Below are 213,978 nucleotides of genomic sequence, written 5' to 3'. Positions count from 1 at the left end.
AGGGGTTAAGACTCCCTGGTTCCACTGCAGGGGGCATGGGTTCAATCCCCGGCCAGGGAACTGAGATCCTGCATGGCACATGTCGCAGCCAAAAAAAAAAGATACAAATGAACTTATCTACGAAACAGAAACAGACTCACAGACCACAGATGTAGAGAACAGACTTGTGGTGGCCACAGGGCAGGAGGGGTAGGGATGGACTGAGTTCGGGGTTAGCAGACGCAAACCAGTATATACAGGATGGATGAACAACAAGGTCCTACTGTGCAGCACAGGGACGACATTCAATGTCCGTGAATAAAGCATAATGGAAAAGAATATTAAAAAGGATGTACATGTGTGTATAACTGAGTCATCTTGCTAAACAGCAGAAATTAACACAGCATTGTAAACCAACATATTAAAACCCTGTGTTATAGGTTTCTAGTCACCCCTCACTCACTACCTCCTTCTCAAACCCTCCATTCTTTAAGGCTCCTGATTTTGTCTCAAATATCAGAAGGAAATCCCCGGGGTTGAACTGATCTGACAGAGCCAGGTGCCTGAGGACATGCTTCCGGGACCGGCTCAAGCTCCATCCCACCCCCTTATTCCCTGCTGCTTGGACCTGGACGAGTCTGCAGAGGCTCAGTAGAGATGGTTGGATGAGGGAATCGATCCAAGCTGCAGGAGACTTGCCCTTGAAGCCCAGGCAGACACCTGGGGCTGTGGGTGGTGGGTGATGCCCACCTGGCCTCCCTGAGCCACCTGGGAACCCAAGGCCCACTCTTCATCATCTGCTGGGAAGGCAGCGCACACCTAAGGGGCAGCTGCAAGCTGGCCTGTGAACAGGGCAGGAGCGTGCCTGAACTGACCTGCTCTTGACAGGTACATACGGCACCCAAGGATGCTTGACTGGGCATTGTTTGTTGGACATATTACAGGGAGGGCGTGGCTGGAATAACTGTCGGTTAGGTCCACAGTAGTGCTCTAGCTCTGCCGCTGGCCAGCTCCAAGGGTTGGGCAGTCTCGCCCTCACTTGGGCCTCAGTTTCCTCATCTGGAAGATGGGATACTATACTGCTTGCCTCTCAGGGCTGCTGGCCATCATCAGGCTCTTGTTCTACGCTAGGCTCCAACAACGGTGGGTAACTTCCATCGCCTCCTGTAAGCTTCATTCTGCTCTCAGAAAGAGGCAAGGTGACCACTGTGTTCCAGGCAAGGAAATGCACACCCAGCTGAGGGGAGGTCTTGAGTAACTGCTACAAGACCACATGATTAGCTCCGAGAGGTTGAGTAACTTACACGAGATCACACAGCCAGCTAGTGGCCAAGTTGGGATTTCAGCTCTAGAATCTTCTCCTCCTCTAAGCCCACTGTGCGTGCGTGCTAAGTTGCTTCAGCCCTGTACAACTTTTTTGCAACCCTATGGACTGTAGCCCACCAGGCTCCTCCATCCATGGGATTATTCCAGGCAAGAACACTGGAGTGGCTAGCCACGCTGTCCTCCAGGGCATCTTCCCAACCCAGGGATAGAACCCTGCCTCTCACTTTTCCTGCTTTGACAGGTGAGTTCTTTACCACTAGCGCCACCTGGGAAATCCCTAAGCCCACTGGTGTTCCACTAATTCCCCCAATCCCTCCAGCCTTACCCTTTTTCCCTCTATTCCAGAAACACTGCACCACCTGCTCTTCCTAGAATGCAATAGTTCATGTCGTACCACAGGGTCTCTGCGTCCCACCACCCCTCTGCCTGGACTATGTTCTTTTCTGCTGTTTCAGAGCCATTTTGCAGTTTCTCTGAAGACTCTCCTGACCCTACAGGAGGACGTGGCCTCACACAGCCAGGAGGTGGCAGAGCAGGGGTTGGATGCACCAAGCCTCGAGGATTCTCTGAGCTCAAATCCCATGCTCTCCCTGTCCACGGCCCCCGCCCTGGTTCCTGGCATGCCCACCCCACCAAGTGCTACCACCAAGAGGGGCCAGCCCCTTCCGGGACAGAGCCTTCCCTCCCTGCCCTGGACTGTCTCAGGACTGGGTCTTCCCGGCGTCCCATGACACCTCCGTGGGCCGCAACATCTGAGTGGGTCCCTGAGCGACGGGACCCCTCCTCTGACCTGGGGCAGGTCTGTCTCGACCCTGGAGGTCAGCACGGAGCGCGCCAAGCCAGAGCATCTGGACACACGGCATTTCTGCCCCCTCATCTGGCAGCAGCCTCCTGGTCCTTCTCTGGGGAACTCCCTTGCTTACATCAGTCTGGGGCTTTGGTCAGCCAAACACAAGCACGAGACCCCAGCCAGTTCAGTGAGGCTCACCTTGGGGATGGTTCACTGTTGAACCTATGAGGTTTCCACATGGATAAGATACAAGCATGAGACTGCTGGACCAACTATGTCTTAGGTAGCTTAAGAAGCTACTTGGTCACTGGCAACCAAAACAGAACTGCTTACCGAAACGTCCAAATCTGCACCCTTACATTCCAGCGCAGGCTTCGTCCCCAGTGCCCTGCGAGCCAGTCGCCCCCTCCCCCCCTTACCTCTCTTGTCCAGTGCCCGAGTCAGATCCTCCACCAGCACAGCAGCCCCCTCGCCACTCTTGGGGCACTGCGCGCCCACCCAAGACTGGATCTCGGGGGGCCGCGTGCCCAGGAACTGCTCCAGCACCAGCAGCTCCAGCATCTGCTCCTTGGAGTGTGTCTCGGGCTGCAGCCACTGGCGGCAGAGCTCCCGGAGCCCAGCCAGTGGCTCTCGAGGGCTGGACGCCTCCTCAAAGCAGAAGTGCTGGAAGCGCAGGCGTGCAGCCTCAGGGTGGACGGTGTGGCCAAAGCTAGATTCCTGGACCTGGGAGAGACTGGCCTACTCCTCCTCCTCCATCTTCACCAGGAGAAAGCCATCCTGTTCCCAGGGCACTGGGCTCAGGCAGCTCTTGGGCATGGCCATCGGGCAGCAGACCTTCAGTGAGACACAGGATGGCTAGAGCCTTGGAACTGGGTCTGCAGGAAGATCAAAACTTGGTCATCCCATGACCTTGGGTCCTGCTGCAACACAGATGATCAAAATACTCAGGACAATGCCCACTGGGTGCTAAGAACTTTTCTAAATGCTTGCAGAGAGTAATATGTTCAAAACTCACAACAAACTCAGGAGGTGGAAGCTTTCTTTCCATATTATAGGTATGAAAACAGACAGAAGAGAAAAGATTTACCGTTTCCCAGACAGTGAAAGGGAAGGCAGTTGCTGAGCTGCAGACTCCTGCAGCCTGACCCCTCAGACCGTCTGCTTAAGGCATACGCTCCTTTCACATGTGGAGGGTCTGTCTCCTACCTCACACACACTCCAGTCCCCAGGGAGCCACCGGAGCATTCCTTTGCTTTATTTGCTAATTATTTTGTAGCTTCTGAGATTAATACTTAGGTAACTAACATTCAGCCTTTCTTTGCTAATATATGTATTTCAGGCTATAAATTTCCCTATAAGCATAGCTTTAGCTGTTTACCCATAAGTTTGGTTTTGCATCTTCATTATCATTTAGTTAAAAATACTTTCAATTTTTTCTTCTGGTTTCTTCCTGAACTGTGGGCTGCTTAGAACTCTGCTGCTTCATTTCCAAACAATCCAGAGTTTTCTTTTTTTATTTCTTTAATTTTTATTTTTACTTTATTTTGGTTTACAATACTGTATTGGTTTTGCCACACATTGACATGAATCAGCCACGGGTGTACATGCGTTCCCAATCCTGAACCCCCTCCCACCTCCCACTCCATATCAGAGTTTTCTAATTGTCTTTTTATTACCGATTTCCAGATTAACTCTAGTGTGCTCAGAAAATGTGTTTTGGTCAATTTTAATCCTTTGATATGTGCTGAGACTTGGTTTGTGATCTGGTGCATGGTTAATTGTGGTCAATGCTCCACATACACTTAAAAATAATGAAAAGCCATGTTAGGTAAGTGACAACAGAGAAAACTGGACTTCATCAAAATTAAAAACCTTTGTTATTTGAAGCACATCAAGAAGGTGGAAAGGGGAATTCCCTGGCAGTCCAGGACTCAGTGCCTTCACTGCCCAGGCAGGGGTTCAATCTCTGGTCGGGGAACTAAGATCCTACAAGCCATGCAGCAAGGCAAAAAAGAGTAAGAAAAGGCAACCCCAGAACGGGAGAAAATACCTGCACATCATATGTCTGATTAGGGACCTGTACCTAGAACAACTCCACAATAAAAAGACAAATGGTCCAAACTTAAAGAATGAGCAAGCGATTTGACCAGACATTTCTCCAAAGACATGCAAGTGGCTAAAAAGCACATGCTGCTGCTGCTGCTGCGTCGCTTCAGTCGTGTCTGACTCTGTGCGACCCCACAGACGGCAGCCCACCAGGCTGCCCCGTCCCTGGGATTCTCCAGGCAAGAACACTGGAGTGGGGTGCCATTTCCTTCTCCAATGGATGAAAGTGAAAAGTGAAAGTGAAGTTGCCAGTCATGTCTGCCTCTTAGCAAACCCCATGGACTGCAGCCTACCAGGCTCCTCCATCCATGGGAGTTTCCAGGCAAGAGTACTGGAGTGGGGTGCCAGTTCCTTCTCCAAAACAGGACATGAAAAGAAGCTCAAGATTATCAGCTACCAGAAAAGTACAAATCAACACCAAAATGAGATACCATTTTATACCTGCTAGGATGTAATACTCAAAATGACAGATAAAAACTGCTGACACTTAAGATATGACCTTGGGCACAAGGAGAATTGGACATTAATAAAACAAGACTTCAATCCTGACACTTTTCAGTGGCAGCTGGTGATTTCTGGCAAAGCTATGCTTAGCCCCTAACTCCACTGGAAAGCTCACCTGGTTCTCTTGTAACCTTGGCCTTGCCGTTATCCCAATTTCTCAATTCCTCTGTCCCTGTTAATCTCTTGTTCTAAAGGCCCCCTTAGTCCTGCAGGACCCACTTTAGCTGTCGTCTTCTCCAAGAGCCGGCCCAGCACCTGGGAGCAGGCTAAGTAGTCCCGTGTGTGCCCCGGCGCTCTGTGCTCTAACCATGTTTCCCCAGAGAGTTTGGGCTGGAGACAGTGCCCACAGCAAGTGCACAGGTAACAGGCGCTGAGCAAACGGAGGGAACAGGGAAGGTGGGATCTGATACAGGGAGTCATTGCTGGGGTCGGGGGTTGGTGCGCAGAGTGGGCAGGATTAACAATAAATGCAGTGACAATTTCCAACCTCCCTTTTGTATCCCTGGAACCACTTTAGGAAAATCCCTGATGACGGTATGAGATACACGGACACAGATTGTGCTCACTCCACCTCCAACTTTCTGACCTCACATACAGTTGAGAGCCTCTGTCCACAACTGCTTGACCAACTCAGGGGAGCAGCTCTTTCACTTCTTGTAATTACGTTATCAGTACTTCTTAGTACCTGGCCTGACAACAGGCCTGGCACGCGGCAGACACGCAGCAGATGCACAATCTCATGACTCCATAGCCATCTGCTGTACTTAAACCCACAGAAGGTGCTAGGACAGCATCCCAGCTGGGTGACTGCAGGTCGCAGAATTCCAGCTGCAGACAAGGCCAAGTGCAAAGCCTGTCACACGCTTGGTGAACTCCCAAGCAAATCATCCAGGCGTAGTCCCCCTGACAAAATCCCAGTCAAGCCCATAGTTATACCCATACGCCCTACCTCCGGCAGAGTCCCTCAGTCATACCCCAAAATACGCCCGGGGACCCAAGGGCTCCTAGTCACCCACTCAGTCAAACACACGCCTTCGCACCGTCATTCCCACAGTTACTCATCATCAACCTGCTTCAGGCAGTCAGATACACACTCTCAGTCACGCCTAAACTTATACAGTCATAGACACACCCTCTTACTCACAGCAGCACACAACCCAACGACAAAATCTCAAACAACTTCTTGGTCAGTTGCAAACTTGATCGGGTCAGTCAGACATCCCATCAGCTGACCAAATGCTCCTAGTCTGTCAGTCAGAAACACGAGTCAAGACGAGTCAGACACAAACTGGCCAGTCAGCCTTCGTCGCAAGCAGCTGGCCCCGCACCGGACCAGTGAGTTCCACACTGCGTCTTTCCGTCCGTCGGTTCACGCGCGGCTCGGGGTCGGCCCCTCGCTCCCCCCTCGCGCGTGCCGGTCCCCTGCATCTCGTTCAGGCCACCTCGGGCGTTCGCGACTCCAGGGCCTCCAGTAGTTCCCCTCCAGCAACCAGGTCGGGACCCCAACCCGACCCACCACACCCGCAGGCGGGCGCACGCTGCCGGGAGGCGACGGGCAGGCGCGGCCGTGAGGAGCTCGCGCGCTCCAGCCGGGACCACCGCTCCTGGACTACAATTCCCAGAAGGCGCTACGTCGCCCGCCCCAGCAGCCCGAGTCACGTCGGGAGTTGTAGTCCAACTGGGTTCGTGAAGCGAGGGAACAGCGGCCGTGACTTTGTGGGGCAGTGGCGGCGGTGTGTGTATGGTCCGGCCCGAGGGTGTACGGAAGGCGGCAGCGTGCATGGTATGAGAGGTGTGTGTGAGGCGGTGAGGGGCGGGGGAGGAGATGACCGGTGTGAGGGCCGGGGTGTGGATAGAGGGCGGAGGATATGTATCATGTAAGTAGTGCCTGTGGTCCTCGTGACCGTGTGGTCACAGACTCTATGCTTGCTTCGCTTTCCGTTTTCTTTCCCCTTTGAAATGTTTTAACGTTCTTTGGAGCTATAATTCACCTCCCTTCGGTTCACCATGCTGCTGCTGCTGCTGCTGCTGCTGCTGCTGCTGCTGCTGCTGCTGCTGCTGCCGCTGCTGCCGCTGCCGCTGCTGCCAAGTCACTTCAGTCGTGTCCGACCCTGTGCGACCCCATAGACAGCAGCCCACAGGGCTCCGCGGTCCCTGGGATTCTCCAGGCAAGCACACTGGAGTGGGTTGCCATTGCCTTCTACATGGGTACAATTAAATGGTTTTTAGTTGACTTACAAGCCTGTGGAACGATCACCACATTGATCGCCCCCAAAAAATGTGAAAAGAAGAGAAGTGAAAAGCAAAGGAGAAAAGGAAAGATATAAGCATCTGAATGCAGAGTTCTAAAGAATATCAAGGAGAGACAAGAAAGGCTTCTTCAGCGATCAATGCAAAGAAATAGAGGAAAACAACAGAATGGGAAAGACTAGAGATCTCTTCAAGAAAATTAGAGATATCAAGGGAACATTTCATGCAAAGATGGGATTGATAAAGGATGGAAATGGTCTGGACCTAACAGAAGCAGAAGATATTAAGAACAGGTGGCAAGAATACACAGAAGAACTGTACAAAAAAGATCTTCACGACCCAGATAATCACGATGGTGTGATCACTCAGCTAGAGCCAGACATCCTGGAATGTGAAGTCAAGTGGGCCTTAAAAAGCATCACTAAGAACAAAGCTAGTGGAGGTGATGGAATTCCAGTAGAGCTATTTCAAATCCTGGAAGATGATGCTGTGAAAGTGCTTCACTCAATATGCCAGCACATTTGGAAAACTCAGCAGTGGCCACAGGACTGGAAAAGGTCAGTTTTCATCCCAATCCCGAAGAAAGGTAATGCCAAAGAATGCTCAAACTACCGCACAATTGCACTCATCTCACATGCTAGTAAAGTAATGCTCAAAATTCTCCAAGCCAGGCTTCAGCAATGCGTGAACCGTGAAACTCCAGTTGTTCAAGCTGGTTTTCGAAAAGGCAGAGGAATCAGAGATCAAATTGCCAACATCCGCTGGATCTGGAAAAAGGAAGAGAGTTCCAGAAAACATCTATTTCTTCTTTATTGACTATGCCAAAGCCTTTGACTGTGTGGATCACCAGAAACCGTGGAAAATTCTGAAAGAGATGGGAACACCATCATGTATTCCAGAGTCATGTCCGACTCTGTGACCCCATGAATCACAGCACGCCAGGCCTCCTTGTCCATCACCAACTCCCAGAGTTCACTCAAACTCATGTCCGTTGAGTCGGTGATGCCATCCAACCATCTCATCCTCTGTCGTCCCCTTCTCCTAACCCTCCTGCCCCAATCCCTCCCAGCATCAGAGTCTTTTCCAATTAGTCAACTCTTCACATGAGGTGGCCAAAGTACTGGAGTTTCAGCTTTATCATCAGTCCTTCCAATGAACACCCAGGACTGATCTCCTTTATGATGGACTGTTTGGATCTCTTCCCAGTCCAAGGGACTTTCAAGAGTCTTCTCCAACATCACAGTTCAAAAGCATCAATTCTTTGGCGCTCAGCTTTCTTCACAGTCCAACTCTCACATCCATACATGACCACTGGAAAAACCATAGCCTTGACTAGACGGACCTTTGTTGGCAAAGTAATGTCTCTTTGAATATGCTCTCTAGGTTGGTCATAACTTTCCTTCCCAGGAGTAAGCGTCTTTTAATTTCATGGCTGCAATCACTATCTGCAGTGATTTTGGAGCCCCCCAAAATAAAGTCTGACACTGTTTCCAGTTTCCCATCTATTTCCCATGAACTGATGGGACCAGATGCCATGATCTTCGTTTTCTGAACGTTGAGCTTTAAGCCAACTTTTTCACTCTCCTCTTTCACTTTCATCAAGAGGCTTTTTAGCTCCTCTTCACTTTCTGCCATAAGGGTGGTGTCATCTGCATATCTGAGGTTATTGATATTTTCCCGGCCGTCTTGATTCCAGCTTGTGTTTCTCCAGCCCAGCGTTTCTCATGATGTACTCTGCATAGAAGTGAAATAAGCAGGGTGACAATATACAGCCTAAACATACTCCTTTTCCTATTTGGAACCAGTCTGTTGTCCCATGTTCAGTTCTAACTATTGCTTTCTGACCTGCATATAGGTTTCCCAAGAGGCAGGTCAGGTGGTCTGGTATTCCCATCTCTTTCAGAATTTTCCACGGTTTCTGGTGATCCACACAGTCAAAGGCTTTGGCATAGTCAATAAAGAAGAAATAGATGTTTTCTGGAACTCTCTTCCTTTTTCCAGATCCAGCGGATGTTGGCAATTTGATCTCTGATTCCTCTGCCTTTTCGAAAACCAGCTTGAACAACTGGAGTTTCACGGTTCACGTATTGCTGAAGCCTGGCTTGGAGAATTTTGAGCATTACTTTACTAGCATGTGAGATGAGTGCAATTGTGCGGTAGTTTGAGCATTCTTTGGCATTACCTTTCTTCGGGATTGGGATGAAAACTGACCTTTTCCAGTCCTGTGGCCACTGCTGAGTTTTCCAAATGTGCTGGCATATTGAGTGAAGCACTTTCACAGCATCATCTTCCAGGATTTGAAATAGCTCTACTGGAATTCCATCACCTCCACTAGCTTTGTTCTTAGTGATGCTTTTTAAGGCCCACTTGACTTCACATTCCAGGATGTCTGGCTCTAGCTGAGTGATCACACCATCGTGATTATCTGGGTCGTGAAGATCTTTTTGTACAGTTCTTCTGTGTATTCTTGCCACCTGTTCTTAATATCTTCTGCTTCTGTTAGGTCCAGACCATTTCCATCCTTTATCAATCCCATCTTTGCATGAAATGTTCCCTTGATATCTCTAATTTTCTTGAAGAGATCTCTAGTCTTTCCCATTCTGTTGTTTTCCTCTATTTCTTTGCATTGATCATCCCTAGAAAAAGAATACAAGGATTTCCCCCTCCTGTGTGTTTTTGTCTTACTTCTTCATGGTCTATCATGCCAGCTGAGGTTGTCAGTACAAGAAACCAATGCACAGCAAATCTGGTTCAGTTCAGTTCAGTTGCTCAGTCAGACTCTTTGTGACTGCATGAATGGCAGCATGCCAGGCCTCCCTGTCCGGCACCAACTCCTGGAGTTCAGTCAGACTCACGTCCATCGAGTCGGTGATGCCATCCAGCCATCTCATCCTCTGTTGTCCCCTTCTCCTCCTGTCCCCAACCCCTGCCAGCATCAGTCTTTTCCAGTGAGTCAACTCTTCACATGAAGTGGCCAAAGTGCTGGAGTTTCAACTTTAGCATCATTCCTTCCAAAGAAATCCCAGGACTGATCTCCTTTAGAATGGACTGGTTGGATCTCTTCCCAGTCCAAAGGACTCTCAAGAGTCTTCTCCAACACCACAGTTCAAAAGCATCAATTCTTGGGCACTCAGCTTTCTTCACAGTTCAACTCTCACATCCATACATGACTACTGGAAAAACCTCCACACTATTCAGCCCTGCCTGTGAAGTTCACAACAATTTTCCCAGCCCTGTGATCATCAATGATTTCAAATTCTCCAGTGTAATAATGCTTCATCATCACAATTAGAAACCTGATGATGAGTTTGGAGCAGAGTCTAATTAGCACCGGGCACTTACCTCTTTTATGCATTGTTGATACTCTTGAGAGTATCAGCTAGGACATTCATGTGCACCATTCTGGCAGCACAGAAAGATGGCAGAAAGGACATGAGGGGCAAGCGCGTGGCATTCTCTGTGTCCTTTTAGCTATGTGTATGCTGCACATATACTTTTTTTCCTCTTCCTCTTGGCCCATATACAGGTATTTAATGAAAGGAAGTTTTTATGTATCGAGGTATGGGGAAGTCATTCTGGCTTATAAATGACTTATCTTGATATTTATGCTAACTAAAACAGTCCACTTCCAGCCTGTCATACACACACTATCTGCTTTAATCACCAAAGAAAATGGTGCGCTTACCAGAACTAATGTCCATGTTAAAAATAAAGATTAGGAGAAGGATATGGCAACCCACTCCAGTATTGTTGCCTGGAAAAGTCCACAGACAGAGGAGCCTGCTGGGCTGCAGTCCATGGGGTTACATGACTGAGCACATGTGCATGAGGGTGGAGTGAGATGAGTTGGTAGCAATAAACTGGTAGAACTAAAAAAAAAAAAGATTAAATGCCTTGCTTCTTGGGACACCAATGCTGGTCCTCCTTCAACAATAAAGCTCCCTTCCTAGGTGCCAAGGCCACACTGACTCACTGCTGATCTGGTGGTTTCTTGTTTTGAAACCTTGAATGAATGTATCCTTGAGTTGTGTCATGTTTTTTGTTCTGACAAGACACAAAACCGCACTGAAACCATGATTCAGTGCAGCGGTTTCTCAGAGTTATCTGAGATGCTGTCTCCCAGGCTATAGTCCTCAGTTTGGCTCAAATAAGTGTTTTTTTCTATTCCTACTGTAGATTGGTTTATTGATTGGAAATGTGTGTGCTACAACTAGCTGGCAGGAAACTTCACGGGGCCTAGGATATCTTACACTCAATTGGTCCTGTTAGCTCAACAAACACATGTACGAGCTCAGTTTGACTCCTTGTGATCTCTTGGGCTGTAGCCTGCCAGGCTCCTCGGTCCATGGGATTATCCCAGCAAGAATACTGGGGTGGGTTGCCATGCCCTCCTCCAGGGGATCTTCCCAATCCAGGGATCGAACCCACATCTCTTCTATATGATACAGGTGGATTCTTTACCATTGTCATATAAAACAGATGTGACCAAGACACACAGTCATGTGGACAATCAAGAAGGGGAAGACAGTGAACAATGAAACACACTCAAACTTAGGTTTAATTTGAAAGAATTAGGTTTTGTTTAAATTTATTTTTTTAACTGGTAATACTTTTACATGTTTCAAAATTCTAAAAATATCAAAAGATATAGAGTGAAAATTATTCCTCATCTTCCCCCTCCCTCCAATTCTCCGCCCCAAGAGCAAGTAGTATGTCTGGTAACCTTGTACCCTTCAGATTCAGTGTGTTTGTGTATGTGTCAGCAATGGCTTCCTCTTTACACAAATGGAAACATATCATACAACCTGTTTTATACCTTTTCATAGACAATGTATCTTGGTGCTCTTTTCCACACAAGGTAATAAAAACAGTCCCCATTTCAAGGGCTGGGGAAAAGTCAGCCAGTCCACCAGAAATCACTTAGCCAGTCCCATGTGGTGGATGCCAAGGCTGATTCTAAATTTTCACTTTCGGAAATCAATATCGTAGTAAAAACTACACAAGAAGTTTGTGTGGGTACAAATATATCTGTAGGATTCATTTCCAGCAAATGGCTTGCTGTAATTTAGATAGCAACCAGCAAAGTGACCTTCACAGAGGCTGGATCCATTCATACTCCCTCAGAAATGTGTCTGAATCCCTTTGCCCCCTTTTAGATAAAAGTGAAAGCTTAGGTAAGATGGTGGGTGGAGATCACACTGCTACAACCCTCCTGAATGTGAATTTAAAAATCCATCTTCACAGGCAAATGTTCACAATATAGTAAGAAGCACATTACAAGAGAACTTTCTAAACAAAAGATAACTATACATATTTTTGTGTGTATAACATTTAATGTTCACTCTATGTATACACACATGTATACTTCAAGAAAAAGTTACAAAGAAAATTAACAAAACCTTAAGGTAATGAGCATCCCTGGATGGTGGAAGTATGAGGAACTAAATTTTAAAGAAGCCTTCATACTTTTGTGTATTTTACTTTTGTGCATTTTCCAGGTTTTGCTACAAAGATTTTGCATTATTTTGATAAACTGATAAAACCATATACTTTCTCTAGTTTACAGCAATTTCCCCTGAGGAGTTTCTTATCTGACTTGGTTTCAAAGTATCTGTAAGGAAATTAGTAGGAATATGATGCCTAGAAAAGGTGACCCGAAATGAGAATTGGAAAATTCCAAAAGAGCTGCACTTCATGGAGAGGGCCGCAAACGCTGACGGTGACAAGCTTGTTCCCAGCTTAACCGATGAGGTGACTGGAGCCCAGCCCACCCAGTGCCCACCCGAAGAACTGTGGAAACACGACCCTTCTACAGTTGCCACTGTGCGGGCCGTGGCAGAGGGGACGGGGCAGTCGCAGGCCTGGCTTCTGAGCTGTCCAGCTACCGCGGGGTCTCCCCGAGACAGGGCACACTAGTGGTGGCAGCATTCCAAGTCTGTTGCCCCACACCAACGACGGGGCTGCCGCAAGTGGAGGGCACTAGCGGCCGGGCTTCTCCTGGTCATCCTGCGTCAGGGGCAGCAGCGGCAAGGAAACGGAACAAAGAAGACAGCCACGCTGCTTACGTGGTAAAATCAACAGGATGTCTACCGGTATCTTTTGGACTGAGAGATGGGGTGGCAGGGGCAACAATCCTCGAGAAAGGGAGCAGGGCAGGGGGCACAGGTTTGGGACGGAGAGTGGCATTTTCCTCTGGGTAGGCGGTTTCCCCAGCTTGCCGGGCATCCAGGGGGAGCTTCTGGCAGCATGCAGCTGCTGTTCCAGCCGAAGTTCGGAGACCAGGACCTGGGAGTGAGCAGCACACAGCCACGGTGTGGACTGGGGCATCTCGGGAGTGCGTGCTCAAGATGTGCCTCTGGGACAGCAGCCCAGGGGCCCCAGGAGTTGAGGGGAAGGCAAGAGGCCCCTTGAGAGACAGAAGGGATCTGGGTGACCACAGTGCTCCAGCATGCCAAGGGACCGAGGACTGTGGGGGGCCTGGTTGGCAAGCGGGACAAGCCAGGCATTGAAGAGGCAGTGGCGCCTGACCTGACGGGGGAGTGCGGCAGATTCCTCCAGAAAGAGACTGGGAAGAAAGGCAGCAGGCGCTGCCAGCTGTCCACTGTTAACCTCTTCTGAGGCTTTTTCTCGGGTATAGTCTCAACCACAGAGGTTAGAGAAGCTAAGCGATTCAGTCTTGGCCAGCGAGACATGGAGGCATTGGATGGAAGCTTCTGAGTCGTTTCTTTGAAACCTCACCAGCGATGAGTACTGGCCTGCCTTTCCCCCTCCTCCAGTCCTGATGATGGTGGGTGCATCGGCTCAGGCTGCAGTGGTCTCCCTGTGACCACGAGGGACAGGCTGGGAGAGAAGACACTGACTCTGATGGCGCAGAGCCACTGAAGATACAGCCTTCAAGCAAAGTCTGATCTGTTTAAGCCGCTGTTAACAGGGTGCTGACTTCAAATGCTGCCTCCAACTCCTGGCTGTGCAACCTTGGGAAGGTTCTGTTCGTCCTGGGCCAGATTCCCTTACACATAAAACCGTGCCACCTCACGGAGGTGTGAGTCACTGCCTGTCTGAAAACACACCTCTTCTGAGCCACGTAAATAGAAGGTTATTTGCTAAGAATGAAATGGAAGGTGGTGCAGGCCAAGGCGTGACGACAGAGGCGCTGCGATAGTGAGAGTTGACGGAGAAGTCCACAAGACAAGCCCAGAGTGACAGGGTGGCAGAGACACACCCGAGGCTCCAAGGCATCCTGCGGAACCTCTGCAGGTGAGCTGCAAGCCTGGCTCCGCTACTGTGGAAACCCTACGGGGTGTGACACTCAAGCATCCCAAGAACAGAACTGGACGAAGCAAAGTTCTAACAGGTCCTGACACTCACCCATCACATCTCAGCAGTGAGTTCTGACGGTCGGTCACTCTGACACTGTGCTTAGAACAGCCGCTGCACCGTTCCAGAATACTTCTTCCATTCAACTCGACACTCTGACAATCCAGTATTCCCTCTGGGGGATATTTTTCTGGGACAATTTCTACAAGCTGACCTGTGCCGTGGCCAATTTTCCTTCCTTCCAATTGTTGATGTTTATGTTTTGTATTTAACTTTGCGAGGACGCAACCACAGTGGGAACAGCAAACAAACAAAAGGCAACTGTGCTGTGTAACTTCGGCACACAAGGCAGCATCCCAGAGGCACGGGCACTTCACTCTTTCATTCTAGGTTAGAAAGCAGGCAGATTAGGTCCTTAGTTTTTGCATCCTTTCTGCTGAGACACCAAGGATCACACCTTTGAACACAATGTTCTTTATACCAAGAATAGCATAGACAAAGAGCAGAAGGCTTTGATTTCCTCAGGAGTAAAGTTGGAAGAGAGCAAGATGATGAGCCAGGTGAAGTTTCCAATTGTGGACATGAAAATGGTCGTATTACAATGTACGGCATCATATATAAATAAGCTATTTTCTCAGGCAGCTTGCTTTCCTGGACACTGACAGCTGAAAGGTCGGTCTTCTGAAGGTCAGCAGAGATCCCAGCAAGATGGTAAGCTGTGCTTGAGGTGGGGCAGATAAACTTTGAGAACAAAACAGAGTCACATCATTCACAAAGGGCCCTCAGCATACTCCAGTGGATCTGATGGGCAGGCTTGGGAAAGGGACAAAATTTAGGTTATCTTGTTGTTTCCCCCAACATATAAAAGACTAAAAAAGAAAAAGAGGGGAAACCTATAGATTAAGAGAGACCTAAGTCAAGCTAATGTACTGTGTGATTTTTCTTTAGATCATGATTAGAACAAACCAAACAGAAAACAAAATTTATAAGGAAACCAGGAATATCCACTAGATATTTGATGACATAGTAATTACTGTTATTTCTCCTTAGATGGTAATATAGTTTTACTCAAGATTTAATGAAATTAATACTTTTTCCTGCTTCATCACAGACATTCTTAAGTGAAACCATCCCCCCCGCCCCCTGCCCAACCCCCTTTACTGAAATGCCAGGGAAGGAAAAATATGGACAGTGACCTCGGGGCAACTTCCTTGATTCTGAGACTCTGGCAGTGTTACCCAGTGTTGGATTCGCACTATCGGTGTAAACATCAACTTAGTGAAAAAGGCAAATGCTGGCTCAGAATGACTATAAAAATGGTTTTTGTCATCATAGGCCATGCTTTTTAGAGATATTTTTAAAAACTGATAAAATGACAAGATTTCTGGTGCTGATGTAAAAATAATCCTATGGCCACAGGGGTGCCAGTGAAAATGTATCAGCACATGGAATGTCCAAAATAAAATGCTAAAATTACTCAGAAAAATAAGTGGATGCTCTTCCCTCACACCAACTACCAATGTTGCAAAACAGCGGAAAAGAATTAATTACTGAAAGAAATGTGCACATGCTCAAGATAGCATGTGTTAAAATCGGATGTAAAGGACTGTTAACAAAGCCCTGATAACCAACTTCCAGAGTCAGGAAAGCTACCTCTTATGCTGGGCAAGGGTTCTCCACCTCAAGGCCAGGTGGCTCTTTGGTGACGGGGTTTTGCAGGATGCTCAGCAGCATCCTCAACCTCCCCCACAGGATGCCGCCGCTCCCCTCTGCCAGTCATGACAACCAAAATGTGTCCAGACATCACCAAGTATCCCCTGGGGAACAAAGCCACTCTGAGCGAGACCCTCCATCACAGGAAACATTGCCAATCTAAGGCCATGGTTTCTAACAGGAGCCGTGACACCCCCAGGGAAAGCTGTGGGATCTCACGGGGGAATCCTTTGTCGCTTGATTTGGGCCTGAGTGTGGCTGCCAGGCCTACTCTGAGGACTCAAGTGCAGACATGGACCCCAGCAGCCACGGGTGTATGTCTGCGACTCCTTTCCATAAATAAGAACTGCTTGGGTTGACTCCACATATAAATTCCTGCATGTTTAGAATTTAGACAAAAGCTTCCAGTAACGCAGCTGCATCTGTTTTGTGCAAATCTTTCCCAAGCTTTAGTCACCACTTTGGGATATCACAACCACACAGGCCTCTCCTCATGTGTCTGTGGGTAACCCCATGCACCAGATGGTAAGCCACAGGCAACGCCCCAAGTCTCCAGGCATGATGGTCGCCACCACAGAGAGAGGCAGCAACTCAGCCGACGTGACCTACTGACAGTGTCTTTTGCTTTAAGCATCCTTTACAAAACGGGGACATATATGGGTTTTTCAACATTACACACGTGTGTAGGTTCCGTTATCTCTGAATTCATGTCTGAGTACTGGGTTTGAGACTCTGGACAATCAGTGATCTCAGGTGTTTGCAAGCACCACTGCCTTAGGAAATCTGAGGGCATTTCTACCCTCAGCCCCCTTCCAGAAATACACCGTGTGGACGTACCACATTTCTGTACCTGCGGTTCAACAGTCATCCGCCGCGTTCCTTCCCTACGTGGACTCCGTGATGTCAAACAGCACGGACGTGCCCATGGCGGGCTCTTCCACCCCAATAACGCGCACCGGGTTCTTCTCCTGCATGATCTCGTGGAGGTCAAACAGCGCCAGCGCCCTGCCGGCGGGCGGCCCCGCCTTCGTCCCGCCCCCAGGGCTCTCCTCCGGGGGCCCGAGCGGGCACCGCGCGAGGTGCGGGCCGCGGCTGCGGGCCTGCGGGCGCCGGCGGCCCCGGCCCCGGGGCTGCTCTCGGGTGTGCGTGATCTGGTGGCGGATGAGGTGCGAGCTCTGCGTGAACCCCTTGCCGCACTGGCCGCACCGGAAGGGCCTGTCGCTGCGCGGCGGGCCCTCGCCCGGGCTCAGGGGCTCGGGCCAGGCGGGCGCGGGCGCGAAAAGCAGCCTCTGGCGGCAGTCGTAGGGCCCGTCGCCCGCGTGCTTGCGCTGGTGCTGCGCCAGCGACGAGCTGTGCCGGAAGCCCTTCCCGCAGCGGCTGCACTCGTAGGGCCGCTCGGCCGTGTGCGTCCGCAGGTGCAGGAACAGGCAGGTGGTCCGCGAGAAGGCCTTGCCGCACACGCTGCAGGCGAACGGCTTCTCGCCGGTGTGCGTGCGCCGGTGGCGGCCCAGCGACGAGTTCTGGTTGAAGGCGCGCCCGCAGTCCTGGCAGGCGTAGGGCTTCTCGCCCGTGTGGATGCGCCGGTGCACCGTGAGGTGCGTGCTGTGGCAGAAGGACTTGCCGCACTCGGCGCATTTGTAGGGCTTGTGGCCCGTGTGGATGCGCTCGTGCTGCACCAGCGACGAGTTCTGGCTGAAGGCCTTGCCGCACTCCTTGCACGCGTAGGGCCGCTCGCCCGTGTGGATGCGCCGGTGCACCGTGAGGTGCGCGTTGTGGTTGAAGGACTTGCCGCAGTCTGCGCACTTGTAGGGCTTGTCGGGCGCGGGGCCCCGCGCCAGCTCCGCCTCCAGCACAGGCCGCGCCGCCGCGGACGCCTCGCCGCGCTCGTGGCGCTCGCGCGGCTGTGCTCCCGGGGAGCCCGCGTCCTCACGGGCGGCGCCGGGGCTGCGCGCCGAGCTCGGACCCCGAGGTTCCGGCACACACGCACGCTCCAGCCCGGAGACCTCCGGCAGCGGACCGGGGCTCTCCCCGAGTCTGAGACTTCCGTCCTGAACCGCGGCTTCCTGGAGTCGCCGCCAATGACCCTGGTCCTGCTCGGACCCCCTGACCCGGCCCGCCCGTTCCCAGTCTTCCCCCGACGTGGCGCGACGCGGCGCCTTCCCCAGGAAGCCTTCCTGCCCCTTCTCCTCAGGAAGGCCCTGCTCCCGGGCTGGTGGTCGACCCTCCGGTCCAGCGTCCTGGCCTGAAAGAAAACCAAAGAGCTGTGAGGGGCCGATGGACACTCCCCGGGACGGTGTCCTGCCTCCCAGTTCCGCTCACATTGACCGCAGCGCTCTGTCTGCAAACAAAGCTTCCCTCACTCATTCTTTCAACAAAAACTTTTTGAGCACCCGCCATGGGCCAGACACTGGCCTAGATCAGGAGCTGGCCAAAGACAGCCTCCAAGCTAACCATGCTAAGGCGGACGCTGAAGCAGTCAGGAGTCTCTGTCAGTCACAGAGGGGCTGCTGGCAGGCGATTTTGTGGGTGACACGTAGTCCACTCATCAGCTGGCTTTAAAAACCTCAGCCCTGGGAGATGATGCTGGGTTAGCCGGGCGGGTCAGGAGCAATCCCCTCAAGCTTTACAAACAGGAGGAGGTAAGAGAGGCTGGGCAGGGGCCTGAGCCAGGGAAGCTGAGGCAGCTGTCAGCCTGCAAGGACACGGGGACTTCTGTCCAATGACCACGCGGAACTGGACTCTGCCAACAACCTGCCTGCATCCAGAGGCACAGCCTTCCTCAGCCTCCCAGGAAGTCTGCCATCTCCACTCCCAGCCCACTGATACCTTGCCTTTGGCCTTGTGGGGGCCGCGACAATAAACCAGTTGGGTCTGACAGAACTGAGAGATAATACGTTGCCTTACACCTCTGTGCTTGTGGCAATTTGCTACAGCGATGCTAGAAAACAAACACGGAGATTGAACATTGCCCACAAAGCCTAAAATACTGTCTGGCCTGAGGTGCTGGGGATAAAGCAGGGACTCTGAAGGACAGAAAGCCCTGCTGGGGAGGCAGACACAAAGCACAGGAGGCGGCGGCTCAGGGGGACAAGGAGCTGTTTCAAACCCGGGTGTGACAGGTCAGATTCCATGTGGAGGTGCCCTCTCACCTGTGGGACACCTGGCGAGGAGCAGCCCCTGGTCCCGGATCCTCCAGAAGCCGAATCGCCCCTCAGGCAGGCAAGGCGCTCCCTCCTCCCAGCACTGTGAGGCACCACTCTACCAACTGACTGCACGCTCAGCCCCTGCACACACCTATTCCCGGGAAGGCAGGGTAGCTTCCGGAGGCTGCAGGGGTGGGTTTCCTGGTGGCTCCAGAAGCGCCTACGGGCCTTGGCCCTCCCCCTCACCTCCAGAGCCAGCAGCAGAGCATCGGGCAATCCCTCTCTGACATCTCCCGTCCTCATCCTGCCTCCCTCACAAGGGGGCTGCTGTGAGGTCACAGGCTGGCCCAGCAATCCAACAGATGGGCTCTGGGATTAGGACGTGGACGTCTCCGGGGCCAGCGGGCCTGCCCACCCCCAGCTCGAACCTCCTGACCTGCTGCAATTCTGGCCACGGCACACTCTGTGTTCATGCACTCAGGGCCCACCTCACCACACCAGAACGTCCACAGGCAGCTCCCAGAGCTGACAGGAAGCAGGTTCTCAAACCTGCCTCAGATGCAAGGCAGTGCGGGAGTGCTGGCCGGGGAGAGGGGCTGGAGGGGCTCAGGCTGGCCTGGCAGCCAGCGCATCTCCTCACCTCCAGACCCCAGACTGGGCTCCATGCACAGCACCCAGAGCGGGTCTTCTAAAACACGAGTCAGCCCTCGCAAAAGCTTGTACAGCAACGTTCACAGTAGCACTATCCAACAGAATCAAAAAGTGGAAACAACCCAATGTGGTCCACCAAGCAAATGTGGTCCATCCACACAGTGGAATATGATTCAGGGATGGAGAGGGATGAACTACTGAAGCAAAGCACAACACGACTGAATCTTGAAAACATGATGCTCCTTGAAAGAAGCTGCTGCTGCTAAGTCACTTCAGTCGTGTCCGACTCTGTGCGACCCCATAGACAGGAGCCCGCTGTCCCTGGGATTCTCCAGGCAAGAACACTGGAGTGGGTTGCCATTTCCTTCTCCAATGCATGAAAGTGAAGATCGAAAGTGAAGTTGCTCAGACATGCCCGACTCTTCGTGACCCCATGGACCGCAGCCTACCAGGCTCCTCCATCCATGCGATTTTCCAGGCAAGAGTACTGGAGTGGGGTGCCATTGCCTTCTCCGTTGAAAGAAGCTAGACACACACAGACTATTACATACTAAAATAAGTTACAAGGATATTTTGTACAACAGAGGGTATTTACCCAATGCTTTATAGCTGTAAGAGGAGTGTAGCCTTTAAAAACTGACTCACTATACTGTATACCTGTATTTACATAATGTCGTACATCAACTACATTCCAAGAAAAAATGAAAGCCAGACACCGAAGGCCATGTTATAAGACTCCACTTAAATGGAACATCCAGAATACGCAAATTTCCTGATAGAAAGTGGATTAGTGACTGCCAGGGGCTGGGTGGGATGAGGTGATGAGCGACTACTGTCATTTAAAGAGAAATATGTATGTGGTCTTCATCCCTGGGCCCCAGCACACAGCTCCTAAAACCCTTGCAATTTCCTTAGTGAGCGAGGTTAGGACTGTCTTTTGCTAACTGTAACAAATTCCCCTCAACCATGAGTTTATGCTGAGAGGTGACTCTCGATGGGCCCTCGACAGCTTCAGGATGGGATGCTTTATCCTCTCTCCCCTGACACCTGCCTTTTCATTTATACCCTCTATACTATCATTTATAAAGCACAGTAAATACAAGCAGTGACTTCCTGAGCTCTGTGAGCTGTTACAGCACACTACTGAACCTAAGGGGGGCCGTGGGAACCCCGGGTTCACAGCCAGTCAGCCGAAGGATGGGAGGCCGACTTGTGGCCCATGTCTGAGGAGGGGCCAGTCTAACAGGCCTGAGTTCCTAAGCTGTGAGGCCTGCACCAACTCCAGGGAGGTGGGTCAGAACTGGACTGAACTGTTGCGACACCCATCTAGTGCCTGCAGAGTTGGACAGTCAGTTGTTGATGTGGAAAACCCCACGTATTTGGCATCAAGAGTCTTCTATGGGTAGAAACAAGCCAGGGTACCTCTAGTGGGTGATTTCTGGGGAGCTACAAGGTTCTGGAGCTACACAGTGGTGATGGATGGACAATCCATGAACCGGAGAACCGTACACTTTACACGGGTCAATTTTATGGCAAGCTTGGGACCGGGCAGCTAGAAGGGAGCTGGCCAGATGGGTGAGAGCTACCTCAGAGCCTGGGGGAAGGAAGGCTACTGTCTGGGGCTGAAGATAAATAGGCTCCACGGCCAGAGGAGACAGCGTGCTTGGCCGTCCCGTCCCGGGCGGGGGCCACGCCGTGTGTGGAGGGACCACAGGCTGCCTGCGGATGGTGTCAGAGGGGGAGCGGACTGTGGGTCCAGCTGCTTATGTTTCCCGCGGCCAGAGCCCACGTCCTTCAAATGCAGTCAGCGTACCAACACACCGGCCCAGGGACTGACGACAAGCCGACCCCACCCCAGTCTCCGAGCAGCAGGGCTGTCCCCCTCCTCAACAACCACATCTGGAGCTGGAGAAAGGGGACAAATACGACCGGCGCCACGCTTCCCAGCTCCCTCAGCACTTGCGTGGAGCACGGATGTGGCGTCCAAAGCTGCTGCAGCTGCACCCAGCCCAGGGAAAGGCCAGCAGACCTGGGAACACCAGCCCCGGCGGCGCGGGAATGCCGAGCCAGCACCGGCACGATGCCCCCGGCTCTGCCCCGTGAGGGGCCCGCCGCTCCCGTGCGGACGGCGCTGGGCCGGCTCTCAGGGACTCACGGCTCCCATGAGAACAGACGCGCGCAGGGCACAAGCGCACAGACCGTGGACATGCAAGAATGAAACGGAGAAGGTGAAGGGCAGGTTCACACTCAGAAATCATCCCACAGGAAGGACACGCCACACGCTGCCGGGAAAGGAGGAAGTGCTGGACTCTGGCCGCTCGAGCAGAGCCGGCGTCTCTGAGCTCAGAGAAGGGGGGCATGGGTGAGGGGAGCCCAGAGCACCAGGAGCACTGCAGGCAGGGGTGAAGGACGGGGCCCAGGCCCCTGTGGAGACAGGGCTCCAGCGTCCCTCTCCGGAGGGGAAGCAGCTCCGAGGCAGCTGCCCCAGGAGGACCAGCTCTCAAGGCTGGCCTCTGGCTTGGTCGGGGAACTTGGATTTGGGGGCACTGCCCCGAACCAAACTAGGAAAAGAGACTCACTGTGGCTTAGGGCAAACACCTGCTTTCTCCTGGGAGCCTGGGTCTTGGTCTGTGCCAGGTGGAGGATGCCCGCATGACCAGACCCCAGTCAGCCCCTGGCCCAGAGCCTACACAAGCCTGCCTAGTAGCCAACACTTCCCATGAACTGTCACAGCGTACTGCCGGGGGACTGAGGGGGCCCGGGGGGGATCTGGCCCCGACTGGCCTCTTCCCTTTGCTGACTTTCCTCTGGGGACCCCGACACATCACCCCTCCCAAGGGGCACAGCCACTCCCATCAGCGCTCCCCCTCGGCGGGCTCTCACCTGGACGGCAGCCCTGGGCGAGTCCTCTCTCCGCCACCCACAGCTCAGCCCCTTGCTCCAGCTGGGAGATGACGTCTGGTTTGGGAAGCTCAGGCCCTGGAAGCAGAGGAAGACAAAGGCGGTGTGGGTCTGCCCTGGAGAAGATGAGAACCAGTCCAGGCTCCAGACCGAGGCTCCTGACCATCAGGGGCCGGGGCGCCACATGCGGTTCTGCATCAGGACACACAAGGGCAGAGTCTACAACCCACATGTCCCACAGGAGTGAGAATTCAAGCTCCATGGTCTCCAGCCCGAGCTCAGCTCGTCTCACGAGAGGCCCGGCAACCCATAACCCATGAAGAGCGAGTCAGCACGGGAATCTGGTCAGCAGCGGGGGAAGCAGCCTCACCCACGGAGAGCAGATGCCCAAAGGTCTCCAGCATCACGTCTCGATACAGGGTCCTCTGGGCCGGGCCCAGCTGCCCCCACTCCTCCTGGGTGAAGTCCACGGCCACGTCCCGGAAAGTCACCGGCTCCTGAAACATCACACATGCTCCGTCACCCGGACTGTCCCCATCAGTGTCCTCAGGATTAGGAGGAGGGGCGGGGAAAATAAAGGCAAGCAGGCCAGTGTCCAGGGAGCGCGTCCCGAGCAACGGAGTCAGGTTTCCCGGGCATTGCTGGGCTCCCGCCTGGGGTGGGCTGTCGGCCAGGACGCGAGAAGGCATCTGGGCAAGAGCAAAGCCAACCAGCCCACAGCCAACCGTGGACAGGCACAGGTGCTGACAGAGACCAGTCTAAACTGCTGACTTGCAGATTCGTGAGCCAAAGAAACAGCGACTTTTGTGTCTAAGCCCCCACACGTCGGGATAGTCTGTTATGCAAAAATGGCTAACTGACACACTAAGAAATCCTCAGAGTCAAAGCAAGGCTTATCCTCCTCCCCGAAAAGAGGGGTGTGCAGTTGGAGTTAGAAATTCACTGCCCCTCAGACACTAGGCAGGCTCCCAAGTGACTGAAGTGGCTCACGTAAGGGCCTGTGAGGGCACTCAACCTATGAGAGGTGGCACACGAAGTGAGGGTAACCGCGCCCTTTCTGGAGGGGGAGCTCGGACTCAGAGCCAATCAACTGTGGCGAAATACAGGCCTCACGTGGTCAGAATGTCCAGTCTCTGGTAAGAAACTGAAAATCAGGCCACATTTTATGAGGGGAAAAGTTTTAGTCCCATGTAAAAGAATAAAGTTAAGTCTCCTATCTCACGCCATATATAAAATTTAACTCAAATGCATCAAAGGCATAAATACAAGAGTTAAAACCATTAACCTCTTAGAAGAAAACATATGGCTAAATTTTTATAACTGTATCTCACAAAGGATTCTTAGCTATAACAGCAAAAAAACAAGCAATAAAGTAAAAAAAAAAAGTAAACTGGACTTCATAAAAATTAAAACCTTTTTTGTTTCTAAGGGACATTAACAAGAAAGTGAAAAGACACTGGTATGATGGGAGGTGACGACTGCAGATCACCCCTCTCCTAAGCGACTTGTATTCCGGAGATACAGAGAACTCTTAAGACTCAACAATGAAGACAATCCAATAAATAAGCAAAGACTCTAAACAGGTATTTCTTCAAGAAGATATAAAAGAAAATAAACAATCAGCTAATAAGCACCTGAAAAGATGCTCAAGGTCATTCACCACCAGGGAAACGCAAGCAAAATCACATACAAAAGACTTCAACTTTCAGGTGGTATTTCCTTTAAGAAAAACCACAATTAGATTTTTAAATATTTAAGACATCATAGTACAGGTGGCATGTGGTTCGACCAAAAATAATGCAGCAAAGCTACAGAACCCTTTGGCTGGGACCAAGGCCTCTGCTCGTGTCCCGCGTCCTCGCCTCCCACTCCGACGGTCCTCCAGCCCTGAAAGCACGGTCGCTGCGCCTCCGGCCGCCATCACCTGCCCTGCGCGCAGCGCCAGTGGCCGTGCTGGGCCCGCTGCGGGCTGGCTGTCTAGGCCACAGACCTAGTGACACCCCACGAGTCCCGCATGTCTCCTCGCAGAATCCCAGCAGAAGCCCACTCCTCGCTGTCTTTGAGCCTCCCCGTTGCTTCACTGCAAACCCCTGCAGCCCTCCTCCTGCTCTGCACTGCGGGGCCCGGCGGGATGGGCTCTGTCAGACCTGCTCCCTCCACACATCCTCCCCAGCTCCCCAGGCTGCCCTGGCATCGGCCAGCACCCAGTCACTGGACTCCACCCTGGGAGTTAGCCTGCTCTCAGCGTCTCTTACTCCCACCCGGCAATGCCTGAATGTATTTTTCAAACCCACGCCACTCCTGCTTAAAGCAATTCAAACAGCTCCTTCCTTTCGATAAAGGATGACCCCTTTAGCCTGGCCATGGGTAGCTGAAAAATGGCCCCTGAAGATATTCAGGTCCTAGTTCTTGGAACCTGTGAATATTATCATAAATGGCAAAAGGGACTCTGTGGATGTGTTAAGCACATCCCTTAATGGGTGTGAAACCCATTTAAAACCCTTAAGGGGTTTTAAAAATAGGGAGATTACCCTGGAATATCGAGGTGGTCCTCACATTCAATCACAAATGTCCTTCTGAAGGGAAGGTATTGGGAGACTGAACTACAGGAGGCGGAAGATAATGTGACCACTCAAGCAAAATGAAGGTGGACAAAGGGCCGTGAGCCGAAAACGCAAAGTCCATGGCTCTGCTAGGTGCCAAAGGCAATGCAAGGCCAGCGGAGCGCCTGACAGGAAAGGCGCAGCCGCCGCGCCCGACCTCAGGCCCTGACCTCAGGGAAAGTGATTCCCGACTCCTGACCTCTGGAACCCCAAGGATCAACAGATTAATTTCAACCCTTCACGTGCGCAATAATCTGTTGCGGCAGCCAAAGGATGCTAACACACTGGACCCCAGAGCCCCCGGCTCCCGGGCCTCGGCTCCCGTGGCGGCAGGCCTCCAAGACGGACCGCGGTGGTCCCCCGGCCCCGTGTAGCCTCCTCTACTGAGCAGATCTGGCTTACGTAACTGATACGACACTTCAGAGAGTGAATTCTGAGCCCAGGTCACAAGACACTGTGGCTTCCACCGAGCCTGCTCCTGGGTCACTCCCTTTGTGGGAAGCTGGGCGCCATGTTGTAAGGGCGCCCAGACAGCTCCAGAGAGAGCCCCGCATCAGAAGGGAGAGCGGCCTCCTGCCAACCGCCACGGGTGAGCCGTCCTAGGAGCGGGCCCTCCAGCCCCGGTCAAGTCTTAGGTGACAGCAGGCCAGGCTGACATCTTAACTGTCACGAACCCAGGCCAGACCCACCAGCAAAGTCACTACAGGATCCCGCTCATCGGAAACCGAGGTAGTATTTATTGCTGTTTCAGGCCACTGTGTTTTTCATTATTTGTTACACAGCAACAGGTAACAAACACTCTCTCTCTCAAGCCTCTCACTGCTGACAGATTCTCTCCTTGACCGAACTTTAGTCTGGCTCACAACCCTCTTCCCAATAAGCTTTGACCTTTGGGCTTCGGTGTCCATTTCTGCATCATTCAGTTTTATCAAAAAGCCGGTCCCATTGGTCCCAAGAATCCTACCCTCCATATCCGATCACTCTTGATATCTTTTCCAAGTCCTCAGCCCCCACAGCCCTCCAAGCAACATCCCATCATTTGCCCTGCTTCAGCAAGAACCATTTTAGGTCAGTTTAGCAAGCTATGCAGATCACACCACTCTAGTGGCAGAAAGTGAAGAGGAACTAAGGAGTCTCCTGATGAGGGTGAAAGAGGAGACTGAAAAAGCTGCCTTCAAACTCAACATTCAGAAAACCAAGATCATGGCATCTGGTCCCATCACTTCATGGCAAACAGATGGGGAAACAATGGAAACGGTGACAAACTTTATTTTCTTGGGCTCCAAAATCACTGCAGAGGGTGACTGCAACCATGAAATTTTTAAAAGATGCTGCTCCCTCAAAGGAAAGCTATGACAAACCTAGACAGCACATTAAAAAGCAGAGACATCACTTTACCAACAAAGGTCCATATAGTTAAGTGAAAGTATTAGTCACTCAGCCATGTCCAATTCTTTGTGATCCCATGGACTATAGCCCACCAGGCTCCTCTGTCCGGAATTCTCTTAAGAATTTCTCTTGCCTGGATCAGGCAAGACTACTGGACCGGGTTGCCGTTTCCTTCTCCAGGGGATCTTCCCCACTCGGAGATGGAACCTCGATCTCCTGCATTGCAAACAGACTCTTTACCAGTAGTCATGTATGGATATAAAGAAAGCTGAGTGCCAAAGAACTGATGCTTTCGAATTGCGGTGCTGGAGAAGACTCTTGAGAGTCCTGTGGACTGCAAGGAAACCTAACCAGTCATCCTAAAGGAAACCAACCCTGAATATTCATTGGAAGAACTGATACTGAAGCTCCCAATACTTTGGCCACCTGATTCAAAGAGCCAACTCATTGGAAAAGACCCTGATGCTGGGAAAGATTGAAGACAGGAGGAAAAGGGGGTGACAGAGGATGAGACGGTTGGATGGCATCACCAACTCAATGGACATGAGTTTGAGCAAACTCTGGGAGATAGTGAAGGTCAGGGAAGCCTGGCATGCTGCAGTCCATGGGGTCGCAAAGAGTCAGACAACAACCAAAAATTACCTCTACCCCCACTATAAAAATGCCCACGTTTGCTTGTTGTATTCACAGCTGAGCCCAGTTCTATACTGAAGTCTCTTTCCCCCTATTGCAACTGTCCCCGAAGAAAACCTGTTTTTGCTGCTTTAACTATGGCCCAGTTCTGATACTCTTTGACACTGCTCACTCCCTGCCCCTTCTCCAGGATCCACAGCAAGAGCAAACAAAAACGTGGCTGCATCTCCTACACACTTGCAACAGTCTCTGAACACTATGCACACCTAGGATTATCCACCGTCTCACTTTGCATACCAAATCTGAAATAAACGCAAAAGCCGGTAGGCAAGGACAGAAGGACAGAAAGTCTGGAACTTGAATTATACATTTCTTTCGGTTCCTGCCACGTGGAGTCAGCACTGTATGGAGAACACGGGCAGCAGCCACTTTGTCTAGAAGGGCCGGAGCTTTCAAACAGGCGCCTTCCCAGATGCCACTGGAGACTGCTCTGAGCTCAGTCCCCGACAGCCCGGCAGAGGTCAGACCCTGATAGTCGCTCCCGCCCCAATAACGCGGTGTGTCCTTACCCAGGAGGCGGTGCCCGGGGTTTCGGGGAGCGGGACTCTGGGTGGGTGTCGGCTGACTCCGCACGTTGAAGCATCTCTACTCCAGTTTCTAAGACCCATCCTCACGGTGGACGGCCTTCGGGGCGAGGGGCAGGGTATCGGCGGGGGGCCAGCCTGGTGCTCGGGAACGAACCCAAATCCTTTCCCTGAACGGAAAGGCCGGAGGACTCGCGGAGCACGCGCACTCGGGGACGGGAAAGCCCGGGTTCGAATCCAGACGCCACCCCTCACCAGCTGGGCATGTCAGCGTACCCCAACCTGGGCTTCAGTCTCCCCGTCTGTGCAGAGGATGAGGCCCGACCCTGCCCACCGTGCGCCGTGAGGGCTAAAGGGGTAATACCCGGCCCGAGGCCCGCTGCCATCGTTGTTTCTGTTACTATGATTGTTCAGCCGTACCTGGAGCCGTTCTGCCGGCGGCCCCGTAGCCATCGCCAGTGCCGCCGCTTCCTCCTCGGGGTCCATCCTAGGCTGACAGGTAGAGGACTGGTGCCCGAGGCGACCCTGAACACGAGAGCCGTCCCCGCCACAAGACCCGCAAGACTCACAGCCCGCTGGACAATGGCGGCCGCGCCGGGGACACCAAAACTACAAATCCCAGAAGGCCGTGCGGCACGCCGCAGCCCCTGCCAATGAAAGCTTTCGTTCGTCAAGCCTTCAACCAATGGGAGCCCGTTGGCTTCGGGCCAATGGGAGCTTCCTCCCTGTTGCCCTGCAGCCAATGGGAGCCTCCATCCTCCGGCCTCCAGGCACCGCAGGCGCTCACCGCGCAGAGCCGCGGGCCTGAGTGGGCGGGGTTTCTCTGCTCGTGGCTGCTGTGCTGTGGCTTGTCGTCGTGGGGAAGTCCTTCTCCCAGTCCGGCCGTTCCGCAGCCTTCGCCCTCGCAGCCCCGCCTCCAAATGCCAGTCTGCACCCCGGGTCCCCTCCTCCAAATGCAGTCTGCGCCCCGCGGCCCCTCTTTCAAATGCGGTCTGTGCCCCGCGGCCCCCCTTCCAAATGCCAGCCTGTGCCCCGGGCCCCCTCCTCCGAATGCCAGTCTGTGCCCCGCGGCCCCTCTTCCAAATGCCAGTCGGCAACCTGGATTGCCACAGCCCTTGAAATCCGGGGTCTGCTCTTCCTAGCCGGAAACACGGAGGAGGAGGGCTGGGCTTTCCTAGTTTCTTTCTGGATTGTATACTGTCGTTGTGCTCAAAATATTTCTATGCTTCAGAATAACACGAACGTTTAAACGTTTGTTACTGGAAACCTTTTGAGGAGCAGTTGCCCAGAGCGGGCACCGCTCGAGATCTGAAAGCTGATCTTGTTCTGTTTCTCGATTGGGGGTGTTCACTCCCTTGCCATGGGTCATATCCCTGAGTTTGTTAGAGTCTGTTAAAAAATTACTAGAAAAGAAGGAAAAGGCAGATGTTCACCAGGATGCAATCAAATAATATTTACTTGACCATTTACTGTATGCTAGGAACCAGGCATACCAAGCAGAGGACAGAGACCAGGATGCAACCAAATAAGAGTATTTACTTGCCCATTTACTGTGTGCTAGGAGCCAGGCATAGCAAGCAGAGAACAGAGGTACTTGCCTGCCCTCACAGTGGTGCTGGTGTAGAGGGGAGCAATAAAGCAAAAACATGGCAAAGGGGTGAACAGCCACGGTCACTGCGGGGATGGGGCAGGCGGCCTCCAAGGGGCCTGAAGTTTCTGCACTCTCTCCTGCTCCTCTCTTTTCTTCCCTTGAATCTCCGCTCCTCCAGTGACCCCTCTGCTCTTTGCTGGGCATCCTCCCTGCAACCCTATCTGGGGCCCAAACCCAAAAGGTCTGCAGTACCAGGAGGAGCATGTGGTCAAGCATCTTCCTTCACCACAGCAGGCGCCTATGGAAAGCACAAATCAGGCAGCCTCCAAGGAGACCAAATCTGGCCTCTGTCAGGAACCCGGCAACATTTCCTGGCAGTATGCCTTTTTCTACAGTCACGGACTGATGAAACCTTAGAGAGCATCACTGACTCAATGGACATGAATTTGAGCAAACGCTGGGAGATAGTGGAGGATGCGGGAGACTGCCGCGCTGCAATCCATGGGGTTGTAGAGTCGGACATGACTGGTGACTGAATAGTCACTGACTTTTCTCCTGGTCCTGTTGAATCTTGGATGCATGATGTTTTCCTATTACTTTGACTGTTTCTTTTCTATTACTTGTAGTTTTGTTTTCTTCTTTATTATAAGTGTTAGTCTCTCGGTCATGTCCAACTCTTTGCCCCATGGGGATGGTAGCCTGCCAGGCTCCTCTGTCCATGGAATTCTCCAGACAAGGATACTAGAGTGAGTAACCATTAATTTCCAGGGGATCTTCCTGACCCAGGAATCAAACCCAGGCCTCCTGCATAACAGGCAGGTTCTTTACCATGTGTTTTGTCTATTTAAGTAGTTCTCAAAGTGTGGACTAGGGACAACTTGGGAGATTCCTGAGATCCTGTCTATGAGTCAGTGAGTTCCAAACTAAGTTTGTAATAATACTTCCCCCCATTCCCATTCCTCACGAATGTATGGTAGAGGTTTTTTTAAAGCTTCTGAATGAATAATATTGGGGCAGACTGAAGGTGTCCAACAAAGCTGGATACTGGTTAACTTGGTGAAAACAGATTTTATTCAGTAACTGCTGACAGAGGAGGCAATAACTGAGCTCCATTTGAATGTGTACGGAGGTGATTGGGCTTTTTAAAAAATAACAATTTTATTTATTTATTTGTTTATGGCTGTGCTGAGTCTTCTTGCTGTGAGGGCTTTTCTATAGTTGCAGTGGGCAGGGGCTGCTCTTTGTTGGGTGAGCAAGGTCCTCGTTGCCGTAGCTTCTCTTCTTCCAGAGCACAGGCTACAGGCGTGAGGGCCTCAGTAGTTGTGGCCTCCGGGCTCTAGACCGCAGGTTCAGTAGTTGTGATGGGGGCTTAGTTACTCCACAGCATAGAGTATCTTCCTGGGCCAGGGACTGAACACGTGTTTCCCTCTTTGGCAGGCGGATTCTTTACCACTGAGCTACCAGGGAATCCTGAGACTGGGCAGTTGAAAGGGAGAATGAGGGAATCAGAAGGGGGAGTGTGGGGGCTCACATGGAAAACCACAAAGGGTTGCTCAGTGTAAATATGATTAGGTCAGCTGCATCAGATGCTGGGCATTCTTGAAGTTAGGATTCTGTCTGTTATGCCCAGAGTCCGAGTCCCCAAAACTGAGAGAATAAGACGTCCACAGCAATGCAAAAGCATAAAGGGGTTTTATTGCCAGCCTGAGCCAGGGCTCCCGTCTCATCCAGCACAGTAGCGTCTTGATGAGAGCCCGAGGCCAGATTAACAGCAGTATTTATAAGTTTAGAACAAAGACAGGGAATTGGCAAGGGTTGATTGGCTGCAGGGGTTTCCTGGTATTTACTGATGGCCAGTCATCATCCCTCTGATTGGCCAGAGTTATCATCTCTCTGATTGGCCAGAGTTACCATCTCTCTTATTGGCCAGAGTTACCATCCCCGGAAGCCCCGGAAGCATGGCTCAGGGATTATTTTTGGCCTAGTGCACCTCTCTGAGCCTGTCATGGCTCTGGTGAGGTTGTAACACTGTCCTCCTGGAGCCTGGAGACAGAGGCCCCATCCTTCCTGGTGGTTGCATTTCTAAGGAGTGGCCTTCAGGTCCTTGAGAAAGACACTTCAGAGTTAAAGGAGATACAAATGCATTTCAAAGGGACAGAGAAAGGTTGAAAACTGCAAGCCCTTTTTCGTCAGTGCTCTAAGGTGACTCAGTGGTCAAGAATCTGCCTGCCAGCACAGGAGACACGAGTTTGACCCTTGGGTCAGGAAGATGCCCTGGAGTAGGAAATGGCAAACCACTCCAGTATTCTTGCCTGGGAAATCCCATGGACAGAGGAGACCGATGGGCTTCAGTCCAAAGGGTCACACACAGGCATGCTAAGTCAGGAGGCTATTCTCAGGTGATGGCTGGAAAAAACACTGTAAATTCTCCTAGCAGAATTTCTCAAGAAGACATAACGAGAGGTTGGGATCTTCCTAGCAATATAACCTTATGTCGCTGGAAGTCATGGTGGACTTTGGTCGTCTCTTAATACAGGCATTTGGACTGAGTTCTCTCTCCCTGCGCCCCTCGGCACTGCGAGGCTTGTGGGATTTTTAGTTCCCCGTTAGGGATCAAACCTGGGCCCTTGGCAGGGAGAGCATGGAGTCCCACCACTGCACTGCCAGGGAATTCCCTGGACTGAGTTCTTATTTGCTGAGGGTTCTGCAGTCCTCAAAGGCATAAATCGTCATGGAAATCCAGATGCCTTCAGTCAGGCCAAACATTAAAGAGATTTGCAAAAATAAAAAGTAGTTTCCTACCTTGCTAGCTGGGTGACCTTAAGCAGGCTTTGCACCTCTCTGAGCCTCAGATACCTCAATTGTAATGTTAGCTACCTCAAAGGATTGTGATGAGGGCTAAATAAATTAATGATCCATGCAAAGAACTTAACATAAGCCTAGCCCAGAGTCAGTGCTTGACATATAATACTTGCTCCTGGAACAGAGCAGTTGATATGTAGTACTCCTGCTATGAGGTGTATGTGTGTGATACATGAGGTGTGGTGGTGACTGGGATCCCTTACGCTGCCAGGTATAGGCTCCTGCCAAGAGGTGGCCAGACGGAGAATCCTCCAGTGTGGATGGATGAAGAGGCCATTTTCCAGAGGGGATGGCTGGATGGGGGCCTCTGTGCCGTGAGCACAAGGTGGTCCCTCCTCACTGACTCTGAGCCCAGCACTGTGCAGAGGGTTTCCACATGTGCAGGAGACACAGAGGCCACCCTTGCGTTATCTGCGTCTCCCCCACCTCCAGCTAGAGGGCTTTTCCCGCATGTCCCATGTCTGAGAACAGAACGGGGCACGGCTCGGTGATATGAGAGAAGCTTCATTTCTCCTCCAGAGATGAAGGGGAAAGATCACGGTGCGGCGGCACCCCTGCAGGTTCACTAAGAGTTCTGCTGATAAACTCAACCTGGACATCATTCAGAATGCTTAGTGTTAACACATATATTTGCATTTTATATTCGGGGTGTCTATAGGAGGAAAAAACGCTGCTAAGCCTGGAGCAGTGCAAATGGGATTTACGTCGATGTGATGGAGTAACTGCTGAGGAATGTTGGCTGGGGTCCGATCTGTTCCTGGAATCCAATCTCAAGCAGGAATTGTATGAACCACATACTACATCCACGTGCGTAGATGGCTGAGTTCAGCTCAGTCGCTCAGTCGTGTCTGACTCTTTGCGACCCCATGGACTGCAGCACGCCAGGCCGCCCTGTCCATCACCAACTCCCAGAGTTTACTCAAATTCATGTCCATTGAGTCGGTGATGCCATCCAACCATCTCATCCTCTGTCGCCCCTTCTCCTCCTGCCTTCAATCTTTCCCTGCATCAGGGTCTTTTCAAATGAGTCAGTTCTTCGCATCAGGTGGCCAAACTATTGGAGTTTCAGCTTCAATATCAATCTTTCCAATGAATATTCAGGACTGATTTCCTTTAGGATGGACTGGTTGAATTTCCTTGCAGTCCAAGGGACTCTCAAGAGTCTTTTCCAACACCACAGTTCAAAAGCATCAATTCCTTGGTGCTCAGCTTTCTGTGATTTTGGAGCCCCCCAAAATAGTTTCCCCATCTATTTTCCATGAAGTGATGGGACCAGATGCTGTGATCTTAGTTTTTTAATATTGAGTTTTAAGCCAGGTTTTTCACTCTCTGAAACTTTCATCAAGAGGCTCTTTAGTTCTTCTTTACTTTCTACTATAAGGGTGGTGTCATCTGCATATCTGAGGTTGTTGATATTCCTCCCAGCAATCTTGATTCCAGTTTGTGATTCCTCCAGCCCAGTGTTTCTCATGATGTACTCTGCATAGAAGTTAAATAAACAGGGTGACAATATACAGCCTTGACGTACTCCTTTTCCTATTTGGAACCAGTCTGTTGTTCCATGTCCAGTTCTAACTGTTGCTTCCTGACCTGCATACAGATTTCTCAAGAGGCAGGTTAGGTGGTCTGGTATTCCCATCTCTTGAAGAATTTTCCACAGTTTGTGGTGATCCACACAGTCAAAGGCTTTGGCATAGTCAATAAAGCAGAAATAGATGTTTTTCTGGAACTCTCTTGCTTTTTCAACGATCCAACGGATGTTGGCAATTTGATCTCTGGTTTCTCTGCCTTTTCTAAAACAAGTTCAGAGCTGCAGTTTAGTTTTGGTTGCACTGGGTCCTCAATGCTGTTTGCAAGTTTTTCTCTAGTTGAGGCAAGTGGGGCATACTCTCTAGTTGTGGTCCAGGGGGTTCTCACTGCGGTAGTTTCTCCTGTTGAGGAGCATGGCTCTAGGGTGCATGGGTTTAGCTGCCCTGCAGCATGTGGGATGTTCCTGGGTCAGGGATGGAATGCGTGTCTCCCGCATTGCAAGGCGGATTCTTAATTGGACCACCAGGGAAGCCCCCAGAGCTGCAGCTTAAACAGCTTAGTGGAACAGATACTATAAATACTGTTAGCTGTATTCATGTTTAAAGAGACAGAATGGCTTGAGAAAAATGGACTGACACAGCAGGCCTGAGGCTGCAAGTTTCAGGAGATCCTGTGTGCAAGCCTGAGCTTCCCAGGTGGTGCCAGTGATTAAGAACCCACCCTCCAATGCAGGAGATGTAAGAGATGTGGGTTCAATCCCTGGGTTGGGAAGATCCCTCGGAGGAGGGCATGGCAACCCACTCCAGTGTTCTTGCCTGGAAAATCCTGTGGGCAGAGAAGCCTGGTGGGCTTCAGTCCAAAGAGTCAGACATAGTTGAGTGACTCAGCACACACGTGTGCAAGCCTGATCTCGGCTGGCATCCGGGAACTTGGCCTTTAGTGTTGTCTGTACTGTGCCTAAACTGTGGAGACAATTTCATTCACACTGAGCATCTGTTGGCCTCCTGGGGGTCTGGATTGTGGTACTTGCTGGGCAGGTGTCTGCTTGCCTGGTGCCTGCTGTGCTTTGTATGACCCCTCAGGGGAAGCACAGTGTTGAGAGCTGCACACGGATTCACCCAGACTTCTCCTGCCTTTTCCCTTATGATCCAACTGCCTGCATCCCTGTAACACCACTGCCGTAAATCTCAGCCATGAGCACAACTATATGCTGAGTCTCATGAATTCCTCTAGAAAGTCTCCTGATGTGGGAAAGGCCTTGTGGACCCGCAACAGTTCCACTGCTGGCTGTATCAAAAACCTATTCAGCAATATTTTGATATCTCTATGTTTAAAAGCAGCAAGAATTAACTTCTGTTAGAAGGAGCCCCTGGGTCATATGTAACACAGGTGTGGCATTTTGGTTTATGTTAGTTTCTCAGTCGTGTCTGACTCTTTGCTGCCCCATGGACTGTAGTCTGTCAGGCTCCTCTGTCCATGGAACTCTCCAGGCAAGAATACTTACGTGGGTTGCCGTTCCCTTCTTGAGGGGATCTTCCAAACAAGGGACTGAACCTGGGTCTCCTGTATTTGTGTGCTAAGTCGCGCCCGACTCTTTGCAATCCCATGGACTGTAGCCCACCAGGTTCAGACTACGTCCATGGGATTTCCTAGGCAGGAAAACTGGAGTGGGCTGCCATTCCCTCTTATATTTAGGGGATTAAAAAAAAAAAGCCACAAACATAAGTGAAACCAACAAAAATCAAATAGATGCACGGATATACAATTGTGAGATTACTCTTTACAATGTTAAAATGGGTCCAGGGACCTCTCTGATGGTCCAGTGCCTAAGACTCTTAATGCAGAAGGCCTGGGTTTGATCCCTGGTTGGGGAACTAGATCCCATATGCCACAGTTAAAATTTTGCATGCCACAACTTAGAAAAAATAAAGACCCCAAATGAATATCAAAGATCTCACCTGATAAAACTAAAATCTGGTGCAGCCAAATAATTAACTAATTAAAAAGACTGGCCCACAAGCTGTTCATCCTAACAATTCCTTTCATGTGTATCTTACGTTATGTTCCAATTTGGAACCACTGGTCTCTGGGTACGAGAACCATTGGAGAAGAAAGGTATCAGGTTCCTATTTCAAGTGAGCCCACTTCCTGGCCCTGGAAGTGTCTGCTTTATGAAAGAGTAAAACCCTTCCCAGAACAGGACCTGAAGCACTCATGTGTACACAGCAGCTGCCGTCCTTCCATTCCTTCCTGCCCCTACAGGCATCCTTGTGTGATTCCCAGAGGGCGAGACAGAGGAGCTTGGTGTGCTAAAGACCATGCGGTCGCAAAGAGTGGGACAAGACTTAGAACTAAAGACTTAGCAAGGTGAGAAGGCAGAGATGAAAGCATCCGCAGATGGCTGGGGCTGGTTAATGGCACACTTGGCTTTGGGATGAAAAGGGGAAGAACTAACAATGATGATGAAGGTCCTTGGAGTGGCAAAAGAAGGAAGCCCTTGTTCTGAAGCACAATACAGCAGATTCTCTAGTCCCTCAGAATTGTTTTCCCCTTTGTCAGAACATAACTCATTCTCTACTCTATTTTTTTGCTGGCCCACAGCCAGATACTTCAGTTCAGTTCAGTTCAGTCGCTCAGTCGTGTCCGACTCTGCGACCCCATGAATCGCAGCACGCCAGGCCTCCCTGTCCATCACCATCTCCCGGAGTTCACTCAGACTCACGTCCATCGAGTCGGTGATGCCATCCAGCCATCTCATCCTCGGTCGTCCCTTTCTCCTCCTGCCCCCAATCTCTCCCAGCATCAGAGTCTTTTCCAATGAGTCAACTCTTCGCATGAGGTGGCCAAAGTACTGGAGTTTCAGCTTCAGCATCATTCCCTCCAAAGAAATCCCAGGGCTGATTTCCTTCAGAATGGACTGGTTGGATCTCCTTGCAGTCCAAGGGACTCTCAAGAGTCTTCTCCAACACCACAGTTCAAAAGCATCAATTCTTCGGTGCTCAGCCTTCTTCACAGTCCAACTCTCACATCCATACATGACTACTGGAAAAACCGTAGCCTTGACTAGATGGACCTTAGTTGGCAAAGTAATGTCTCTGCTTTTGAATATGCTATCTAGGTTGGTTATAACTTTTCTTCCAAGGAATAAGCGTCTTTTAATTTCATGGCTGCAGTCACCATCTGCGGTGATTTTGGAGCCCCCCAAAATAAAGTCTGACACTGTTTCTCCATCTATTTCCCATGGAGTGATGGGACTGGATGCCATGATCTTCGTTTTCTGAATGTTGAGCTTTAAGCCAACTTTTTCACTCTCCTCTTTCACTGCCAGATACTTGAGAGGAGAAAATCTGGAGTTCCACAGACCGCCCTTCAGTGAAGCCAACTTTCCTGCTCCACCTGTGAGTCGACAGCTCTGTTGGGGCGGCTGTGACCTCCACTGCTGCAGCCCCTCTTCACAAGTTCCTGACTGCAACCTTTCCCACTCTGCACCTCCAGGTGCTGTCACCTCACCAACCTGCAATTAACAGCTTCCCCTACTTGCTTCGCCATTGTGGGTTTACACTTCAGCCTTTTTTATGGACGGCTTCCCAGGTGGCTCAGCGGTTATAAATAAATAAATAAACAAACAAACCTGCCTGCCAAAGCAGGAGCCATGGGTTTGATCCCTAGGTCAGGAAGATCCCCTGCAGAAGGAAATGGCAACTCACTCCAGTAGTCTTGCCTGGAAAATCCCATGGACAGAGGAGCTTGGTGGGTTACAATCCACAGGGTTGCAGAGTCTGAAGCAACTAAGCCCACACATATATATTGTTTTTTAATATGTTGCTGAGTTGACCTTAATCAACCATCTGTGCACAAATTTTTATGTGCTGTAACATTTTGCATACATACTGTTTTTGGTCCTGTTTTCACTTCATTTGACATTTTACATATTGCTCTGGACTCACTTAGTCAACCTAACTGAGCAAGAAAGTTAGAGCACAACAGAGTCCCTGAAAAACTGAGTCTACTTTTAACTAAAATAAAAAACATTTTACAAAACTTTCCATCCTTAGTACTCCTTCAATTTGTGTTTTTTATTGCTGGCTTACACTGAGCATCAGTTCAGTCAGTTCAGTTGCTAAGTTGTGTCCCACTCTTTGTGACCGCATGAATTGCAGCACACCAGGCCTCCCTGCCCATCACCAACTCCTGGAGTTCACTCAGACTCATGTCCACTGAGTTGGTGATGCCATCCAGCCATCTCATCCTGTCGTCCCCTTCTCCTCCTGCCCCTAATCCCTCCCAGCATCAGGGTCTTTTCCAATGAGTCAACTCTTCACATGAGGTAGACAAAGTATTGGAGTTTCAGCCTCAGCATCAGTCCTTCCAATGAACACCCAGGATGGATCTCCTTTAGAATGGACTGGTTGGATCTCCTTGCAGTCCAAGGGACTCTCAAGAGTCTTCTCCAACACCACAGTTCAAAAGCATCAATTCTTTGGTGCTCAGCCTTCTTCACAGGCCAACTCTCACATCCATACATGACCACTGGAAAACCATAGCCTTGACTAGATGGACCTTTGTTGGCAAAGTAATGTCTCTGCTTTTGAATATACTATCTAGGTTGGTCATAACTTTTCTTCCCAGGAGTAAGCATCTTTTAATTTCATGGCTGAAGTCACCATCTGCGGTGATTTTGAAACCCCCCAAAATAATGTCTGACAGTTTCCAGTTTCCCCATCTATTTCCCATGAAGTGATGGGACCAGATGCCATGATCTTAGCTTTCTGAATGTTGAGCTTTAAGCCAAAATTTTCACTCTCCTCTTTCAGTTTCATCAAGAGGCTTTTTCGTTCCTCTTCACTATCTGCCATAAGGGTGGTGTTATCTGCATATCTGAGGTTATTTATATTTCTCCCGGCAACTGAACATGGCTGGCCCAAATTTCATCTCTAACACCATCTTCCTCATGTAATGGTTTCTTCTTAGGTGGAATGTTTGGAGCTCTGTGTCAAGAATATTTTTCAGTTCACTACCATTTCCAGGAATATGTTACTGGGACAATGTCTGATTGAGATTGGTTGGTTGTTTGGACTACAAAAGATTATCTGGTGGGTACAGCTCCAGTCTGTGTTTTCTAATTCCTGCTGAGAGCTCTGACAATGTTTTTCATCAGTGGTCATATTCATAGCTTCTCACCTAACTGCAGAAGTAAATATATTTTAGTGTACAAACAAGTCCTTCATGCTGCTTTTGGAAACTGTGGGCTCCTGAGTTTTATTGCTAGAGATTCTGATTTAGTAAGCTGAGGGTAAGCTTGGTAATGTGCAGTTCAACACACACACTCCAAGCAATTCTGATACCTGCAGTCATTAGACTACAGTGACAGTTATACCTTGGTCATCTCATGTCTAGTAAAGAAAGTCTGGCAGTGAGCTTTTTCATCTTGACTATTCCCAGGGTTTCTTCCCTACGAGTCTTCTCATGTTGAAAAAAAGATGTATTATAACTGAAAGCTTTCCCACACTCATTACATTCATAGGGTCTCTCCAGTATGGTTTCTCTGATGCCTAGTAAGTTGGCTAAAGGCCTTTTCACAATGTTTACATTCATAGGGTTTTTCCCCTGCGTGTGTTCTCTCATGTTTTGTAAGGGTTGATCGATCATTCAAGGTCTTCCCACAGTCAATGCACTCATAGGGCTTTCCTCCAGTATGTGTTCTCTGATGTTCAATAAGGTGTGATCTCTGACTAAAGGCTTTAACACATATGTTACACTGACTGGGCTTCTCTCCAACGTGCATTCTCTGATGCAGAGAGGAGCCCTTTGGCTGAGAGCTTTTCCGCAGTGACTGCATTCATCAGGTTTCTCTCTAGCACATGTTCATTGATGCACAAGCTGATTCGCTGCTAAAAAGCCTTCCCACAGTTGTTACACTCATACAGTATCTCTCCAGAATGAACTCTCTAAGGTGAAAGAAGGTAAGAGCTCCCAGTGAAGCCTCTCCCACACTGATGACATTCAAATGGTTTCTCTCCAGTATGAGTTCTCTGATGTTCAATAAGGTGAGAGATCCCAGTGTAGGCTTTATCACATTGATTGCATTTATATGGCTTCTGTCCAGTGTGAATTCACAGATGCCTAATAAGTTGAGTGCTTCAAATGAAGGATTTACCACACTATATTCATATTCATAGGATTTCGCTCCGTGTGAGTCCATTTATGTGTGACAAAGTCACAGCTCTGACTGAAGGACTTTCCACAATGAGCATACTCATAAGTTTTAAGGCAGTGTGAATTATTTGATGTACAAAAAGGTTAGAGTTCCACCTGAAAGATTTTCCACATTCACAACATTTATATGGTTTTTCTCCAGTGTGAGTTCATTGATGCCTAATGAGTTTGGAACTCTGGGTGAAGGATTTCCCACATTGATTACATTCGTTGGGTTTTTCTCCCATGTGAGTTTTCTGGTGTACAACAAGGTCATAGCTCTGCCTGAAAGACTTTCCACATCAAGTACATTCATAGGGCTTTTCTCCAGTGTGTTCTCTGGTGTACAAGCTTACAGCAACAGTTGAAAGATCTTATACACTGTTTACATTCATATGGCTTCTTTCCAGTCTAAATGATGTCACAGTAAGTAAAAGATGAGGCCATGTGGGAGGCATCACAGTCGTCCTTATATGTGAGTAGTGCCTCTCCAGGATGACTTATTTCAGTCTGTTCAAGGCATTTGTCACAACTGAACTGACTCTCCAAATGCCTTGGCTTGTGTTCATTAAGAGACAAGCTATGATTAATGTTTCCATAGTTCTTACCATCTTTGCTGTTCTCTGCTGAAAAAATTCTATTAAGAAAACAAAAGGAGGTACCATAGTTGAAACATTCACTATTGACAGTATAATCATGAGGCTTTTTATTTCCTGTTTCAAAATCTGCAAGTTTATTCAAGTAAATAATCTGCCAGAAGGCTCTAGCACTTTGATGATCTTCACAGGGCTTCAGATCAGCCCAGTCTTTCTAATGATTAATGAAAACTGAGTTCAGTCTCAACTTTTTACCCTGTGAGTTGACCTCATGGAAATATGTTCTTGTAGGTAATGTCGGAGGTAGAAGGCTTAAACTCAGATAATTTCCCTAAGCTCAGGCTCACAACTCCCACCTTGAGTAAAACGTCTCTCTGAGGTGAGTACTGTTTGATTCAGAGTCCTGCTGGTTCTTCCCTAGCTGGTCCTGCCAAAGGTGCATTTCTCCTAATGACACCAACCTAGGGCCCTTCTCCTGAACATGGTATTTCATTTCCATGTGATAAGATGGCCCTTCCACAGCAATATCCTCTTCAGACAGACCCTTTCAAGTGTAGTCTTCCAGTCTGAAAGAAATCCAAATGGCCTGAATTACTGGAAAAGCATTAGAAGGGGAGGGTGGGATAAAACAGACCACCAAGTATGAGAGATATATCTTTGGGTCTGTTTCTAATCTATGGACTGTAATTTCATGCAGAATGTGTAATGGAGGGATGGCTCAGCAAACAGGAAATCAGTGTGTGTGTGTGAGTCCCTCAGTCGTGTCTGACTCTTTGTGACCCCATGCACTGTGGCCCGCCAGGCTTCTCTGTCTATGGATTCTCCAGACAAGAATACTGGAATGGATAGCCATTCCCTTCTCCCTGGGATCTTCCCAACCCAGGGACTGAACCCAGGTCTCCTGCATTGCAAGCAGATTCTTTACAATCTGAGCCAACAGGGATGCCCAGGGATTATCTGGGTGGGCCCTAAATGTTATCACAACTGTCCTTATAAAAGGGAGGCAGAATGAGACTTGATATACACAAAGAAGACAATGTGACCACAGAGCAGAGGCGTGAAGGTGCTGGCCTGAAAGACTGAAGTGATGTGGCCACTGACCAAGGAATTCCCCTAGCCACTAGAACCTGGAAGAAAACAAAGGAACAGCTTTTCCAATGAAGTCTCCAGAGGGAGAATGGCCTGTGTGCACTGATTTCACAGCCCAGTGATGCTGATTGTGACTTCTAGCCTCCAGAGCTGTGGGGGAATAAATCTGTGTTGTTTTACATTACCCAGCTGGTAATCTGTTAGAGAAGTCACAGGAAACAAGGTCCTAACATGTGCCTCGAACTTATGACTCACACTCAGTCTCTTTCCTGGTGCTGGATCTTAAAATGAGACCCCAAGTACCAACGATGATTTAATATTCTTAATGGACCATTTCTACCATTGGTTCAGTCTGCCCACAGAGAAAAAGAAGGGTCTCTTTAACCATGCCAGAATTGATGCCACAGACTCCCCAGAAAATTACTGGGGTCCCTGAGGCAGTGTGCTTGGCCAGTGGACTCCACCAGCTGACAACTTCTGAGGTTCCACTTCCCCGGTGGTAAGCCAGGAATAAGAATGCTTAGCTAACAAGTGTTACTTTGAGGTGAAAATGAATCAGTTTGTGAGCCTCCCGCAGTGTCTGCTGTATAGGGCACCATGTTAGACATGGTTCTGCTGATGTCACCACCCCGTTACTGTCATGAGAGGGATTCCTCCATCTGTTGAAGATACTGTGCTCAGTTGCTCAGTCAGGTCTGACTCTTTGAGACCCCATGGATTGCAGCCCATCAGGCTGTTCTGTCCATGGTATTTTCTAGGCAAGAATACTGGAGGGGATCCCCCTCCAGGGGATCTTCCCAACCCAGGGATCAAACTCGAGTCTCCTGCATTGCAGGAAGATTCTTTACTGTTGAGCCATCGGTAGTAGGCCTCTAATAAAGAGTGCAATGGGCTCCCAGTTCAGAGTCCTCCAAGATTCCCCCTTCCCTTGTCACTCTGACCACACAACTGCCCTTTTTAGGTGGGTAGCCACCCACATCCAGTAATATTAAGGCCTCTCTCCAGGTTCCCATCCTTTTCTCCCATGCCTGCCAAGGAGACAAGCATCCTCCATTTGGCAAAGTATGACTTCCAGGAGGATGTTTTCCTTGTGCCAAACACAGACCTTCTTTCCCTCTTGGGGAAAGCCTTAATCTCTGCCCAACACTCCCATAAACACACTGTCCTCCTTCCCAAGACCCTGCTGTGTTCCTTTAGGGTGCTGCCTTGGAATCTCTGATGAGAAGAAGTTTTCAAATGAAACAAAAGCCTCATGAAGGGGAGTGAAAGAGTATCTGGGGATGAAGGGAAGGAGAAGAATCTTTGCGTGGCTAAGCTATGTCTAAGATATGCCTGGCTGTTGAAAAAATGGGCCAAGGAGGTTAAAATTCTACAGCAGTATCTGCATCAGAATCTTGAAATAAGGAAGACAGGCTGTGTGGGTCAGCCAGAAAGTAACATCTAGGGTAGAAGAGAAGACAGACACTGCTGTAAAATGAATTCAGAACGATGTCATTTGAGTGCCAAGGGTAAGTAAAAGTAGGTAAGACTTCCAAGTAAGAAACAAGAGAGGCTGCGGACATGACAGTTATAGGGTAAGAAGGAGCAGGAACACATGGGATAAATCAAACACCTCTAGGCTGGCAGAAGGTGGTGTGATGGACATACATGCTGCTTACTGTCAAGTGAAGGCAGCCTCTCAGAAAGGACCATGTATTGCATGATTCCAACTATAGGATATTCTAGAAAAGTAAACTTGTAGAGACAGTAAATTAATCAGTGGTTTCCAGGAGTTAGGGTGGAGGGAGGGATGAACAGGTGGAGCACAAAGGATTCTTAGGGCAGTGGAGCTACTCTGTACACTACACCAGTAGATACATAACATCACATATTTGTCTAAACCCACAAAATGTACAACACCAGAATGAATCGAATGTGAACTATTGACCTCTGATGGTAATAATTAATTGATGTAAGTTCATCAATTGTAACAAATGTAACACTGAATGCAAGATATCAACAATAGGGGAAACTGGATGGGGACGGTTGGCATAGAGAAACCCTGTACTTTCTGTAAGGATGAAATTGGCTCTAAAAAATAAACTTTATCAGTTAAAACAAAACCACAAAAAAAACCAGAAGCAGCTCAATGAGTCGGGGAGATGACCATGTTCTAAAATAGACTGTAGTGATAAATACACAAGCTGCAGCTATATTAAGAAACTTAGCATGCTTTATACAGATGAACTGTATGGTATGAGAACTGTTTTAATATTTCCATATAGCTCCAAGAAGAAAAAAAAAAATCCAATTAGGCTGACATGCAGGGTAGGTGGTGGGCCTATGGGATGAGGGGAGGTGGGAAAGCATGTCCAGGAATGGTAATTTAGTAGGAATCCTTCCGGAAGGCATGGATTCTTACCACACCTTGGGATCATTTCGAAGTTCTGAAAATGTCCAACATGGAAGATGGGTGGACACCCAAATGGCAGAGCAAAGAAAAGCAGGAAGGGGAGGCCTGAGGAGCTGCCACCCTGGATGGAAGTTATGATGAGGGGTTTGAGGAAAACAGGAAGCATGAGGACCTGGGAATGAGACGCGGTAGCAGAGAAGTGAAGACCAAAGGGAGATGGGGACAGAAGTGAACTCGTGTGTGAGACACATGTTGACAACAGCAGCAAATGTCTTCTGTGGGTGGGCTGGGCAGAGACAGCCTGACATGGATGAGAACGTGGCTGCCACACTGGACATGAGGTGGCAGCAGAGAACACGTGAGCAAACTTTCTACAAGTGGTCTCTCTGCTCCTTGGACTTTAACTGCTGGGCTGTTGGCTTGTTCTCACCTTGGGGAGGTCCCTGCCCCACTCTCCATTGGTCCTCCCCTGGCTCCAGGTAGGAGATCACATTTAGTTTCGAGAGCAGAAGTCCTGGTCAATGGAGGAAAAACAGAGGGCTTGGTCTTCTGCTGGGTGACAGGTCGAGCTCTCACCCCTGGGGTCAGATGTGGATGGACTAGGAGGGGCCCCCATCCTCCCGAGTAGACTCCCCACACCCTGAACAAGCCACAGACTTGCCCTGGAGGAGGGATAAGCAGCAATACCCAGACCTGCATCTCAAAGGGACCCACTTCCAGCACCTTCTGGGCCAGTCCAGGAGTGCCTGAAATGAGCTGTGCCTTGGGTCTGGCGATGGGCAGTGACTGCCTTAACTAGGGAGACCAAGTGACTACATGTCTTGAGAGCCACCTCACGGTACACTGTCCTCTGGGCCAGGTCCAAATGTCCCCACTCCCCCCATGTGAAGGTCACAGCCATGTCCTTGAAGCTCACAGTTGGCTGAAACATCACTGGTGTTACCATGGAGCCCTGCTTTCTTAATGAGGAAGCTGGGGATAGGACAGCACAGGGGAGGGAGAACCTCTTGCTCAGATCAGACTCAGACCCAGGTTGAAGGTGTTTTCATTTTTCTCTGGGTATCTCCTCTACTGCTAGTTGCATCGGTGATCCTGATTTTCTGCTTTGGGAACAACGGGGACCTGTCTTGGAGATCTTCACCCCCAGCTTCTGTACAATATCAGATTGGAAACCAGGCAAAGAGGATGCTCTAAATCAGGGGTCAGCACAGCCATAAGACAAATCAGGGTCGTGGTGTGTTTCTAGGAAGCTAACACCATGAGCTCAATTGCTTCCTCGTGAAACCACATGTGAGCCATCTAAGGGTGCCTTTGGCGCTTTATGGGCACACTCTCAGCTGCTCTCCTGAGTGGTCTCAGTAAGGGTCAATGGGCCAGAGTGGCTGACTGTTTTTGGAGGCTCAGCTCTATTCGCCCTCAAGGGTCCACTGAGCAAACACCATGAAGAAGTCTAAAGAGACCTGGCCCAGAGACCCAGGTTTTGGGAATGCCTGGCTCATTCATGTGGGAGCCCGTGTACTTCACCCCAAGGCACAGGACAGCATTACAAGAACTCTCACGTGCACTGATGTGAGGAGGTGGGTGTTATTCCTGGATGCATTCTACCATGGAGACTGCCATGGAGACTAAGGCAATGAGAACGAAGGTCTCCAACTCGCCTGGGATGGGATCTGCTGAAAATATGCCTCCATTTCCTCCTCATATCTGGAGATGCTGTTGTGAAGACAGAAGTCTTGAGAAAGCAGGGCTAGGGTTGGGGGAACAATTAGGGATTTAGCCCCTACCTCAGTGCCTCCACACTCCCAAGTCCACCCCCATGCCCAAAGGCAAGAGCAACCAGTGCCAGCTGAGGACTAACCCCTGGGGAGTGTAAGGCAGGGAGGTGGGGCTCTGACCACATGACCTCCCTGTTCAAGGCTCTGAGGTCAGCCAAGGTGGCTAAGCTCTCTCACTGAAGAGGGCCAATCTGCCTAGCTCTGGGCCTGGGCTGTCATAGGCTCAAGGTAAATGTCTTGAGGCATGTGCTGGGGTGTCTGAACCATGAACCCAAAGACACAACAGTACCTCAACACTCAAATAAAGGAGGGGCCAGTTTTTCCTATCATCTCAAGATACTAAATAGAGAGAAATGGAGGCAGTGTCAAAACAACTGATTGTACAATTTTAAAAAATATCTCAGTGAAACATCAGCCGGTTTCTAAAAATTGAGGTGGGGGAAGGGGACAAGGAGCATATGAAAATTCCCAGGAAGACAACTAAGGGTACTCTGTGACGGGGTATCAAACTTCTGGACCTGCTGTGATGCTGCCCAACTGGCCAGAAGCCATACCTATTATCCCCTGCTTCCCTTAATGCTGCCATTGCTTCCCATACTCTGCTTATCTTATCCCAAACCCTTCCCCATGTTTGACTCTCTCTCACTCTGTGTACTAAAAGCACACCTATGCTGCATGCTTGCAGGCATGCACACACACACACAAACACACACACACGTGTACACCACACCTAAGAAGACTGCTCAAGGCTCTATGTGAAGCTATCTTGTTCTGACATTCCTGTCCATCCATGGGCAATCTACTATGTGTGCTCGTTTTCACCCTCAGGTCCTCTTCTTCCTTGTTGGAGACATCCAGGGCGAGGGCTGGGAACACCTCCCCTCCACAGCCAGACTGCTTGCATTCAAAGTCCTACCTCCACCAGTTGCCTCTGGAGGACCCTGAACAGGCCTCCTCAGCCTCTTGGGGCCTCATCTGCAGAAGTCTGGGAGGAGAGCAGGCCTGCTTTGTGGTGCTGCTGTGATGATTACAAGAGTTGCATTTATAGAGTTTAACACTTGTGCTGACACACATTAGAGGCCACAGCAGATTTAATTCTATTGGTTACACCTGGACATAAAACTCCTTTCCCTCATGCTTGACCTCTTTCTAGAGGCCTCTCTTTCTCCTTCTCTTTCTAGTTTCTTTTTTTCCTGTCAGTGAGGGGGTGGGGGTTTCAAGTACTGCCCCAGGCCTTATGTCCAGCCCAGACCTCCCTCCCAGGCTCCCTACCACTGCCATTCTCTCCTCCATATCCAGCTATGCCTCTAAAGACTTGAAGAAATAAAAATCGTATTTCATGGCAAGACAAAAAAATTTAAGCTCTTTCGTTGCTCATTTGGGCCTCCTCCCTCCCATTTAGTGTGCATGGTGCATCCACATTAACCATACCTGCTTAGGGGACAAACTTCCTTCCTTCTAAGGGGTCACAATGACCCACTATCCACTTTGTACTGCAGGGCTGGATTATATCAACTGTCAATTCCTCATTTGACACATGGCCCTTTGTCTCAAAAAGTATACAACTGTGCTTTAACCTCCAAGGTGGAACAATCCTCAGAGCTTTCTGAAAAGCTGCTTCCTGAATTATAACCCAAGGCTTGAATAAAATGTCCCATCTCTCTCTTAGAGCAAATATTGATTAATGTCTTCGTCCACAGACTCAACACAGCTGATAGCGTCCAGGGTTCCCTCATCCCTTGCACTGCGGCCTCCATCCTGGCTCCTCACTAGAACCGGAAACTCAAGAGCCCTTCTCACACTTTCTACTGCCCCTCCACTAACCCTAGCCCCTCCACTGAGCCATTCACCGCCGGATTCTATTTACTGAGGCTCTGAAACCCAAACCCCAGCCCTCGCGCACCCGGCAATTCTATGGCCCGCTCTCACACCTCCAGTCATGTTCACCTCTCCAGCCCCTTCTCACACCGATCTCTCCAGCCAGGCCAGCATCACCGAACACCACCAACACGGGCCCCCAACACCTAGGTCCGGGGTTTGCCGGTGCCTTTTGCTCTGCCAAGACTGCCTGTAATTCTCTGTCCACCAGGAGAACATACACTTTCTCTTCAAGCTGAGTTCGAAACCCACGTACCAGTGGAAGAACTGTGTCCACGTACTGACCTCGGGAGGCCTGTGGGGCACAGGGGAGCCTCCGGGCTGGTTCCCGGGCCAGGTTCACCTGAGTGCGCGAGTATTGGCGGCACTTCCGGTAGGTGGCGGAAGTGCGCCCGCTGGGCGCGAGGAACTACAAGTCCCAGAAAGTCGCGCGCCGGTGGCGGTTTTTCTCGCTCAGGTGGCAGTTTCTCCAGTTGCCGCAGCAGACGTTACACCTCGCGGCGGCAGCACAGTGGCCTTTGGCGTCTGGGTGTGGAAGTCGAGAGAGACCACCTGCCGAGGAGCACGGAAGACGTTTTCACAGAGCCCGCTAGAGCAGGGGAGTCGGCCACAGCGGGTGTCTGGCAAAGGCTCAAAGGCCGGCCAAGGGGAGGGGAGGGCCTCGGGTGTGCTCTGAGTGTGGAGTATGAAAGTTGGAGGCCGGCTAACTAGCAGTGCGTCATCGTGTGTGATGGCTTAGGGAAGCTTGTTTGGCTTTCTCCAATTGGTCCTAAATAGGAAAAGGAGTGCGTCAAGGCTGTATATTGTCACCCTGCTTATTTCACTTCTATGCAGAGTACATCATGAGAAACGCTGGACTGGAAGAAACACAAGCTGGAATCAAGATTGCTGGGAGAAATATCAATCACCTCAGATATGCAGATGACACCACCCTTATGGCAGAAAGTGAAGAGGAACTAAAAAGCCTCTTGACGAAAGTGAAACTGAAGAGTGAAAAAGTTGGCTTAAAGCTCAACATTCAGAAAACGAAGATCATGGCATCTCGTCCCATCACTTCATGGGAAATAGATGGAGAAACAGTGGAAACAGTGTCAGACTTTATTTTTGGGGGGGCTCCAAAATCACTGCAGATGGTGACTGCAGCCATGAAATTAAAAGACGCTTACTCCTTGGAAGAAAAGTTATGACCAACCTAGATAGTATATTCAAAAGCAGAGCCATTACTTTGCCGACAAAGGTCCATCTAGTCAAGGCTATGGTTTTTCCAGTGGTCATGTATGGATGTGAGAGTTGGACTGTGAAGAAGGCTGAGCGCTGAAGAATTGATGCTTTTGAACTGTGGTGTTGGAGAAGACTCTTGAGAGTCCCTTGGACTGCAAGGAGATCCAACCAGTCCATTCTGAAGGAGATCAGCCCTGGGATTTCTTTGGAAGGAATGATGCTAAAGCTGAAACTCCAGTGCTTTGGCCACCTGATGCAAACAGTTGACTCATTGGAAAAGACTGATGCTGGGAGGGATTGGGGACAGGAGGAGAAGGGGACGACAGAGGATGAGATGGCTGGATGGCATCACAGACTCGATGGACGTGAGTCTGAGTGAACTCCAGGAGTTGGTGATGGACAGGGAGGCATGGCGTGCTGCAGTTCATGGGGTCGCAAAGAGTCGGACACGACTGAGTGACTGAACTGAACTGAACTGAATTGGTCCTAAGTGGGACGGGGGCAAAAAGTAGGGAAACTGGCAGTTAGTGAGCAAGTCCTGACTGTTTGGGACCTGTTGCTACAGAGACTGTGGGTCAGAGCTCTGTTTTGTGTGGCCTGACCACTGTGTGCATACTCAGCCTCCCTGCCTCGTGGGGCTGAGACCACAGACCTGCTGTCCTGCCCTGGCTCCTCCAGGTGGGAGAGACCACAGGAAACCTTCCTAGGGTGGCCTTCTGGAGGGAAGTACTCTGGCTCTTCATGAAAGAGGTTATCTGTGATAAGCTCTTAACTGAATACTTTTCAATATTTAGACATCACTTAAAACTTAACTAATTTTATAATTTATGCAAAGTACTTTCATGGTTCCAACATGAAAACTACAGACACGAAAGTGTACTAAGCGAAGCCTAGCCTCTTTGGCTTCTCATCCCTGTATCCCTGTCCTCTCCCACTGGTAATTATAAGTTTTGCATTATCCTTCTGTTTAAAAAGTATAAGCAATAGATTCTGTAAGTGTATCCATCACTCTTCCTTGGGTAAAAGCTTCGCTACTATACATAGTGTTGTGACACACTTCATTGTTTTCCACCTAACCGTTTGGTGGGAGATTGTTCTCTGGCAACTGCCAGGGCACCATTGTGTGTTCCGACTGCAGTTCCTTCCACCAGCCCGCTGCTGATGACACATAAGCTGTATTGTTTTACAGACAGTGCTGCAATGGATATTCCTGTGCCTACATCATTTTGCATTTTTGCCAGTGTAAATTTAGAATAGATGTCTAGAAGTGGGATATTGGGTCAAACGTAAGTGTGTTTTTAATTTTGCCTAATTCTTGTTCTTTGGAGTAACCCCTGTTTCAGCTCAGTTCAGTTCAGTTCAGTCGCTCAGTCGTGTCCGACTCTTTGTGACCCCATGAATCACAGCATGCCAGGCCTCCCTGTCCATCACCAACTCCTGGAGTTCACTCAAACTCATGTCCATAGAGTTGGTGATGCCATCCAGCCATCTCACCCTCTGTCATCCCCTTCTCCTCCTACCCCCAATCCCTCCCAGCATCAGAGTCTTCTCCAATGAGTCAACTCTTGGCATGAGGTGGCCAAAGTACTGGAGTTTCAGCTTCAGCATCAGTCCTTCCAATGAATACCCAGGATGGATCTCCTTTAGAATGGACTGGTTGGATCTCCTTGCTGTCCAAGGATTCTCAAGAGTCTTCTCCAACACAACAGTTCAAAAGCATCAATTCTTTGGCGCTCAGCCTTCTTCACAGTCCAAATTTCACATCCATACATGACCACTGGAAAAACCATAGCCTTGACTAGATGGACCTTTGTTGGCAAAGTAATGTCTCTGCTTTTGAATATACTATCTAGGTTCAGTATGTGAACCGTGAACTCCCTGATATCCAAGCTGGTTTTAGAAAAGGCAGAGGAACCAGAGCCCTTATAAGCTGAGAGGTGTTGAAAGAGGAGCCAGTAATAATAGTAATAAGAATAGTAATAGCTTAAGAGTTTGCCGACTACCAGCCTGGTAAAGCACACATGTGTATTGATTCAGTACTCCTCTTAGCAACCCTATATTAACTTCTGCTTGGAGCAGATAGGAAAACCGAGGCACAAAGAGGTTAAGTAATTAACTTGAGTGGCAAAGCTGGTAAGCAGAGCCCAAGATTTTGAACCCAGGTCATCTTGCTGCAGAGCTTCCCCCTCGCCACAGCCCCCGCCCCTGCAAATATATGCCAGTTCTAGACCAGACTGACTTGGAAATCTGAGATTCCCTCCACTCCTGGTTTGGTCTTGGCCATGTCTCCTCTTCTCTGAAAGATCAATTTTCTCATTGTGCCAGGGGAGCCCTCAAAGTTGGGGTGTAAAAGCTGAGTGTTGGTGTCACTGGCAGGCACCACTCTGCCTTATGTGATGAGTGGAGCCTGTAGGCAGAAACCCAGCACCCTACCCAGGAACAGATGGAACACTGCTGAACAGCTCTCCTAGCAACCGGACCCTGCAGGCTTGGGTGTGCTTGTAATTCCAGGAACAATCATTGCTCTGTTGGGCAGCGCCTCACGCAACTCCAGGGGGTGCCCCTCCCATGCAGAACACTGCTCTCATCTCCTTCTTTCCTGTGGGGAGCCGCATTAGGCATTACTGACAAAATGGAGGCACGGCCCTAAATCCCCTCCCTTTGTTCCGTAGGCACGGACCCGGAATGAAGGAGTTAGGCTTTGTGATTCTGACTTGTTTTTTTCTTTCCTCGGCTGAGTTGACTGAAGAGAATATTAAGGTGTTTATTGTTTTTGAGAGGAGCATGAGAAGGCATAAAGCCTTTTGCAGCTGTGCTCAAAGAGTAATTCCTAAAGTTGATCAGTGTTTCAGGGTGAGCACGGAGGCCACGGCTTGAGACCATGGGAGGGATTGCTATCTGAAGCCCATTTGTGAGGAAAGCGTTTATGGCAAAGGAGTTTGCTGAATTTAGGGCTTAGGAATAATTTAAATAGTTAGAAACTAAAGATTTAAGGGACGCTGTAACGCTAGCATATTTTACTATAGCTTATAGAGATTAGGGACTTTAGAGATATTTATAGCTAGAAGCCCTTTCTTAGAAATAGTGAGCTTAGGCTACTAGGGGCAAACAGGACATAGAAAGATAAGAATTAAACTGAGGACTGTGGTATGCAGCCCAGACATTAGCATGAGTTACAGTGTATGCACAAGGACACGTGAGAAAAAGGAGATGAGAGAATTGCTGAGGAAGGAACTCCTTTTGAGGGGCAACAGTGATTTATGGAGAAAAAAATCTGGGTCAATGGGAACTAAAAATATCAAACCTCTGACCTAATGCTTTTATAAAAGTATAAAAGAGAATCATAAGCTTGAAATAAACAGGCAGTCCAAAAAAAACTGAGAGGCTGCCTCAGTTTCTCGCCGACACCACTCACCCCTTCAGGTTGAATCCCTGACTGCTGGAGCTGGATTCTAGCACTTTCCCATTTTGTGAGCTTTTAGCTTTTCTTTCTTTTCGCGTCATGAAAGGAACTCCTGCCTTTGGCTGTTCCCACTGAAAAGGCAGCAGGGATATTCTCTGCCACTTGATAACGTGCTTTATCAGAGGATTACCTCTCAGAGGTAAGGAGACATGTCAGCCACCTGTTGCTGCGTTCTGTGTGAGTAAATGCTAATTAACCTCTAAGTACAATCTCTAATTCTGTCTCATCACCAATGTGGTCCTGATAGTACACTTCTGTTAAGATGTTAACAGGGCTGCCTGTGAGAATGCCCACTCTGAGACCCAGCCTGTATTCCTGGAAACAGCAGCAGTGGAAGAAGCCTCTGCTCTTGTGCTCCTGGAAATATCTTCTTTGCTAGATGTCCTATTTAAATAGTTTGAAAGTGGGCACGTCACACCAACTTAACACCTAAGATGCACCTTGGAGTAGTGCCAAGTGAACCTGGCAGAGGGCTTCTTGTTGCTGAGGGCTTGATTTCAACAAACAGTAGGATCCAATAGGGAAGGACCTTTTGGACCCATCACAGAGGTGGGAGCAAATGCCATTCTCTTTATGAAGTTACACTGTGGTGTCAGAATGGTCAGGCAGGCACTCCCATCTCTGAAGAGCTCTGGTTAATTTCTAATGTAGACGCACACTGCACATTAGGGAGAGGAAGTGCAAACAATTTTAGGTTTAACTTTTCCTTGTTCCTCCCTGAAATACAGAGTTTCTTTCATTAAGTGAACGCAGCAAATACTGACTACCAGGAAAACCATAGCCAGCTCGTGGAATGGATCCCAAGCTTGTTGCATATCAGACACTCACACTCAGGAGATGGGCAGTGGTTGAAGCTGTTCCCTTCTGAGACAGGCTGAGGCCTGAACCCTGGGATCCTTTGCTGCAGGGCCTGCACCTGGACAAATGGTCTCTTTCAGCAACAAAAAACTAAGAAGCTAAAAGGGACTAAAACTAGCTGTGTGCCTACACAGGTGGAGCACATTATCAATGATGAGATACAAAAAGACCAAAAACTGAGCAGAAGCAGGGTACTGGCATGCACCCTGTACACGGCGCCACCCAGGGGTTGGGCAGACCACCTAAGTGACCCCTCCAGCCCAACTCCTGGACACACCCCTGCTCCCTCGCCACATAAGGAACCAGCTGTCTCCTCCTCAGGAAGCCAGCAAAGGTAGCTGTTACCTGTTTTCCCTGCCCTGAGCGCAGCACGAATCCCAATAAAGCCTTGCCTGAATTTTTTGTCTGGTCTCTTATCTGGAACTTTCTGTGATGAGATTCTTCAATGGATTTCAAGTCCCCTCCAGAGGAACTACTGGATACTCTTAATGGTAAATCCCTGGAACCTAAGAATGATAGGAGGTGTGGTTGTCACACACTTTTTACTTCCCAGAAGCCAGGTACACTTAGCTTCTCAGTTCCTTATCCTGCTTCTTCCTGATATCCTCAAAGGAGGAGATAGTCCACATGATTCTATTTTTGTTCTTTTTTTTTTTTTTTTGAAATTTGTTAATTATCATAGTATTTAAATATTTTAAAATGGGACCAATCAACTATTTACCCATTCCACTTTTATTCTTGTCCATGTGCAAACATTTTTTTAAACGTTATGACAGCATAATCATGTACATAATGTCTTTTTCACTTCATATAATTAGAGAATCTGCATAAACATTAGAAACTACAGACTCCGCATAAAACAGACTAGAAACTATGCAAATATCCCCAAATGGTAAAATATCTAAGTGAAAAAGAACATTGATACTATAAGTAAAAAACATTGACTCTACATTTCCATCAACTCTTTCAATCTTTAGTCATCCAAGGAAACATTTACCCACATCAATGCCTATTTTATTGTCCTTGTTCCTTCTCAAATCTAGGCGTCACTGCTATTAAGAACACTGTCTAGTTGATCACCTTTAGTAGGATTTTCCTTTAAGGAGTCCTATAAAAGCAGAGGAGCAGAGATTGACCATATGTCATTACACTAAAAACTGTTCAGTTCAGTTCAGTCGCTCAGTCATGTCCGACTCTTTGCGACCCCGTGAATCGCAGCACGCCAGGCCTCCCTGTCCATCACCAACTCCCGGAGTTCACTCAGACTCATGTCCATCGAGTCAGTGATGCCATCCAGCCATCTCATCCTCGGTCGTCCCCTTCTCCTCCTGCCCCCAATCCCTCCCAGCATCAGAGTCTTCTCCAATGAGTCAACTGTTTGCATGAGGTGACCAAAGTACTGGAGTTCCAGCTTTAGCATCATTCCTTCCAAAGAAATCCCAGGGTTGATCTCCTTTAGAATGGACTGGTTGGATCTCCTTGCAGTCCAAGGGACTCTCAAGAGTCTTCTCCAACACCACAGTTCAAACGCATCAATTCTTCAGCGCTCAGCCTTCTTCACAGTCCAACTCTCACATCCGTACATGACTACTGGGAAAACCATAGCCTTGACTAGACGGACCTTAGTTGGCAAAGTAATGTCTCTGCTTTTGAATATGCTATGTAGGTTGGTCATAACTTTTCTTCCAAGGAGTAAGCGTCTTTTAATTTCATGGCTGCAATCACCATCTGCAGTGATTTTGGAGCCCCCCAAAATAAAGTCTGACACTGTTTCCCCATCTATTTCCCATGGAGTGATGGGACCGGATGCCTAATAGTTTTCTTCAAGGATGCAACAAGGGAAGAGCACCAAGTGAAAGCATTTCTTCACTGATTGTATGCATGAGGTTTTTTTCACTATGAGTTCTCTGGTGTTCCATGAGTCAGATGGTCTGCTGAAGGCTTTTTCATGTTACATTCATGTGGTTTTTCCACCTATATATGAATTTTCTGATTCACAATAAGATAAAAATCTCCATCTAAAGATTTCCCACATTGGTTACATTTACAGAGATTCTCTCCAATATGGATTCTTTGATGTCCAATAAGGTGAGAAGACGGTAAAGGGTCTGTCCACAATGTGGGAGACCCAGGTTCGATTCCTGGGCCAGGAAGATCCCTTGGAGAAGGAAATGGCAATCCACTCCAGCACTATTGCCTGGAAAATCCGCTGGACAGAGAAGCCTGGTAGGCTACAGTCCATGGGGTCGCCAAGAGTTGGACACGATTGAGCGACTTCACTTTCCATTGGGAATACTGTTCCCATGACATTTATGAGGTTTTTCTCCAGTGTGAGTTCTCTGAAGTGACACTTCAAAGTGAGAACTCCAACTGAAGCCTTTCCCAACTGATTACACTTTCACATTGAAGAGAAAGGCTTCTTTCTCTTCAGTGTGAGTTCTTTGACGTGAAATTACATCAGAGCTCTGAAGGAAAGATTTCTTATATTAATTGTATTCATTAAGACTTCTCTCAATTCTTTGATAGACATTAAAATATATGACTGAAAGACTTCCCACATTGACTGCAACAGAACAGTTTTTCTTCAGTATGAGTTTTCTGATGCCTAATTAGTTGAGAGCTCCTGCAGAAAGCCTCCCACATTCATGGCATTCATGGAGCCTTTCTGTAGTACAAATTATGTAATGTCAACAGGTGGGAGCACCAGGTGAAAGACTTCCCACCATTGATCATATTAGTTCTTAGGTATGTGTTCTTTAATATGCAACCAGATGAGAACTCCACTTAATAGATTTACCACACTAATCTTGTCATAGTCTCCAGTATGAGTTAAGTCCAATAATTCTAGACATAGACACACACCTCCAATTTTTAGTGTCCTTTGAGGGACTGTTTCAAACTTGACACTAACCTCCAGTAGGTCTTGACATACACAAATATCATAGACAACGCTGGAAGCGGCAATTGGGAATGAAGAGCAAGGAGAAGGAAGACCATATAATTTGGTGGATGAAGATCCTGAGGAATTGGTCACCCATTAGCTCATTCCATACTCTGAAAACCTCCACTCTCATACACCAAAGTCCTTATTTGACCCTTATTAGAGCCCTGAAAAATTGCTTTAGTCCTTTATGTTTCACCCTTGCTGCTAAGTCACTTCAGTCGTGTCCGACTCTGTGCGACCCCATAGATGGCAGCCCACCAGGCTCCCCCGTTCCTGGGATTCTCCAGGCAAGAACACTGGAGTGGGTTGCCATTTCCTTCTCCAATGTATGAAAGTGAAAAGTGAAAGTGAAGTCGCTCAGTCGTGTCCGACTCTTGGTGACCCCATGGACTGCAGCTTTCCAGGCTCCTCCATCCATGGGATTTTCCAGGCAAGAGTACTGGAGTGGGGTGCCATTGCCTTCTCCTTTTCACCCTTACCTTCTTCTATTTTCCACTGGCCATATTTTTCCAATTACAATCTAAGCTCCTAGGGGCTGGAAGATGATTCTCACGTGGCCTTTGAATTCTTTTCTGTAGGCATTCAAGGCCTGCTTGTTGAGCAAATAACTATGTGTAGATCTCTTGGCTCTGCTGCTCACCGGCTCTGTCCCCACAAATAGGAAGAAGACTGCCAGCCTGGGATGGTTACTGTGCACACCAAGAAGATGCTGACTCCACACGGGAGCTCTCCTGGTTGTCTAGATGGTTGGTATTCATTAAATTCCAGCTCCAAAAGAACAGCTGTAATGGCGGTTGTTTCTATGTTCTGTGATCTGTGGATATGAGGTAGAAGAAAACCAGATCTTGGCTTCTCCATTTTCTCCAGCCTTCAGCTGACACAATGTAATAAATCCTGCATCACTTTATGCTATGTTAAGGGTGAACTCTTACATTCACATCAGAGATGAGTTGTCTCTGGCCTTCTGGAGCAATCAGCTTAGGACATGAAGTTACCCACAGCCTGAAATCTTTCCCAACTGAGCCTTTATTACCTTCACGTTTCCTTCAGTGACAGAGTGGTGAGCACAGAGGCTCCTGCCACGAGACTGGGGCACTGCTGGCCCTCCTGGTGGCATCAGCCACCATTCCCTGGTTGATCATCCTCTAGCTCACCATCCAGGCTGCTCATATAATCCTGACAGATGTCCATTCATCTGAAGGAGGCTCGTGCAACACCCGCCCTCCTACCTGCTGGTCAGGCTCCCAGAGCATTTCCTTCATCTGCCTCCCCACACACTCCCCTTACGCACTCTGGGACAAAGTCCCGCGTCCACCCGGGGCCCATCCTTTTGTTTTAACATTGCTTCTTTTAACTAAGTCATTAGTGAAAAGATGTCTAAATAGGTGGGGAAAAAACACAGAGACCCTACTACAGAAATATATAGTTTATTTATCCATGTTCTCTTTCAACCCTTGTCCATATGCATAAACACTTTACCACAAACATCAGTGCACAGACTTCTTGGTATCCGTTTTTTCAAACTTACATTATAAGCATTTTCAGGTTTCACTAGTTATCACTCTTAACAACCAATGAACAAACAAATTAGAACAGCAAATCAACTGAGCAAACACCCAGGAGCGAGCGATGTATTCACGAGCAGTGACTCCACACTGGTTTTCTTAAGTGCAGGGCGGTGTCCCTGGTCGTCCTTGGGTCTTGAGAATCTCATCACCAGAGACTTTCCATTCGTATCCGAATCCCAACCAGGTTTCCTCAGGTGACACTGCTGCAAAGGTGACGCCTCCTCACACGGCTATAGGGCTGGGAGGTGGGCTATTTCCTCTTGCACTTCACCCTGCTGTGCGTCTTCTGGTGCCCGATCAGGTGCGAGCTCTGCGTGAAGGCCTTTCCGCACTTGCTGCAGGTGTAGGGGCGCTCGCCGGTGTGCGTCCTCTGGTGCCGGATGAGATGGGAGCTCTGGCGGAAGGCTTTGCCGCAGTCCGGGCACGGGTAGGGCTTGGCCCCGGTGTGGGTCCGCAGGTGCTGGGAGATGGCCGAGCGGTCGTTGAACGTCCTCCCGCAGTCGTGGCACACGAAGGGTCTCTCCCCGGTGTGCACCCGCTGGTGCTGCCTGAGGGAGGAGCTCTGCACGAACGCCTTCCCGCAGTCCCGGCACGCGTAGGGCTTCTCTCCCGTGTGGATCTTCTTGTGCACCGAGAAGTACCTGGGGTTCCGGAACGTCTTCCCGCACTCGCTGCACCGGCACACCTGGCTCCCCTTGTGGATCCGCGTGAAGGTGACCTGCGGGGCGGCCCGGGGGCAGGGCCGGCCGCCCGCGTCGCCGCCGCCCCCCGCGGCCCTCCCGGCGCCGCCGCGCTTCGGGGGGAGCGTCGTGCGCGCGCCGCGCGTCCCCGCCTTAAGCCAGGGCTCGCGCTTGCGCAGGCGCTGTCGAGGGGCCGCCTTGCGCCGGGGGCCGCGGCCGCGGCCCGGGCCTGCGCTCGCCGGGGGTCGGGGGCCGTCCCCGGGCGGCCGCGGGGGCAGGGTGTTTTCCGAAGCGTGGGCCACCGGTTTCGGCGCCGGGTCCCAGACCCCCGGAGCCGCGGCCTGCAGAGCCTCTGCGGAGGTGGAGGGCCGGGCGGCAGCGGCCGAGGCCGCGTCCTCCTCCTTCAGGGCGCAGGCGGGCCGCTCCTCAGGAGGCCCGGGCTGCGGTGTGAACTGCCTGCTGTCCACGGTCGTCTCCCACCCTGAAAGAAACCCAGACGTGTGGACCGCGCTGAGAGAAAGTGCTGAAAAGGGTGGATAGTGCGACATAATCAGATATCCAGAAGCTTCCTGCCGCCCCACGCGCAGCCGCGCAGGCTGGGGAGGGCGGCGGAAGCACGGGAGCGGCAGAGCTCGCAGAAGGCGGGGCATCTGCCTTCTCATATCCCCTCGGGGTGTGGACCGCAAATCAGGCCTTCGCTGGACCCGAGGCTGCCCCTCTAGGTCTACAGCGTCAGCTAAAGGCCTGGAGGCTGCAGGGCAGTCTCGAAGGCACACGTAGGCCTTGCGCGGGGCCCAGAGGAGGTATAAGCCTGGAATTACAGCCTCTGGGGCATCCCAGTCCTGGGGACGGTGGCGGGGCCTTACCCACAGACACCAGGTGTCCCAAGGTCTCCAGCATCACGTCGTGGTAGTCAGTCCGCTGCGTTGGGTCCAGCAGCCCCCACTCCTCCGTGCTGAAGTCCACAGCCACGTCCAGGAAGGTCACTGGATCCTGCAACGTCACACACCTGTCTCAGCAGGAAGGTGGGCGTCCTTGGCAGGTACGGAAGAGAGGCTGGCGGGGACATTCTGGCAGAGCTCACTGTGCTGGCACTCCCCAGCTTTCGGGTTTACTGGGAAGCACTGCCTGGGGCCCGGAAGAGGTCCAGTGAGTGTGTGCTGATGAAACCAGAGTCTGGGCCAGACTGGAGTTCCTTCACAAGGACTACAGGTGCCACAAATCGCTCCCTCTTTCCCCGTGACTTCCCACAGGGGACTACCCCTCGGGTTGCCTCCGGGGTGGGGGGGGTGGGCAGCAGAGCAGCTGCAGTGTGGTCAGTCCTTTCGAGATGCCGACCAGGACTCTGGGAGTAAGAGGGCTTGCACTGCCCTGTGTCTGGGAAGCACTCTGCCCACGATGGGCAGAGCCTGCTTGAGAAGCAAGAGGCTGGAGCACCTGAATACAGCCGTACCTGCCTGTACGAAGCCTGAAGCCTGCCTCAGACCACTCGTTACACGAGAGCACTTCTGTGCTCAAGCCAGGTGTCAGCCCTGACCAAAGCCATATACACACCATCACTGGCCACTTTCTGGGCCTCAGCAGTCAGTAAAACAGGACCAATGCTATTTTGTCTACACCCTGGCTCTGGTTATTTTGAAGCAAATACCAGGCTTTGTTTTAGGTGTAAACACCCAAGTCTGTGTTTCCAGAGAATGAAGTCTCTTGTTTTAACTGAGATCAGCAGTCATCTGCATGCCAGGGCTCAAGGCTGCCTGCCTCTCACTTGGCCCCTCTTCCTCTTCCGTCCAGATTTCCTGACTCTGGGTCACTGTGCCCCATCATAGTCTCCAGTGACACTGTGGACACTGGAGGGCAGGCCTGCCGGGGAAGTCAGGAGCAGAGAAGGAAAGCGCGACTCTCCCCACTCACCTCAGGCAGTGCCTTCGCGGGCCAGATAGCCGTGTCCTTCTGCTGAGCTGCGGGAGGGAGCGCGCCAGGGGGGCCCTGGGTGGGCAGTGCTAGGAAGAGACGTCAGCACAGGGTTAGCAGGGCAAGGGCAGCCCACCTCTGGCTCTGGGACTCCTGGGGCCGGCACACACCCGCAGCTCATCCCATCAGTGCCCCCTCTGACCTGTGCCCAAACCCCACTTTTGTGACCACAGGGCACTGGCGTCCCTCCTGCTGGCCCCTCTCCCTGCCGCTCCAAGGACTGTTCTGGAGCCAGGCCCTCCACTGAGGCAGCCGAGTCACCGCCACACCCTCAGCAGCTGGCTTCACACCTCCTCAAACACAGAGACCCACTGCTGGCGTCCGAGTCCTCCCTCCCGCCCTCCCCCTCCCCACGGAGGGTGGGAGTTTCTCTGGCTGCCAGCACCAGACTCACTCCCTCAGACACACCGTGATGCAATTTTTCCAAGCTTCTTCCACCTTAGAAAACAGCTCTGCCCAGCTCTGTGATGCTTTGACGTGACTCTCCCCCATGTGTCCCCACACGGTCCTTAGGCTTGTATAACGATGATGCGACCCCGCCCCCCCCCCCCCCACTATCAAGGGGACACGTGATATGACCCAGGCTGGGCCGCCAGGCTGTCGCTTCCTCCTGGCCAAAATGACTGCATCAGGGACAAACCCTGGCCCCCCAGCCAGCCAGTGAGAGCCAAAGAGGCAACTGCTGGAACATACAGGAAAGAGAAAGCCCGTGCTGGGAGCCCTACATGGAAACAGCGTGCATCTGAGTGCAGCTACCAGAGGGATGATCCGGCAGAGGGCAAGCCCTGGAGACGTCTGGGCCCGCTGGGCCTAGCCCCGCGTGTACCCGAACCACTCTGGAAGTATTCAGTGAGTTGTGTTTCTCCCTGAGCCACTCTGCAAGGGCTCAGAGTGGTCACCCAAGTTCAGCAGATATGCCGACCCAAATGCAGGGCTCCTTGGGAAGCCGGCTCCACCGTCCTCTGTAGTACTGATTGGTTTCGCTCGCCCCCGTGGTGGGACATGGACTCTCTGACCTTCATCTTATGAGCCTGACAACCGTCTTCCTGGCACCTGTATTAGTTCCCTGGTGTAACAAGCTGCCATGTCAGTGGCTCAAAATAACACAAATTTGCTGTGTGACAGTTACGGAGATCAGAAGTATGACACAAACTCAAGGGGCTAAAATCAAAGTGCTCCGAGGGCTGTACTGCTTCTGGAGACTTAGGGAGAATGTATTCCTTGCTCCTTCCAGTTCCCGGAGGCTCGCTGCTCATGACACCTTCCTTGCAGCACCCCTGCTTCAGCTGTCACCCCTCCTACTCTGACTCGGACCCTCCTGCCTGTCTTCATAAGGGTCCTCGCAATGACCTTGGGTCCTTCCAAACAGTCCAGGCTAACCTGTCCATCTCTAGCTCCTTAGCGTTATCACACATGTGAGTCCCTTGTCCCTTTCGCCATGTGAGGTTCAAGGGGTTCCAATGTGGAGATCTTTGGGACCCTCAGCCTGCTGGCCACAGCACCCCAGAGTCGGTGCACATGAAGAGACCACTCCTGCGGCTGCCAGCCCCGCTCCCTGCCCACACCTGCTTCTCCAGGAAGCCCTGTTCTCTGGACGCTGCTCTCCAGGCTCAGATTCCCTCCCTCCTCCTCAAGCATCAAAGTCGATCAGTCAATCATTCACTCCCTCAAGAAGCATCTTTCAAGTACTGGTCACGGACATAGAAAATGGAGGTGAGCAAACAGGTGTGTGTGCTCTGTAGAAGTCAGCCTAATGAAAATCAAGGCTCATCAAGGCTGGATCCCCAGTACATCCCAAGCTTGTACCATCTCCCTGGCCCACCGCTACTGTCGCCACTCTAGCCCGCTGCTGTCAGATGCATGCTCATTTGTCAGACTCCCATCTTTCTTGCTAGGTTGGAGGCTTGTTGACCTCACGAGTGCATGAGTCCTGTCTGTCTCAGTCATCACCTTATTCACAGCCCCCCCCCGTTGAGTGTGTGATGTTAGATAGAAGCCCTGCCAGAAATACGTATACATACACCTGTGTGACGGAAATGGATGCAGCAGGGATCCCAGAAGGATAAAAAATAAAGCACATTATCTGCTGGCCTCCCTCAGAAATGTGTGGAGGGCCCATTAAAGAAGGCAGTGCCAGGGTGGGAGGGAGGTTCTAGAGGGAGGGGACATATGTATACTTATGGCTGATTTACATTGTTGTACAGCAGAAACTAACATAATTATCTTCCAATTTTAAAAAAAGGGACGCAGTGCCAGGCCCACCCCAGAGTTTCAGCAGCTTTGAGGTAGGGCCTGAGGCTTTCCGTTTCCACAAACAGGTCCAAGGATGAGGCCATTCTCAAAATTCTTTGATCTAGTGGTAGTGACAGGTATGTCAGCAAGGAAACATCTAAAGTAGGAGTCCCCAGTCCCTGGGTTGCAGACAGGTACCAGCCCAAGGCCCGTTAGGAACCAGGCCACGCAGCAGGAGGTGAGTGGCGGGTAAGACAGCAAAGCTCCATTGGCTGATCCCCATGGTTTTGATTACAGCCCAAACCACACCCTCCACGTCTGTCTATGGAAAAACTGTCTTTCACAACATTCCTTGGTGCCAAAAAGGTTGGGGACTGATGATCTAAAACTCTGATTCCCCAAATGGGGTTGGGGAAGGGGAGCAAGCAGATGCCCTTGCCCTAGATGGAGTGGGCCCCACCCTTCTGCCACCCGTCAGGAAGACTGGGTTCCTTTGCTCCCACCCTCAAGACACCCTCCCAGGAGCAGCCATCTCCCCACCCTTCCGTGGAACTCACTTCCCTCCTCAGAGATCCAGGTCGCGTCCTCCACCAGGGCCACCGCCTGCCGGCAGTCCCCCGGGTGCTGCGACTCCACCCACTGCCGCAGCTTCTCGGGCAGCGCGCCCAGGAACCGCTCCAGCACCAGCAGCTCCAGCATCTGCTCCTTGGAGTGCGCCTCGGGCCGCAGCCACTGGCGGCAGAGCTCCCGGAGCCGGGCCAGCGCCTCGCGGGGCCCAGCCACCTCCTCAAAGTGGAACCCCCGGAACCTCTGCCGAGCCATCTCAGGATCAGCGGTAGGCTTATCCAGATGTTGAGGGGGCTCCCTGAGAACCTCTGGGCTCAGGCCCTCATCTTCAGCATACAGGGCCCGGATCTGGGCATTCCGGGGAGCAGCCACCTCCTGGTTCAGGGTGAGGACTTCAACCACCTCGATCTTCATCAGGGGATTCCCGGCAGGAAAAGGATCCAACTGAGGGTCCAGCTGAGCCTCAGGACACTCTGAAAGTTGAAAACAACGGGCAAAAAAACACATGAAAAGTTTCCCAATGTTTTTAGCCACCAGGAAAATACAAGTCAAAAACCACTATGAAATATCACTTCCCAGTCTCTAGGACGGCGATTGTCAAGGATGGGTGGTAAGAACTGTTGGTGAGGATGTGCACGCTGGTAGTAGGACTACAGAATGCTACACTGCTTTGCAAAACAGTCTGGTAGCTCCTCAACAAGTTTCACAGAGAGTGGTATCACGATACACGGGTTTCGATCCAAAAGAATTAAAAACACATGTCAACACAAAAACTTGTATAAGAATGTTCACAGCAGCATTATTCATAATTGCCAAGAAAGGAAAACAACTTAAACGTCCATCAAATGATAAATGAATACACAAAATCAGATCTATCCATACAATACATTTGTCTTTGGCAATAAAAAGGAATGAAGTTTTGATACACACCACAGCATGAATGAACCTTGACAACGTTATGCTAAGTGAAAGAAACCAGACACAAAAGGCCACATATGTATGGTTCTATTTATATGAAATGTCCCAAATTAACAAATATAGAGAGACAGAGAGTAGAGTGGTTTCCAGGAGATAGGAGAGTTGAGGGGGTTGGGGGGCGACAGCTTCTTTATGATGTAGAAACTGTTTTGAAATGAGATCATACTGATGGTTGCACAACCTTGTGAATGTAATAAAAACCACTGAACTTTACTTCCAAAGGGTGAACTTTATGATATATAAATTGTATCTCAACACAGAATAACAACAACAACCAAAAGCCCAAGAGACAAGAACCATGTTGCTATATATGCCTGCAGCCATGAGGTGAACTGAACCTGATCCCACCTCCATGGGGGCCAAGAATGAAAATATCTGGGAAAGGCAGGGATGCTGGGTCTTGGAATAGAGTCCAGAGAGCATCTGCTAAACAGAACTCCAGGATGGCCTTGAAATGCCAAGGAACTTGCACAAAGTAACAGGAAACAAGAAAGTTCTCGACAACTCCAAGAAGAAACGCTAATTCTGAATGACTTAAAGATTCAAAAAATAAATTTAAAAAGGTAAAATTATGATTTACTTTCAATTACACTTGTTTTATAAAGACAGAAATGGCATGGCTGATATCAAAAGCAAACCTGTACTTTCACCGTTGCTATTGTAAGTATTATAAGTGGTTAAGCACAGCTCTACTTGGAAAGGAATTTATAGCATGAACTCAAAGCCTAACAATGGATGCCTAGGAACTTTACCAGACGACTCTGCTTATATCAGGGAGCCATCCGGAGATGAAGACACAACTTCTGTGATACCCAGAGAATGGACACACAGACAAAGGCCAGCCCAAATGAAAGTGAAAATGAAGTCACTCAGTCATGTCTGACTCCTTGGGACCCCATGGACTGAAGCCTGCCAGCCTCCTCCATCCACGGATTTTCCAGGCAAGAATACTGGAGTGGGTTGCCATTTCCTTCTCCAGGGGATCTTCCAGGCCCAGTGATCAAACCTGGGTCTCTGGCAAGAGCCACCAGGCTCAGTGGTAAAGAGTCCGAGTCCCCCTGCCAATGCAAGAGACGTGGGATCCATCCCTGATCCAGGAAGACCCCACAGGCTGTGGAGCAGCTAAGCCTCTGTCACAGACAATCAGCCTGTGCTCTAGAGCCAGCAGCCGCAGCTATGGAGCCCGTGTCCTACAGCCGCAGCTCCGCAGTGAGAAGCCCGAGCACCGCACCGGAGAGCAGACCCAGCTCTTCGCCGCTAGAGAAAGGCCAGAGCAGCAACAGCAAAATAAAGGCATTATAAAAAAAAAAAAAAGCTGGCTGAGGGGCCCAGTGGACAAAGCATTTACCTCAACTGGACTCATCAGCACAGCCCTCCCAGCCAAGTCGGTAGGCAGAAAGGCCCCAGCAGGGCGGCTGCTGTTCCAGCCTGGAGACAGATTTTGGCCGAATGGAGCCCACGCTGAGCCTCTGATCTGCCTCAGAACAGCTGTACCAGCGCCTACCCCACGTGCTATACCTCAGTGCGGCCCAGGGTTCCCAAGATCCCCACCAGGCAACTGATCTGAGCACACAAAGAGTTCCCAATGCACGCCTAGGAACTTTACCACACTAACCTACTTATGAGCAGGGGGCCAGCCAGAGATGAAGACGTGGCTTCTGTGAGACCCACAGAATGAACACACAGATAAAGGAAAGCCAGTGTAAGCCAACAGAACTCCGAACTACAACTTCTGTGGCAACAAGCCCAGCTCTCAGCACTTGGTTGATAACTTCCAGTTTTTCTTTCTGACCCCCAAGCCAATAATCTCCAATCAGAACCTTCTCTTTTTTTTCACCATGATCTTCCCCCTCCCAATCTGCTTGACTCTCAGTTCAGTTAGTAAAGAATCTTCCAGCAATGCAGGAGACCCCGATTCAATTCCTGGGTCAGGAATATCCCCTGAAGAAGGGATAGGCTACCCACTCCAGTATTCTTGGGCTTCCCTTGTGGCTCAGCTGGTAAAGAATCCACCTGCAATGCGGGAGACCTGGGTTCAATCCCTGGGTTAGGAAGATTCCCCTGGAGAAAGGAAAGGCTACTGCTGCTAAGTCGCTTCAGTCGTGTCCGACTCTGTGCGACCCCATAGACAGCAGCCCACCAGGCTCCCCCATCCCTGGGATTCTCCAGGCAAGAACACTGGAGTGGGTTGCCATTTCCTTCTCCAATGTATGAAAGTGAAAAGTGAAAGCGAAGTCGCTCAGTCGTGTCCGACTCTTAGCGATCCCACGGACTGCAGCCTACCAGGCTCCTCCATCCATGGGATTTTCCAGGCAAGAGTACTGGAGTGGAGTGCCGTTGCCTTCTCCGAACGAAAGGCTACCCACTCCAGTATTCTGACCTAGAGATTTCCATGGACTGTGTAGTCCATGGGGTGGCAAAGAGTCGGACACGACTGAGCAACTTTCACTTCACTTCAAACACAAAGGATGGTGGTTGACCTCCCCTGCTAGGTTCGACTCTTGAGTAATAGCCTCTGCATGTCCTCTTTTGAGCGGGCTTTCTTTCCGCAACACTCACTTCCTGAGCAATGTGGTAAATGATGGAGTAAAACTGGAAGACACAGGAGTATTCAAACACAGGTCAAGAAAACTGTGAAAGATCCCCACGTGAGCATTATAAAATTAGTACATTGATTTGAGGGGGACTATGACAACATTGGAATGTTCCTGTCACATGCAGTAAAAAGTAGAACAGGAAATTACTGTTAAAAACGACTTCCCTACCGAGTTTATGCTTAACCTCTCTTACCAAAACTGTATTCCCCTTCTTGTCCCCTCTAACTTCAATTCCGCGCCAAGTGAACATCAATCAACCAGTGTCAGATGACCAAAACTGCTGTGATCGAGAGCATCGTACTTTAATACAAACTGAAGCTGTCTGTCCAGGGCAAGATGAGCTAACAGATCCTGGAGCCATGGATCACCTGGCCAGAGACGTCATGTGAGTCATCTCAAGCTGCGACGCTATGGAGCCCACCAGGCTCCTCTGTCCATGCGGGTTCTCCAGGCAAGAATACTGGAGTGGGTTGCCAGAGAACAGGATTAAGAAATGTCAAAAAAAACGATTAACCCCCGCCTCTGCAATCTTTCCCTTTAAAACACTCCTAGGATTTGTCTCCACAAAACAGTTAGAACTGGACAGGGAAAAACAGACTGGTTCCAAAGAGGAAAAGGAGTACATCAAGGCTGTATATTGTCGCCCTGCTTATTTTACTTCTATGCAGAGTACATCATGAGAAACGCTGGGCTGGAAGAAGCACAAGCTGGAATCAAGATTGCCGGGAGAAATATCAATAACCTCAGCTATGCAGATGACACCACTCTTATGGCAGAAAGTGAAGAGGAACTAAAAGCCTCTTGATGAAAGTGAAAGAGGAGAGCGAAAAAGTTGGCTTAAAGCTCAACATTCAGAAAATAAAGATCATGGCATCTGGTCCCATCACATGGGAAAAAAATGGGGAAACAGTGGAAACAGTGTCAGACTTTATTTTTGGGGGCTCCAAAATCACTTCAGATGGTGACTGTAGCCATAAAATTAAAAGACGCTTACTCCTTATGAAAAGTTATGAAAAGTTATGACCAACCTAGATAGCATATTCAAAAGCAGAGACATTACTTTGCCAACAAACGTCCCTCTAGCCAAGGCTGTGGTTTTTCCAGTGGTCATGCATGGATGTCAAAGTTGGACTGTGAAGAAGGCTGAGCGGCGAAGAATTGATGCTTTTGAACTGTGGTGTTGGAGAAGACTCTTGAGAGTCCCTTGGACTGCAAGGAGATCCAACCAGTCCATTCTGAAGGAGATCAACCCTGGGATTTCTTTGGAAGGAATGATGCTGAAGCTGAAACTCCAGTACTTTGGCCACCTCATGCGAAGAGTTGACTCGTTGGAAAAGACTCTGATGCTGGGAGGGATTGGGGTCAGGAGGAGAAGGGGACGACAGAGGATGAGATGGCTGGATGATATCACTGACTCGATGGACGTGAGTCTGAGTGAACTCCGGGAGTTGGTGATGGACAGAGGCCTGGCATGCTGCGATTCCTGGGGTCGCAGAGTCGGACACGACTGAGCGACTGAACTGAACTGAATAAACCCTTACTTTGCTGCCAACTCCCGCTGTTGGAGTTTGGCTTTCTACGCCTGGCGCACACGAGGTCAGTTATATTACTGTGGAGTAACTGCAGCTGCTTTAAAAAAAAAAATCTGAAAGCGACTAGGAGTAGCGGCTGCTTGTTCGCTGTCTCCGTGCTTTCCCTTGCAGTCTGTGGCCACCCAAGCACCTGCCGCGTGTGTCGCCGCGCACTTAGCTAGGGCGGCCGCGGAGCTGGTTTTGGCAGAGCCCGTGGCCACACCAGACGACTGTGTACGAAGTGCGCCTGGCCCCTCCTCCCAAGGGTGAAGAGTTTAGACGCCTACGCTCCCTCCACAGCCGCCCCGGCTCCTCTCCCAGTTCTAGGAGCTTAGAACCGCGACTTCCGGCCTGGACGGAAATGCGTCACGCTCCCGCCGTACTACAACTCCCAGGAGCCTCCAAGACGAGGGACTTCCGGCGCCGCCATACGGAGGCTTTGGGGTCCTCTGAGGCCTTTGGCAGGATTGCGGCTCACTCGCCTCTCACCTCCTCCTCTCGCTTTCCCTTTCCCGGCCTCCCTGGGTCAGTGCGGCGGAGCCTCCATACACACCTTCCCGAGCTGCAAGTCTGTCTTGTTGGGTGACGCTGGGTGTCGGGAGCGCGGCCACTTTCCTCGAGAGTAACGAGCACCTGGATCCCCGATCCATTTTCCTTCCCCGCCCCTACACGCTTTCCCTGCCTCCTTAGGGCTTTTTTGTCCTCCTTTCTCCGAATTTTCTGACTACACACCTCCACTCGGCAGCGGCCTCCACGGACCTCACGGGTTTTGCCCATTGCTGGCGCGTGATCCGACGAGTCAGCTCGGGGTCAGAAGTCGCCCAGTGCCAGCTGGGGCCGCCCATCCAGACTCGCCTTGGGCGCGCCAGGGTTGAAAAACAGCTCCTGCGCCACGCTGTCACCTAATGGCCGCTGCCCGGTCACTCCTTTCCTACTTTTAAAGGACTTTTTCCTTGATGAAAATTATGACAGACATTTGACCTTCCATTTCCAAACCCTTCCCCAACTTCCTCTCAAATAAGGCTTTGAGTTAGTTTCATGTGGATGCTTGCCTGCCTTAGTTCATACCTGCGTTATCTTGAGCATTTATTTAGTTCCCTTCCTGTTCCTCAGGATTTCTGGAGGCTTATTCCCGCCTCTGGTGATGGACAGGGAAGCCTGGCGTGCTGTAGTCCATGGGGTCGCAAAGAGTCGGACCCGACTGAACTGAACTGATTCCCACCTCCCCGCCCAGTTATTCTTGACTTGAAGAGTTTTTTCTTTCAATTACAGCTCTTAAGGCTTGGAATTTCTCTCTGAGGATAACAAGGTGGGCCTCCCTAGGGGCTCCGTGCTGGGCCACCAGCACCATTTTGAGCAATAATCATGCCTTAATTCTCCAGATTGCTTAATAGCTTTTTAATTTATGAAATTTCCGTGTTTTATTCCTTGGTTAATCAGAGGAATTTTTATTCAGTGCTTTCTCCCTTAAAAACAAGTGTTTGGTTTTTTTCTATCCTACTTCATTCCCTCTAACCCCACCACTTCTTTGATCTGGGTCATATATTTACTTCCTCCTTATCGTTGTGGGCACCAGGGTGTTTTACTTTTTTGCTGAGTCCAGTGTACCCACCCTCCCTGCTGTAGCAACCCTTTAGGTGGACACTGGTTACGCAGTTATAAACACCTACTGGATGCTGTGCAGTACCTGAAATGGCCGTGGGTAAGTGTCACTCCAGGCACCTCAATCCTCTGTCTCATCTCAGGAACAACTCCCCAGTCCCTCTAAAGGTAACCCTCAATGCTGTCTGTATTGGCTCCACTTGACAGAAAATGAAAGCTCTGTGTACTAGCTAGCAAGCCTGAACCTCGATCCACACTTCACTCAGGCGGGGCTGACTAACCTACCCACCTGCCTTGGGAGCTGCATAAAATGATTCCTCAGCCACAAATCCCAAGTGCTGGCTTTCAACCCACCAGCTGAAAAACCCGGGGGGTGGAGGGTGGGGTAGGATTGGGGGAATTTAGTTCCCCCACCTGCAATTCCTTATCTAGCTAGGGGGTTATTTTACAAATTCACTGAGCCTTTGGGCAAGGGGCTTAATCCTTCTGGGTCTCAGTTTCCCCACCCTAAGTGAATAGGGACCTCCAGGCAGGTACTGAGTTGTAAAGGCTGATGGGAGCTGTTTTTTTCTCTCATGCTCTCTCTGCTACCTTCAGGTAAGCTGTCTCTCTCACAGTGCCCAGTTTTATAGTGAAAGCTTTGCTACCAGACCACAAAAATAATAGTAACTAATTACAATGTCCTTCTACCAGCTTGTTGGGGGGTCAGGGGCAGCTCTCCTCATCCTTGTTGCACCCTCCCTTTGTCTAGGATGCCCTCAGCTCACCCTGTCTCATCCTTTCCCCATTTCCTACTCCTCAGCTCTGGACAGCTTGCTACATCACCTTCTAAACATGTCTCCCCTCACTGGCCTGCTGAGGCTGCTAACTGGGTCTCACGCATTGGAAACTCCTAAGCCAAGCCCGGAGGAGGATGTGCCAAAGCTGTTGATGATTACACAGTCAGTAACAGCAGCTACCATTTCATGAAGCCCTCCAAGGACCTGCCTGGGCTTTTAAAACACCACAGCCCCATTAAGCAAGTGACCAACTTTTACACAGATCCACGCTGGGAGAGGCTAAGAATCTGCAGAAGGGAGCACCTGGGAACCAAACCCTGTTCTTTTATGCCTTTTATACCACTTCACATAGCTACAATCTCTTCCTCAAATGTGCCCAAGAGAGTCTCATCCAGAAGTCACTGCACTTGCTGCCTGCCTGCCCGGTGATGTCTTTCCTAACATCTCTGCTTCTCCTTCCCCATCCAGCTCTCAGGTCAGATGTCATCTCGGAGCTATCTTCCCACCCAGTTCTAAACTAATATTGCCCACCCGTGCTTCTTCACTCCTGTATCTTCCCCATATATAGACTCTTGTTTCATTTTTCTTCATACCATTGATTGCCATCTTTAAGTATCTGGCTCATTAATTTCTCTCTCCACCCTCTCTAGAATAGCACTGCTCAGTGGAACATTCTTTGGAGAAGGGAATATTCCAGATCTGCACTGTCCAACATAGTAGCCATTAGCTGCAAGTGACCAGTGAACATTTGAAAGGCCAGCACAATTGAGGAACTGAACTGGTAAGTTTGTTTTAGTAGGTTTACATTTACTCATCAACACAGGCTAGTAGCTTCTCTGGAATGAGTGTAAGCCCAGTGAGAGGGGGCCTTTCCACCCTGTTTATCTTGGTGACCCTTCCCTATAACAGCACTTGGCATTTTGGCAGGTGTTCAGGCAGTATTTGTTGATACAGCACAGCTTCTAAGTGCTTTGATGAACAGTGCACCAAGACATCTGGGCCTTTCAAAGGCTTATGCTTGCCCATATTTCAGATTTCAGGAAATCTCACTGGCACTGAAATTGTGTCCATCTGTGAGTTATGGGAAGATAGCTGCTGCTGCAACGTTCCCATCTTTCACTTGGAAGCCTAAGCATGTCATGGGGTAAGAGGACCCTGGTTTAAACCCCCACCTGCTTCTTCCCAGACAACCCAGGTCAGGGACTTGCCTTCATGCTCCCACAGCATGAATGGGGACGTGGAGTTTCTCAGGGGCTGCTAGCTGGAATAATTATAGGACTTAAGAAAGCGACTTCATGCACTTCTAGCCTTTTAACCCCTCAAAAGAAGTCAGTGTTTTTACATACTTAAGTCTTACATCGCCCTCTAACATAACCTCCAAATAGAGCCTGCTCATTCCTTACCAATTTATTCTTAGGTTCCATTTCAAAAAAGTATCAATAACAAAGTCTTTCCTCTCTGTTGAAGTGGTTATTCCTGCTTTAAGCCACAGGTATTAAGTTTCTGTATTTTATACTCTGTTGCAGCTGCTCAACTCTTATAACTATTTCAGAGGATAAGTTTTTTTTTTTTAATACATTATCTAAAAATGGATAAAACAGGTGTTCATTATTACAAGCTACAGATATTTTCTCCTTTTCAATATTTTCCTCATTTTGTGCTTTAGTGAGAACAATGCTGTGTACAGGTTGCAGAAAGGACCTGTTAACAAAGCACTTAGTGTTCTGTCATTGAGTAGCTTATGTTCTTTGGAAACCTATCTTTTAATAGGAAGCTAGAAAATATTTACTGCCTGGGTTAATACAGAGATGCAACTATTTATCTACTTTGTTCTTAAGAAAAAGTTGGTTTTAACATTTCTCTTGGGCCAACTTTACACTTTTCCAGAAATCTTTCCATCTTATTGTTTGTTCATTCCTGTACTTAACAAATACTTACTGAGCACCTATGCTGTGTCAGGAGCTGGTGACAGCAGGAAGATGACAGTCTTCCATTTTATGAGCACAGTTACTGGCAGGACCTCTGAGAGTGGAAGGTCACCCTCCCACCCAATTTCCTTCTCTGGAGACAATCACATCCTATAGTTTCTCTATTCTCCCAATGGTAACAATTGGCATATTAATACCTTGTGTATGTTTGCAAGTATATTTTTAAATGAAAAAAAAAAAAAGACATTGGTATCCTGGACGTCTGTACATCTTTATATACGTTAAGGTGGACTTCCCTGGTGGCTCAGATGGTGAATCTGCCTGCAATGCAGGAGACCCAGGTTTGATCCCTGGGTTGGCAGGATCCCCTGTTGAAAGGAATGGCTACCTGCCCCAGTATTCTTGGCTGGAGAATTCCATGGACAGAGGAGCCTGGCAGGCTACAGTCCATGGGTTGCAGAGTCGGACAGGACTGAGTGACTAACACTTTCACTTCACACGTTCACGTTAAACATAGATAGGTATCTATGTTACAGGTATATATTTTTAAGAAACACAAATATCTCATGGTGATTGTTTCATATCAGTACATAAAGCTGGCTTATTCTTCATTCTTTGGCCATACCACATGGCAAGGGGATCTTAGTTCCCCAACCAGGGACTGAACCCACATCTCTTGCAGTGGAAGAGCTGAGTCTTAAGCACTGGACCACCAGGGAAGTCCAGAGCAGGCTTATTCTTTGACAGTTGTTTAAAACACTATAATGGGAACATGTATTGTTGAATATCTGCGTAGTTTCCTTTCTCTGTATAGGTTTTTAACTTGCCATTTATTTACCCTTATCTATCCAGAAAATGGGCTCTTTTTCTCTTCTTCATTTCTGACTTACTACTGTTTTTATCTTATTTTTCCTCAGGACTCTTAGAAGTTTTTTTCCTCCTCAAAAAAGGTTTGAGTCCAATGCTTACTTCATTTACTTTCCTTCTTTTTCAGTTAATAGTTAAAGCACTTCAGGTCTTGAAATTACTCCAGAGACTGTACCTAGACGCTAGGGAAAGTGGTCCTCAGATAAGAGGATTAAGGTTACATGGGTCCTAGAGAGCAAATGGATGGTAACAGAGAACATGAAGTATTCTTGAATAAAGACTGCACAGTATGTGACCACACCCTGATAGGCTGGATTCCTGCCAAAACGTGTTTGATAGCCATTCAAGGTTATAGACTTTTGACCTTGTCCCCAGGAGTGCAACCATTTCAAAGTTCTTTGTAGCACTATTTTAAGATTTCTTTTATCATCCTCTTGGAGCCTGGCCTAGTCTTCAGACTTTCCTATTTGAAGATTTCCTCATCTCTTGTAATTTTTCTAACTGTTTATTCACTCAGCAGTTTCCTGAGCTGTAACGTCAGTTATTTCCTAGCCACTGGGGACATGCGAAGGAGACTGAAATAAGGATGGCTGGCTCACTCATGCTACTTAACATTTGTTCTAGATGCTCAAATAGATAATAGAACCCAGATTGGAGAAACAGAACCTGTTTTACTGTATATTCGTACAGTTGACCCTTCACATCTGTCTGTACTTAACAATTTTATTGTATTTTTTAAAGTAACATGGAGTGCTTCACGAATGGCCTGTTATCCTCGCACAGGGGCCATGCTAATCCTCTCTGTGTTGTTCCAATTTCAGTGTGCATGCTGCTGGAGCAAGCACTGTACCGCACCATTTCTATAAGGGCCTTGAGCGTCTAGATTTTGGTATCTGTAGGAGCCCTAAAACAATCCCCCATGGATATCAAGGGATAGTCCTAATGTGATCAAGGTTTTAGGGTTTGCTTTCTTATGACAATCTGGTGTAAAAACAGAATGAGACGTTTCATTTCTGTCATTCAGGGTGGGTCTCTTCGGTCTGTTTCTCTGTTGTTCTGTCAAACAAGAGGAGAGCTAAGATGAACGACCTGCCTGCACAGATTACACTGAGAATCTGCTCTCATATGAGTCCTCTGATGCTGAACACAGTGAGGACTCCTACTGAAGGGCTTCTGGTCAGTGGGTTCTGTGACTCCTCATGCTTAACACTGATTACATTCTCAGACACTCTTCAATATCTACTTCTGTGATACTGAAAACAGCTGTTTATGAAACCTCTCCACAGCAACCATTTCCCTGTGATTTCAGAGTTCTCAGATACAATGACTTGATGTAAGAACTTTTCCAAACGGAATACAACTGGAATTTCTTGTCTAGTATGAATTCTCTCAAATCAGGCTGTAAGTGTTTCCTGCTATGATTCCTGGATTTCTTCCATTTGAGTTCTCATATTGAAAACCACGTGATGAAAAGGACTTCCTCCATTTGAGGTTTTCCCATGTGAGTCTCCTCTGTGAGCTGAGCTGAAACTAGGCTTTCTCACACTAAACATATTTACTCTTGTTCCTGAAAGAATTATCCTTTGTATAAAACAAGTGATTTCCTACGTCCCCCACATGTTGGTTTTATAGCCCATGTGAGTCCTCTCAGGCTACACAAAAAATCTTGAGAAGAATTTCCTTCTATTCCTCCCAACAATACAATCTTCTTGTACTAGCCTTTTTTTCCCTACTAATGTCTATACTAATTTGAATTGCCACATTCATATTTGCAGGGCTCTTCTGCTTAAATTCTTGACAAATCAAAAAAAAAATGTAACTGTCCTGCAGGCTTTCCTACAATCATGACCTTCAAAATAGTGTCTTTATTCCATTGCATTGTCCCTAATGTTTGATCTGTATAGATTATGTCTCAAGATATTCCACCCAAGCCACACATATGGTAGGTAATACTTTCTTGAAAGAACATTGAGAAGGCTTAAGATGTGAGTGCCATCAAATATTTCTCCACACTTCTTATCTTCACAGCATCTTTTCAAACTAGTGCCTTCTTGAAGATTAATTCCATGTCTTAAGCATTTACCCAGGTTCCTTTCTACTTCGGCCACTGTCTGTGCTGCCATTTTTGCAGTCATGGAGGGCTAAGACATGCAGACTGGGCTGTATTCATGAGGCCTAGCTTTTGTTCAGTTTGTTCTCTGCCTTGAGGAGAGGCACAGCTACATCAGTGCTGGGAGAAAGGGACCACTGAAGGAGATGGTTCTCTTAACAGTAAGCAGGCCATTCCAAACACCTAAGACTCCCATGTTTTTATGCACTGCCTGGACCTCAGACAGGGGCATGCCACTGGCTTCACAGACCTTTACTTGGGTGTTTCTAAGTCGCCTCCTATTCATACTCCATTAATAGAACCAGTCAGGACATGGTACAGTTGCAAAAACATGTGAATTTAGGTGGAAGCTCTTAGGTAGTTCTTTGTACAATTGTTCCATTTGCTTAAAATTATTTCAACATAAAAATAAAAGCCAAAGAAAACCTATTTCCACCCTTCAAAAGTCTTGGCCTTTACCAGACTTCCATGTCACTGACCAATGCCCAAAACGCCAGAGTAGTAATACCTCTGTTTTTAGTTCAGTCGCTTAGTTGTGTCCGACTGTGACCCCATCGACTGCAGCATGCCAGGCTTCCCTGTCCATCACCAATTCCTGGAGCTTACTCGGACTCATGTCCATTGAATCGGTGATGCCATCCAACCATCTCATCTCTTACTGCATTTTAAAAATGAGATACTGATACATTTTAAAAGTGTGCATGAAAGATGCGTATAAATACATACATTAGAAAGAATAGTCATAAGAAATCCCCTGAAGCCTTCACCTGTGAGCAGTTCTTTGCAGCTTCCTTTCCTGTGCCCTCCTGGTCAGTTACTCAACCGGCCCCATTGGATCCACCTCACAAGAAGAGGAGCCAGCTTCTCCCAGCCCTGTTGCTATTCTCTTGGGGGCAGATATTAACCACCTCTTCCCTATGTACTACTACCGCAGTCCCCCGCCTGCTCACATCTGTGCCCTTCTGTCCTCAGTGGTAAAAAGCACAACACACACCTACTCAAGGAAGATGAAACCCTCCTGACAGTGGAGGCCCCAAACTTAACTTGCCTATCAGTACACCTCAGTTACTTCCTTCCAGCCTAATAAGTGACTTTCCGTTCCCAGAATGTGCCCCCCTTGCCGCATTCTCAGGGGAACCCCCACTGGCGTTTCTGCACCAGGAAGCTCTTCACCTCTATTCTTGCCCATCTGCCGACTTTCTGTTCTATAGGCATTGGCTTAAAATCTTGGCCCTGCAGTGTCCCCTGACCCCACCTCTAGAGTAATTCCCTGTTGCTCCCTGCTCTACACCATGTTCTTTGCCTTCTCTGTCCACACCACTAGTTACCTGGCGTGACCCAGTTACATCTGTGCAGCGTGTTGGTAGAAGGTGCTCCCCTGTGAGACGGAGGAGTCTACAATCACAGGGATTACACTAGGTCTTTGGCTCACTACCAAGTACATACTTTCTCTTTTTTATATTGCATAGGACACAAGGGGCCTTCTACAAATATTTCTGAGGTCAAGGGGAGACAGTGGAGGAAAAAACATCGCATTAAGGATTCTTTGGAACGCAGCATAAATATGTTAGGCACCTATCACCCCAGGCCTAGCTTGTAATACAGGATCTTCCGTTCTAGGACACCACCCCTGAATCTCCCATCCCCTGGGAAGCCAGCTTTTCTGACACTGCACGTAACCATAAGTGCCCAATGCCCCCCGTGGCAGCCAGATTTAGGAAACTCGCCACATCATCCAGAGATGCATGGCTAGAAGGTCATCATCACCAAAGCTGCAGGCCAGGTACAGATTCACAGCTGGACACTGAAAGTTCCAGGCAGTTCCAGAGCCACTTGCATTAAGGCACAGAGAACAAAGCGGGAACACAAGAAGTTCTCCTTACAGAGCCAACACACACTGATACAGAAGTGTCCAAAAATACCAAACACAAAACCATCCACCTCCCCAATATAATTTATGAACACTGATGCAGAAATCCTAAAAAAGTTCATAGACATCAGGACATTACTACAGGGGCACATCTATAATTATTAACTGTTCAGAAAATCTCCATCATCACCTTGGAGGGCTTTGGAGGGGGAAAATTGGGGCTCTTACTAATTTTCATTTACTAGAAAGGGTGAGATGACTGTTCCTTTATCCAAATAAAAAGTGATATGAATCAAAGCAGAATCCAGAAACTGTCCCTTTCAAGTCAGAGACCAGATACTTAAAATCATCACGTTTTCAGCCCAGTGTTTTGGAAGTAGTAGCTGTGAGGAATACAATTACCTCCTCACCTACCTTGAATGCAAAAGAAGTAAAATAATACTACTGTATACTTGCCAATAATATGACTCTGTACTGAGGAAATTAGTGATGACCTAACAAAACTGTTACAAATCAGAATTTAGCAGCAGGATAGGTTCATCTGCAGCAGCTACGCAGGACTGCAAGGGAGGGGTAACCTGAGCAGATAAGATAGCAACTGGAAGGAATGCCCAACCGCAGGTGGAAAGCCTGACTAGCGCGGTGAGGGGAGTGGATCCCTCCTTGTACACCTGTGGCAGAACTTGACTGAGACCAGTTCTGATCAAATTTCTGGATGAAGTTAAATGTAACATACATTCTAACAGCATTTTCTCAATGAATCCTGACAAGCTGATGGTAGGTATTCATCTGGTTGAGAACAGATAACAGGTTTTTTTAATTAAAAAAAAAACAGAGGGCCTACCGTTTATCCAAGATTGTTATAAAGCTACAGTAAGTACAGTAATACGGTGTTTACTAAGATACTGACAGAGATCAAGGGACCATAAGGGGCCAAGAAGGCCTGCACGCAACAGTGACTATGCGAGATGATAAAAATGGTGTTCCAATAATCAGAAAATGGCACTGAAAAAACTTGTGCCCCACACCAATTACATAAGGAACCCAGTACATGAAACAGCTAAACAAAACCCAAAAGTACCAGAATAAAGTATTTGTACAATCTGCCCATGTATGGCATGAATAAAGACAGATCTGAAAGGAAAAAAAAATCTGAAATCATAAAACTTCTTTATGGAGACTAAAGGTAGGAGATACATATTGGACTGTTATCTGCAGTGTTATTATCCATAATATATGGTAGAGTCCTCCCCAGCACCACACACAAAAGACAAACCAACAGAAGGGAAAAAAAAGGAAAATAGAAAAACTCACAAAAGCAAAAGTACAAATAATCTGTAAACTTAGAAACCAAACTGAATATATCTTTTCCTATCAGATCTGTAAACCTTAAAAACAGGACTATAAGTCACCAGTCTATCTTACGCAGCTATATGTATTTTAAAGGAACTTAAGACAGCAACTTGTTGCTACCAAATTTTTTCACTTACATCTTGGTTGATTTTACATTCTATTTCTAGAAATGCTATCTACACAAAAAACCCAACTTGATTGTGCAAAAAATTGTATGCAAGGATTTTTTTTGCAACTACTTGTATGTCCATCAAGAGAAAAAAGTCAAAGTCAAAAGTCTACACTGCATTTGTGAATGAATGATGCAAACCTGTCTCCACTGAGTATGGTCACATCCCCCAAAACATAAACTTACATAAATGTAAACATTAAATCTGGCCAAAGCCACACACCAGTTACCAGAGATTACCAAAGGGAAGGGCAATAGACCATGAGTGAAGCAGGGTAAGGACGCCCCTACTGCCAACCTGGCACCAGCAAGAGGTTCCCATTCAGCCAAGCAGTGCCCCCGACTGAAGCCGAGGAAGATGCAGAGCTTGATTCAGCGTGTTTGCAGCTGCTCCTCCCAACACCCCGCTAGGGGTTTGCCCCCGTCCACCTCCTTTGCTGACACTAGTTCCTGCTAACCAGGACTCCCACACCAGGACTCCCTTGTGCCTGGTTCTCACCTGAAAAGGTGTCTTGAATTCCTCTCTCCACCGACCAGAGCTCTTCCTCTTCCTCTAACTGAGATACCACATCTGGCTTGGAAAGCTGATGTTCTGCCCAAGGGAAAAGAGACAGTGCTTGGGGGTCTGTGTTCGGGAGAAAGCACTTTCCTGCTGTAGCAGTTCTGTCCCTGCGTTCTCCCTGGTAGACACGCCTTCTGGTCGAGGGCAGTGTTGCTAACTCCACCCATCCCCTGCGCCAGCTGCTTCCTTTTCTGGATTCTCTTGACTGTAAAGGAGGTAGTGGGACTTGGTTCTGGTCAGTAAAACACTAAGGGAAGTTTGTCAGCTGGGGGCTTATGGCATTTTTGTTTGTTTGTAAAGTGTGCCAGCTATAGAAAGAGAACTAATCAAGGCTGCCCTGGCGTTACTTTCTGCCTTAAACTTGGATGGACATAATGCTTGGCATCAGTCAGGCACATACCAACCTAAGAATGAAAGCTTCACACTAACCATGCAGAGATGGGAGGGGGCAAGGCCTTTGATGATGCACCTGAGCTGTCAGACACTGACACCACGTTCTGGAATTCTTGTTACAAAAACAGTAAGCATCCATCAGCAGTTGGAAACATCCCCCATAGGCCCACATCCCTGATACTGAACACCTCTGAGGGGTGGACTTGGTCAAGTTTCAAAAGTTGTATGTAAAGTTGCCCTTTCCCTCAGGCTCCAGGGCCTTGATCCTTGAACTCAGATCCCTGCAGACTGAGCCAAAGCAGACACACACTTGAAAGGCACCACATTCGGGCTGCAAAGCACAAATCTTTATTGACGCAGAGGCCGGCCTTACCCACTGAGACCAGGTTCCTGTAGTTCTCCAGCGTCACCTCCCTGTACAGGGACTTCTGTTCGAGGTCCAGCTGGCCCCACTCATCTGGGGTAAAACCCAAGGCCACATCTTCAAAGGTCACTGGTTCCTAAAACCCACAGGTGCCTGTTCAGCCAGGGCCTGTTGTCACCCGTGCTGACAGGAGGAGGAGGAGGGTGACTGAGCACATGTAGGCACAATTAACAAGGTGACTCGAGCATTCCAGATACATCAGGAGTTCCTGAATTTGAAAACCCAAACCCAAGCTTGATCTTATCAGGTCACAGCAAGTAGGGCAGCCCATGGGGTCAGAAAACATTGTTCATTCTCTGAAAACCTTTCCACTTCTTACTAACCTGAGGATTCCAACAGTGATATCAGGTGTATCCTTTCTCCTACGGAATTCCGTGAGCTAAATCACCACACTTCAGCCTTTAGCCTCCATCCACTGGCTATTCTGCTGCTGCTCCTTCACCTATCAGGGATTCATCCCCATCTCTCTTTTCACCCAGTGACTAAGCTTTAATTCCAAAGTACTACTGAACCCTAAGTGAAGCCTGATTCCTGTTTACACCTGCCAGTGGCTTTTCCCCCGTTCCGTTTAAAAGATAAATTAGAATCCCCTGCTATTTGTCCTCTATTCTATTTGCTCCCTTGGAAAGCTAAGCAACTTGCTATCCCTCCACCCACTAGGGTCTCTCCTCCTCCTACAGTCCCCCATCCCTTACCTAGATGCTAGGGGACCTGGGGATATCCCAGGAAACGCGTGTGCCTGCATCACGCCTCCACCCCCGCTCCCAAATCCAGCGGTAGACTTTGAAACTTATCAAGAAACCTCTACTCACACGGAACCAATCCGTCGGAAGCCCGGAGGCCATAACTTCCTCTTCCTCAACGAGTCCCGTGGGAGTAGGCAGAGTCCTAAGAAGGTCGAATTTGGGAGGTGGAAGGGGCGTGAGGGTTAGACCAAGGCCCCCGACCCCTCGGCCCAATCAACAGGAAATGACAGGTCTAACTCCAACCTCGGAAAATGCTCTAAAAAGTCGTCTCCACCTGTTCTCGAACAGCCAGAGGGGCAACTTCCCAACCTCCTCACCCAGATGGAGCCGGCCCCTTACCCAGCTCGCGAGCGCCCGGATGGGGTGGGCCCGCCTCGCGCCCCTATGGGCCCCGAGTCCCCGATTCTCAACTGCCCTAAAGGCCCCACGGCGGAAGGACGGCAGACGAGGCTGGCTCTGGGCTCCTGCGATTGAAGGGTTGGGGCCGCAACTGGGCGCTCCCCGCGGAGCAGCCCTGGAACACAGCCCCCGACGGGCGCAGGTTTCGCGCCACACTCACCCTGCGCGCGCGCGCCGTACAATGGCGCCTGTCAGCCCTCGGCTAACTGCGTCAGTGCGTCCACTTGGACTACAACTCCCAGAGCCCCCCGCGGCGCGGCGCACCCCGCGTTGTGGGCGGCGGACATCTTGGCGGCCAACTCCGGCGGTAGGCGAAGCCCGGGTCGCGGAAGGAGCGCCCTCGGTGATCCCGCTGGACAGGAGGAGGCCTTCGAGGGGCAAGTCGGGCCGCTGGTGGGTCCCAGCACCTGCATGGGCAGCAACGCAGGCCGAGAGGGAGCCTCGCCAAGCCTCGAGGGCTGCAACGCGTGGGACGAATGGGAAATGGAGACGGGGAAGGCATGGGAGGGGCGGGGCCGGGAGTGCTGGGGGCGGGGCGAGCTTCTCACACCAAACGTGGAGCGGGGAGGGGCGGGCCGGGAGTGCCTTGAGGCGGCGGTAAAGTTGGTCCCGCTAGGCTCCGCAGTCGAGAGTTGGCCTGCAGTGCAAAAGACACCGGAGAAGGCAACGGCACCCCACTCCAGTACTCTTGCCTGGGAAGTCCCATGGATGGAGGAGCCTGGTAGGCTGCAGTCCACGGGGTCGCGAAGAGTCGGGCACGACTGAGCGACTTCACTTTCACTTTTCACTTTCGTGCATTGGAGGAGATGGCAACCCACTCCAGTGTTCTTGCCTGGAGAATCCCAGGGACAGGAGCCTGGTGGGCTGCCGTCTATGGGGTCACACAGTCGGACACGACGGACGTGACTTAGCAGTAGCAGCAGCAGCAAAAGACACAGAATACGCGGGTTCGATCCCTCGGTCGGCAAAATCGCCTGAAGCGGGAAATGGCAGCTCACTCCAGTATTCTTGCCTGAAAAATTCCATGGACAGAGGAGCCTGATGGACTTCAGGCCAAAGGTTCCGATACAGTTGAGCACAAAGTCCTGCCAAGTTTTGGGGAAGAGGATACTAAGTGTGTATTCACATCTAAGGGACAGGAAAAGAGGTCGGGTTGGGACGGTGGGACGTGTTCTGAAGGGGGGACTGAAATCCTCCCGAGCTCCTGGGAGGAAAAGAAGTAAGGGCCTGCTGTGAACTGTGCGGGTGTAAAAGTGTTAGTCGCTCGTCGTGTCCAGCTCTTTCGACCCCATGGGCGGTAGGACGGTAGCCCGCCAGGCTTCTCTGTCCATGGGATTTCCCAGGGAAGAATACCGGAGTGGGTTGCCATTCCCTTCTCCAGGGGATCATCCCGACCCGAGATGGAATCCGGGTAGACTCTTTATGGTTTGAGCCACCAGGGAAATGTGCGGAAGGTGAGGTTAGATGGCCTCCAGGCCCGGGGAGGAGAATGGGGTCGGGGCTGACTATCCACTCAAGTTGTGGGAAGGGCAGAGCAAGTGGAACCAAGGCAGGAGAGTGGGGGGAGGGTTGTTCACGGGCAAATCAGAGCTGGACGGAAGTTAAGGCGGTGATAGATTTTCTTCAATGAACTTGCAACGGGGGAAGGGGGAGACTCCAGTGTAGAACAGCTCAGTTCTGAATACAACTAGAGTAAGTGGCGATTTATGGCCTAGGAGTAAGGGGAAAGGTACCAGTAGATAGAAAATTAGGAGAAGGAGACATCGTGTCTGGGGGATTCTAGCTGGACAAAGCTAATAGACTGTTTTAAGGAAGGCAGGCCAGGGTGATGATGTATCACCTGGGGGAGAGAGTAGGGGTGAGGAATTTAAGAGTAGGGGAGTCTTCATAAACTGACTTAGGATTCTTGCTCAAGTGGGATTCTATGAGGAAGAACAGGTATGGGCCTTACTGGGGAGAAGGTTCAGAGTAACCTTGCTAACTGGCTAAGCAGAGAATCAGGGAGTTGATGTGGTGTGGGCTGGACAGGAAGGCTCCTCTGCCCTGGGTCCTCATCTGTGAGCCAGGTGCCCATGTCTAGGAAATGGAAGAAGTCTTTCCCTGCCCAGGACCTGGTGTGTGCCCCTCTTCCTCGAGCCCAATCCACTCTAATCTTTCTTTGGAGCCCAGGACAAAATAGTCTCATGGCTCCCTCCAAGTCCAGTATCTGGTGTCTTTCCATCTTCCTGAGGTTCCAGGGCCCAGGCTCTGGTGTCCTCTCTCCTCCTCGGTGCTTGGGACTCTGCTACTGAGACCCAGGGCCCAGTGCACCCTCTCTCCACTTCCAGCAGGTTTCAGCAGCCTTATGCCTCCGTGTGAGTCGTCCTGTCCACTGCATGCTATGCTTATTCCAGCAGTCGTACATCTCTGTGGCCACCGTGGAGAATACTCACACGTGGGCCACACATTGTTCATCTTATTGCAGTTGAGACGGTGTGTCTATTGACTTGGGCCTATTAGCCCTGAGTCACTAACCATGCGTTTCCCTGAATTTTTCTTGGCTATTATAGCTAAAACAGCATCCCCATTCATTAAATAATTCATGCCTCTTTCTCATATTTTTACTTAAAAACAATGGTGTTCTACAGCCATGGGTAGCAGGACAAGGCGATTAGCCATATTGTTTTCTTCTGGTTATGACTAGGGATCCTTCTAGTAGTTTACTGTCAGTTTGATGGAGGTTTTAACATCTTGAGGAAACGGGCCTTCTTGGAAGTTCTTTCAGTTGTTTCTGTTTGTATACTATAGAGTAAAAACATGATTTTAGGTTAAAAGGTGGTTCTAAGTATATTATTTAAGATTGATTCATGAAACTCACTTTAGCACAACTTTGAATAATAAATTGCATGTTCTTTTTCCCGTTTAGCAAATTAAGAATGCTATTTAATTTGCTGTAACTTGATTACATTAAGAAACATTTCTGGGGGGGGGGGGCTTCCTGGTGGTTCAGTGGTTAAGAATCTGCCTGCCAATGCAGGGGACGCAGGTTTGATCCCTGGTCTGGGAAGATCCCAAGTGCCGCAGGGAAACAGCCCATGAGCCACACTACTGAAGCCTGCTTGCCTAGCGCCTGTGCTCCACAACAAGAGAAGACACTGCAGTGAGGAGCCGACTCACTGCACCTGGAGAAAGCCTGTGCACAGCAGCAAAGACCCAGCACAGCCGAAGATAAATAAGTAAATAAACACATTTTTGGATGAATGTTAACTGTTATGTACGTAAAATGTCAAAAATGTTACGCATCCTACCTAGATGTCCATCAGCAGACGAATGGATAAGAAAGCTGTGGTACATATACACAGTGGAATATTACTCAGCTATTAAAAAGAATGCATTTGAATCAGTTCTAATGAGGTAGATGAAACGGGAGCCTATTATACAGAGTGAAGTAAGTCAGAAAAAAACACCAATACAGTATATTAATGCATACATATGGAATTTAGAAAGATGGTAGCGATGACCCTATATGCGAGACAGTGAAAGAGACACAGATGTAAAGAGCAGACTTTTGGACTCTGTGGGAGAAGGCGAGGGTGGGATGATTTGAGAGAATAGCACTGAAACATGTATATTACCGTATGTGAAATAGATCGCCAGTCCAGGTTCGATGCATGAGACAGAGTGCTCAGGGCTGATACACTGGGATGACCCTGAGGGATGGGATGGGGAAGGAGGTGGGAGCGGGGTTCAGGATGGGAAACGTATGCTCACATAGCTGATTCATGTCAAGGTATGGCAAAACCCACCGCAATATTGTAAAGTAATTAGCCTCCAATTAAATAAATTTTAAAAAATGTTATGTATCCTGTTTGCATACAGGGCCCCAATCCCTTGTTCAAAACCTTCAGAGCCGGAAGTATTTTGGAATTCATAAGCATTTGAATCCACATGTGACATACCACATGTGACATCCCCCACAGGTCTGGGGCAGCATCTGGGTGTATCTGTAGCAAAATATATAAGGGGTCACAGTAAATTGGAGAAAAACTGTAAATAGCTGTGTTGTGCTCAGTCACTTCAGTCATGTTTGACTCTTTGTGACCGTATGGACTGTAACCCACCAGGCTCCTTTGTCCATGGGGTTCTCCAGGCAAGAATACTGGAGAGAAGTTGACGGTTCCTCCTCCAGGGGATCATCCCAACCCAGGGATCAAACCTGTGTCTCCTGCATTGCAGGCAGATTCTTTACCCACTGAGCCGCCTGGGAAACCCCACACAGCCTTGTTATTTCAGCTAAATATTGCAGATGCATAATAGGGGAAGAAACTTTCTTCATTAGAAAAGGTTTTAGAATTGCGGAAAAGGCATTGTGGATCATTTATGAAAATGGCTAGATTAGCAATAATAGTTTCATTCAATTGCAGGGTTTAATTTGCACTTCATCTCTCTTTGTATACTCTATATAGTTTAACAAGCATATTTATTGAGACACTGAATTGTTGAAATAGTATTCTTTCATATGCTTTTAAAATCAACAGTGCACTACTGGCTGAAGAAGAGATATGAAACTATATATTGACCAAATCACTGTAGCACCTGGTGGCATTCAGTCCACTCAACAATGGACCTGTGATTTGGTCTCCACTCATCATTGTCTTAGTTCATCACACAGAGCATGTCAGAGTGTTTCATGTGAAGGGGAACATGAGTTTAAAACTCATTTAAAAAGAGAAGAGGAAGAAAGATGTACATTTTTGTCTTTAAAACATGAGCCTCTAGGACACTTCTCAGAACTCCTCAGAGCTTGAGAACTTCAGCTTGGAGAAGCAAGGAATACATCAATCAGCACATTAACTGTAAATTATTAGTGTCATAACTGGTTCCCCAAACAGACTTCGGGGTCGTGACTACTACACATTTGTTCTGTGCCCGTTCTCCCCAAGATAAAGGGTGAGTTCAAAATCAAGATGATCCAGACTGGGTGTAGCACACGGAGGAAAGGTAAAGAATCTGAGCTCTGAGCAGAGACAGACCACATGCAGCTTCCAGAAGTGATCTGTTTCAAAGAGGAGTGTGGGAAGGCCACGGAAACTGGACAAACCAGTAAGTCGGGTTTGGAATAGGGTGTGTTCGGCCATAAATAACTGAAAATCCACCTATCATAAACACCGTTTCCTCAAAAATGAACGTCCTGGGACCGGCTAAGCTGCCAGTGTCACCCAGGACCACGCTCTCACTTTCCCTGCTGCTCAGTGCAGGAGTGTGTCACCCTTCCTGGCCACTGCAGGGTAGACAAAGAGGAAGCCAACAGCCTGCTTACTGCTAGTCCTTTTGTTATTCAGTTTCTCAGTCATGTCCCACTCTGGCAACCCCATGGACTGCAACATACCAGGCTCCTCTGTGCATCGCCAACTCCTGGAGCTTGCTCAAGCTCATGTCCATCGAGTCAGTGATACCATCCAACCATCTCATCCTCTGTCGTCCCCTTCTCCTCCTGCTGTCAATCTTTCCCAGCATCAGGGTCTTTTCCAGGGAGTCGGCTTTTTGCATTAGGTGGCCAAAATATTGGAGCTTCGGCTTCAGGATCGGTCCTTCTAATGAATATTCAGGGTTGATTTCCTTCAAGATTGACTGGTTTGATCTTGCAGTCCAAGGGACTCTCAAGAGTCTTCTCCAGCACCACAGTTTGAAATCATCAATTCTTCAGCCCTCAGCCGCCTTTATGGTTCTGAATGCCACCAATTTCTACATTTCTCTTAGGAAATTGACCTTTTCCTCTCCAGTGAAAACTGACCTTTCTTCATTCTCTTGCCGGTTCACTCTTCTGTTCAATAACCATGGACTGATGTGCACATCCAAAACAGAAGACCATATCTGCTCTCAGCAACCTTAAGTTTAAGATTTCCGGGTGTTCTTATTATCACAAGTAAGATAGGAAACAGACCTAAGGGCTATAACTACTGGAAAAGAAAATATAAAAATGCCTTTACAAATAGGTAACAATAAAATACTTGGGCTTCCCACGTAACACTGGTGAAGAATCTGCCAGCCAATGTAGGAGATGTAAGAGGCTTGGGTTCGATCTCTGGATCAGGAAGATCCCTTGGAGGAAGAAATGGCAACATTCCAGTATTCTTGGCCTGGAAAATTCTACAGACAGAGGAGCCCAGCGGGCTACAGTCCAAGGAGCTGCAAAGAGTCAGACACAACTGAGCATCTGAGCACATTATCGTATGCACAAAATCCAATTGGAGATTAAAAAAACAAGATGGCAGTAAACGAGGCAATAAGAAATAAAGGTATGTGAATCAACACGCATGTAACATACAAAATCTTTACAAACAAATACACTGAAAAGGAGATCCACAGATGAAGCATAAAGACAAATGTCTGGGATTAATTTGTTGGGAAATGCAAGGAATCTACAGAAAGATACGTTTCTGGAAAGAATTACAAGTAAAATTGTATAAATGAAGATGAATATCATGCTCCAGGTTGGGAAGGCCGACTATAAATCGCAGATCATCACTGGGCTGAATACAAGAGCAAGTGGGATTACAGGACCACAGTGGGTGCTCTGGGCGCCTGGCTCCTGGACTAGGCTCTATGCTTCTTTCCTCTTGAAAATGTGATGGAACTCACCACCATCCTCACTGGGAAACTACTTGGATTCAAACTCATTTTCTCTAAGAAATGCCCACAGAAAGTACAAGTGCCAAAAAATTCTTTTCTTTCCTGTAAATTTAGACTTCAAAGCCATCAACGGCATGCAGTAATAATCATATAACTTTTCTCATGTGTGTGGTGGTGGCTGCAGGGGTTTCATCTTGTTCAGCAAGTTGGCACAATTTTTTTAAATTGAAGTGTATGGCTTTTTTCCACCACTTTTTTTTTTTTTTTCATCCAGAGAGGACTTCTGTAACCCACTATGAAGACTCAAGGGGATACTGCGCCCACGTCTGTGTGTGTAACTTGATGAATCCACCATAGGCCCTTGGTCCCGTGTATTATCACATCATATCCTTGGAGCCTGCAATGTCCTGCAGAGTATGTCCATTGTGTCCTCTGTGGCCCCTTGGCAGTGCCTCTGAGACTGCAGCTGAAGTAGCTTGGCCCATCTTGCTTACCACAGTGAGTCTCTGCTCCTTGTGGTGTGTCCACCTCCTGAGAAAGGACTCTGAGTCAGGTAAGCAAGGGTCAGCCTGAGCCTGTACAACCTGATTACCTGGGATGACTTCTTAGGAGTCCCTAAGGGGCTTCCCAGGTGGCGCTAGTGGTAAAGAATCCACTTGCCAGAGCTGGAGTTGTAAGAGATACGGGTTCGATCCCTGGGTCGGGAAGATCCCCTGGCATGGGAAATGGCAACTCATTCTTGCCTGGGAAATTCCCTGGACAGATGAGTTTGGCGGACTAGTCCCTGGGGCTGCAAAGGGTCGGACACGACGGAGCACAGCCGCGCGAGCCGACTCTGTCGCTAAACTGGCTCAGCATGACTAAATGAGATTGGAGAGCAGCAGTTGGTTGGGAACAAGAAGGAGTTATTGTGCAAGATGGGGGGTTTTTGGCCACAAGTTGCAGAATGTGCCACCATACATTATCTTACACCGCATGCAGCCCAGAGGCAAGAGCTCCCGGGGGGGTTGCAGGCACTCTCCATCGCCTGCTCATCGGCCCTCAGTATATTGTCTTGGTTTTTCTGGAGGTTCCTGTTCTCATGGTCTCAAGGTGGTGGTTTCATGCATCGCTTGAAGCCATACAACATTTGGCTGAAGATATTGGCACCAGGGAGTGTTTGTTTCCTTTGACACTAACAAATTGCCACAAATTTTGTGGCTTGAAACAGCAAAAATGTATCATCCCACAGCTGTGAAGATCAGAAGGGAAAATAGACCTTTCCAGGCAAAATAAACATGTTGGCAATGCTGCCTTCTTTGGAGTCTCTAGGGGAGAACCAGCTTCTTCGCCTTTTCCAGCTTCTAGAGACTTCCTGCCAGTGGTGTCAGTTCAGTTCAGTTCAGCCGCTCAGTTGTGTCCGACTCTTTGCGACCCCATGAATCGCAGCACGCCAGGCCTCCCTGTCCATCACCAACTCCCAGAGTTCACTAAGACTCACGTCCATCGAGTCAGTGATGCCATCCAGCCATCTCATCCTCGGTCGTCCCCTTCTCCTCCTGCCCCCAATCCCTCCCAGCATCAGTCTTTTCCAATGAGTCAACTCTTCTCATGAGGTGGCCAAAGTACTGGAGCTTCAGCTTTAGCATCATTCCCTCCAAAGAAATCCCAGGGTTGATCTCCTTCAGAATGGACTGGTTGGATCTCCTTGCAGTCCAAGGAACTCTCAAGAGTCTTCTCCAACACCACAGTTCAAAAGCATCAATTCTTCGGTGCTCAGCCTACTTCACAGTCCAACTCACATCTATACGTGACTACTGGAAAATCCATAGTCTTGACTAGACGGACCTTAGTCGGCAAAGTAATGTCTCTGTTTCGAATATGCTATCTAGGTTGGTCATAACTTTTCTTCCAAGGAGTAAGCGTCTTTTAATTTCATGGCTGCAGTCACCATCTGCAGTGATTTTGGAGCCCCCAAAAATAAAGTCTGACACTGTTTCCACTGTTTCTCCATCTATTTCCCATGGAGTGATGGGACCGGATGCCATGATCTTCGTTTCTGAATGTTGAGCTTTAAGCCAACTTTTTCACTCTCCTCTTTTACTTTCATCAAGAGGCTTTTTAGTTCCTCTTCACTTTCTGCCATAAGAGTGGTGTCATCTGCATATCTGAGGTGATTGATATTTCTCCCAGCAATCTTGATTCCAGCTTGTGTTTCTTCCAGTCCAGTGTTTCTCATGATGTACTCTGCATATAAGTTAAATAAGCAGGGTGACAATATACAGCCTTGACGTACTCCTTTTCCTATTTGGAACCAGTCTGTTGTTCTATGTCCAGTTCTAATTGTTGCTTCCTGGCCTGCATACAGATTTCTTAAGAGGCAGGTCAGGTGGTCTGGTATTCCCAACTCTCAGAATTTTCCACAGTGTATTGTGATCCACACAGTCAAAGGCTTTGGCATAGTCAATAAAGCAGAAATAGGTGTTTTTCTGGAACTGTCTTTCTTTTTCCATGATCCAGCGGATGTTGGCAGTTTGATCTCTGATTCCTCTGCCTTTTCGAAAACCAGCTTGAACATCAGGAAGTTCATGGTTCACATATTGCTGAAGCCTGGCTTGGAGAATTTTGAGCATTACTTTACTAGCATGTGAGATGAGTGCAATTGTGCAGTAGTTTGAGCATTCTTTGGCATTGCCTTTCTTTGGGATTGGAATGAATACTGACCTTTTCCAGTCCTGTGGCCACTGCTGAGTTTTCCAAATGTGCTGGCATATTGAGTGCAGCACTTTCACAGCATCATCTTTCAGGATTTGAAATAGCTCTACTGAAATTCCATCACCTCCACCTGCTTTGTTCATAGTGATGCTTCCTAAGGCCCACTTGACTTCACATTCCAGAATGTCTGGCCCTCCATGAGTGATCACACCATCGTGATTATCCGGGTCATGAAGATCTTTTTTGTACAGTTCTTCTGTGTATTCTTGCCATCTCTTCTTAATATCTTCTGCTTCTATTAGGCCCATACCATTTCTGTCCTTTATCGAGCCCATCTTTGCATGAAATGTTCCCTTGGTATCTCTAATTTTCTTGAAGAGATCTCTAGTCTTTCCCATTCTGTTCTTTTCCTCTATTTCTTTGCGTTGATCGCTGAAGAAGGCTTTCTTATCTCTCCTTGCTGTTCTTTGGAACTCTGCATTCAGATGCTTCTATCTTTCCTTTTCTTCTTGGCTTTTCGCCTCTCTTCTTTTCACAGCTATTTGTAAGTGCTGTAGCATCTATAAGTCTCTCTCTGACTCTGACCTCTGCTTCATCATCACATCGCCTCCACTGACTCTGATTCTCCTGCTTCTTTTCTTTCTTTCTCTCTCTTTTTTGAAGATAATTGGAGGGTTCTTTCTTTTTTTTCTGTATTTGCTGCATTGGGTCTTAGTTGCCACGTGCGGGATCTTCTTGCCATCATTCAGCATCTTTCACTGCAGCGTACAGATTCTCAACTGTGGCACGCAGGCACTGGTGCATGCGGCTTCAGGAGCTGTGATTTGTCGGCTTCATTGCTCCGCGGCGTGTGCGATCTTATTCCCCAACCAAGGATCAAACCTGTGTTCCCTGCATTGACAGGCAGATTCTTAACCACTAGGCCACCAGGGAAGCCCCTCTCCTGCTGCTTCTTAAACAAGGACAACTGCGATTACATCGGCCCCAAGATAATCTCAAGGCCATAAAACTTAATTGCACCTGCAAAGCGCTGTTTGCCCTGCAATGTAACAGTCACTGGCTCCAGCTATTAAGGTACGAACAGCTTTGAGGAGCTATTCCCTGCCGACCACAAGGAAGGAATTCATTATCTTCTCGAGCCCTCTTTCCATAGACTTTCTCAGGCCCCGTTGGCTAGGGCTGACACACGTATCCATGTCCTGCCTCTGATAAAAGCTGGAAAAAGGTGGCTCACGTGTTGGCATCTGGAGCTGACCTCTTCTCAGCGGTGGGCACAAAAGTCAGCTTGGAGAAAACTCATCTGCCCCAGAACCCTCTCCTCCAGTTGGGTTGTAGGGCCGTGTACCCCTGGAGAGCAGCTGGTGCTGGAAAATGCCGGACTTGCTAGCAGCAGAAATCTGGACCACTTCTTGTCCATTGTAAATAATGCTGCAGTGAACATGAGGGGTGCATGTGTCTTTTCAAATTAGTGTTTTTATTTTCTTCGGATAAATCCCCAGGAATAGACTTGCTAGAACATATGGTATTTCGATTATTTTTTTGTCCATGCCAAGTGGCTTATGGGATATTAGTTTCCCAACCGGGATTGAACCCGGGCCATGGCAGTGAAAGTGCTGAATCCTAACCAGGGGACCACCAGGAAGCTCCCCCATTTAATTTTCCGAGGCACCGCCATACTGTTTTCCACAGTGCCTGCACTGATTTACATCCCCAGCCACGGTGGATGAGTGTTCCCTTTTCTCTGCGTCTTTGCCAACACTTACTATTTGCTGTCTTTCTGATAACAGTCATTCTGACAAGTGCGAGATGACATCTTGTGCTCTGCTTTTCACTTCCCTGGTGACTCATGATGCTGAACATCTTTTCAGGTGCCTGTTAACCATCTGTTTGTCTTTGGATAAATGTCTATTCAAATTCTCTGCCCTTTTTAGTTTGTCTTTTCCTTTTTAAAATTGTGTTTATTTACTTGTTTTTGGCTGCACTGGGTCTTCTCTGGGGCCCAAGGGCTTCTCTCTCGTGTGGCCTGTGTGCTGCAGAGCACATGGGTATGTCTGTTTAGTCCTGTCTGGACGCTGGCTGTGCCCCTGGAAACACGAAGATGCAGGCAACTCTTGATGATTCCTCTCTTAAACTTAGTAGTAGAATGCCAAATGTGAAACAGTCATGAGTTAGTATAAAACTCTGTAATTTGTCTGATGTGACAGGACTATGCAAGAAAGAAATGGATGGCATATTTTTCAGCCCTCTTCTGTGAGTAGCATAAAATTGCACGTATATTAATCCCTGTGATGCTGAAGGATCCGTGGTCTCTGCCTGACACTCAATGGGATGGCTCTCTGGCTTTCATATGATACAAAAACTGGGGTGTCGCCACTGGTAACATTTCCATTTTATTACCGATCGTGTCATTTCTATGAGGCATTGTCCCTGAGGCCTTGACCCTAAGGCCCACTAAATGATGTTTCTGCAGCAAATCAAGGGCATATATGGAGCATAACTGCTCAGACTGCACCGTCCGTGCCTATGGGGAGCTACAAGCGCACAGTCGCATTACAGTCAGGGCTTCCGTTGTGGCTCAGCGGTAGAGAGCCCACCTGCCAGTGCAGGAGACTCGGGTTTGGTCCCTGGGTCAGGAAGACCCCCTGGAGGAGAAAATGGCAACTGGCTCCAGTATTCTTGCCTGGAGAATCAAATGGACAGAGGAGCCTGGCTACAATCCATGGGGTCACAAAGAGTTGAACATGACTTAGTGATTAAACAGCAACAGCCTATTTGTGGGTCAAAGATAAGTCGTGGATTCTGCCTCCTTTTTCGTTTCTTTATGATGTCATATCGAATGAAATTCCAAGCAACAGCTTTTCCATATTGATTATGTTCAGTGAGTTTCTCTAATCTCTATGAGTTTCCTGGTATCAAATGGCATGAAAGCCATAATCGAAAGTCAGCCAACCTTGCCTCTATCCTGTTCTCCAGTGTGAGGCCTCTTGTGCTGGATTGCCGGGGGCCAGCGTGAGGAATTCCGCCCATGGCAAAGGTCATGAGGAAGGAGGCTTGGCATACGCAAAGGCGTGATCAAGCCTCAGGAAACCCCCTGTTCCCGAGCATCTAACCCCCAAACCAGAGTCTGTTTTATGCTCTCACCTACACCTCTGACTTTACGGGGGCTCTCCCCCATAACTGTTTCTCTCGGAGAAGGAGTAAACGTGCAGCTCCAAGGATAAAAATTCTTGGGCGTGACAAGAGTGTTTCAGCTTACAGACTCCTCTGAAGATTATCTAGCCCGCCTGTATAGGTTCGTCCGGCCACATGTGATTGCTTACAGCCTCCCAACCTGAGAGGCACGAGATGTTTTAGACTTACTAAAGGCAAATTCTTTTGGGGAGTTGGAAATTATTAGTATAGTGGGTTAGGAATTATATTGGTGAAGGGTTTTTCATTTGTTGTGTCAATAACTGCTGCTAATTCCCTGCTCTGGGTGGGACAAGGATGTCTCAGGTCAAACTTCTCTGCTGACAGACTAGCTTGTGTGACAGGATTATCCATACTGCCGCCACTAGGCACAGGATTGTTTACTACCTCTCAACCATAAACAGCACAGAGAGTTTTGGAGTATTTTGAGAGTCTTAATTAGCATAGGACTGTTTCTTCTTGTTGAGTCAATGATCGCCGCCAGGCCTCTATATCCTTAGGCACCTGGGAATATATTAATCAATGTATTTGGAATATAGCAAAGGGAAATATAGTAGTTTTTGATGTTAGCGATACTAGACTTTTTGAGTTAATGGATTTTCTCTTTTGTAATAGATCACTGTGCTTTGTTATATATCACTGTGTCCTTGCTATGTAAAAATGTAGCTTTATCATATCTTAAGACTAAATAGATCTTAAGGGGAGCATTGGTGAAAGGATTTTCATTTGTTGGGCTGATGTTTGCTGCTAAATCTCCATGTTCCCTACACTTATAATGAATATAACTAGCATATAGGAAGAAATAAGTATTAACCTTTAAGCATATAGGAGAAATAAGTATTAGCCTTTAAGACTAATCATGTTAACCTTGGGTTAAATAAATTCCTTTCTTGATTGTAACTCACTACACTCTCACCCTATAGGAATGCAGCTTTATTTGGAGGATGGTGCCTGGTTTAAGAAAAAACACCCTTGGAAGAAATAAGTTTTTTTGGTTATCAGAAAGAAAGGATCATAAAATGTCAGCAGGTCTCACTCATGGCCAGAAGATGATGTAATATTCCTAAGACCTTTTTTTTTTAATACATTTATGTGAAGCACCTGATTTTGACAAAGGTCAGGACTGCTGACTCCCACGTGACTCTGTATTCATCCCTGTGTGTAACAAAAGGTATATAAGCAAACCCAAAAATAAAGAAATCGGATCAGTTTCCGGAAAGACTGATTCCCCCATGTCGCTTCTTTCTTGCTCCCGGTTTTTCTGGCTGAATTCCCATCTGGAGCATGGATGCTATTCCACGTAATCCAAGTTATTCAGCCTCCTTTTCTCCACTAATCTTCCTACTACACTATCCATTTCTAATCTCTCTATATCTGTGATTAAATATGTATTTTTCCAAAGACGCCGACTCCGTCCCCACCTTCGAATCACCCTGGATCCACCGGGGCTGGACCCCGGCACTGGATAAAGAGAGAACACCTCCCGAACATTCTTCTGCACTGTGTACTTGTATGGGGTTTGCCCAGTATGAGTCCTCTGATGTCGCAGCATAGTGCTGAGCTGTGTTTAAAGCCTTTCCCACAACGCATGTATCCACAGGGTTCTCTCCAGTGCGTTTGCTGCGATGTTGAGTCAAGGAGAAGAGCGTGAAACTTTTTCCTCGATGAGTGTGTTGTAGGGCTTCTTCACAGACCCTTGTAACATAGAGCAGTCACTCCTTGAAAATAATGTCTTGAATTCACTGCAAATATGAACTATCTCATAAGTATAACTTCTCTCATACACAATAACGGATAGTTTGTGCCTGTATATTTATAGGATTTTCCTCCTGTATAAGTTCTAAAATGTACTGAAAGGCAATCTTTCTCCTACGCTCACATATTTGTAAGATGTGTCTCCTGAGAGACTTTGTTCATGGTTTTAAGGGCTGAGCTCTGTTCATATCTCTGTAGTCTCGATATATTTGTATGATCCTCTCGAGTATGACGTCTTCGATGTCACTGAATAGAGAAAGAAGGAAGGACAGTCCTAATGAACTTTTCCCCCGAATGCACTATTCTTGCTCCCATTGTCTTGAAACAGTGTTTCCTCAGGGACCATGTGTCCACCTCTCTCTCCTGGGTCTCCTACAGCTACTGGAAGCGAGCCTTGTTCCTAGTCTCCACCAAATGTGGAGGGATGTCTTTCATCCTTCATGAATCTTTCTGTTCTCAAGCAGCACATGATTCTAGGAGAAATGCTCTGCTTTCTGGTTAACTCTTTGCTTTTGAATTGGGTTTCCCAACCTGGAAAAAAATGTAAGTACTCAGTGCTCAGTCGCGTCTGACTCTTTGTGACTCTATGGACTGTAGCCCACCAGGCTCCTCTGTCCATGGGATTTCCCAGGCAAGAATACTGGAGTAGGTTGCCACTTCCTCCTCCAGGGGCTCTTCCTGACCCAGGGATTGAACCCACGTCTCTTGTGTGTCTCCTGCGTTGGCAGGTGGATTCTTTACCACTGCACCACCCATATGCAAATAGAGACATTTATGTATAAAGAAGGTTGAGTGCTGAAGAATTGGTGCTTTTGAACTGTGGTGTTGGAAAAGACTCTTGAGAGCCCCTTTGACTGCAAGGAGATCAAACCAGTCTTTCCTAAAGGAAATCAGTCCTGAATATTCATTGGAAGGACTGATGCTGAAGCTGAAACTCCAATACTTTGGCCACCTGATGCGAAGAACTGACTCATTTGAAAAGACCCTGATGCTGGGAAAGATTGAAGGCAGGAGAAGGCGACCACAGAGGATGAGATGGTTTGGTGACATCACCAACTCGATGGACATGAGTTTGAGGAAGCTCTGGGAGTTGGTGATGAACAGGGAAGCTTGATGTGCTGTAGTCCAGGGGTCGCAGAGTCAGACATGACTGAGCGACTGAACTGAACTGATGTATATTACACACACACACACACACACACACACATACATATATGTCACATATATATGCCTCCCCACCTGCACAGGGATACTTTGCAAGTCACTAGCAACACGTCAGGACAGGTAATCCTTCTTCAGGAAAGGCAGTGAAAATTTGGGACCAACAATTCAACTAACTAGTTTTCAGCCAATGAATATTCATTAAGTACCTAGTATCTGCCAGGTAGAATACAGGTTAGAAGAAGGAATGAACTGAGCATGTATCTGGTGGAAACATACTCCAGGCAAGGGGGAACAGCATGTGCAAAGGCCCTGAGGTGGAAGCGTATTGTGCATGTGAGCACCAGGGAGAGGACCGGTGTGGCTGCAGCTGAGGCAGAAAGAAAGGTGTGAATGATGAGCTCAGACAGGCAACTGAGCTGACCTGGCCACCTCTCAGGCTACAATATGGACTTTCCCCTCTGAGAGAGCGGCAGCCCTTGAAACTTTTGAGCAAAGGAGGCAGGTGGCAGGAGAACCGTCTGGCTGCTATGGGGAAATTGAGTTGGGAACAAGGACAGCAGGGAGGCTGACGACAGGATCACTGTAAGAGATGCTGGCTGGCGGGCAGGCAGAGACAGCTGCATTCTGGGTAGGGGTCAGCATGATGCTGGCAGGACATGCTGTCCCGTCACAGGTAGGATCTGAGTTAGGGGAAGCCAGACACCAGTGAAGACTTGGCCTGCACCAGGCAAGGAGTGGAAATGCCAGGAGCCCAGACAGGTAGCACTGTGAGAGAGCTGGAATTGAGGGCAGCACTGGCATTTGGTTTGGCACCAAACTTAACGGTTACCAAAGGGGGAAGCGAGGGAGGCAGGGATGAATTAGGAATATGGGATTAGCAGATTCAAACTGCAATGTATAAAACGGATAAGCACCAAGGATCTACTGTATAGCACAGGGAACTGTAGTCAGTATCTTGTAATAACCTGTTGAGAGAAGGAATCTGAAAAAAATCACCGAATCACTTTGGTTTTCACCTGAAACTAAGGGCGTCCCAGCTGGAGCCAGTGTAAAGCACCCGCCGGCCGATGCAGGAGACCCAGAAGCCTAGCCTGCGGGCACTCTTCATCCCCCTTCTGATGTCTCCGTCAGAAGCTTTCTCTGTCCTTCACGGTAACAAGACTTCTGCCACACAAAGTTCTGACTGTCTGAAGCCTGGTCCCTGGTCCCGAAGCTAAATCTTTATCTTCGGATATCACGAATCCAACATCGTTCACCGTAAACTATCATCCTGATCCCTGAGTCAGATGCTCTGGAGGAGGGCATGGCGACCCACTCCAGTGTTCTTGCCTAGAGAATCCCATGCACAGAGGAGCCTGGCAGGCTACAGTCCACGGGGTCGCGAAGAGTCGGACACGAATGAAGTGACTCAGCAGGCACGCACCATGAAACTAAGGCAATATTGTGAATAAGTTTTATTTCAATTTAAAAAATAAAACCCTACAATCACCAATATGAAGGCAAAAAGGTATAAATATCGGGCGAGATTCTTTGAGAATTGTTTCCTTAACCTTGACTTTAGCTGTGTAGGGATGGAACCTGGTCTCCTAGGCCTCCCAGACATGTCCTGCCTGGGCTTACTCTGAGGGTCAACCCCCGCCCCCTCCACATTCATGCTGGAAGAATAGCAATTTATTATTTTTTGTATATACACGAATGATTTTTTTGGAATGTTTTATACACATACACAAAACTGCGATCTTTTCAAAGCATACTTTCTAACTGCTTGTTATATTATTTTTGTATGCTGATTTTTCCACAGCACATACATTCATTCGCAGTCCTAAACCATCAAAAAATCCTTAACTAATTGTCACATCAAATCCCAAAATGCGTGGCTTCTGTTTAGATTTCTAAGTAAATAACGGTACTGCTAATTGATACTGAGTTGCCCTTATCTGAATTTGAACATATTGTTCTCAAAAACAACCAACGAGGGATGGCATAGAATTATTTCGGCAATCTACGCAGTACACAAAAATAGGGCTGCCCAATAATGATATCCTCGGATGAAAGCCGTAGGCGAAAAGAAATGTCGGGCACCCACACTGATCGCCGTAAATAACCGAGTGAGTAGACGCGGCGAAAGGACTTCTCTGCGCCAGTGCACTTCTCTGGAGCCCCGGGCTGCAGGCGAAGGCTGGGCGCAGGGCGCGCAGTGGGCGCGGGGACGGGCGCGGCCCCGGCGCGGCGGGAAGCGAGAGGCGCGGGCGGCCGCGTCGCGCGGGCCGCGCACTTCCGGCCCCGCCGCGCGCACGCTCACTGGCGGGAGCATGGCCGCCGCCGGCGCCGCCGACCTGCCGAGGGGGCGGCCGGCGCGCCGCTCGCTCCTCGGCGCCGCGGCTGCCCCGCGCGGGCGGCGAGCCTGGGGCGGGGGCGGCGTCCGCTGGGCGCGGGCGGCGCGAGGCCGGCGGCGGTGAGGGCGGCCGCGGGCGTGCAGGCGCCCCTCTCCGGGCGAGGACGCCCCGCCTCCCGCGAGCGAGGATGCCCCCCGGCGGGAGTGGGCGCCGCCGGCGAGTCTGGAGGCGCGCCTGCGGGTGTGGACGCCGCCGCTCCTGGTGAGAACGCCCAGCCATTTCCGTCGCCGGCCCGGCGGTTCCGCGCCCGGGAGGAGCCGGCCGGCCCTCGGCAGGGACCGTTTCGGCCCTGCCTGCGAGGCGTCCGAGCGCGGCTGCTGGCGACCCCCAGGCCCGCCGCCCTCCCCCTGCCAGGGGTCGGGCGACCGGTGTGGGCATCGGGAGGAGCCGGGCCGCGGTGGCCCCACGGCGCCCGCGGACTGGGAGGCTTCCCGCCGCCCGGCGGACCAGCCGGTGTCAGACCACCTGTGTTTCACCACCTAAGAGCTGCCAGGTCAGGTCTTGCCGGCGTTCTCAGTGGAAACCGCCTTTTCCCACCTGTTAGTGGCCTTTTCACTTTCCTCTGCCTTGACTTTTTTTTTTGTAATATTTGTTTATTTGGCTGCTCTGGGTCTTAGTTGTGGCATGTGGAGTCTAGTTCCGGGACCGGGGCCGACACCTGAGCCCCCTGCTTTGGGAGAGTGAAGTCTTAGCCACTGGACCACCAGGGAGCTCTTTCTTGGTTTAGTGGTTCCTTTCCTTAGCTCTTCTTCACCAGTAGGTTAGGGTAAGTTTTTCTGCAGAGCGTGAAGTGAGTTACTCGTACGTCCTTATTCTAATCCATTAATATCTGCTCTGCTCGCTGTGTGCCCCATATTTGTTCGCTTTGTCCACCCTTTCAGCTCCACTAATCTTTCTGTGTTGTTGCTCAGTTGCTAAGTCGTGTCTGACTTTGTGACCCCATGGACTACAGGGCACCAGGCTTCCCTGTCCTTCACTGTCTCCCAGAGTTTGCTCAAGAATCTTTTGGGGATACATTCAAAATAAATGACAGATGATTATTATTACTTACCCCCTCAAACACTTCACTGTGCTTAACATCAATTAGAGTTCAGTATTGCTCTTTACATTTTCGAGGGAAAACTGACTTGCAGTGAAATGCACCACTAGATGAGTTGTGACAAATGTAATTCCAACTTTTATCCAAATTACCATTACCCCAAAAGATCCTTTCAGTTCAGTTCAGTCAGTCGTGTCTGACTCTTTGCCGCCCCATGGACTGCAGCACACCAGGCTGTCCATCACCAACTCCAGGAGCTTGCTCAAACTCATGCCCATCGAGTCAGTGATGCCATGCAGCCACCTCAGCCTCTGTTGTCCCCTTCTCCTGCCCCTATCTTTCCCAGCATAAGGGTCTTTTCCAATGAGTCATTTCTTTGCATCAGATGGCTAAAGTATTGGAACTTCAGCTTCAGTGTCAGTCCTTCCAATGAATACTCTGTACTGATTTCCTTCAGGATGGACTCGTTGGATCTCCTTGCAGTCCAAGGGACTCTCAAGAGTCTTCTCCAAAACCACAGTTCAAAAGCATCAGTTCTTCAGTGCTCAGCTTTCTGTTATAGTCCAGCTCTCATATCCATACATGACTACTGGAAAAACCATAGTTTTGACTATATGGACCTTTGTCGGCAAAGTAATGTCTCTGCTTTTTAATATGCTGTCTAGGTTGGTCATAGCTTTTCTTTAAAGGAGGAAGTGTCTTTTAATTTCATGGCTGCAGTCACTGTCCACAGTGATTTTGGAGCCCAAGAAAATGAAGTCTGTCACTGTTTTCATTGTTTCCCCATCTATTTTCCCTGAAGTGATGGGACCAGATGCCGTGATCTTAGTATTTTGAATGTTGAGTTTTTTTTTTTTTTGAATGTTGAGTTTTAAGCCAGCTTTTTTACTCTCCTGTTTCACTTTCATCAAGAGACTCTTTAGTTCTTCACTTTCTGCCATAAGGGTGGTGTCGTTTGCATATCTGAGGTTATTGATATTTCTCCCGGCAATCCTGATTCCAGCTGTGCTTCATCCAGCCTGACATTTCTCATGATGTACTCTGCATATAAGTTAAATAGGCAGGGTGACAATATACAGCCTTGACATACTCCTGTATCTTTTGTCAATTAAAAAAGTTTAAGGACTTGGGTTTGTAAAAACGTGTTTGAATGCCAAGCTTTTTAGTGTTTCCCACCCACAGCCAGTAACTTTTCCCCCTTCTGTTGCTTGTCTCTCTCTCTCCTACCCGACTTTTTATTTTGGAAAGTTTTGCACTTACAGAAGTGCTGTAGGAATAGTTCAGTGAACACTTGTAGAGCCAGCCGGGTTATCAGTCATTGACACTTTGCCTCATTAGCTTCCCTTCCTTTCGTCCCTGTCTCTCACACACTGTGCTGTGCTGTGCTCAGTCGTCAGTCGTGTCTGGCTCTTCGCGGCCCCATGGGCTGTAGCCTGCCAGAGGCCTCTGTCCACGGCGATTCTCCAGGCAAGAGTATTGGAGTGGGTTGCCATGCCCTCCTCCAGGGGATCTTCCCCACCTAGAGATGGAACCCACGTCTGCCTCATTGCAGGTGGATTCTTTACTGTCCAGACACATGAAGACACACTCTTTTTTGTATTTTACAGACAACCCAAGAAGATAAAAGGTCTATTACTCACAGGATGAGACTTATTTTGGGAGAGCAGGACAGGCTTCCTAAAGTGATCCAAAAAAATCAAGAGAGACCACGCAAAAGCTTGCTAGGCTTTATTCATTTATTAGTGAGAAGCTTGTGGGATCAGTTAGGGATTGAACTCCAGGTCCTCGGCATTGAAAGTGCAGAGTCCTACTCACTGAACCATCATTGAAGTCTTTCTCTGGGCTTTTATAGTGATTAGAGAATGGAATTGGGATGATGGTGGCCTTGCATTGATTGGGGCTTGGATGGTTTGAACTTCCTGCCAACTGCAAGGAGAAAGCACTTTGCTCTCTCTTTTCTTTTTCAGGCTTCTTGTTCGTTCGCCTAGTTTGCAGAAGGAGACGGGGCGGTAGGTGGTGATGAGGATGGGAGTTGAAAGCTGCCAGCAGTCAGTCATCAGAAATGAAGTCAGACTGTTGATCACAGTTGGTACTCAGATGGGTAACTTTATTAGGACAGGGCTAACATTAGTGACAAGCAGTTTATTTTTGTTAAAGAATGTATCATTTGAACAAGTAAACATTATCATGTTTGGTCCACAGAGATGTCAAGAACCATGCAGATGGCATCAGACAGCTGAAGTCTAGCAACCTCTGATGTCAAACATCCAGTCGTCGGGGTTAAATGAATTCCTCTGCAGGGTCATAGAGACTGGGGGAAAAGCCCTTCAGAGGTGAGTACCTGGGAATGGAATTCTCCGTAAGCTTTATTTATTTCTGTATTTTTTACTTTACACTATTGTATGGAATTCGCCATAAGCTTTAAATCTCAAGGTACCAGAAACATGCCAAGTGGAGTCTGGACCAGTAATTCTGACTCCCAGCAGTTTCAGTACCTGCTTTTCTTTGCTTTAATAATTGTATTGAAGTATAATTCACATACCGTATAATACAGCCTCTTAAGATACACAGTTCAGTGTTTTTAGTAAATTCTCTAAGTTGTGCATCCATTACCAACATCAGGTTTAGAATATTTTCATCATCCTCTGGGAGGACATGCGCGTCAGCATTAGCTCTCGCTTCCCATTTGCTCCATTCCTCTCGGGCCTAGGCAAGCACTGCCCTACTTCCTGCCTCTGAATTTGCCTGTTCTAGACATTTCACACTGATGGTCATACAATGTGTAATCTGTTGTTTTGGCTTCTTTCACTTAACAGTGTTTTCTAGGTTCATCCACATGGTAACGTGTTAGTACTTGGTTCATTTTTACAGATGAATAACAGTCCATTATATGAATATATTAAATTTTTTATCCATCCATCAGATGATAGCCATCTAAGTTGCTTTCATAGAACAATGCTTCTGTGAACATTCACATACAAGTTTTGTGGGGGTTCTTTTTGTGGACATATGTCTTCATTTCTCTTAAATAACCTAGGAGGGGAGCTAATTGTAGCCATCCTGGGGGGTGTGAAATGGTATCTCGATGTGGTCTTGATTTATAATTCCCTGATGGTTAATGGAAGGGATTGGGGGCAGGAGGAGAAGGGGACGACAGAGGATGAGATGGCTGGATGGCATTACTGACTCGACGGACATGAGTTTGGGTAAACTCCAGGAGTTGGTGATGGACAGGGAGGCCTGGCGTGCTGCGATTCATGGGGTTGCAAAGGGTTGGACATGACTGAGCGACTGAACTGAACTGAACTGATGGTTAATGACATTAAGCTTCTTTTCATTGTGCTTGTTGGCTGTTTGTATATCTTCTTTGTAACACTATCTATCTGGATCTTTTGCCCATTTATGAAATGGGTTATTGATCTTTTTATTATTGAATTGTAAGTATAGTTTATTTATTCTGGATACCAGTGCCTTATCAAGTATATGATTTTCAAATATTTTATCCAGTCTCATGGATTGTGTTTTTAACTTTCTTAGTAACATTCTTTGAAGCACAAACAGTTTTAATTTTGATTAGTCCGTTTTATCTCCTGTGTCACTTGAGCTTTTGGTGTTATATTTAGGTTTCTAAAGATTTATGCCTGTGTTTTTCTTTTAAGAGTTTTGTTGTTTTGGCTTGTATATTTATGCTTATGATGCATTTTGACTTAATTTTTCTGTAATGTTCACTGTTTAAGATTGATAGTTGCAATGTGCCTTTTACCATCCTGAAAAGAATTCTATGGATAATATTAAAAATCCATATAATTTTAAAAAGTAAATGTAAAGAATCAATAAAAGGCATTTGTATTAAAAATGTATTTCTGTATTTAAATGCTTGGCACAGGTACCTAAAGACATAGGAAGAAGTCTGGTGCTGGAGATTATAGGTTTGGGTTAAGAGAAATAGGACACTCAGAACTCATTGTCCTCAGTGAAACTGGATGAGGGGAGGTGTGACTGGATCCTGCTGGAACCTGAGTGTTGTGGGTGGATCCAGACCAGGTGTATTAAATAGGAAGGGAGGAACGTGCCTTGGTGGAAGCAGATTCTAAGCGCCTCACTCAGTTGAGGCAGCTCAGGCTGTCTGGATGGTCTGGGGTGACAGGTGTGGGACCCATCACCCCCTCCGCTGTAACCTGCAGCAACATTAGGGTGATTTGTTGCAGAAAACAGTTCTCCAGACAGAGCTGAAGTCTCAGCATGTGCTAGGGCACCGTTCAGTGGGAAAAACCTTAACTACCACCTTCTTTGGTGGCCATGGGGAAGAGAAGGCTAGGGGAAACTAGTCATGCTGGGGCTCCAGAGAAGCGCTTGTGAATATCTGAGGTCAGGTCAGAGGAAACGTGTATGTGTGTGGAGGAAACAGAGAGCTTCCCAAATTTGTGAAGAGCATGAGGGTGAATTTTTTACCACATAATTTTTGTATCATTGTACTGCCAAAAATAGCAATACACAGATATGATTTTAAAAACAACCTTAATTAATGAAATTCACTTCAGCTCCTTCATTAATTACCCTAATTTAATACTGTCGCCCTGAAGTCTGTCTTAATGTCCTCCTATATACTTGAGATAATTTGTTCTGTTTGCAGTAACCGCCAGGGCACTTCTCACCACCTCGGGGATTGAACCCAGGCCCACAGCAGTTAAAGCACTGAGTCCTAGCCACTGGACTGCCAGGGAGCTCCCAGTTATTGTCTGCCTGTTTTCCTATTGGCCCCCCTAGTAGGTGTAAAGTGGCATCTCACTGTGGTTTTGATTAGCATTTCGCTAATGAGCAGTGCTGTTGAGCATCTTTTCATGTGCTTACTGGCCATGTGTGGGTCATCTTTGGAGAAATATCCATTCAGATCCTTTGCCTATTTAAGAAATTTGGGTTGTCCTGTTATTATTGGGCTGTCAGAATTTTTTTTAATACCTCTACAAGTCCTGTATCAGATTCATGCATTGTAAACATTTCCTCTGATTTGGTAGCTTGTCTTTTTACTTGCTTAGTGCTATGTAAATCTCATTTCAATAGAGGAAGTGTTTATTATAGATAAAATGGACATTGCTTTTGCTCCTCAAGGCCTGTTGCCTTCCACACTTCCACACAGTCGTGATCACAGCTTTGGTAGGCATGTTGCCAGGGCATTTTAATATTTTTACTTCGAGAATATTTTGTGTGTCAAAATTTTCACTAAGTGGTATCGTCTTATATATGATGACATATATCTGACTTACCTCATTTCTTTTAAGTGCACACACTCATCCTCCCCTTAAACACGTGCAGGGAGGTGCTCTCCATCTCTTGTTTCCACAGGACAGCTGTAGGACACCCAGGCTCCAGTCTAATCAGAAGGCCAATTTGGAAACATGCAGCCTTAAAATACTTTATCAGTTTATTGACATAAGGTAAAGCGGTCTACTGCTTTAATCTGAGAGCATTTTGATTATGAGTTTGGGTGAGATTTGTTCAGATTACTTTAGTTATTTATTGAGATGGGGTGTAGGAAGTGTCTTCTATGTTGATCTGAAAATGTGGGGAATCGTATCAGTTCAGTTCAGTCGCTCAGTCGTGTCCAACTCTTTGCGACCCCATGAACCACAGCACGCCAGGCCTCCCTGTCCATCACCAGCTCCCGGAGTTTACCCAAATTCATGTCCATTGAGTCAGTGATGCCATCTAACCATCTCATCCTCTGTCGCCCCCTTCTCCTCCTGCCTTCAATCTTTCCCAACATCAGGGTCTTTTCAAATGAGTCAGCTCTTCGCATCAGGTGGCCAAAATATTGGAGTTTCAGCGTCAGCATCAGTCCTTCCAATGAACACCCAGGACTGATCTCCTTTGGGATGGACTGGTTGGATCTCCTTGCAGTGCAAGGGACTCTCAAGAGTCTTCTCCAACACCACCATTCAAAGCATCAATTCTTTGGCATTCAGCTTTCTTTATAGTCCAACTCTCACATCCATACATGACCACTGGAAAAACCATAGCCTTGACTAGATGGACCTTTGTTGACAAAGTAATGGCTCTGCTTTTTAATATGCTGTCTAGGTTGATCATTACTTTCCTTCCAAGGAGTAAGCGTCTTTTAATTTCATGGCTGCAATCACCATCTGCAGTGATTTTGGAGCCCCCCAAAATAAAGTCAGCCACCGTTTCCACTGTTTCCCTATCTAATTGCCATGAAGTGATGGGACCGGATGCCATGAGCTTCGTTTTCTGAATGTTGAGCTTTAAGCCAACTTTCCCACTCTCCTCTTGGGTGTAGGGGTGTCTTCTATGTTGATCTGAAAATGTGGGGAATCATATCAGTAGATATTCTAATGTTCCACAGTCCTTGCTTTCCTGGGAGAAATCCAACGTTGCCATTTTGATAACTTCTTTCTCTTTCTTCATTAAATCCCCCTTTTATGATGACTGTCACCTTGTATGGCTTCTTATTTTTTAATGATTATGTTCTTGTCAAAAATGGTTTCATGAGTTGTTTCATGTATCAGACTCTCGCTCTTCTTCACCTTCTTGGATGTTTACTTGTTTCTGTAATTTTTGCTTTTGCCTTTCTCATCACCTCCCTGCCACCTCCTGTTGGTTTTCTGTGTAGCTTCTTAAATTTGAACAATGATCTCACTAACTTGCAGCCTTCTCTTTAAAATACAAGCATTAGGGAATTCTTTGGAGGTCTGGTGGTTAGGACTTTGCGCTTTCATTGCTGAGGGCACAGGTGCAGTCCCTGGGTGGGGAACTGAGATCCTGCAAGCAGTGCGGCTCGGCCACAAACAAACAAACAAACAGACAAACCCACCTCAGCCCTCTCCCCAGATGCCCAAGCGTTGAAGACCGACATTTTCTGCCGAGGAGCTACTTTAGCTGCGTCTTCCTCTGCCACGTGTTTTGAGCTGCGTCGTCATCATCAGTTGTTCGGCGCTCTGTTTTCTAAGTCAGTGCTTGCTAACTTTCATCAGGATTCTGTTTGATCTGTGGATTACTGAGAAACACGTTCTCACTCTTCCAAATAAAGAGGATTTTTAAAAACTTAATTATTTTGTTGTGTATTTGGTGCTCATTCTGTTACTGTATTTTTTTCCCCCTTAACTTTAAACTTTTTATTTTGTGCTGGGATATAGCTGATTAACAATGTTGTGGTATGATAATTTCAGGTGAACAGCGAAGGGACTCAGCTGTACATATACATGTATCTAGTCTACCCCAAGCCCTGCTCCCACCCAGGCCGCCGCATCTTCTATTACTGGTTTTTAACTTGACTACATGTATAGTCAAAAGACTGTGGTCTGGCCTTTGTTGAACCTGTTCTTTGGCCTGGTCTATGGCCAGCGTAGCGTATGTTCCACTTGCTGGAAGCCTTTGGCTCTGATTGTTGGCAGTGGTCCTTCATGCAGCTGTGTGGCCAGGCTGACTAATTACATTCTCATGCGTGTCTGTATTCAGTCTTTCTGTATTTCCATTTCTGAAGGAGGCCCTTTAAACCCACCCAGTATGGTTATATTTGCTGACCTTGCTGTGTGTTTGCAGGCAAAATGTTAATGTAGACTGTTACAGAGCCCTGTTGTCATCTTTGAGGTTTGTTGTTGGTTAGCAAAGAACCAACAGTCTCTGTTTGGAGAGCATGTGTCTGCTCAAAACTTTGGTTTTGTCTTCTGTGTTGTTTTGCTTTTGGTGTCTGTTACAAACACATTTTTTTTTAACACAGTCTGACACAGTGTCTTTATCTTACCCATCAGAGTCATTTATTGTTATTGGTGATGTCCTGTTTTATACTTTCTATTCTAATGTGTCCTTTCTGAACTTTCACCCTTGCCTCCTTCTGGATCAATCTGGGTTTTTTGTTTGTCTTTATCTTTTCCTCCTCTAATAGGATTTTTCCACTGCAACACTATTGACCTCTGGATCTGGTCACTCTGTTGTGAAGGGCTGTATTGTGTTTTCAAGGGTGTTCAGCAGCATCCCTAGTTTCCAGTGGCATCTGCTCCCCAGTCATGTCAACCAGAGCTGTCCCCAGATGGTGCCTGGTGTCTTTTGGGGGTTGAGAACCACTGCTCTGTGGACTTGGAAGTTTTACAGGGAGGTTGATGACAGATTTCGGAATGTCAGAACTTTCAGGAAAGTGGGCCCGTGCTCTGTCCAGTCCGTAAAGGCAGAGCTCTGACCACAAAGGGGGGTTGAGGACTGCCTGTTCAGTGCTGACGTAAGACCATTGTTGGGTGTTGCTCTGGAATATGTGCTGACCGCTGGTGGGGAAGGGTCACGGGGACAAGCAGAGTGGCTGAGACGGTGCTCCCGGGTGAGCGGTGACATGGCCCCTGGTCTGCCGTGCCTCAGACTAGTCCTCTTGGTGATCATCACCCCCAGCACCGTTCCTCCTGTCTGGTCTCTGGGAAGCGGGAAATGCCACATGGTTCTTCTTGAACTTGCTCTTGGCTCTGTCCTTGACTTTCGTTGTTTCTCTGCCTTGTTCATATATGAATTTCAAAAAGAAAACAAGTGAAAAGACAAACACACACCTGGCCTGTCACCGTTTTCATTCCTCTTCTAGCTCAGCTTCGTGTACTTAAGTCTGTCTTTTTCACTCTTTACTTTCCAGCCCGGGACACAAGATTGAAAATGACAGCTTGGAATGTGCCTGAGGAAGGGCTGTCCTGTGACGTGGAGATGGAGGCATTCGGGAGAGAGGCTCCTCGTCTCTCCACTCCAGGGCCCAGCTGGGACTCTGAGAACCCAGAGGGACGTTTGAGGCGATCAGCCTTAACTCAGGAGGAGCCAGGGGCCGGGGAGGCAGCTCCTGAACATCCTGGGTTTGGGAAGCATTTGAGCGTGAGCGCAGATCTTCCACAATGTCAGAGAGTTCCTGCAACAAATGGTTTCCGTGTACGTGGCTCAGATGTTAAAAGTCTGGATTGTGACCCAGCTTCACATGCTGGTCAGAAAAGCTACGCAGCTAAGAGAGGGGGTGACAGGGACTCCTGTGGGAAAGCTTTCAGCCATTCCATGGAAGTGACTCAGTTTGGAAGAACTCAGACCCGAGAGAAGCCCTATAGATACACTGACAGTGTTAAGTCTCTCAACCACTTTACCCCTCTTGGCCAACAGAAAATCATGACCCGAGGGAAGAAACTGTGTGAAGGTGAGGACTTTGGGGACCTTTTCACCCTGAGTCCGTCTCCTAGTGAAAGCAGGAGTGGCAGTCCTGGAGAGAAGTTGTATAAATGTGCCGAATGCGGCAAGTGCTTCAAGCGGAACTCTTCTCTTGTCCTGCATCACCGAACTCACACTGGGGAGAAGCCTTACGCCTGTGATGAGTGTGGAAAGTCCTTCAGCAAGAACTACAACCTGATCGTGCACCAAAGGATCCATACAGGAGAGAAGCCCTACAAGTGCAGCAGGTGCGGGAAGGCCTTCAGTGACGGGTCAGCTCTGACGCAGCACCAGAGAACCCACACCGGGGAGAGGCCTTACGAGTGTCCGGAATGTGGGAAGACCTTCAACCGAAACTCGTCCCTGATCCTCCATCAGAGGACTCACACGGGGGAGAAGCCATACCGATGCAACGAGTGTGGGAAGCCTTTCACGGACATCTCCCACCTCACCGTGCACCTCAGGATCCACACTGGCGAGAAGCCCTACGAGTGCAGCAGATGTGGGAAAGCCTTCCGAGACGGCTCATACCTCACCCAGCATGAGAGGACTCACACGGGAGAGAAGCCCTTTGAGTGCACAGAGTGCGGGAAGGCCTTCAACCGCAACTCCCACCTCGCAGTGCATCAGAAGATCCACTCCGGGGAGAAGCCCTTCGAGTGCACAGAGTGCGGGAAGGCTTTCATCGAGAGTGCGTACCTCATCCGGCACCAGCGGACGCACACAGGCGAGAAGCCCTACGGCTGCGACCAGTGCCAGAAGCTGTTCAGGAACATCGCTGGCCTCATCCGGCACCAGCGGACACACACTGGCGAGAAGCCCTACGAGTGTAGTCAGTGCGGCCGGGCCTTCAGGGACAGCTCCTGTCTGACCAAGCACAGGAGGATCCACACCCGGGAGACGCCATACCAGTGCCCAGAGTGCGGCAAGCCCTTCCGGCAGAACTCTCACCTGGCGGCGCACCGGAGACTCCACAGCAGGGAGGGCCCCAGCCACTGTCCCCAGCGTGGGAAGACGTGCCGGAGGGGCTCCGCCCTCATCCGACACCAGAGCTCACACCCCGGCAAGCAGCCCGTGGGCGCTGAGGGAACATGGGCCGCGCTCTCTCCCGACTGACTGGCTCTCAGACAGCGTCGTGTGGGAGGAGGGCCTCCAGGCGTGGCTCCTCCCTGTCAGGGGAAAGCACTTCTCCGAGCCCCGCAGCGAATCGACAGACGTGAGATGTTCCCTGGCCACCCTGTTCAGTCTGCAGGTTCGGGAACTCCTGGAGAGACTACAGGGTGGTGATAGGCGTGGCCAAGGCGTCATGGGTGACTCCCCCGTACCACGTGTGACAGCGCACCTGCGTGACAGTGCGCGCACTGGAGTGAAGCCTGCGCTCCCCTGGAGAAGCCGCCTGCCCGAATGTTGGGATCCTGGAACTGCAAGGCTCTTCTGTAATCAGGGTGAGGGGTCCGTGACAGGGAGTGTTTGCCTCGCGGTCAGTAGGCAGACTCCTGCTAGAGCCCAGTGAGGGGGACTGTTGGCTGGAGCCCTTACATGCTTTATCTGTATCAGCAAAAGCCTACACACCACTACACCCTGCAGCGACTGCAGAGTTACGCAGATTGCTGTTTGAATGGATTCCCACGCTACTGTCCTGCCAGGTGCTGGGGACTTGCTTTAGCAGGGGCAGCTGGGTGAGGAAGTTGCTTGTGAATGAACAATGATGTTTCTTCTAAGAGGAGACTGAGTAGATTCCTCCAAGAGGGAAGGGGTTGCTGCTCAGAAACGCGAGGCATTGCTTTAGTTGTTGAGCCAAGCAGACAGAAAACACTGAGTTGGCATGTTTGTGTTGTCACCCCTCATTGTTCACTTGGGACACTCCTGATTTGTGTGGCCATGCCGAATCATGATGATAAAGGTTTTGTTGTCGTATTGAAAATGCTTATAATATGGCCAGCAACTGAAAGCACAGGATAGACTTGCATAGCTACAGCCATGTAAAGGCACACACACGTACAGGTGTAGGTTGGAAGTTGATCACAGAGAAATAAACGTGGTTTTTCTAAGGGACTGTTGACTGTGTGTGATTCTTCCTCCATCACAAATCATGTGGTGGTGGTTCAGTAATTTGTTGAGAAGTGAAAAGGTGGGGTTTCTTTGGACCATTTTCAGACCAGAAGTGCCTGGATCAGGGTCTCAGGGCAGTTTATGTAAGAATGGATGGGGGAATGGAGGAGGGGTATCCCGGGGGAACCCCTGCCCCCCATGGATGGGAGCATCCAGGCATAATCTGCTCTGGGTTTAGCATCCACAGCTCGGGGCATGAGGATAATTTCTCTTGTCAGAACCTGGAGGATGAGAGGGTGTTCCCGTGGAAGATGGGAGTAGGCCACAGAGAGGTCTAGGAGGACTTGGGGCTTCCTTCCTAGGCTGAGCAGCACTGTGACCTGCTGCCACTGGTCAGGGTGGCCTCAGCCCCGGGTGGTTCTCATTGAGGGGAAGGCCACTGAGGTAATTAAGGCTGTGAGATGATAAATCTGCATTATATTAAGCTGCTGGGTTTGTGGTAGAAGAGCTGACTCACTGGAAAAGACCCTGATGCTGGGAAAGATTGAAGGCAGGAGGAGAAGGGGACAACAGAGGATGAGATGGTTGGACAGCATCATCGACTCGATGGACATGAGTTTGAGCGAGCTCTTGGAGATGGTGAAGGATGGGGACGCCTGGCGAGCTGCGGTCCACGGGGTCACAAAGAGTCGGACACGACTTGGCAACTGAACAACAACAAAGCCGTGAGATCCAGTGTCCTCAGCTTTGCCTCCCTTTGTCCCAGCCTCTCTGGCTCCAGACCCTGTTCTTCTGGAACAGGGGGGTGTCGTGGAGATCAGAGAGGCCAAGCTCACAGAGGCTGAGTGGAAGCCGGAGGGCCCTCTCTCCCGGCCGCTCCCAGGCCCGTCCACCCTGGCTTATCAGCATCTCCCCCCATCATCAGTGCACCCGCAGCCGCCCCAGGAGGCCAGAGGAGGAGCAGGGTGGGCACCCAGGCTGCCGCCTCCCCGGGAAATGAGGATGAGCCTGGTCCTGAGCTGAGGCTGGAGGTGGGGGAATTGGAGCTCCCCGAGGTCGGGGAGGGGCTCTGACGCGAGCCCTCCCATCGCCTCCTGGGAGGTCCTGGCCAAGTGGCCCCTGACCGCACGCTGCCCCCCGACCCACTGCGGCCACTGCGGCCTCCTTCCTGCCCCTCTGGCTGTGCCCAGCGTGCTCTTGCTCCCCTCCTCACCCTTCCTGCTGCGTCTGCATTCCCGGGCTTCCTGCTCCCACCAGCCAGGACTCCCGATCTCCTCTCCTGCGTGGCTTTTGTCGATGTCTGCCCTGTTGTGGCCCTGCCACCGCGAGCGCAGGCGCGGAGCCCGTGTGCGTTGGAGCAACAGAAGAGCCTCGGGGGACTAAAGGGCTGGTCCTCAGCGCAGGTGGTGGGCAGTGTCTGGGGGGCACTTCGGGTGTCTGTCCTGGCATCTACAAGGGAGAGGCTGGGGTGCCGTGCAGCACCCTGCGTGCCTAGGGCGGGCCTGGCCCCAAGAAGGTGGGCAGTGCTGCGGCTGCGGAGCCCTGGGCCGGGCGGGAAACGGCGTCTGGGCAGAACCAGGACGGTGCTCCCCAAGCATCCCGCTGTGGGCCTGACGCGGAGGGGCCGGCCTTTCTGGATCAGGAGCCTCAGTTGTGGAGCTGGTTTCCAGATGTGCCTGCATACAGGGGAGGGCGGGGTAGGGGACCAGCAGGGCCCTGCTGGAAAAAGATCCTCAGACACCACCGCTGCGGGCGAGACCTCCCTCCGCGGCGTCCCTGCTCACCCTCCCCCAGCCCTGCTGGTCTCCAGAATCCTACCCCACGGGGGTCTTCAGTTGGGACCCCACCCTGTTTTAAAGATATGCTAAATGTGTTTGACATTGAACACATTTCCCAAGATCCTCAGTAGAGATCTCCACTTTGACCTCACGCATCCGCCCACCACCTGTCCTTCCCAAATGCTGGCCGCTGCAGTGATCTCCTGCCGTGTACTAAAAGCAGCCCAGAGCGTGGTCACTTAAGGACAGCAGTGTTAGCTACTGTCATTCTGTGGACTGACTGTCAGCTGGGCAGCCCTTCTGCTGGGCCGTGTCACCTGCAGGCTTGAGTCAGGCTGGCGTGTCCTGGGTGGCCTCCCTAACCCCGTGGCAGTTGGCGTTGGCCCTTGGCAGAGCTCAGCTGAAGCTGTTAGCCCGGGTTCTTGTTCATGCTGCTTTACTGCCTCACGGTGTGGCAGGCAGCTGGGTTCAGGAGGGAGCACCCAGGAGGGTAGGCACTGCGACATGGCAGCCCTGTCCAGTGTTCTTGCCTGGATCATCGCATGGGCAGAGGAGCCTGATGGGCTACAGTCTATGGGATCACAAAGAGTCGGGCACGACTGAGCGACTAACACAGCAAGTACTGTCGTGCGGGTGCTTGTCAAGCCTTTGCACCATGTGTGCTGATGTCCGGCGGACTATACAGGTCACGTGGCCAAGCCACTGTGCGTGTGTGTGTGTGTGTGTGTGTGGGCGGGGGTGGGCTCGGGCATAGCAGGGGATGTACTCAAGGGCACAAATCACAGGAGACGTGCATCGTTGGGGTCTCAAGCGTAACATTAGTTACAACATGGGTGCGTTTGGCCCTTCCCGGTGACAGTCCTGGTTCACACCGTCCGTTGCCAGCGTCAGCTCGCAGTCTGGGCTGAGTGGCCAGCTCTCACGGCGGTAGGAGCCCTTCCACTCGTGCTTTGGGGCCAGCACTGAGTCACGTGGCCGCTTTAGCGATAAGGTGGGCAGGGAGCGAGGGTCTTCCAGGCAGCCATGCGCTCAGGGACTCAGAGATGGGAAAGCAGACTGGGGACCACCCTGGCCTGCGCCATGACCCTCAGCGACTGATCCTGCCCGAGTCCACGGCTCCCTCAGTTCGTCGACGATGGTGTGCCTTTGCCCACTCCTCCCCACGTGCCCAGACCCTCCGTCCTCACCCACACCTGCTCCCATAGCCGTCTCCTTCTCTGAGCCCCGTGAGTCAGGGCCACTCATATGACCTTGTTTCAGGCAGCAGGAAGCGGAGGGAAAGCAAAGAGAGCATTTGAGATGCTCGCGAGACATTCTCAGTTGCTCCCTGGGGGCACTGCCATGTGGGAGGAAAGCCAGCTGCAGAAGGTTCTGGATCCTCAGGAGGGGGACCAGGCCTTCTCACCATAGCCCGCAGGCTGTCAGTCATCCCGGAGCCAGCCAGGAGAGGGGCACAGCTGGGGAGAGCCCGCCTGCCCATCCCCCCAGGCACCCTGCAGCAAGACTGGGGAAGAAAGAGGCCCTGCGCAGAGGGTGTGGGCGGGCAGGGCCCCAGGGTGTCTCCAGCAGGAGCAGCCGCCAGCGGTGCCACCTGAAGAAGGCACCTGCTGTGGCCAGGCAGGACCGGGGCACTTCCAGCCACCTGCTGCCCTGCAGTAGGTGAACCTGGGTGGGGGCCGGGGGTCCCAAGGGAAGCCAGGGGCCCGCAGGCCCTGTGGGGGACCTGTGGGGGGCCCGCCATTTCGCAGACTGCAGCAGGGAGCTCTAGGTGGGCAGGGCTGCCGGGAACTTCCACTTCCGGCTGGCCCTGGCCGGGCACCAGGAGACCATAAGGAGAGAGTCTGTGCGTCTGAGAGGGCCCTGGGCCTCACTGGGCTGCACGTGGAGCCCGGACCGGCGGAGGCTTGGTGGGTCCAGAACACGGGACGCTGACGTTTGCCCCGTTCACTCTGAGGCAGAGACGAGCCACTTTGCTGTACGTGCTGGCACAGGAGGACAGCTGCCTGCCGAATGTTCCGAATCACACAGCGGGTTCCTTCGAAACCCTTGCTTGGTTTCCTGTGGTGTCTGTGTGTGTGTGAGTCCGCCTGTTTTCTGGATGAGCTAATGTGGTTAAAGCAGGTAGAACCCTGGAAGAGCTGCGAAGAAGCCCTCGTCTTGCAAACACAACTAAAGAGGGCTGACCTTCAACACAAGCCATCGAGAACGAACGAAGACTCTGCTCTCTTCTAACCCACTTGAGCACCACCCACACAATGGAACATTGGTCTCTGTGCAAAGTGTATACTTGTCTTAAAGTGTCATCTGCCAGCTCTTTCTCCAAGTCAGCCTTGTTTCTGTTCCTCTTGGTAGAACTTCTGAAGGCTGTTGTTCAAGGAGAAATCTTGCCAGCTGTTTTGGCGTTTTCATAAACACGTGATGTCACATTCACGTCTGAATACTCAGTAGCCTACTATTTTCCAGTTTAACTCACATGTCTTTATAGATATGGAGTGGCTTATAAAGATCACAAAAACACTCAGAGCCTAGTAATGGAGTGTTTTCAAACCATGTGTTTCAGCTCATTAGTGAGTTGTGAAATCAAATCAGCAGGTGACCACCGACATTACAAAGTAATGACATAGAATAAAAAAGTCAAAATTCATAATACAGTAAAGGCAAATACTGTTTTATGAAACTTTTCAGCCATATATCTAAATATGAAAACTGGATGCCATGTAAAATGTGTATTTTACTTGGCAGGGAGTGGGGAGGATTGTGATTAAAAAAACTGAGAACACAAGTAAAGGTTGATGAGCTCTGTCTGCGTGAGCAAGGGGAACTTAACTCCTTGGGCTGCGTAAGGTGATCTTTTGGTTTCTGCATTTAGCCTCAGATTGCAGCATTGTTGGTTTTTTTGCCTGAGCATAAACTTAACTGCTTTCTATAGATACTGTTGCCTATTTCTGTCAGTTTTGGGGCAGGAAGTCTGTTGTTGTTCAGTTGCTAAGTCATGTCTGACTCTTTGCAACCCCGTGGACAGCAGCATGCCAGGCCTCTCTGTCCTTCACTACCTCCCAGAGTCTGCGCAAACTCATGTCCATTGAGTCAGTGATGCCATCCAAACATCTCATCCTCTGTCACCCCCTTCTCCTCCTGCGTTCAATCTTTCCCAGCATCAGGGTCTTTTTCAGTGAGTCAGCTCTTCACATCAGGTGGCCAAAGTATTAGAGATTCAGCTTCAACATCAACCTTCCAATGAATATTTAGGGTTGATTTCCTTTAGGATTGACTGGTTTGATCTTTCTGTCCAAGGGACTCTCAGGAGTCTTCTCCAGCAATACCGTTCTGTTGTAATCATGCCCAAATCACAGGGGCTTAACATAATCGAGGATTTATTTCCTCATTCACATCCCTGCCTTGTAGTTGCTGCTGCTTGAGTGTTAGTGGGTTCACACAGAGTGTCAGAGAGTTTGTTTAGTCCCTAAGTCGTGTCTGACTCTGCAAACCCCATGGACTGTAGCCCACCAGGCTCCTTTGTCCATGGGATTTCCCAGGCAAGAATACTGGAGCAGGTTGCCATTTCCTTCTCCAGGGGTTCTTCCCACCTCAGGGATTGAACCTGTGTTTCCTGCATTCGCAGGCAGATTCTTCACCACCGAGCCATCAGGGAGGCCTGTTGTGTCAGAGGGTGCCTATGTTCAAAGGGACGGGGGGAGGTAAAATCACATAAAAGGCCACCTGGCAAGATGGGGATGAATTCCAATGTGAAGGAAACGCTTAACTACCTTCTGTTATGGACTGAGTCGTGTGCTGCCACGCTCCCCCTCCCCAGTTCATGTGTTGCAGCCCTGACCCATATTTTAGAGATAGGGCCTTTAGGGAGATAATTACGGTTAAATGAGGTCATACAGGTGGGGCCCTACTTCCATAGGACTGGTGGCTTCACAAGAAGTGGAAGAAAAAGCAAAGATGACTCCTCTTGCCAAGTGTGCACAGAGGAAGTTAGAGAAAAAGGTCTCACCAGAAACCAACCCTGACAGCACCTTGGTCTTGGACTTTTAGCCTCTGTAACTCTGTAACTCCATAACTTGGACTTCCAGCCTCCAGCAATAAATTTCTGTTGTTTAAGCCAGCTGACCTGTTTGTTATGGCGGCCCAAGCAGACTAATACATGCCCCCCATCATTGCCTGAGTTGATGAGCTTTGTAAATCAGTGTCAACCAGTGCAAATACTTGGAACACAAACAGCCCAATTGCTTGACTGACTTTGACATTTGCGTTTCTTGAAATGTAAAGACATGATGACTTTTCCTAAAGTTAGTGAGGAGTGACTTCCCTGGCGATCCAGTGATTAAGACTCTGAGATTCCAATGCAAAGGGCATGGGTCTGATCCCCAGTTGGGGTGCTGTGTGGCATGGCCAAAAATAAATTTTTTTTTAAAGAATTAGTTGGTTGGGGGGGGGGGGCAGGGGAAGGAGAAAGCTGTATACATTGAGGCTGAAATCCTTCCTGGACCTATGTGGGATAGTAAAAATAAAATATACACAAGTGACTAGGATGTTCATTTACATGGAGTTAAATACCCAATTACAGAGGAACTATGACTTGAATTTTGGTAGCGTTATTCAAAGGAATAATAAGCATAATGATAATTAAGAAGACTGTGTGGGAACACAGAAAAACTTATTTCTAAGCATTGCTTAGTAAGTAAATTATAAATATTTATTTTGTTGTAACTATAAAACAGTGAATGTGGTCAAATCATAGCAGAGAAAGTGTAAAACTGAAAATAGTTTTGTTGGAGTCATGGAATTTTGGTTATATTTGTTTTTGCTTTTAAAATTATCTTGAAAATTATTTATTGGGCTTCTATAAAATTTACTTTCCACCATTTTGAAAAAACTTCTCCCAATCATGGAAAACTTAAAAAGAAGAAAAAGAAGAAATATTTTCTCATGTTCCCAGCACATAGGAACTATTACTTTTGACTTCTGCGTGTATAGATGACTCATTTTTATGTGTATAAGACTTGATATGTATGTCTTCAGTGCATATATGAAATATATGAGCATCATCACTGTAAATGTCTCTCTTAAGTATCTTGAGTCAGGGATCAGTCCAAATTCATTGGATTTGAAGCTCACATGACTGAGTGCCTCTTTGGGAGGAAAAATTAAAAATTGCCAAGATGAAATTAGGTGTTAGACCTTGGAACGGGGGCAGGAGTTAGTAAATGACTTTGGAGTATAGCTTCTTTCACTTTGTGACAAATCCATGAAACCCAAGCTGCAAAATATAACTTAACCCAGGCCTCTGTCAGCCCACCAGCACCTGAGTGTATAGACAGGACAGTTTGCAGAAGTCTCAGTGATATCTACTAGCTCTCTAGCTCCAGCCTCTGGCTGACAAAAAAAACCTCTCTTGAGAACTGTGCTACTGAGAGGCCACACAAAACTGAGACAACTCTCCGAGAACACCACCGCCCATGCCCCAGCCCCTGCCCCAGCCCCACTCCCAGCCGGAAGCAGGCTACCCGGGAGTGTGGGTAAAGGGGCATGGCTTCTGCAGTGGGGTTCCGGTCCAGTAGTGGAGACTTCTGAAAGGGAGGCTGGGACAGATTAATCTTACTGGTTTTTTTTTTGTTTGTTTGTTTGTTTGTTTTTTAACCAAATTTGTTCTCAGTGATTCATTTCCTTCACGTTTGGATGTGAGGTAAGACCCTCAGCACAGACTCCTAATGCCTGAGCCAACTCACTTTCCCCTGATATTAACAAATGGGGACATCTGGTGATATTTTTCTCTTTGTAGAATCAAATCATCCATTGGTTTGTTTCACCATGTCTTGGGCAGGATGGTGATAGTAGGGGAACAGCAAACACATCCTAAATTTCTTTTAGTAGGTTTGTTTTTATAATGGTTTAAGAAAAGCAACTCTGAAACTACTTTAGAAATATTTTAGAATTCAGCAAATTAGTGCTTTTATGGGGGTAATCAGCATTCTATTGAAAGTGAAGTCGCTAAGTCGTGTCCGACTCTTTGCGACCCCACGGACTGTAGCCTACCAGGCGTCTCAGTCCATGGGATATTCCAGGCAAGAGTACTGGAGTGGGTTGCCATTTCCTTCTTCAGGGGATCTTCCCAACCCAGGGATCGAACCCGGGTCTCCCGCGTTGTAGGCAGACGCTTTACCCTCTGAGCCACCAGGGAAGCCCCATTCTATTGAAAACGGACTTAAAAATGTGAGGGAATCATAGATTGGATTTGGAGGTATTTCTGTGTATGTATACACACCCAGGTACCTTTTGGTATGAATCTGTGTGTTTGTATGTGTGCCTTTATTTCCCAGCAAAAAGTGCACCCGGCACTCAGATTTGGTCCTGAGTAGTGTCCCCCTCTAAAAGGAACCAGTTCTTTGGAACTGGAGAATTATGGCTGATTACAGGGTTAGTAACAAGATGAGGTTGTAACATTCTGAAAAGAAAGGATGTCTTCAGAAAATGATGGAGGCGTGTCACAGGGATGTTAGGAACTTTCCTGAAGGGACTCTCATTGGCCACTTCTGGGACAACGTAAGCACCAAAAAAACTAAGAACAGCAATGCCATAAAACAGGTGTTCACCAAGGCCTCAGGGCAAATCTCTGAAAAAACTGACAAACCACAAGTGCAGAGGCTCCTAATGCGAGCCCCCTCCCAACTCCCAGTCCACCATACACAATAATACAGATGTTAATATCTCTGGTTAGTTTTCACTTTGTCCCCTTTCTGTTCTGACTACTTTGTTTCTGATCTTCCGAGCACATCTGATTTCCTTGAGGACAAGAAACTACACAAAGATAGAAGCACAGGGAAACAGCAGAGGATACATGGGAGGAAAAAAATACCTGGCCAAAGGATCAAGGCTATTGAGCTGCCCTGTTCAGTACAGCTACTGGCTGGCTATGTGTGGCAAACGAGCACTTGAAACATGGTCACAGCAAATTAAAATGAACTGCAGATGTCAAATACACTCTATCTCAAAGACGTAGTATACTGAAAAAGCACATTATCTCATTAGTGCCCTTTTATATTAACATGTCAAAGTGGTAACATTTGGGATATATAGGGGAAAATAGTAATTAGTTTCACCTATGTCCTCTTGCTTTTTAAACTGGACTATTACAATATATTTAATATACATCTCTGGCTTACGTTGTTTCAATTGGGGGGTGTTGCTATGCACTACATATTGTTTCCTAAGTGGTTTTTTATCAGTTTTTAAAAATTTTTATTTGGTTATGTTGGGTCTTAGTTGCAGCATGCAGGATTACCTGTTCCAAGGCATGTGGGATCTTAGTTCCCCAACCAGGGATCAAACCTGCATCCCCTGCAATGCAAGGTGGATTCTTAACCACTGGACTGCCAGGGAAATCCCCTTAAATGGTTTTTTTAATGGCTCAAATTAATTTCATAAAAGAAGAGGCATTCCACAAGGGTACTGAAGAACAGTACTGAAGACCATTTGCAAACATGGTTCCCTCCAATGGAGAAATTTCAAGTTAACTGGAAACATTCCAGCATTGTGATTCAAAAAATCAAACTGATTGATATAACCCTAACTGATGGTTAGTTACCAAAATCAGCCAATGCAACTTACATCTGGGTTCTAGTGAGGGTGACAAGTCACTGTCTAAGGATCATGGTTGTCGGGGCAACCACTGTTAGTGGATTCAGGGTTCAGTGAAATACTACAGACTCCCTTCTAGTTGCATTTTATAAAAACAAAATCTTATTAAACACTAGGATAGAGAGTCAATTTTAAAAAAAGCTCAGAAAAGATTAACTTGTACATGTCTCAAGAGATAAATCTTGCAAAACATGAGCTTCCAATGTGGATGTGCACTTGCTTGTGAGATGGTGGCTCTGTTGTTGTTTAGTTGCTAAGTTAGGTTTGACCCTTCTACAACCCCATGCACTGTAGCCTGCCAGGCTCCTCTCTTCATGGGATTTCTCAGGCAAGAACATTGGAGTGGGTTGCCATTTCCTTCTCCAGGAGAGCTTCCTGACCCAGGGATCAACACAGCATCTCCTGCTTGGTAGGTGGATTCTTTAACACTGAATCATCTGGGAAGCCCCAAGATGGTGACTTAACAAAGATTAAAACTTTTTTGTGAAACAGCAACATCTGCATTTCTAATGCCTTTGAGTCTGGTAGAAAATTTTATAGCAAGAACAAAGCAGTAAAAGCCATCTCAGAATCTGCAAGACTGTGGATCATTCTACCTTTCAAGTCTTCCTATACAAATCTTTTCAGTTCCATTGCATATAAAAATTAACTTATTGCCACATAATGCATACAACTATTTTAAAATCTGTTTATAGTACATGGATAATTATCATATGGCATTCACATTTGTAAGGCTGGTGGCCATGTACCTTGTTCAGTTACACACAAATCAGAAAATTTTGTGCTGAGATATTTGCACATTCATGATTCCATAAAAATGCCACTATCATGTCTGGAACATTCTGCCATATTGGTTTTTTAGCAAATATGAAAGTCAACTTGCACTTTTCATAAGCACCTACCCACAAGAATGTCATGTGCAATAATGACAAATTCTGACTGCATCTGATTCTTTTATATGACTGGCATTTGCTGAGTTTCTCACCACTTTGAGAATGTCTGGTTTAGAATATGGTAACTTCTTAGAAGCCACCCCATGTCCACTACATTTTTTCCATTTCTCCCTTTTGTAGGTTCCATAGTGAAGCACTGGTGGGCACTCATGGCTGAAGGTTCTCAACAGTGATTAACTTCACACTTCCCTACTGTTTGGATGACTGGCTGTCTGGGATGGATGACCCAGAGCTTGCTGTTCCCACAATCACTCCTGTAAATGTCAACTCTGTGTTGGAGCCTTAGGGTGTGTTGAGCACAAAGGCTCGTTTACAGTGTACTGTTTATCAGGAGTATGACTGGGTCAAATGTAGTAAGCGATGTGCTATGGCTTAAGGCTTTGTTTGGTCCCAGCACACATACTGGAATGGGTCTACCCAGTATGAGTTCTCTGGTGCTTGGTAAGGGAGGAGCTGTGTGTGAAGGCCTTCCCACAGTCCCTGCACTCATATGGCTTCTCTCCTGTGTGGACCCTCCGGTGCTGAGTGAGGTGGGTGCTCTGCCTAAAGGACTTTCCACAGTCCTGGCACTCATAGGGCTTTTCCCCAGTGTGTGTCCTCTCGTGCTGGCTGAGCGATGAGCTGTGGCTGAAGGATTTTCCACATTCGTTGCACCCATAGGGTTTTTCCTTGGTGTGAATCCTCTGGTGTTCTATGAGGAGGGAGCTCTGGCTGAAGGCTCTGCCACACTGACTACACTCATAGGGCTTCTCTCCTGTGTGGATCCGCTGGTGTTGAATGAGTGGAGCAAGCTGGCTGAAGGCTCTGCCACACTTGTTACACTCATAGGGCTTCTCCCCGGTGTGGATCCGCTGGTGTTTGGTCAGGGATGAGCTGTGGCTGAAGGCCTTGCCGCAATCGCTACACTCGTAGGGCTTCTCCCCGGTGTGGATTCTCTGATGCTGAGCGAGGTGTGTGCTCTGCCGGAAGGCCTTCCCACACTGACTGCATGCATAGGGTTTCTCGCCTGTGTGCGTCCGCTCGTGCTGGCTGAGCGATGAGCTGTGACTGAAGGCTTTCCCACACTCATTGCACCCGTAGGGCTTCTCTCCTGTGTGGATCCTCCGACACTCAGTCAGGAGTGTGCTCTGGCTGAAAGCCTTCCCACACTCATTGCACTCATAAGGCCGCTCGCCTGTGTGTATCCTCTGATGCTGAATCAGTGGTGTGATCTGGGTGAAGGCTTTTCCACATGCCTGGCATTCATAGGGCTTCCCCCCAGGGTGGATCCGCTGGTGTCTAGTCAGGGATGAATTGTGGCTGAAGGCCTTGCCACACTCTCCACACTGGTATGGCTTCTCCCCAGTGTGGATCCGCTGGTGTTTGGTCAGGGATGAGCTGTGGCTGAAGGCCTTGCCGCAATCGCTACACTCGTAGGGCTTCTCCCCGGTGTGGATTCTCTGATGCTGAGTGAGGTGTGTGCTCTGCCGGAAGGCCTTCCCACACTGACTGCATGCATAGGGTTTCTCGCCTGTGTGTGTCCGCTCATGTTTGCTGCAGGAGGATCTAAAGCTGAAGGATTTCCCACACTCGCTGCACTCATAGGGTTTCTCACCAGTGTGAGTTCTCTGGTGCTGGATCAGTGGGGCAATTTGGTTGAAGGTCCTCCCACACTTAGCACACTTGTAAGGCTTCTCCCCAGTGTGGAGCCGCTGGTGTTTAGTCACGGATGAACTGTGGCTGAAGGCCTTGCCACACTCTCCACACTGGTATGGCTTCTCCCCAGTGTGGATTCGCAGGTGCTGGGTGAGATGGATGCTCTGTCGGAAGGCCTTCCCGCACTGACTGCACGTGTAGGGCTTCTCACCTGTGTGTGTCCGCTCATGTTTGCTGAAGGCGGATCGAAAGCTGAAGGATTTCCCACACTCGCTGCACTCATAGGGTTTCTCACCGGTGTGAGTTCTCTGGTGCTGGATCAGTGGGGCAATTTGGTTGACGGTCCTCCCACGCTGAGCACGCTTGTAAGGCTTCTCACCAGTGTGGATTCGCTGGTGCTTGGTAAGCACTGAGCTGTTTCGAAAGCCTTTTCCACATTCATGACATTCGTAAGGCCTCTCACCTGTGTGTGTTCGGTGGTGTTCAATGAGTGCTGAGCTGTGACTAAAGGCCTTTCCACATTCCTGACATCCATAGAGCTTCTCTTTGGCACAGGTTTTCTGTTGAGCATTAGAGTCTGGATTCTCCCTCTGTCCATGGGTTCCCCACACTGGGGCACCTTGCCTTTCAGGAGTCATTGGTTGAGTTGGGAGATCTGGCCTCAGACTCAAGTCTTCCCCACACCCATCCCCCTGCTGCTGTTCCTCTGTCAGTGTCTTCACAAGCATGCAGGCTGCCTGCACTACACAGCTATCTGACTTCTCACGGCCCTGTTCCCTGTGGCCTGCAGCATCTTCATCCTTAGAGTGCCACAGACTTTCCTGTAGGAACCTTTCTACCAGGGCACTGTTGGGTATTTCTTCAGTTACACCTTGCTTTTCAGTTGATAGCTTGCTTTGGGGTCTGGTTTCCAAATCTGAAAGAAGCAGAGAAATGGAAATGTCCCCTAATCCTGGTTCTGAGGGAAGTCTGTGTGTGGATGGGCGTGGTGGTGGTGAGTGGACAGATGAATAAAACTCAGTTTTGAAAGGCGCAGGTGGCTTTGTCCATTAAAAAGTACATTTTTACAAATCAGGGAAGGAAGCACAAAGAATAATCATGGGTCAGGCACTGGTATAGGGGGTGTGGATGGAGTGTTCAGGGGAGCACAGAGAATGAGGGCAGGAGAGGATGCTGAGGAGAAAGCACGCATCCAGGGAAACTGTCAACAGATGTCCTGGGCCTGGAGTACCCCCAGCCCAGAGCAGAGCTCAATGGATGTGCTGAAGAAAGAAACAAATGCATTTCCTCCTCCTCCCTTCTAGCCCTGGGATCTGACTCTCCCTGTACAGCCATGGCCTCAGTGCCTGACACCCCCACCCTGACACCAGACTTGCTTAAAAGTGTGACGTGGGCACTTTTCCCATTTGTTACACTCCAGTGAAAAGTTATACAGAAAAGGTCAAGCAAGATGTGGTTGGCAGAACAGAGACTCCCAAACATATCCATGTCCTCATCCCTGGAGGCTCTGAATTTGAGGTTAGCCTTCTCACAGCAGAACAGGTGCTTGGTGAATGTTCCCTGAGAGACTGAGTAGTCAATTTGCTCTGAAGAACCAAGGGTGGGTGTGGAGAGAGAAGCTGGGGGGTGAACAGGCTCCCCCTAGACTGCAGGGCTTTCAACTCACCTGGGCACACACCTCGGGGGCCTCCCTCATTCGCTGCCCACAGCTCTGCCTCCTGCTCCAGCAGGGAGATGACATCCGGCTTTGGGAGCCAGTGTCCTGCTCAGAAGGAGACCCATACAGTGAACATCTGTGTCCCAGGAGCCTCCCTAACCCTCTGCCCACAGCTTCAGTCTTCCAGGACCACGTGTCTGGAGTTCTGGGAAGACATGGTTGTTGTAACAGCTTCTACCCTTCCTTAGAGGCCCCTTCCCCCTACTCAGTCCCTGACCCCATCCCTAGCCCCAGGGTAGCCAATCAGAGCTCTGCTTCTTCCTTTGCCTCATGGCAACAATGACCAGCGTGGAGGGGACCTGGCTGCCAAACCAAGACAACCTAGGGGCCTTATGTGGGTGCCCGGGACACAGACCCTGCCTCTACTGCTGGTCTCAAGCCCAGGAGAGGCACACTACTAGCTGTCTCATCACCTTCAGAGGGGCCCATCTGTGAATGGAGGATGAAAGAGGTATGAGGGAAGGAGGGGGTTCCCAACAGCACCAAAGACAGATCCAGGTCTGCCCGGGGGTTCTGTGGTCACGGGACTGATATGTGCCTTTTTCCCCAGGACTTTCTGCTTCTGGCATTGTTCACTCGGATCTGTAATTTGCAACCAAGACACTATAACTGATGTTACCTACACTAAAACAGTCAGGTCCCTGAAGCCCAAGACAGCCCAGGTATCCCCATTTAAGGCCTAGATGTACTCCCACTTTTATCCCAGGAAAATGAGAACCTGTGCTGGGGGCAGATAGTCAGGGCATGGGGGTGGCCTCACCCACAGAGACCAGGAGCCTGAAGGTCTCCAGCATCACATCTCGGTACAGGGTCCTCTGGGCCGGCTCCAGACACCCCCACTCCTCCTGGGTGAAGTCCACGACCACGTCCTCAAAAGTCACTTGGTCCTGAAACATCACACACATGCATCCTCAGAGTCCCCAGCGTGGCTGTTGGGAGCGAGCAGCTGGTGAACAGGGGCCTCGGCCACGTAGGTGAGAGGGTCAGGGGATCTGGGTCAGGTTCTCCTTAGCCCTGCTGGAGGAGAGACTCTTGAGATGAAAAAATGAGGAGTAACAGTGAAGAGGATGACTGTCCTGACATGCTGGAGTCACAGGAAGTGTGCTTGCGTGGGTGTCCCTCAGGGAGAAGGCGGGAAAGGAGCACCTAGAAAACTGTCAGGCTGTTTCTCTGCCTCACCCTTTGGCCAAAACCACATCTGAGGGGTCCATGATGTATACATAATGAAACAAAGCCCTCTTTAAGAGATAAGAGGGTCCATGCTGCCACAAGCCCATTTTCCAGAGACTGGGAGAATGTAAGTATCTTGTTCAAAGGTATAAAGCTAGTAAGCAGCAAGTCCAAGGGTTGAATGTGGGAGATTTTATTAAGAATCTGTTTACCGTGTAAATTAAATTCAAGTACATGAAGATCCATGCATTAGCGGAACATCAGTGTGGTAGTGGGAGCATTTCAAAGCAATGGGGCACACTGGGGCCACTGGCCCTTTTGAGGGAAAAACAGTAGATGTCTACCTCACACCATAAATAAATTCAAGAAATCTTAAAGAGATGAATATAAAAAAGGAAAAAGTTGGAAAAGTATAGACCATTAATTTAATTTATGGGTGGCAGAGAAAGTCAAATAAAACAGAAGTCAGAAAGAAGAAAAATGAGTTTGGTAGGAAGAACTGTGTCTCGACCATCCCAGGATTACCTAGCAAGGAGGAATTAAGATGGCAGGTGGAATTAAGGTTGCTAGTCTGCTGACCTTAAAATAAGGAGGTTATCCTGGAACACCCTAGTGAGCCCAATGTAATCACAAGGGTCTTTCAATGAGGAAGAGGCCAAAGAGTCAGCCTCACAGTAATGGTATGTGCTGCTGCTGCTGCTGCTAAGTCACTTCAGTCGTGTCCGACTCTGTGTGACCCCACAGACAGCAGCCCACCAGGCTCCCCCGTCCCTGGGATTCTCCAGGCAAGAACACTGGAGTGGGTTGCCATTTCCTTCTCCAATACGTGAAAGTGAAAAGAGAAAGTGAAGTCGCTCAGTCGTGTCCGACCCTCAGCGACCCCATGGACTGCAGCCTTCCAGGCTCCTCCGTCCATGGGATTTTCCAGGCAGGAGTACTGGAGTGGGGTGCCACTGCCTTCTCCGAATGGTATGTGAGGAAGACTCAAATGGCTGAAGCGGTCTTAGAAGATGGAAGGGGTCCAGGAGCCAAGGAACGCAGGAGGCATCTAGAAGCTGGAAAAGGGAAGGCAGCGGATTCTCTCCTAGAGCTGCCAGAAGCAACACAGCCCTACGGACGCCTTGATTTCAGCCTAAGGAGCCGTATTTCAGACTTCTGGTCTCCAGAAGTATAAAACAATAAATTTGTGTGGTTTTAAGCCACTAAGTTTGTTGGGATTTGTTACAGAATCAACAGGAAAATGATACATTCAGCAATCAAAATTCATGATTTCTAGATGACAGTCTTTACAAGCCACAGGGACCATAACAGCAGAATGAAAATATTTGCAACATAAATGGAAGGAAAAGGATTACTGGCCAGCACATGCAAAGACCTGACAAATCAGTAACTAAAAGGCAAACAGCAGGACAGAGAGTCCGGCCCTTCTGAGAAGAGGGTCGCTGAGTAGCCAGGCATGGATTACTTGCACAACTGGCAGGTTTTAAAAAACACATATAGTAGTTATGCTGGCAATTCCACTTCCCCATCCCCCCAAGAACCTCGCTCCCTTGCTGCACTGTCTATACATGACAGACAACTGGTAATAGCCTAGACACCCGTCATATGGGAGCAGCCACAGTTTCTGGAAAACCTGCAGCCATGCACAAGATGGGGGGCACTGATACGCACAGCTGGGGAATAACCTTCCAAGCGGAAACATCCCAGGGTGGGACATCACCAGCACAGTGCTATTTATGTGAAACAAAACAGAGTTCTAGTTCCTATTTGTCTGAAAACATGTATATTAGCACCGGAAAGTGAGGTGCATAGAGTGACAACAGTGGCAGCTTTAGAAGGAAGTCTAGGAGGGATTGAGGAACAAGGGGGCTTTCTAAGTCTGCCTGACACTTTCACAATGAGAATATCATTATGGGATTGTGTGGTCTTAAAAAAAGTCAGCCAACTATGGAAGATACCAGAGTTCTGACACATCAAGAACTTTACATTTCTGAACCTTAAAAAAAAAAAAAAAAAAAAGAAATTCAGAGCAAACATGTAGATGGTGCTGAGAGATGCACATGGATTGCTCACTCAATAGCCCCAGCCATGGGTGACCATATCCAGCCACTGTTCACCCAGGGAGGACGACAACAGAGTCACCCAAAACCACCCGGAGAAAGGGCTGAGCCAGGATTTGAACTTAGGAAGTCTGGGTCCATCGACTGCCTGTTGGCCATGGGGCTAAGCCAATTCCCTGAAAGACAAGTGAGAGAAAAACAGGCTCCAGGGGTCGGAATGGGAGAGTTCTGGGCCTTGGGGGTAGGCAGGGGACTCGCACCTTCCTATCTGGTTCCTCCTTGGACAAACAAGGACCCCTGAGATGTCACAGCAGAATTGACTGAGGGAGCCCCAGAGGGGCTGTGAACCCCACCCCTCAGCTGGGTCATCCACTGGTGTCCGTATGTGCAGGCGCCAGGCTGCACACTCACGAGATCTACACAGTGCATGAACAGCACCTGAACACAGAGGGGACCTGTGGCGAGAAAGAGCAGTGGAGAGCGGCCAGAAAAGTGAAACGGTGGGGATGTCCAGGGGCAGGCCCCCCAAGGACTGTCTCCTAGTCTCCAATTTTACATATTGGGGTAATAGAAGTACTGTATGATCCAGGAATCCTGCTCCTGGGTATATATCTGAAGGAAACAAAAACCAGCAATTCTAAAAGACATATGCACCCCAGTGTTCACCGCAGCACTATTTACAGTTGCCAAGATGTGGGAGTAATCTAAGTGTCCATCAACAGATGAACCAGTAAAGAAGACTTGGTACACATATGCACACTTACAGACACTCACTGGAACGCTACTCAACCATGAAAAATGAAATTTTGCCATTTGCCACAACATGGATGGACCTGAAGGGTATTATGTTTAGTGAAATAAGCCAGAGAAAGATAAATACTGATCGTTCTCTCACATATGGAATCTAAAAATAAACAAATGAACAAACAAAACAACAGACTCACAGAGCTAAGGCCAGTTTCTTCCGTGATTAGGTGGGGAATTGATGCTTTTTTTTACAAGGCGCATGAGGTTTGGGCACTCACATCCTCCACAAAAAGATTTTCACATCACTGAAGCAAGTATTATGGATGGCCAGAGTGGAAGGCAGAGTTAAGGACTTGGCCATGTGGAGGGGGTGGTCAGGGACACAAGGCCACCCACTTCCTGGACCCTGGTCTCCCAGGCAGAATCCGCCTCTGCTAGAGACTCTCCCACCAGGGGGGGCGAGGGTGGGGTGGTGATGTGAAGACTGGCGGTGGACCCGCTTGGTGGAGATTCCAACCCCAGCCCCAGGTATCTTTGCACTACACTCCGCCCCTCTGGCTTCATCAGCAATTTGCTGGAAGCTCCCTGAGAAGGCTATTGGGAGGAATGAGGGAAGTCACAGGAAGTCTGCCCAGGACTCGGCACACAGTGGTTGCTTTACCTCCAGACCCAGCTTCAAATGACGCTGAGGGCAGGGTGGGGTGGTTTCCGTTTCTCTCACCAACCCTCCCTGCTTGCTCCACACTTTCCGGACTCATTAGATCTGGATTGCTCAGTTATCTGCAGAGTCCTACTGAGCACAGGTCTGGACACTGCAGAGGCCGTGGAGACAAGACACACACACACGCGCGCTAGCTGCGGCAAAGGGACCTGGAGGAAGAGGCACGAAGGAGCAAAATGTGCTTGGGGCTCTGGGGCCTCAGGGGTCGACGCTCAGGCCCAGCTCGACCACTCCCAGCTGCGTCACTTGCCCCTCCTCCTGCCTCGTGGGACTGATGTGGAGGTCGAACCAGGTGAAACACGTCCAGCACTGACCAAGGTTCAGAACACTGTCTTCACCCATTCTCCGTGTGCCTACTGTGTGCCAGGCCTTTGCACGTGGTAAAAATGGCCAGAACTGCTTCCCAAGGCCTCAGGCCCCTGCAGCTGGCCTAGGAGGCCTGGCTCGCCATCTTCCTGCCACACGTGTGCCTGGTCTTCATGTTAAGTGCCCGGTGCGGCCCCACCCCCAGGCCTCTGCTCCTGCTGTCCCCTCCACCTGCAGCATTCTGCCTGTGGGCCTGACCCACCCTCTCCCTTCCCGCAGGTCTCTGCCTGGGGGCCATGCCTCACAGAGGCCTTCTGACGCCCATGCCCACCCTCTTTGGGGCCTTATTTCCCTGCCCAACACATGGTACATTTACATTCCTAAGTACGCTGTGAGCCGCGGAGCGGAGATTTCTTGTCTGTTTCCGCACCTGCAGTACCTGGAACAGTGCCTGCTCACGGGCAGTGCTCAGTACACGTTGGCCAAGTGACTGGAGGGAGTGCGAGCTGGGAGAACAGACCCTGAGCCCTGTGATGAGAAAGTTCCAGGCCCGTCAGTGGGATGGATGAGCGATGTCTGCCAGGGTGGCACAGGGCAGGGGTGGGGTGGTGGGACCCAGCTGGTCTTCTCGGAGTGGCAAGCTGAGATGTGGAGGGAAGTGGAGCTGACGAAAGCACAGGCCGGGCTGGGGATAGGGTGAGGGCAGGGCCCTGAGCGCAGAACGAGCCTGGTGGGGATGACGGGCAGAGCCTGAGGGCCGGGTGGGAGGTGACGCTGTACTCACCAGGTCCCCGGCAGTGAGGAGCCCAGCGGTCATTCCTTCCTCCTCGGGCCTCTCGCAGGAACAGTCAGCTCCTCTGTAGGCAGTTCTGGAGGGAAAGGGGATATGAGAGACTAGGCAAGTGACAAGTGACCCCAGGCCCTGAAAGGCCTGTGTGCACGTAGAAGGAACTCCGTACCCAGGTGGGATGCCATAGGATTGCCACCTCAGCGTGGCAATTTCTTGAGCTCCTGCTGTGAGCCCGATGCTATTCCAGGCACTGCTGAAGGAAGACCTCATTCCAGACAGGGAAACGGATGGCCAGAGGGGCAAGGGGCACAGCCCAGGTCGCACAGATGATTCCCAGGGTGATAACTCTGTTACTGTGCAGAAGGCAGAAAGCCAGGCAGTACTGGAGTCTCTGGCACTCTTTGGCGTGCCTGTTTCTACAAAAGGTTTTTCTCTTATAAAATGAGGATGGTGACCCAGGATGGAGCTTACAAGAATTAAAATGTGAAAAGGCGGGGTTCCCTGGAGGGCTAGTGGTTAGGATTCTGGGCTTTCACTGCCGTGGCCTGGAGTTTAATTCATGGTTGGGGAAGTGAGATTCTGTGAGCCATGCAGTGTGGCTAAATAAATAAGTAAATAAACAAAATGTGAAAAGAGCTGAAGGTAGAGCCCAGCAAGCAGCAGAACACAGAGAAAGGCGACTGCTGCTGGGGGAAGGCTTATGGCTTCAGCATCTGCTACATGCACAGCCTATTCGCAGGGATTTACAAGCTCATCCCCGGCTGACTGCCAAGTGAAACTCAGGCCAAAGGCAGGATGTTTCCCTTCTTTCTGGACTGTCCCTTAACGACCCTGCCTATGCACCGGATTCTGCCCCAGCCACTCCGCCCAGGTGTCTTCATTGTAGTTTCCTGGATGGGAGTTAAGCCTTTGACTGTGTGGATCACAATAAACTGTGGAAAATTCTGAAAGAGATGGGAATACCAGACCACCTGACCTGCCTCTTGAGAAATCTGTATGCAGGTCAGGAAGCAACAGCTAGAACTGGACATGGAACAACAGACTGGTTCCAAATAGGAGGAGGAGTACGTCAAGCCTATATATTGTCACCCTGCTTATTTCACTTCTATGCAGAGTACATCATGAGCAACGCTGGACTGGAAGAAACACAAGCTGGAATCAAGATTGCCGGGAGAAATATCAATAACCTCAGATATGCAGATGACACCACCCTTATGGCAGAAAGTGAAGAGGAACTAAAAAGCCTCTTGATGAAAGTGAAAGAGGAGAGTGAAAAGTTGGCTTAAAGCTTGGCATTCAGAAAACGAAGATCATGGCATCTGGTCCCATCACTTCATGGGAAACAGATGGAGAAACAGTGGAAACAGTGTCAGACTTTATTTTTTTGGGCTCCAAAATCACTGCAGATGGTGATTGCAGCCACGAAATTAAAAGACGCTTACTCCTTGGAAGAAAAGTTATGAGCAGCCGAGGTAGCATATTCAAAAGAAGAGACATTACTTTGCCAACAAAGGTCCATCTAGTCAAGGCTATGGTCTTTCCAGTAGTCATGTATGAACGTGAGAGTTGGACTGTGAAGAAGGCTGAGCGCCGAAGAATTGATGCTTTTGAACTGTGGTGTTGGAGAAGACTCTTGAGAGTCCCTCGGACTGCAAGCAGATCCAACCAATGCATTCTGAAGGAGATCAGCCCTGGGATTTCTTTGGAAGGAATGATGCTAAAGCTGAAACTCTAGTACTTTGGCCACCTCATGAGAAGAGTTGACTCATTGGAAAAGACTGATGCTGGAGGGATTGGGGGCAGGAGGAGAAGGGGACGACAGAGGATGAGATGGCTGGATGGCATCACTGACTCAATGGACGTGAATCTGAGTGAACTGTGGGAGTTGCTGATGGACATGGAGGCCTGGCATGCTGCGGTCCATGGGGTTGCAGAGTCGGACACGACTGAGCGACTGAACTGAACTGGATGGGAGTTAGCATATTCAGTGATGTTTTATGGGCTTATCATCCTCTCCCTGACTCTCCTGTGGCATCCAGGGCGGAGACAATGTTGGGGATATAGGACGGGGCCTGGCACCCAGGACATGTAAACCCTTGCTTGTTGAAGTAATGAAGGAACCTGGAGTGCCCGGAACGCAGCTGATGCTCAATAAGATTTTAATTTGTCTGTTTCCTGAGTCCCCTGTGGTTAAGATCAAAATCCGTTGCTTTGGGTCTCCTTTACCTTTATTCTTTACGGACAGAAGCCTCTCAAGAAAGCGAGGTTCCAGAGCTGACATGGTGGGGCCTCGTCCTTTCCTACCTCCAAACGTCGGAGGTCTCGCCCAGTCCGGGGAAGAATGCAGGTCAGTCTGGCTCCAGGCTCTGAGGAGTCAGGCCAGCTAATCTCTATGACTATGCTCCTGAAGCCAAAACCCTCAATCCCTTCACCAAAGCCGTGAGCCAACCCCCGCCCCAGCTCCTCCCCTCGGACACTGACACCCAAGCCGGGCCCCGCCCACTCGGCCCCTCCCACACCGCCCACAGCGACACAAACTAGGCCGAGGCAGTCAAAGGGATGCGACACAGGCGCGCGCGGCTGTGTACACACCCTGGCCGGAGTCCCAAGGAAGCCCCTGGGCCCGCGTTCCCCCCGGCCTCCCCTACCTCGGCCAACCCAAACCTCACTTACCGCCGGGCTGCAGGACAAAGGCTGAGGCCGCCACGGAGCGCACTGCGCCTGCGCACCGACGCTGAACTACACCTCCCAGAGGGCGGCGCGCGCCTCCGAGCGTCGTCCGCTCGCCACGCCCCGTCCAGGGTGGCTGAGGTTGAGGGGCTCTGAATCTTGGCTCCGCCTTGTTTTCCACCCATGGACCCTCTCCTTCCGCACTCCTTGGAGGAATGGCAGGACGAAGGCCACGCCCGCTGCTGGCGAGATTGCGCCTAGGAGGACGGGCGTCGAACTACAACTCCCAGAGGGCAGTGCGCTCACCTCTGGTCGCTTCCCAGGTCGTCCCACCCGTCCTGGGACGGAGGCTGAGAGGTTCGAGCGCCTCTGACGCCTCACTCCTAGGACTGCAGCGGGAGGCTACGACTGCGTCGGTCTGGAAGTGCGCCTGCGCCGAGGGCGCCGAACTGCGTTGCCCAGGCCACTTGTGGTTTCCCGGGGCGTCTATTCTGGGTGTTATGCCCTGAGTCCGGGGCACCAAAACTGAGAGAATAAGACGTCCACAGCAATGCAGAAGCATAAAGGGGTTTATTGCTAGCTCGAGCTAGGGCTCAAGTCTCATCCAGCGCACTGGAGTCTTGATGAGAGAGCCCTGAGCGCTCACTCACAGCTGCTTTTATACAGGCGGTTCTTAGTACAGCTGGCGGGTAATGATTGGCTGAGCCGTATGCGCGCGCGATTTCCAAATCCCGAATCCCTATCCGGATTGGCTCAGGTTTGGGACTTTCCCAGGGTGTGGTTCCCCGGAATCATGACTCAGGTTTTAATCCGGTTTGGCGCCAGTGGGAACTCTCCTTGGGTGGGGCTTCCTGGAATTATGACTCATGCTTACAAGAACCTGAGGCTTAGGCCTAGTGGGGCCTGTTGAGCCTGTTGTGGTCCAGGTTAGGTCCCAACAGGGGCCGTCAGATTCCTCTGGTACCTGAATTCGAGTCCTGACACCTCTGGGTTCCCATCATAAATATTCCGTGCCCCCGCTGCGGTGAGATGCCTGTGATTGTAGCCCGGCGTTCAGTAGGTGTCAGTATTTAGTACACGTTTATGAGAAACACGGATATTTGAAAATTGCTTTACACCCTGCTTCGTAATGGTCAGAACTGCGTTTCAATAGCAGCATTAGTTCAGTTCAGTCGCTCAGTTGTGTCCGCCTCTTTGTGACCCCATGAATTGCAGCACACAAGGCCTTGTTGTCCATCACCAGCTCCCGGAGTTTACCCAAACTCATGTCCATCGAGTAGGTGATGCCATCCAGCCATCTCATCCTCTGTCGTCCCCTTCTCCTCCTGCCTCCAATCCCTCCCAGCATCAGAGTCTTTTCCAATAAGTCAACTCTTCACATGAGGTGGCCAAAGTACTGGAGTTTCAGCTTTAGCATCAATCCTTCCAAAGAAATCCCAGGGCTGATCTCCTTTAAAAGGGACTGGTTGGATCTCCTTGCAGTCCAAAGGACTCTCAAGAGTCCTCTCCAACACCACAGTTCAAAAGCATCAATTCTTCAGCGCTCAGCTTTCTTCACAGTCCAACTCTCACATCCATACATGACCACTGGAAAACCATAGCCTTGACTAGATGGACCTTTGTTGGCAAAGTAATGTCTCTGCTTTTGAATATGCTATCTAGGTTGGTCATAACTTTTCTTCCAAGGAGTAAGCGTCTTTTAATTTCATGGCTGCAGTCACCATCTGCAGTGATTTGGGAGCCCAAAAAAATAAAGTCCAACACTGTTTCCTCTGTTTCCCCATCTGTTTCCCATGAAGTGATGGGTCCAGATGCCATGATCTTAGTCTTCTGAATGTTGAGTTTTAAGCCAACTTTTCACTCTCCTCTTTCACTTGCATCAAGAGGCTTTTTAGTTCCTCTTCACTTTCTGCCATAAGAGTGGTGTCATCTGCATATCTGAGGTTATTGATATTTCTCCTGGCAATCTTGATTCCAGCTTGTGCTTCTTCCAGCCCAGCGTTTCTCATGAACTCTGCATATAAGTTAAACAAGTAGGGTGAAAATATACAGCCTTGATGTACTCCTTTTCCTATTTGGAACCAGTCTGTTGTTCCATGTCCAGTTCTAACTGTTGCTTCCTGGTCAACATACAGATTTCTCAAGAGGCAGGTCAGGTGGTCTGGTATTCCCATCTCTCTCAGAATTTTCTGCAGTTAATTGTGATCCACACAGTCAAAGGCTTTGGCATAGGCAATAAAACAGAAATAGATGTTTTTCTGGAACTCTCTTGCTTTTTCCATGATCCAGCGGATATTGGCAATTTGATCTCTGATTCCTCTGCCTTTTCTAAAACCAGCTTGAACATCAGGAAGTTCACGGTTCACGTATTGCTGAAGCCTGGCTTGGAGAATTTTGAGCATTACTTTACTAGTGTGTGAGATGAGTGCAACTGTGCGGTAGTTTGAGCATTCTTTGGCATTGCCTTTCTTTGGGGTTGGAATGGAAACTGATCTTTTCCAGTCCTGTGGCCACTGCTGAGTTTTCCAAATGTGCTGGCATATTGAGTGCAGCATTTTCACAACATCATCTTTTAGGATTTGAAACAGCTCAACTGGAATTCCATCACCTCCACTAGCTTTGTTCGTAGTGATGCTTTCTAAGGCCCACTTGACTTCACATTCCAGGATATCTGGCTCTAGGTGATCACACCATCGTGATTACCTGGGTCGCAAAGATCTTTTTTGTACAGTTCTGTGTATTCTTGCCACCTATTCTTAATATCTTCTGCTTCTGTTAGGTCCATGCCATTTCTGTCTTTTATCGAGCCAATCTTTGCATGAAATGTTCGCTGGGTATCTCTAATTTTCTTGAAGAGATCTCTAATCTTTCCCATTCTGTTGTTTTCCTGTATTTCTTTGCATTGATCGCTGAGGAAGGCTTTCTTATCTCTCCTTGCTATTCTTTGGAACTCTGCATTCAGATGCTTATATCTTTCCTTTTCTCCTTTGCTTTTGCTTCTCTTTTCACAGCTATTATTAAGGCCTCCCCAGACAGCCATTTTGATCTGATAGATAGAGTGCCTGATAATCTATGGACGGAGGTTTGCAACATTGTACAGGAGACAGGGATCAAGGCCATTGCCATGGAAAAGAAATGCAATAGCTGCATAGTATTCATAGTATTCACCCAGCTCAGAGAAGGCAATGGCACCACACTCCAGTACTCTTGCCTGGAAAATTCCATGGATGGAGGAGCCTGGTAGACTGCAGTCCATGGGGTCGCTCCGAGTCGTACTCGACTGAGCGAGTTCACTTTCACTTTTCACTTTCATGCATTGGAGAAGGATATGGCAACCCACTCCAGCGATCTTGCCTAGAGAATCCCAGGGACGGAGGAGCCTTGTGGGCTGCCTTCTATGGAGTCGCACAGAGTCGGGACATGACTGAAGAGACTTAGCAACAGCAGCAGCATTCACCCAGGTGGCACTAGTGGTAAAGAACGTGCCTGACAATGCAAGAGATGCGGGTTTGATGCCTGGGTGGGGAAGATCCCTTGGAGCAGGAAATGGCAACCCACTCCAGTATTCTTGTCAGGAGAATCCCTTGGAGAGAGAAACCTGAGGGGCTATAGTCCAGGGATCCGCAAAGAATGGGACCAGACTGAAAGGATTTAGCACCTGCACACAGTATGCAAAGCTTCCCAGGTGGCTCAGTGATAAAGAATCCCCCTGCAATGCAAGAAACGCGGGTTTGATCCCTGGGTGGCGAAGTCCCCTTGAAGTGGGAAACTGCACCCACTTCAGTATTCTTGCCTGGAAAATTCCACTAACGGAGGAGCCTGGCAGGCTACAGTCCGTGGGGTTGCAAAGAGTCAGATGCCACTGAGCATGAGTACATTAAAAGTTGACGTCCACTCACATGACTGAATTCGCCATTTGGTGAACACTGATCAAGGCCAACCAGGTGGCAGGCTCAGGGTACAACAGCCAAGTGTACAAGGTGAGACCGTTCACCATTCCCCTACTTGAGCTGGACTGATTTTCAGTAATGCCTGTGAATATCCAGTGGAACAAGAATCTAACAAAGGCTGAGACACCTGCCTTTGCCCTTTAAAGAGGGGATTGATTGACTCAGATAATTTGGGGCTTGCATGATGGATCTGAAGCTGAGAAAAAGTTTCAAGCCAAGGGAATCTTTTCTTTGACTAAAACAGCTATTTATTTGGAAAATCTCTGATGCTGAAAACAGCAGACAATAAGAATTCTTATCTTAAGGAAAAAAATAGCTGGTAACATCTTTTTTTACACACAACAGGTGAAAAGATTTGGCTGGTTCACACATGAGTGAAAGATTTCAAATCTAGTAAGCCTTATAACAGTGGTTGTTATGAGAAAATGTGTCTGATCTGAATGCTCTCATGATACAAGCTCTAGTTTTTAAGGTGTTAGAGACTCTAAAGGATCATATTTGTGATTGTCATACTGAAAGCTACTCTTCCGTCTGAAGTAAGAAAACTTTAAAGTGTTCATAAAATGTAAATTACCACTTCCCTCACCTGCAAATCCAAATGAAAAATAAGACTGTTTTTCGTTTTTCTTTCATAAAATGTGTACCCTTTTTCGCCCCAGTTTTCTTTTACCGGATCAAAAGGCATGAAAACTTCCCATGTGGCACTAGTGGTAAAGAACCCATCTGCCAATGCAGGAGATATGAGAGATGTGGTTTCAGTCCGTGGGTTGGGAAGATACCCTGGAGGAGAAAATAGCAACCCTCTCCACAATTCTTGTCTGGAAAATCCCATGGACAAAGGAGCCTGGCAAGCTACAGTCTATGGGGGTCACAGAGTCAGTCACGACTGAAGCAACTTAGCATAAACTCGCTCATGACGACATCTTTGTTTAAAAAAAATTGTTTCTGGCTGTGCTGAGTTTTCATTGCTGTGTGAGCTTTCCTCTAGTTGCAGTGCATGGGCTTCCTGTCGTGGTGGCTTCTTTTGTGGAGCATGGGCTCCAGGGTGTTGCTTTACTGAGTATTTTTCAATGAACTTACATGGCCATCAAAAGTACAAAGGATAAATAAATTGTGGTATAGTCATTCAATGGGAAACTATACAGCAGCGAAAATAAATGAAATTGAGTCTCACAGATCAAAAAGGATAAATTTTGGGACTCTCCTGGAGGTCTAGTGCTTAGGAATCCACGCTTCCACTGCAGGGGGCTGGGTTTAGTCCCTGGTTACTGCAGGCAGGAATCCCTCAGAAGGAATGGAGTAGCCATCATGGTCAACAAGAGTCCGAAATGCAGTACTTGGATGCAATCTCAAAAACGACAGAATGACCTCTGTTTGTCTCCAAGGCAAACCATTCAATATCACGGTTATCCAAGTCTATGCCCCAACCAGTAACGCTGAAGAAGCTGACGTTGAACAGTTCTATGAAGACCTACAAGACCTTTTAGAAAACTAACACCCATAAAAGATGTCCTTTCCATTATAGGGGACTGGAATGCAAAAGTAGGAAGTCAAGAAACACCTGGAGTAACGGGCAAATTTGGCCTTGGAATGCGGAATGAAGCAGGGCAAAGACTAATAGAGTTTTGCCAAGAAAATGCACTGGTCATAGCAAACACCCTCTTCCAACAACATAAGAGAAGACTCTACACATGGACATCACCAGATGGTCAACTCTAAAATCAGACTGATTATATTCTTTGCAGCCAAAGATGGAGAAGCTCTATACAGTCAACAAAAACAAGACCAGGAGCTGACTGGGGCTCAGATCATGAACTCCTTATTGCCAAATTCAGACTTAAATTGAAGTAGGGAAAACCACTAGACCATTCAGGTATGACCTAAATCAAATCCCTTATGATTATACAGTGGAAGTGAGAAATAGATTTAAGGGCCTAGATCTGAAAGACAGAGTGCCTGATGAACTATGGAATGAGGTTCATGACATTGTACAGGAGACAGGGATCAAGACCATCCCCATGGAAAAGAAATGCAAAAAAGCAAAATAGCTGTCTGGGGAGGCCTTACAAATAGCTGTGAAAAGAAGAGAAGCGAAAAGCCAAGGATAAAAGGAAAGATATAAGCATCTGAATGCAGAGTTCCAAAGAATAGCAAGAAGAGATAAGAAAGCCTTCTTCAGCGATCAACGCAAAGAAATAGAGGAGAAGAACAGAATGGGAAAGACTAGAGATCTCTTCAAGAACATTAGAGATACCAAGGGAACATTTCATGCAAAGATGGGCTCGATAAAGGACAGAAATAGTATGGGCCTAATAGAAGCAGAAGATATTAAGAAGAGGTGGCAAGAATACACAGACGATCTGTACAAAAAAGATTTTAACGACCTGGATAATCACGATGGTGTGATCACTCACCTAGAGCCAGACATCCTGGAATGTGAAGTCAAGTGGGCCTTAGAAAGCTAGTGGAGGTGATGGAATTCCAGTTGAGCTATTTCAAATCCTGAAAGATGATGCTGTGAAAGTGCTGCACTCAATATGCCAGCATATTTGGAAAACTCAGCAGTGGCCACAAGACTGGAAAAGATCAGTTTCCATTCCAACCCCAAAGAAAGGCAATGCCAAAGAATGCTCAAACTACCGCACAGTTGCACTCATCTCACACACTAGTAAAGTAATGCTCAAAATTCTCCAAGCCAGGCTTCAGCAATACGTGAACCGTGAAGTTCCAGATGTTCAAGCTGGTTTTAGAAAAGGCAGAGGAATCAGAGATCAAATTGCCAACATCCGCTGGATCATGGAAAAAGCAAGACAGTTCCAGAAAAACATTTCTGTTTTATTGACTATGCCAAAGCCTTTGACTCTGTGGATCACAATAAACTGGAAAATTCTGATAGAGATGGGAATACAAGACCACCTGACCTGCCTCTTGAGAAAACTGTATGCAGATCAGGAAGCAACAGTTAGAACTGGACATGGAACAACAGACTGGTTCCAAATAGGAAAAGGAGTACATCAAGGCTGTATATTGTCACCCTGCTTATTTCACTTATATGCAGAGTACATCATGAGAAATGCTGGACTGGAAGAAGCACAAGCTGGAATCAAGATTGCCGGGAGAAATATCAATAACCTCAGATATGCAGATGACACCACCCTTATGGCAGAAAGTGAAGAGGAACTAAAAAGCCTCTTGATGCAAGTGAAAGAGGAGAGTGAAAAGTTGGCTTAAAGCTCAACATTCAGAAAACAAAGATCATGGCATCCGGTCCCATCACTTCATGGGAAATAGATGGAGAAACAGTGGAAACAGTGTTGGACTTTATTTTTTTGGGCTCCAAAATCACTGCAGATAGTGATTGCAGCCATGAAATTAAAAGACGCTTACTCCTTGGAAGAAAAGTTATGACCCATCTAGATAGTATATTCAAAAGCAGAGACATTACTTTGCCAACAAAGGTCCATCTAGTCAAGGCTATGGTTTTTCCTGTGGTCATGTATGGATGTGAGAGTTGGACTGTGAAGAAGGCAGAACGCCGAAGAATTGATGCTTTTGAACTGTGGTGTTGGAGAAGACTTGAGAGTTCCTTGGACTGCAAGGAGATCCAAAGAGTCCATTCTGAAGGAGATCAGCCCTGGGATTTCTTTGGAAGGAATGATGCTAAAGCTGAAACTCCAGTACTTTGGCCACCTCATGTGAAGAATTGACTCATTGGAAAAGACTCTGATGCTGGGAGGGATTGGGGGCAGGAAGAGAAGGGGATGACAGAGGATGAGATGGCTGGATGGTATCACTGACTTGATGGAGGTGAGTCTGAGTGAACTCTGGGAGTTGGTGATGGACAGGGAGGCCTGGCATGCTGCGATTCATGGGGTCGCAAAGAGTTGGACACGACTGAGTGACTGAACTGAACTGAACTGGGGAACTAAAATTCTGACAGGTAACATGGCAATACAAACAACAGCAACAAAAAACCCTACAGAAAGTGAAAAGGATAAATCTTGTAATGATAAATTTATGGAGCAAAAAATGCAAGTTGTAGATGAAATTCGATGCTTTTAATGAATGCAAAATGTGCTTTGTATTGTTTTGAAACAGACACATTGTAAACTTTCAGGAAACACATGGCGTGATTCTCATCTCAGTCAGGACAGTGGCTCTCCTGGAGGAAGGGGGGTTTCTATTCCAGAGGGCAATGTTTTCAGTAGCTACGCTGTGTCCGACTCTTTGTGATCCCATGGACGGCAGCATGCCAGGCTTCCTTGTCTTTCACTATTTCCTGGAGTTTGCTCAAGTTGGTGATTGTATCCAACCATCTCATCCTCTATCTCCTTCTCTTCTACCCTCAATCTTTCCCAGAATCAGAGTCTTTTCCAATGAAGAGAGGGGAACAAAGGGGTTTAGGCTTGTAGGTTGATGTTCTTTTTCATTATTTTTTTATTCAGGTTAGGAGTCTTTTCACAGGTTTCATTGAATCTCTTACAAATTTTTGTTTTACATATTTTTCTGAAAAGAAAACGGAGCAGACATCTAACATTAAATTCCAGGGACATGAGAAATTGGATGCTGAATGTTGAACTGGTGGCAAAGCAGACCTGTGAAAGGGGAGCCTCTGCATGGTCACCAGCTGTACAGAAACATCTTGACTTTCACCTGGAGGTGGGGGGGGGGTTGGTACTCAGAATCCCAAGTGTTGACCTTTGTGACTCTTAGAATATTAGCTGGAGAAAATGAGTTAATCCTAGGGTTTGAGAGCATGAGGTATTAGATTGGTGCAAATGTAATTGCAGTTTCGGACCATGAATTTTAAATCATTATACTAGGCTCAAAAACATTTTTATTAATCCAAATAGGAACGATTACAATCAAGATTTTGCCAATGAGAAATGTTTGCTTATTCCTATAATATAAAAATCCGTGCTTTAGGATTCAGTGCCCTCTTGGAAAGCATTTTCTGCATCCTCCTGTTTGTGGAAGTGGTTTTCCTGCAAAAAGTTCTCAAGATGCTTGAAGAAGTGGTAGCTGATTGGCCAGAGGCCAGGTGAATATGGCTGATGAGGCAAAACTCTGTAGCCCAATTCATTCAATTTTTGAAGCATTGGTTATCTGATGCTTGGTCAGGCATTGTCATGGACAATTGAACCTTTTCTGTTGACTAATGCCAGCTACAGGTGTTGCGGTTTTTGGTGTGTTTCCTACATTTGCTGATTATACTTCTCAGATGTAATGATTTCACCAGGATTCAGAAAGCTGTAGTGGATCAGGCCAAAAGCAGACCACCAAATCGTGACCATGACCCCTTTTTGGTGCAAGTTTGCCTTTGGGAAGTGCTTTGGGGATTTTCAGTCCAACCATTGAGCTAGTCATTGTTGGTTATCATATAAAGTCCACTTTTCATTGCATGTCACAATCCAATCAAGAAATGGTTCACTGTTGCACAGAAAAGAGGACACTATAAAACAACTTTTTTTTTTTTGTCAGCTCATGAGGCATCCACTGATGGATGTTTTTCACCTTTCCAATTTGCTCCAAATGCCAAACAACCATAGAATGGTTGATGTTGAGTTCTTTGGCAACTTCTCATGTAGTTGTAAAGAATCAGCTTCGATGATGCTCTCAGTTGGTGTCAACTTCTGATGGCCGGCCACTACACTCCTCATCTTCAAGGCTTTGTCTCCTTTGCAAAACATCTTGAACCACCATTGTGTGTTCATTAGCAGTTCCTGGGCCAGATGCATTGTTGATGTTGCGAGTTGTCTCCACTGCTTTATGATCCATTTTGAACTCAAATAAGAAAATTTCTGGAATTTGCTTTTTGTCTAACATCATTTCCACTGTTGTTGTTCAGTCGCTAAGCTGTGCCAAACATTTTGCGACATCATGGACTACAGCATGCCAGGTTTCCCTGTCTTTCACTATCTCCTGGAGTTTGGTCAAACTTACATTCATTGAGTTGTGATGCCATCCAACCATCTCATCCTCTGTTACCCCCTTCTCTTCCTGCCCTCAATCTTTCTCAGTCTAAAATAAATGTAAAATCAACAGCAAGTAATATCATTACCAAAAGAAAAACATAAAATGAGAAATATGCATTCAAATTATATATAACATAACCACATTTATTTAGAATGTATTCCAATATCAATATCTGAGCAAATCCAGGAAAAAGTGAAGGACAGGGGAGCCAGGCGTGCTGAAGTCCATGGGATTGCAAAGAGTCAGACTCGACTTAGCAACTGAACAACAACGACAAAAACAGTATCAAACGGCAAATTTGAACAAGCAAAATCTGCAATTGCTTTGGCACCAAACTAATAACTTCGAGTCTAGCTGACTTGTACTAGTTATTTTATTGTTGGTGACCCTACAACCCAGCTCATAAAATGCCCTGCTGCTGCTGCTAAGTTGCTTCAGTCATGTCTGAGTCTGTGCGACCCCATAGACGGCAGCCTACCAGGCTCCCCTGTCCCTGGGATTCTCCAAGCAAGAATACTGGAGTGGGTTGCCATTTCCTCCTCCAATGCATGAAAGCGAAAAGTGAAAGTGAAGTCGCTCAGTCGCGACCCCATGGACTGCAGCCTACCAGGCTCCTTGGTCCATGTGATTTTGCAGGCAAGAGTACTGGAGTGGGGTGCCATTGCCTTCTCCGATAAAATGCCCTACTTTTTCCAAATAATGTGTCCTTGACTCAACCTCCCTTTACCTTTCATTCTCATCTGGCTATGATGAAATGGAACCAGCTGGAGCCCTTCACTTGCCATGGGGTGATCACATTTTGGACATCTCTCAGAGGAAGCATGTCCACGGAGAGCAGAGATTCTACTACCGCTCTGGTCTTTTCCCATTCAGAAACCTCAGTAACAGCTCAGACACAGCCCAGACTTCTGTAATAGAGGCATCCAAAATGGCTGTTTGGCCTAGTCTTGGCCACCCCATCACTCAGAGAGAACAGGGTACCATCCAGCAAGCTCCCGTAACTTGGAGAGGGCCTGGACAAAAGGGAAGCAGCTTCATCACACACCTGTAACACATTCTCCACTCACCCTTGGTAAACAGCTCTGCACTGAGAGGCCATCTCCACGCTTTGTTCTCCATATTAGGGTCTGGACTGCAGCCCATGATGCACAAACTTGAACCCCCTGCCTGTTGGCGCTACCCTTAAAATACTAACCTGTCCGCAGTCTGACCACTGATTCCCATCCACCTTGATTACTGCATTGGTTCAAAAGTCATCACGGTCCTTCTCTCGCCCTCTTGAGCCTATTCTCACAAAAGCCAGAGTGAGTGATCCTTTGACGCGGCCAGGGCCTATGGCTGCTCTCCTCAGACCCATGCCCTGGCTCACAGCAGAGCCATTCTAATGCCCGTAGGCTCTCTCCAACCCGTCACTCACTCTGACCATCTTACTGTTGTTGCAACTAAACAACAGAAACGTGGGTGGACAAATTAACAGGCGAGGCGAATGAGTAGTAAAGAGTAGGGGCCAGGAGGGCCAGAATCCTCCGGGCAAGGGTCCCTTCTAACTCCTTTCCTGGAAAGGAGGCCTCGGTTCAGCAGACTCACATTCAATTCGTAACAAGGGGTAGGGCTTCATCTGTGAGCAGAAGCTCAAAATTAGGTTCCTCGTCCGAAAAGGGTACATAACAGCCCCTTCCTTACAACTCTTTAACTACTGATGAAAAGGAAAGCGCTTCAACAGACTTCAACAAAGTTCCTACAAAGTGCGGCTGCCGTGAGCTGCCATTTTAGGGACAGGCAAACTGAGGCTCGCCGGGCGGCGGTTTACCGAGCTTCCCCACCCGACAGCCGGCGCGGGCCGCGTCGAGGACAGTATAGCCCACCTCGCCAAGGCCTCGGACACTGCTATCCCAGTAAGTCCCTAACAGGCGGAACCCGTGACAAGCGCCGCTTGGAGAATTTGCCAAGAAGGCGCTTCCGGTCCAACCGGAAGCGCGCCCCTGGAACTACCACTCCCAGTAGCCCGCGCGACGCGTCCCCATCGACGCCGGGGGAGAGGCCGCCATTGTCCGCGGCTGAGGTGAAGCGGTCGCCCGGGCGGTGGGGTTATTACTGTTGCCGCTGCCGCTGGCCCGAAGGATAGGGAGAACGGGCGGGGAGAGGCGGCGCCTACACTTGGCGGCTGGCTCGCCGCCAGGGCAGGTCCCTTGGCCCGCCTCTGGCTTTGCGGAGGCGCTGGATCGGCTGGGAGGGCCCGGGTGAGCCCCGCGCGTCGGGCCTTTGTCCCCCGGGCGGGAACCCCAAGCTCACGGCCGAGCCGGGAAGAATGTGAGCGCAACAAAAGCCGAACGCCCTCGGCGAAGCGAGCGCGAGGTTGTCTAGCTGCTCGCGGAGAGCAGCGGTCACTGGTCAGCAGGGGTGGGAGGCCGGCGGCTGCGATCCAGGTGAGGTCCGCCGTTACCGGGACGGGCTGTGAGCATCGCACCCACAGCGGGAGTGCGGAGGAAGTCTGGGATGAGAGGCCAGAAGGCAGGTGGCGAGGACACCTCCGAGATCGTCCCCAGGAGTCCACCTTGTCTTTCCCGACAGGCGTTTCTCGTGAGAACCCGTTCTCATCTGTCATAGAGGGAAGTCAAAAGTGACTTGGGAACAGCCCGGGGCTCCTTTAAAGGTGCAGTGACCGGATGACTTTGTCAAGTTGCAGACAAGCGTGCAGAATATTTACTGTGCCAACTTCGAGTTTGGGCGCAGATCCCGGTGCTCCCGGTGCCCATTGGGCGTTCCAGTGCTTTATACACGCTCCCAGAAATTCGCAGAGCTCTGCCAGTTGGCGTTGGTGCCCTCCGAGAGGTCGCAGAACTTGCATAAAAGTCTAGAATTTAGGGGGTTGGGTTGGTCTGGCCTCCAAATCTCGTTTTCTGTTGGCCCCTGCACAAAAGAGACAGATTTTTTTTTTTCCTACATAAGATTTACATAACTTAAAATTAACTATTTTAGCGTACAAGTCCGTAGTTTTCTTGTGCGTTCAGAGCGTTTTGCAGTTATCACCACTATATAATTCCAGAACATTTTAATCACCCCTCCCCCCCGCAAAAAAAGAAAACACCCCACCCTGAACCATTAAGCTGCCATTCGCCGGTTCTTCCCTCCCCTCAGCTCTAGGCAACTACTTACATATGAAGGTTGTGGGTAGATTTTACAACAGTTTTTGTTAAATCAATAGAAAAGCTCCCTCGTCGTTGTCAGTACCCGTCTCATGAGAACTGTTAACAAATTTCTCCCCCCTCATCCTGGACCATGCCCTTTTTCCAGCTAACCCGAGTCGTTCTTCATTTTTCTTCAGGAATTTGTTTTTGACTTGTAAATTGTTTTCTTTCAGTGCTCTGTAGAAGTCTTTTATTGTTTTTGTGGATGTGTTCTTATTCCCACTGTCTTTGAGAAAAACCATTTTTTGTCTTTTCCTACTTTTGTTATTAGGTGGGTTTTGCAGTTGGTTTTCAATAATCACCCAAATCCACTGCTCCTGGGCAAGCTCCTGGTGGATTGATCCTGCAAGATGGCTGCCATCAACCCGTGGGGTTCATGGGGTGAGTACAAATCCTGTTTCTTCTGGGCTTCCCCAGTGGTGACCTGCTGTAGCTAGGGGTCAGAGCCGTAGAGGGGCTAAGGGTTTTGGGGATTGGAGGGGGTCTCTTTTATCTTGGTACAGAATTAGAACTGAGTGAGGTTGTTTTGTTTTGTTTTTTAATTGGTTGTTTGTATAAAAGATAATGTAATTTTTGTGTATTTTATAGTTCTCTCCTGAGAAGTCTCATTAGTTCTAAGAGATTTTTCTGGTGATTTGTGGAATTTCTTGGAAGACAGTCATCTACAACCAGAATTTCTCTACCATCCCCATGTTTTTTACTCGTATTATTGTTTTTCACTGTACAGCGTTGGTTTATAATTTAAGAACAACATTAAATGGTGTCAGTAGTGTGTTTTATTTGTAAGTGATCTTTCATGTATCTGTCATTAAAGACATCAAAAGACCAGTAATGTTTCTTAAAAATTAAATGATGTTCAATTTTATCAGATACTTCTCCAGCCACTTAAGGAGTTCTGTTCTTAATTGTTCAGTAGCTGTATCATATCAATAAATTGCCTGAAAGTGACTCACTTGTGCATTTTTGCTATAAATCTAGCTTATGTTGTTTTTTTTTCCCCACACGTCTTTGGGCTCTATTTATGGAATTTTGTTGTGCGCATTAGTGAGACAGGTCTCCTTTTCCATCTTGTTGCCTTTAGTCACTGGCACCCCACTCCAGTACTCTTGCCTGGAAAATCCCATGGATGGAGGAGCCTGGTAGGCTGCAGTCCGTGGGATCGCTAAGAGTCGGACACGACTGAGCGACTTCACTTTCACTTTTTAGTTTCATGCACTGGAGAAGGAAATGGCAACCCACTCCAGTGTTCTTGCCTGGAGAATCCCAGGGGCGGGGAAGCCTGGTGGGCTGCCGTCTATGGGGTCGCACAGAGTCGGACACGGCTGAAGTGACTTAGCAGCAGCAGCAGCCTTTAGTCACTAGGATCAGTGTCACAGTCTTTTATTTTCCTTGTCCTAACCTGCCCCTCTGGTGTAGGTATCCTTATGGACCAGTCCTGGGGAATGACGACTGTTGACCCGTGGGCCTCCTGGGGTAAGTCAAGACCCTGTTTCCTCATCAGACACATTGGTTACTATGTTGTGGTCTCTCCCGTCAGTAACCGTCAGTAACCTGCCATTGCTGGAAATCAGAGCTGGTGGGGAGAGAGGAGGGGGTCTGGTCCAGATCCGTCTCTTGGCAGAGCTGGAACAGGGAAGGATCTGAACACATCCATGGGGAATCTAGCAATGAAATCTCCAGAACAGGATGCATGAGAATGCATGTGTGACCATTTGGGGCTCAGACCCAGAAAGGCTGTGAACAGGCACTTTATGACAGTGCCTCAGGACAACAGGGGATGGGTCATGTATTTAGATTTATTGTTTAACTTCTCTGGATCCCACAGCCTTCATCTGTAATGTGAGGAAGTGGATCTTTTCCCTTGCCCAAAAGGGAGGGACAGGGTCTGGAAGTAGTACTCAGGTGGGCCACTTCTGGCAGAGAGAGCTGCCTCTGTGACTTCACTTCCCCCCTCCCAGCTCTGTGCCCTCAGGACTCGACCTGGCAAGTGGAGGAGACTGCTGAGGAGAGGAGGAGGGCCCCAGGGCTCCCAACAGCCCAGGCCCAGGTGAGATGGGGCTTCTGTTTTTATCTGACAGGTTGCCTTCTTCCTAAGGTGTTGAGGGTGTCCCTGACCATCCCAGCTGATATGGCTCCTCAGTTTGCCACAGCGAAGGTTTGGATAGAGAAGGAATCAGCCAGAAGTTTATTGATTTCTGAGCATAGGTAGGGAGAATTCAGTTTTCCATGACTTGGAGCCTCACTGTCAACCAGCCTGTTCAGAGTCCTTGAGCCCCAGCTGTGCTGTGGGCTGTTTGGTAGATAAGGGTCAGTCCCTTTTGGCAAGCAGTCCCCTCCCCCTTTTCCCTCTCACCTTCCCCATATATTCAGTGCCTGACTCACATTGGTCCTATTTGCTGAGCTCTGTGCTTAGGGAGGGGAACAAGGTCAATTATGAGCCCCCATCCTTAGGAGCTCCCAGGCCCCTTTCCAGGGTGGTTTAGTCAGCTCCTGAGGCCTCACCATCTGCCTGGTGCTGTACATGTGATTCAGGACACAGGCCTGAAGTGCTTAGAAAGGCCGTGAGCCTTGGAGGAGCTGAGCACAACGGATGCCTTGGAGGTGGGACAGAGCCTGCATAGAGGCCATGTGCCGCAGCTGGGGTCCTTTTGCTGTGGAGAGGGAGGGTGCCTGAGAGATAGGATGCACCTGAGCCAAGAGGTGAAGGGGACACATCAACTGGATGGGCATAGCCTGGTGAGAGGAATCTGCCTTCTCTAGCACCATGGGGACACACTGCATGACCGGCATCTGGGTGAAGGCTAACCATAATTTGATTTTAGGCCAAGAAGGCCAGGAAAAACCTTGCTGTATCCCAGATGCCTGCCACAGAGTTGGGGCTCCATCCTGGTTGTAGTAAGGAGCCGCAGAAGTGTTGGGAGCCAGAAGCACCAGGGTCTAAAATGTAGCTGGAAGGATGTTCCAGGCAGGGGAGTGAAAAGAAGGGGACTGGAAAGCAGGCTGGCAAATCAGGCTTCAGTCTGATCAGCACCTGGAAGCAAGATCTGATGCATATAAGGGAGGTGAAGCAGGAGGACTTTGTGATTATTTGGGCACCAGCTTGGCTCCCTAGAGAAACAGAGCAGCAGAGTTGATGTTGGAGAGGTGTCATCCCCCTCCTCCCCTCTTGCAAAGCCTCCTTACTGGAGGCAGCCACTTAAGAATTTTCTTATAACTGTTTTATGAAAATATTATTCACATACCATAAAGTTCAACCTCTTAAAGTATGTTGTTCTGTGGATTTTTTAGTATATTCACAGAATTGCAGCCATCACCAGTATCTAGAATTTTCATAACTCCAAAAAGAAACCTTATACACATTAGTGGTTACTCCCTGTTTCCCCAACTCCCAGCTCCTGGTAACCACTAATTTACTTCTCTCTGTGTTTTCCCATCGTGGACATTTCATATAAAGGGAACCATATAATATATGACCTTTTGTGTCTGCTTCTGTCACTTAGCATGTTTTGACAGGTTATCAATGTGATTATCATTTATCAATTTTTTTCTTTCTCATGACACAGAAATAGCCTTTTTTAAAAAATTTTAATTTTTACTTTATTTTGCTTTACAATACTGTATTGATTTTGCCATACATTGACATGAATCCACCACGGGTGTACATGAGTTCCCAATCCTGAACCCCCTCCCACCTCCCACCCCATATCTCTCTGGATCATCCCCGTGCACCAGCCCCAAGCATCCTGTATCCTGTATCGAACATAGACTGGCGATTCGTTTCTTACATGATAGTATACATGTTTCAATGCCATGAAATAGCCATTTTTAACTTAATGTTTCAGTTTCTTAGAAGTGTGTTAGTCGCTCAGTTGTGTCCAACTCTTTGCAACCCCATGGACTGTAGCCTGCCAGGCTCCTCTGTCCCTGGAATTCTCCAGGAAATAATACTGGAGTGGTTAGCCATTCCCTTCTCCAGGGGATTTTCCCAATTCAGGGATCAAACCCAGGTCTCTAGCATTGCAGAGACAAATTCTTTACTGTCTCAGCCACCAGAGAAGGGTTACTTCTAAATGAGAGATTTTTATTCTAATTCTTTGAATTTAGGTGTATCCTAACAATTTTCTACTATGAAAGACAAAAATAGTTCCATTACTATATTTAGGTTTTTCATTTCTAAGTCACAATAATGAATCAAGCAAATGGGAGATACTGTGATATAAAAATGTTAATAACATCTTTGCCTAACTTTGTGTCTCCCACTAAGTTTAAAAAAAAAAATCAACAACACCTCCCACAGTTCAAAAGTTGACTGGTGAAGTTTGTCCTAAGTGTGCTGTCCTCACATGGCAGCGCTGCTGTCTCTTGAGAGGCAAGGCCTGAATCACGTGATGCAGGGTGGTGGTTGTCTGGCATCAAAAGTTGAGTGACTGATGTTTGCTGCTGTTATAGTGTGCAGTCATTTTTAGATTCTGTAACATAATCAGTAGTGAAGCTAGACTAGGTTGAAAGATGGGCCCTGGATCAGTTGCTTGGGAATAGAAGTTAGCTGCAGTGAAATGCTATGAAGTTCTAATAACCACTGTGCTGCACTTAGCTGGCAATGTTTGTGAGGGTTTCTGAGAATTATTAGAGTCAATGCCAAGAAAATAAAATGGAGAATTCAAATAACACCACCCTCCAGTGTCTGAAGAGTTGTAATTTATAAGCACATACTCCTGGCCCTCTCTCCACACTCACTTTGGATCTTTCCCTCTGGGAAACTCAAGCCTTGAATATGTGAGTTTTGTATTAAGTGAGGTTTTCAGAAACACAGACAAGAGCCCCTTCCGCCTCTGTTCCCTCCAAATTAAATATTTATTGAAATAAAGTATTCACCTGGTAAAAACATCAAATGGCTGTCATCCCTTGTTATCGGTATAGTCTGATTTTAGAAACATGTTGGTTAATAAGTTTCAGCTAGTGGGAGTCCAGATCCCATTATTCTGATGAATAGGGAAAATAATAATATTCCAGCCCATTAAAAAACCCCAGCCAGCCACTCCAAATGTGGAAACTCTTAAACTCCTCCGTAACAATCCACCAAAGTTTTCTGCACAATAAACTTTCATATAAGACATCAGTTAATGGAATACTCTGCTCCCATCATTGATTGTCTCAAGGATGAACACACTCTAGTTACATTTTCCTTCTCTGCAAAGAGCTTGCCCTAAAATAGTAATAGATCATGAAGTTTTGAAGATGCTGAAGAGTCCATCTGAACTTCGCTAGGTTCCATGAAGGGGCCAGTGGTCAGAGAATTCAGGTAATTCAGGAGCAATCAGATGAGATACTGCCAGGCAAACAGCTGAGACCCAGCTCATCACCCTCTGCGTCCTCCCGTGGTTTAGATGTGTGGCGGGTGTATCAGATTTCATAAAGGCCTTAGAATGTCTAGATAAATGCTTACGCATGTAGGCAAAGCCATCTGTCCAAAAATGTTTACAAGAATTTGGGTGAAATATCTTTGCAATTCATCATGGCAGATAATAATTTGGAAGATGGGAATTCAGGTAAGGGTTACCTGAGAATTGGAAGGGCTCACTCCTACCTAGAGATGGGCCCTTCTCTGCCCTGTCACCTAGCTCCTGAACGTTGGGTAACAGTGACACTCCTCTCCCAGCCCCACCGCTTCTCTCCACAGCTGGTGAGGCTAGGTGCCTGTCTCCTGCCATCTCTTCCTTGTGTTTCATTACCAGCCTCAGTTTTGCATTTTCCTTTGTGTCCCTAAGGCCTCCATGAATTGTGAGCCCTAATGTTGGGGCATGTTCTGCTGGGGGTCTTTTTTTTTCTATCTGGCAGACCATGGATCCTTCAATTTTGATGACATCTCTCAACTCTGGAAATATGTTTTATTTAGAATTTTTGGACAAATTCTATAACTATAGAAAAACATAAAAAGTGATCAACTAGACAGGGTCCCTCCCATCACTCCAAATGAACAATTGTTTGGCTGTATTTTCTTTGCTTTCTTTTTTAGTACCCAATTACATTCTTCTCCCGCCCTTCCTGAGAACAGCCACTTAAAATATGTATACAGCAAGTCCATTTTCATACTATGTAGATAGTATGATACATGTAGATAATAAACTAGATATAAGGTAATAAATAATCATATAATTTTTAACAATGCTTTATACGTGTTTTCTTTACGCCTTTCAAGGTCAATTTTGAGGTTTCTCCATGTGAGTATAAAGATTGGGTGCATGTCTTTTTGCCCCATCAAAGACATGCACTGTATATTCATCTCTTCTGTGGATAGGCTTATAAGTCCTCCCTCCCTCTACCATTTTCCCTATTTCAAACAAAGCTGTGTGGACATTGCAGTTTACTTGTGTGCGCATGTGAGTTTATCTAGGCATACCACTGGAAGCAGAATTTTGCTAAGGCGCAGGGCGTATGTGTTGTCAGAATGACCAGTGCTGCCACGTGGTTCTGAAAGAGCAAAGCCTCTTCTCAGTCTCCCCACTCTGAGGGAAGGTGTCTGTTTCCATCTTTGCTGCCACTTGACAATATTAATATTGGGGCTTTTAATTTTTGCTTACCTTGAAACCAAGAAAATGTATTACTTTAATTTGCATGTCCTTGATTGCTTGTGGGGTTGAATATCTTTGCATGTAGTTATTGGTCATCTGTATTGCCTTCTCTCTCTGTCTCACTCCCATCTCTAGATTTCTGTAGACTCTTGATATATAAGCATTTCATGCTTTCTGGATCCTGAGTGTTTGCTGTATACGGATTATCTTCTCCCAGTCTATAGCTTGTCTTAACTTTCAGTTCAGTTCAGTCGCTCAGTCCTGTCCAACTCTTTGCAACCCCATGGACTGCAGCACGCCAGGCCTCCCTGTCCATCACCAACTTCCGGAGTTTACCCAAACTTATGTCCATCGAGTCGGTGATGCCATCTAACCGTTTCATCCTCCGTTGTCCCCTTCTCCTGCCTTCAATCTTTCCCAGTATCAGGGTCTTTTCAAATGAGTCAGCTCTTCGCATCAGATGGGCAAAGTATTGGAGATTCAGCTTCAACATCAGTCCTTCCAGTGAACACCCAGGACTGATCTCCTTCAGAATGGACTGGTTGGATCTCCTTGTAGTCCTAGGGACTCTCAAGAGTCTTCTCTAACACCACAGTTCAAAAGCATCAATTCTTCGGTGCTCAGCTTTCTTTATGGTCCAACTCTCACATCCATACATGACTACTGGAAAAACCATAGCCTTGACTAGATGGAACTTTGTTGGCAAAGTAATGGCTCTGCTTTTTAATATGCTGTCTAGGTTGGTCATAACTTTCCTTCCAAGGAGTAAGCGTCTTTTAATTTCATGGCTGCAATCACCATCTGCAGTGATTTTGGAGCCCCCCAAAATAAAGTCAGCCACTGTTTCCACTGTTTCCCCATCTTTTTGCCATGAAGTGATGGGACTGGATGCCATGATCTTAGTTTTCTGAATGTTGAGCTTTAAGCCAACTTTTTCACTCTCCTCTTTAACTTTATGGTGTCTTTTATCAGGGAAATGTTTTTTGGTATATTTTTGTCAAATGTATTTGTTTTTGCTTATGGCTAGCATTTTATGTAAAGAAGTCCTTTATTTTAAGACAAAATCCCTTCCTGTCCTTCCCCTTTATATTGTTTTCCTGAGGTTATTTATATGACCTCCTGACCTGATTGCTGTATTTTCTGTCTCTTCGTATTCTGTGGATTCTTGTACTCCAAGCCTCTTGTATCATCCTGTCCTGTTTTATACTGAAACTTTCCAATCTGGGGATTAGAATTTCAGATAATTGAAAGTTCTGTGTGACTGCACCCTGGATTCTCTGTCCCCTTGGCTGCTAAGTTTAGTCTCCACCTGTGCAGATATTTGGCCCTCCGATCTGTCTGTTTACCAGAGAACTGTGTGACTGTGCAGCTGAGCAGCTTTGGTTCCTGACTTCCACTGCCTCCTTGTCTCTCTTCTGTCTCTCCTGACAAGTCTCATTCTAAGCTGCATGGGCCTGGGTGGGCCACGATCACCAGGTCAGTTCTACTTGCAGTTTCCTGGGTATACAGCTGACTGTCAGGTCATCCACAGACCCCCTCCTCTCTCCCTGTTTTGGGCTGAAGGGGGTCTCAACTCCAGGGTGGTCACTCACCTGGGCAACCTGAGAACCTCTTACACACTTTCCCATCAGATAGAGTGGCTGGCAGGGAGGAGGGGCAACCTGCAAAGGTGTCCTGAATAGAGACTTTTAAGCCTGATTTTCTCTCCTGACTTCAGTGGCATTTAAACCCAGAGCTCGGAGCCTCTCCTGGGGTGCTGCTTCCACTGCAGCCCCCTCTCACATGCAGGGTAGGGGTCTCTGGTGTTTCATTGGTCAGCCACACTTTCCTCTGCGCCCCATCTTACAGGAATGTGTGGACCACCACGTGCTGATGGCTTCTTTTCTTCACTGGCTTTTCTTTAAAACTAGGTGGTTTTGGGGACTTTGGCTAGTTGGTCCAGTGGCAGAGACTGTGCTCCCAATGCTGGGGTCCCAGGTTCAATCCCTGGTCAGGGAACTAGATCCCATATGCTGCAACTAAGACCTGGCACAGTCAAATAAATAAAAATAAATATTAAAAAAAAAAAAGCTAGGTGATTTTTAAACCTATTAGTTTCCTGCGGTGCTATGACAGATTACCACAAACAATGACTTAGAGCAACATGAATTTATTCTCTTGTTCTGGAGCTCTAAGTCTAGAATGGGACCACAGGGCTCTTATCTTCCTGGAGGCTCAGGGGAGAATTGGCTCCCTTGCTTTTACTCAGTTCTGGAGGCATCTGCATTTTTTGGCTCGTGGGCCTTCCTTCCAGTTTGCATCACTCTGAACTCTGCTTCCATTGTCTCATTTTCTCTGATGCAGACCCTCTTGCCTCCTTCACTTGTAAGCACCATTATGATTACATTGAGCCCGCCTGGATAATCCAAGATAATCTCCCCATCTCAGCATCCTTAATGTAATCACATCGCTGTAACTGACATCTTTTGTCATGTTGAGGTAACGGTCATTAGGATGTGGACGTCTTTGGCAGGACCATTATTCAGCTGACCACAGACATCCACGTTCATCAGCCTTAGCAAATGTCACCTTTCAGCTTTCTGCCTTTGCATCTATTTGGATACCTTAAAAAGAAAAAAGCTAGATCCTATGATAGGCCATAATGGAAAAGAGTGGTTTTTTTTAATGTATATATATGTATAACAATCAGTTTGCTGTACAACAGTTGCAAACAACATTGGAAATCAACTATATATCAATAAAAATACATTTTAAAAAATAAGTTTTTTTTTTAAGAGTCCAGTATTAGGAAAAACTGTATTTTATAGCAAAGCCCAGATATCACATTGTTTCACCCATGTTTATGTCTGAGACATACCCACCTTTTAGGAAATGAACACAATACCTTTATCACACCCAACAAAATTAACAGTAATTCTTTAGTATTACTTAGTACCAAGCCTGCATTCAGTTTTCCCCACTTGTCCCCAAGATATCTTTTGCAGTTGGTTTACTCAGATCAGGATCCAAGCAGGGATGGCACATTGCCTGCATTTCATGTGCTGATGAAGCCAGGTTGCCTGTCCTGTTGGTTTGCCTGATTTCGCCCTTGTGATGTCCTTGGATGCGTTCCTTCATCCTGTCTCCCGTAGATGGATAGTGGAGTTGGAGGCGAGAGCAGTTCCAGGCTCTGTATTTTGGGCAAGAGTCCTTGGTAGGTGGTGCCGAGTCCCTCCTGTGCTGCATCAATGGGCACAAGTTGTATGTTGTCCCATTTCCAGATGATGTGATGGATTAGTGGGTGCAGGTATAGTCAGCCTGATCCCTCCGTTGTAAATTTCCCTGTCTGCTTTTCACCTGTAGTTTAGCAGTTATCACTGATCATTGCCAGAGTGCCAGGGTCCACTGTTTTATTAGGGGTTGTGAATTCTTTCTAGTGATTTTTTTCCTTCTGTCTCTGTTAAAGGTGGTTGTTCCTTTTTAAGTATTTGTGTGGGGATCTGTTGGGGTCTTTGGAGGAGTGGGAGATAAACTTGTGGCTCATTCCACCTGCTTGACTGCTGCCAGGGTGTGGGCTTGGATATTGTTAACTGTTGAACTTGGAAGCCATGTAAGTAGGTGCCGCCTTCCAGGGAGATAGCATCCTAAGAGCACCCTGGGCAGGAAGCATGGCCTCCTGCCTAGGCCCCCTGTTTTGCCGAAAGCTTTCACTTTCGTGTCAGGTTCAAAGGATTTGTTAACAAAATAAGCCACTCGCTATGTACAAATAAATAATACAAATATTTGTCAGAGAATTATCTACCTTACTTTCAATATACTAACATTAAAAGAGAAATAGAGCAGAGGATACATCACTAAATTGGGTTTTGACCAACATCCAGACTTAAACAGTGCTGGGAAGTCACAAGTCACAGCACATCTGGAGTCCCATTTGGGAAAGGGTCCCAGGCAGCGTGTCCACCCTGTGGGTGAGACTTCAGAGATTGCAGTTCAGGTTCCTGCTTATAATCCAAGGACAGAGGCAAACTGATATCATCATCAATATGTGACCAAACTGCAAGCCTGGTTTCATGTTAATGCTGCTTGTTTTGTCTTGTGAAACTTGGAATGTTGCTGGGGCTTGGGGTTTAGTTGGGGCTTGGTTGGCCAGGCCCCCTTCAGGGGCTCAAGGACCTCAAGATTCCTACCTCATTTTATCTAAGGTGCTGCAAGTCTTGCACTCAGCATGCAGTTACTCCCAGTCAGGGTACTGTCCACACAGCTTAGAAGCAAGGTCAGAGACCTGTTCTGCTTTGTCCCTGAAGCCTAAACAAGACTATTTTTTAAAAATTTCCCTAACACCCCTGAGTGTATCACTCTGGAAGTACAGTGAGTTCATGCTTTGTGCACACTTAGGTTTTGTGTACTTCTCTACCTGAATGTCACATTTAAGTAAAAATGTTTACATTACCCAAAAATGTAGAGGCAGCTGCCATTAAGAAAACTCAGACCTGGGCAGGTCTTTAAGAGGAAAACCCATTGTCATTGAGGAGGAGTTTGGGAGGGTTTCACCATAGGAGGCTGTGATCAGCAGTTGTAAACATTTTTTGAAGTAAGAGAATCACTGGACCAGAAGCAATTCTGTGTTTCAAGCCAGTTGTGTGAAGGGGGTGAGGGGAGCAGTTCAGACCAGTAGAGAAATCTACATTGAAGACCGAGCATGAGAGCTGGCCCTTATCAGAGATGACAGGCTTCGTTTATGAGCCGTGACCCACAGGGACGGAAGGAAGGCGGCCGTATGTGGTTGGAAGAGAAGTGTTTAACAGGCTTGTAGAGGTTCACCAGATGCTGTGAGGGGAAGCACACTGCACATGTGTCCATTCAGTGGGCGTTTGTCTTGAGGGAATTCTGTGCTGACCTGGAGGAGAGGACCATAGTGGATAGATAGGCCAAGAGAGAGGCATCAAAAGGAGGAGGGGCTGTGGGGTTTATAGCACACCTCCCGTAACACACAGCTCACTCCCCACTGCCCTCTTGAGGGAAGACATGCCCCTGCCCCACCCTGGAAGTGCCCAGATACCTGAGACTCAATTTGATGGCTTCAAATGACTGTACAGGATGCATTCATTGCAAAAATCAGACATCCTTTAAATTTTTCTAGTGGGTATTCCTGGTTCTTTTTCTTAAAAATGTCAGTTTGAACTTTTTAGAACTCAAAGTGCTTTGATAGCAACTGTTAGTGGTTCTCCTTGGCTTGGATAGCTCTGCTTAGTCCTGGCCCACCCCACCTCCAGTCCTTGGGAGGTTGTCCTCAGAAATAGTCTGGGAGTGGAAACTTCTCTCTGTGCCCAGGAAGGCAGCCTCTGAATGTTTAGAGAACCCTTCCAGGTCCTGGATCCACTTGTGGAGCAGATGTCAGCCCCAGGTTTTCTGCTTTGTGATCAGGGTTCATGTTCTGCGTCCATCCTGGTCCTGGTCTTAGTCTTGGTCTCACTAAGTGTCTGCAGCTCTGGAGAAGCAGGAAGAACTGTCCAGATACTACCCAGTGTTACTAGAATTGAGCAAGACTTGGGAGAGAGCTGCTCATTTTTATTGTGGTTACTGTGAGCCCAGGTATCCACTTTCCTAAGAATACATCTCAAATGCAGGGCCCTGGCTGGCTCCCAGTGAGACCTTATCCACATCAGTCAGAATATTGAATACATTCAGGGCAATTCCTCTATGTCCTGTTTCCTCCCCAACGCTGTCAGCCCTACTCCCTCCCCAGAAAACACTAGATGGAGTGAGGGGCAGGGAGGGTGTCTCCAGGTTGAAGAGGAACATGTCTGGTCTTTTAGGAACCAGTGACCTTCAATGATGTGGCTGTGGACTTCACGCAAGAGGAGTGGGGGCAGCTGGACCTTGTTCAGAGGACCCTGTACCGTGACGTGATGCTGGAGACCTATGGGCACCTGCTGTCTGTAGGTAAGCTGCTGGCTGACCAAATAAATGAAGCTGTCCTTGCAATACCCTCCACTCTCCCTGTTTACCATCTTATATGAGCCTCAGGAGGGCCGAGGTGATCATGAGCCCTGAGGTTCAAGGATGGAGTCCCTACTGATCATAAAGTATGAAGTGAAGTCGCTCATGGAAAGAGTAGGGGAAGGAGGGTTACCTGACTACACAAGTCCGTGTTTTTCCTCTTCATGTAGGGAATCAGATCACCAAGCCTGAGGTCATCTCCCTGCTGGAGCAAGGAGAAGAGCCATGGTCAATGGAACCAGCATATCCTCTTCAAGGCACTTGTCCAGGTGAGAGCAGGCCCCAGGTGGGAGTGAGGAACCTTCCTTCAAGCCCTACTTTTTGAGAAAAGGGCTGAGGCCATGAGGCGTTCACTTCCTCAGAGAGCATCACAGGTCCTTCCGAGGAGTTTCATCGCTTGCACTATTTTCAGAGCAAAGATGCCCACCTCCTTACCAAGGCAGCAGTTTTAGCATGCTGCAGTTCCCTCCTTACCCCTCCTATTATCTGCTGTCCCTTTTGTCTAAGAAGACTTCTCATTCATTCACCTACTTCTTAGTTTTTCATTGTAACACTTGTATCCTTATAGTCACAGACTCTTCTTTCCAAAAAAAAAAAAAAAAAAAAACCCCAGCAAAAAGTGATTGTTTCATACAGATAATGTAACTACATGATTTAAAAACTCAAAGCTATATAAAATGGGTAAGTGAAAGAAAGTTTCATTTATACTTATTCACACTGTTCTTATCCTCCAGAAAGACACACAGAAACACACAAAGGTAAACCCCTTTCCTTTTACTATAAATTTTTGGTTATTTTATTAGTGGTTTTCCTGGGAATTATAATGAACATCTTAATTTGCAGCAGTTTAGTTTGGATTTTATGTAATTGTCTTTTAAATCAGATAGGAAACAAATAAAAATGCATTTATACAGTCTTGTATGTACCTATGTAGTTACCTTTATTGTTGGTCTGTATTTTGAGTTATTGTCTTTTCATTTCAGTCTGAAGAACTCCATTTAGCGTTTCTCATAGGGCAGCTTTACTAGCAAACTCTTACTTTTGTTTTATCAGGGAAGGTCTTGATTTCTCTATTTTTGAATGATAGTTTTGCCAGGTATAGAATTCGTGGTTGACACATTTCTTCTTTCTGTCCTCCCTGGTTTCTGATGAGAAATAAGCTGTTAATCTTGTTGAGGATCCCGTGTGTGTGATGACTTGCTTCTCTCTTGTTGCTTTCTGGATTCTTTCTTTGAGTTTTGAAAATTTAACTACAGTGCATATGCACGTGGCCTTCTAGATTCCCAGGAATGTGTTAGAACTTTTCCAAGCTCCTATGCATATCTCACTCCTCAGCTTTTCCTTTCATTTTTTAGTTTGTATATCGTTTGCCCCAACCATTTTGCATCATCTCAGACAGTAATTAAAAAAAAAGAGAGACTTCTTAAAACTTTGCCTGGAAATGTTTGACAGATCCCTACTTCCTAGAAGTAAGTATGTGCAAGTTCCCACAAGCCTTTCAAGTGGGATCTTTCTGGGAACCACCAAACAGCTCAGATAATGACTATTCTTTCGGAGTGAGGCTTTGAAAAAGCTCTAGCTTTGTTCTGTTTCCTTCAGCACCAGAAATATGAGATGTTATTTTTCAAGGTTACCGCTGAGTTTAGGAGTCAGAGATGGGATTAGGCTAAGTTAAAATGCTACAAATCTGTTACTATCGAAATTAACTATTCTCCTTGAATAAACTCTCTGGGTCACTGCACAGCTTTGGTTAAGCATATAGGCACACATAGTTACTTCTCACCTTTCCAAAGGTGAAAAAGAGTACACATAGTTCTGTATTTTGTTATTTTTAATTTAACAATATACTGTGCTCTCTCTTGAATCCTAAAGGTGGACATCTTCCTGTCCACTCTAACGAAGTGGGCTTTTGTGGAGTCTGCCCCCATCTGGATCTGAAACCTTGTACCAAGGCGTCGTAATTTCCAGTAGCTTTTATGTGCTGACCTTTCTGAGTAATCATCCTGAGCCCTGTGGGTCCACCAGCTCCAGCCTTACACTTCTGCCTTCTTGCAGATCATCTCAGCTGTCTCCTTGATACTGATAGAACCAGGAATCTCAGCTATCCCTTCTGGCTGGTGTCCCCATCTTCCTGATGTGTATTCCTTGTTCAGCCTTCTGTGAGTCCCTGGAGCTGGAAATGGGGAAGTCATCCTGACTCCCTGTTCTTTCCTCTCTAAGAAGTAATCTCTCTCCTCATCCAGCTCAAGTTGCTGAGTAAATTTTTGTTATGAGCCTCTCAGGTGGCATTTCTAGATTTACATCCCTGAAGTTTTCCATTATGAGGTCTCTGCCAGTAAATCTACAATGACTTGCATTACCTGTTAAATACCTGACTCGATTTCAAGGCCTTCCTATTTTCCTCTATTTTCTTTTTCTCTCATTATTTCCTGCCTGATTCCTGGAGTTTACTCAGCTGGCACCCTTAGGGATGTGTGGTGCCTTTGCTTGTCACAGCTTGCCTCTGCTTGTGCCATTCTGGCAGTCTGTACTTGAGCCATGCTCGAAGGCTGAGCTCATGTCGTTTCTTGTGGGTGAAACCTTCCTGGATGGCTTCTGTCGTGCTGATCTCCTTTTCTGGGCTCCCACCTGCTTAGCATCTGCAGCCCCACAGTCACAGTGATGTATAATGTTTCGATTGTCCTCTCATCACAGAGATTATAATTTGCAGGTGGAAGATATGCTCAGGTCACAAATACTGATTGTAAAGCTAGTCAGAAATTGTTTGGTCAGTGACTTGGTCAGCTACCATTTTAAAAAGTTTTTTACTGGGAAAATTCAAAAGCTATTTGAAGATCATTCCCAGACTTCTGGGGCTTCCCTGGTGGCTCAGCAGGTAAAGAACCTGCCTGCCAATGCAGGAGATGCAAGTTTGATCCCTGGGTCTTGAAGATCCCCTGGAGGCGGAAATGCAACCCACTCCAGTGTACTTGCCTGGGAAATCCCATGTACAGAGGAACCTGGTAGATTACAGTCCATGGGGTCACAAAGAATTGGACACAACTGAGCACAAAGAGGGACTCTCTAACTTCTAGGAGCTCAGCTTAAAATTGATAATAAATGCCAGTTCTTCAGCAGAGTAGAATCTCTCTCTGTTGTGATGGACTGGGTAGTAAAAGGGGAAAATAGTATATAGTGAAGAAAGCAGAAAAACCTGAAGAAAACAAGGATCTAGGTCCGTATTGGGTTCCTGTAGCTTTTAGACACTGTGGTATGTTGAATAATGTTACCCTCCTCCCTTCACAAAATGTCCACATCCAAAGCTGAATATGGTGCTTTATGTGGCAAACGTGGCTTTTCAGATGTGAGTTAAACTAGGAATCTTTTGAGATGCAAAGATTATCTTCGATTGTCTGAATGGGCCCATTATAATCATGAGATCCTTATAAGAGTGAGTATCAGAGACCCCAATATGATTGACAGAAGCAGAAATGGGAATAATATACTTTGAAGATAGAGGAGCTACAAGTCAAAGAATGCAGGCAGCTTTTAAAGCTGGGAAAAGCAAGGATATGGATTCTCCCCTAGAGCTTCTGAAGGAAAGCTATTTTCATTTCAGCCCAGTGAAAGCCATTTATAACCTCTGACTTTCAGACTGTGAGATGGGTGATTTGTTATAGCAGCAATAGGAAACTAGTAAAGACCCTTCTGTTGTTGGAGGACTGATACCTCAGCAGTGATGATAGGTGGCTTCCACATCTTGAATTTGCCAGACATTTTGTTGGTTTTACGATCTCATTCAATCCTCAGAAAACTCACCTAAGGAGAGTGGCAGAGCCCGTAATTAAATACAGATTATCAGACTATAACTCCTGTGCCTTTCCATTGTAGTATGCTGGCTTTCAAGTCTTCTCTTCTGCCATCACTCTGCAAACTATTCTGCAGTGTAACAAGAACTCAGGAGTACCCTTAAACTTTGTGATTTTTGACCTTTGGGCAGATGGTTTTGTGTTACTGAGTGAACTCTGTGGAATAGGAAATAAGGCTTGATGCCTTGTTGGTGATACTTTCACTTAACACCCCTTTTTTTGGTAGATGTCAAAATAGGAGAACAATAGGACATTACAACAAAGAAATGAATTGACACGCTTTAATAATTTAAATATTAGTTGCTGAGGGGCTGGTTGTTCATCTGTCTTTTGCTTAACCAGTTATTATTTTTTCACCTTAGTAGTATTAAATGTGTCAGGATCCTCCAGACAACCCCCCCAAGTTCAGTAATTCGCTGGAAGTACACACTGGACTCAGAAAGCATTAAACTCAGGGTAATGGATTGTTACAGTGAAATAATACAGAGCAGCATCAACAGAGGGTAAGGTGTGTGGTTCTAAGTCCAGAGGAAACCAAGTGCAGGCTTTCAGTAGTCCCTTGTTCTAGTCCTCCTTTACATGGGGAAATGTTCCTAAATGGGTTTTATTCATATTCAGTACACATTTTGTATTCTAGTTAACTACTTACGTTCACTCTTTACTATTTTCCTCTTTCCTGTTATGATCTTTCTTTGGGTTACCAGTGTATTTGGAAACAAGTTCACACTTGTCTTTTCAATAACATGGGCAATAAATCTTACCTTGTCCACCCTACTCTTAGAATTTGTTTCTCTATACTCTCATGGACTTTTTCTGTTTATTTCAGAATGGATGAAAAATCTTGAAAGCAAAGCGTTGATCCCAACACAGAGCATATTGGATGAGGAACAGTCTCATAGCATGAAGTTGGAGAGATACATATGGGATGATCCTTGGTTCTCCAGGTTAGAAGTTTTGGGATGTAAAGACCAATTAGAAATGTATCACGTGAACCAGAGTACAGCTATGAGGCAGATGGTCTTCATGCAAAAGCAGATACTATCTCAAAGAGGCTCTGAGTTCTGTGAACTTGGAGCAGGGTGTAGCCAGAGCTTAAGCATTGTTCCATCTCAGAAAGTTTCTCAAGTGGAACATTTCTATAAGCCTGATGTAAATGCTGAAAGTTGGAGATGTAACTCAGCCATAATGTATACTGATAAGATTACCTGTGAAAAGAATGAGTATGACAAAGCCTTCTACCAGTCCATGCAGCCTGTTCACCCTGCAAGGGTACAGACTGGAGATAATCTTTTAAAATGCACTGATACTGTTAAATCTTTTAATCATATACTGCATTTTGGTGATCATATGGGAATGCATACAGGAGAAAAACTCTATGAATATAAGGAATGCCATCAAATCTTTAACAAGAGCCCATCATTTAATGAACATCCGGGAATTCACATTGGAGGAAACCAGTATGATTACAAAGAATATGAAAACATCTTTTACTTTTCATCCTTTATGGAACATCAAAAAATTGGTACTGTAGAGAAAGCATATAAATACAATGAATGGGAGAAAGTCTTTGGGTATGACTCCTTCCTTACACAACATACAAGCACTTACGCTACAGAGAAACCTTATGAATATAATGACTGTGGAACATCTTTCATTTGGAGTTCTTACCTTATCCAACATAAGAAAACTCATACTGGAGAGAAACCCTATGAATGTGATAAATGTGGAAAGGTTTTTAGGAATCGTTCAGCCCTTACTAAACATGAACGGACTCACACTGGAATAAAACCTTATGAATGTAATAAATGTGGAAAAGCCTTCAGCTGGAATTCTCATCTTATTGTACATAAGAGAATTCATACAGGAGAGAAACCTTATGTATGTAATGAATGTGGGAAGTCTTTCAACTGGAACTCCCATCTTATTGGGCATCAGAGAACTCATACTGGAGAGAAACCTTTTGTATGTACTGAATGTGGGAAATCTTTCAGCTGGAGCTCTCACCTTATTGCCCATATGAGAATGCATACTGGAGAGAAGCCCTTTAAATGTGATGAATGTGAAAAAGCTTTTAGGGATTACTCAGCCCTTAGTAAACATGAAAGAACTCACTCTGGAGCAAAACCATATAAATGTACTGAATGTGGAAAATCCTTCAGCTGGAGCTCCCATCTTATTGCCCATCAGAGAACTCACACAGGAGAGAAACCCTATAACTGTCAGGAATGTGGCAAAGCATTCAGAGAACGTTCAGCCCTCACTAAACATGAAATAATTCATTCTGGGATTAAGCCCTATGAATGCAATAAATGTGGAAAATCCTGTAGCCAAATGGCTCACCTTGTTAGACATCAAAGAACTCATACTGGAGAAAAGCCCTATGAATGCAATAAATGTGGAAAATCCTTCAGCCAGAGCTGTCACCTTGTTGCTCATCGGAGAATCCACACTGGTGAGAAACCCTACAAATGTAATCAATGTGAAAGATCCTTTAACTGTAGCTCTCATCTTATCGCTCACCGGAGAACTCATACTGGAGAGAAACCATATAGATGTAACGAGTGTGGAAAAGCATTTAATGAGAGTTCTTCCCTTATTGTACATCTGAGAAACCATACTGGAGAAAAACCCTACAAATGTAATCATTGTGAGAAAGCTTTCTGTAAGAATTCTTCTCTTATTATCCATCAGAGAATGCATAGTGGAGAGAAACGCTTTATATGCAGCAACTGCGGAAAAGCCTTTAGTGGTCACTCCGCCCTCCTCCAACACCAGAGAATTCATAGTGAAGAGAAACTCTGTGAATTGAATTGATGAGGTTTTTATTTTATTGTACACTTGATAACACACTGAAAAAACCCTATAAGTATAATCAAGCGGGGAAATTTAATAAGAGCTTAGTAAGACTTCTCCCCCTATTAATCAGTAGAAATTATCTTCATAGAAGAAACCTGTGAATGAAAAGAATAAGTAAAAGCCTTCCACAGTTTTGTAGCCCTTGTTTAAAATCAAATAAGTACAATGAAGAGAACTCCAGACTCCCCTCATGGTTCACCAGGAATCCTACTTGAGCAACATGAACATAGGGAATGAAACGTCTATTAGTAAGAGATCTCTACTGTTTGTGGCTCAGAGTGCATTGTTATGGGAAAAACTTTATCTTAGAAAAGTATTTTCAACTGGAAATACACTCCAGCATCAAGCTGGAGTATTGAATGGAAGCTTTACAATAACATTTGTGCATCATTATGGAAACACAGATTGTGCTATTGTAAGAGGAGGGTCTGGGTGCCCTTTAAGAATAGAATATGGAATACTAAACCTGAATTTAAGAAAAAAATAGTATTGAATGAGATATTTACTGTTGATCAAGATTAGCCTTAGAAAAGAGTAGTAAATGAGATTACTAATGATGGAAAGGTTATTGTGCAGAAGTATGAGACTGATGTTCTTGGAACAAAAGGTGATACTTCATAACCTAGTGTGTCAGTGTCCATGGTTTACTCATTACTGCAGTTGGATGTTTAGTTTGTAATCTATTTTAGGCAATCACATAAGTTATAATTATGGACACTGAGTCAGAACGCATAACATAAAGGAATAAAAAGGACACAAAACTGTATATACATATCAACTAGAACATCTGAAAAGTGTATTTGCATAAGGACTGGAAATACTCATGGGTAAATTAACCTAATAAGATTTTAAGTTTTACAAACACATACAGCAGTTACCATGTACTAGACTTTTAAAAAAATACTTTTCAGATATTAACTTATTCAGTCCCCTTAATTCTATAAGATAGGAACTATTATTATCTCAGCTTTACAAGTGGGGAAGCTGAGGCAGAGATCATAAGAAACCTACCTAAGGACACACAACTAGTTAGGAGTAGAGAGATTGACTCCAGAGTTCATGTTTATAACCACTGTGTTACGCTGCCTCTGCAGTGATTATTTTTTTTCCCTTAATGTGTTTTTAAAAATTTTCTTCACTGTTTTTATAGTAGATATTTGATAATAAAATCAAAATCCTAAACAATGAGAAAGTTACCTGGCTCTTTGCCTGTGGAATTTCTGGTAATATGAGAGCAAAGCTCCCTTTGAAATATGAAGTCTAGATTGGACATTGAGAATCACTGCATTTTCTGGGCTCTGGTTTTCCAAGAATTTCACCACCTCCATCCCTGAAGATTATAGTCAACCAGGGGCTGGAGGACTCGCTGGAGGTTTGGGCAAGTCAGGGGAATTAGAATTACCCTTCATGAGGCAGAGACCAAGAAACACCTCTGCACAGGAGATCCCCGTTTCTCAAGGTCTCCCTGGGATGCAGTGATTCCTTATCTTCTCTAGATGAAAAGATTGCTTGATAGTAGGGAGGACTCAGAAGGGAAGAGAGATCATCAGTCATCTCATAAAGTGAGAAAGTTTCTCTGCTCAGAGTGGAAAGAGGGGGTAAGATGAATAGGAGGACTTGGGTGGTGTTTCTTTGGTTCACAAATATTTCCTCTGTTTCCCTAAAGTTGGGCTATAATTTGGGACCAACAATCCTTCCTGGATAGGTTTCAATGGTATTGGTTAGAAATCCAGGGTACAAAAGGTTCATCTAGTTCTCTAGGGGTCCATGACGCTCCAGGGGGTGAGAAGCAGTCACCTGCTGGTATTGTGGGATGCTGTGTTCACTATCTGATGCCTATAGCTGGTGCTTATATAGGTGGTAACATCTGATCCCTACCTTAATGTATAGTTAACCCAATAAATGTTGTAGGGGTAAATTAATTGGATTTCTCATGTGATTTGTGCAAAGATCATTGAAGAGTCTAGAGTTATCAGCATTATCTCTGTAAGAGAACGCAATCTAATGTATCAAGAGTTGTACTGCCAATATATGGGAATTGTATTCTAATACCCAAAGAAATACACTTCGAGTGAACCCAGATTCTCTTGATTTAGTGACTCCAGAGGGTTTTGGAAGTCATATACAATATTCCACATGCATCCTGGTAAGTTCTTCTGTAACTATATCACCAAGCCTAGTATTTTTTTAAAAGTATCTCTCTTTAAAAATTTTATGTATTCATTTGGCTGTGGCAGGTCTTAGTTGCAGCATGCAGGATCTTGTTTAGTTGTGACATGTGAGAGCTAGTTCCCTGACCAGGGATCGAACCCAGGCCTCCTGCATTGGGAGCATGGAATCTTGGCCACTGGGCAACTGGGCTACTTTAGGAAGTCCCCAGAAAATATTTCTAAAAGGGCCTCCTGGACTTCTAAAGGGTTGTTCTAAAAGGATCCCAGGCTTGTGTTTCCTCCTAGGAGGATTCCCTATCTCCCTACCACCTATCATACAACCTCGTGTGTCCAGGACTCCCAGGTTCCCTCTTACCTCCCTTATTCTCACCAAAACATGGCTCAGTTAATTGCCCTTTTGATAACCCTGCTTCAGTCTTCCCCAGCTCTGAAACCTTCTGGGCCTGGTTGGAAGTCTCCATTCATCCGTCATCTGCTGAAACATGAGTCTCCTCTTTGCACAGCACCTCTTAAGATCCTTGCGGGGAGTGGCTGCTTTCTCACCTACTCTTCTTCACTCACTGTTCGCCCTCCCTTTTGTTGTTCTCCCTCCCTTTTCTCTAAAACAGTTCTCACTCTTGGAACATCAGACTCTCATATCGCTCCTGCTGCTTTGTTGCAGTCACCTTAGGAATGGTTCACTCGTCTGCAGAGATTTCCACTCTTGGAGTATTACGTCTGAAACCACCCCCATCATGCTGCCAGTCCCACTATCCGTGTAGATGACCTTCCCATGTCCTGACCTCACAGCTTTTTACCTCTCTGCTAGTGGTTTTGCCTCCCGCCCAGCCTGCAAAGCACTGCCATTGTCATCCCTAGGACCATTCCATTACCAGTGACTAGGACCTGCCCACCATATCTTTTCCTATGCTAGTTGGCTGTTTAGTACCAAGATGCCAACAATCCCTTGACTGAAGCTTCCCTCAGGGTTGCTTCCAGCAGATGAGTTTGCTTCCTGTTTCCTGGGTGAATAGGAGCCACCAGCAGAGGCCTTCCACTGTAGGTCTCCACCTCCTCTACCCACTTTCAGTAACATCCGTGCCTTCCCACTGGTGCCATTATACAAACTACCTGTTGGCGCCAGAGCCTGTTCCATGTCCACTGCCTCAGGACATTGTTCCCGCAAGTTTCCCTTATCTCTTGTATCATCAGGTTTTCTATATATACTGAGTTATCCCCATTGATGTGCAAACATACTTTTAAAAAAGAAAAGAAAACCCTCTAGCTCCTGTATCATTCTCTGTTTTGTTGCAGAAAGCAGAAGTTCTCAAAGGTGGTCTCTTCTTGCTGTCTTCATTTCCCTTCCATTCTTTCTTCTGCTCAGCCATTCAGTTGTGTCTGTCTCTTTGTGAACACATAGACTGTTGCCCACCAGGCTCTTCTGTCCATGGAATTTCCCAGGCAAGAATACTGGAGGGGTTGTCATTTCCTCCTCCAGGGGATCTTCCCGATCCAGGGATTGAACTGATATCTCCTGGGTCTCCTGCATTGGCAGGCAGATTCTTTACTGCTTAGGCACTGGGGAAGCCATTCTTTCTTGAACCCACTCCAAAACCTACCTTGCTGCCAGATGTCCTCTACATTGCTAAATCCAGTGGTCAGTTCTGTTTTCTTCCTTGACTTGAGCAGCAGCATCTCAAATTCTCAGGTGATGGGTCATTTCCTCCCTGAAACACGTTCACCTGGCTTTCGGGGCTCGACCCCTACCCCTCTGGCCTGCATTTCAGGTCCCTTTGCTGTTTCCTCCCCACTAGGTAGTATCTGCTCACACTACCTAGACCTCATCCAGTCTTGAGGCTCTTTAAACACCACAGGTATGCTGTTGAATCTCCCTTTATGTCTACAGTTTGGTGAGTTTTGAAAAAAATGTCCATATCCTTGTAACCACCACTACAGTAAAACTAGAGAATTTTTTCCCTTCTCCAAAAAGTTAGTTCCCCATGTCTCTGTTTCACAGTTAATCCCCACCACAACCCTAAGTCCTGGGCAGCCACATGTCTGTTTTGTGAATATACATTAGAATTGTCTTTTAGAGTTTTATAAAGGGGGAGTTGTACAGTGTTCTATTTGGATCCTACCTTTTGTATCCAGATACTTCTGCTCAGCATGATTTTGAAGGCTCCTCCACGTTGCACTGTGTGTCAGCAGCTTGCTTTCTGTCACGTGGATGAGCCACAGTAGTCATTCTGTCCGCCTGTAGATGGACGTTGCCCTGAGCCCAGCTCTGGGCCAGTGTGGATGCAGCTGCTCTGGATGTTCTTTCCCAGTGTTGTGTGTGTGCAGGCTTTCGTTTATCTTGGGTGAAAAGCTAGCAGTGGAGTAGCTGAGTTGTATGGTAAGTATATGTTTAACTTCATAAGCCACTTCAGTGGGCCTTTTCATCTGATGTTTTTATTCTGTTTTACATTCTGGGAAATTTATCTCTTCTTTTTTTAAGATTTCATCTATGTATTTAAATTTTTTCTCTTTTTAAGACTTCTGTTATTAATACTTAGATGTTAGCATGTCTGTGTCTGTTGGCAATATGTCTTACCTTTGCTTTCATGTTCTCTAATTCCTTTTTCTTTCTTTCCTCGGGACATTTCCTGTGTGCTGTGCTAGTTTGCTAATTTGTTTCTCAGCTGTCTGTTTGCTACTTATTTCCTCTAATGTATCTTCATTTCAACAACTGGTTTACATATCCGATATTTCTTCTTGGTTGTCTTTTATATGTTATTAGTCTCATTCCCTATTGTTAATGTCATGCCTTATCTCTCTAAAAGTATGTGACTACTTTAAAATTTTGGTCCATCTGTTCTAATATATGTGCCTCTGATAGAATCTGTAATCCAGTGTGCTGTTTTTCTTTTGGAAATAAGTATGCTGAGAAAATTGCTTATTTCCTTGACCAGTGAGCACATTTATTTCTCTTGTTTTCGTCAGCTACGTGTTTTTATGCATACATGGGATGGGATCAGATCCTGGTCCCTATGAACCCCAGTGAGTTCAGGGTTGTGAGGATGGATCCTGGGATGGGGAGGTTAAGGTACCAGAAAGCTAGTCAGTGACTTCTTGCCTCTCAAGGTACCTCTGAATCAGTGACTTCTTGCCTCCCAAGGTAACTCTGAAGTGTGATCTGCCAGCCCAGGGCTTTGTAGAGTCAGGGTGGAAAAACACGTGCCTGGTGTCGTGGAGTCTCTGCCTGTTTCTCAGCTACTCCCGAGCGTGAGTTACTGCCCACCCTTGACTGCACCCCTCAGCGACCTGGACCAGGGGCCATTCATGGCCGTGTTGATGCTGGACCATCCAGCTAGCACGCTTTCCTCCCTTGCCACGTGACCGCCCTGTCTTCACTTGCTGCATTGCACACGTCACTACTTGACATCACCTCGTGCGTTTTCTCCTTTCTTACTGTCCACTCTGTCTCCTGATGCCATGCACCAGGCTCGGTGCTCCGTGGGGGCCTCATTGGTCCTGGTCTGCCATGTCTGAGGTGCCCAGCATGGCACTCTGGCTCTGGAAGTGCTTGGGACCCCAGCAGGTTGTCAGTTCTGCTTCTCGACCTCCTCATCTGGATCTCCTGACCGCAGAGATGTGGGGGGACTGAGGGGGTGCGGCACAGGGAGAAGGGCACTGAGGTCTCAGCAGATGGTCACGAAGCCCTGTGTGTGGGAGAAGGCCTGGTCAGAAGGCTCGGCCATATGTTGGGGTCCAGGGTGGATATCAAGGAGGCAGTTACAGGAATTGGTCAGAATTACCAATATCCTTTTAAATGCGCGGGAACTGAATGACACTTTTAAGAAAATGACCATTATCAAAATGTGTAATTTCTTAATTTGAAGAATAAATGTTTAAATGCTAAAAAAAAAAAAAAAAAAAAGGCAATTAACTCAGAAGCAACAAGGCAGCCTTGCCTTGTGGACAAAGGAGAGAAGGGCCCAGGAATGTGAGCAGTGCTGGGCACTCCCGGCAACACAGTCTTCAGTCAGGAGAGCCAGGGCTCATGCCAGCCTCCCCGCAGAAGCTGTTCTTCCTGCCCAGGCAGTGAGTGCCCTCCCTTGCGACGTCACAAAGACGAACCCCCTCTGCAGGTGGAGCAAGTGTGGTGGTTACGGGCAGCGCCCTGCTCAAGGTGGGTCCTCACAGTGGAAGGAACTGGTGGAAGGTCTGGAGAAGTACTTGTGTCCCAAAGAAGGAGGGTCCCAGTGGAGAAATGGGGGCCCTGATGAGATTTTCCAGCCAGAGACCACTAGGTTTGGTCTTGTTCCCGAAGCTTCTTATCCTGACAGTTACTTGGGGGCATCTTAAAAATACAGGCCCCTTCCCCCGGCCCCAGAAATAATGTATTTTCAACCAGGGTTCTGGAGGTTCTTGTCCTCCTGGGAGCAGATGTCTAGTGGGACATGACATGGTTTTTACCTCACAAGGGAAGAAGACAGCTTGGCTTGAGGTCACTGTGGGTCCACTTTGGGCAGGACCCAAGCAAAGTGCTGGGGACTTGTAACTTGGCCCCATGTAGTCACGACAGCATAGAGGAGAGTGGTGGCCTTGGCTTCATCTTCCCTAGAGGGGCCATGCAAAGGGGTCTGGGATACAGAGGGTGCGAAACCTGGAGATACGGGGTGATGGTGTAGAACTTTACCTCTAGGCTCCCAGAAAACACACAATTAATTCCGTCCAACCTTTTGTGTTCCGGGAAACCTGGACCATGAGCCAGGTGTTCACAGACCTAGGGGAAGGACTGGGCAAGTGAGCACGGGGGAGATCGATGCCCCAGGCCAGCTCCAAGGACAGCAGTGTCCCTAGGGACCTTGACAGTCCCAAGTCCAGTCTAAACAATGCCCACAGGCAGGCCAACAGGAAGCTCAAAAGAGACGGGTTTGATCAGAGGCAGTTGTGAGACTGGGATTCAGAGAGCATGGGAGCCGCATCCTTACCAGGCTCGTCCCAGGGGCACAGCAGAATGGGGGGAAGACAGGTTGGCTGTTGAAAGAACAGAGCAAGGCCCTCTTGACAGTCCACAGCAGGAGGAGGTCTTACGGGGTGGGGTCCTAGCCTTGTCACCCCCCAGACATTTAGGAGGGGCAGCTGCCCTCTGGGCTGCAGCACAGGTGGAGTCAGCTCCTGGTCCTCGGGGCTGTGTAAGCATCAAGAGACTACCAGTCTGTTCTTATTACCATTGGTGGCAGGGATGAAAGCCTGTTTCGTGTATCATGTGAACTACCGGATGGGCAGAGGACAAGTCCAGGGGACAGCTGTCTACACCATCTCATTGTTCAATCCCCTTTCTACTTGCTGAGATGATTCAATTAATCTCTCCCTTAAAGAAACTTTTGGAGACAGCCACTTGGGTCTAGGCTTTCTGGATGGTACCCCAGAGGTTGGAGGCGTACCAAATTGCTTTTTTTCAAAGATTACACTCTCACATTTTACATCCAGAACTGACGCTCAGGGCCCACACTGTTTTTGAGCTTTGTGTGGATTGCATTATTGAGCCGTCACTGTTACCCTGTGAAGTGGGTATTCTTTCCTCCTCCTTTTACCGATGAAGAAACTGAAGCTCAGCGGGGTTAAGTAACTTGATGAAGCTCAAACGTCTAGGGAGCTGGGGTAAGCATTAGAATGGGCCTACAGAGCCCTGCCGTCTCCTCTGTTTGGTTCTTGTGAGGTGTCGCATTGAATTATAATTGATTCCCTTCTGTCTCCTCAAGAGGCAGGACACTCTGAGGGTCTTACTCACCCCCAGCACACCCTCTCATTCTGTTAGTCTCCCCATTGGCTGACTCGGTTCCATCAAAGAATTCCGTGTGGCGACGTGAGCTGACCTCATACTGGTGGCTCCCAGTCAGAACTGGGACATTCTGTAGGGAGAAGAGCTCCTTAGTTTCTCAGAAATGCAGGGCAGATGGTGGACAACAGCTAAGTACTTCCTTTCACCCACACGATAACAAGCCAGCAGTTTGGGAATGATGGACAAGGTTCAAAGTTCTCTCGCTGCTTTGTTTCTGTTTTTAATGGAGTGCCCGCTTCATCTGTGCGCGCCTCATGCAGGTGAGCTCAAACCACCTGGACAGACAACAGGCTGAACGGGTTGCCTCCACCATTGCTTTCACTCATTTCAGGGGAAGCAAAAAGGGGTGGTGATTCCACATCACTGCTGTAGGTTTTCTTTTCCAGATCATTTTCCCTTAGAAAGACAGCCAAATGTCACGAAACAGCCCGTACAGTTCGGTGAGCAGTTTCATATGGTCCATGGAGCTATCCCCAAGCCCCGAGGTGAGTCATTGTGACTGCTCAGTCAGTGAAGTGGGGACCATACTCTGTAGTCCTCCCAGCTGCTAGTCAGTGTGTCTTTTCTTCCGTATTGTTAGTAGCGGGATCCATAAAATAATAAGATTAGATAGACTTTGATTGGAAACTGGATCCTGTGTTCTCTCGCTGAGCTGGGTGATGGCAGAGCTCTCGCTCTCGGGCCCTCCCAGCACCACCTCTCTGAGCTGATGACAGCACCGCACCCTTCAGCTCTGCACCAAGTTTGCCTAGGTTCTCTGCTTGGGAGGAGGGTTCCCAGCTTGCACAACTGCAGAAGCCGACCAGGACCCAAATGCACTGTGTTGCTAACAGTCTATATGCACCAGAGGAAACACTGGCTCCAAGCAGAGCACCATGCTTTTGCAGACTAAGCCCCATGAATCTACTCGGCATTGGAGTAAACTTGCTAAGAACATTTACTATCTCAGCAATTAATATTTGGAAACTACATGTCATGCCCGATCATCTAATACCAAGTTATATTGTAATTTTCCTAAATGTATCCTAAACCTCTCTTTCCTCTCTGGTCCCCTTCGATGGCCATTTAGCTCCGCGTGCCACGCCCATGCAGCCCCCAGCGAGCACTGGTAAGTCGGGATCTGGGAGTGCACGTGGGATCCATAAATATCTGCAGAGCTCTTGTGTCGTATGGCTCCTCCAGGAGGGCGTCCCATGACACTCATAACTAACCTGTGCAGCTCCCCCCCCCCGCCCGCCCCTGCAAATTAGAAAAAGGCACCCCTTGCCCCCATGGCTGGGTTAGTAACCATGTTGCTAGGGACCGATTAGAAAATAGCACAGATGTCAAAGTATCAGGAAATACAGAAAAAAAAAATTAATACATCTGTCCATCCTAAAGACATTCTTTATTACTCCTCTTAAAGCTCAGCCATGGGCTTCCCAGGCGGCTCAGTGTAAAGAACCTGCCAATGCAGGAGACAGAAGAGACGCACGTTTGATCCCTGGGTTGGGGAGATACCCTGGAGGAGGGCATGGCAACCCACTCCAGTATTCTTGGATAGAGAATCCCATGGACAGAGGAGCCTGGCTGGCCGCAGTCCATGGGATCGCAAAGAGTTGGACACGACTGAGCAACTGAGAGCGCATTCACGTGTACAAAGCTCAGCTGTAGTATTTTATTTCCCCATTCACTTCACCACCACCAAAGTCCAGAAAAGGAATCTGGATCAAAGTGTTAGCAGGCCCACATTCTAGTCTTATCTTGACACTAACTATCAACACTAACCTCTTGTGAGGTGGCCCTAGAGGTTCGCTGAGACCTCTGCCATCCCTGAGCTTTCAGTCCCAAGTGTAATTTCTGATAGAGACAGAAGACGAAATTGTTTGTCTAGTTGGATCACTGGAGACTCCAATTTTCTCTTGTAACTCTCAGCTCTCGGTTACAAGGAAAGATGCCTACCTCATAAAAAGGAAAGTTCACCTTGAAAATACACTCTAATTCCAGTTTTCAGCTATCATGTTGAAAGTGGGCAAAATGTCTCATAATAAACTGTACTGGCAAAGGAGTAGGGAAATTTAATGTCCTGTCTTGTGTGTAAGCCAGGAATAAGTGCAGTTTCTACAGAGGGCAATTTGGTAGTTCTTATAAGAAGAATGCATTCACTTTTTGACCCACAGTTTTGAAATACACCCAGGATTTGTTTTAATCAGGTATGATAAGACCCACAGACTCGGAAATGATCATCGTGAAGGAGGAAGGTTATACACACAGAATCCTGGGAACAGCAGGCGGGGCACACCATGCCAGGCCATGTGGGGAAGGACCAGCCTTGTTAGGAGGCAGGGGGCAGAAAGAGGGAGCGTGACCCAGAGCTTCTGTTGAGCGTCTGGGGGAGGGGATGCGTGAGGCAGGGCAGGCGCATGGGGCAGCTTTAGTGCTGCATTTTGCTGTCATTCAGCCGCTCAGTGTGTCTGACTGTTTGCGACCCCACGCACTGCAGCACGCCAGGCCTCCCTGTCCCTCACCATCTCCCAGTGTTTGCTCAGACTCACGTCCATCAAGCCAGTGATGCCATCCAGCCATCTCATCCTCTGCCACCCCCTTCTGCTCCCCTATCACCCCCTTCTCCTCCCACCTTCAATCTTTCCCAGTATCAGGGTCTTTTCCAGTGAGTCAGCTCTTCTCATCAAGTGGCCAGAGTATTGGAACTTTAGCTTCAGCATCAGTCCTTCCAATGAATATTCAGGATTGATCTCCTTTAGGATGGACTAGTGTTGAATAGTTTGAATAATTTTGGCGGGCTCTGGGCTACAGGAGTGGCTATAAAAAATAGTATACCCAGCCATTCTGTTTCTAGGAAATTTTATTTAAAGTATGCTGGTCCATTTTCCTAGTCCACTTACCCGCCCCCTTTGCTTGGTGACTCTCCTCCGTTTTTCTCGTTCCACAAACACCCCCACCATGTCTACCGCAGCCTTGCTCTTAGAGGATGACCTGGTTCCCACCAACACTGGCAAAGCACAAGCACTTGAGCGAGCGTCTGCATCTCCCTAACTAGCAGCTGAATAACACTTTCTCATCTTTCCTCCGGGCCAGGTCAAGGCTGACCCTTCACCTGTGCACCGGCTTCCGTCCCCTCAGGCCAACTCGGGACACTGGTCGCTTCTTTCTCCCTTTCCAGTAGCATCACAATTTAAAGTGTCGTCCCTGTGCTCATGAGATCAGGATGTCAATTTTCCTGTGTTAAAAAGCAAAACCTGTCTCCCCATCCCTCAGCCCCTTCTGGGAGATGCCTTCATTTCTCTTCCCACCGTGACAGCAAAACTCTTCAGAAAATTTTCAAAACTTCTGCTCTATGTAATCCCTTTCCTTCTGTTCTCTCACGAACCTCTGTCAGTCATGCACATGGGTAACACCACTTCTGACTAGGTCTCTAATGACCTTCCCATTGCCAAATCCAACGACCAGTTTTCAGTAGTCATGGTTTTGAAACCATTTGTAACCCATATCCCCCACATCAGTATTTCATTATGAAAACCTGAAAATGTACAGAAAAATCGAGAGAATCATTAAATGAACATCTACGTATTCATTGGAAGGACTGATGCTGAAGCTGAACCTCCAATACTTTGGCCACCTGATGCGAAGAACTGACTCATTTAAAAAGACCCTGATGCTAGGAAAGATTGAAGATGGGAGGAGACGGGGACAGCAGAGCATGAGATGGTTGGATGGCATCACCGATCCAACGGGCATACGTTTGAGTAAGCTCTGGGGGTTGGTGATGGACAGGGAATCTTGGCGTGCAGCGGTCCATGAGGTTGCAGAGTCGGACATGACTGAGCATGTGAACTGACCTGAGCTGAAAGTGTAAGCATTTAATCTGCGGGCATTTCCATAGTCCAGGTTCTTTTCTTCATGTCAAGCTGACTTCACGTTGAGGCGCCAGTCTCAAAGAGTTTCTCCGCTCAGTTGTTGAGCCAGAGAAGGGAAAGCAAGTGAGGGAGCGCTCCGTGTGAGACGAGGAGGCAACTCAGTTTGTCAGATTTTACGAATGGTTGAGTAATGTACTTAGTCAGTTGCGCCTTTGTTCAGCTTGTACCCATAGTAGCTCTGTTTGTTTATTTTCATTTCAGATGATGAGAAGAATGAGCCTGCAAGGACCACCCTTGGTTTTATAGCATATTCAATGGGCCTAAACACCAATCCTTGGAATGCAGGTTTGTGGGATTAGATCTTGAATTGCCCTGTAATATCCTATTTTATTTAAAAACAGCACTGTACAACCTAAGACCATCCGGCAACACTTGAGTTGTAAAACTAAGGCCACTCTCCTTTCAAGTATATCAGTGGCAGTCTCTGCTATACTTCAGGGACCAGTCTCATAAGAAATGGCTTTGGCCAAAGACAGGAAACAGATGAAAACAAGGAGTCAGGGTTTAGGTGGGAATTCAAATTATACTTGTTCACACAGGCTGTGCAATCTAGCTTGCATGGTTTTCTTGTAAATTAAGAATTTTTATTTTAAATGTTATTTCTGATTTTTCTCTCCCATTCCCCTAAAACAATATGATTAACAAATATATTAACTGATATGTGTGTGTGTGCTAAGTCGTTTCAGTTGTGTCTAATTCTATGTGACCCTGTGGACTGTAGCCTGCCAGGCTTCTCTGTCCATGGGATTCTCCAGGCAAGAATATTGGAGTGGGTTGTCATGCCCTCCTCCAGGGTATCTTCCTGATCCAAGGATTGAACCCGAGTTTATGTCTCCTACATTGCCAGGTGGGTGCTTTACCACTAGCACCACCTACGAAAGTTGCTCAGTCGTGTCTGACTCTTTGCGACCCCATGGACTATGCAGTCCATGGAATTCTCCAGGCCAGAATACTGGAGTGGGTAGCCTTTCCCTTCTCCAGGGGATCTTCCCAGCCCAGGAATTGAACCAGGGTCTCCTGTATTACAGGTGGATTTTTTACCAACTGAGCTATCAGGGAAGCCCTAATAACTGATAGTCACAGCTAAAAATGAGATTTTATGAAAACTTCTTTTCTTTGTATTTTTAGCATGGATTCCTCATAGACCTGCTCTTGTTAAAGTAATTACAGTTGCGTGTATAGCCCTCACTATTGCCCTGATATTTGGGACCACTATTGCCTACGTGATATAGTAAGTCTATGCTAAATAATCTTTACCATCCTTTAGTAAGACATACAGGTAACTAGATTATTTCATGGTAGTAATGTTAATAATGGTGATGATGTTGATAATTCTTATAATCACTGAATAATTATAGTCATTATAAATTTTCTGTGTTTTTCAGAATATGGCCTATATTCATGGTGGATCATGACATAAATGAAAAATATAAAAAGAAACATGGCAAAAAATTTTTAAAAATGTGTGAATAAATAACAAAAAAGAAACAGGACAGGATGAATACAATTTAATAGAATAGAAATGCTGATTTTCAACTTTTCAGCCTCAAGATTGTGAAGTAAAACTTATCTCTTACTGTGGTTCATGATAAAAAAAATGTTCTGAGATGCTGGCATCCTCTCACAATGTGATTTTCTAGAGTGAATCTGATGCTTTGGAAAAAATCTTAATAGCGCAAAGCAGAAAAGTGACCACTGTCTCTTTCACTAGAAACTTATCATCAATGTGGTTGGGGTGATAGTAGCATTTAGGGAAGACACTTCATCTTGTTCACACAAATAAAGCTTGTGGCGAAGCTCAGTTTATGTGATCATTTTGAAATTAGTATCAGACAAAAGCAAGGCACTCTGTGACATCATGTGACTGTGATCAGGAGCAGCATGTTGATCCCTATTCTAGGATTTAGTTCCAGGATTCCATTATATCCTATCAGAAACATCTTGAGGAAGTACTAAATTCTTCGTTAGGATTAAGTGTGCACATGGGAAATACATTGCCATGTATGGAATATCTTTTAAGGTAACCATATTAGGACTACCTTGAAGTATGTCAAATGAAGGTAAAATTAAAGGTGACATTGAAGAGATTTTGCTGCTGAGTGAGTGTCACCAGCATGTTTGGTTCTGGGTTTTCTAATCTGACAATCTCCTGTGACTCAGCTTAGTCGTGTCCGACTCTTTGCGACCCCATGAATCACAGCACACCAGGCCTCCCTGTCCATCACCAACTCCCACAGTTCACTCAGACTTATGTCCATCGAGTCCGTGATGCCATCCAGCCATCTCATCCTCTGTCGTCCCCTTCTCCTCCTGCCCCCAATCCCTCCCAGCATCACAGTCTTTTCCAATGAGTCAGCTCTTCGCATGAGGTGGCCAAAGTACTGGAGTTTCAATTCCAGCATCATTCCTTCCAAAGAAATCCCAGGGCTTATCTCCTTCAGAATGGACTGGCTGGATCTCCTTGCAGTCTAAGGGACTCAAGAGTCTTCTCCAGCACCACAGTTCAAAAGCATCAATTCTTTGGTGCTCAGCCTTCTTCACAGTCCAACTCTCACATCCATACATGACCACAGGAAAAACCATAGCCTTGACTAGATGGACCTTTGTTGGCAAAGCAATGTCTCTGCTTTTCAGTATGCTATCTAGGTTGATCATAACTTTTCTTCCAAGGAGCAAGCGTCTTCTAATTTCATGGCTGCAGTCACCATCTGCAGTAATTTTGGAGCCCCCAAAATAGTCTGACACTGTTTCCACTGTTTCCCACCTATTTCCCATGAAGTGATGGGACCGGATGCCAATTTGTGGAACTTCAATTTCAGTTTATTTCAGTAGAATAGACAAAGATGCTAACAGATGTGAAGATCCCTGAAATAACTCACTAAAGCATCTCATCCTGAACTCTAGTGACCAATTAAGTTACTGAGCTAGTGTCAACATTTACAGCTTTTAAGTCTGTGTTACCCAAAGTGACATTTTTAAAACCTGAGGCAAAAGGAAACATATGAGCCCCAGAGTGCATGTTTGTATGTAATTTTTAGCCATTGATTTTCTGCAGAAGTGTATTTTGGGTATATGTCGATGAGGGGCTTCCCTGCTGGTCCAATGGCTGAGACTCTGTGCTCCCAATGCAGGGGACCCGAGCTCGATCCCTGGTCAGGAAACTAGATCCCACAAGCCACAGCTAAGAGTTCACATGCCACGACTAAACATCCTACATGCCGCAGTGAAGACCCAGTGCAGCCAAATAAAATAAATAAGTCAATATAAAAACTGAAAATATATTAGTGAGTTTTATTTCATTTAAACCAGGAAAGTAAAATTATAATAAATTTTGTTTCTGGTATAAATTATTTAAACTGAAAATAATGCTGTGAGTTTTGATATAGGGCTTTTCAATTTTTAAAATATATTCTCAACTACTTCAATGTTTTAGAAAAGAACCGTAAAATAATACATAAAAGCGTATATATAGAGACTCAATGGTTTCCCTTTTGACTCAGGCTCTCATGCAGTTCATCACAGTGCTGATGGAGCTTGTTTTTTAAATTTTGATATTTGGTTTATTATGGATTTTTCCAGTTTTTTTCCTTTTTTTTTTTTTTAACCTATATTGCATTGCTCGTGGGATCTTAGTTCCCCAACCAGGGATTGAACCTGGGCCCTTGGCGGTGGAAACACCGAGTCCCAACCACTGGACGGCCAGGGAATTCACTCATTACAGTTTTTAAAAATATTAAGTCAAAATATTTATCATCATTACTGAGTTTTATGGCACTCTTTTAAAATTGCACATGAAGTGAGCACCTCATTCTCCTCACCCAAATCCTGTTCCTGTCCCAGTTTCCTGATTGTCTGCAGCAGTGTTTACAGTCAGATCAGTTCTTCTGCTGGACAGCGTGATTCTGAACCACTCCCTCCATCTCAGCTCCTTAGAAAACAATTAAGCGAGCCCTAAAATGATTTATCAGTACAGGCAGTGTTAGTTGCTCAGCTGTGTCCAACTTTGCAACCCCATGGACTGTAGCCTGCAGGGCTCCTCTGTCCATGGAATTCTCCAGGCAAGAACACTGGAGTGTGTAGCCATTCCCTTCTCTAGGGGATCTTCCTGACCCAGGGATGGAACCCAGGTCTCCTACGTTACAGGCAGATTCTTTGCCATCTGAGCCCCCCCGGAAGCCCATTATTACATGAGTCAAACATAATTAAGGTACGTATGTTACAAAAAATTAAGCACTGTGTTATCCATTTCCGCTTCACACAGAAATATCTGTTCAATGACCCACTTCCAGGTTCGGATCTAGGTGAGGAGGACAAGGCGCTCACTCCAGGTGCAAGATTTCAGGCAGTGCCCAACTCGGTAGTCAGGATAAGCAATATTACAGTATTTTCAAAGGCTGAATCAACGCATTCATAACCCCAGGATGAACATTTTAAATACAGGATCAGTAACAGTGCCAGGCCAAAAAAGATTGGAGACTGAGCAAAAGGAAAGAACAACAGTACCTATGCTATCTTCATTTAAAATGTTGACATTTTGTTCAAAGCCTATTTCTGCCTCCCTCCCCATGTATTAGTACTACCATGTACTAGTGACTGCTTTTTAGTCAGAAAATCACAGGACTAAGGATTAAGACCTGATGATTTAGTGTGAAAATTATGCTTTTCAAATTTATCTATTTTGGGAATTCTTTTGGTGGTCCAGTGGTTAAGACTCTGCGCTCCCACTGCAGGGGGCACAGTTTGATCCCTGGTTGGGGAGCCAAGATTCTGCAAGCCCCAGGGCACAGCCTTCCCCCCAATTATGTATTTTGTTCTCCAGTCGACTGGTAGAGGCTGAGGAAAAACAACAACTTGCATCACTTTATAAAAATATCAAGATCCCATCGTTAGGAGATGAAGAGGAATTCTTTGAGGAGGAGGGCCAGGACGAGTCCACGTACCTCCTTCCGGAGAATGAGAAGGAACTGGAAAATTTCATTCATTCAGGTAGGGGGTCAACCAGTTAATCTTGTCAGATCGAGTTGCAGGAAAGCTGAGCTGACAATGGTGGTTTAGTTTTCTCAAAAGCAAAGCTAAGTGGGAGGTAAGAAAGATGAATATTTCTAGCCACACCTGCAAGAGTGAACAATTCTCAGTTACACAGAGGGGCAAACAGCTCTGTGGTTGCTTGGTTCCTTTTGCAAGGCAATTCCAAGGATTGAAAAGGAGAGTTCAGGAAACAAACCCTTTCCTGGACTAAATATTTCCCTTACCCATACTTATTAATGTTGCGTTATTCTCAAGTTTTGAATGCAGACAGTCAGATGCCTTCCTACACCGTCTGCCTCAGCCTGATGTGGAAATGGGATCCAAGCCCACAAAACAGGTTACTACCCCCGGGTCAGAGACCCCTGCTGAGAGTTGCCCACCACCCCTGCCAGTTCCTGTGAGGAGATAACAGCATATACGCTCATGCCGGCGGCTGTACTAAGTTGCTTAAGGTTTAAAAACAAGTATAGTTGATTTACAATATTACACATTTTTAAAACTGGGAATTTACAAAGCTTGAGTACAGAAAGTGGGGAAATGATTTCAAAGTGCAGTTTTCCTTATCAGGCAAATAGTCGGTATAGCCTAAACGTTCCGTTGTTCCTTCCTGTACTTTTCCATATGGTTCCTCACTTCTCTGTCTCCATTTATAACTCCTCATTTATTGTCTACATTTTAGTTATTAGGTCGAAAAGGAGGGAGCATTTTGAAAAGAAGAGAATGAATGCAGCCCAGAACTTAATAAAGGCAGTGAGAGCAGAGGACCCTGCTCACACTGCGGAAGCGGGCAGTCCGTGAAAGGGAGAAAGGGAGCGCGGAGACGCAGGGCGCGCGAGCCCGCGGAGGGACAGCCGCGGGAGGGCAGGCGGCTGAGAACGTGGGCCTGACTTCCTCCTGGAGACCCCTGTGCAGCAGCACCGCTAGACATGGAAGCAGAAAGTAGATTCACTTGATGTAGCAGCTCTTGCTTCCTAGCTCTCATAGTTTATGAATAAATCTATCTTAATTGGAAGAGAAATCTGACTTTTAAGTGTGAAAGAGAAATCGTCAGGATTTTCTTTTCTCACTCCTAACCAGTAATTTCTTTGGGCAAGCCTCCCAGACCATGGCAGGGAACCACTTTCATGAAATAAAGCTTCCCCAGTGACATTATCTGTCAATTCCAGTAGCTTGCTTCCATTTTACTATGAGAGTAAGAGTGTCAAAATGAATATGACACTCGATTAAGATACAGTAACCTTTGTTTTTAAGGATCTGGGACCTGGTGAGGGAAATGAGCCTGCAGGCAAAGAGCTGAAAGCATTGCCAGATGTACTGTAAGCTAGGAGTCACCGAGAGCTGCGGGAAACATGAAGAGAGGCAAGATTTAATCTGAACAGGGCTGTTGATTTGGGAAACAGTCTGATGGTTCCTCCAGAAGTTAAATATAGAGCCAGTCCATGACCCAGCAACTCCACTCCTAGATATATATCTGAAAGAATTGAAAATACTTGTACCTGCACACAAGAGAAAGCTGCACAGGCACGTTCATAGCAGCATTACTCATAAGAGCAAAAAGGTGGAAATACCACTTAGGTCCACCAGCTGATACACAGGCGAACAAAATGTCTCCCTGTACAGTGGGATGTTGTTCAGCTGGACAAAAGGAGTACCCACACGCTCCAACACAGACGATCCTTGAAAACATTACGCACAGCTTAAAGAGATTAGACACAAAAGGTCACGCATCATATGATCCTGTTTATATGAAATACCCAGACTAGGCAAATCCATAGAGGGTGAAAGTAGATACGTGGTTTCAGGTGCCAGGGGTGAGGAGAAAATGGAAAAATGGTTTGCGGGTATGAGTATTCTTTTGAAGGCAATGAAAATTTTTACCAAAAAAATTTAGTGTAAGTGGACAAGGCTGGTGCCAAACCCAAGATCAGCTGCTCCCTGCTGCAAAGGCCAGTACTCAAGACACAAGTGTTATATTTGATCTACAATATTACAGTAATTTCTGCTGTACAGCATAGTGACGCAGATAAATGGATTTAAGTTAGGCCACTGCAATGGAAGTGCCGAGTCCTAACCACTGGACCACCAGGGAACTCCCTGGACTACTTTCTATCAGGCATCGAGGATATGAGAAGAGTGTAAATCATCTCAGGCAGACACGTCCTAGCAAAAACCAGGGTGGCAGGCAGAAGTCTGAGACAGCCCCAGAAAATCCTGCTCCCTGGCGTACACAGCTGTGGGGTCTTCAGATATGACGGGTGTCAGTCTTGCGATTAGGCAAAGGTGATGGGGCTGTCACTCAGTCGTTACATTAAACCATCTCTCCAAGTCTTCATGGACTTGATTCTTTAGCCCAGCACGCTTCTGTTTATGGAATTCTCCAGGTTGGAGTGGGTGGTCATTTCTTTCTCCGGGGGATCTTCCCTGGAGATCTTTCCCGATCCAGGGATTGAACCGCATCCCTTACGTCTTCTGCACTGGCAGGCAGGTTCGTTACCACTAGGGCTATCTGGGCAGCCACAACCCATGCAGGGAAAGACCTTTGCTAGTCAACCCAATGTGAAGGCTTCAGGCTTTCTCAGATTTTTTCTGGACATGCATCTTCCTTGGTGGGTGGGTATGAGTGTTTCCCCCCCATATTGCCATATAGCGTATGCTGCATTAAATGTCTTAATTTCCCTAAAGCCTTGCTCCCCCACACTCCTGATTTTTCTCAGGGCATTAAACATTCTATCGCATTCCTCTGCCCTAGTCTTTTTATCCCCAGACATGGCAGGACTGCAGTCTCCCTGCTGCTTTCCCAAGGTTTGGCATCTACCAGGGGGCCTTACTGGAGAAGGCAATGGCACCCCGCTCCAGTACTCTTGCCTGGAAAATCCCATGGACGGAGGAACCTGGTAGGCTGCAGTCCATGGGGTTGCTGAGAGTCAGAGACGACTGAACGATTTCACTTTCACTTTTCACTTTCATACATTGGAGAAGGAAATGGCAACCCACTCCGGTGTTCTTGCCTGGAGAATCCCAGGGACGGGGCAGCCTGGTGGGCTGCCATCTATGGGGTTGCACAGAGTTGGACACGACTGAAGCAACTTAGCAGCAGCAGCAGCAGCAGGAGGGGTCTTACTGGCCTCCATCCTGACTTTCAGACTATCGCCACCGTTGTCATCAGCACTGAGGCAAGCGATGCAGAAACCAGACCGTTGGCCAGCCTTCGGACAAGCCAGAACGTTGCAGTTAAGTGCCGTGCTTTTCCTTCCCTTCCCATAGTAGAGCTGAGAATACGGCAGCTTCCACCTCACTCTGCTGTGCCTGGGAGGAGGGCGTGGAGCCGTTGAAAATGCCCTCAAGTTTATCTTTTTTTCCGTTAGTTTTTTGGACTCATGGCATGTGACATCTTAGTTCCCTTACAGAGATCAAACCTGTGCCCCTGCCCTGGAAGCGCAGTCTTAGCACTGGACTTCCGGGACATCACCCGGATTTATCATTTTGATTTGTGGGATATTTTTTGCTAGGGTGCTTGCTTAGTTTCTGCAGATCCTTCACTGGTTTCTACAGTATTGAAAAACTATTTTGACCAGCATGATGTGGTTTACTTAGAGTTCTTGGGGGAGGCACAGTGGGCTGCCGTAGGTGTCGTAGGCGTGATGCCGAAAGCGCAGCGTCTGTGCAGAGGTGCGGGATGGATCTCGGCGCTCAGTTTTCCGTGAAGCAGAGATTTGTCTGTACTGCTTTGCGCAGTGAAGGGAGACACAGTGGGGACATGCCCTGAAACGCAGTGCGTCCCAACCCCCGGGCTGTCTGTGAGGAGTTACTGGGTTCAAGGGAGGTCCTGTTGAAGTTTCAGGTGGGCACCTGTTTCTGAGAGCATTGAGTGGGTGCTTGCAGTTCAACCCTGTGTTATCCAAGGCTCGACTGTATGTTTTTCCGCCTTCCTCTTGTGGATGTCTGGGTCCAGTGATTCCTGGGCACATGAAGGCACAGGCATCAGTGGTGTCAAGGTCTAGTTTCTCAGAACCCTGAGTTAGGGAGTTTGCGAGGAGGCTGGGCCTGGAACAGAGGTGAGCGGGAAGAGATTGCGACTCTGAAGTGGACTGCTCTGCGAGTCTTCTGTCACCATCTTGGCAGGGTAAGGTGACCTCTGAGGATGTGCCCATGTGCTTCTCTTTGGAGGAATGGAATCTGCTTGATAAGGCTCAGTGATCCATAAACCGTGATGTGATGCTGGAGAACTTGGCACTTGTAACCCCCTGGGTAAGACCCTCAAACCTACCCCATACTCAGAGTCAATCTCTGCCCCCAAATCTTAGCTAGTTCTAGCATCAACTCTAAATTCCAAAGTCTCATCTAAGTATCATTTAAATCAGATGTGGGTGAGACTTGAAATACAGCTTATCCTTCAATAGATTGATCTCCAGCTGAGAATCTGTATAACTGAACGGGTTATATGCTTCCAGAATATAACAATGGAACAGGCATGGGATAGACATTCCCATGTCAGAAGGAAGAAAGCAGTGAAAGGCACCAGATAAGTCCAAAACGTACTGGGGCAAGTTTGTTTGAACTTTAAGCCTTAAGAATGCTCCTCGGTGGTTCAGTTTCTGCCCTCCAGGCCCCTGGGAGCAGGCCTGCCTCTGAGGCTCTCTTGGGAGCAGTCCCCCCTCTGTGCCCTCCTGGGTTGGAGTCTTATGACTGCCGCTCTCCCAGACTGGCAGTGTGAGCTGGTGGCTCTGTTGGTCTTGGGTCCAGGCCCTACAGCTCTGGAAATCCCACCTTAATAACTGCACACATGATTTTCCATTTTGCTAAAACACTTTGCATCTGTCTGTATAATCCAGATTAACAAAATCTGAAAGCTGCAAGAAAATAGTGTGCTGATTTCTATACAAAACTCCCACCGCCAATCAGGGACCAGGCACCACCGGGAGAATGTACAGGGCAGAGCGGGTCGGCACCGTGTTCCGCAAATGGCACAAGAGGCCCCTCGAGAAACCAGGCTCGGTTCCGTTCACAGTGCCTCTGAGAACGCTCCCTCCGCAGTCACCCGCGTGGGACCCAGGTCAGTGGCCCAAACTGAGGGGCCTCCTCCAAAAACTGAGGGGCCTCGGCGGGCATCTGCCACTCCTGCCACTGGGCCAGGTCCGACCACCACCTTGCTCTCCTGCTCTGACACCCCTGTTCCCAAAGCCCCTGCCTGCGACCTGGGTAGGGAGAGGGTGGGGGCTCATGCGGCGCCCAGCTCTCGGCCTGCGCCCTGCCCTGCGGGGAACCTGCTCCCTCCTGCCCTCCCGGAGCCTGCGCACACCCGGGCGGGCCGGGGTGGACACGTGTACCGTCAGGGTCTCCCTCCGGATTCCAAACCAGCCCTCCACCCCGGCACCCACCCCCACCAAACTGGGCCGGAAACGGTGTATATCCTGGACCACACAGGTGTGTGTGCAGGTGTAAACGACTGTTTTGTCCCAAGAGTTAAAGTCATGCAGTCATGCTATTCTGCCTGAGTAACTTATTAAAAGATAGGCCGGCTTCAGGCTGGGAGGAGCTGTGGGCCTGCGGTGCAGCCAGCCGCCTGTGGGGAAGATTCACAGTGCAGAGGCCGTCCTCTCCGAGAGCCGGGAGAGGCCGTCCCGACGGAGCTGGCCTTGGGGGAGAGGGGACCCCGTGGCCACCTCCCCCAGCTCTCCTGGAGGGCCCTGACCACCGCTGTGCCGCACGGTGCCATGTGAGCCTCACCTGGAGGATGACGCCCGTCCGCAAAGCCCCGGCAGCAAGGGGCAGGTTCCAAGGGCAAGAGAGGCGATCGGATGTCGAGGCAAAGCTGGACGAGGGGAAGCTGGGGCAAGGGGGCCAGTCGGGCTCCAGTGAGCGGCGCTGGGCCGGGCGCTCCCTGGCCTGGTCCAGGCTGCGCGGGGCCGGGGGGAGGCTGCGGCCGGGCCACGCCCTCAGCACGCGGAGCTCGGCTCCCTGGGGTGGGGGGCGCAGCGGGCCAGCCTGGGGGCTGCGGCCGGGGTCTGCAGGGGGCCGCCTCACCCCAGAGGCGCTCACACACGTAATTTTTAACAGTCGCTGAACACCAGCCGCTCTGTTGCGGTTGCGTTTTCTTGAGCCTAAACTCAGTGTTCTACGTAACACACCCACGTCAGCAAATGCCCAGGTCTCCTGAGAGTTTTCTCCAGAGGAAGGAGTTATAGGCCCTTTCTGTCTCACAGCGGCAGTGTCTGTAGCCTCCTGAGTCTGCCTCTGGCCTGTGATCTTTGGAGGGCCAGTTCTGCTAAGTGGACCGATCTCAACCTGTCCCTAAGTCTTTGGTCCTCAGAACAATCTCGCTGTTCCTGGGTTTGTCCCACATACACTTTTCTCCAGGTTACCCCTTCTCACCGGAGTCAACATGCACTTCGCCAGCACTTCTTTCTTTCAGGTTGGTGGTGTGTAGTGAGGATAAGGAAGCATCTGAGCGGAGCGTTTTGGCCGATGTAATGCCGCAGGACAGGACCCTCAAAGCAGGTCTGTTTCCCAGAAGGCACACCTGTGTGAGGTGTGTGGGCCCATGTCGAGAGGCAGTTTGCACTTGGTTGAACACCAGGAAACACAGCACAGGCAGAAACGCACACGCGTGGGGCGGGTGGAAATCGGTTCGTCTCACGGCAAGCCTGTATCAGCAGCACAGGCGGCACGCTGGCGAGAAACACCGCCGAAGCAGCACGGACAGAGCCTTGTTTGCGAAGAGCTGCAAATTCCAAGCGTCAGGGAAATCTTTTACCTTTAAGGAGGTCGGGAAGGACTTCCTGGGCAGCTCAGGACGTCTTCAGCAACAGGCCCCTCACACCAGGGAGAAGCCAAACAGCAGAGGAGAGTGTGCGGTGGCCTTCCACACTGTAAAAAGTCACTGCCTGGAGAGCATGAAAATACTGCATCTTCAGGGAGCGTTTGAGAGTTCACACTAGAGAAAAGCCTTGTGTGTGGGGAAAGTATGGAAAACCCTTTAGACAAAGCTCTGGCCTCTTTCAACCCCAGAAAGTTCACACTGGAGTAAGACCTCATGAGTGTGATGAATGTAGAAAATTGTTTAGCAATCATTGGGAGCCTGATGGGCTGCCATCTATGGGGTTGCACAGAGTCGGACACGACTGAAGCGACTTAGCAGCAGCAGCAGCAGCATGCATCAGAAAGTTTCCCCTGGTTCAAAGCCATATGATTGCAGTGAATGTGGGAAAATCTTTAGCTGTAAGTCTGACCTCATTACTCACCAGAGAATTCTTACTGGAATAAGGCCTTATGAATGCACTGAATGTCGGAAATCTTAGCCAGAGCTCTCACGTCATTATTCCGCGAGGAGTTCACACTGAAGAAAGGCCTTATGAGTGCAGTGAGTGTGAAATTCTTTATCTCTTTCAGCCGCCTGCTCCAGCACCACAGAGTTCACACTTGTTTAAGGTCTCATATGATGGATGTGTACCAGCTTGTTCAACCTCTTTAAACATCAGAAAGTTCACACTGGAGAAAGGCCATTTGAATGTAGTCAATATGGAAAGTCCTTTAGCTGCGAATCTTACCTCATTTCACACTATAGAGTTCACACTGGGGCAAAGCCTTATGATTGTGGGCAGTGTGGGAAATCATTTAGCCATAGCTTGACACTGTTTCGGCACTGGAGAATTCACACTGGAGAAAGGCCTTATGGGTGTAGTGAGTGTCAGAGCCTTCAGTGACAGTTCTAACCTCATTAAGCGTCGAAGAGGTCACACTGGAGAAAGGCCTTATGGGTGTAGAATATGAGAAGTCTTTTAGCCAGAACTCTAACCTCATTAATCACCAGAAAGTTCACATTAGAGTAAGACCTTCGAGTTCAGTGAATAGAAGTCCTTTACCTTTAACCCTAGTCTGCCAAAGTACCAGAATGTTCACAAGGAATAAAGACCATTATATAACATTGGTCAGTCTGTTATAGACTGAATTGTGCCCGTCAAAATTTGTACGTTCAGGCACTAACACCCAATGGAACCTTTTCGCTGTCGCCTACGAGGAGCTGGATGATTAAGACAAATGCGGTCATGAGAATGGCCTCCTAGTGTGACTGTGTCCTTATAAGAAGACCAGACCCCAGGAGGGGCTTGCTTGTTCTCTGTAGTTTTGAACAGAGGAAAGGCCATTTAATGACACAGCAACCCTGATGGCACCTTGGCCTCAGACTTCCAGCCTCTAGAAATATGAGAACGTGCATCGCCTGAAGCCACCTCGTCAGGGATTTTGCTGTGGCAACCTGAGAAGAGACAGATGCAGAGAAGGCGCTGCATTACATCCTGTCGACTCTGTAATGCTACAGCAGACGTGGGTCACTTCAAGAACATCTATGTAATAGCAAAGCAGAGTAAACTAGGAAGCTACAAATTTTAAGAGTTTGTTTAAAAAGCAAAACAGCTTTACTGAAGTACAGTTAGTTGTCATTCACAACAGTCATCTTTCTGTCTGTAATTCACTGAGTCAATAGATGCACAACCATTGTTTCTAGGGGAAATAACAGAATTAATTTCCTGAGAGCGTCTGGTCACAAATTGTTGTCCACTAGTCAGTCAATTACATTGTTTTCCTGTGTTTTTTTTAAGCAACTCATTTACTATATACTGTTGATTTGTTAACATTGAAATCATGGCCAACAACAGTGGTCATGACTGAGCAATGCTAACCCATTATGTATTTTCTTTAAGGCGCATTCTCTGTGCTTAGGAACACCAGGTGGCACATAGGCACCAGGTTTGGAGGCCTGTTTGGACCACAGAATCACCAAGAAAAAGCATAAATGGAGTACCAAAGACATCGTGGGAAGAATGCTTATCTCCAGTATGGGAGCTGCAGTGAGAAGGCAGAGCATCCCTGGGCGGCGCTGTGTCTGTGCGTCTGTGAGGCGCCCCCCTGTGGCTGAGTGGCGCGCATTGGCCAGTGATGCCAGTGATGCGGGCTCCATCTTGGATCAGGAAGATCCCCTGGAAAAGGAAATGGCAGCCCGCTCCAGTATTGTTGCCCGGGAAGTCCCACAGACAGAGGAGCCTGGCCTGGGGAATCCTGTGGACAGAGGCGCTTGGTGGGCTACAGCTGATGGGGTTGCAAAGAGTCAGACAGCTGAGCGACTAAACAATGAAATGTCTGTGAGCGAATGTGAAAATGTGAGCATTAACTTGAGGGGTTTCCGCAGTTCTGGCAAGTAGGCAAGTTTACAAACACTGAATCTGTGAAAAGATGAGGCCTGACTAACTGTGTCAGCATTCATTACGCGCATGTGAAAGCGAAGTCGCTCACTCGTGTCCGACTCTTTGCGACCCGGGGACTGTAGCCCGCCAGGCTCCTCTGTCCACGGGATTTTTTAAAGACAGACTCAGGCTGAAGCTTGGAATTCACCGTTTTGTGGACTCACCAAGATTTTGTGAGGATTTTGCCGAGTCTCGGGTGTTTCATTCAGCCGAGTGCGTGTGATCAGGGGCAAGCGCAGTCCTTTGCGGAAGTCACCAGGCCCGGGGCGGGTTGCCAGTGGCGCCAGGCTTTGGATGACAGTTGGGTGAACGGAGGAAGGCTGTAATGTCTGAGGGCACAGCAGGTACAGGGAAAGCAGGACTATGGGTGTCTGAGGTCACACTCGGCTCTCCGCGACAGCACGCAGAGTGGTTTGAGGCTGCCATCACCGAGGGGAACCGCGGGAAGCCTGTATCCATCCCGGCTCCTGTGGAATTTGTTAGTGATATTCTGCCTGCTGTCTGTCGAGCTGTAAGATTTCCAATTAAGGCCAGTAGACATGGTGCCCTGGTCTGCTGAAGCAAGGATGCCCTCGAGTGGCTGTAGAGCATTTCCCTCCGCCCTCTTCCCACAGGTAATATCTCCTAACCTCACAACCCTTTTCACCCAAGGGAACGGGCACAGTCCTGCTTATCTGTTTGTAGTGAGTTTCAGTTCCCTACAAACGTGCAGAGTCGTTTAAACAAGCCAGTCACATCCTCCGGGAAGCGGGCATCCAACCCTCCCGGTCCCACAGAGACTGCACCCAGAGCCCGTGGTTGGCCACCCTCCGGAGTGCGGCTGCTGGTGGCCTTGTGTGCCGTCTCCCGCGTGTTAGCGTGGGATCAGCGAAGGGCTGGTGATTGCATCTGGCCACCGCCAGGTGTCACGTGCCTGGCCACATGCTGAGGGAACGGCACTGTCACCAGTGGGGTTACGGGCAAGTGACTGAAACACCCGTGCCAGGAGGGAACTGAGGCACCAGTGGGCAGGCGCGTGGGTCGCGGTGGCCCTGGGCGCAGGGCTGGCGCACGTCTACTGATCTGCCCTGAGGGTTACATGGCTGGCCACACGGCGGGGCTGTCCTCTGGAAGTCGCACTTCTCTCTCCACCCAGAGCTTAGATGCCTCCTGCTGCCGAGGGCTTTACCCAGCGAGGAGACAGGGGCACCAGGCCTGGTTTTCCTCCGTGTTGAGGAGTGTGGGAGGAGCATGGGCTCAGTGTTGGAGGGGAGGAGGGGAGTGGATCGTGGCTCCGTGGGAGTGTGGCTTTTATGGTTTCGTCTGTCACCGTCATAGCAGGATGGCCTGACCTTCGAAGACGTGGCCGTGCATTTTCCTGGGAGGAGCGGGGTCCCCCTGAGAGGCTCAGGGATGCTGGTCCTGCGATGTGATGCTGGAGAACTGGGCACTCCCGCTCCCTGGGTGAGAGCTCAGGTCCACCGTGTCTCCCCTCTCCTCAGTGGCAGCGCGGCCCTCGCGTCGGCCACGGGGGAGGGCACGGGGCCCCCGCGCGTTTGCTGCTCCCGGGTCTGTGTGCGTCTCCTGTTCCCCGTCCGCCTAACAGCTGGCAGAGGTGGGTGCTGCACGGAGGCCCTGGCATGCCGGTCAGTGTGCACCTGCGCTGCGGCCTGGCGGCTTTGCTCTCCTTGGGTTAAATCAGAGGCCGCAGTCAGGCCCGAAACCTTTCAGCAGACTTCCTAGGTTCCTGAGAAGACTGGCTTGGTCTCCGTGTTGGGCTCAGCCGGTTGGAGAGAAGGGCGCGGACACTCTGAACATCCTTCGCCATTTCTCTCTCTCCCTGATCCTGGGCAAGAGGAGGCTCCCCTACGACGGAGGGACTGGCTCGCCCTCCTGGGGTAACAGAGGGTGTGAAAGGTTTCAGGGAAGTGGGATTTGGGGTCAGTCAGAGGGGTCCAGAGGAGCAGGTGGCCCTGGAAAGGCTGCTGGCTCCTGAGGAGCAGGGCAGGCTGGTTTTCCCATTGAGGTTGGGGAGCTTAAAAGGGAATCACCTTAGATGTCAGGAGTGCTTTCTGATTCCCCAGGCCTCCAATTACAAAAGCCACATAGGGTGGGACTTGGGGAAAGGATCTTGAAGACTTGAACATAGGGAACCTAGGTCCGTTTTCTCCTCTTGTGATGGTAAAGACCCAATTGCAAGGTGATATTGTAATTTAAAATCCCATGGACAGAGGAGCCTGGTGGGCTGCAGTCCATGGGGTCGCTAAGAGTCGGACACGACTGAGCGACTTCCCTTTCACTTTTCACTTTCATGCATTGGAGAAGGAAATGGCAACCCACTCCAGTGTTCTTGCCTGGAGAATCCCAGGGACGGGGAGCCTGGTGGGCTGCCGTCTATGGGGTCGCACAGAGTTGGTCATGACTGAAGCGACTTAGCAGCAGCAGCATTGTAGTTTAGAGACCCGTTTTCAGGCCATTTCCTCTCCATCCTCCCAGCTTCCATAAAGGACAGGCACTGTTACAATAAACTTTAAGTGTTTCCTTTCTTAGCCCAACTATTTTTAAGAACTTTCAGTTCTTAAGGATACACTCCAGAGGTGTTTCTTCTGGCTTAGAAGTGGATCCTCCCATATTGAACAACCTTCAGCTGGACTTTCCTAGAAATGGAACCTAGGGTCTGGGAAACGTTTACCAGGAGGCTTTAACCTGAAGGGGTCAGAGCATCGTGCGAATTCCCTTTGAACCTAAAGGGTTTTAAAATGTTATTTATTTTTGGTTGCGCTTGGCCTTTGTTGCCGTGTGAGGGTTTTTCTGTAGTTGCAGAGAGCGAAGGCTTCTCCTTGGCTGTGGTGTGAGGGCTTCTCATGGTAGCGCCTTCTCTTTTGGGGGCACAGGCACTGAGGTACGTGGGCTTCTGCAGTTGAGGCGCACTGGCTTATTGCTCCGCAGCGCGTGGAACCTTCTGGGACCAGAGGGCGAACCTGCGTCTTCTGCATTGGCTGGTGGACTCTTAACCGCCGGGCCACCTGGGAAGTCCCCCCAGTGGGATTTTGAGCATCCTCTACTCTCCCGTTGCCTAACCAGATGTTTCTGGTTGGCCCAGGCCTTTCACTGGTCCCCAGTGGGTGGGGACAGGGACGTTTGCACACTGCCAGGGCATTGCCAGGACTCTCCCTGAGGAGGCTCTGCTGTGTATAAAGGGTAGAGCCAACAGCAAGTTTCCCTACCCTGGGGCATATTCCTCGCAACTGAGCATCTATAGAGATTATAACAGGGGCTTCTGGGCAGCAGCCAGCCCAGGAGACTGAGTGAAAGGCGTTCCGCTGATGCAGGGAGGAACCCCTGGAGAAAGTGGAGTTGGGCACTGTGGAAGGCAGCTGGGGCTCAAGACCTGAGGGCCAGGAAATGAAGACGCTCTTTAGATTTCTTGGACACTGTGTGAGGTGAGAGACTAGACAGCAGGAGACGCGCTGAATCCTTTCCCCTGTGTGGCGGCTGTAATAAAACTGGGGAGAGCCTCAGGATTCCTTCCAACACAAGCAACAGCGAGTTTGGACAGTGTTTCCCATGCAGTGTAACCCTCCAAATGAACCTAATTAGTTTAGGGTCTCTCTTTGAGATGCTCCAGGGCCCTTTGAAGCACCCCAAAGTCAGCTGGAGTTCAGAAGAACTTTAAATAGAATCTGATATTTGAGAAGTCTGTCCAATGTTCTTTTAAAAGTTTTAAAACACCCGGTCAGAGAGAATCATACCCAAAAGATTGAAAGCAAGGCCTGGAACAGATGTGGGTACACGTCCACATTCTGAACACCGTGAATCAGAACAATACCAAGCGGTGGAAGCCACCTGAGTGTCCCTGGATGGATGAGTGGATGGACCATGTGTGGTCTACACACAGAGTGCCATTCAGCCTTCACAAGTAAGGCAGTGCTGATGCTTGCTCTAGCACAGACGAGCCTCAACGGCATGATCAGTGAAATGGCCCTGTCATAAGACGGCAACCATGAGAAGCTTCCACGTGTAGGAGGTGTCCAGAGAAGTGCAGTTCAAAGGCACAAAGTAGACTGAGGGGGTTCATGTTTGGAGTTAGCGTTTCACCAGTGAGAATGGAAAAGCTCTGGACGTGGATGCTGAGGATGCTTCTGCAGCAGTGTGCGTGTGGCTGATGCCACTGGACTGCGTGCATAAAATGGCTCAGAGGGTAAGTGCGAGGTCCGTTTAGTCACAAACAACGAGTGAAGAACTGACCCCTGTTACCGCAAGAAAGGGCCATCCAGAGCCCGCTCATCGGGCGCACTTTCAGTCCATTGGGTGGTGACAAGGAGGGAAAGGATCTGTTTATGGTCCCAGAGAAAGAAACACAGATCAGAATGGGAAAGACGTTTCTCTAGAGTTGGGGCAGCTGGTGGAAGGGGACATGGCCCTGTGGATTGGATTATAACGTAGAAACCAAAATAGTGTCCTCACTTGGAGGTCACGTGCCACTTCTTTGGCAGAGGGTTTCTGCTCTGTGTAAAACAGAGCTGAATTCTGGGTGAGATGGCAAATGGGAGCCCATTTTACTGCTGTGGACAATTTTCTAGAGTCCGGAAGTTACGTACATTTCTTTTCAAAATAACCATGTCACCAAAGAGCCAGAAATTAGAGAAGACGTCAAAACTTGTTTCGGAGGCCAAGCGCCACCCAGGCCACTCCCTCAAAGTGATCCGCGGTGTACCACTGCAGGGTGGGGTAGGCTCGAAGGGCGTGGCACGTCTTGGTGTTCAGGATGAGCCGGCTGCTCTAGAGACAGTGGTGTTCCGATTGCAGTTTTCCATGTGCAACTACCGAAAAACACCAACAGTATTTGAAGCTGCAGGAAACAGAAATCAGTACACAAAGATCAGCTGTGTTCCTGCACATGAATTAGCATCAGAGAGAAAGAAAACCATCTCACAGTAAGGTCAAAGGGCATAAGGCCTGGGAATAAACGTGACCCAAGAAGTAAACGACTTGCCCGGAGAGGACTTCTCCTGCTGGCTTGTGGAGGTCAGCTCACATCTGATGGGAGCGTCTGGGCTGGTGTGGGCCTTGCTGCTCACTTTGGGCTGGTTGGTGCTGGTGCAGACTCTGGCTTTTGTGAATTGCCCAAGAGGGGTGGTGGCGGGGTTGAGGAGAGCTGGAAAACCACCCTCCTCGTGACCTAAAGCTCCGTGCCCTGAGGGGCGGCCCCCTGCACCACCACTGCACACCATGTGGTTCTTACTGAGCGAGGCTCCCCTTCTGGGGCCTGGCGTTTTGGAGGGGGAGGGTGGACACCACGTGACCAGCCCCACTTGGGAGTCAAGTCTCTAATGAGCTTTCCTGGGGAACTGCCCTCCGTCACTGGGAGGGGAGGTGTTCCGAGACCCTTGAGGAAAGGAGGGGTCACGAGGAAGCTGAAGGAACCACCCCCACTGTGCCTCCCTATTGCACAACCTGACCCGTCCCAGCCTCACACACAGCGTGTACTGAGGCTGGTGAGCCTCCTAGAAGGTCGCCGAGAATGAGGGTGGCCCAGTGGGCCCAGCCCTCCCTTCATGGAAGATGGAAGAACCACCTCTGGCCGTTCTGGAAGTGCGTCTCAGGTTTTGTGGACTGACCCCCTGTCCCCCAGTTCTGCTCAAGAGCCACAACCCGTTTGCCCCGTTGCCTGCACTCCCCTCTAATACTCGGCAAAGAATTCAGGGATGTCCACGGCACTGTCTGCAGGCAGGTCGCCATCTGTGGATGTCTCCCCCAGGCCCCAGAGGCAGCATCACCCCAACTTTCCTCACCTTGCTCTCCCAGGGGGTCCCTCCCAGAAGGTGCCGAGGAAACCTAGCCACCCTCTGCGTGGACAAAGCCCTGCATTTTCCCGAAGCCAAAGCACCGGCTGGGCCCGAGGTGACCTAACGCCTGTCAGCCGAGCCGGGCGGGCCTCTGGCCTGAACACACGGGTCCCGCCCGGGGAAGAGAGGCGGCTTGTCGCCCTCTGCGGGCCAACTGGGAGAATGCAGGCCTGCAGAGCGGGCCGAGGCCTCTCCTGCCCGTCCTGCCCGTCCTGCTCAAGGCACAACACTGTGGAAGTAAACCGGGCGAGGCCGTTATGCCAGGACTTCTGCAACCCTGACTACAGTGCAGCTGGGAACCACAAAAGGAACGTAGGAACAGACTTTACAGCTCAAACCAAAGGCACTCCAAGTTGTCCAAAGGCAAATTCAAAATATGAAACTTTTTAAAATTAGAGGAGAAAATCGACATGGCTGTGGCTTTTGTATGTAGACCACGAGCTTTTATTTCTAACACATCACATGAAAATCCACAGAGAAGGGGAAAAAAATAGCAAACTTTATAAAACTGAAAATTGTACTGGCGTAACCACTTATCCAGAAAGTCAAAAGCCAGGCCAGAAATGAAGAAAAAATATTTGCAAAATACACATGTGATAAAGAACTTGTATTGCATAATATAAAGTGCTATGAAACAAGCAGCTACGTTAAAAAATGGGTACCAGGGCAGCTTATTTAACTAATATGCAGGGTACATCATGTAGAATGCTGGGCTGGATGAAACTCAAGCTGGAATCAAGATTGCCGGAAGAAAATTATCTCATACGCAGATGACACCAACCTTATGGCAGAAAGCGAAGAGGAACTAAAGAGCCTCTTGATGAAGGTAAAAGAGGAGAGTGAAAACGCTGGCTTAAAAGTCAGCATTCAGAAAGCTGAGATCATGTTATCCGATCCCATCACTTCATGGCAAATAGACGGGGAAACAGTGGAAACAGTGAGAGACTTTGCTTTCTTGGGCTCCAAAATCACTGTGGATGGTGACTGCAGCCGTGAAATTAAAAGATGGTTGTTCCTTGGAAGAAAAGCTATGACCAACCTAGGCAGTATATTAAAAAGCAGAGACATTTGCTGACAAAGGTTGGTCTAGTCAAAGCTGTGGTTCCAGTAGTCATGTACGGATGTGAGAGTTGGACCACAAGGAAGGCTGAATTGACGCTTTCAAACTGTGGTGCTGAAGAAGACTCTTGAGCCCCCTGGACTGCAAGGAGATCCAATCAGTCCATCCTAAAGGAGATCAGTCCTGGGTGTTCATTGGAAGGACTGATGCTGAAGCTGAAGCTCCAATACTTTGGCCACCTGATTCAAAGAACTGACTCACTGGAAAAGACCCTGATGCTGGGAAGGATTGAAGGCAGGAGGAGAAGGGGGCGACAGAGGATGAGATGGTTGGATGGCATCACTGATCAGTGGACATGAGTTTGAGCAAGCTCTGGGAGATGGTGATGGACAGGGAGGCCTGGCGTGCTGCAGTCGAGGGGGTCGCAGGTCGGACATGACTGAGCGAGTGAACAGCAGCCGGTGCTGCCGCCATTGCCTCCTCCGTTGTGTCTTGCTCTAGACATGCCCAGGCGGCTTCGGGAGCCAGTGACTCCCGGCTCTCACCTCACCCCAGCGCTGCCCACGGCTGTTCGTCAGAACCTGTGCTGGTCACAAAGAGAAGATGCCCCGTCCCCATGGCCCCCCCAGGGCAAGGGGCGCTTTTAAACAGGCACTTCCAGGGTGTGAAGCCACCTGGGCAGAAGCCTTCCAGAACCTGAGTCTTGCCTGGGCAGCCCACGGGGTTTATCTGGCCTCTGCCCACCAGGCTGCCACATCGCCCCTCCTCTCCCTCACTCCCGGGCTCCTCTCCTGGGGAGAGGCCTTTTCTTTTTTGAAGATTCATTCATTCATTTCACTTTCGGCTGTGGTAGGTCTTTATCACTGCGCATGAGCCTCCTCTCTGGTTGTCTGGAGTGGGGGCTCCTTCTCACCGAGGTCAGCGGGCTTTGCATCGTGGCGCCTTCTCTTGCCTGGAGCTCAGGCTCCAGATGGGCCGACTTCAGCAGGTGCAGCGCGTGGGTTCCAGAGCACAGCCTCACTCTCTCCGAGGCATGTGGGATCATCCTGGCCAGGGATCACCAGAGAGCAAACCGGTGTCCCGTGCTTTGCAAGGCGGATTAATAACCACTGGACCACCAGGGACACACGACAGGTCTTCTTGAAATTGTCTCCCACTTGTAGGCCAGTTAAAATACTTAGAAGACAGACCAGAGCTGCAGCCCCACGTCCATCCTGACCTTCAGGACACAGCTGGTCCTTGGACCTGGGACAGCAGGGCCAGTTTTCTGTAACTGAGCCCCTGGTGGGCAAGGATCGGCCGACCCGGGCAGCATGACCCAGCTGGCCAGCCCTTCCCGGGTGTGCTTGCTTGAGGCCCTGCTTCAAGGCAGGAGGGCGCCTGCAGCAGTACCAGACACCACCTTCTCTGCCGTCAGAGGCCGCGGGGCTGGGCTGGCGAGAGGGATGAGGGGCCGTGGCATTTCAGGGGATCTGCCCTGCGCGGGGCTCTGCTGGGCCTTCCGCAGGAGCTGCTAGGCTGCCACTTGATAAGGAAGAGGTTGTGTTGCTGGCACCTGCTGTTGGAAGTCTTCCCAGGCAGAGGTGAGGAAGCGGGAATGCAGGCAGTGGGGGCAGGACAGAGGAGTAACTCCGGTAGGAAGATGGAAACTTCCAGAAGAGCCCCCGGGGTCAGAGCCATCACACCTGGCCTGCACGGCCAACTTGGCAAGTGTGCTGCCCCTGGCGTGGTTCCAGGCCCCTTCCTCCAGCTTCTGAGGTCTTGGCTCACATTCAGGTGTCTTGGCTGGGAAGGCTGGAGGAGGCTCAGGAGCAACCAGCCTGGGGGTCAGCCAGCATTTACTTAGAGATGCCTCCACGGGGTCCCCCAGCTTCCCACTGCAGACCCTCCTTGGGAGTGGGGTGGGAGGGCAGCAGGGCTGCTGGCTGTGTGTCAGTCCTCACCCTTGGCCACTTTCAGAATTGTCCATCCGTGTAGCAGGCGGCCTGATTGATTTTCACCTGTGTAACTGGTGGGTTGTTAATTAGCAACGTGAACGGTGACACTGAATGTCCTCAGTCAGGGCTGAGACGTTACACCACGTGCACCGGTGTAAGAACCTGGGAGGCCTGTGCAGCCTGTCCCCCTAGGGACAGGCTTCAGACTTGACCCCTCAGCATTCTGACATCCAGACGCTGCTTCAGGATTTGGGGGGAGCCCAATGCTGACTCCAAGGGTTCTGTAATCCTCCATCCTCCTCTACTGAGACCCACACTTCTAGGACCCTACAGAGCAGGGCCTGTGTGAGTTCTCTGTGGCTTCCCTAACAGACGACCACATGTTGGGAGATTTAAAGCAACAGGAGTTCATCCTCCCCCGGTCCTGGAGACCAGACACCTGAGACCAAGGTGGCGCAGGGCTGAGGTCCCTCCAGAGGCTCCAGGATGGGGTCCTCCCTGCCTTCTCCAGCCTCAGGGGCCCCAGGGGTCCGCGGGCTGGTGGCCCCTCCCTCCATCTCTGCCTGTGTTCACATCGCTTCTCCTCTGGGTCTTTCCTCATTTGTCTCATAAGGAACTGGTCATTGGATTGAGGGCCATGCTAACCCGAGATGACCTCACCTGGAGATCCTTAACTACACCTACAGAGATGTTTTCCCCAGTTAACGGCCCTGTTTATGTGTTCTGGGGGGACTCAGCTTTTGGGGCCACAATTCAGCCCATTATCCATGTATAAAATAACCCTCATTTTAGGAGATCACCTCAGTCCCATATAGACCAGCACAGACAGCAGTCATGTGGGTGGGCATGTGGGGAGAATGAGGACCTGGGAAAGATCAAGGCCTGGCTTCATCAGACGTGAGCTCTCACCGTGGGGCCCGTGAGAACAGCCACCCCATCCTGTCTGCGGAAAGGGGCCCGGTGTCGAGTCCAGCAGCGCTAACCTTGCAAAGCTGGCTGTCCTGGGCGGCGCCACCGAAACCACCGGGTAGCCACTGGCGTGCGGTTATGAGGGCAGGGGCTCTCCCCTCGTGCGTCTGCCCTTCCCATCCCCGCAGTGAGGAGCCTGGCTCCCACTGTCTGCCCTCGATCTGTGCGTTGCTTCTTTCCGGATTACATGTGCACGGGCTTTGCTGCTGTTAGCTGCTGCACTCTGGAAAGAACCCTGTAAAATAAATCCCACTGTCTAGGAAAGGTCCATTTTGCCTTTAGTCTACAGATTCTGTTCAAGAGGTCTATTCTGAGTCCAAATCCTTTATCAGAGACAAGTTTTGCAAACATTTTTCTCCCAGTTTGTGGCTTATTTTTTGATTTCCTGAATAAGGTCTTTCGGAGTAGACATCTTTACGTTTTAAAGTCCGCAATATTTTTTGTGGACTGACTTTTTGTGTGCTAAACCCAAGATCATGTTGATTTTCTGTGTTTATGTCTATAAATTAATTGTTCCTTGACTATTTTGGAGAAGTTTTGGGATCCCTGGCTCTGTTTCAGTTTGAATTTCCACACTTTAATGGACCTAGTAGAACTGCCCTCAGGGGAGTGGGGTCCCCACTCAGCTGTGAGGGCAGCTTGGTCTGCACTTGCTTACTGGCTGGCAGGGAACGCAGAGCTCCCCTCCCTGACCCACCAGGGCATTGAACCTCTGCCCATGCACCTGGCTCCCTCGGACAGTGGACAGAAGCCTGGTCTCCTTCGTGCCTGCTGGGGCTTTGGCTTCTGGAACACTCGTGGCTGAGTCCATGCTGAAAGCCTGGGACCTTTGGGACAACACGGGGTCAAGTCCACGCTGATGGGAGTCTGGTCTCCTCAGGACTTATGGAGAGGAGGTGCCGTTGAAGGAAAGGTGAGGAAATTGGGGAGAGAGTTTCTGTGTGCGGCTGATGCTGAGTGTGTCTGTCTTCAGAGGACTCAGGACTGGAAAAGTGTGATGTGGAAAGCTGTGGGGTTTTACTCAGTTTTTGTCTGCGGTATAGGATGGTGTCCAGTGTTGTGTGTGGTGTCCATTTTCCCCAGCCTTGTTTATTGAGAGGACTGGCCTTTCCCCAGTGTATTTGCTTAGGTCCTCTCTTGTGAATTGACTGACCATGGGCCTGTAGGTTTATTTCTGGGCACTCGTCTCTGCCTGATTCTGTGTCAGTTCCACACGTCTTGTGGTGCCATTAGCTGCTTAATGTGGGTTGAAGTCAAGGGGAAAGGCGCTACCAGCCTCTTCTCATTTCTCAGGGTCACTTCGGCCCTTCTGGGTCCTTTGTGGCTCCATGCAAATGTTAAAATTGTTTCTGTGGAAAATGTCACTGAAATACTGGTAGTGATTGCACGTGTGTGTGGCTTTGGGTAGAACAGATATTTTAACAATATTTTCACTCATGAGCATGGGATAGCGTGCCATTTTTTTGTGTCTGTTCAGTTTTTTGATCATTGTCCTAGCATTTTCAGTGTGCAGGCCTTTTAAGTCCCTGGTTAAATTTATTCCTAGTTTTTTGGGGGATACAACTGTCAATGGAAGTGGGTTTTTTTTTTTTTTAGTTTCTTTTTCTGATACTTCATTATTAGTGTGCTGCTAAATCAGTTCAGCTGTGTCCAACTCTGTGTGACCCCATAGACGGCAGCCCCCCAGGCTCCCCCATCCCTGAGATTCTCCAGGCAAGAACACTGGAGTGGGCTCCCATTTCCTTCTCCAATGCATGAAAGTGGAAAGTGAAAGTGAAGTTGCTTAGTCGTGTCTGACTCTTAGCGACCCCATGGACTATAGCCCACCAGGCTGCTCCTTCCATGGGATTTTCCAGGCAAGAGTACTGGAGTGGGGTGCCATTGCCTTCTCCACATTATTAGTGTAGAGAATCACAAATGATCCTGCAGTTTTACTGAACTCATTTTTTAGTTCTGGCATTTTTTGGTGGTACTATGTGAAAAACTAGAATTCAGAAATCCCAGTTTGAGCTACATCAGGGTCATCCACAGCACCTAAGACACGGCTGCTGATGTACGCTTCCCACGGTGCCTTTTTACACTATGTGGACTTCTGCAGGACAACTAGCATCACCACTTCGGGTGGATTTGAACTGGGTAAGTCAGTCTTGGCCTCCATTAGCAATGTTTGATCTCATCTCTGGTTTTCTGGCATGTTACTGACATGTATTGAAAAGTAATTTACTTTCTAGTCAATTTCAAATATTTAAACTTTAAATAGCAGTACAAAGTTTGCTACACTCATACCCAGGTACTACAGTGCGTTTTACCCAAAACAGGGCTTCTCTTTCTGCACACAACTCCAAAATGAGGGATAATTATGCTTTCCACATTGCAGTCCCATCCACAAGACCACTGCAACATTCGCCAGGTACCCTCATTTTTGTGCAAAGTCCCTTCTCCATTCTAATGCGATTTTCTTTCTCTGGAACCATCCCTGGGGTTTTCCTTCATGTTAAAAGTCTTCATGGATTTAAAGTAGACAAGATGAATGAGATCTGGGTGGCTTTTTCTGTATGGCTTTTTTCACTGAGGATAATTTCAGTGTTTTCCGTTGTACCATGTATCAGTAGCTTTTCATTGTGATTAAGACATATAACATTTATCATTTGAATCATATTAAGGATACACTTGTATACCATTAATTACATGCACATTGTTGTAAAACTATTATTGCCATTCATCTCTAGAATGTTTTCATTTTCCCAAAGTGAAACTGTAACCATTAAACAAACACTCACCACTCTCAATCCCTGGCAACCTTATTCTACTTTGTGTCTGAAATTGGCTTATCTGGATGTCTCATACTAGCGGAATGATAACCTTTGTCCTTTTGTGTCTGGTTTGTTTCAATTAGGATATTGACTTCCAGGTTTAACCACATTAAAGCCTGTGTGAGAATGACTTTAAAGGTTGAATTGTATTCTATTTTGTATATTACTACATTATGTTTATCCATTCATCTGCTGAAGGACACTTGTTTTGATTCCACCTTTTGGCTACTGTGAATATGGGGTACAAATACCTGTTCCAGTCCTTGCTTTTAAATATTTGCAGGCACAGCCTGGAGTGGAATTGAGGGATTCTTCCATCCAAGTACTAACCAGGTCAGACCCTGCTTAGCTTAAGAGGTCAGTCGAGATCAGGTGTGATCAGAGTGGCATGGCCGTAGGCAAATCTAGGAGCTATATGCTAATTTTACGTCTCAGTGTCTGAGGACTCCACCTGCTGGGAGCCAGCATGGGAGATCCCACTGTGACAAGGTCATGTGAAGGAGACCTGACAAGCAAGGCTTCAGGACTCAAGGGATTCCCTGGGCAGATCCCACCTATGACAAAGGTCATGAGGAAGAGACCTGACGGGCAAAGGCAAATCAGGACTCGAGGGACCACCAGACCTGCTCAAGCATCTATACCCAAACCAGAATCTGTCTTACTATTTTATGCCTTTCACCAACTCTTCTGACATTAACAGGGGGCTATCCCCGACCACCTTTTTCTGGAAAAAGTTAACTTAGGGCTCTAGTTGATAAATCTCCTGGGCATGAAAGGAGTATTTCAATTCAAACCCCCTGTTAGCATTCTAGCTTACTTGGCCAGTTTATCCAGACTCTTGCAACATTGTTGAGCCAATGCTTGCTGCCAAATTCCCACATCCCTTATCCATTGTTTTCTTGGGAGTGCATATATTAAGATGTAGGAAAAACAAGTAGTAGCCTTAGCATTAGCAACATTAGACTTTGAGTTAATAAGTTCTTTCTTTGCTGTAACCCACTGAACCTTTGCTCCATAAAAATGTAACCCTGTACTTTAAGGGTGATGCAGGCTAAGGAATTTAAGAAAAAAACATTTCAAGGAAAAGTAAGTGTTTTAGCTGACCAAGCTTTATCAAAAAGGGGTCATAAAATGTCAACAGGCCTCCGGGCCAGAATATAATGTACAAAAAATAAGACCCTTGTTTATGAAATGGTATGCAGGAAGAAACCTGGTATTGATAAAAGTTAATACTGATGGAATGTTGAGCTGACTCTGCATTTTTCACTTTGTTCAATGTACAACTCAGGGTGTAAAAGCTCCCTCTGAAAATAAAGTGACAGGCCTTGCTCACCGAAGCTTGGTCTTCCTGTGTCGTTCTTTCTTTCTCCTTCCTTTTCAGGTTGATCCCCTGGAGCACAGAGGCCCTCTGAATTCACTTTCCTGCCCAGGCTTCTAAGACCCTCTCGAGAAGGTGCTCTGCGCCTTCGCCCCATCCAGAGGGAGCCTGAGGCCTTCATGACCAGAGCAAGTCCCGTGCAGGGGCTTTATTGGCTTTCTGTGTAAACCAAGGAATATCAACCTCTTTCTCTCCTCTATTTTCTTAACTGTAACATTCTTTCTGTATCTCTTTATATATCTCTATATCTCTCTCAGTCACCGACACCACTGATTATATGGTTATATGGTAAAATAACACATCTAATGGGTCTACCCTATTTTCCTTATCCAATATTCCAATGATGGACATTTTAATTCTTTTTTCAGAGGGGCACTGAGAACAGTGCTGCTGTGAATATTGGTATACAACTTTTATTTCAACATTTATTTAAAATTTTTTGGGTATATATGTAAGAGCAGACTTTTTGAAACTGATGATAACTGAATTTTTATATTTTTGATAAGATGCCAAAGTTTTGCATAAGTAGATTGAGCCATATCACTTTTTGACAACTAACATTTAAAAGTTCTAATTTCTATACATTGTTGCCAAAAATTATCTTTATTTTTAATATAACAATTTTAAAGTATGTGAAGGTTATGGTTTTAAGTTCCATATTGATGGAGACTCCTGTTATAGTCAGGTCTGAGAGACGAGCATAATCAGGTCAGAATGAGGACCAGAGCTGGGAATCAGTGAGGAACCGAGCCAAACCTCAGCGAGGAGCAGAGCCCGGCCATACCGAAGAATGGAGCAGGGCCTCAGAGAGGAACAGCCGAGCCACTGTGAGGAGCGGAGATTTGCCTCAGAGAAGCAGAAAGTGAGCCAGGCCTCAGTGTGGAGCGGGGCAGAGCAGGGCCTCAGAGTAGCAAAGTCTGGACTCAGAGGGGCAGAGCTGAACCTCAGTGAGAAGCAAGCCAGGCCTCAGAAAAGCAAAGTTTGGCCTAAGCGAGGAGCAGAGCGAGGACCCAGTGAAGGCCGGAGCCGAGCCTTAGGACCAGAGTTGGCCTCCTTCAGGACCAGACTGGGCCTCGGTGAGGAGCAGAGCCAGGCCTCATTGTGGAGCGGAGCCAAGCTGAAGAGAGGCAAAGTCAGGCCTCAGGGAGAAGCAGAGCTGAGCCTCTGTATCGTGTGACTTGGGCCTCAGGCCCAGGAGCCAAACCTCCCTAAGTAGCGGGGCCAGGACTCGGTGAAGCAGTCAGGCCTCGGGGAGAAGCAGAGTTGAAAGGTGGGGAGAAGCGAGCCTGGCCTCCGTGAGGCCCGGGCCTCAGTGCTGAGGGAGGTGGGTCCCAGTGAGGAGCCGATAGGAGCCTCAGGGGAGAGCGGAGCCGGTTCTCGGTCCCTAGAGGAGCCAGGCCTCAGGGAAGTAAATTCAGGCCTCAGGGAGGAGGAGAACAGAACCTCAGTGAGAAGTGAGCCAGGCTCTGTGTGGACCGAAGCCTGGCCTCCCTGGGGACCGGAGCCGACCCTCAGTGAAGAGCGGAGCCGAGTCTCACTGAGGACCAGAGCCCATCCTCTGTGTGGAGTGGAGCCAGGCCTCGGTGCAGAATGGAGACTTGCCTCAGAGAAGCAAAGTCTGGCATCAAGGAGGACCAGAGCTGGGCCTCAGAGAAGCAAAGTCAGGTCTCAGGGAGGAACAGAGCTGAACCGCAGTGAGAAGCAAGCCAGGCCTCAGTGAGGAGCGGAGCTGGGCCTTGTTGAGGACGGGAGCTGGTGTTAGGGCTCTCAAGGGGCTCATAGCTATAGTTAAAATATGGCCCATTGTGACATCCCTTCATCCTTGACAAACAAGGGATGAAGTCACGGTGGCCACATTGCCCTGAGGGCATCCTGTTTTTTCCTTAAGGCGATACCCTGCTTTCCCTGCCGGTGCCAGTTTCTCAAGACTACTTGCCCATCCAACCGTGAGACCCCTTCAACTACGTGACCATAAGACCCCAGCTGTGGGCTCAGGATAACCTGAGGCCCCCTCCCTCTGGGGCACAATTTCCCATCAATACAGTATAAGAAGGGTTGGCTGTAAAAAGGGAGCACTGGTTTCTCTCTAAAACCACTTTCTTTCTTCCTATAATAAACACTTCTCTGCCTGACTGTCCGGCTCACTCTCTTTCCCTCCGTGCTCGCCTTACAGCCAGGACTCAGAGTAGCAAAGTCAGGCCTCAGGAAGAGAATGGAAGCTCAGTGAGAAGCGAGCCGGAACTCACCGAGGTTGTAGCCATGCAGCAGTGTGGCGGAAGCCTGGCCTCAGTGAGGTGCAGAGCTGGGACTCAGAGTAGCCAAGTCAGTCCTCAGGAGAGGGAGAACAGAACCCCAGTGAGAAGCAACCTGGGCTCAGTGAGAACCCCGGCCAGGCCCCAGGGTGGGTGGAGCCAGTCCTCAGTCAGAGAGAAGCTGGGTCTCGCTGAGGAACAGAGCCAGACCTCAGAGAGGACCGGCGCCCAGTCTCTATGTGGAGTGTAGCCGGGCCTCAGTGCAGGATGGAGTCTTGCCTCAGAGAAGCAAATTCCGTCCTCAAGGAGGACCAGAGCTGGGCCTCAGTGAAGAGTGGAGGTGAACCTTCACTCTCAGTGAAGGAAAGTTGGGCTTCAGTAAGGAGGGTAGCTGAACCACAGTGAGGCCCAGAGCAGGACTCAGTGCTGGAGCTGAACCACAGTGAGGCCCAGAGCAGGACTCAGTGCTGGAGCTGAACCACAGTGAGGCCCAGAGCAGGACTCAGTGCTGGAGCCAGGCCCCTGTGCGGAGCAGAGCCAGGCCTTCCTGAGGAGTGCAGCTGGCCCCAAGTGAGGAGGGGAGCCTGGCCTCAGAGTAGCAAAGTCAGGCCTCATGGAGGTGAACCAAACCTCAGTTAGAAGCAAGCCAAACCTCTGTGAGGACAGGGCCAGGACTCACTAAGGACTGGAGGCATACCTGAGCGTGGACTGGAGCTGCGCTTTACTGAGGACGATACTGTGGCCTCACTGAGAACCACAGCAGGCCCCACTGCAGGGCGGAGCTGTTCAGCAGTGCTGAGCAGAGCCAGGCCTCAGTGCAGGAGGAGCTGGGTCTCACTGAGGACTGGAGCCGAACCTCATGGAGGAGCAGAGCCCGGCCTCAGTGCGGACCCTACCCGGGGCCCAGACCACAGCAGAGGACCGGAGCGGAACCTCAGTGATGAGAGGGCCCAGGACCCAGTGAGGATGGGAGACAGGCCTCAGTGGGGACCAGAGCTGGTCCTCATTGTGGACCAGAGTTGGTTCTCAGTGGAGAGCAGAGCCAGGCCTCAGAGAAGCAAAGTCATGCCTCAAGGAGGAACAGAGCTGAACTGCAGTGAGAAGAGAGCCTGGCCTCTGTGAGGACCTTAACCAGGCCTCAGTGTGGAGCAGAGCTTGTCCTCACTCACTGAGGAGGGAGCCGGACCTCAGTGAGAAAGGGAGGCACACCTGATTGCGTAGCGGAGCCAGGCCTCACTGAGGACCACAGCCAGGCCCGGCGAGGGGCCCAGCCTTGCCGGGTCTCAGTGAGGAGAGGACCTGGAGTGCTGAGCTGAGCCGAGACTCAGGCAGGAGGGCAGCTGGACTTCAGTGAGGAGCAGAGCCAGCTCTCAGTGTTGAGGTCTGGAGCCAGGCCTCTGTGTGGACCAGAGCTGGACATATGAGTACCGGAACCAGGACTCAGAGTAGCAAAGCCAGGCCTCAGAGAGATGGAGAATGGAACATTGTGAGAAGCGAGCCGGACCTCACTGATTACCAGATCTGGACCTCAGTAGGGCATGGAACCAGGCCTCAGCGCGGGGCCCCACTGCAGCCTGGAGTTAGGCCCTAGTGGGGAGCAGAGCCATGTCTCGGTGTGAAGCAGACCCAGGCCTCAGTGGGCTCTGGAGCGGGGCCTCTGTGCAGACCCGGGCCGGCACTCAGAATAGTAAAGTCAAGCCTCAGGGGGAAGGAGAAGGGAACTTCAGGGAGAAGCGAGCTGGGCTCTGTGAGGAACAGAGCCGAGTCTCACTGAGGACGGAGCCTCAAGTTTTTCTCCCAAGGGCCCCTCCCAGCAGGTCCTGAGGAAATCTAGTTACCCTCCACATGTATACAGCCCCGCATTTTCCCGAAGCTAAAGACTGGCCTGCCCTGCGGAGACCTAACGCCTGTCAGCTGCGCCCAGGGCCAGGCCTGTGGCCTGAACACGCAGGTCCCGCCCTGGGAAGAGAAGGGGCTTGTCGCCCTCTGCGGGCCGCATGGGAGAATGCAGGCCGCGCCCGCTCCCGCTGCAGAGCGGGCGGAGTCTCCTGCCAGTCCTGCTCAGGGCACACCACTCTGAAAATTCAAGAGTTGAGGCCACTATCCCAGGGCTTCTGTAACCCTAACTACAGGGAAATGATTGAAAACGTGCCCCCAAACCAATGCAGGCATTCACTTCAGGGCTCATATCCAGAGGCACTCCCGACTGGCTCCAGGCAGTTTTCCAAACCACTGTTACTGCTAAGTCGCTTCAGTCGTGTCCGACTCTGTGCGACCCCATAGACGGCAGCCCACCAGGCTCCCCCGTCCCTGGGATTCTCCAGGCAAGAACACTGGAGTGGGCGGCCATTTCCTTCTCCAATGCATGAAAGTGAAAAGTGAAAGGGAAGTCGTTCAGTTGTGTCCGACTCTTAGCGACCTCATGGACTGCAGCCTACCAGGCTCCTCCATCCATGGGATTTTCCAGGCAAGAGGACTGGAGTGGGGTGCCATCGCCTTAATATATAAAAAATTAGATCATTGTGGGAGCCATGTTTTATTGCTTTCTCAGAAATATCTCCTGGAATTTAATCTTACTCAATCCCTCTTCCTTGCTTGCTCCCCACTACCCTGAAGTTAGGCGTTTTGGCTGACACGCCAGCATTAGTCAGACGCTGTTCTGCACGCAGAACAAACCCCCTTATCTTCAAAGACCTTTCCTTATGACTCTCATGTGGTTACCTCCAGACCTCCAGGAGGAAGCTTCTTAATCCCAGAGTGCTGGTCTCGGTCTTGCGGCTCTTAGTTAAAGACAAGACAGGTGACCAAATGAACCTGCGCTCGCGTGTTCTCGAGGAGCTGCTTCTCGGCGAGCTCTCCCGCACTGTCACAGCCCTCTGTGTCTGTGAGAGTTGTTCAGTGGAAACCTCCACACTCACTCAGAGGAGCATCCACGCGGCCCGGGCTCAGCCGGCTCCGTCACCGGGGTCTGATTAGAAACACGCATCACCAAAAGCCCTCCCACGGGGAGACAGAAGCATGCAATCCAGTACACAGAAAGAAGCAAGAACACTAAAAATCCTGCAGGGCCCAGAGGCGCAAGGAAAAAGTATTCCCACCACACACCTGACGAGGACTTTTGACTCACATGAGACTGAGAACCAGAGAGCAAACACCTACGTTCAAAACGGGCACCGGGCTTGCCTGGCGGCTCGGTGAACCCGCCCGCCACCGCGGGAGCCGTGGGCTCGATTTCTGGTCCGGGGAGACCCCACAGGCCTTTGAGGAGCTACACTCGCCAAAATGAGAAGAAAAACCAACCGGAGGCGTTCAGAGTGCCCAGAAAGCAACAGACACGGCTCCTTTACTCCTGCCCAAGCTCCGCGGACCTACGGCCGTGAAAGCACGGCCACCCTGAGAGAAAACCTGGAGACCGGAATGCCGCCGCTGCGAGAGCCAGAACCGAAACGGGCCGGCCCGCGCCGCGCAGCGCTCGCCCCGCGGCGGCAGCTCCCGCGCCCGGGACGCGCCTCCCCGCCCGGCCCGCGCGGCCCTGCTGCCTCATGCCGGGGTCCAGCCCCGGTGGATCCAGGGAATTCGAAGGGTGGACGGCGTCGGCGTGGAAAGACTTGTTTATTTATTAATGAAAGATTAGATTAAGAAACTATAGTGTAGTAAGAAGATTAAGTGGAGGAAGAGGGCTGAATAGCTTGGTTTACGCGGAAGGCCAATAAAATTCCAGACAAGGAATTGGCACCATCTACGTTGGGCCACCGGCGTCCGCTTGAATATCTAAGGGTGCCTCACCTTAAGCTCCCTTTCTCGCGGGTCTTAACAGCCGGGGCAAGTAAGTAGACCTGGCGAGCCTCCGCGCCCCAGGTGGAGATTCAGCCTGAAGTTAAAGTAAAGAGCAGAGAGAAGGAAAGGGAGAGAAGAAGAAAGAGAGAGACACGGGGGGAGCCAGAGCCCCAAGAAACCAGGCCCGGAGACTAGTTAGAGAAGCTGGTCCAAGAAGCTGGCCCCATCCTTTATTGTTCAGAAGGCCTTTTATACTTTTGATAAAACACAGAGATCAATGGGTAACACAAGATTATGTAGCGTTCGCAGCTCAGGCTCTTTCTATACATCATTTGGTATACAAAAGGTCTCAGGTGATTTACATTATCTTCTGGCCAAGAGGCTTGTTAACACTTTTTGGCTCTCTTCCTTAATGAATGTTAATCTTGTTTCCCCTGAAGTGTTTTTCTTTAATCTACATCTCCTTAAAGCATTAACATTAAAGTTACATCTCTATAGAACAAAGGTGCAGTGGGATATAACAAAGAAGGTACTTAACTCAAAGATCTAATGTTGCTAACACAAGGTCTACTACTTGTTTTTCTAACTATATCTACAACTAAAGGATGTGAAAATTTGGCAGCAAATATTGACTCAACAAATGAAACCTTTAATCAGTCCTAAAAAGATTTTGACTCCTCGGAAGCCCCTACATTCCTAGCATGTTTAAGCTTCCTGTGCCTCCTGCGATGAGGAGGCCTCAAACAATCACATGCGCAGCTGTAGGAGTCCTGCAGGCAGGCTAGAAAGCCATCAGAGGGTTTTTTGGATTGAAACACTCTTTCAAATGCAGAAGACTAAAGCCCTGACTTGACTTTTTCCAGAAAATGTCAGAAGAGTGGAAAAGCAGAGCACAAAAGCCGGCAGATTTTTGTTGGGGTACATGCTTAGGAATTTCCAGAGGGGTCCCTGAAGTCTGAGCACGCCTTGCGTATGTCAGCTTCCTTCCTCATGACCTTGTCACGGGCGGGATTCCTCACACTGGCTCCCGGCACCTCACCTCCTTTCTCCCGGGGCCTCCCGCACGACCTGAGGAAACCCAGCCGCCCCCGAGCGGACAGAGCCCTGCGTGTCCCCGGGGCCGAAGCACCGGCCGCTCCCGAGGAGAACCGAAGCCTGCCCGCCGGGCCCGGGCGAGGGCTGAGGCCGGGCTCCCAGGTCGGGCGCCCGCGGGCGGGTGGCGTCGGGGCGGCGGGCTTGCCGCCCTCTGCCGGCCAACCGGCAGAATGCAGGCTGCGGCCGCCCGTCAGCTGCGCCGGCGGACCTCGCTCCTGCTGGGCGCTGCATCTGGCCTGCTGGGCTCTGCCTTCTGGAAACTCAAGCGGGCCAGGCCTCTATCCCAGGACTTCCGCAACCTCACTACAGGGCAATGAGCACACATAGCCCCCCAGGCCAACCTAGGCACACACTCCAAGGCCCGCACCAAAAGGCACTCCAGATTTCAAGGCAACTTCGAAATCTACAGCAGGAT

At 48.5% G+C, this 213,978-nt stretch overlaps 8 protein-coding genes, 1 long non-coding RNA gene and 1 other non-coding gene across 28 annotated transcripts; 4 read left to right on the top strand and 6 right to left on the bottom strand.

Moving 5' to 3' along the window:
* Nucleotides 1-2,383: 2,383 nt before the first annotated feature.
* On the bottom strand, nucleotides 2,384-2,917 carry ZSCAN22 (zinc finger and SCAN domain containing 22). The gene is given in 1 exon segment (XM_060399218.1): nucleotides 2,384-2,917. A coding segment is annotated over 1 exon segment (534 nt).
* Nucleotides 2,918-11,511: 8,594 nt separating this feature from the next.
* Nucleotides 11,512-28,485, bottom strand: ZNF8 (zinc finger protein 8). Of its 2 annotated transcripts, XM_042231332.1 has the most exons (5): nucleotides 28,310-28,485; nucleotides 27,875-28,059; nucleotides 23,051-23,177; nucleotides 22,663-22,758; nucleotides 11,512-18,227 (listed from the first exon to the last, which is right to left on the bottom strand). In XM_042231332.1, the coding sequence occupies exons 2-5, from the start codon at nucleotides 27,971-27,973 to the stop codon at nucleotides 16,870-16,872; spliced, it is 1,680 nt and encodes a 559-aa protein (XP_042087266.1). In that variant the 5' UTR covers nucleotides 27,974-28,059; nucleotides 28,310-28,485; the 3' UTR covers nucleotides 11,512-16,869. The 2 variants fall into 2 exon arrangements, with proteins under 2 accessions (XP_042087266.1, XP_027834739.1); XM_027978938.2 differs by lacking the exon at nucleotides 27,875-28,059.
* Nucleotides 28,486-37,669: 9,184 nt separating this feature from the next.
* On the bottom strand, nucleotides 37,670-48,157 carry LOC105602044 (zinc finger protein 544). Its single transcript, XM_060399213.1, is given in 5 exon segments — nucleotides 37,670-40,403; nucleotides 40,405-40,996; nucleotides 40,999-41,066; nucleotides 41,068-41,229; nucleotides 48,054-48,157. Coding segments are annotated over 4 exon segments (1,113 nt in total). The 5' UTR covers nucleotides 41,163-41,229; nucleotides 48,054-48,157; the 3' UTR covers nucleotides 37,670-40,045.
* A 9,537-nt stretch (nucleotides 48,158-57,694) lies between these two features.
* Nucleotides 57,695-81,865, bottom strand: ZNF274 (zinc finger protein 274). The gene is made up of 8 exons (XM_027978930.2): nucleotides 81,590-81,865; nucleotides 81,317-81,392; nucleotides 80,454-80,580; nucleotides 79,625-79,717; nucleotides 63,292-63,774; nucleotides 60,443-60,531; nucleotides 59,398-59,524; nucleotides 57,695-59,012 (listed from the first exon to the last, which is right to left on the bottom strand). The coding sequence occupies exons 2-8, from the start codon at nucleotides 81,347-81,349 to the stop codon at nucleotides 58,102-58,104; spliced, it is 1,863 nt and encodes a 620-aa protein (XP_027834731.1). The 5' UTR covers nucleotides 81,350-81,392; nucleotides 81,590-81,865; the 3' UTR covers nucleotides 57,695-58,101.
* LOC132657800 (uncharacterized) lies at nucleotides 68,857-95,370 on the top strand. Of its 2 annotated transcripts, XR_009596480.1 has the most exons (3): nucleotides 68,857-70,149; nucleotides 71,479-71,609; nucleotides 71,862-95,370. It is a non-coding gene; the product is annotated as an uncharacterized LOC132657800 (long non-coding RNA). The 2 variants fall into 2 exon arrangements; XR_009596479.1 differs by having other exon boundaries at nucleotides 68,857-71,609.
* On the bottom strand, nucleotides 74,363-74,468 carry LOC114118166 (U6 spliceosomal RNA). Its single transcript, XR_003591709.1, has one exon. It is a non-coding gene; the product is annotated as a U6 spliceosomal RNA (small nuclear RNA).
* Nucleotides 95,371-99,474: 4,104 nt separating the features above from the next.
* On the top strand, nucleotides 99,475-168,212 carry LOC101111481 (zinc finger protein 606). Of its 12 annotated transcripts, none has more exons than XM_060399205.1 (9): nucleotides 99,475-99,660; nucleotides 102,466-102,507; nucleotides 102,701-102,831; nucleotides 147,307-147,416; nucleotides 148,452-148,508; nucleotides 148,994-149,082; nucleotides 159,403-159,529; nucleotides 159,757-159,855; nucleotides 164,261-168,212. In XM_060399205.1, exons 4-9 carry the CDS (start codon nucleotides 147,386-147,388, stop codon nucleotides 166,246-166,248), a joined length of 2,391 nt encoding a protein of 796 aa, XP_060255188.1. In that variant the 5' UTR covers nucleotides 99,475-99,660; nucleotides 102,466-102,507; nucleotides 102,701-102,831; nucleotides 147,307-147,385; the 3' UTR covers nucleotides 166,249-168,212. The 12 variants fall into 12 exon arrangements, with proteins under 12 accessions (XP_060255188.1, XP_060255186.1, XP_060255184.1 ...); XM_060399204.1 differs by having other exon boundaries at nucleotides 99,615-99,952; XM_060399207.1 differs by having other exon boundaries at nucleotides 99,615-99,998.
* On the top strand, nucleotides 102,716-111,730 carry ZNF329 (zinc finger protein 329). Its single transcript, XM_027978937.3, has 2 exons — nucleotides 102,716-102,831; nucleotides 109,125-111,730. The coding sequence occupies exon 2, from the start codon at nucleotides 109,145-109,147 to the stop codon at nucleotides 110,789-110,791; it is 1,647 nt and encodes a 548-aa protein (XP_027834738.1). The 5' UTR covers nucleotides 102,716-102,831; nucleotides 109,125-109,144; the 3' UTR covers nucleotides 110,792-111,730.
* Nucleotides 121,827-134,146, bottom strand: LOC101111220 (zinc finger protein 135). 5 transcript variants are annotated; one of them, XM_042231308.2, is made up of 7 exons: nucleotides 133,925-133,976; nucleotides 131,246-131,330; nucleotides 130,892-130,989; nucleotides 130,096-130,304; nucleotides 126,218-126,344; nucleotides 125,407-125,502; nucleotides 121,827-124,656 (listed from the first exon to the last, which is right to left on the bottom strand). In XM_042231308.2, exons 5-7 carry the CDS (start codon nucleotides 126,249-126,251, stop codon nucleotides 122,519-122,521), a joined length of 2,268 nt encoding a protein of 755 aa, XP_042087242.1. In that variant the 5' UTR covers nucleotides 126,252-126,344; nucleotides 130,096-130,304; nucleotides 130,892-130,989; nucleotides 131,246-131,330; nucleotides 133,925-133,976; the 3' UTR covers nucleotides 121,827-122,518. The 5 variants fall into 5 exon arrangements, with proteins under 5 accessions (XP_042087242.1, XP_042087245.1, XP_004015511.3 ...); XM_042231311.2 differs by having other exon boundaries at nucleotides 130,901-130,989; XM_004015462.6 differs by lacking the exons at nucleotides 130,096-130,304; nucleotides 130,892-130,989 and having other exon boundaries at nucleotides 133,925-134,146.
* A 49-nt stretch (nucleotides 168,213-168,261) lies between the features above and the next one.
* C14H19orf18 (chromosome 14 C19orf18 homolog) lies at nucleotides 168,262-184,233 on the top strand. Of its 2 annotated transcripts, XM_027978948.3 has the most exons (7): nucleotides 168,262-168,436; nucleotides 174,657-174,755; nucleotides 175,340-175,378; nucleotides 178,389-178,472; nucleotides 179,316-179,418; nucleotides 183,007-183,173; nucleotides 183,895-184,233. In XM_027978948.3, the coding sequence occupies exons 1-7, from the start codon at nucleotides 168,427-168,429 to the stop codon at nucleotides 184,011-184,013; spliced, it is 621 nt and encodes a 206-aa protein (XP_027834749.2). In that variant the 5' UTR covers nucleotides 168,262-168,426; the 3' UTR covers nucleotides 184,014-184,233. The 2 variants fall into 2 exon arrangements, with proteins under 2 accessions (XP_027834749.2, XP_060255199.1); XM_060399216.1 differs by lacking the exons at nucleotides 168,262-168,436; nucleotides 174,657-174,755; nucleotides 175,340-175,378 and adding an exon at nucleotides 175,386-178,016.
* The last annotated feature ends 29,745 nt before the right edge of the window (nucleotides 184,234-213,978 follow it).

Source organism: Ovis aries, chromosome 14 (assembly GCF_016772045.2).
Source record: "Ovis aries strain OAR_USU_Benz2616 breed Rambouillet chromosome 14, ARS-UI_Ramb_v3.0, whole genome shotgun sequence".
NCBI classification, from domain to species: Eukaryota; Metazoa; Chordata; class Mammalia; order Artiodactyla; family Bovidae; genus Ovis; species Ovis aries.
This window is presented reverse-complemented; position numbering and strand designations above follow the sequence as displayed.

What these genes read in the sequence shown, in the direction of transcription:
- ZNF8 (XM_042231332.1), bottom strand. Translation starts at nt 27,973, where the DNA reads ATGGGTCTTAGAAACTGGAGTAGAGATGCTTCAACGTGCGGAGTCAGC. An exon ending in CCCCGGGCACCGCCTCCTGG is followed by an intron (nt 23,178 to 27,874) that starts GTAAGGACACAC and finishes GTGATGTTTCAG; the next exon opens with GAGCCGGTGACTTTCCGGGA. An exon ending in CGCCCAGGGCTGCCGTCCAG is followed by an intron (nt 18,228 to 22,662) that starts GTGAGAGCCCGC and finishes GTTTTCTTTCAG; the next exon opens with GCCAGGACGCTGGACCGGAG.
- ZNF274 (XM_027978930.2), bottom strand. Translation starts at nt 81,349, where the DNA reads ATGGCCTCCGGGCTTCCGACGGATTGGTTCCGT. An exon ending in CTGGATCTCTGAGGAGGGAA is followed by an intron (nt 60,532 to 63,291) that starts GTGAGTTCCACG and finishes GTCTCTTCCTAG; the next exon opens with CACTGCCCACCCAGGGCCCC. An exon ending in GGGACACCTGGTGTCTGTGG is followed by an intron (nt 59,013 to 59,397) that starts GTAAGGCCCCGC and finishes GGTTTCTTTCAG; the next exon opens with GGTGGGAGACGACCGTGGAC.
- ZNF329 (XM_027978937.3), top strand. Translation starts at nt 109,145, where the DNA reads ATGACAGCTTGGAATGTGCCTGAGGAAGGGCTGTCCTGTGACGTGGAG.
- LOC101111220 (XM_004015462.6), bottom strand. Translation starts at nt 134,106, where the DNA reads ATGGGTGGAAAACAAGGCGGAGCCAAGATTCAGAGCCCCTCAACCTCA. An exon ending in TCCTCACTGCCGGGGACCTG is followed by an intron (nt 126,345 to 131,245) that starts GTGAGTACAGCG and finishes GTGATGTTTCAG; the next exon opens with GACCAAGTGACTTTTGAGGA. An exon ending in CCCCCGAGGTGTGTGCCCAG is followed by an intron (nt 124,657 to 125,406) that starts GTGAGTTGAAAG and finishes TGCTTCTTTCAG; the next exon opens with ATTTGGAAACCAGACCCCAA.
- LOC101111481 (XM_060399203.1), top strand. Translation starts at nt 147,386, where the DNA reads ATGGCTGCCATCAACCCGTGGGGTTCATGGG. An exon ending in TGACCCGTGGGCCTCCTGGG is followed by an intron (nt 148,509 to 148,993) that starts GTAAGTCAAGAC and finishes CCCCCCTCCCAG; the next exon opens with CTCTGTGCCCTCAGGACTCG. An exon ending in TCCCAACAGCCCAGGCCCAG is followed by an intron (nt 149,083 to 159,402) that starts GTGAGATGGGGC and finishes CTGGTCTTTTAG; the next exon opens with GAACCAGTGACCTTCAATGA.
- C14H19orf18 (XM_060399216.1), top strand. Translation starts at nt 177,857, where the DNA reads ATGCTGAAGCTGAACCTCCAATACTTTGGCCACCTGATGCGAAGAACT. An exon ending in TCCAACGGGCATACGTTTGA is followed by an intron (nt 178,017 to 178,388) that starts GTAAGCTCTGGG and finishes TTTTCATTTCAG; the next exon opens with ATGATGAGAAGAATGAGCCT. An exon ending in CACCAATCCTTGGAATGCAG is followed by an intron (nt 178,473 to 179,315) that starts GTTTGTGGGATT and finishes TTGTATTTTTAG; the next exon opens with CATGGATTCCTCATAGACCT.